The sequence below is a fragment of the Bemisia tabaci genome, chromosome 2 (genome assembly GCF_918797505.1).
Source record: "Bemisia tabaci chromosome 2, PGI_BMITA_v3".
NCBI classification, from domain to species: Eukaryota; Metazoa; Arthropoda; class Insecta; order Hemiptera; family Aleyrodidae; genus Bemisia; species Bemisia tabaci.
In genome coordinates, this window is record NC_092794.1 from 50,558,607 (window position 1) to 50,846,617 (window position 288,011).

At 39.1% G+C, this 288,011-nt stretch overlaps 13 protein-coding genes and 2 long non-coding RNA genes across 21 annotated transcripts in view; 5 read left to right on the forward strand and 10 right to left on the reverse strand.

Moving 5' to 3' along the window:
- Positions 1-341: 341 nt before the first annotated feature.
- On the forward strand, positions 342-22,793 carry LOC109044121 (uncharacterized). The gene is made up of 12 exons (XM_019061668.2): positions 342-634; positions 1,455-2,357; positions 2,703-2,840; positions 3,510-4,151; positions 5,270-5,590; positions 7,495-9,437; positions 10,242-10,853; positions 11,638-11,944; positions 12,548-13,551; positions 16,498-16,878; positions 17,483-17,801; positions 19,271-22,793. Exons 2-12 carry the CDS (start codon positions 1,527-1,529, stop codon positions 21,284-21,286), a joined length of 8,514 nt encoding a protein of 2,837 aa, XP_018917213.2. The 5' UTR covers positions 342-634; positions 1,455-1,526; the 3' UTR covers positions 21,287-22,793.
- Positions 22,794-23,686: 893 nt separating this feature from the next.
- Positions 23,687-48,465, reverse strand: LOC109037639 (uncharacterized). Of its 2 annotated transcripts, XM_072297504.1 has the most exons (11): positions 48,243-48,465; positions 47,023-47,105; positions 32,918-33,048; positions 31,194-31,311; positions 29,444-29,527; positions 28,684-28,772; positions 27,745-27,927; positions 26,633-26,826; positions 25,689-25,825; positions 24,545-24,669; positions 23,687-24,201 (listed from the first exon to the last, which is right to left on the reverse strand). In XM_072297504.1, the coding sequence occupies exons 2-11, from the start codon at positions 47,045-47,047 to the stop codon at positions 24,025-24,027; spliced, it is 1,263 nt and encodes a 420-aa protein (XP_072153605.1). In that variant the 5' UTR covers positions 47,048-47,105; positions 48,243-48,465; the 3' UTR covers positions 23,687-24,024. The 2 variants fall into 2 exon arrangements, with proteins under 2 accessions (XP_072153605.1, XP_072153606.1); XM_072297505.1 differs by lacking the exons at positions 47,023-47,105; positions 48,243-48,465 and adding an exon at positions 46,007-46,161.
- A 2,204-nt stretch (positions 48,466-50,669) lies between these two features.
- On the reverse strand, positions 50,670-137,176 carry zip (myosin heavy chain 10). 4 transcript variants are annotated; one of them, XM_019052395.2, is made up of 27 exons: positions 136,638-137,176; positions 96,359-96,515; positions 87,669-87,799; positions 80,270-80,290; positions 76,867-76,959; positions 76,205-76,367; positions 75,474-75,617; positions 74,683-74,897; positions 73,643-73,795; positions 72,773-72,943; positions 71,795-71,959; positions 71,057-71,232; positions 70,262-70,490; positions 69,464-69,817; positions 68,735-68,949; positions 68,123-68,246; positions 66,225-67,562; positions 65,538-65,723; positions 64,710-64,904; positions 62,502-62,666; positions 61,803-62,230; positions 61,206-61,348; positions 60,471-60,778; positions 59,535-59,698; positions 57,897-58,033; positions 55,247-55,291; positions 50,670-53,383 (listed from the first exon to the last, which is right to left on the reverse strand). In XM_019052395.2, exons 1-26 carry the CDS (start codon positions 136,980-136,982, stop codon positions 55,266-55,268), a joined length of 5,946 nt encoding a protein of 1,981 aa, XP_018907940.2. In that variant the 5' UTR covers positions 136,983-137,176; the 3' UTR covers positions 50,670-53,383; positions 55,247-55,265. The 4 variants fall into 4 exon arrangements, with proteins under 4 accessions (XP_018907940.2, XP_072153607.1, XP_018907942.2 ...); XM_072297506.1 differs by lacking the exon at positions 80,270-80,290; XM_019052397.2 differs by lacking the exon at positions 55,247-55,291 and having other exon boundaries at positions 136,638-137,175.
- A 21,269-nt stretch (positions 137,177-158,445) lies between these two features.
- eIF3d1 (eukaryotic translation initiation factor 3 subunit d1) lies at positions 158,446-168,398 on the reverse strand. Its single transcript, XM_019052405.2, has 13 exons — positions 168,256-168,398; positions 167,842-168,012; positions 166,371-166,416; positions 165,239-165,458; positions 164,645-164,836; positions 164,079-164,211; positions 163,153-163,300; positions 162,623-162,762; positions 161,680-161,892; positions 160,619-160,761; positions 159,590-159,782; positions 159,031-159,119; positions 158,446-158,588 (listed from the first exon to the last, which is right to left on the reverse strand). Exons 2-13 carry the CDS (start codon positions 167,986-167,988, stop codon positions 158,585-158,587), a joined length of 1,668 nt encoding a protein of 555 aa, XP_018907950.1. The 5' UTR covers positions 167,989-168,012; positions 168,256-168,398; the 3' UTR covers positions 158,446-158,584.
- A 201-nt stretch (positions 168,399-168,599) lies between these two features.
- Positions 168,600-173,243, forward strand: PMP34 (Peroxisomal Membrane Protein 34). 2 transcript variants are annotated; one of them, XM_019052403.2, is made up of 5 exons: positions 168,600-168,760; positions 170,035-170,507; positions 170,708-170,940; positions 171,869-171,936; positions 172,578-173,243. In XM_019052403.2, exons 2-5 carry the CDS (start codon positions 170,063-170,065, stop codon positions 172,720-172,722), a joined length of 891 nt encoding a protein of 296 aa, XP_018907948.1. In that variant the 5' UTR covers positions 168,600-168,760; positions 170,035-170,062; the 3' UTR covers positions 172,723-173,243. The 2 variants fall into 2 exon arrangements, with proteins under 2 accessions (XP_018907948.1, XP_018907945.2); XM_019052400.2 differs by lacking the exon at positions 168,600-168,760 and adding an exon at positions 168,801-169,358.
- A 1,162-nt stretch (positions 173,244-174,405) lies between these two features.
- Positions 174,406-183,440, reverse strand: LOC109037635 (mini-chromosome maintenance complex-binding protein). The gene is made up of 10 exons (XM_019052399.2): positions 183,147-183,440; positions 182,019-182,111; positions 180,984-181,166; positions 180,410-180,511; positions 179,507-179,631; positions 178,745-179,112; positions 177,823-178,126; positions 177,084-177,193; positions 176,386-176,519; positions 174,406-175,403 (listed from the first exon to the last, which is right to left on the reverse strand). Exons 2-10 carry the CDS (start codon positions 182,100-182,102, stop codon positions 175,041-175,043), a joined length of 1,773 nt encoding a protein of 590 aa, XP_018907944.2. The 5' UTR covers positions 182,103-182,111; positions 183,147-183,440; the 3' UTR covers positions 174,406-175,040.
- Positions 183,441-189,704: 6,264 nt separating this feature from the next.
- On the forward strand, positions 189,705-197,734 carry LOC109037632 (uncharacterized). Its single transcript, XM_072297509.1, has 3 exons — positions 189,705-190,058; positions 191,531-191,725; positions 193,117-197,734. Exon 3 carries the CDS (start codon positions 195,446-195,448, stop codon positions 195,929-195,931), a length of 486 nt encoding a protein of 161 aa, XP_072153610.1. The 5' UTR covers positions 189,705-190,058; positions 191,531-191,725; positions 193,117-195,445; the 3' UTR covers positions 195,932-197,734.
- Positions 196,939-221,288, reverse strand: Oat (Ornithine aminotransferase precursor). Of its 2 annotated transcripts, none has more exons than XM_072297507.1 (7): positions 221,093-221,288; positions 213,467-213,617; positions 206,033-206,257; positions 204,204-204,427; positions 202,810-203,061; positions 199,636-199,888; positions 196,939-198,341 (listed from the first exon to the last, which is right to left on the reverse strand). In XM_072297507.1, the coding sequence occupies exons 1-7, from the start codon at positions 221,150-221,152 to the stop codon at positions 198,172-198,174; spliced, it is 1,335 nt and encodes a 444-aa protein (XP_072153608.1). In that variant the 5' UTR covers positions 221,153-221,288; the 3' UTR covers positions 196,939-198,171. The 2 variants fall into 2 exon arrangements, with proteins under 2 accessions (XP_072153608.1, XP_072153609.1); XM_072297508.1 differs by lacking the exon at positions 221,093-221,288 and adding an exon at positions 215,205-215,430.
- A 9,815-nt stretch (positions 221,289-231,103) lies between these two features.
- Positions 231,104-236,627, reverse strand: LOC109039488 (probable methyltransferase-like protein 25). Its single transcript, XM_019054979.2, has 6 exons — positions 236,037-236,627; positions 234,544-235,065; positions 233,544-233,711; positions 232,735-232,881; positions 232,154-232,298; positions 231,104-231,898 (listed from the first exon to the last, which is right to left on the reverse strand). Exons 1-5 carry the CDS (start codon positions 236,625-236,627, stop codon positions 232,191-232,193), a joined length of 1,536 nt encoding a protein of 511 aa, XP_018910524.2. The 3' UTR covers positions 231,104-231,898; positions 232,154-232,190.
- A 16-nt stretch (positions 236,628-236,643) lies between these two features.
- LOC109039492 (uncharacterized) lies at positions 236,644-237,326 on the reverse strand. The gene has a single exon (XM_019054982.2). The coding sequence runs from the start codon at positions 237,067-237,069 to the stop codon at positions 236,644-236,646; it is 426 nt and encodes a 141-aa protein (XP_018910527.1). The 5' UTR covers positions 237,070-237,326.
- Positions 237,327-237,386: 60 nt separating this feature from the next.
- On the forward strand, positions 237,387-246,748 carry LOC109039493 (replication protein A 14 kDa subunit). Its single transcript, XM_019054983.2, has 4 exons — positions 237,387-237,638; positions 238,556-238,742; positions 239,853-239,942; positions 246,110-246,748. Exons 1-3 carry the CDS (start codon positions 237,531-237,533, stop codon positions 239,915-239,917), a joined length of 360 nt encoding a protein of 119 aa, XP_018910528.1. The 5' UTR covers positions 237,387-237,530; the 3' UTR covers positions 239,918-239,942; positions 246,110-246,748.
- Positions 240,903-244,554, reverse strand: LOC109039491 (programmed cell death protein 6). The gene is made up of 4 exons (XM_019054981.2): positions 244,071-244,554; positions 242,937-243,043; positions 242,223-242,491; positions 240,903-241,850 (listed from the first exon to the last, which is right to left on the reverse strand). Exons 1-4 carry the CDS (start codon positions 244,127-244,129, stop codon positions 241,749-241,751), a joined length of 537 nt encoding a protein of 178 aa, XP_018910526.1. The 5' UTR covers positions 244,130-244,554; the 3' UTR covers positions 240,903-241,748.
- A 1,630-nt stretch (positions 246,749-248,378) lies between the features above and the next one.
- Positions 248,379-252,623, reverse strand: LOC109039489 (pre-rRNA-processing protein TSR2 homolog). The gene is made up of 4 exons (XM_019054980.2): positions 252,393-252,623; positions 251,130-251,226; positions 249,569-249,783; positions 248,379-248,654 (listed from the first exon to the last, which is right to left on the reverse strand). The coding sequence occupies exons 1-4, from the start codon at positions 252,456-252,458 to the stop codon at positions 248,460-248,462; spliced, it is 573 nt and encodes a 190-aa protein (XP_018910525.2). The 5' UTR covers positions 252,459-252,623; the 3' UTR covers positions 248,379-248,459.
- A 2,108-nt stretch (positions 252,624-254,731) lies between these two features.
- The window catches only part of LOC140224119 (uncharacterized), a 643,754-nt gene continuing 610,474 nt past the window's right edge, over positions 254,732-288,011 (forward strand). The window contains exon 1 of the long non-coding RNA XR_011899393.1: positions 254,732-255,158. This is a non-coding gene — a long non-coding RNA (uncharacterized lncRNA). The remainder of the gene's footprint in view (positions 255,159-288,011) is intronic.
- LOC140224116 (uncharacterized) lies at positions 266,431-270,050 on the reverse strand. The gene is made up of 2 exons (XR_011899390.1): positions 268,936-270,050; positions 266,431-266,711 (listed from the first exon to the last, which is right to left on the reverse strand). It is a non-coding gene; the product is annotated as an uncharacterized lncRNA (long non-coding RNA).

Here is a 288,011-nt window from a genome sequence, read left to right on the forward strand (position 1 = left end):
AAATTACGTATATATGTCGATAATTTATGTCATTAGATTAAATGCGAAAAGAACGGCACATTGAGTATTATTTGGCAACACTGTATTCCATCATTTTTAGAACTTTGCATAATTTTGACTTCAATAGAAGGGAGTGCGTAATAAATACGTTATGTTGTCTAAATTTCAACAAATTTCATGCATTAGTTGGTCAGCTATGAATTATTTCCCATCCGCCCATTAGGACACCACACAATACCTATGAGACGCAACTTTTGTGACAGAGCCGTTTTTTAAAAAAACGCGCGCTAATTTGAAATTGTATTCATGTTTCTAGAAAGCTCCGCACGCAGCAGCACTGTTGCAAACAGAAAAGAAACGGACAACAGAAACAACTTGAAAAACTTTGTGCGAAATTAGCCAACTGATTATTAGTTACCAATCGTCCAGTTTTTTGATGATTTAAGTGTCTGCAGTCGTGATTTATGTAAGGACAATTGAAAGCGTTAAAAATATTTTCAATCATGAAATTATTTAAATGTTTCAAAGTTTCTGTTCATAATTTAGGGTCGTCATGTCATCAGTTCCTGAATTTACATTCACCCATGATTCACCTTAGTGATCTCTGTCCCAGATTATTCCATACGATATCTCGGTAAGGAACCTTCTCAAAACTATTATGCCGATTTGATCGGCTCTAATTTAAATGCCTTGCAACAGTGAACTTCAGTATGTAGTTGGTTCACCCCTCCACCTTTGTAAATTAGTGCATAACCTCAATCTTCCTTCGTATTCAAAACATTCCGTAGAATTGTAAATTATAGCCTTAAAAAACAAAACAAATTCTGGATAAAATGCTTTCAATCTTCGATGATTGATCTACAATTCCAATTTTTGATTAGTAGTTCCAGGAACACTGAATCAGTTAATGAGGAGAATCGTTCAGGTATACTTATCAACGTCACAAGTCCGCAATCACATATCTCGTTTGCGGTGTCTGAAAATCTCCACCATTATGTAATTTTTTCAAAAGAGAACAAATTGTCATCATGCCTTGAAATTCTTGCAAAATTTTTTTGCATACAGAAGAAAAATCACGGCAGTTTTAAAGAATTGCCATTGAGTAGTTTTTCGTCCAAGAAATGAAGTATGGCAGGAAGTCTACGATGTCGCAAACCGAGTCATGTGATTTCCGACTTACACTGTTAATATCTATAGAAGGTTTCAAAGTTTATCTCTGGCTGGAGCGCCAGACCTGTCTCCATCGTGGTATTTCAAAATCTCTGCTCCTGTTTTACTACGAAGAGAAGCAAGTCAATTATGTTATTACTATTATACTACTTATGTTATTATTAGACTATTTACTTCGATAAAAATTGATGCCCTTGCCTAATGTGAATTATTAAGCATCGTTTGTAGAAATGTAATGCCTCACAGTTTTTCAACTTCAAGAAGCTCATTTTTATATGTTTCAGTGGTGCATCGCCGGTGAGATACGCCTAATAATTATTTTGAAGCCACAGTTTACGAAATCAATTCACCTTAAAATGGACGAGCAACAAGGTACTTCCAGAACAGGTGACACAAAGCAAGAAATGTGTGATGTCACACACATCGATAAAGGGCCTGATGCTGTACCTAAAATCAGTTTAAAAGATGAACCGGCTTGTTTGAGTGATTCTGCTGAATTTCGTGAGAACGAATTTCTTGAAAATTTGGAATTGATAAATTCCAAAAGGTTACCAGAGGTTTCTGTCGATAAACAGAGTCAATCTAGTCCTGAAAAAGTGAATATTTCAACGTCTATAAGATCTTTTGAACCAAACGTAGCGTGCAAAAAACCCTCAATCTCAGTAGAAACTGGTAGCGCTCCGGCAATTGATACTCCTGAATCAAGCAAAGAAGAATTAAAGACACCCTCTGAAGCTGAATTTGGAGTCACGAAGGGTTGCGACATATTTCCATCCAAATCGGAAAACCCGGCAATCAAACTCGAGTGTAATAAACTTAAAATGCGACCAGTTGTCAGTTTATTGAAAGTTGATATTGATCAAACGCTTATGAAGGTGAATAATAAAAAACAATCAAAGAGGAAAGCGAAAAGTTGTAATCCTCAAAGTAAGACCAGCTTTAAGCGGAAGTGTGCCAAAAAAAAACTGATTTCCAAGAAGTCGAAATATTTTCCTCGTTCAAGACATCAGACCAATGTGAAGGCAAAAACTCCTATTTCCAGTCAATCCCCTTCGCTGTCACTTGATGTAGAGGATTTTGTCTCTGGTGTCTGTCGTGTTTGTGGCGAGCAAAGCAACGAGTGTACAAATATTTTTAATGATAAAGAAAAATATGATCGCATCATTGAAAAATTTTTACCTATTTCGGTAAGTGTAATTAGTTTTTATTTCTTTGCATCCATAAACTTTCTTGAAACTAACCTTCCTGATAAATTATTCAGTTCTTAGTAATGAACCATGTGTTTGGGAAAACACAATATTTTGTCCTCCAGATTTTGCTGCTTGGCTTCCAATCAATTATTTGTGCTCTATTTCAAGTTGTATCGAGAAGTAGAAATATTTTAATAAATAATTTGATGGACAGCTGCTGTTTTGTCCTTCAGTTCAATCATTGATTCTGTAAAAAATTCATCACCATTCTCATATACAGTCATTGTATCAGTATCTCAATGTGGAGTCTCAATTTTAATCACATTATTGCCTTTTTTGCAGGTTGACAAAAGTGATGAGCTTCCGAAAACAGTTTGCAAGAATTGTCTCTCGGTGCTAATTGCAGTGAATAATTTGTCAATGAAATGCACCATGAAACAAGCCCAAAAACAACCTTCCTCAGGAATTAAAAAGATCTCGGTAAGTTTAGAGTCATTTTGTGTCATCTGCGTTTTTTGGACTATCATCTGGTTATAAAATTTTCCTCTGATAAAAGTCAGGGGTGCCAGTTGGACGACATTTTGCAAATAAGGACTACAATTTTCGGCTCATTCCCTAAAGCACCTATCTCCATAGGGAAACTAATAGCACGTGTGTTTTTTCTGAAATGGGTCGGCAATTTTAGTGCCAAATTGCCAAATGTAATCCAATTGTTCTTGGCTGCGCTGCCGAGACCAAATTGTGGAAGTGCCCTGAAAAATTTGAAAGCTGAAATTTGTTTTTTTTTCGTTCATAAGTTTTTAGATTTTCACCTCTTGTGAAATAATATCAATTCGGCACACATTCTCAAATTGAACCAAATTTTGATATGCGTGTCGTGTTGACCTTTTTGCGAAAACCTTGCGCATCGCAGAAAATTATAGAGGCCTTAAAACAATCTGTACCCTTAATGAAAATTATTTTTTTTAAATTTAATTTTGTTACAATACAATTGAATCCCTTGACACGTTTTATGATGTAAACTAAGCATTTTACTTAGAGAAAGCTAGTTGCTATTCACTTAGCTTTGTCGACAGTTAGTAAAATTAGATCAAACTTTTTTTTCGTCTTGCTTGTCTTTCATATCTTTCAAATGTTTTTCTCTATCAGGTTCAGAAGCAGAATATTGATAAAGTTAGGACCTGTAAATCACCAAAAAACCGAAATCTCAATCATCCCAAACCAGTCCCCCAAGTTCCTGCCTCTCGCCCAAAGAAGACAACCACATTATCCAAAGTCACGTCTCTGCCTACTCTACGAAGCTCTCTAGCTACAAAACTCTCAGCCTCAGAACAGTCATCATTGAGGCCTACCGCCAGCAATATTGATTGTGGTATTCAGATTCTGAATTCTTTCTCCTTGGCCGCCTTGATTGAGAATCCAACAATGGACCTCGACCAAATGTCCTCGAATGGACCGCACAAAGCGATATTGTCAGATAACAAGACAGGAGATGGAAAGAATTATAAACCACTTTTTGCGGCTAAAATGCCTGTCAGGGTTCGCCCAGAGAGGAAAGTTGTCCCGCCCGCAAAATTTGACAATTTTGTCAAGTCATCGACCCCAAAAGAGAGGTCAAAGCCACTTGTCATCACACCTTCAAATGCAACAAAGGAGGCCATTGATCTGAAGGAGGAAGTTAATCCGAAGAAAATACAGTATTCATTTGATCCTACTTCAGGCTCATTTGAAGATGAAAGCCCTGCATCCCCTAAACCAGTGAAAAAGCGAGTCCGGAAGTCCAAGAAAAAGGTTTGTACAAATGGACTATATTTTGCAAATGAAGAGCCGCTATTCTTGTCTCATCCATAAAAGCACCTACCTAAATAGGGAAATAAATGTTGCATGCGTTGTTTCTGAAATGAGGCAGAAGCACTGCTGTGCCAAGAAAAAACGCTATAAGAGCATTTGAATGTTGCTAAATTTCCTCCCTAAAAATATTTCTTTTTAAAGAAAGTCATGAATATTTCTTAGATCATCAAGATTGACTTACAATCTCAATTCTCTAAAAAATCAGAAGAATAACATAAAACAAGGTCTTGCTCTATAAGATATTGGAGCAACTGGTGTTAGCAATATTGTACGCAGTTTAAGACAGTTTTTTAATTTTTATGTTTTAGTCGTCAGATAGGATTTTCTTTCTTTTTTACTGATGGTTCAATTTATCATTTATTGATTAAGCATTTTATCACAAATTTTTCACCACTTTTAGTTGCTGCAATTTTATTTTGAACTGCAGGTAACAATGAATGATCTACTTACAGTACTGCCATGATGACAAAGAGAGCCGCAAGTGCAAAAATGAAGTTTTAAGAAATGCGCAGCAGTGTTTGAGGGGAAACTAGGTATAATTGAAAGAAGCCTCTGTTCTTTTTAAAATTGGCTGTAATCATCCAAAAGACTCTCAGAAATCATTCGGATGATTAAAAATCAACAAATTTTATTTTCAGCTGTATGAAAAGGGTCTTTTTCATTTTCATGTTAGGCAACACAACCTTAAAAGCTATCCACTGCATGCTGATGTGGTTGAGTTTTGGACACACATCAAAGAAATTTCAAATTTAGAAATTGACAGTAAAGGGCGCCATTTCACCTAGAAGTACTGCTCTCATTGACTCTCTAGCGGAATGCTCCTCAAGACTGTTTCGTATGAAAAAAAAACGTCAATTTTTGCGCACTTAGGGTTTTCTCATATGTCTCGTTTTACACCATTAAGATGAAATTTGCTGTTTTAGCAGCAGATCTGACAAATTTTGAAGGAAACTTGATTTAGAAAATTTGAGAGTTACGGCTCTCTTTGCTATCATGGCAGAATATCTCTCTATTATTAAAATAGATAAATAAACTAACTCTGCATTTTACTTCACAAGGTATCACCTGAAAACATTCTTGGAAACAAAGAGGAGAAAGCAGGTACAAAAGCTGATAAAACTGTAGGAGATTGCTTACAGAATCAAGAGAGTATGCCGAGAAAAGTTTCTTCTGGAGAACTCGAGAAGGATGCAGAAATCAAAAATCAGCAGGATAGTCAAAATGACGGGAACAAAATGAAAGCAGTTGCAAGACCTAAAAATAAAAAGAAAGTGCTGCCACTCATAAACGCCAATGACACAACCAATATGATAGATCTGAACACTGTTGGCATGCTCACAAGCAGTTTATCGGAAGAAATACAGAAGGCCCTCCAATTGGTAAGTTTTTTCTTGGAGAGCACTAGCTTTGATCCTTTTTGGGCATTTTTTTAAAAGGGGAATTCAAGATGGAAAATAAATTTTTTTGTTCCATCAAAAGTTTAATACTCAAAATTTTTTTTCTTTTCTTAGTATGTATCGAAATTAATAGAAAAACCAAGATAGGCGAGTGAAAGCAATTAGTTTTGATTAAAAACCTTACTGTGGTGGAGAAAGTCTCGTTGCAACATATGACTGAATGTCTGTAACAACAAAAAATGGAAATAATTTTTGAATTGTGATCAGAATATCATACTTTACATGAATTTGACGAACTTCATGTTTTGCTAAACCCATAGATGAACTTTAGATTTTATTAGGATCACTATTTGGTGAGAAAAGTGAATGTTGAATCTCTTATCTAAAATTCATATCCAAAATGTGAAATGTCCATGATGCTCTATTTCTTAGTGTACTCCTTTCTTAGGTCTACTTTTTTTTCAATGTAACTTTGAAGGGGATCCTTGTTGCATGGGTTCAAGGATTCCTTCACATTTTTTTCTAAATAATTATTCCTTTATGACTCTTTAAGGTGTCAAAATGCAATGTCTGTGACACGAAAAAATAGCTTTCTTCTGTCTCAAAATTTCTAGAAGGGTCTTATCATAAGAAACATTCCAAAATCAAATTCAGTAGACTGTGCAGGGTGTCTACCAGTCTGGAAAGTCCGAAAATAGTACACATTTTTTTTAAAGCAGTCAGAAAGAATTGAAAAATTATGGAAATTCCGCAAGAAGGCCTCGAATTGTTTGACTCATACATGGCAAGCTTTTTAAGGCAGCGTGAAAAGTATGCAATCCTGTGTGTGTCAATTCTTAGTGCAGTATTTACCTGCTAAATTGCGCTTGTGCAGCCAGTTCATCTTCAGGCTATCAATCAGCTCAGAATTTTATAGCTATGTCGTATTTGTTGAGATTTACTCGTGAATTACGATTTTGGTCTCGCAAAGGTACCAAAAATTTACTAAATTTTCCAGTTGAGGAGGTGTGGAATTTATTGGAGAAAGACTAAAGAAATACACTTAAAGCTCTGATTTTTGACAAGCTAGATTTAGTGGACACCCTGACCGTAGCTAAGTGAGTATGAAGATTGGAGTTCACATTCACTCAGTAGGGTTTCTCACAAGGACAAAATTGTTGTTTTCTGCGCCAAACTTTTTCATTTTGTGCCGAAACATTAGCAGAATCACCTTTACTAACATGAAGCAAGGGCTGTAAAATGTTAATTGCATCTTATTGCTAGTCAAGTTTTAAAGTTTGTAGTTAAAAGATATCTGATACAAAGCTATCATGCACATCTTTCTGTCCTGCTTCAGAGATGGGTGAAAGCTAAAAACGATCCGTGCTATACAGGTCTATCTATTTTCAAGTAGTTGTTTGAAAATACAACCCAGGCTCTTTTATATCACAAGATGAAGCTAATAAATTCTCCCAATTAAACAATGTAAATGTTCAATGTTTGTTACGTTTCATTCTAAAGATCTACTGAGCCGATTCCCATGATTTTTGGGGGCTCTTGACCTGTGACAGTTCTCAAATTAATCAGCTGTATTCACATTAAGGCAAGAGGGGCTTGCAAAGCGGGTGTTCGAGGGCATGAGATGCCCTTGGGGGTTGGACCTTGTAGCAGTCAAGAGGCATGCCCCAGTCATATATACAGAAGGACCATGTTAAAAATGTGCTTCGTTCACTAATGAAATCAAGTTGAAAGAACCTTCAGTTTCCACATCCTTATTACTTTTTACTTATTTACAAAATGAACCTAACAAGAATCTGTGACTGCAACTTACCTGACCCATGTTAACTTTTTTTAATGAACACTTTTCCTATGATTTGTAATTTGAGTTCTGTTCTCTTTGCTTTCAGATCAAGAATTATCTGATTGTAAAAGTGCTAATACCAGATGCAAACGCAGAGGATGGAACTGGTAGTAAAGTTGCATCCCTCAGCAAGGACTCGCCTGGAAAAGAAACCTCAGAAAGAATACCAGGTGCAAACGCAGAGGATGGAACTGGTAGTAAAGTTGCATCCCTCAGCAAGGACTCGCCTGAAAAAGGAACCTCAGAAAGAATACCAGATGCAAACGCAGAGGATGGAACTGGTAGTAAAGTTCCATCCCTCAGCAAGGACTCGCCTGAAAAAGGAACCTCAGAAAGAATACCAGATGCAAACGCAGAGGATGGAACTGGTAGTAAAGTTGCATCCCTCAGCAAGGACTCGCCTGAAAAAGGAACCTCAGAAAGAATACCAGATGCAAACGCAGAGGATGGAACTGGTAGTAAAGTTGCATCCCTCAGCAAGGACTCGCCTGAAAAAGGAACCTCAGAAAGAATACCAGATGCAAACGCAGAGGATGGAACTGGTAGTAAAGTTGCATCCCTCAGCAAGGACTCGCCTGAAAAAGGAACCTCAGAAAGAATACCAGATGCAAACGCAGAGGATGGAACTGGTAGTAAAGTTGCATCCCTCAGCAAGGACTCGCCTGAAAAAGGAACCTCAGAAAGAATACCAGATGCAAACGCAGAGGATGGAACTGGTAGTAAAGTTGCATCCCTCAGCAAGGACTCGCCTGAAAAAGGAACCTCAGAAAGAGCCAAAGATGTTTTGGGGAAAAGATCATCAGCAACTGAACCGATTGGTCAAAATCTGAAACAAGTGGTTGAAGCAACCGTAGAGGTGTTCTCTATCAAAATAAAAAACTCACTGGTTCCAGTTTATTTCAAAGTGGTTAAAGAGTCATTCCCATCGGCAAAAGTGAAGAAAACAATAATTACAACCATCACACAAACACTGACGAAACAAAGAAACGATATTAGGGCTGCATGGGAGGCAGAAAAGTGCATGTTGGTCCCGAGTATATTTAAAAAATTGTCAGATAACTTCGACCCTAATCAATCTCTTCAGCAGTGCGTCAAGTGTGATAAAAAATTTCCGAGAAATGAAATATTAAATCATGTGAAGTATAGTCATTTGGTACAGTGTGTACCATGTAAAATCGCCCGACACTCGTATGCTGCCCTCCAGTATCACACAAGCACTGTACATCCGTTAGATCCGAAGAAGTGTAGAGTCTGCGGGAAGTTGTACCCTGTCCCGCCTAACCAGGTTGAATATTGCTCACATTGGCACCGTTGCTCGATTTGCGGGCAAGGTTTCCTTGACCACAATGCCTACGTCAAACACGAGATGAGACATATAGACTCGGACTTCTTAGACTATCTTTTCAAACTGGAGCCATCTTTGCAGAACTCGGCAGAGTTAAAAAAATTGAAGTCAGAATTTATTGAAAAAGAGGATGGCCGGCTACTTCTAGACTATTTCTGGGAAAAAAGTGATATTTTGTACACCATAACACTAATAGTGAAGGACAAAGTGTTTTGTATCAAATGTTTCAGACTCTTTAAAAACTTGACTGTCTTAAAGAATCACCTCTGCACGGGCGAAGACAAATGTTTGCAAGTCAGTTTTTGTGTTTACAAATGTGTCAAGTGTAAACGGAGATTCAAAGCCAAGTCAACATATTTCGTCCACTATCAAGAGTGTGTAGACCGCAATTTTGATATCATGCGTGCCTTGGGAACCTACTCGGAAAAAATCTTGATCGAGTGTGCTATCTGTGCAACTGTTCATGAATCCATTGAAAAGTTCAACAATCACTTTGATCTCTGTTTCAAGACCAATATTTTCCATTGTGATCGTTGTGACGCAAAGATTATTTTGCAAGCAAAAGGGAAACATCTGAAGTACTGTAGAGGCCCAATCATCAGCAAGGAAAAATCAATCTCTTCAGGCTCTCGATCTGATAAAATGTGAGTCAAAAATCACAAAATATTTTCTGACTTAATACTTCGAAGTCATGTAAAAATCTGGTCTTCATTTCCACTATGTCACCCTGACGAGACAAGACATAGCCCTAACCATGAAATATATCGCATGTCTTATCAAGCTACTTAAAACTTTCAATAATCAGCCTGCTGTCCAGGAAAAGCTATGCACAAAATCATGTCCTAATTGTTGAATTAGATACTTCGGCAAAACAGATTATGTTTTTTCCAAGCAGTTTCAAGACAATTTTTCCTCTTTTTTTTCGCTCAAACCTTATTTGTCCGCCATTTTATTGTCCAATAAATTTGTCAGTCGAAAACGAATGCTGCATGCTCTGGTTTGGCAGTGGCAATTTTTTATCTTTCAGAATGATAACTTGCATATCCTCAAATGTTATGGAATTTAACGAATATTTCACAAGGAAGTGAGAGGGAATTTCATTTTGGAAATTCAGTGAATTTCTTTTTTACTTGAGCAAATAATTATTTTGTCTAAAGTTAACGAAAGCAAAGAATCAGAATTTAAATCTGTGTAAGAATATTTGACTAATTGCTTGTGACATATGCAAGTTGAATCCGTTCAAAATCTGTCTAAATTTGCCTTTAGTCAGAACATTTTCCCAAAGGGTTAAATTAGAGTAATTTTTTTCTCTAGTGAGAGATCTCACAAATACGTTTCATTCAATTTTTTACGAAACATATATCCTCTCATTTTTAAGTTTTTTGAAGTTCCAGGATTTTTCCATTATTGGCTCACCTAATAATAGGTATTAATTTTTTGCTTTTCAGATGGAAGAACAGTAGTAATTCAGGCTCAGTCAAAATCTTTGAAGATGTTGTCGATCTAGATCCTAGTCAAAATAATGTTGATGGTCAGTTTGAAAGAACGGAATCACCCATGTGTACGGAGGGAGATAAGACAACCAGAAATGTTGAAAACAAGATCAGTGAAAATGAAAAAACCATAAGGCCTATTCAAGATGAGAAATCAGCCATTGTGGAAGTGCAAACTCATGCTTCTGAAAAGTCGTTGAAGCCTCTCGATAACACCGTAGAAAACAAGATATCTCCTAGAAATTTTGATTTTGATGTCAATGAAAATGGATGTTCGGCCACGTCAATCGAAGGGAATGAATTGCCCGCCTCTGCAACTCAAAATGATACCTCAGGAAAGCAGTTGCAAATTCATCCTACACCCTCAAGCAATGTTGGAATGAAAATTGATGACAAAGTACACTTAGCCAAGTCTGTGGAGGTTAAGGAACCATCTACAGTCCAAGTGCAAAATTATATTCTCGGAGAAGAAGTGAAGATCGCCCATGAAATAAGACCAATTATCAGTGACAAGACAGCAACTTTATTAGTTGATGCAAATCTGTCTCCTCCTGTAACTGGACAAAGGTGAGTAATAATCAGTTAACAGGAAATTCCTGATCGTACTCCTCTTACCCGATGAACTCTCTCACTCTTACATAGTCTCACTCTTGTGTGATGAATAAATTACAGATGGGAGAAAAGATACTTAATGTCATTTGCTCTGATTCAATTCATATGTCAGCTAGCTGTGATTTCATTCAATTTCTAGATAGTGCATTCCAATGTTTGAGTGCGAAACCAAGTATTTCCTATTACAATGTCGCAGACCTCCTGTCGAACTTTATTTTTTCTTTGGAAAACTAGCCAACGCACTTTCTTGAAAACTTCTTTGATTTTTCTACTCTGTTAGCAGAATATTTCGTTTAGATTTCAACTTGGTTTGTTTCTCCTCAAAAAAATAAAATAGAAGCGGAAATTTTGAAACACCACAATTAAGGTACCTACATGGTTTCTCAATTTGATCAAAGAATTACTATTTATCTGATTACATGAAGCAGTCAAAAAATTTAATGAAGTAGCCTGTTTTTGAAAAAAGTATCCATTTTAACAGTAGCAGGTGAGCCCATTATTTTGTATCTATTATTTAAGCGACCACAGTCTTTGTAGAGTGGCTAAGTTACACCTATGTGATGGATGGGTTTTGGTTGAGAGTTACTTTCTGTAGATACTGCAGGGAAAACACGAGGAATTAGAAAATTGAAAAGAAGTAGAAACCCTTTGCTTAATTCCTTACCTTTTCCGTTAGTACAGTCTTGTAGTCTTTCCGCATCTTGAATATTTATGGAAGTATTATCTCAATTATTTTCAGTTCTCAAGATTCCGCCTCAAAGAGAGGACATGATGACGCTCCGGTGGATGAATCCATCATTGATTTTTTGGGTAGTGTATGTTCAACACCTCTACCTAAAAAGACAAAAACCGCCACAAGAACAGACGGCATTATTGGCACCGATGCTTGTGTCTCCCAAACATCTTCTGTGAAACCAATCGTTCCAAAACTTGCCTCTACAGAAACGGCCGAATCAGAAAAAATACCAAAACAAAAGGGGATAAATGCAGCTGGCAATATTATCGTGAATGAAGATACCATCGATAGTCTGAAGCCTCCACCTTTGGTGAGTTAATCAACTTTTTCTGTGTCAATTAGATATGGAAGGGAAGAGAGCGTGCATAGTTTTATCCAAGCTTGAAATAAATTGTTGCGAGGGTGGTGAATTTTTCCAGAAAGACAGTTGAGGAGAATTCAAGCGATAGCCGAAATTGTGGGGGAACATTGGGGCATTTTTAAATGTTTCTTCTCTGACTTTTTTGGCAGGAAATGATACCTATCGCAGGAAACCGAAACATCGACTTGTGAGTCACATGGATCAAGATTATAATAACATTGATCAAGTGCAAAGTTTCAAATAGTAAATGAAGCATTATTTGCTCCTGTTTCATTCAAAATCTTCAATATGATTAATTTGTTTATATTCCTTTAATAAAGCATAACTCACACCCTGATTTTTAAGCGTAGAAATCGGGAGAAAAAGTGCGGGTATCTGCGGGGGTATACAGTATTTGTATTTCATGAAGTATCTACAGAAACAAATTCTCACTAAAAATGACAGATGCTTGTAATCATGTAGATAATTGTATCGCCCTAACAGCTTATTTACAGCTTGTCAAATGTAAGTACATGTTATTCATTATGTCTTTTATTTTTTTCCTTCTGTTAGATCAAGAAATGGTTCACGATCAAAATTGTGACAGCATCAGTAGACCACATTCAAGGTAGCAGCACGGTCAGTGAAAATAAATTTGCAGAGAATCTTGACCCGAACTCCAAAGAGCTTCAAAACCTCGTGCAAGCGTCAGAAAAAGCAACCGCAGCTGAAGATGGCTCCGAATCCAAAGTTCTGGAAGTCTCGTACTCAGTGTTTTTCACCGAAGTCAATGGAAAACTTCTTCCTCATCACTTCACCCTTGCTACCTCCAAACTCTCACAGGAAACAAGAGATAAAGCATCCTCCATTATCAAATCATTACTTCGGAAGCAACGGAAAAAAATCTTGGAAGAGACCTCTGGAACACAAGACAAACCTCCAGTTACAGTGGAAGCACATGCACCAAAAAAAATAAAAACAAATGTAGATTCCAAGTCTACTGGTGAGAAACGCTCTGAAGATTGCTTGAAAGCAATCTGTTTTTTTGCTTGTATCCATTGCAAAGAATTGGTAGACAAAAAATATTTACGTGAGCATGTGTTAAAGACACACATGGTGCAATGCTCATCTTGTCTCATATACCTTACCTCACCTGATGAATTGCTCAACCACATGTGTATTGTTCATGACCATCCATTTTCGTCATGTTTAAAGTGCTGGAAAAAGTTTCCGCTGGATTCAGACTCTTCTAAGTGTTCATGTGAGTTCAGTTGCTCCATCTGCCAATCTCCCTTTTCAAATTGGTTAGAATATCTTGATCATGAAATGTCGCATTTCTACGAAATGGCCTTCAATCATGCTGCAGAAACTCTGAACGACAAATTCATCATCCATAAACTCGAAAAAGACTTGCAAGCAGTTCGAGGCCCCGCCCTGGTGTATCCATGCAGGCTTTGCGGCAAAAGATATGCAAGCAAAACGGAGATAGAATTCTGTGAGCACAGTTACAAATGTGTCTCATGCAAGAATGTCTTCATCAGCTATGCACTTTTCGTCACCCATGGTTGTAGTCTGAGGTATGTATATCACATTTCAATCATCGTCTTTTTAGTGATAATTTGCCAAGCACTGTTTGAATCAGGTATTTTTCATGCATTTATGGTGGGATTGTAGTCAATTAATTACTAGTACAATAAAGAAATTTGAAGAATTCTGCTGCGAAGAGTTTAGTTCTGAAATGATGGCATGTACAATAGAATAGAATATTTACTTGCCCTACAAAACAAGGTGGAGAAATGGTGCTGGGGGTACATCATTTTGCAAGTAAACCAAAGCCAAGAAATTCCAAAAAATTTTCAATTAGAGTAAAAAAGATTTTTTGTGTCATTCCTCTGGTCATATTCGTGACGGCGTTTTTATGCCGTCTGGGATGCTAAGTTGGGTTCACTGATGAGTGTGATCTACTGATGAAGTCTATAAAGACCTGAACCGGTACAGATCGCTTGGCGTGGCCTCAATTTTACATTCCAACGCAAGCTGCCTGAGCTGAATATTCTCTCCCCCTCAGTCTTGCACTGGTACTCTTTAGAGCAAAAAACATTTTTGACTGTAATTGAAACATTTTCGGAATGGGCCTGTTGCAAACTTTTGCTAGAGCAAAAATAAGAGTTGTTTCTTGTAGATAATGCCTCAAAAATCACGATGAGCGCATCGGCAAAGTCTGAAATGCACTCATAACTTCACAATCTGCGTAAGAAATTTGCATTTTTCTAAGCTTCCCGCTTCAAAAACGATACTACGGCATAGGTGAACATTTTGTTAGAGGAGTCGCTCCATCGTCGGCGATATTCATCATGGCCGACGCTTGCACGCAGTTCCGCGCGTAATTCAAGGAGAGTTCAAGGTCAATCAATTCGGGCGTGGAAAATATGAACGTTAACACACCGATTGTTATCTGGTCTAATCCAGTTCAGGTGTTATCTCGTCCCATCAAACGTGTTTTGGCGGATTGGCGTCGGCTATGATGATTATTGCCGACGATGGAACGACTCCTCTTACAAAATGTTCACCTGTGCCGTAGTATCGTTTTTGAAGCGGGAAGCTCAAAAACCGCAAATTTCTTACGCAGATTGTGAAGTTATGAGTGCATTTCAGAGTTTGCCGATGCGCTAATCGTGATTTTTGAGGCATTATCTATAAGAAACAACTCTTAGTTTTGCTCTAGCAAAAGTTTGCAACAGGCCCATTTCTTGGCTTTGTTTTCCCTGCAAAATGGTGTGGACCCAGTACCATTTCTACAGTTCGGGCCATATTTTAGTGTTTTTTCTTGTACTTACCCTAAAAGTTGACCTCGCAGTCCTTAAGTCATACTAAAGAATAAAACTTAAAGGACCTATGAGGACTTATATGTAACAATAGCGGATGTTGAGTTTTCACATTGTGAGAAAATCGCTTTTGAAGTTTTTGAAGCTTTGCACTATGGCGCCCTTAGAACCAAAAGGATTCTTTTAAAGATTTCCATGAAGAGCAACTCTTCCTGTAAAAAACATACGTTTTATGATCTATGTAAGTGAAAAAAACGCACAAATGCAAGTACACAATATCAACAACCTTAGTATATCATAGAAAGTAGAATGAAAAAGTGGAATGGAAACATTTTTCTAAGAGCCTCGAAATTGAGGAAAAAATACAGTGCCAATACTTTCTGGATGATCTTTGCATCTTATGAAATAAAGTCCACACAAATCCGGTGAAAATACTTCGTATGAAATGTGGTAAAACCTAAAGAATCTGTTTAAGAACTTCCTGAAGGAATCAAGCTTGTTAATTCTTGTTGCTAAATTTCAAGCTTGATAGAGACAGGCATCAAATTTTTTTGATACTTCTGCACTGAAACACAAAATCTGTCGATGAGGTGAAACTGCATCGCCGGCCAATCAGAAGCCTTACAATTAGACTGGACTTAAGTGCAGGTTCGACTTATCCTAAGTATTTTTAGGAATGCTCGTTTTTTCAACGAAATTTGGCCCCTAGAGTCTTCATAAAAAAATTAACAAAGCCTTAAGTGAAGTTGCTATCAAGCAAGACTCAGTAAGTCGGATAACTGCTCCTGAACTTTATCTCCTTCAATTTTGGTTGTTATGGTGTTGTTTTGATTTGGTTATCAATTTACTTTTATATTTTAATCTAATTTGCTTTGAACAAAGTCCCAGTTTCAAAATTTTGCATAACTGGCCCAGAGTGAAAATGGTCCAAGTGGTTACCTACAGGCAGTGAATCAGTTCCTCTTATTTCAATGAGTAAAAAACAGGCTGGATGGCATTGCCACCCTTCATTAAAAACATTGTACAGTTGCAAGCTTTACTTAAAATTTTAATTTTAAACAGACACAGAATGATAAGTTATCGATGATGCTCCTGGGGTAAAAACTCAGAGACAATTATGTGAGCAAGTAAAAATCAGGGTGTGGACTATGTTTCGTAAAAGTTTACGCTTAATACATATAGTGATCTGCTTGAACATGGTCCATTTTCTACCTTCTTTCTAACTTTCCATTTCTCCTCAGGAAATCGAGACATGGAGGACATACTATGTCAACTGTGAAATGGCAGAAACGAGCTTCTTGGTTTGCGACGTTGCAGACATCCTGTCATACTTTATTTTTTAAATGGAAAACTGCTCTCTGCCCTTTCTTGATTTTTTTTTTCTGTGTGAAAAACAATCTATGAAATGTTTAAGCAGTTTGCTCTCCTTTGATAAAGTAAAACGGGAGCAGAGATTTGTTGAACACCGCAAACGAGGCATGCGTTCTGCAGTTTCACCGTCTGTATGGTATCTGTGTAGTGTGTAGGCAAATGGAAAGGGTTAAATGTGTCTGATACAAGTTGTAGCAGTACAGGAAAATTCAGCGATTATCCCTTTCAGATGACCTCACTCAGGGCTAGCTATTGCAAGAAGCATGTGGGATTTTATTTGCGTGTCCTTTTTGTGCTTTATTTACCAAGATATTTTCTTTCTATTAGGTATAGAAACCAACGCTTCAAGGAAAAAGACAAAGCAAAAGCTCTCAGTCAAAACACTGATTTCATTCATGTCTGTCCACTTTGCAATGAAACATTCAACAATGGAGTGCTGTATGGTATCCACTATCCCATGTGTGCAGAAAGCTCAGGAAAACTGTTGGAAGGCAGGTCTGCCACATACTGTGTTTCGTGCCCCTATTGCCTGACAGAATTTGACTCGAGTCAGTCGTTTCTCAGGCACTACTTTGACTGTCGCAAAGAGAATGCCTACCTATGCGATTATTGTCAAGAATTCATTTCAAACACCCATAAAACGAATCATCAGCAAAGCTGCACCCAAGACGTTCTCTGCGATAATTGTGGACTATCATTTTCAAATAGGTAAGCAATTTTTGATCAATTTTTGTCAGAACTTCATTTTCTTTCTTCTGCAAAGATTTTTTAAAGAAAATTAAAAAAAATTATTGTAGAAAGGCACTTGCTCCTACAAAATACTGTGTTTTGAGGAAAACGTAGGTATGTGATTTTTGCTTTCAATCTTGCAAAGAGTTTTGTTGGTGATGGTGCAAACTGAGACCATCTATGTTCTAATTTAATATTTTGAACTGAGTGAAGAATCTAATCTCAATTTTATTCACCTACTAATTTATTATCATTATCTTTTTTTTAAGAACTCGCATTATCCAAATAGTAACATTAAACTAAAATAAATATACAATGGCGATAAAATAATTGTTAATGGAATAGATAACGTGTACCCGTTTCTTTTTTTTCTGAACGTTCTTCCTTGGACTGTATTACAAATTTTTGGCTGAATTCAGAATGTACCTTTAGGCGAAATAAACGATGAATAAACGGTTTCAAAATTGAATGTACGTAACATGAACTTGTAGCAGAAATAGCAAGAGTGGTGCCATTGTTGATATTACTGCTCAACTGATTTTATGTGAAGTATTTATACAAATTTGCAAATTCGTTTTTCCAGGACAAGGTACCGGTTGCACTTCCGACAGCACAAAGATGGATCTGTCTTTTGCAAAACCTTAATAAAGGATGACGATGGAAATCCCTTTGAAACAGAGCCTGACGCAAACATAGTAATGGAAACAATCAGGAATGGAGAGTTTAATCTCAGATCATGTGCGTACTGCGGGAAAATGTTCGACAGTGTGCGAAATTGTATTCGACACATACTTGCAGTTCACTTGGATAAAGTAAAGACGTGTCCAGTCTGCAAAATAACACTCAGGAAGTCCACCAACCATCTTTTAACTCATCGAAAAACTCATTCTCAAGAAGAATTGGTGAGCTGCTATTGGAATATACCTAGTACTTTTATTAACCTAGAAATATAGGCCAAATCAGACAAAGCTATTCAGTTGGCTGGTATGTAGGAAAATCGCAGCTTTATGTTAAGTTAGAGTTTTTTAACTAAATATAAGGGTCATCTACAAAGTCTGGCTGGTTTCAATCCTATTTAAAAACCATTCAAGATATGAGGTATCCAATCACACTTGTATATCAGTCATATTATCAACTTTAAAAGCCAAATCTTATTGAAATGGACCACCAGACAAGGTGCAACTTTAAACATTGTGAAGCATGTCTCCTCATCAAAATTTCACATTAATCACAATTTGTTCTACAAGAGTGATCAAAAGTAACTCCTAACTAAGATATTAACGTGTTTCAAAATAATTAGTTCAAACTTCCCGCTCATAGAAAAAAACAATAATCTACTTAAGTTAAATCGCACACTAAACGTTACCAATACAATCTTTGCAGCATGAAAATATGACAACCTCACTATCGGCTCTTTGGCTCAGCTATTGCTTGTTGTCACACTTTGAAAAACACTGGGAGGAGAAGGAACACTACTTATTGAGAAGCCTGCCAAAACCGATCGACGGTGAAACTACCAGACCATGTATCTCGTTTGTGGTGTTTAAAAATCTCTGCTCCCATTTTATTTTTTTGAAGTAGAACAAATCAATATCATTCCTTGAAATTTTCACAGAGTTTTCTTCAGATATGGAGGAAAAAACACAGAAGTTTTCAAGAATTGACGTTGATTTGTTATTTATTTAAAAAATAAAGTATGACAGGAAGTCTACAACGCTGTAAATTGAGATACAAGGTCTGGTAGTTTCACTGTCGCGTTGTAGTGCGCAATTTGTTTCAAGTACACTCTGGTTTTTCTTGGGGAGGAACTTGCATTAGATTGTGATAATTTTAAAAAAATAGTGAAATCAACCAGACTGAAAGCTGTCAAATTAACAAAAAATATTAAAATAGGGTTTTCAATAGAAAAAAAAATTCTGACTGGTGAGTGACTTTAATATTTTATTAATTTGACGCATTAGATTAATTAAATTTGAACCTTGTGTAATGGTCCATTGGGCAATTATGGCAGTTAATTTTTTCCATTGCTGTCTGAGCTGTCCATTGCTGTCCTGCTGCCTCTTGGCACTGAGCTACTGTGATGCAAGAAATTTTCAACCTTTGTACATTTGCCAAGAAAAAAATACCTGTCAATCTAAAAAAAAGTCACCTGAATTGACCTTAGTTTCACTTTCACCGAGTCTAGAAGGAATCACCTTTTTTTTAAATTGTAGTAAAGTATTTCTGTCGGGACAGCAGCGTTATACAAGGTGCTCCTCAATATTTGATAAATGTTAAACCAGGAATTCAAAACTTGTCTCTAAATTTGAATAAACAAGATTCTTTTTTTATACTTAGGAGCCCCTCTATATTTATTTTTATTTTTTTCCAGATTGCTGCAACTGCTGGTGAGTCCATTGGCGCTTTCAGATGCCCTCTTTGCAAAAAATATTTTAACTCCTCCTACCACAAAATATTACATCAGATATACCATCATGACCGGGAAACATTGAAATGTACTTACTGTCAAAAGGAATTCCTTTCAAAGGTAACTCTTGAGTCTCATCAAGTGAGATGTGTGGAACCACCAAAAAAACGTTCCACAGCGCCGCTGACACAAGCAGCCAAGTTTATTTGCCAAATTTGTGACTCTCCTTTTGATAAATTTCAAGAATATGTGAAACATAAAAAGACCCATGGTGGCCGGGTTGCTTGTGATCTTTGTGACAAGACGTTTCTCACGAGAGCGATTATGCGCAATCATCGCAAGCAAGTGCATTTTGGCACACCATGTACGTGCGAAATCTGTGGACTAGATTTTTCTTGCGTCAAAAATCTACAAATTCACCAGCGGAATATCCATATAGATATACCACCTGTTATCTGCGAAACTTGTGGAAAAACGTTCAGAACACCCAAACATCTAAGCAAGCACATAACAGTCCACACTGGAGAGAGACCTTACAAATGTACACATTGTGGCCGAGGATACCGTCTTCTAGGAAACTTACATCAACATGAAATCAAGCACCACACCGGGGGATCGAGACCCTTTGAGTGTAGGGTCTGCAAAAGTACGTTCGCACAACTGAATAATTTGCATTTACACCGTCGACAAATGCACCCAGAAATCCACAAGTACCAATGTCCAAAGTGCAAGTTTGGTTATAATGACTTCAAATATTATACCAAGCATGTAGAAGGGTGCAATTCAAAAAGAGTTATGCCACCTGTACCTAGAAAAAGAGTCAATATCGCTCCGAGAGCTCCAAGAACATCCGTGAAACATTGCCCTTATTGTAATGAAGATGTCCCATCTCTGAGAGTCCATCTGCTGCGCCGCACCGACGAAAGACCTTATCACTGTCAGACATGCCCCAAGAAGTTTAGCTATCTATGTTCATTAAAGAATCATGAAGCACTTCATTTCAATATAAAAAAATTCAAATGCAAGATTTGCGACAAAGGATTCCTTGGCCTGAAACAGTACAGTCTTCACTTGCAAATAAAGCATAATGATTGTTTCCCTTTGCATTGCTCGCACTGCAATAAGGGCTACAATGATAACAAATACTATTACCGTCATATCGAGGAATGCAATGAATTCACCACAGGCCCACATTACGAGGCCAATAGCAAGAAGTTAACACCGCAATGTGCAGCCTGTCACAAATACTTCATGAAATTCAATGACCTAAGAATTCACGCTGCCATGGTGCATGAGAGTCAGTCGCACAAAAAATACCAGTGTAAGTTCTGCGATAGCTCATACGACTCAAATGCTTTGCTGACTAAACACTCGAAACATCATTACAAAGACCGAAATCGTCCTGGGATGTTCCTTTGTCCTAAGTGCCAGTTTCACCACTTTGACTTCAAAACTGTCTTAAATCATGACTGCACTACCGCATCCGTATCAAAAGATTTTAACTCGGGCCCCATGAGTCCTTCAAAAAGATCTTTGTCCTCAGACTATGCCAAGCCTACAAAAAGGTTGAAGTCTGGACGGGTTTCCAAACCAGTATTGATGGCCGATTTTGAAACTGATGCGGAAAGCGAGGATTCTGATTCCTCGGACAATGACATAGACAGTGATACAGAGATTGTAGAGTTAAAAAAGCTCTCGGATATGGATGATTTCGATGACTATGAGGAGTATAAAGGTGAAGGTAACTTCAATGGATCCACAACTAAAGTAGAGGTACAAGATACTCCACAGTTGGGAAAAATTGAGGAGATTGAAATAGTGCCTGAAAGTTTAATTGAGGAAACAGTTGCGGATAGCTCTAATTTTATATATCATTGCTCTTTCTGTAAATCGAATTTTGACTCTTTAGTGACTTTGCAAGATCACCTCAGGAAAGATCATGGACTCGACTTAGAAAATTTGGAGTTTCAAGTACTGTGATCTTGTGTTGGTTTTTGTAGAGGTTGGAAAATAAATGCAACAAGGTCAACATCTTTAAAATGAAATGACGAGAAAAAGAAAAAAGTCTAGTCATACTTTACCATATCCAGTTCTGCAGCCATAGTTGAGGCTTATGATCATTCAACTTTTTACTCTACTTCTTGATAACTGCTTTAGTTTTTTTTTCTTTCCAATTTGGAAATGTTCCTTTGAAGCGCCAACAGGAATTCAAGACAAACTGTTTTAGGTATTTGATCTGAGGTCTATGTTTTCGTTCAAAAAAAAAATGCAGGTATGCTCTTTCAACAAGAATTTACCCTTCTCAGAATACAGAGAGTGAAGGTGGATTGAATATCCGTCGATTTTTTTTTTTTTATTATTTTAAATGCAGCATAGACTTTGCATCTACAGTATGCATACACCTTTAAATGTTACTAAGTTTTGATTTTTAAGGTATTTTGTTTTAAAGTAATTTTATACATGGTTACCTCTCACTATGAACTGCCACCTCAGAGGGGAAAAAAAAAGCAATATCCGTAAACATTTGGAAGCCCTAATTATATTTAGAAAAATCTTCTATATTTTTTGAGCATATTATGATTTTTCCACACAGTGCTTTGTATCTATCTATAGTTTATTTGTCTCCCATACCTGTGTTATTTTTAAGGAGAAAAAATTGTCTGACCATCTAACCAATTGTAATCGTAAACTCTCATACCATTTTTATTCCATCTTTAAGAGTTGATTTCCTGACTTCTCGTTGTGTGATTCGTCATCTTCGTGAAATTTTGAAGAGGTAACATGTTCCATCTGGCTTTAATTATTAAAGCCAAATTGAACATGTTACCTCTTCAAAATTTCACGAAGATAACGAATCATACGTTCAATTCATACCTCTTCAGGGTCTGATTCACCTTCTTTAGCTATGATCTCCTCAATTTGAGCGTGGCTACAGACTTCAAGGATTCTTAAAAGTCACAAGAATGCCTTTAAATGTAGCTCAAAATCAGTTTCCGATTTGGAAAATGAATCCTTTAAAATAGTCTTGGACTTGAATCCTTACTTTATTGGTTGCCTGCCTTATAAACTTAATGATTACGGAGCCTTTGCATGATACATCATTTTTTTTTCAACTGAAAATTCCCTCAAATTTTAGTTTTTTTTGTGCTGTTTCTCTACTTCCTTTCCTTCTTCCTCTCCCCCTATCCTACATATTTTTTTTCTCAGTCTGTTTGAGTAGGTTTAGGGTTTAGAAGTATCCAAACTGTATTTGTAAATTGTGTAAATTATGTAAATTTTACTCCTTGATTCTCTGAATAATCAACACATTCTGAACACGTTTTGAATTACCCTGCTTTCATGTTCCATTTTTCCACCAGATAAAATTTATTCAGGTTATGTATTTATTTTTTGAAAATGTTTAGTCTTTGAATTTGTAAAATTATTGTATAGAGATAAATTTTATCTGTATGTTGTTGGGCAGTAAAGTTACTTTTTTTCTTAAAAATCACGAGTTTCAACTTTTTCTTTCATTAACCTATATGCATTTAAGCAGGGTTGCCATAGATTTTAGAAAATGGAACTCCCTGATCATCCCTCATGGATGTAGAAGATGGTTAAGAAGGCTCAATTTAAAATAGTTTTTGCGAAACATTCCGATGGCTGAAGTGCAATACTGCGTATCTCCATTGCGGTTTTTCAAAATCTCCACTCCTAGGAAATATTAATCAAAATGATGATAGAGTCTTTAAAGTATCTTATCCTTGCTATCTTCAAGAATAATTTCCCCTTTACCTTCAAAGATAAGGAATGTAGATAGTTTTTTCGTTCTTGTGAAAAATCGCTTTTCCCGAAATACGTGGTTGCGGACTCACACCATCCATCTGTTTTTGTCAGCCACCAAGCTGATATGTGATACAGTTAAGGAGCGTTTATGAATTACTTAATGTATAATTTAGGAATTTTCCTTTAAGATTTCAAAAATTATTGGGAATTGTTGAATATACAGCTGGATAAAATTTTAAGTATTTTTAATGAAAGTGTGACATGTAACGTTAAAGAAATAAAGATGATACATTTTAGATTTTGTGTGTTTTTTACCGATAAAGAGGGTTACATAATGTTAGCAGTGACATCGCTCCCCCTTGAAACGCAGTGTAAGAAAGGCGCATGCCCCTAGAGCATTGAATAATTTATGAAAGCTCCCTTAGGAACTTGGTTATTAATTTTAAAAGTCGAAAATTACAGGTACCTTGCTTTTACACATTACATTTTCCAATTGCAGTTCATTCTAATTTCAGAGTTTCATGATCACACTAAAAATTTGATGGGAAGGTGAATTCAAATCTTTTTTTGGATGTTGTTTGTTTAGGTTTTCAAAAAGAAGAATAACAGCAGAGGTGCATTTCAAAAGCATTTATTATACCTCCCAGTGTAAACTAACATTATACAAAATACTAAACTACAAACCAATCGGTCTTCTCTCCAATGAGCGAATTCCAAATTTTATATGGTACTCATAATTAATGAGTAAATCAGCTACCCCTAGAAGAGCACTTCTTTATTGCATTGAGCTTGCCTGACAAGAAGATACAGTCCTAAATCGGGTGAGTGGCCGAGCGACGAATGCTTAAAAGCCGTTTGTCTGAGGCCTGGGCCGGGCATTCCAGCGAAGAGCAATTGGGTACATACCATGCACTTTTTTTTTTTTTTTAGCGTGGGGTTATATCAGTTGGCCCCTACGTCGTCATGTTTCTTTTGAATTCACCAATAATAAAACGGATTTTTTTTATGGCGGCTTGGACGTCCTCATCCGTCAAGTTGCAGTACAGGACAATTCTTGCCATAGAGTTGTTCATCGACATCAAGCGCACAACGTACCCTTCACCAATTTCTTCAAGTTCCTCATCGGTGACCTTGAACAAAAGGAGAAAAATATTTGTGAATTAAGTGCCCTCTCAACTTTTCAAAAATTCAAGAATTAAAAGTAACTGAAAAAGCGCAATTAAGGCTACAAGTAACATTTAAAGGGGCATTTTATTATATATTTGAGCTTGTTTGAGTTGAGGATTGCAGCTTTTGGAACTATTCCTTAAAAATTAGATGCATTGTACATAAAAGACAGACATTTTCCTGATTTGATTATTTTTTGGACACTTCAGGTGCATTCAGTCATGTCTTTTGGTGCACTTCTGATTTTAAAACGATACGAAAAGCACAATAAAACAATTATGAATAAAGAAGGGAATGTTTACTTACGGTGGTAAGTCTGGCCCGGAATTCTGGAGCAGTCAGATATTGTTCATCGAAGTTGATGATTAGGATGTTTGAGTGAACATTTTCAAGATCAACATTGATGAAATGGCAGTTCAAGTCATTGATGCCTAAAACAATGGACAGAGGGGTTAATGGTGCAAGAGAACTATTTCTCACTAAATGAGAGAGTAGTAGAGTAGTTCCTTTCATCAGTGGTTTAGGAGAGTCAATTTCCTGATTTTTTTATTTTGTTGATGCTGTAGGTGCTTTTAGTGGTGTCCTCTTGTTTCATAAATTATTAAGAGAGGAGGCATGCAGCAATGCAGCATCCTAAATTACTTGTCTCTGAATAAAAGAGGGTAAAGGGAACAAAGTAGTCAGAGACTGGTGCAGCTTTTGATGCTATTTGCAAACCTCTTCGACTTTTCCTACTAACAGGACGTAATTACCAATTGGCTGATACATGCATAATAGACACACAATTACGCCAATATACTTGTAATCAATCTCTGTAAATCATTACTTGTTATAAAAATGAGAAACTACCCATGCTTCAGTGTTATTTAGATGTATTTCTGCTAAACGGAACTATGTGCATTATGACGTGAGCCCTGTTATGCATATCGACGGTGTAAGTCGGCAATCACAGAACTCATTTGGGGTGTCTGAAAATCTCCGCCTCTATGTTATTTTTTTGAAGGAGAACAAATTGACATCATTCCTTGAAGTTTTTGCAGAATTTTCTTTGCTTAGAGAAGAAAAATCGCGGCAGTTTTAAAGAATTGCCATTGAGTAGTTTTCTGTTTAAAAAATAAAGTACGATAGGAAGTCTGCGACGACGGAAACTGAGTTATGTGATTGCCAACTTACACCATCAATATATTCTTATGGGTCTCAGGGCTCATGTCTAAATGCATATAGGTAGTTCTGTTTGGCAGAAATACGTCCATTTAATAAGTTATTATTACTGTTTAGATATAAAACAAAATAAACTAAATAAAACATAATTGTGAAACCAGAAGATAAAAGAGTCTGCAACACTTGAACATTTTCAGAGAAAAGAGTAAGACTAAGGAGTATGCTTCACCCCTTCCTACCCATTCTTCTTCAGTAGATAAATGATAAGTTAATATTCTTGTGGACTTACACTTAGCAATAGCAAGGGTTCTGCGATGATCATCAGCTAGTCTGTCAACCATGTAATCAAGGGCATAAATTCCTGCTGCTGCAACTATTCCAGCCTGCCTCATTCCACCACCAAGACTTTTGCGTAAACGCGTTGCTCTGGAACAGAATTCAAGTTAAATTATCAATTTTAGTTTATACTTGATAAGGCTAATGAAGGAATTTACTGATAAAATTGAATTTTGAAAAAAAATGGAGATTTAAAAGATAATCCTCACAGAGTTGAGATTCAAAGAATAATCAGCATGTGTAAAAAGTATGTAAGTTGAAACAAGGCTGCAGTATTGAAAGATGATAATGCAGGCTGTTTTAACGCCTAGTGGCCGCATCAGAAACTACAGGCAAATGTTAAAAAATTTACCACCAACGGGAGCTAGATGGTTGTAGATCAGAGGCTCTTTCTGGGGTGTTACAATCAACTTGTCATAACCATGTAATTAATTCACCAGATAAAATTTTCATTTTTAAAAATTTAGCCTTATTTCCATTTAGTATTCTTTCTATTAAATGCGCTGTTTCAGGCTACTGTATCGCCCTTTCTTTACACTGTAAAGTATGTATTAGTATGTATTATCTGAGAAATTTTCCTAATGTTGGGAAAAAAGTAAGAAAAATCTTAAGCTAAGTCCAAAAACTGAAGGGGAAGTCAAAAAGAAACTGATTTTTTCCCTACAACTGTTAGGGTCTAGAATGGTTTGGAATGGACCTTTAGTATGGGTTGCTTTTTAAATAAATGAGATGAATCTAAATGTATAGCCTAATCTTTGGCAGACAGTACAATCATCTAGAGACAACAGAGGCAATGTAGACAACATGCATTTCACTAAACTTTAACTCACTTCCTAACTCACTTTTAACTCACTTTTCTATCTGATTTACTAATCTGAAACAACGCGAAATACATACTTTTTAATGAAGTCTGCTGATCCACAGAGTACTGAGCCAATAGGCGCACCAAGACCTTTGCTAAGGCAGAAAGTGACAGAATCAAAATCAGCGACGATGCGACTAACAGGAACGCCCAGGGCAACTGCTGCATTGAAAACTCTTGCCCCATCCATATGAAGTCTGAAATTGAGTTTTTTTGACAAGGCTCCAAGCTGAGTAGAGAAGAAAAGCAATGACAACTTGAACTTTGATTTGACAGGAAAATTATTCATAATGATGAGAAATGCAGGTTCTTCCAGGTTACTTTGCGTCTTACAAACGTTTCTTGCAAAATATAATGTGAGTTGCTGAGCGTTGTGGCGCCAAAAAATTGGGAAACTAACCTTTTGAAAACTCCTTTCCACCTCCTTTTTTTGTTTGGTAAAGAGACAAGGCAATTTTTATCGCATATAGCTGCAGCAAAATTGAATTCAAACATAGCGAATTGCTTCAAATGAAAAACTCATGAGCTCACTGCAAAATTAGCCGCGAGATCTAGTATGATAAGAGTAATATTTTGCTGGCTCAAAAAGTAATGAATACAAAGCATAACCATGTAAGAACTATTCGAGTCATCTAGGATGTGATGGTCTAAAACAAGGGTTCTACATCGAAGAGATCTCAGGGTAGGTAATATTGTTGAAACTTTCGAGTCATCCGAAGGGCTCTTGTTACTTCAGCAGGCAATGAACTAAAGTTTTTTTATTAAGTTGTCAATTATGAATTTTTGCACTCATTTCACTGAGTCTTTAAGACCTCAGATCTCTTGCAAAAATACTTTGTTTTAGAAAAGCAGTGTATTTTTTTTAAAAGAATGATTAAAAGTTACAGAAACCTTGATTAAATGCTAGATTAAGTATGGACTGGTGCTGAAGTATGAATTTGGATCGATTGCATCTTGATTAGATTCAAAACTACACATTGTTGATACCCCTTTCCTGGGATAGGAAACATCAGATTTGAGATAGATTTGTTTCTTTCCCTCTTTGATTTGATTGCAATTAATCAGTTATCTAATTTAATACCTACAATTAGACATTTTTACAAGAAGTGAATCACGATATTGATTATTATGGACTACATTAATTTACCTCATCCAGCCATTTCAAAGGCAGTACTTTTCCACCGCAAAAATTGTGCGTATTTTCAACACAAACGAGAGTAGTTATAGATTTATGAATGTCGACTCCACAATTGAATTCCGCTTGCAGTTCATCGAGACTAAAAGTTCCATCAGGTCGGTTCTTCAAAGTTCGTACACTTACTCCACCAATCTGCGTAACAAAAGACAAAGTGAAGGACACTCAATTTACCTTATATTGAAGAGCGAGATAAGCACATCCTCATCTCAGGTGGATTGCTTGCAGCGGTAGATTTCATCTTTGTGACGGTTGAATTTCGATTTATTATTGAAATTTCTCGAGAGCTTTTGCGTTTTTCCAACAAAAATGCTTATTCTTCTACCAATATGTCTTTGCTCTTCATCTAGACGAAGCAGTTCGTTTTATGGCAGATTGATGAATTATTTGTTTGTGGGTGGTGAGATGTATTGAGGAAATTTTTAAACAAAAAGCAACAATTTAATTCACTCCTTTTTTATATCTTGTTCAGTTTTTTAGATGATGAAGCTAATATTTTATTGCCAAAATGTTGAATTGCCATGTAAAACGGAGAAGAAAAACATGATTTCATATATTTTGTTTATCTGTCACACCATGGGACGAACATAACTTTGGTCTGATTATTTGTCACATAATGTCAATTGGGCCGACTGAAAATTTTCTGAACCTATGAAAAGGTTGAAGAAGTGTAAAATTTATATTTCTAATATTTTTACTGACTGACGTAAGTGAGGCATAACTAGATGGCATGAAATCGAGGACGCATTGAAAACAGTTTTGTGTGGTCCGATCAGTTTAATTCATTGGTTTCTCTGTACATGGATGAAAAAGAAATCAGAAGCTGAATATTAATTACAAATAACAAGCATTTTTAAACTTACAAAACTTCAGAGATTTAACATCAAATACCTGAGCACATCCTCCTTGTTCCCACAGTACAATGTGACTCTTGTCTCCTACAATAGCCTCAGAACTCCGCTGTTCACAATGAACCAAAACTGAAAAATTAAATCAAACTTCACATTAAACTGTCTAAACAGACGGATGTAAAAAGAGGCAGCTTCAAATAATATGACTGAAGATTAACTTAGTAAAAGGAGACCTATTACCGTGCAGGCTATTACTTTGTTGGTGATAGCCTATATATATTGTCTATCTAAAGAGTGCAAAATACACTCATTATTAAAATATGAGGCATATTGATTTACAACGTTGCGGAGTTCCTGCCATACTTTATTTTTTGACATGAAAAACTACTCAATGACAATTCTTAAAAACTGCTGTGATTTTTCCTCTCTCAACAAAGAAAATTCTGTAAAAACTTAAGGAATAATGATAATTTGTGCTCCTTAAAAAAATAAAATAAGAGTGGAGATCTTAGGTACTGCAAACGAGATATGCAGGTTGAGAGTTTCATCATCGATGCAAGATGTATTGAAAATATGTATAAAATAAGGAAAGATGAGCTGAAAAAAAATCCCTACTGTTTTAACCTGATTGGTCTGAGGCTGAAATTATTAACTACCTATCATGGGGATAATTTTTGTTTTTCTCATTGACAGTACCTAGATGGTTCACATATCTAAACAAATTAACTATAAATGAAAGACTAAATATCTTTACAAGTGAAGAACCTATCTTGAAAGTTTGAAAGGAAATAAAAACTTACCAGCAACCAAATTTCCCATAGTTCCACTCGGCACAAACAATGCAGCTTCCTTCCCTGTGATGAGAGCTGCTTTTCTTTCGAGCTCTGAGCAAAAAACAGAGAAAAATAACATGAAATCAATCAGAAAAACAGTCTGGACATTTGCTCTGTGGAGAGAAAAAAGGAGGAAAAAGATAATTCGAAGACTAGAGATGAAAGGCTTGGAAGATTCTACAATGATCAAACAATTTAAATGATACGTCTACAAACATAGCATGCAGGTAAATGCAGTTTTTTTCTGGCCTTTGGTAACTACTGATAGGTATGGTTCACTGAGAAGACATTAAAAGAACAGAATTGGAACCACAACCAGAATTGTATAGAAAGGGGTGAAATTTTTTTCAAGCTGAGTTGGTACCATCTTAAATTACAAAGCTACTTTGATCCAATTTTTTAGGCAAGGCCTATCTGACACCCTATAACCGCAGATCTGAGACCGTACTCTCTCTCTATAATGACCCCTGTTGTAACAAAAATGTCGCTATAAGAAAGGAATTGTCCGGTCCCTTATACTTTCTCTGTTTATTGAGTGCCGCTCATTATAATGAAGATCTCTCTACAAGAAGAAATTGTTCAGTCCTTTGTGGATTCGTTATAAAGAGAGAGAGAGAGAGAGAGTGAGTGCTGTAATTGTATTCCATTGTTTATGAGGCAAAGAAAAATTGGTTTAGTAGCAATAGGGACACAAGTTGGGGTTAGTCAAGGCTTATTATGCAAATTCAGAAAATCTTAATATTTGAGAGAAATACTCACATCAAGTGAGCCTCAATCTCCATCAAAAAGAATTCGGTTTCGACCAAGTCTAGACATTCTCGGTTATCTGCTCCCACTCTCAAAAAAACCAAAGAGCCATATTGAGAATGGGTTATTCAGTCCCGGCTACAAAACGCCGTTCTGCGCCATCCGGTAACCGTTTGAATTCAAACAAATCTGGCATGCCTTGTTGAGGCAATGCTACAGAAAACGGAGAGTTTCACAGCACCAGTCACTTTTTGACTCAAATTGAAGTTAGCAAAGTACGTGCACACTGCAAAAGCAAGAGTTCTACATTTGAGAAAATACTGCTCACATTAAAGTGACTGTGATAATGACTTTAAATTAAAGTTCACTTCCAATTAGTGACAAACCCTAAACTCTAATTTTTCCAATGGTTCCTTTGTAACAGCTTCATAAAAAAGTTCACAACATAGTTTCAGATATGCTTCGCCCCTCCCCCCCACTCCCCTTCATCCAAACATGGCAGATCTTTTGGTTGATCAGAGCATGTTCCTGTGTGAACTCTTTATTAAAACTGTTCATTATTTTTTTCAAATTTGTTGAAATCATGCTATTCAAATTTTCACCACTTTTTTTCTTTTCCTTTTTTTTAAAAAAAAAAAACTGATTTGAATTTAAGAAAATATTTCAGAATTAAAATAAGCCCCTTTACAAATAAGAAGAAATTTGTCAATGGTGAAACGCAAAATTGCAAATCTATTGGTTTGTTTCTTGTTTTTTTTTTTTTTTCGAAAGGAAAGTTTTGTGTGCATTCATTAAAGGTGTAACATCAATTAATTTCCTTCAATTGTCTGTTCGTGGATGATTTCTAATTTGACAATCCGTTTCCTAACTCATTCACTTGGACAGGATTTTTAGTCCAAACTTTTTGAATTTAGTTTCTACCACCCCAAATTAAGTTCTTAACTTATTCATTATAAATTATTTTGCGTACCATTGACAGTTGGATCCTCTTTGTAGACATCGTCACCCACTTCAGCGTTGAACATAGCAATGCGCATTTGCTCCTCTGGTTTGGACAGAGTATCACTGCGTAGATCTATGACCTGCGCCTGCAATGTATCAAAATAACTTGTTAAACATCATGATCCAAAGCAAACAAGGTTGATAAAAATAAGATCTCAAAAAAAAAAAAAAAAAAAAAAAAAGTTACCAACATGGTCGTTTTGAGCACGGATGCTCTTTAAAAAAAAGAGTTGACACGCATTTTCGTAATAAAAAATTAAAATGAAGGTGTGCTAATTAGCAGAAAATGTGAGCTCTGGTAAGTGGCGAGTGGCGTGGAGTGAATGATCGATTATCGATATTTCCCCATTTAAAGGTATGGTAAAGAATTGATTATTGAGGTATTCGTTGCGAACACCCTGACTATCGATTCTTTTCCTGGGTGTAAATGGCAGATCAATCGATATATCGCAAAGCACGCCACGCCACTGGCTCTGATATATTGCAAAGAGGAGTTATTTTAATTCACTTGCGGAATTTTCTCTCCTCCAAATTAAAAAGGATGCAGCGAATTTATTCATAGACATAATTAAGAAATCAGGGCGGGAGCAGAGATGCAAAATTTCAAGAAACTTAATAAAATTAAAATCAATAAATTTTTTTGAAATTTCTGCAATGGACTCAAGGTGAAACGCATAGAGAGAGTAAAAATCTTAATTTTTAAATTTTGAAGGAAAAAAAATTATGAGATAAATTTTGAAGTTTCTTGTCAAATTCTCGGACAATTATTGCGGGTTGCATACACAGCATCTGAAAAATCGTTGGAATTTCACTTTTAAGCAAAATAAAAATTCATGACATGGGTATCTCCTCGTGAAATATCATGTTTCGTCTATGAGCAAGAGTGGGGAGTAGGTCAAAAATCAATCACCTGGTCGATGAGCACAGACATAACTGATGATGATAGACTAGTCAATGAAAAGAATTAATATACTACGGGACTCAAAAATAATTTTCAAAAAACGAAATTGCTTAGGAATAGATTTGGATGGATGAATGTAACTCGAAAAACACAAAACTCGAATCGGACGTAAGGCTTGGAGGTTTGGTGTACACTAGACACAATCTCGGACGTATAGTTATGCAACTGGGGCATACAACTAGATGGCCTTCGGGGAGGACACATGGGAATGTCCACACAAGTTCAGAGATGGCATGAGTTCTCTTAGCAAAGGCATCTGCTTTTGCAAAGAGGGAAACCCCTTTTTCGTGCATCAACTCTACCGTGATACTGAAGATGACTGCAGTAAGTCCAAGAATCAGCTCTTGAGGAAATGGACACTTCGCACTGGGAAAAAAAGTCGCTTGGATCTGGAGTCCAGACTCTTAAAAACATTGACAAGAAAAAAAACTTGATTCAATCGGACTTTTTGCTTGAATCAAAAGGAAATCTACCTAAATCAAGAGGCTCGGCTCTTCCATTCAAGGGAAAATCGGATTGACTTAAGAGTACTTTTTCTTGTGAAAGTTATTAAGAGTCTGGACCCTAGATCCAAGCGACTCTTTTTCAAGTGTCCTCTTTGAGTGGAACAATGCGGAAAAATTGGATAAAGCCTCCGTTTTTCGTAAAATCTTACTGTATAACTGGACAAAGATTCTCACGTTTAAAATTACTTAACTTCTCAAAAAATAAAAGTAAAGAAAAAGACTTACGTTGTCGTAGTACAGATTATCATCGACGTACATCATCTTGGGAGAGGTGTTGGAGACCAATCGAGATTGAGAGAGATTAGGACAGAAAATCTCCGAAGAGCCGAAAGCTTTGTGTAGACAAAATTTGAGTCCTGGAATGAAAGAAAATGAAGCAGTTGAGAGACGAGTTCGATCAAAAAAGTCGAATGTGCCTGAAAATCTGCAATGCTGCGAACCGAAATACTGGATTAATCGTAGGTTTACTATTGGGATGTCTGAGCTCATTTCTATAGATATGTCTATGCCTATAACTATATTTAATTTACAGGACTGCGTCTATAGCTATATCAATTCTGTAGGGCTACGTCTGTGGCTGTGTCCATACTGTACGGCTATGGCTGTCTATAGCTATGTCCATCATATGCCGGATATGTCTATGGCCACCTCATCTTGGCCTTAGAGGTATTTATTTCAATGCGCAATGTTGGATTGGTCAGTGCATGGCACTTGTCACTGCCACTTGTCAGTTTAAGCGTATGACTCGGCTCGGAGACTTAAACGCAGAGTAAAGAAAGTAAACCTTGGAATTTCGCCCTTATAAATACGGTATTCTAGTTTTACGTAACATTTCGCGAGGACGGGGTGAAAGGGGTGCGTAAAGGCAGAGTTACTGTTCATCACGAGAGGTAAAAGGAGCTCTACCACGCCACACGAACCATTCAAGAGCATTGTGTAGAGCTTTTTTGCGGGAGAGACAAAGATTTCTGTTTCGACACATCCAAATGGAAAATAAATATAATTCTGGGTGTTTTATATCCAACAACAAATACTTCAATAGAAAGGATGGAGCTTCGGAGCTCCAGATGCGCTTAAAGGAGGAAGGAGGGTTAAAAATCGGGTAAAGGCCTCGAACTCACTTTAATTCATTGGCCGGTGTCTGTTTACACTTTCAACTTCCGAGTGAAAACGTTTCAGAGAGGGTATCATACAGAACCTCTTTAAATATTCAGGTGGTTATGGGTTTCAATTTCTCCCGATAAATAAATCGAATTAATCCACGAATCAACACAGCTTGATTCACTTGACTGGAGTGTGGAACCGCATTACGAGGCGGAAAAGAATCCGAGATGGAATCTGCGGTCATCTTCGTCGCGTGCAATAAGCTCCTTCAATTTGGATCGAAGCAACCATCATTACAATGCGAAAAAGATTCTGGGGTGGACTATGCTGTCATGAAAATTTTGCCAAAAACCAAATAAAGGGATTATCGGACCGGAACGAACGCCGCACAAGGAAAATTAAGTATACAAAATAATACCGGGAACTCGAAGATATAAGAAAAAATATACATCATAGTGCTTCTCTTGTTTAGTGATCCAAAAGCGGCTAGTAACGCTCAGAGCTACTCCGAAATATTTTTCTCCGAATATGACTTGGTTCTTTTCTGTTTGACCCTCTATGGCAAGGCATTACTCATTTGTAACAACTAACAAAGCATTTTTTCAGTTTTCTAAAACTTGAATTATTTCTTTGTGGCAGGATGTTGCAAATTTTTATCCGTGTTTTCTTTTTTGAAGAGACGATTGCCTACCAAAAATTCGAGGTAAATTTGAGACTCAATGTTTTTGCAAAAACTATATCGTTGATGTGTGTATCCCGAAATCCAAAATCCAAAATTAATTCATGTCATAGAGAATTAATTTTCAAAAAGGAAAAGAAAAAAATCTACAAAAATGAAAAAAGAACCTAAAAACGACGAAAACTTATTGGATTGGTTCTTGAAGTGAGTAGGAGCGCCTAGTAGAAAATCAGCCGTCTCGTGAAGGCCTTGATCTCGTGAGCGTTTAACGAAACTGATAGGAAGTTAATTAGATAAAAAAGTTAGTAGCGCAGCCCGCAGCGTTTTTTCAAATCCGCTTCACCGATAGCCAGGTAAGCCGAAAGATCACCCCCCGCGGAGATCTCGAACTTGAGGCATGAACACTGTGGAGTGTTGACGCAGATCAGGGCGGCGCACAGTGGGTCGAGTCAATGAGAGAGGTCGGACAAAATTTGATAACTTTAAACGCTTATAACTTCGTTTGTACAAAACTTTGGGGCTCTAAAGTGGTTTCATTGGTTTTCTTGTAGAATTTTCTTAAAGAGGCACTATTTGAAATTTAAAATGTGCCGAAGTAGGCATCAAAATTTGCAGTTTTAGTAAAAATTTGTACGTCCAGGTCTATGATGGACTCGATCCACTGTGCGGCGCGCGGAGGTTATCGGGGCTTAACTTCTTCACACCACGCTTTTCGTAATTGGGGAGCGAGGGAAGATAATGACGTGAAGTAACAGGGGTTTATCGCTCCAAACTTCTGATAGGCGTTGATGGAACATGACTTTAAGAAATGGTGAGGGAGTCGAGAGATAAAAAACGGGATAATTGTCCCCCCCCCCCCGCTTCAACCCCCACTCTTAAGGCCCGAACTCCTCCGGTTGCGATCGAAACTGATTCGGTAGAGCATGTCTTGTAATAGTTGCCTGATTCTTTGGTTAATTTTAACACTGATTGTGAGCTTTATTTTCTTCTTTCTTTAGCCTAGAGGTGAAAATTGTTCTAGGCCTCCGCAATTTTCCAAAATGCCTCCACAATTTTCTGCAACACGCTGGGTTTTCGTAAACGGGTCGACGCAACGGATCAAAATTTTGTTGAATTTTTTGTTAATTTTAGAATGTGTGCCAAAGTCGCATCATTCCACATAAGTTCAAAATCTGAAAAATCTTCGTTAAAAAAAAAAAAATCTTAGCCTTCACAATTTTTAGGGCAACTCCGCACAATGTGGTCGCGAGTGCGCGGTTGAGAAGAATTTACACTATTACAATTACACCAATTTGGTCAGCGGACCGATTACTGAAATTGATAGACAAAGCGATAGAAAAATAAGACAAAAGGGATATGGAGGGATCCCATTGGTGGAAGTGGGTGGATGCGAATTAAGAAAAAATATTTTGAACGTGAGAATAGTGGTTAATTTTTGTCCTTGCAATAAAATTAAATCTTAAAGAGGTATAAAATTTCGAACCTCTTTTTCTCGCTTCAAACATAATGTGAATTGACGAGTCTCTCTAAAACTTGACCCAGATACCATTCATGAAAATAATAAATCAGAAAAAAATAACAACAGAAAATGTTCATACGTAATGCCCATTTCGACGATGTAACAGCGTTTGGAGTGACGTTCGCGATGACGTGTTTTGTGTGAGGATACAAAAATATTTCTGAGGAATCATCGTAATCCGACGAATTTTAAACACGTTCCTTCCTTGGTCCACGGTGCACAAACACATGAATTTGACGGCCTAAGTTGGAAACCACATATCGACGGTGAAACTACCAAACCACGTATCTCGGTTTGCGACGTCGCAGACTTCCTGTCATACTTCATTTTTTAAATGAAAAACTACTTAACGTCCAGTCTTGAAAATTTCTGTGATTTTTCCTCTTCGTGCGGAGAAAATTCTGTGAAAATTTCAAGGAATGATATTGATTTGGTCTACTTCAAAAAAATAAAATGCGAGCGTAGATTTTTAAACACCGCAAACGAGATACGTGGTTTGGTAGTTTCACCGTCGATATCTCCATTGCGATGTTTCAAAATGCCCGCACTTACACTATGCTCGCCATGCGTCAGATTTTAGGAACCGAATTTATGGTATTTAATTTCAGGAAATGAGAGATGAACTGAAAGCGAATGTCTAAAATTCTTATTCAGCCGTCCCATTGATTTCACGGAAAGAGCGATGAGAGATAGCCTAAAAGGAAATGTCACTTGCAACGCTGAGTAAACAACTTTATCATCCGAATAGTGATGCGTAACCTGTTGCATTCTTATAGTTTGGCATTGCGAGAGAGGGGAAGGGGGGCTTCCATAAACATAGCAAAATCAAGTTACGTGAACAAAACAAAAGGACAAAAGTGGCTACATTTCGTGATGAAACGACCAGGCTCGATTCTGTTACCTCCGGAGAAGTTTTGTGGAGTTTAAACCGAAGGTAAAGTATTTTAGTTTCAACATGTCCGACCAGATTTATTGTTAGAGTCGAAAATGTCATTTAAACTACGGAAGTTTACGTTATAAGTCATAAAATCCCCCAAAATTCATGAAATATAGTGTTTTGTTAAGAGCAGAGACTGACAATCTAAGCAGTGACATCGGGCGAGGAAAGCTTTTTCAGCGCTTTGAAAGGAACCGTTAGACATTTGAGTGATCTGAACGTAATTAAAAATCGGCAATTTTGAGACAAATGCATCCACTCAAAGTGAAAAATTCTGGAAAATATCATGAAATAACCGAAGATCTTACTGGTGATGTTTACCCACATAACTCACTTAAATAATCACACACAATCTTAATCACAATCACATCACATCATCTCATCATAATCACTCATAATCTTCACTTTAAAAATTAGAAAAAATCTCAGTACTGTAATCTAAGGGACAATAATCTATTCGCCTTGAAGCATTTAGCGAAATGGCTGATTTGAATGTTACCTAGCGACAGTGGGGAGGCGTGAATGATCGATTATCGATATTTATCCAATTGAAGCTATGGTAAAGAATCGATTAGTGTAAGGCGTTCGTTGCGAACACCCTTTTTATCGATCCTTTCCCATAGATTCAAATGGCAGATCAATCAATATATCACGAAGCACGTCACGCAACTGCCTTGCAACAGACAGATTTATTGTTAGCTTGCGAACTTACGTCCTATTGTTTGATCATTTCGTCACCCTCCTGACATAAAGACGTGACTATCCTTCGCGATGAACCCTGCCGCCCATATAATTAAATACTTTCCCGGGCTCATCTCAAAGTGTAGTTCTACTCTTCTGTCAGCCGAACGACGATTTAATCAGTGGCGTCGCGCGCTTTGCAATATATCGATGGATCTGCCATCTTTTAAACTTATGGATGAGGATCGATGAACAGGGTGTTCGGAACGAATACCTTCATAATCGATTCCTTACTATAGCATCAAAATGGGAAAAATTGATCATCTATCATTCGGACTTACATACTGTTCAGAGCATCAAGCGATGTGCGCCTTACTTTCTACGATTAGGCAAAAATAGTTCCTGTGCGTCAAAGTAGTGCCATTCTTCCAAGCTGGCAGGCAACTCACTACGGGGATCATAGGTCGAAAACCCCTCGGCTATCAGTAATGGCTATAAACTAATTTAGTTACTAAGTACGTCATTCGTTACAGTCGATGGTTTTGCCCTGTTTTCGTACCGATGGTTTGCCACGCTTTTTAAGATCAGCACAATTCAACGACGCTAAATCGAATGGCGTGGCCACGCACTGAATCAGTGCTCCATTGTTGTCAGATTGTGCTTAAAATTCAGCACAAATTTCATTGAACTCAACGTAAAATGTCCATGTTTTTGCACGCAATCTAGCAACTTTGCTGAGCTCCCGACATCTAATATTGATACATTGATTGATAATGAAATCTTCTGAGATCATATTCCGAAAATATTTCGAGAATTATATTCCGATACAGAAAATTAGTAATTAACAGCTGTACTTTTTGCACCGATTCGCCGCTGTCTGGAAAAGATACTAGCGGCGAGAAAAAGTGAAAGATAAGGTGGTCGAATAATATAATTATAATCCGATCTCACGTGAGACCACGGAACAGCCAGAACCATGCGACAAAATTGGGGTCAGCAACGGCATACCTGATCGATAATCTTCCCTGCCGTGTAAGATCACAGACAGTTATTTACCTTCGCTTCTTTAGGAAAATTTAATTTTGTCATTTAGAGAAAAAAGTTATGAAAAATAATTACGAAAATTTAAATAACAGCATGGAAAAACAAGGAGAGACATGGAATTGGTCCAAATAACCCAGGGTAGCTAGAGGGTCTGCTTCTCCCATGAGCGGGAAGTTCTCCCTCGAAAAACGTATTATTTTTTAAAGCACATAAAAGTAATTCTTAAATATTTCTCTTTTTTATACTTTAAATTGTTTTTTAAAATGGGTTTCTGGAGAAACATTTTTAAATACTTTTATTTCAAATTTTTGAACCCGAACATAAAAAAAAACATTTTTATAAAATTTCAGAAAGGTGTACCAAAACTAAGAATGCCAAAATTGTTCCCTAAAATGACTGAAAATATGGTTTAATTATTCCCCAAAAATTCGTTCCTTAAAAATTAAAATTAAACATTTTAAAAACAAACTTGGTTTTCGGTGTAATACTAGGGTATCAACGGTGACTAAAATAGGATCCCTACTGAAGACAATCGTAAGAAACGGGTGCACGCATAAGTTTTACAGTCGATTACTTTCTGAATCGTTCTGCGAAGGCAAAATGGGCTGTTCTGCGTAGAATCTAGCAAGTTGTAGTGCATACTGGCAGCGCAACTCAAATTGAGCTTACGTACTTAGCTGTAGCCCTCAAGGCCCAATCTGGAGCCTTTTGAAAACTCATCGTCGCCTTGCCCTGCGTTGTTCGAATCCTAACGACATTGTTTATTGACCAAACGCGAAACTATGTGTTGACCCATCTACGCCGCGATCTTAGACGTAGTTCACCTCACCTAACGAGGCGTTTCCTCAATCATCCAGACTGTTTCCAGGATGACCCATTGACCCTCGATATTGTTTAAGGATGAACGAATCAACCGGGAAGGAAACGTTTCGAGGCTCTTTTGAATCCCCGATCTACGCGGCAAACCGTTCTGCAGGGTGATTTTTGAAATTCATAGACTAAGATAAAATGGAGCCAGCCTATTGGCACACACTATTGGCTACACTATTTGGCCTACTGGTGCACACTGAAGCAAAAAGTTCGGTCATAAGACGATTTTTTCCAAGGGAGGTACGGATCAAAATGTTCACAATAGGTACTGCGTAACGTAATTAACTTATGCAATTTCCTTACGTCAAAGGCAAATAAGATGGTTGAAATTGAAAGCTGATAAGAACAGGAAAAGGGAAGGAAGCTACAAAATAAAACCGATTACACAAAACATCGAAACCAAACAGGAGTTTTCCATGCAGTTTTTCTTAGATCGTATGCTGATCAGCCTTTTTCTTATTGTTTGTTCCGTTTTCACCGATATGGGGTGTTCCAAAAATCGAACAACCTCCTATGTCTAGAAATCAAAAGGAATAATAATGTCCCCCTCTACCTCCGGTTTTATATTGATCAGTCATGGGAAAAATTATTTCTTGTTGTATGATCCTGGGAAAAATGTGTGTCAGATCTTGGTGGAAAAATTCGCTTTTCAATGGATTCTAGCGATTGGACATGAATTTTGAGGCACCCTGTACAAGAGAAGTAACTGGCGGTATCAGGCGGCGCGGCGGCGGATGATAGCGCTCTTTTTAAATCGCGGGGTGAGGGCAGACCTATTGGCGACCCGACTACTTTGTTTGCGTATGAGTATATTAGTAAACGAATGCCCGTGCCCGAAAGTAAATACAAATGGAGCATCGGTAAGCCACGGTTTCACAGGCAGCGCGCGATGTGAAATCGGCCGCGCGAATTGAACCTCGCGACCAGTAGGTACAGTGGCGATGGAATTTTTGGACACTGAAAAAAAGTTAAGTGCTGTAAAGGCATACCGACTGTTCCGGGCTCAAAGGCCGAAAGTTCCGGGTGCTGAAACCGTAGCTTCTACTGCTTTGGGTGCTACGCACGGAACTATCGGCCTCTGAGGCCGGAACGTGAACGGTATGTCTATATAGTCCGTAACTGGGGCTTTCACGGCCGGCCGCCGGAGTTTTCTTTTCAGTGGAGGGTTGTGGAAAAGTTTTTCTGCGTAAAATTTCGAGAAAAACCAAAAAATGTATTGAAAATTTTAAAATATCATTCCTGAGGATATGAGTCGCTATAATTAAAATCCGACCTATCAAAAGCCGATGTCAACTCGACGTACATAGCAAGGCGATGCCTGAGGCTTAGTTCAGCCAATCAGCTAACGTCGTTTTCTCTGCCGGGCTACTTCATCAGAGCCCGCCAAAAATATCGTTTCAAACGAGTTCCATTTTTGGCATTTCAAAACGGAATTTTTTGGACATTTGGGGTTGGAAAAATTTGAAAAATTCCTAGAAGCTTAGTTCTCTCCGTAATTCCAGACGATGAATTTAAAGAAACGAGTGACACTGGCCGCATTTCGTCGCCCCTCTGGCGTAAGGACGTACCTCAATTTCCACGTGAGCTCTATTTCACATATGAATCCATGCTATCTGGGGCTCATGCGCGAATCGAAAAACGCCCTTGCGTCAGAGGAGCGAAGCGACGGTTTGTGTGAAAACATTACAGCAGTTAGAAACCACAATTTTGAGCCAACAGCCGCTGAAAAAAACGCCAAATTAAAATTCCACGTTCCTACCGCTTTTCTCGGACGTTGGCGGATCCAGCACATTGGCAATATCGCTTTTTCTCAATTTAAACCCATGGAAACGTATCGATTCTTAGCGGGGCCTGATGCTCCGACAAGAATCGATTCTTTAACACAGGTTTAAATGGAGGAAATCCGGTGTCGCCAAATTGCTGGATCCGTTTCTGCGCTCGGACAATTTTCCGTCGAGCGCTACCTGTGGAACCGGAGCTTTGAAAAATCACGCGATGAGATCATTTCCGAAGGCGTGATCCGTCCGTTGGTCGCAATTAGCGGGTTATCAAAAAGGCGGCTATCGTTTGCGCAACGTCATTTTCTAAGTTTTTAACCGCCTCCCTCCCCTTCCCCCCATCTATCGCTCACGTAACACACCACCGGGGGGTCGTGCTTTTTGACATACCTCCTGTTTTCTTCTTTCACTTTCAATCTAAATTTCCATGTGTATAAAAAATGATAGGTGTTTGAGACCGATCATAAGTTACATCACTCTGAAACGGGCCCTTTAAGTATTACGTAAAGATTTTTTGGCCTACTTCTTGACCCCCATTCCCTTGCCTTGTAAGAAATTCATAAGATAGCAATACATTCCCTTATGAATTACACGAGACTGGCCTGACAATCCTTAGCCCTAAACTAACGAAGACAGCCTGAAAAATAAGTTGAGAAAATTATATTTATTGGAAAAGATTATGTTTTTTAAGTGAGAGCTTACGTAACACTGGGCTTGACTCCCCTCCCCCTCGTAAGACCCCGAAAGGTAAGCTCGAACCCCTTCTCCCTTAAGTAGCTTACGTAATTTTACTGTCCTAAATATAATTTTTGAAACCCGTCCTATCCCTCCACCCGTCAAACGGGGCTGAGTCTGAACCTCTCTCAAAAAAATTCAGTTATGCTATCGCCCTCCTCCCCAATTCAGGAAATGCTCGGAAAATCCTATACTCATTTTCCTTACCTGGGAATAAAATAAAATTAAATGAAAGCTACTGAAGCATACATATGCATTCAACGGAAATAATGATTATACAGGATGATCCAGAGTTAAACGGCCAGACTGCAGGAGCGTGTTCTATGGGTCAAAGTGAGACTTTTTTGCTGTACAAAGTTTTTTCAAAAAGTGCCCCCAGTCGGAGCTGCGGACCCCCCTCCCCAAAAAACATTTTGGAAAGTAAATCATTTTTCCTGAATTTTGGCAACGGTTGTGAACCAAATCTCATGAAAATGTGTACTCCCTTGTACTTTTATGCCCTGAATTCATAAATGATCTAAAAAGAATCGAAATCTCAGTTTAAAGAGGGGGTTTGGGGGTATTTTGGCTCCTGCGGTCTAGCCATTTATCCCTGGATCACCCTGTAGAGAAGCATTGAGGGCTAATCTACCATATTGATTTAATTCGTATTTGGTGTCCGGTCACGTCATCAACGAGTGCCTCAATGACGTCATCGGCCGAAAACAGCCGGAGGTGCCCTTATGAATTCTGGCGACACGGGTAGGTGGTTCGGTTCGGGAGGAGAGGGAAGGTTCTAGCGCCCGGGGAGTAAAAGAGAGGAAGGGAGAAGAAAAAGCGGGTAGAGAAGAAAATTAACATTTCCTAAAAATGAGTGTCAAATTTTTGGCTTCCTGGTGTTTGTTGTTGTCGGTATGTTTGATTTTGCAAGAACCTTAATCTAATTTTTTTAAGAACAAATGCTTGAAAAGCATTACTGCGAGACGGCCGCCCAAACCGTCGCTCCACTAACGTAAGGGCGTATTTCTATTTCCACAAGAGCCCCACAAAGTATGGATTCATACGTAAAACAGGGCTCATGTGGAAACTGAGATAAGCCCTCACGTTAGAGGGGTGCCCAAACTATGCCCACGTGCTCTTCGTTCCAAAAGTCGCCTGACGCAAAAGAGGTCGCTCGGAGTAAAACCATTACGCTCACTTCTTGCTCACATAAACAATGCAAGTTGGCAAGAATCCCATACGAAACCTCTTAACTGCAATGATCATTTGAATTGCTGAAACAACGTTGGGATCGAAAAGACTCAAAAAATGCATTCGGAGCTAGTTACTCACATTGCCCCGAAATATTGGAACCAAAGGCCCGACTCAACTTTCAAGATATTTATCGAGGAAATTGACGCTAGCAACTTACAAACGAAAAGTAAATAATGATGACGGAACCCGTATTGAAGTTACACCAACAATAAATGGATGGATTTCTCCGAAATCAACCTAACTACATCAGAAGTTTCCTAATTTTGTCTCATGTTTTATTTTTTAAATAAGAAATTCATGGCCGGATTCACCTATCTAGAGATTCATAAGAAATGAACGTAAAAATTATGAAAGAACAAACATAAATGTGGATCAATGATTTTAACTTCCGCCGCCGCGCCGCGCAGATCGCACCGTATTGGACGCAACGCGTGAAGTATTCACGCAGTCTTGTAGGCGCTGTGCGTTTCACGCTGACCGCACTGTGTTTGGCGCAATACGTGAAGTATTCATGCATTCTTGTAGGCGCTATCCATTTCACGCTAACCGCAATGACCGCACTGTGTTTGATGCAATGCGTGAAGTATTCGTGCAGTCTTGTAGGCGCTAAATATGTGTTACATACCGATCGCCGCGTCGAGGGCTTCTCCTTTTCATCTCAAGTCCTCGTTATCATTTCTCTCTAAGTCGCACCGTATTAGGCCAAATTGCGTGTTTGGTCTCTCTCTTAACTCGACTTATTGAAGGTGCTGTCTCTTGTATCACTAAGAGACGACAAAATTAGAAATTACTATACTCTCAGGAAATGAGAGATTTTGTCGCCTTTTCTCGTTTGTAATTTTGTCGCCTTTTTCCGTTTGTATTTTTGATTTCATAAATCCGATTTTTTTATACCTACGCTTTCAGAAATTGCAAATTTTTGCCGCCCCTTAGATTTGCCGCCATGGGCCGCGACCCATGTGGCCACCCCCTTAATCCGGCCCTGAAGAAATTAAGCAAACTAAAACTTGAATGTGTGAGAATATTCTCCATAATCTAGGTAAATTCACAGAAATGCCAAAGGCGTTAGATAGTTTGATTTCCTGGAGAAAAAGGAACATGAGAGAAAATTACCTAAGTAACAGGAAATGCAGTTAGGCTGATTTCGTTTAAATCGGTCTAAATGTAGTGAAACGTGCAAGTATCCTGGTTTAGCACAATCCGTAGTGCCACTTTTGACCGAAATCGGTAACACTTCACTTACGTTGCGTCAATGAGTTACAAAACCTTCCCAGAACTTCCCCAAAAATAAAGTCCCTCCTTCAAAGATCCATAAATGATTTATTTTGTTCAATAAATCATCGTTCCAATGAGCGGTAAGAGCCCTAAAATACGAACAAAATGAACTGTGGTATGAAAGAAGTAGTTTCTTAACGTCTCCTAGCATTCATTGAGTTCGAACTGCGCCTGAAAAATTGAGGCCCCCTTAATTTCCGTTTTGTCCTCCCTCCGTTTTTGAAAAAAAGCTATATTTCTCAAATTGTGTCTACTGATTAATCTACGGAAGCCTTTCTCATCCCAGATTTACAGACTCCTGAACAATTTGGAGTAAAATATGCAGATGGAAGCCACATCGTCTGCAACCCGGTTTCTGTCGAACGGAAAAATAATTCAATCGAGGCGGGCTCGGGGAGACGGTGCAATGCTTGAAGTATTCCTCCAGTTATGCAGGCGCTTTCCACAATCGTTTTTTGCGGAGAGCTCAAAGTTTCGGAAAGTTTCTTCCGAAAAATAAGGTCCCTTATCACAGATCCGGTCACAATTATGAAGTAATAAAACTTTCTCGCATATCAACGATAGTGAAACGGAGCTTGGTCTCTTTTCCGCTGACTTCGAGATTTTAACGCAAAGTAGAAAAATTGGAGGGGGCGAAACGCGCGATACAACTATTTCGACTTCCAGGTAGGTAATATTGCATAACCACAAATTGAAGGAGATCATTATGTTAATGTTCTGTATCGTTCCAGCTATTCGGTTCGTCGGACTCAGCGTTCGGCTCGTAGTACGAACTCACGAGGTTAAATGAAGTGATGAAAGAAATTCGATTACAAGAACCGAATGTTTGTAAAGAAAAGCAATTTCTAAATCATTATTTTCGAAATTTTCGACTTCACATTTAAGGACTGAGAGGACAAGGCGCATAAATGCAGTTCTTCTATTTCGAGAAATACGTGTTTGAAGTTTTGAAATTACATGGATCCCTATGGCGGAGAGAAATTTTGAACTAACTTGTAGGTGCTTAAAAATTGGAATTTGAGAGCGAATTTTTCACAGAATATGCATTACGACTAGTTTTACTTGAAATCATTAATATATTAATTTTTTCAAAAACTGCACTTGTGCGCCTTCGATGACAAAGTTACACTTATTTTAATTGAAAAAAGCTCATTTCAACTAAAAAAAACTTTTATACGTTAGAGGCATAAAAAAGTCCGTAAATCAAATTGAATTCTTAAGAATTTTTAAACAAAATTATTTTCGACAATTTAGCTTCAATGTATTACGTATGAGACATAACCTACGTTGATATTGAAATAATAATTTACACCCGGATTTTGTTTGGGGAGGAAATGCTCCTCTAGAGGTAGCTCTACGTTCTATCTGAACAAGATTTTGAAAAAATCATAATCGTGGATAAACATCGATGATGAGATGGAATAGTAAAGAGTGAAATGAATTTTGAGGGATTACTCACAGGACAACGAACCCACGGGACTGAACTCGATGGATTTTGAAGCAAAGCCAAGTCTCATTGAACACGAGCGGACCAAACACAGGTTAACGAATTTACGAGAGACGAATAACAACTGAATTTCAGCGCCTCAACAGCGGCGGACGCGCGCATTCGAAGTCGACGCTTCTCCCGTCGCCACGCCCCCCGAGAGGGGGGGGGAGGGGCTTTTGATACCGTTCAGATGAGTGATAGTAAAAACAGCGAGGAAAATTGGGATACACAATTTTGTGTTTTAAGTTGCTCTTGGGTGTAGAGAACACTCAAAAAAAAGTACCAATGAATTAGAATTGTGCTTAAGACGAGTTGACAGGGGGGGGGGGTCCTTCGACACAACTCGATTGGCGAAATTAAAATCATGAAAATGGAGAATAAAAATTAGAAAGAGGAAAAACTGGAAAACTAGGAAAAAAGGAAAAAACAAAGAGAAGAAAATAGAATCAAAAGAAGAGAGGAAAAAAAGAAAAGAGAAATGAAAAAAACAAAAAAGAATAAAAGGAAATAAGAGTATAGTCAGGGTGTCGGACTGGCAAAAAATCAGTACTTTCACGATACTTTTTCAGATGTTCCCCCACCCCCCCCCAAAAAAAAACAACCAGTACTAACTTTCAAGGGAAAAAATCTAAAAAAATTCAAAAATTCGAAATACGCGCGAATCGTGACAAAAATGACGTCGCTATGAAAGTTGAAACTCTCACAGCCGGAAAAATCGTGCGGCAGAAGAAATGTAGGAAGTTAGCACTCACATTCTATCAGCCTGAACTCTATGCTAAGACAGAATGCCGTATGAGCTTTTGACGTTTTTTTTTTGGGTGTGTGTGTTTGTCGCACCAGGTGGTTTTAAAATTTTCAAGGAAACAACCAGATCCGTAGAAACATTTTGCCTAACAACAAAACTGCACAAAAAAAATTTTGAAGAGCTTATAGTGAAACTAGAGTTCTAAGAAGCTACTTAATGCTTTATCAAGAAAAAAGCTTACCCTGCAATCTTAGCAGCTTGTTCATTGCCTCTTGGATAGTGGTTCTATTCACAAAGAAAAAGCTGTCCTTTGGTTATCATCCTCTGCAGAAATTTACAAAAGTGGAGTGAGAAATTCAATCATGATAAGATAAAAAATATCAAGCAATTGAATAACTGCCAAATGAATCCTCGTAATTTTTTGCATTAATTTTGTAATTTTAAACCAAGAAATCATAGGATGACTTGTACATTGCGACTCACGTGAACATCATGTGCAAGCAGACTTTCAGGTTTTCTTGAATTAATTGGGCGCATTTATGCTAAAAGACACCATGTGCAAGGGGTTTGCATGTAATAGGTAGTTCCTTCCAGCATAAATAAACCTAATTGTGCATCTTCTGCTGGTTCTTAATGTGATTTGTCACAGTTTCTGGGTGGTTGAACTGGTTTGCGATATATCTCATTAGCTCATCCTGTTGATTTTCGGTAACATTCACTCTATTTACGGCCAATTGTAAGCCTACAGAAATTAGGCCTGAAGAAATCATAAACAATGAGCAGAGTGAAAAATCTGTACTCAGGGCTGGATTTACAAATTGGCCGCCCGGGGCGACGGGCAGAAACGCCGCCCGATTTTGATAGAGATGCTATAAATTTTTTTTTGGCCGCCCTTGAAAAAGAATTTTTATAAAAAAAAAAAACCCCTCTCGAATTTTGCCGCCCCTTAAAATTTGCCGCGGGGGACACTAGCCCTGTTGCCCTCCCGTAAATCCGGCCCTGTCTGTACCTAATTAAGGGGCTTAGAGGACAAAGCGCATTTAAATGCAGTTTTCGAAAAAATTGAGATATTAGTGATTTCCAATAAAACTAGTCTTAATGCATAATTTGTGAGGAATTCACTCCCAAATTCCAATTTTTAAGCATTTAAAAGTCAGTTTGAACTTTTTTCCCGCCATGGAGATCCATGTAATTTCAAAACTTCAAATAGGTACGTATTTTCTGAAATAGCAAAAACTGCACTTCAGCGCCTTGTCCTTCAAGCCCCTCGATTGGCCCCGCAACATCACACAGACGCGGAAAAATATGTGTATGCGTATTAGCGGATGCCAAAACATTAGTGTTATCCTCTGAATAGCATTAAAATTTAAATGCGATAAAAAGTGCAAATCCAAATATGCTGCTTCAGTAAATGTCCTGTGAATTCAGTACTGACAAGGATAATGAATATGAAATGCTCACCTGAGGCCTTCAGTGGAGAGTATTAAATATATCCAGGTAGGAGAGATAAATCAGTGGCTTTCGTTATACTCGCGTTTGAGATAGATTCAATTCGGTTGAGAGGATAGTTTAAACACTTAGGGAAGGAACGATGTTGAAAGTAAACAGTTAATTTAGGAGCCGTGCAAAATGGTATCGGATGAATTGAGATTTTCAGAGCATCAAAGCCCATGACAGAACGATAGATAAGATAAGAATAGAAAGACAGAAGATTGAAGTAACTGAAAATTGATAATTAGAAGTAAGACGTTGAACTTGCGGTCTGCATTTATTATGCAAGGTTAGTATTTTGTAAACAAACTTTTGAACAGGTGGGTGCAAGTTTGCTGCAAGCAAAACCCTTAATGATAAAATTTCCGGCTTGTTTGAGTTATCTTTTCACTTTTAAACGATCTCCGGGACGTGGAAGTACTAAGATGTAAAACATTTTCAAAAATCTTATGCTTTAAATAATGTAATTTTATCAAAATACAAAAAAACGCTGGAGCACCAACAGTGAGTTTTTGTTTTTACTCTGCGTTTAAGCACAAACTGAAAATGACCAATTTACAACATTCTATTGGTTGTTCTCTTCCAACGTGAATTAGCCAATGAAATGGATGAAACTGCGATGCGAAGAGCGCCAAAGTTTAAATTGGCGCTTCCATTCAAATTAGATAGTTTTTAAGAGATTTTTAGTCAGTTTACGATTCTGAATAAAATGGCACGGTTAATCTACTAGTTTTTTGTCCAAAATATACGCAGGGGAAAACAGTTCCTTTTTATCTCCAATGTAAGTGTTACAACCTTTGAAAGATGGGGGGGTTTGTTGATAAAGCCAGAATTAATTTTTGTAAATGGCTTTGACCATGAATATTGTGTAGCTGTGAGTGTGCCTGTAGCAACGCTGCTTTGATTTTTCCCTTTCATCGGACAGCAATTGCCATTTTATCTATCTAATACCAATGAACATGCCGTGCACATCCTTCTCAAAGCGCCCGATGACATCATCAAATGCTTAAAATGAGCGTGTACGGTGTAAATCCATTAATTGTACTACTTTATTTACAACTTTTGTCCATTTGACGCAGTCCGTTTTCTCAAAATTCCTGTTTATTCCTGGGACAAGTTCCGACATTTCGTCACATGTTTTGCTCAACTGATATTAATTCGTAATTGCAGTAGGTATTGTTTTGGTTAGTTGGGTAAATAAGTGTAAATATTATTTTCAATTCTGGGCTCCAAATCTGTGGAGTATTCTACTTCCAAATGGGTGGCTAATTACTCATTTTTAGTACATACACACTAATTTATGCATACATTTGGGAGGGGGAACTGTCCCGCGAAACTGAGGAATTTTTTGGTAAAAGAACGTATGAGACTTGCTGCTAAGATTGTACCACGTAGTTCTCTAGTTGTTCTCTAGTTCTCAGTTCTGCTATTAATTTTTCCCTGAATATGCTTCAGGTGCTAGTCACTATTGTAAGGAAGTAAGTCGACTGTGAATGAGTTTCATCATCTGCCACAAACGCAATGAAAACTTATTGTGCAATCTAAGCAGCATTGCAAGGCTTTTTACCTAAAAAGTCTCAAATTGAAGGAAAATTGCAATAAATGCAAAAAAGTAGACTCTTTCCTCTCAATTCCAACTGTTGTGACTGACTGAGATTTACACTTGGGGAAATTAGGACGTAGGATGATATAAAAATCTTGCAAGAGTGTCCATGCCTTTCTCAGTAACAAGTTCCCCCTCCCTGACATTCCTAGTTCAAATATGGATGTACCAAGAGCCTCCTCATTCCCATTTTCGGCCATGTGCAATTGAAGAAATATTAGAGGGCTAAAACCATATTTAACAAGGGCCAGGTTCGTGGAAGTTTCATGTTGTTTACTTTGGTCTGCGATATGCAGGTTTTTAGGTCGTATTCCTTATGCAAGATTACCTTTTTTTCTTTCTCATCACATTTTTTGGTCAGCTTGTCTGGTACGGTCATTTTAACAGGAAGCCAGAAGAGAGACTGCCACAGAAAATGCCACTTTCTGCCACTATCCAGCACTCGATTATCCTGCACTTCATTTATCTGAAGGTCATTTTGGTCATTTTTAAGGACACTCTCAGATCCTGAGGTCAATTTCAACGGTTTTTTTCATTATTTCTAACATATTCTTAGGATTTTCAACTATCTGGCAGTATCTAATGCGGGTCTCCACCACAAATCGGCGGTTAACCGAGGGTCGATTGTACTGCTATCCATGAATTCATTGATTAAAAATTTAAAGTATTCTGCCTGAAATTTTTCGTTAAACAAAAAACATGCAAAATCAGTTGGATTCAATGGCACATTCCAATGCCAAATGCCATGCTCAATTCCACACATAAGGGAGGATAAAACAATAACTAACAAGATCCACAGTTTTTCAGATTATTTTATTTTTTTTAAAAAATTTATTCTTTAAATATAAATAAAAATTAACAATAATGGTGTTAAAATAATTATCGTAATCGTAATAATAATCATAATGATAAAAAAATAATAGTAAATAATGATCATAGTAATAAAATAGTATTAACAAGGCATGGTTAATAAACTTTATGACACTAGTGGTTACAAATTGAAATAGAAAGAATTTGGAATATAATTGGATCAAATCTATCTCATGTTTTTCTGGGAAAATCTTTCAGAACCACAAATTTTACGACACGAGAGTAATGGATAAAACTAAGACGAATTACATAATGCATTCTGATTTTAAGTGTATTATTTTTTTATCAAGAGATGAACTTTCAAAGATCGTAGCAAGACGTTGATGGATTTACAGCGTTGACAATAGGTTAAAGTCAGCTGAAGAAAAAACCAACAAAGAATTGCTGCTTTTGCAAGAAGAGTGAGAAACTACAACCAAACAAATACAATTAGTTATGTACTTGATTAACTCTAAAGCACTTTTCATGAGGTTTTCGTCGATAACTGAGCAAGTTTGAAAGAATAAATTAGAAAAAAAAAATAAAAAAAAATGCTTAGAGGACAAATAAAAAAATAAAATATTTACAATTGAATATATTAATTATCATTGTCACATCACCAGTAAAAAACAATGACAACTCATGATTCTAAAATGTGAAAATTTTCACTGTTGCGAAATCTTTATCCTGATAAACCGGCTACACAGGTGAAGAAAACAGTCCTTATTGAATGTGATTCAAACTGCAAAAGACACATTATCATTTGTGGATACTTTTGCTTTTAAACACTCGGTAATCACGATTTTGATACTTAAATTAGCAAAACCAAAGACCCAGAGATACAGAACTTTATCTAGAGGAAAATAGTGTCAGTGGAATAGAGTAGAATATAGATACCACAGGATTTGAAACATAAATACTTTTGATTCATTTCGATGAAAGACTAACATCTTAGAGCGATGCCCTGCAATTGTAGTTCATGCAGAAGCACGCTTAACAAATAATGGAGGGACAATTTTCGGCTGTTCTGTCTCGCCAATTAAAACTAAGTTATTGATAATTTTACAAAGCTTTAGTTAAAGTCTTAGTTTGCACCAGAATTCTAAAATTTTGAGCAAATATCCTTGAGCACACTTGTTCTGAAAATTATTAGGCGAAAGTTGTGGTATTTGATAAAGCCGAGAAAAGGTACAATTGAGGTAATTTCTCTTTTGCCAGGGATAAACCTTTGCTAATACATTTAAACATCAAAATGACAAAACTTCGAAAACAAGCTCGCTCATGATTAACTTTCGAAATTTCAGAAACATAATACGAGAAGGAATTTACCTACTCTGTTTCATTTTTCAACGAAGCTACAGATTGATACCTCTAGCGTTACATGTGCTGTTGTCATCCAAATTCTTTACGCAAAAATATTAATTTTCAGTTTTATAACAAGTCATTCCTTATGACTCAAGACACAAAATTAATAGGGACTCGATGTAACGGGGGTTTCAAAGTGTCAGCTTCAATGAATTTAGAAAATTAATATACAAGTGTATTTAAACATAACTTTTGTGTAATTTTTGTTAGGAGACTTATGCTTAAATGCGCTTGTACGTACAGTTTCTAAACATTACGAGAGATGTGAACAAATTCCAATGCAATATTTTTCTTTGCAAGTTATGATATTAACAACTCAATGAATAAATCGATCAAAAACGATCAAATGGAGGACCCGAGGAGTAGTAAAATAACGGTTTACAAAAATAAGGAGTAAAAATGTTAAAAAAGTCTAAATGCAGCCAACCTAGTCGAGGAATGTTACTAAATATATAAAACAAAACTTAACATTAATTAAATTAAATTTTAAAAAAATAGAGTTGATTCTCTTTACGATAAAAAAAATAAATAAATAAATGGAAATAAAAAAAGAGAGAGAAAAAAAAGATAACAATGATTCACATGAAAATTGAAAATAAATTTAGAAAAGTACAAAAATATGAAAGTTGAGAAAGAAGAAAACACAAGTTCATTATTAAATGGAACATTGATTCTTGCAAACGAGCATTAAGTAATTTCCCCTCATTCCAGTATAGGGGAAATCAAGGGGAGAGAACAATCAGATTGTTCCCTTCATTTCACGGCAAGAAATACGGGATACCTCAAGACAACATTTAATAATGATAATAATTCACTGACTTTTGAGTTTGTTGAAACTTCAACTTTGATTGTATTTAATCAGCTCAATTTTTTTTTCAAATTAAACTAAATTAATTTATTCCCTATCTACAAGATTAAATAACCTAAAAATGGAATAAATAATACATTCATCACTAAAATTTTTTCTTTTTATACAGAAATTTATTGACAGCAGAGAATTTGTAAGACGTACAGACATCCGACATACAAAGATACTGCTGGACAATAGACTCAAGCCTCTGATATGAAAAGTTCGAATACAGGGTGCAGGATAGACTTTAAAAAAATATACAAAAAAATGTTAAAACAAGACAACTAGATTCAACAACGCAGAATACAGGATGCAACCTGCAGGTTTGCTTTGCCGATTCTTGAATCACGAGGTAATTCCAAGATTAAGTACGAGAGTTTGCAGTTTGCGATTGCTTTCCTTGACTGAATGTTATGTACACGAGTTCAGAGCTTGCTCAGTTTCCTGCTGGATCAGAGAAGAAATAACATAAATTAGCACATCAAGGATTAATCACTCAGTATCTTAGAAATCTTTCAAATGTGATTAGTACCGACAAATACAACGCACCAGTTGAGAATCATGTTTACATGATTTGATATTGTAAAACAGAGGAGGTTGTTTGATCTGTCCAAACATCAATTGTTTGAGTCTAATTTTAACAGTGTTATTTCCCATTGAGAAAATATGTCAATCATCCACCACATTATCGCATATCATTTCCTTTAATTTCATAATTGATTAGTAAAAATTAGGAGAAAAGTGTTTTGAGGAAAGAAGACAAGCACTTGTGTCAAATTTACTTCATGCTTTCCTGAACTGAAATTAGTCTCCAATGTGTGCTGTGTGTTACCTGAAGGTCTACCTGCAGCCTGATAGTTGAAATCCTTGTGTTTTCCTAGTAGAAAAGCCAAGACTGATGTGAAATGGACCTGTATGATTAGTCGGCTGTATTTTTGAGTGACGGGAGAAGCTGCTCATCAGGCTAAATGATCAACTAGCTAAAGGCAACTCCTTCCTGGCTGATAACCAGCTGATTACTTGGCCCAATAAACAGCTACTTCAGTTGCCCAAACGACATAGACGACCTATCATATGGCTCCATTTCACCTCAGTCTTGTCTAGTCTACAAAGAAAACACAAAAGTTCACCACTCAAGCTGCTGGCTCTATTCAGAAGACAGACCTGAAAAACTGAGCTCCTGACCAAATTAGAAATTCTAGTGATGTGAGCTCATTACTAACATTCACCGAAACATAATAATGCATTAAACTGACTTGTGTTAGTAATTGTTATTAATTTTTTTTTTCTTTTCTTTTTACTTCCCTAATTTACTCATTGGCTGAGGAATGTTTAGCCAGAATCATCCTAACTGCATCAGACATTGCTTAAGTTTCTCTGCAGTTTTTTCTTTTTTAAAACAGAAAATTAAAAAACACTTGAGACTTGAAATTTTGAGCATACGTTTTAATAATCTAGGGTTGTATAAAGAGTTTAAGGGTGTTTTAAGTCTTAATTCCCTGTTAAACAAATGAAACATGAAAGAAAATTAGGCAACGAGAAATGCAGTAGGCTAATTCATGAAAAATATATCCAAATAATATGATAATAAATATGATTTTAGGTGATACATTGAGAGCAGTTTTCGACAATATATCTTATTTTGTTTCTTTCCCTAGAAAATTTACAAATACAATATTTTCCCCCCAACTGATGATTTTAAGAGAAGACATAAGAAAAAACTATAATGAGAATCATAATTCAATGATGAACAATAAAGAGAGTCTCAACCAGCTATAGGTTTATACACTGATCTACGTTTAAAGATTTTACAAAAAGAAGAGTAAGGAATTAAATCAAAGAAAATGAGAACTAAACCCAAAGGATTACACAGCAAGACAAGCACACTTGTTGGCAAGACCAGCAACCTAAAAATGACTCAAACTAATTTGAAACTCAAACATGATTTTCTCTTAGGATTTTTGAGATAAGTCTACCCACTGTATTGACCATCAATTTCCGATACAATATTGAAATTTATTTTGGGTTGCTATCCTCCTCAAATGGTAATGATGGAATTGTTTATTAGGATTAAGTCAGCAAATGTGCAAGGTGCAATACATTAAGTAAAATAAAGCAATAAAATTGAAAGCAATTGAGTATTCATGCTGTAAATAAGTTGGAAGAGAGCTCTGACATTCAGTATTTACAACAGCTGGCGATTTTTATAGTTATAGCATAAAGAAAGATTGCAATGAAAAATAATGGCAAATATTTGACAAGAAATTGAAGTGAGTTAGGCGTTTAAATTGTCTCGATGAGTCTTACCATAAAAATTTTGAGTGACTCAGCGTGCCCACATTTCCTCGTTGCCTGTGAGCCAAATTGAACAGTGCGGAAACGCCAAATTAATGAATGCGAGAGAAAATAATATGAAAGTAGGTATCAAGGTAGTGTTCCCTATTTTTCAAACCGCAGACATATATTACTCAAGAAATGAGTGCTGCTATCTCGGAAAAGATAAACCCAAAAGCGCTTTAAAAAGAATACTTTTTGGAAAACAGACTGTCATGCTCACAACTTGAGAAAATGAATGGATAAAAAAATAAAAAAAAGTATACGCCAGAAAGAAAAGAATGATACTTAAGTGGCTTTTCGAAAATTGTATTTGTGACCGGATCAATGAAAAGGGACCTTATAATCCAGAAGAAAATTTTCAGTATCTTTTTACAAAAGCTTAAACCGCGTTTTTCTACAACCTAATAGTTTTTTGCCTTGGAGCTTCAGGAGTTCAGGACTTGTATCTCTTTCAATTTCAATTTCTCTTACAATTCTCAAAATCAAACTGTAAGGATCGAACTCTAGCTGAAGTTTCCACCTTTTCATTAATTATGCATTTGTGAAAAGTTAAGGAAAATTTTTCCCTGGAATATAAGATCTCTTTTCAGGATTATGTTTACATACTTACAGAGCGATCTAGTTACATTTTCTTTAAGTTATGCAAAATTTGAGACTCAGAATTGAAGAGAAGAAATCTCTATTTACAACTGATTGTTCTTTAAGCCCTCATACTAGGTATAAACTCGTAGACCTGTAAAATTTCTTAGTGCTGAAAGTTAGTTACCATGAAAGATTATATTGTAAAAAAAAAAGTAAATGATTAGAGAGACTGACACTCAAAATTTGTGTTGTTTATAACTTTTCCACAAACGTTTTGCCTAAAAAAAAATGATGGCTTTATACAGCTGTTACTTCATTAAGTTACGAGTTTTATACAAATATTACATAATTACAAGAAAACTTGAGAATTATTTAAGGCACTTTTTCTAGGTGCTTACACGGCAGATCCCTTAGAAAAATTCCAAATTGACTCCTTGCTCAAAATACTGTTCTAAGATTACGAGGACACAGTAAAATCTCGTTCGGTCGAATTATGTAGAGACTGAAGGAAATTTCTACTTGAGTGGCATTCCGTTTCATTCGCTTCACCCCTTTTAGCCTCTTGTTTCATCTCATTACTTTACTTTTCTTCAGATTTTAATGCTCATTTAAAACTCCTCCAACTTTAAGACTTCAATCTCCAAGTTATTCATGTTTCACAATTCTCAAGTTAAATCTGTTGATCAAATTTGATGGAGCAAAAATTTTTAAATTGAAAATGTGAAGTGGCATCAACATCAACAAATCATCAAAGGATATCAAAAGTCACAGCTTTTGAAGCTCTTACTTTTAAACTTCCTTCAAAAATACAGGTGATTCATCATATATATTTTTTTGAAACGTTGGTTTCATTTAAAATCATTCCTTCCCCTTGATTTTTCGGGTACAAAATCGAATTTTTGTTGGGTTTTCCGAAAATTCTTCTTGGACTGAAACAGGTTTTTCTCCTCAACAAAAGAGATGGATTTGTCTTCAACATCGGTTTTTTATAAATATTGCTCTTTACGGCGGTTAAAATTTTTTTTTTTTGACTTTAGCAGGATTTTGTCTTAACTGTAGTTCGATTTAAGGAGATTTCACTGAAGTCTGATCTGAGGTTGCTTCGAGAAAAACCAAACTTTTTTTTTTTTTTTTTTATCTCCGAGAGGAATCTAATCTGAATTGGATTAAAAGTAATTCATATTTTTAGTTCTTCCTTAAATGCCTTTATTTTCGAACGTGATTGAAATGTTATGCTTATTACTGCTTCCTATGGATCTGGAGGATCTATGGATCTTCCTATAGAGCTAATTTAGATAAAACTATAGAAAGATGACACTGACAAGGCTCTGATCACCTTTGAGTACGAATTATTACCTAGTTATTGGTACCCAAATTTTCAGAATGTATTCAGGGACTAGCATATATGATGGAAAAAAATCACATTCCAATGAACAGATTCAGCAGCTTTTGGAAAAGGGAAAGTTGTATGCTTACGACCCAAAACAATGTTCGAACAATTGGAATTTGGAACTTTATTTCATAAAAAAATGCATAGATTTTGTCAACTTTTTCTTTAAAAGTACTGGTTTACTGAACTTATTCAATAATGCAGCTTCCAATTAAAATGTGGCTTCCCAGATGAAAAATTCAAAGCAAGCAAATGAGAAAGTACTTCTTCACAGCAGAGACCAGACGTTTTTAAAGCTTAAAAAAATATTTCAAAGCTGTGCACAACAGACAGATGATCAGCCACTCGCTAAACGTAACAAAGCAAGCTACTGAAAAGTTCTTTTACGAGTAACGATAGTGAAATTACTATGATGATAAAAAAAAAGTGACTATGTCACAGAAAGAACTAAGAAAGTTTGTCACATGTAAAGATTCAAAACGGAATTTTGAGTGCCTTGCAAAACTGGCAAAAATAATAAAGGTGAAAAAACCAAGGCCGAGGGAAGGTAAAACAAAGAGGACACAAAGACGAACACAGAACGAAGAAAATCTGGCCACAAAACCACACAAAATTTTGAAAAGGAGCTAAAATCTGATAATTATTTACCTGTTTGGGCAGGTTCAGGTTTCACATCGCTCACATCCAGCGTTTCGTCGTTGATGACGGAATCGTCTGATGCTGCCGAGCCTCGTTTGGCACTACCCAATCGCGTTGAGCTGAGACCAATTCCTGTTGCTCCGCGCCTGAAGTGAGAGGAGAAAATTAAGTGTCAAATATTTGAGGAACATTCATGAAATGCTGAGTGAATATTGTGGGCTAATTGATATTCGAAAGAATAACCTCGCATTCTTGGTCCTGCCATAAGTATGGCTGCAAGAACATTTTAACTATAATAAAAATAATCATTGAACAAATATAGGGTAACTTTTTTTTTTTGTCAAAGATTAATTTAAACTATACTATAGATCAAGCTGTGTTCAGTTTTGGTTCAAATACGAATCCTCATTAGCAATTGAGGCAACGCTATTACTATCTTTCCATTGCATGAAAACTTCCAAAAATTTAAATCCAAATAAGCATTACTATTTAATGGACCACTAGACAAGGTACGAATTTCAGCATTCTGATACATGTTTCTCAATCAAAATTTCACGTAGAACACGATACGCACAACGAAAATTACCAAAATCAACTCCTGACGAAGATATTTAATGATTCTTGATGCGTGAATTCAAACCACCCGCTCATGAAAACTCAATGCTCTACGTGATTCACATCGCGCGCTAAATGTTTATCATGACAGTCTCTGCGATGTAAAAATCTTCAACTTCAATCTTGACACTTTGGCTCAGCTATAGCAAATTACCAATAGTTTGAACAACACATGGTGGAAAATGAACATTGCTCGATTGAGAAGCTTGCTGAAACCGTTGTAGTGCGCGATTTGACTCACGTAGAGCTTTGAGTTTCTTGTGAGCGGGCAGTTCAAATTCCTCGTAATCAGTGCGAAATAAAAACGTTAATATCTTCGTTAGAAATTGATTTCGGTAATTTTCATAATGTGAATCGTGTTCTACGTGAAATTCTGATTAAGAAACATGTATCAGATTGCTTAAATTCGTACCTTGTCTAGTGGTCCATTGTACAATAAACACAACTGCACATCACCAATTAAATTAGGACACCTGAGTGATTTCTATAAGTGACAGGCTTTAAGAGGCTTAGAGAAAGCTTATAAATCTGAGTATTTTGAGCTTTTGCTGAATCTTTCCTCTAGATTGATTAATTGAATCGATAAAAAAAAGCAATAGATAAAGAAGAAAAGGAGCATTCCTATTGAGCGGAACAGGTGGTTGTTAAGGAATAAGGGGCAAAATGATGGATTAACAAAGGGGTCTCACATTGTCTGCCGTTAGATAGTCTATCAATTGACTCCTTTGTCCGTACCAGCCACCTGCTCCCACCAATCTAATTTCTCCATTTTCTCATTGTTTCCTGAGGTTGTCATTAATTTTCTGTTGATTTCAGCTCATAGATATTTTCAAAATAAAATTTAATCTACATGGAGATATAAATGGAAAAAAAAATTTGTTTCAATATAGCAGGAATTTGGTCAAATTATGTTTAAACATGATGATTCTGACAATGGAAATAAGGATATTGTTGCTTAATATTGATATATGCTAACCCAACCTAGCCTTGCAATTCTTAGGAGCAACAATTGCTTGGTATCCTTTGACTTACCTGATTTTGTTTTTCAGATTATTATTTTCTCTCGTCATAGCCTCATAAGACTCGAGCATGTCCTCCAGCTCTCGCTGCGCTTTACGTTTCTGCGTCTTTTCTCTGCTGATTTCTTCCTCAGCTTCATCTAATTGTCTCTTCAGAGTTTTCACTCTTGTATTAACCTGAAAATGAAAATTGAGCAAATGAGAAAACTGCTGGAGAAATATCGTTCGGCATCTGGTTACACGCTTTATTTTCTAATATATCATGCCATAAAATATACAGCAATCGACCACTAATTATCAGCAAGTTGAAATGAAAGAAGAAAGGTGAGTCAAATAACCAGATCTACACACAAATTCTGATTGGGTCTGTGATTGTTGCAAATGACTACGCTTTTGAAAACAAAAAGAAGGAAGACTCTTTATCTAATTTTTTCAATTTCGGTACCCAACTGTTATACAATTTTTCTCAATCAGGATAGTTCTTTAAATATATGCAAAAATCTGTTATATTGAAAATTGGTAGTACTGTAATCTATTTACTCATATTAAATATGCCATCCTTTTTGCTAAATAATAATTGTAAAAAAGAAAACGAACTGACGAAAACGAAATAATGAGATAAAATAACAAAACTATTGATGATAAGGAAAATGATCCTACGTTCAGTTCTTTACACTGTTCCTAAATGAGCAGGCATTACATCCAATAGGGGCAAAAGTCCCACTGGACAACAGCAATCATAAAACTGGCGATGAACGTATAAAATAATAACTTTTGTTAAAACTGAAGAAAAAAACACAATAATTCAGTACTTAATCACATTGAAAGGGTAAGGAGGCAGAAAAGATGAACCTATGCCTTTAGCACAGTGGCTTGATTTGTATGGATGTTTTCTGGAGCAATGTTTTTACTTCTTTTTATGATTCAGAATCAGCGCTCAATGACTTACCTTTTCTACTTGTTCCTTGTATTGATCTGCATGTCTCCTTTCGTCCTCTAATTGCATTAAAACTTCCTTCAATTTCTTGTCTAATTTGCGGTTGGCCTTCTGGTGTGCGAGTCTTTCCTTAGCTTCAACTTCGAACTGTTCTTCCAATGTGGCGATCTTCGATTCCAGCGCTTGGATTGTTGCTTTTGTTTTCGTGCGTTGATTTGTTTCTAATTCTGATAGTTTCGTTTTCAATTCCTTGTTTTGCCTTTCAAGGAGCATTCTATTCGATTCCAATTTTTGAGTGGTTGATCTCTCACTAGCCAAATCTGAAACAAGCAACCAATACTGTGCTTAGAGCTATGAGGTGATGAGTGAAATGGAAAAACATTTTTTTTGCTCAATGACAAAACATGATGTTTACTTGAGACTCTGAGTAAATTCTTGGTGAAAAAGAAAATTTTTATTGAACACTCTCTGACTCACTTCTTTCTCATGAGGACCAAACGGAGATTTTTTGTTTTTGAGCAACTTGGTTTCCATAAACACATTTCATAAAATTTACTTATGATAATGCCAAATTAAAACAATATAAGCATGAACAGGACGACTTGCCATCTTACTTTTATAAAAATGAGACATGATTCTTGATACTTGACAGTTTTTTGCACATTTCTGTTACTAGTGTCTATCTTGCAAGATAACTTAAAATTCGTAAAATTCTGAAATCTTAGGATGGAAATCAACTAAACTCACCAGTTGTAAGTTGCTCTATTGAAATTTGAGATTTGCGGGCTCTGTCCATTAAGATTTCAGAGTTGCTTTGTTCCTCCTCTAATTCTTCTTCTAAAGCAGAGATGCGAGCTTCAAGACGACGCTTCTCATCAATAAGTAAGGTTCTGAAAAAATGCACAGCAAAATTAATTGTTGGACCAGTATAAAATAAAAAAACTCATTACACCTTCATAGGGCTACATGAAAAGGCTCACAAACAAAGTAGTATAAACTGAGAAAATTAAGCATTCATAAAAGCGTGTAATTTTTTTCCAATGTATTTAATTCCATTTTTCTCTCATTCTGTTATCCCTTTAGTGAAGATACGAATACTTAAGATATTTTTTTCGTAGCAACATTATATAAAAAGTTTGGGACAAAAAAACTGAAAAACTTGGTTGTATAAGAGATGAGAAAACAGGTTGTTCTTCATGTGAAAAGTTTGATGAGATATATCAACATAGGAAAGTGTTGCAAAAATACATAAAAATGCCTATCAATAAATTCTTTCCCTGAAATAGTTGAGAAAAAGGACTCTCTTTGCAATTTTTTTTTTTTTTTGAAGATCACAATACTTACCCTTTGTTAGCATTACTATTAATTTCCTCTTGTAGGTCATCACGCTCACTTTCAGCTGCACGACGCTGCTTTTCAGAGGTGGCCAGATCCTCACCCATCTGCATGAGCTCAGCTTCCAAGCTCTTCATTCTACGCTCCGTCTCCTTCACACTGGCGGCTAATTCATCACGAGAGGCACGTGCTTCCTCGGCGTCCCGAGAAACATCCTTCAATTGAGCCTGCAATTTCTTCAGCTGTTTCAAGGCGTCTTCCTTGAGTTTGTTGTGCATCTCAAGTTGATGTTCTAGATCCTTGTAGTCGGCTTCTAACTTCTTGCGCGAGGCAAGAGCAGCAGCACGTTGCATACGTTCTTCTTCCAGCTCGGCCTCTAGGTCACGAAGCTGCTTGAGAAGACCTCGCCTCTTCTCCTCAGCTTGTTCTTCCTTCGTCTAAAAAAAGAGAGGACAATATTGAAAAGACAATCGAAATAATGCAGTTTGAGAAGGATGCAACACCCTCAGGTGAAATTAGACCCAATTTTCTCCTTATAAAGCAATATTCTTAGTCACATGTCATTTTAAATATATAATGAAACTTAAGCAAGCACACCAGCATGAGCTTGAGAAATTTTTGGATTCATAAGTGGGGGAAGTAATACTTCATGGTTATTATTATGTCAACATCTAAGATATTTGGGTAAAATTAGGACTTATGGCTTACCTGCAGGTCACGCTCAAACTGTGTTCTCAAAGCCTGCATGTTGACTTCTAACCTAAGCTTGGCATCTTCAGTCATTTGAAGTTCGTCTTCTAGTTCTTCGTTTTGAGCTTTTTGTTCCGCTAGCTGTGACTCAAGGACACGTTTGGCTTTCTCTAATTCATGAACCTGTGGGACAAAAAAGATAAAATAAAAAATAAACGCTGAACACAGGTTTAAATTAAATACAACTACCAATGACCAATATAAAAAGAAACGGTAAAATGTTTGAACTGAATGCTTCCTTAAAAATATACAATGCACTTGGCTGAAGTTACAAAGACATTCAGCAAAAATCAAGCCGTAGCATTCATTATCGAAAGGAGACTAACGGTGAAAAAACTTAACAACTTTTGAAAATCTGAAGCAAGGAAACTTTCTTTAACTATCAGAGATGAAGATCATCTAAAACCCTCCAGAGGTCAAGGGGAAGGTGTCTAAATAGTACCACTTGCTTGTAGGTAGGATGGCAAATTTTGAACTGATAACTTCAACACATTGCTTTTTTTGGCACCAATGATCAAAAGAATTGAATTGCCTTCACTTTTCTTTTGGATTTAAAAGTGGAAGAGGTTCATCCAACGATATTTCAAAGTACAATCATAATTAGGATTTCATGTCAAATTATAGTTTAAAAAAAATGCTGCGTTGATATTTTTCTGAAATGTTCCAGCCACAAAATTCTTATCATCAAGGAAGTCCACGATTATTAATTTCAATTTAATGGGCTGTCTCGGTCCTTTCGTAAGAAAATCTCAACACTCCACAGGAACTGTCTTCACCAAAAAAAACTGCCGTCTAATATCATGAAGCCAGTTACAACCAATACACCAGAAATGGTATTGCAACCATTATGTAATCAAATAAAAGACAGAGACATAATTTACAAAAATCAATGTCAAGCCATTTCTTCTCATGAGAGACTGCAAAGCTAGCTCACATATGTTCATCGACTGAACAGAGGGTTCAGTGGCAATAGCTACATAATTTAAATGTTAAAAAGGTTCAAAGGAGGAAAACAAAAATGAGTCGATAAATTAGGGAATGCAGAAGCTATTGCCAAAATATAGGGAGAATAAATACTTTTTAAAAATGGATGATACTGTGGTAAAAGGATGGGAGCTAAACTTCTTGTTTCGGTGGTGGTAAGACTTATTGTAACAGAACTAATTTGCGTACAAGACTACACTAAGAAAATTTAAAGAATTAAATATCGGTGGCGAACGACGCAATATTTTAATGTGAGGCAAAGAGGCTGCAAAACTATTGTTACAAAATGAAAAGAAATAGGAGTAAACTTTTGAATTACCTCTGCCTGAGAGCAAGAACAAGATAAAGGATATGATAAATACCAATGAAAAAAGTAGTTCGATTGCAAGTTATAACAGGGTTTCCATAATTCCTCCATTCTCTGGTTCCCTGCTTTTTCCTTGATTTTTCAGACCTTCGAAAAGACTTTCAACTAACTGTTTTTCGTTTATTGAATTACTTTTGATGAATTTTTGACAAAAATTTCATCTTACAAAGATTTAAATTATGACAAAAGGCATTCGAAAGAAGGACATGGCTAGGAAGATGGCTCTCTCTTGAAGAGTACTTGTTGACATTACTGAGCCGATAGCTACTCGAAAAATTTCCTGACTTTTCATATGAATCACCCGCCTTTTCAGGTTTCCCAAACCCTTGGAAACCATGAATGTTATGATTATAAAAAAGTACACGTTGGATATTTTTCTGCATATAAAACAGTGTATCCAACAGGGATTGATAAGAACACTTCAATTAATGAAGGCCTACCAAGTTCTTGATTGTAAAGACAGAAAAGGTTAAAATATAGACACAAAAAAGACCTGATTGGTGACCATCGACCTGAGATCCGTGTGCTAAAATTTGTATCTTCTTTTAGCTGAAAGATGATTGCGCTACGGGAAGATAAAAGTTCTCCTTTTCTCCATTAAGAATCTATACATTTTTTGTATTCTCAAATAACTAAATTTTATACAAAGTGTTTGTATTCCTTAATTTTCTGATCTTATTAGTCAAAAAATAAAATCCATCAACTTTTTTTACTTGGAGTGACCCCATCATAAAACAGTATTTCTTTTATATCAGGTTTAAGGGAGAAATTCAATTAAAATTCTTTTCAATTAAAAGATGAAGGAAGAGACTTACATTCTTATCGGCTGTTCCTTGATTATTGACCAATTCATCTAATTCTGCTTGCAACTGTCGCTTGGCACGTTCCATTTCTTCTACTTTTTCCATTAATTCATCGAGTTCACGGGTCAATGAAAGGACCTTGGTTTCTTTTTCTCTGGCTTCACGTTCTGCAGCATCTCGTTCAGCAGCGAATTGTTCAGATACAGCCTGGAGATCAAAAGAGAATAAAAATTTATTGTAAAAGATCAAAATAAAGACACATCTTTGATATTTATCTAAACCTAGATAAAAATTTTTGTTGTAGGATTAAGTTCCCTCTTCGGGGACCGAAACCTTAATTTTTGCTTTCAATTTTACAAATTGCTTTTAACCTCTAGAGCTTCCCGACGTTCTGGCTGTGCAACAATGAGTAACCAGAAGCAGTGAATGTTTGCATGGTTGAATGAAAATTTGATTCGAGTTGACTGAAGATAAACAAACGATGAGATTAGGTAAAAATATAATCAAGTTCAATGAAGCTTGATGGAAATTCAAACAAATTGAAGAAGTTTCAAAATATTTATTTGACCATTCAAGATTTGATTGAATTAATGATGAGACAGAGATCTGCTTGATTTGAGTTTATTTCGATACAAATTTGATCGAGTTTGACAAACTTAGATGAAAAATTCTTCCACGATTTAATCAAGCTGAAGTCTATTGCAATGTGGGTCAAATTTGACGAACCTGACAGTAACTCTAGGAGACTTTCAGTTCTGCATAAAGCTACAACTTGCTCCTCCACCCATGCTTTTTGGGCGTAGGAAATATTTTGGGGGTAAGAGTTTTATAAGAAATTACCTTTTCTTCGGCGAGCACTTTGTCGAAGTTTCGCTGTTTCTTCTCCAGTTCCAAAACCTTTGCACGCTGGGTTTCCAAGTCGATATTTGAATCCTCAAGCTCAGCTTGAATCTTCTTTTTCGATTTGTCTAATTTGTCATTTGCAGCTTGCAATTCCTCGATCTGCCTTTGGAAAGTTTCAATATCCTAAAAAAAGGAAGGGAAAAAGTTAAAATTAGAAAGAAATGGTGAGCGGGAGAACCGATATGAATCTTGTCAGTAATTAAACTGTTGTATTAAATAGAACAAGCAAGTTCAAACTAAGTGCCTAGAAATTTTATATCCAGTTAAAATTACTGAATCATTGCTTGAGAAGACCCTTCAAAAGCTAGGAGCCTGTTTTCCTCTATGATTGAATCTGACCTTTCTTAGGTAGTCATATACATGCATAAAAGCCACTTTCACAGCGCTCTCTGGCGCTCTGCAACACCTAACCGTCAAAGTCTCCTATCCCTACAAAGTCTTACAGGGAGTTGACAGTCCCTCATTTCCTCTGAAATCTCCTGCCGCCACCCCTTCACTGGGTGGTTTTCCTAAGTAGTTTCTTTCAGATAAAAACAATCCAGTTATAGAATAAAGGATCTGCACAACATGAAAACAAGGACTCAACAAAAAGGATTTACTTAAGAAAAGTATATTAAAGTATACCTTGAGCAGTTTCTTGCGGATCTCTTCTAATTGCGTAACCTGTTCAGCCTCTTCATCAGCTCGTTTCTTAGCCTCGTTGACTTGCAAACTCAATGCTACGACTTGCTTCTCCAGGTTTTTCTTGGCTTCTTCTTCCTCTTCCAACTGCTCTTGAAGAGACTCCTTCTCACTCTCAACTTGCCGCAGCCTTGAGCTCAAAGCAAGTTTCTGCTTTGTTTCTTCCTCTAGGAGTACTTGTGCTTCGGCCAGCTGGGTCTCCATTAGACCTGCGTTCTTAATGGCAGTGGAGGCACGGAGCTCTGCCTCTTCCAGTTGGTTCACTATTGATTCTGATTCCGAGTTCAACTTCTGCAGGCGCTCAGAGAGCTCTGTCCTAGAACGCTCAGCTTCGATAAGTTTGCTTTGGATTTCACTAAGAGCGGTTTCAGCTTGCTTGCGCTTACGTTCAGATTCCGCACGAGCTTGAGCAGAGGACTTGAGCTCTGTGGCAAGATCCGCATTTTCAGCTTCCAGTGTTTGCTTGGCCTTTTCGAGGTTCAGTTTTGTTTTCTTCAGAGCTTCCAACTGTTCGTTGATGACAGCAATTTCTTGACTGTACTTGTGCCGCATTTCTGTGATCTGAACTTCATGGGTTGAGGTTTCCTCTTCAAGGGTCTTTTTCAGGGAGGCAAGCTCCTGCTCACGTTTAGTTCGGAGCTCTTGTTGAGCGGCAGTGACATCTAGGGAGTCAAGCAGTTCATTCTTCAAGGCTTCTAGTTCTTCGTTTAGGTCACGTTTCTGTTTTTCAGCTTTGGCACGAGCGCTTTTCTCTGCCTCTAGATCTTCTTGGATTTCAGCGAGCTGTGATTCAAGTTCACGGAGAGCTTTCTGTGAAGCAGCTTTACCTGCGCCTTCTTCATCGATCTTCATCGCCGACTGCGCCAGTTCCTCCTCACGTTTGCCCAAGAGGAGTTGCAGCTCTTCGACTTGTATTTTCTTCTCATTAAGTTGCTCTTTCAAATCATTGACCTCAGTCTCGATCTTACGTTTGTTGCGATCCATTTCAGAACGCTGTTGGTGGTCCTTCAAGAGACGCTCTTCGAGTTCCGCGATTGTCGATTCATGCTTAGCCTTCAACTTTCCTAGATGCTTGGCTTTTTCTTCTTCTTCAGCTAGGGCTTGGGACAGATCAGCTGCTCGTTCTTCTAGAAGTTTCTTCTCTTTTTGTAATTTGACATTGCTGTCTTCTGCCAAAGCAAGATCTTCTTCGAGTTTCTTGACTTTGGCATCAATTTGGACCTTTTCGATGTGAAGTTTTTGCCTGGCAGCCTCTTCTTCTTCTAGTTGCTCTTCTAGATCCTAGAGGAACAAAAAGGAAGAAATTAAAAAAAAAAAAATTTATAAACACTGCTTACTTTTAAGAAAGAGGTAACTCATCAGAATAAATTCACAAACAAAAACTAAGTCTGAGTTAAAATTAACTAAATTACCAGAAAAATAAAACTGTGACAAGTTATGATTAATTGTTCGATGGAAATTTGCGATGGTTTCATAAGCTTCCTCTCCAACTTTTTCCTTGTAAAACCGTGCTCTCCTTGGCCTCGACAAACATGGAACTCACTCACAACTCATGGAACTCATTACTTCTCTTGAAGGCTAGAGCTTCTTCAGTGATATCAACGCAATAAACATGATTGAGAAGGGTTATCCTTGAAACAAATGGAAATGGAACAGTGCCAAGATTGAAGACAGCAAACAAGTTAAGTTAATTTGAGTACAATTATTTCATTCTGTTTAGTTACGAATAATTTGGGGGAGGGGGGAGGAAATGACGTAGAGAAAGAAAGGAAGTATTAAGAAGATTTAGAAAAACGTAAGCTCAAAAATAAATTTGATAGGCGATATTTTTGAGAACTCACTTGGATGTTCAGTTGTAACTTTTTCTTTTCCTGAGTCAAGGTGTTTGATCTTTCTTCTTCTTCTTCCATCCTTGCTTCTAAATCATGGAGCAGCTCTTCCAATTCTTGCTTGCGGGCTGATAACCTGATCAGAGACATAAGCAGCTTAATTAAGAATTACCGAAAATAATTCACCATTAAGAGATGCAAACAAAGGATAGAGTGTGAAAAATTGATAATCTAGATAGAGCTTTATAAGGAGAAATGCTCGAAACGAAAGGCCATACAATGTTCTCAGGTGCATACATGAAAATTATTGTTCGATTTTTCAGCACTTAATTAATAAAACAATCACACTTTGCCTCATCGTCCTTCCCAAAATATTCTTCGCTTGCTTTGATGGAAGATATCCTGCAAATTGATGACTAAAGTACAAAACCAAATACCTTCATTTGTGATGCTGCAGACTTCCCCTCAGACTTTATTTTTTCTTGGGGACACACAAAGTAATTTCTGAAAACTTCCTTGAGTTTTCAGGTTTCTGACTGTGGTCATCAATATATATAAAAAAAATGTTCTGGAGGTATACCTATGTCTCTATGTTGAACAGAGATACATTATAGATATTCGTACCTGGCACGCATTTCCTCAGCTTCAGCACAAAGCTCTACTTCCGCTTGAAGTTGTTCAGCTAGCACAGTTTTTTCTTCAAGAACTTGTTGGTAACGTTTCTCATATTCCTCAGCATTCTTCAGTTGCATATCTAGTTTCTCTCGCACTGACTTCAGTTCATCTTCTTTTTGCGTCAGCTTCTCTTCTTGCTTTGTAACTTCTAACAATGGTTTCACCTGAAAGGTAGAACAGAGTGATAAGTACACCTGATGTTTACGGTCAAAAAATAAATGAGCATGTACGGTGCAGAGTCCTGCAATACACTTGCAATAGCTGGAGATTTCCTCCATTTTCTCTGAATCTCCGGCATTTTTTATTTTCCTTGGTTTCGTAAAATTTACAGTATTTATTAATTGTTCAACAATGGCTTTTTTTATTTTAAAGCAATACCACACTGATAAACATTTAATTTTGCTTCATTCAACCTTGTAAACCATTAAAAATTAGTGAACAAACAAATTTTACTTCACATTTTAAATTGCAATCCTTGCAAAATGTAACATAAAGTGAAAGACACCCTTTTGGGAAAACAAGAAATGCGATATTATCCACAATCAATCTATCCAATTCAACAATAGTGGATTGCTTCTACTGAAGCATAGATTTTTCAGCACCTCATGATTTTGAGATGTTTAGAGAATACAGACAAAAATAAAATGAGGTAACACAGAATGATAAAAGCAACTTTACCTTGGTGTATAATCTCCACCACTGCCAATTTCTCAATTTGAGATAGGCAGAACAGTTTCGCTGGATGAGACGGATGGCATTTAGTTGTTGCAGCCGCTTGTGATAGTTGCGACGAGCTAAGTAACCACGACAGAAAGCTTGGAAGTTGACGATTAGATCTGTGATTTTGTAGTCACGCTCTTCTTCTAAATGAGCTAGGACACCAGCACGGAAGAATATCTTTGACTGACCAACACGGTAAAGGTTAGGGTCTAATTCTAGGGCTTGGATCATCTTCTCACAAGCCTTCTTGCCATCCATGAAACCTTTCGGGATAACGTTTGGAGTTAGCAGTTCATAACGTTGACGGAATTCCTGCGCAAAAAAAAAAGATTACAATTTAGAGGACAATATTCATCTACAAAAAATAATATTACTGCAAAACCTATGATAACTGCTACAGAGATCGTAATCATAATTCTAATTGTACATAATTAGAATTTTCAATGAATCTTATAAAAGTGACCCACTGAAAATATAAAAAAAAAAGGTTGAAGGAATCTGAAATTTTGTAAACATAATTTCCTAAATCATGGTCACATGAATTAGTGGATATGTTATCTAGACAACCAAAATCAACACAACCTTAAAAATGTATTTAAAAAACTGTTACAACTGATTTAGACAAAACTGGCTGCAAATATTATGAATAAAATTGAAGAAGTGAAATTCATTCCCAAAACTTCGATTGACCTCATTCTAAACAATTATAGTGAACAGATCTAATTATTTTCTGACATGAGTGCTTCAGATACTCACTTGGAATGGAATCCTGTTGGGGAAACCTTGACGACAAATCCTGATACCTTCCAAGACACCATTGCAACGAAGTTGATCTAAGACTAGAGGAGCATCGATTTTACCAGCACGCTTCTCGTGGTTTGGAATGATGCAACGAACGAAGTTCGGGTTGGTGTTCCGGAGTGTGATCATTAATTTGGCTAGCTGCTCTTTGTAGAGCTGAGAAACAGTTCTGAACATACCCTTCCTAAAAAGACATTCGAACAGAGAATTAGTTAGATTACAGAAATATGAACGAACAACTTTGAGGGTTTTCCATTACAAGATGTATATTCATTGATTCATCAACTTTCCAGTTATCTTGATAGGATCTAGTTGCCTGTCCCTCTTGCAACTATAAATTGGGACTTTTTGGCTTGATTCGTTTCATTCTTTTATTACAATTATAAGCTTGAAAGTGACCGAAAAACCAATCAAAACATTTTGACGGTGTAAGACTGCAACCACATATCTTGTTTGCTGTGGTTGACAATCCTCATTCCCATTTTCATATTTTTATTTCATAACGGAAAATAAATTGACATCATTCCTCGAAGTTTTTGCAGAATTTTCTTGCACAGACAAGAAAAATCATGACAGTTTTTACGAATTACCATAGAGTAGTTTCCCATTTAAGAAATAAAGTGTGACAGGAAGTCTGCAACGTCCCAAACCTGTGGTTGCAGACTTACACCGTTGATATGGTTTTTTCTTATTTTGTTTGTTCTGTATCTGCATGTTTTTCTTGAATTTGCAAGCTTTACTTCTACATACCTAGTTCTAGCACCGAATTGTGTATCGCTGAGAGCTTGTTGAGCCATTCCTACGATTTCAGCATCCTTCCAGATGTGAACGACAAATGGATCTTGAGATGCTTGAAGAAGGGATACTACATTTTCGTTCAATGGGTCCATGTTCTTCATCAACCATTTTGCTGCTGAGTAGTCGACCTGAAATCAAATAAAAAGTTGTTAAATACAGAATTGATCAAGTTGCATTTTCCTCTTGAAGTTGACATGATCAGACTTCACTAAAACCACTTGGGTTGGATAGCTGAGGCATAGCTATGTAAAAATAGCAACTGTTCCACTAGAAATATAAATGCTAAGTGTCATTTTTACACACCAGACATCAATTTCTGATTTTAAAATTAAATTTTTAGGAATAAACTTGATATTAAATGCAGTTGGCAGATTTAAAATTTTTAAAGTGCTTCTTCTTCAATAACAACAATATGAGATTTGAAAACAATGAATTACAGCTAAGTCAAACTTTCAAAGTAGATCAAATAAGGATACAGAATATAAAAGAGTGCTAGGGGCAGAACTGAAAATACTGCTTTGATGTGTTCATCAGCATAAAATAATTGAATTGGGCACTCAAATGGGCAATGTATCTTCAAACAAGTACATGCATCAAAAATGGCTCAACTTATGTTCAGTAGCATTGAGCACTGAAAGGGGAAATCGATGCTTCCGGGGCGAAGAAAAAATTGAAGTTCAGTTAACAAACCTTTCCAGCATAATGGATGACGGCAAAATCGGCAACACCTCTGAAATCTTTCTTGACGAACTTAGGGTGCACACTGTGAGCTGTGACTAATTTTTCGACAAAAGATTTGTCTGTGGCTTTGGGGAACCAACACTCTTCATCTAATAAAGCCATGACTCCCATGGGCTGCAAAAAAGAACGATGAACCAAGTCAGACAAACAGAGAAAAAACGGCAATAATGATTTTCTAATTTACCTATATTAATTCAACGGCTCGGTGAAGGATCAACTTAAGAGTCATTTTTTAAAGCTTTGGGTTAAAAAAATCATTTTCCGGTTTAAATGGCAGATCAATCAATACAGCACAGAACACACCTTGCCACTGAATGAAACAGTAAGAAGGTTTAGGGCCTAAATCTTGTAGGCCAGTAGCTAACAGCCGCAAAAATTCGAGGCACTGGGGATGATGGCTCCAGCTTGTTGAAAAACAAAGCTCAACTTGCATGCAGCTTGAGTTTAGAATATAATTTCCCCTACTTGAAGTTAACCATTTGAAAACATATATAAGAAAATTAATTCACTCCTGATCATTTAATAATTCCATAGGAAAGTAAACTATAGATTTAAATCAGCTCATGGTTAAAGATGAGAGTGATTATCTGCAAGAGCTCCTGATTTGGTCAGTCCTCTTTCTGTCCTTAGTTTGCAGTTTTAGCTTTGCTTTTCTTATCAATGAGAAGTATTTTTGGAATTTAACCGAATTTTGATGCCAGCTTTTCATGATATCTATTGTGCAAAGTTTTACTTTAAAAAACCCGAAAGATTCTTTCTATCCATAGATTTTGATAGGTCACTTTGACAGTCATTACCATTGACTTTGTTGCATTGATGTTGATGTAAATTTTGAAATAGAACTGAATTAAAACTGTTGTTTTGCTCCATGCGACAGTTTACTTGCTAATATTGATGACAAGATTCAGATGATTGATGTCAGCTTACCTTGTCGATGAGATCGATGGTAGGCTGGAGATCGAGGCCGAAATCGATGAATTTCCACTCGATACCCTCTCGTTGATATTCTTCTTGTTCTAGGATAAACATGGTGTGGTTGAAAAGTTGTTGCAACTTCTCATTTGTGTAGTTGATACACAACTGTTCAAATGAGTTCAACTGAAAAAAAAAAAATAATGAGTTAACATCTTATTTGAAAATTTTGAACATAAAAAAGAAAAAGAAAAGAAACACATTCCTTTATCAGATCCTACAAATAATGGGTCAGTTGGGCTGGTCACAGAATTGCATTTCGATTATTCAAGCTTATAGATTAGCAAAAAATAATAGGATCTGCTTAAACGCCTACTTTTAGCGACCTACCTTCATAGTGATACAGCCCTTTGAAACGAGACGGTGTAAGACATCATTCACTGCCGTAGTACATCCGATGGTTTATTTCACCTTGCAGATCTATCAATTAAGGATACACGAAAGTGTGTACTGGCTACTCAGCTTAAAATAAGGATGAACACAAGGTGGAAGAAACCATGGTACGCACCGCCTCAGTGGATGACGTCATGAGCGATGGTGTATGAAGAGCACACTCTCTGTTAATTTTTAACGAGGAGGCTTTGTTTTTGGACAATCTGGTGGTCCATGACCGCTGTAATGGTAGATAGAAACTTTCACTGATAAACATCAGTAAGGGAGGTATAAAAAATTTAAAACTGTATGAGAATTCATTTTCATGTTTGTTTCCATTCATTAAAATATTGTTTAGAGTGTAGACAAAATGTACTTAAATTTTACAAAATTTAGCATGGAAGTGAAATGGTCATGGAAAAACAGGTGCATTAAATTACATCTGAAACTTACCTCAAAAATTTCAAAACCGGCCATATCAAGGATTCCTATAAATGAAGCACCTTGTCTCTTCGTCCTATCTAAAGACCTATTAATACGATTGACTAACCAACGGAACATTCTCTCATAGCATGCTTTCGAAATTGCTTCAACTGCAAATTCAACCTGTAAAGAAACAAAAAAATTATTAGGTTTTCAGTGAAAAGAGGAGAGTGTAAAATAATTTTTTTTAATAATACAATTAAAGCTTAATATACTGGCAATTTTCAGTAATAACTGAATTTCTCTCAAATCTGAGTGTAAGGGACACATAAATTTTGATGATTTTCGACAAAATTTTAAAACAAAACCGACCTTCTTTTTTCTTACCTCCATATTTCTACAAGAAAAATTACACCATATTTCAGGCAAATATCTTGGATGAACTACAAATATTTTCATACAAATTCATTCAGCTGTATTCTTCACATCAGTAAAGTTGATTAAATTCATGGTGTCTGAATTCCTCATTTGTTCCATTCCCTGATACTCCCTGATCACCAGCAAAAGCTTCCCTGATGAGAGTTCAGAATTTTCTCTCGATTCCTGCCAGAATTTTGGGAGAAAGTCTTGACCTCCCGCAGGAATTCAGAATGAAATGTATCAATTCTCCGCCTCTCCCTCAGAAATGGTCCATGACCGTGTCATTCCAGGCCAGCAAATTGAAAAAATTATCTCCAAGAGGAGACAAGAGGTATCCAACCCTAACACCTATTCCCTGATTTTCCCTGATATTTTATGTTCCCAGATAAATTCTCATACTCCACAATCTTTCCAAGTCCTAAACACCATGTTTAAGTTTTACATGGGATGAAAATATTGGTTCATTCTTTTTTTCCTTTTTTTTTTTGACAAAAGAAGTGCATTTTCAGTGAACACAAAAACATCATAACTTATTGAGTGTTGTACCAATAGATGATGGTGGTGGTGTACTTGATTGAATTATCTTGTAAATCATATTTTAATTTAATACTTTCAATTAATTTCAGGACAAAGGAGTATATTTGGCTTACCTGTTCCTTCGTTTGAGCTTTTGTTACAAAATCACGACCAACTTTGATACGTGGCTTGAGGAAGGCTTTGGTCATTTCTGTTATCGAAAGACCAAGGAGATGCGCTACTTTTTGGGCTACGGTGTTGTCTGGGAGCGTGGCCTGATCACTATTACGCTCCTGCTTGAATTGCATGTTGCCGAACAACATGACGGCACTAACAATACGGAAAATGGCTGCAGAGAAAAAATTGTGGCATTTTAATTTTGAATCAGAATACAAGCACTCTACAAATATTGCTGCATATATACTTATAAATATTATTTTAGAATTTCTGCTGATCGTTAATATTGTAGCGAGAAACGAGTCAGGTATATTAAGAGCCCTCAAAAGGAGTGGATTTTTCAATTTCCAGTCTTAATTTTATGCCAAGTCCCCATTGATCCTTGGGGAGTGTTTCAAAATTACAGTGCAGTAAACAACAAATTCTGAGAAAAGCAGTTCAAGTTTACTGGCACTACTGTCGGCCTTGAAAACTAATCATTTCAGACACTTAAGATATTACATAAGGACAAATAATGACTTGAAATTTTGACCCTACACTCTTGAAGGCTTTAAAAACGTTCAGCAGAGACAACTAAAAATTGGTATTTTTGACCTCAATCCGGTTTCCTAACTCTGCTAAACAATTCGACCTTAAACCTGAGGTCCCATTTTGCTTGGCCTATCACTTTTATGGGTAGTGATTTGTATGAAAGTATTTTCAAGTTTAGATAATATTTCACCAAGTGTTGACCACATGCAAAACGAACCTGAGTAATCTTCATTTGTCATTCCCATGACACCCATGGCTTGGACTGTGGATTGGAATTCAGCCGCATCATCCACACCAGGAACTGGTAAGTTTCCATTTGATAAGAAAAGATAAGTCTTGGGATCTTCTAAAATAAATTCCTCTGAAAAAAAAGAAAAAGAAAAAGTGTTACAAATCAAACACTTTAATTAAGGTGCCCTAATTGGCATTTCATATAGTAAAGTACTATGCAATACTCAAACCCTTACAGGGAAGCAGAAAGTGCTCGATCTGCCAATGTAGGAAGAAATGTGAGCGCACCTGAAAAGGAGACATTTGAGAAAAGAAGGCGCGAGATTTTTATTTTAGCATTATTTCTTTGCTAGCTGTTTGGAGCGCACCCTCACAGATAGGTAGGGGGTTCCCTCTGCATCCCAAGTCACCTGTGTTGCCGATGACTTTGAGGCTTTCGAAGCGAGCCTCCGTCTCCATGAAGTGGAGGTTGGATGGACAAAGAAAAACAATTCTTTAATTTTTACTTTCTTTTAGAATCCTCTTGACACAAAAGAAATATTTATTGCTTACAATACTGATGGTACATCATAAAAATAGAGGATTAAAGTATCCTAACTTCGAATACGAATGTAATAGCTCATAAAATCTCTTATCTTGTGAGAAACTCAAATTAAACAAAGTACCTCTAAGATTTCAGACTTAAACAAGGTGTATTAATGATAAAAACAAACTTACTCCTTTGTTCAGGTGAGGCACCGGCAAGTAATTGGTAGAAAATATGGAATGTTCGTTCATCTTTAGCTTGACGAATGGCTCTAGATTTTTCCAATAAATATGTTTCAATGTTTGCTCCAGCAATATAGCCAGATGCATCAAAATTGATGCGAATGAATTTACCCTAGAAATAGAGCAAAACAGAAAAATATTCAATAGAGTTGAAGCAGGAAACAGAAGATATTAAATGTGTCATATCTTCGGCCAAATAAACCAGATCATATAACCAACAGTTAAATCTTTGAAAAACTGAAAAAAATTCTTTAAACGATTCACTCAGTAAAAAAATGGGTAAAAATTTGAAGGAACGTTTCTTCATTAAGATTAGGACTTCTTACATCTCTCTCAGGGCAAACAGTACAGAATGATCTAAAGGTCCCGTCCCACCAACAACAGGCATTAACTCCGCAACTTTGAAACAAATTAAGATAAAGACTTGAAATTTTGTGAGTGATCATAAATCATAGGAAACTACTTTTGGCAAACCCCCCCCCCCCCCAAATTTCTAAAAGGATCACCCTCCATATTGCTGATAAAAGCTGTCGTTTCGGATACATCTTTTTTTTACGGATACAAAAATAGATAACCCGACAAGTAAATAGAGGAACTATGATTATACTTACAAAACGGGAAGAATTATCGTTCTTGACGGTTTTGGCATTTCCAAACGCTTCTAAAATGGGATTTGCTTGAAGCAACTGTTGTTCTAATTCACCCTGAAAAACAGATGGTAAAATGTTAGGAGCATTGTTGATTTGCAACCTTGCAAAGTAAATTGTAATTTTCACTGCACATATGTGCTATTACCTTAGTCCACCGAATGAAAATTATTTTCTTTCCTTTTAGAATAAAAAGAGTGCCTGTTCATGAATAAGGACATTTTTTTCTTTCTTTTTTTAATATTGGAGCTTAAATACTACCTACTTATCGAATTATTAGACGAATTAGAGGATACCGTCCAGTCTAATAAAAATTGCTGAAATACATGTTGAACTACAACTGCACCAGACAGCTGCCATTTGGAGCTCCAGTTCACAGGGAAAATAATAGAATATTAAAACAGCATTCAACGCATTAAAACTTTTACAAGTAAGAAGATAAATACTGGTATACTGCTGTTCATTATCTACCTTCTAATATTACAATGTTTCTCTGCCGGCAAAAGCGCAGAGCTCCAATATTTTTTTTCCCTTTTCATACTGGAAAGTTCGGGTGTACAAGCTCATCTTTAAATGTTGTTTTCCTTTCTTGCTGGGAACAGTGAAGATATATCGCCCAAAATACCTCATATCTTCACATTCCATCTTAGACACTAATTAATAAAAAATTGAGCACCCAGTACCCAGATGGGTAAAATTGAATAGTTGCACCTTATTTTCTGCTAGAGTTCAATTTGCAATCACACAAAAATTCAAACTATCTTGTGGAGTGCTCTTAAATCGATTTAACTCAAAATATGTATTATTTAATCCTTGGGTGTTTATCCTGATAAAATTCATCTGTTCAAATATGCTTGCAAATAGATATTATTGAATAATGTACTACAGAACTGAGGGAATTAAAAAAGAAGATTTTGTGCGATTCCCTTCAAAGGATTAGATGTGATATCAAGAGAGAGGTGTCGAGAAATAAATTCAAATAGTATTGACAAATTAAATAAATAGATGCAAAATGCAATACAGACCTCAAAGTTAAAGACTGGCTACGCAAAGGAAGCATGAAACAATTCCATATTTTAAGATAAATACGGGATCAAGTACCTAATGAGTAAAGACTAAAAACATCTGGAGAGATGGGGTTTTTAATCAGTGCAATGCTCAGATTGGTGACAGCTCTCAATAGCTTAATTTGGGGTTTAAAAAGCATCTCTTGGAGGAGGATATGATACGAATTGTTTATGTTAACAGATATGAATGAAAAAAAAAAAGAAGAAAAAAAACAAAACAAACTACATCTTGTGTAAAACTAAACAATTCGTTAATTAAGAATATAAAGAGAATGATTAAATGGTCATCCATTAGATAAAACCTTTTTAATTGTGTGTTTCGATGGAAACTTGGCTTAGTGGGACAAAAATTCAAAATTTGGCTTTTTCGAGGACGAAAAAGGACGCTTTTCAGTAAAAATTATTCTCAAGAAAATTACCGAATCGACACTTTTCTAACACTTCTAGAATGAACACATTCCAAACTTATTTGAAATCAATGAAAGTATAGGCATTAAGGGCCGGGCGGATGAAATGTTTACTTTTGACTGTGAGAAAAAAATGTTACTACATATTCCTTAAGTACATTCGTGTCTGAGACAGCCACTTTAGTAGAGCTTTACTCAAAACTTGCGGATGTACCATGACACACCTATAGCATCCTCCTGTACTACTACTCTTCCATACTAGAAATCATTACTTGCATAAAATTTTAAAAAGAAAACGTGAAAAGATATGCTGGAACTTGCATCTCATTCACAAGCCCATTATTATCTATAGAACTTCAGACTAAACAACAAATTTTTCCTTCAAAAAGTTTGAGATGGAAAGTACAGGAGAGACGGAGGCCAGAAAAAACTAAAACTAGATCATAATCTACAGTTAAAATTCAAAATTCACGAAGGCTGAATAATAATCTGAGGAAGCGAAGGTAAAAAATATCACCACTCCAATCTATGAAGCTGGTAGCTAGTCCACATTGAACTACTTCCACCTCTAGTTTCTAATCTAGAAAATACTACTACTATTTGTACATGCACTAATTATACATTTTCCAAGTCGGGGACCAAAAATTTCATGCCAATCAAAGAAAAATTCTGATATCTAGCATTATGAGTGCAAAAAACGCATCAACTTAACAAGCTGCAAGATAAGGAAATGAGATCATTCATATCCATAAAGTGCATCAATTCAATAAAAACTACATACGGAAAGAACTGATCTACAGAAGCGATAAATGTTCCTGTTCGTTGCTGTGAACGCCTATAAATCTATAAAAATTTGAATATGCTTTAATGTTCTTCAATCTTAAAATAAATCACCGGTAAGTTTCTAATCCTTTGAAGGCAATCCTGTTTCCTTTTTAGTATTGATAAAAACTGATACCAATAACGGTGACGACCAATTTGGAGAGAACTCCTGTGTACCGGTGCACCTTATCATACTTGACTTTTGATTTTCAAATTTGGACTGGGTAATTTTTACACTATCAAAGAAGATGCAAGAATTAAAAATTTTAATTTTGTCTGCAGAGATGTTGATGAAGTCTGGAGACAGAAATGCATATAGCTAGTGAAAAAAGGTTGACAGATTTTGCGAGAGGGCCAGGTCTTGCGCTAAGGCAAAAGCACTGCCTTCCATACACTTTTACCGGAGTAAAGCTGATCAGAATGATCGGTACTTAGAAAAACTAAGTGTCAAAGTCTATAAAGATTTTTTGAAAACAAGGAAAAAACAACTAACGAAGTGCTTCTGAAGGTGTCCTTAATTTACTTCATTGACCATTTACGCTGCTCAAGAAGTCCACTTTCAGTGAGTAAGTCTTAAATGATGGATGAAAAAATAAAAATTAAGATCTTCATCACTTTGAAGTTTCTAGAAACGGACAATCAATAATCAGGAAATGACAATGCAGTGGTGGATAAGTGCGTACTACTCTGGTGCGGATTACTGACTTTTCCACCTTAGTCCCATCGATCAATGATGTGATGAATAAAATTTACACGGGACGACATAAATCACTGCTGTGATCAGGCTGAAGGCAATTATACTATGGACTGGTGTGCATCATTAACAATTTTCTTAAGGACTACATTTTTGTAATAAAAGACTCAGAAACTGATTGTCTAATCCTGATTCACTCTTTATCGCACTATCAAGAGACTCGACCATCAAAATACAATTCTGGAACACAATGTTGAACCATTTTTTTCATTTCGTTTGCGATCAGGACTCTGTGCTGGTGCTCAGCAGCCTCTTGCGAAAAATCTGGCTCCTTCCGCAGAAATCTGGCAACGTGCAGAGAATAATAAGGTACTTACAAAATTGAATGTGGGGGCAGCCTGATGGGGTTCAATGTGCCATGCAGACGAAAGGTAGTGTCAAGAGATATAAGCCAACACAATAAGACAGGGGGAGGCGAGGAAGTGAGAGAAAAAACAAAACAAACACAAAAAGTCATCAAACCGAGTGGAAAGAGGACAAATAATGCTTCTGAACAAGACGAGACTGAGGCTTCATTATAAATGGCTAATTTTCAGTGAATCATTTTGCACATTCTCACTCCTCTACTTTCTTAATTTTAAGAATTTAAGATTTGAGAGTAATTTAGAAAATTTGCGCAAAATGAACTGGTGTGAAAGGCATTGGGGATGCTTGAACGTTGCAAAAGCTGATTTTTCTACATTTGAATATATGTGAAAAAATCGATTCTAGGCGAGGGAGCTTGCTTCACCTAAAATCGATATTTTGAATGGATTTAAATGGAGAAAAAACAGTGTTGCCAACTTGCAAAATCGCCCCTGGTGAAAGGTGCTATATTTCAATAATATACTGTGATTAAGAAGAAAATATGCCCATCCCTTTTCTGAGCTGTGTGGTTGCTTTGAGTAGAAACAAAATTCTAAAAACTGTCGTGAACGTACAAAATACAGGACTCGTAAATGAAATGTTCTTCCTTGATAAGTGAACACTCAATACGACAGAAAACTTTACGTTCACTGATAAGAATTTAGAATATTTCCGCGCATTTTTCATAACTTCTGCAAGTATTTGTATTTTGATTTTCTCAGCTCGAACAACCCTCCACCTTAAACCAACCAATTCAACCAATTTCTTTTTCCCGATCCATAAGATAAATATTACATAACAAGCGGTATGAAGACCAAAACTTCCATGTTCCAGCCCTTTTACAGTTACCAACTCGCTAAAAAGCTAACCACAAGTCAAATCAAAGAAATGCGTCAATTTTTAAAAAAATATTTGCTTTTTTTTTTTTTACCCAAGTACAGGGAGACAAAGGCTAGAGAGAAGAGTATAAAATGTCAGATAAACTAGAGAAAAATAATTCCAATTATTCAGACTTGTCTTGTTCATTAAAAAGTTTAGTTGAAAATTGAAAACATCGACAGAATAAAACAAAACCAATGAGTATGAGCTTCGAATACACAATTTTAAGAAACTGCAGAGGCCAACAAATCTTACTAACTGTTAGAATATGGTTTCTTATTATGGTGCAGAGCAACTAAATTAATTTGAAGTGCATTTGAAAGAGGATTAGAATTTTTCCAAGCCTCAAATTCTCAATTTATAGGGGTGAAATCATCTTCTTGTCAAGTGTGATTCCTCACAAGGCTCACACTTTACTCATTACATCCTTTTTTCAATGCTCTTCATCTTTAAACATGAAGATTTAGTATCACACAAAGCGTGTTTAATTGAGACAAATGGATGTTAGGGCATCAAAAACAAATCACATGAGGCATGTTGGATCAACTTTGACGATAGAAACTATGCGTATAGAATTTACTGCTACTGAATGAGATGACCTATCTTAATAGATCCTATTACTAATCCTAAATATTAAGTAATTCCTTCAGGCAAGGCAGAAAAAAATCACAGAAGGAGATAGACAACTGAAATCAGTTCCTGGCAAGGGAATTGTTTACGCTCTAGATAACTAAAAATCCATTACAATCCGCTGATCTTTGTCGGTCTGAGTCTCAGGGAAAAGGCATGAGGATTAGAAATAAGTGATGAGTTTTCAGAGGGTTTTAGCAAATCGAGTCTAGAAAAGATTAGCTGGAGAACTTGAGGAGAGGATAACGGAACAGAAAAAGTAGGTAAAAGAACAAACATGAACAGTGTATTAAAAATTATAGATTCTTCTTTTTATAATTGCCACAGCGGAAGTCATTTTCCCCCCTAGCCTATAACAACCACCCACTTCAACCAATAGAATCTCCCCACTTTCTTATTTATCAATTTCGTTGTCTATAGATTTCAATAATCAGCCCGCTGATGACTCATCCAACAGAGTGTGTCTACGAATACATCACGGATTGTCGCAAATTATTCGTGCCCTAATTTCTTCATGGTCGAGACCACCGCGGATGTAAGGAAGAAGGACCCACTCACCACGATCGCATTCAAAGTATTGAAGCCACAATCGAGCTAGAGGTTTTGAAATCCTGACCGACTCATCCTCATGCTAATCCAGCCTCAATCCTTCGAAAACCGCGATGAACTTTCCGTCCGCAAGATCAGCGGTTGAAATTGCGTCGGAATGTCTCCGAGGGCAAAAATTAAAATCGGAGCTCGGTTTAAAACGTCTCGGCGAGCTTTTGAAGTACGGCGGAGCTTATTCAAATCGACACTCTCTCGTCCAGAAGGAGTCTTGTTGCCGATAAGGAACCGTTTCCTTCGAGCTATTTAAAACGCAACCTAGAAGGAAGCTTGATAATTGGCCGCTGCTGTGGGAAAATGCAGTTGGACAGCTTTTGCACGATCCGAGCCGCTGCGGGCGGGAATTTAAGGCTGCCGTCTGAATGGAGGGCTTTTGAAATACCTTTGAACTTACGCAATTCAGCGATGGAATCATGCCCTTTTCCGGAGCAGGGAAAAATTCATCGGATACGCACTCTACCGATCCATCTGCAGGCCGATTATTGAAATTGATAGACAAAGCTATAGACAAAGAAGACAAAATAGGTATGGAGAGATTTTATTGGTGAAAGCGGGTGGTTGCAATGGACAAAGGAGGTAGGTAATAGACTAACTAACGGCAACCCACGAGATCCCCGATAGTTAGTCCATCATTTTCTCCCTTAGTCTATAGGAACCACCCATTCCAACCAATGGGATCGCTCCATACTCCCTATGTTTTCTTTGTCTATCGCTTTGTCTATCAATTTCAATAATCAGCCCGCTAGAAGGAATGAGCCGAGTTCAGCAGAGACGCACCAAGTCGCATTTCGGAAAGAATGAGTTGAAGAGATTAAGTTTGAATTTGATTGAGGATACATTTTCTTCTGTCAAAAGTTCAGGTCTAGAGACATAATTTGAACGTAAAATAGTCGTTAAACTTTTCCCATGACGTTGAGTCTCGGGGATAAATAAAACTTCAAACCTCCTTCTTTCGATTCAAATATGACTTGAGCAGGAGGTTCGTTTCTATATTGATAAACTCCGTTTAAAAAAAGTGGAATGCTTGCTTTATCGCTTAGAATAATTCGCATCGTTGCGTGCTTGATGGGAAGAAACTGGAAAACTCCTAATTTGGATTTATTTATACTGTGTTATTTATAGTAACTGTCGTTACCTGGAATATTATCGAACGAAGCCTTTTTTCTCTCTTTTTATTGCCGCAGAGCAGGTTCAGAGGTATCAACCGGGATATAGACGGAATTTTCATTCAAATTCTATGAAAAGCTATGGATAGACTGAGCGGTTGAGTTTCACATCGTTAAAAAATTGAGTAACTATCTTCGGTATGGCAAATGGATAGAAAAATTAATGAAATTATAACGATTATTTCTCCCTACACCGCTCGAGACACGATTGTGAACCTGCGAGCTGAGTACATATTACAATTTGTAGACAAAGCGATAGAGAAAGGAGACGAAGAGAAAAAGGACGATCCTGATGGTGGAAGCGGGTGGTTGCAATGGACAAAGTAATAGCCTTAATAACGACAATCCATGGGGGATCCTATAGTTAGTACATCATTTTTCCCCTTTATCTATAACAACCACCCGCTTCAACCAATAGGATCGCTCCACTTTTCCCTTTGTCTTTTTTATCTATAGCTTTGTCTAACAATTTCAATAACCAGCCCGCAAGAAATCCTTCTAAGGGACTCGCGTTGTGACGATCGTAACTCGCGTGCAACGCGAAAAACACAGTGGCGAGGCGTGATCGATTATCGATATTTGCGTATTTGAAACAATGGTAATTAATCGATTATTAAGGTATTCGTTGCAAACACTCTGTTTATCGATCCTTTTCCATAGGTTTAAATGGCAGATAAATCGATTTATCGCCAAGCACGCCACGCTACTGGAAAAAGAGACGGCCGATTCTCTGGATCAGCAGAATAGCCGCGCACTGTCCGGTCCGGTCGGTCTTACAATTTTAACCCTTCTTCAAAACGTTTCTACGACTTCCCTTAAAAGGCTTAACCGAAAACGCATGGCTCACGCCGAGCCGGCCCAAGACCTGGATTTGTTTTTCTACTCGATCTCTTCCGCGATGTTCCAACGATATATTTTTAACACGCATTTAACATCACGCTACGTCGCTTGAAAAGAATCGCCCCGCGTTCTGTTTCATACGCTCCCACCCCTTTTGCAGTGAACGAGCCTATCAGAAACTTTTGCCAGAGCAGGAAGAAGCATAAAAAAGGAGCACTTTTCCGGCTAGGAGCTAGAATTTTCAAAGGTTTCGTACGGATTTTCAGAAATTCGTGGTTTTTAAAGGATAACTTTAACTGTTTTCCTATTACCTATCATGCTCCTTAAGAGTTGCGTCACAGACTACCCCCTTCCCCAAGATATCACCCTCTTGTAGGGACGCCAGAGTTCGGCCTGCGGGCGCTAAAAATGTAAATCCGGCCCTGAAAACGCAGTCCATCTACAACTCGAGAAATAAAGGTAATCAAGGTGATTATGGGAGCCCAGTTCTCAGGCGAACGTTTCCGATGGTCGGTTTGTTTGTTTCTCCGGTTAAAAACATGATGCTTGTGACGTCACGGCCGACTGGCAGTGGTGGCTGCGGGAATATACCGTATATGGGGTTGCTTGTAATAGAGACAACTGCATGCCCTTATTAGGCAGCTTGAAATCTGGGCCACGGCGCGGCGCTGCGCGGCATTATCAAATTCTAATTCCATGACCCCCACGGCCTTCCCGATGCATATATAGAGTTTTTCCGTTTCGGTGGGAGGGGGAGGGGGGCTAGCGGGGAGGGGCCGCCTCTTGTGCGTATCACTGCGAGCACCTGAGCATGTGTATGCGCATTTTCCAAGGGCTCCCGTGTTTTGTTTTTCTTTCTTCTTCTTCTTCGTTTTTTCAAACCGCAAGTGCCGTCGATTCCTCAAGTTCGGACTGACGATGAGCTTTTATCGATTTTCTTCGATATTACGAGGATCATAAAAGGATCTATTAAAATTTCGATCTATTAATGTACGCAATGTTACAAAAGTAAACGCGCATATTTTTTGAATCGAATTTTGGAATCAAAGTAATATTTTTTTGTTCTGTAACGTTTTCCCAAGAAATCTTCCCTCAAGAGTTACAAACCCTCTAAGTCTGGGCAAAAAAACTGACTTTCCTTGAATAAGACGATAGTTATGTATGAAAATGCATGAAAAGTGGCACTTCCAGTTCTTTTACACGCTGATCACGTTTCTGACCTTAAAAAACGGAAATCGCATTTCAATGGGGAGGGGGGGGGGAGCAAGGCTGTACCTCTAAAGCGGGGATTTCTTTGGGAAAACGTTATGGACCAACAAATTCTTATTTTGACTCCAAAACTTGATTCGGAAAATATTCGCGATTAAATATGCGACACCCTGTACATGGACTATAGTTTTCGCTCATCCACAAAAGCGCCTATCTGCATGGAAGAACTATTGGCACAAAAGTAGCCAGAAATATTATTTTCCATCGGCAAAATGTTATCCATGTGAGCTCATACATAATTTGCAGGCCGTTTTTGTTGAAGCAGTAAAGGGACTTGGAAAGGAATACAGACGATGAATTGAATGGAGAGACTGAAGATGAGAAGATGATGGAGCCCAGTCAATAGAGAAGAAATGAAATAAATGGGCAAGAAAGGAGATTTCACTGGAGGAGGAGACGAAAAGGAAGATTCAGACCGATGAATGGATACAGAAAATACAACTGGTGGAGGAAATTTCATCCCCTGTTCTTGTTCCTACTTGACGGAGCTCACTCTGCTGCCGTATCCCTGAACCATATTCGCAAACTAAACGCAAGTCACTAATGTTTCTCAATCAATTTCCAGCTACTTACAAATACTTTCTACAACTATGCGTTTGGGGCATTGGTGAGAATGTTTGCTCAAGGCGTCGCTGGCCTCAGGTGCCTTTAAACACATAGTATGGACACATGCCATGTTACCGAAGGCAGCCGTAAGTACCAAAATGAAGTTTTGAGGAAATAGGCTTAGCAGCATCTGAGCGAAAAATTGTATTAAAAGAGGTCTCGGATCATTGCCGAAGTGCCACCGGAAGACTCTCACAAATCGCTTGAATCATTAAAAATCGACGAAATTCAGTTTCATTTCGATGTCATTTTCATGTTGTTTCGTACTTTGGGGCACAAAGCAAGTACATTTCAAAGTCAGAAATTGGCAGAAAAGGGCGCCATTTTACTCAATACCTCAGCACAGCTCTCAGGCGGCTAATAATAATCTTTACTGCTGCTCAATTTTTACGCACTTACGGCTTTATCATAGCTCGGTTGTTTACAAAAATAAGTCAATTTTTGCTGTATCAGTGAGTTTATCTAAATTAGATTATACGAATTTTGAAAGAAACTCAAATGCGTTATTGCTCTCTTCGGTAACACGGCAGAATTATTTCTGCATATTAAGGCAAAGTGTCCCGCATGAAATCGACTATTTATATAAACGGCGGTAAAACAGTGTTGTCAATTTGAAAGTATCGCCACTGCGGGCTGACTGTTGAAATCGATAGACAAAGCTATACACAAAAGAGACAAGGAGAAAATGGAGCAATTCTTTAGGTAGAACCGGGTGGTTGCAATGGACTGAGGAGTTGAGTGATAAGACTAATTAACAGCAGCTCACGAGAGAGCCTGTAAGTTAGTTCATCATTTTTCTCCTTGGTCTATGAGTATAACAATTCACTAGAAAAAAAACCACATTGGATCTAGAGTCCAGACTCTTAAAAACATCGACAAGAACAAATCCTCTTGATTCAATCGGATTTTTGCTTAAATCAAGAACCAAGCCTCTTAATTTGAGCGGATTTCCTTTTGATTTAAGCAAAAATCTGATTGAATCAACAGTATTTTTTCTTGTCAATGTTTTCAAGAGTCTAGACTCAAGATCCAATGTGGTTTTTTTTCCTTGTATCAACCGATGAGACCCATCCATTCCCCATTCCTCCCATTTCCCCTTTTTCTTCTTCGTCTAACACTTATAGTCTATAGATATCAATGATCAGCCCGCTGGGACGATGCCTTTGGTCTGCGCCTGAGGCGACACCCATTCCATCCTCACCAAGCCTGGAAAAATTCAGCTGAGCCAGACTAGTTTTTGTTTGCTAGCGAGCGAACGAGCGAGCGGTGCGCTGGCATAGTCATTGCAAGTATCCCTCCACTGCCTAACTACCTACCTACGAGACGGGGGCGCAGAAAACGTGCAAGTATGAACGAGAACTAAGCGGAAACTTACAGTGTGGGAGACGGTTGAGCTTTTGGGCTTTGAGGCGGCGACGTAGGCCAAATACTGGATGACTTTCTTCGTGTTCTCGGTTTTACCAGCACCGGATTCTCCTGTGCACAGAATAGATTGGTCCTCCCGCTCTGAAATAAAAAATGCATTCGTTAATTAAACACAAATAACAGCAACTAAAATTTCGAGTGCAGAAAATTAGTATTGACCGGGTCCCCCGTTACAGGCGGATCGTTCGACCGAAAAGAAGGAGGAACAAAAAGGGAAGAACACAGTGCTCCCATTCCATGTCCGTTAAAAGTTCCGAGATTTTAACTTTATTGTCCCAATTTTTCCCACTCCATGACCGTCAAAAGTTCCGAGATACCTTTTAGGTTTGTTTTCAAAAGTTCCGAGAAAGTTCCGGAAAATGCAACAGATCCGGAACATTCCGGGAATTTCAAAAGTTCCGGGAAAAATTCAGGAAAATCTCGAAAGTTCCGGGAAAAATCGGTAAAATCCCAAAACTTCTGAGATTCGGAACTAGTTCCGGGAAAAGAAAGTACTGAAAAAAAGGGAGAAGGAGAAGAAACGCTCATATTTGGTAAATATTCATGACGAAATTGACTCAAGCTGCAAATTGGATGCTTTAAAAATTTAAAAATTTCCGGGAAAAGCCCCCAGGACCCCCCTTGTCGGAATATCTGGTTCCGCCTATGCTCCCCGTCAGCATTCGGTTCTCTCCCAGACCCCCTCACAGGGCGCCAAAATCAATCTTACCACCCGCCAAAAATTGCATGAAACCGGCATAAGTTGGTTGCTCGCTGCACTGCACTGGCCGGCAAATCGTTCGTTTATCCGCTAAACTGCGCAACGAATGATCCGGAGCGTGCGAGTGTACCGCGATGACGTCACCGGGGGAGGGGGGGGGGGGGGACTCTTGGGAGTCTCGCATTCTTCTCGCGGTACTCGAAATGGACTGCGAAAATGCGATCGAGACTAACTGTACTCCTTTGTGGGGGCCATTCACTGGGCATCTGGGAAATGTAGCCGACAAGTTCGAGCGGTGACAAAGACCATCATAACGCCGGCGGCCTTACCGCCCCCCCCCCCCCCCCCCACCTCGCCGCACTTTCGTCTCACTCGGCAGCAGAAATAGAGAAAAAAATGCAAGTACGTTCGTTTCAAAGAAATTTCGTGTGACAGTCACTCGTCTCCGATCTCTTCTATTATGAAAATATTGCTCAAGGTCGGACGTGATGCGCCTCATTGTGCGAGACTCGAGCTCCAGCGGTTAGAATCTTCGCTTGGTGTCTGATCATTTCGCGAGGGGGCCGTGGTGGAAGGGGGAGGGGGGTAAAGGGGGGCTCAACTCCGCTACGCTCATGGCCACCAAAAGAAATGTTTCGATGCTACGCCGTAGTAGTATTTTAGCAGATAAAATGAGAAAAATTACTTGGCATTCGACTAGCGCCGAATAAAAGTCTAAAAGTCGTCGTTTTATCGGGGTGGGGCCCCTTTTTGAAAGGGGAGGGGAGAGTAGTCCCTCGCGAGCTTCTGGTTTAAAATGTGCACCAAAACTGAACTGAAGCCTTCAGAAAGGAACCACGTTAAATTTTCAGAAAAAAGGGGAAAAATAGCTTGGAATAGTTTTGAGCATAAGTAGCTGCGCATTTTTTTCAGTCAAAAATCCCAAGTTGAGAACAATCACTTCGAATTTGCCCTGCGAGATACAACAATCAACGCGCGATTTGATGCTGCGTGCAACCGACTCATTGTGTGCCAGATCTTGCCCAAAAATGGCATTCGTACGCATAACGAGCTGATGTCGTTAACATATTGTGATGCTTGTTGTTTGGTATCACTCTTGTTTGAAGGCGCATTCATCTGGAACGAGCGAAACGAGCGTGTCAGAACAGAAACTTGGCGCGCGCAACCCAAGTTGGTTGCCTCTCTTTAATTCCTAACATCCAATATAAGCCAATGAGAAAATGGGAGCAATCATGAAAATGTATTACAATTTTAGGAGAAACGTGGAAGTCTTCGATATCGTTTACTATTTCTGTCTAATAGAGCTCTTGCATGCGTTAAGGTTATGCAATTTGAGTGCAAGTTCAGATGTATAATTTCTCGAAAAACACGATAGTGCCACTGATTTCCTCTTAATTCAACTCCCGAGCTCAAAAAAAAAACCAATGGCATTGCCGTATTTCCCGCGAAATTCTACAAGAGGGAAAAGTACTTACACTCTCTGACACATGCAAGAACTTCATTCCTATTTTCCCAGGTTTTTCAGAACTTGGGACACCCTGTTTTAGCTGAAATTCCTGTAAAGGGAGAGTTAAGAAGTCAGCTTGTGAATGCCACAATCGGGACGCATCTTCACATGCTTTACATTACACATTTTGAACGCTTCTCGTAATCTTTGAGTAACTCATTCCCTAATTCAGATCCTCCGTTCCCTCTTATCCAGTTTGTTCCCTGACGTGCCCCTGATTCCCAGGTCCATTCCAATATTCCAGTTATCCAGTTTTTCCACTTTCCATGTGAAAACGGAGTCTTATTCCCGTTTGCGACACTATGTAGGTCTGAAATGCGGGAGCTAATCAGAAATGGGTTCTTTATGTCTTTACTTTGTGATTGGCCCCTGCTGATGGATGAGTCTATCGCTTTCAATGATTTCACCGATCACTGGAAAAGAAACACATTGGATCTAGAGTCCAGACTCTTAAATCATCGACAAGAAAAAATAATCTTGATTCAATTAGATTTAAGCTTAAATCAAGAACCAAGCCTCTTAATTTGAGCGGATTTCCTTTTGATTTAAGCTTAAATCTGATTAAATCGAGAGTATTTTTTTCTTGTCAATGTTTTCAAGAGTCTGGACTCTAGATCCAATGTGTTTTTTTTTTTTTTTTTCGGTGATGTCAGCAAGTTCATCGGATCCTAGACGAGACGCAAAAATGCGCTATAGTTTCAGCCGGAAGGTCTCGGGCAATTTCCCTGGAATTTCACTTAGATGCTGATGCCTCCCTCTTGGGTGGCGCATCAAGTCATAAAGGGGCGAGTCGAGTGTTTACCCGGGCCTAATAACGCGCGCCAACGCAACGGTAAGCGCTGCTCGCGCTCGGTTGCTGAGCGTCGCGAGTGATAGGTGATAACGGAAGTGAGGACAGGCTACGTGCTTATCAGCGGCCTACGGACGGGACGTGACGTGACGTGACGTGACGAATCACCGGCAATTAGAGCCGTGGACTCATCGGCTTCGACACTCCGACGGAGAGGGCACGTTCCCCATGCGATCCCGCGGATCGCCGCATTCCCGAGCTTTGTAGCAATTCGGAGCTTTCCCGCGCTCGGCTACCATCGTTTCGAGCCGCGCTTCCACACGCAGCGCGCGACGCAGAGTCGATCGCGCGACCAAATCTGACGTGTGAAACAGCACTTACGGCTGTCTAGAGTCCCTTTATACTGAGAGTCAAGACAACATCCCTCATGGAGTCACAAACGGGAATAAAGATTACAGAAATTGAACGTTTTTCGTAATCTTTGATCGGCCCATTCTCAAATGCCCTTCTCCGTTCCTCCTCTCATTCCGTTTGTTCCTTGCCGAACCCGTAATTCCCTGGTCCATTCCAGATTATAATCTTTGCAATTGGTGAAAATGTTATCTTTATTCCCGTTTGTGACACTGTGGAGGCCTAAAATACGGGAACCAATCAGAAATGGATTCAAATTGTCTTGACTCTCAGTATAAAGGGACTCTATTGGCTACCATCGTTTCGAGCCGCGCTTCCACACGCAGCGCGCGACGCAGAATCGACCGCGCGGCAGAGGCGCGCGACCAAATCTGACTAGAGTCCCTTCATACTGAGAGTCAAGACAATGTGAATCCATTTCTGATTGGTTCCCGTATTTTAGGCCTTCACAGTGTCACAAACGGGAATAAAGTTACATTTTTGCCGATTGCAAAGATTATAATCTGGAATGGACCAGGGAATTACGGGTTCGGCAAGGAACAAACGGAATGAGAGCAAAATGAGAGAAGGAACGGAGAGAGGAATTTGAGAATGGGCCGATCAAAGATTACGAAAAACTTTCAATTTCTGTAATCTTTATTCCCGTTTGTGACTCCATGGGGGGTGTTGTCTTGACTCTCAGTATAAAGGGACTCTAAATCTGACGTGTGAAACAGCACTTACGGCTGTCTAGCCTCACATGAGAATACAAATGAAATTTAAAATAATAACCCTATCACATATTTGAAAATATAAGTCGTCCACTTTGACTCATCCGAACGATTCCTGGGAGTCTATCGGAGTTTCGGTGGCGACTTGACAAAAGACGGAGGCTTAATCTGATAAAATACACCTCTGAGACACTACTGAGCTCAGCAGGGGTGCAGAAAGTTCATCAGTGTACGCTTTCACCAGCAAAACGCAAATTTTTCCCTGCGCACTATTACACAGCGCGGTCGAAGTAATTTTGACAAATTATCAACGCGGTCGAAGTAAATTTGACAAAAAATCAGTGCGGTCGAAGTAAATTTGACAAGAGTTAAGCGCGCTTGAAGTAATTTTAACAAAATTCAGTGCGATTCACCCGCGAGATATGTCTCGCCAGAACATTCTGCACCCCTGGAGTACAGTTTTTTCAAAGCTTCATTTTCCCCCTTACGCTTGGAGGGTTCTCTCTTCGGTGATACAACAGACTTGGCTGATGGGCCTCGGGTTACTAATGAACCAAACAAGTTTACCAAACTTCGACGTGTTTGCTGAACTAACAGGTCGACGATTGAAAGTCGGAAGTCAAAGCTTCTACTGATGAGACGTTACCAGTATCTAAAAAGACCCAAGTCATCGCGAGGGTTGAACGTGTCTGGAGTAACGTCACAGACGTTGATGACGCGAATCGCCTTATATCAATTCAAAATCATTGCACCTGGTCGCGCGGCAGGGTGTCTACTAAAACAGGCTGGTCGAATATAAGTACTTTTACAGTACTTTTTCAGTAAATTCCCGAGATATTAAGTACCTCCTCCAACAGAAAAATTCCGTACTTTTTCAGTACCTCCATTTGACGAAATTAGAAAAATTTCGAAAATTCGAAATTGCAACAAAAATGACAAAAAATTTTAAAAAATTCCGGACCTTTTTGCAGAATTTCCGCTTTTTTCAGTACTTCCGGACCGCCCTTAAAAAATCAGTACTATTTCCGGACTTTCCGGAAATTCCGGACTTGTAGACACCCTGTCGCGCGGGAAACTTGGCGTCGCAACCTCCCTATGTAACCGTGGCTTGCGCTATTCTTGCCGTTTGCCGCATTATCCGCGTTCGTTGCATTATCCGCGGATATGTTTGCTAAGAGCACTTGAGTTCTCGTTACTAATCATCGATCCACTCATCGACGAGTCATCTCTGCGGTGAATGAAAATATGACGTTCATTATCAACAAGACCTGCATATCTTACTGAGAACGGTTTCTGTCCAAACACTCGAGTCAAAACAAAGCCGTCGCAAGGGAAAATTGCCACCCACGTAAGCAAGCGCATTCAGTAAAGAAGAAGAGGAGGAGGAGGAAGAAGAAGATAGATGGAACGAGCAGGCAGGAGAAGAAGAGGAAGAGGTAGAAAAGAAACAGAAAAGATCAGATTTAGATTTTAAGAAGATTTATTTAGGCCGGCAACAAAAGGACTGAATGACTTTATCTTCCTTGTTGCCAGCTTAATAAATACAATGATTACAAAATATTAAAAAACTAAAATGTTCAAACTAAAAGGACTGAACATTTCATAACAGAGACAAATTTCTTCTTCGCTCTCTTTTAAACAGAGAGATGATAAGCAGAGGAAGATGGGTGAAAAAGAACAAAGATGAAAAGAGAATAAAGAAAAAGAAGAAATAATAAAGTAAAAATGAGAAAGAAGACAAAAGAGAGAAGAAAAAGAAAAGCGAAAGAAGTGGAAAAGAGGTATTATCAAGAAATTGCACGCCTACTGGAACGCATACAAAGGTTCACATAAAAGGTATTTTCAAATGGGTTACTTTTTGACAAGTTGGTTTTCCTTCGATATTTAGTGTAGGCAACACGAGCTCCCTCGTGGTCGAATAGTGGTATCATCATGGAATGGCAGGCTCTCTCAGGGCGCGCATGCACAAATGAGAGCTTTTTACCGACGTTTTTCTGAATCCCAGGGACCATCATGCACTCGAAAAATAGGTCTCTTAGATCCAGCGTTTAAATTCTTAAAAATTTGACAAGAAGAAATACTCTTGATTGGTTTAATCGGATTTATGCTTGAAGTAAAAGGAAATCCGCTTAATTAAGAGGCTTGGCTCTCGATTCAAGCAAAAAAACGGCTGAAATAGGAGTATTTTTTCATGTGAAATTTAAGAATCTGAACTCTGGATCTAAGAGACATTTTTTCCAGTGTGGGGCCCGCCGTTCGCCTCCCACCTCCACTCTCTCCATTAGGTTCTTCGACGTTCCAAAGCGGAGGAATTCCACGAAATCCGCGCGAATCGGAAGTGGGCAAAAAGGAAGAAGGAACGGGAATTTTGGGAGGATTCCGGTAGCCGCTTGTTAAAAAATTAACGACGCCCGGCGACCACAATGGACTCCAATTTGTAGCCGATTATAAAACCAAATTTGGTCGCCGGCCAAGCGGTGTGGCGTTGCGTGAGCGACAAAAAACCACTCGAAACGGGCCATGAATATTCATTCACACTAGACGGGGCCCGCAGCCCTCTCCGCCTCGGCCCGATCCCGACAACTCCATTACGGGGCCCTCAACTGGGCTCACTTGCGCCGGTCAGCGGCCAGTGGTCCGTGGTCAGTGGCCAGTGGTCACTGGCAGATCGTCGCTCATCTGACAACGTAAGAGCTTACCTCTATTTCCACATGAGCTCTGCAAAGCGTGTAGTTTTATGGGGAACAGGGCTCACGTGGGAATGGATCGTATTCGATACGTCAAACAGGTGAGATTGTATCCGATCGATTGGTTCAACATGTAAACATAGCCCCAAAAGTCAATGGGGTATTGCGTGGGAACGGGTTTATGGAATCGATTTTTTATTTTTATGAATATCACAGGGCAAAGAAAAATGAAATTGTTAGGAATTTTCTCTGTTTCAGCTCTTCTAGCTTAGATCCTAAAATTTTATTTGAGCTTATGTTCTATTGCTTTGAATTTTAAAATTAAATAAATAGGTTCCTTTCTTACAGCCAAATATAGAAATATAAGAAATAAAAGAAAAATTTGTCGATTTTCCACCAATCGAACAATTGAGATTAATCGTTTGAATGCTCATTGAAATTTTGTCCAAAAAAAAAATTTCCATAAAATTTTTCGCTCGAGCAGTGCCGGCCCTTTTCGTAATCTCACATTATTGAGCCAACTATTTTCTTCGGCGACCCGGCAGTCTGGTGACGATGTATAGAGCCTGAAGGGGGTGAAATTAGGGGCGGCCTTGGGAGCGGGAAAGCGGAGGTTTTCCCGGGGGCGAATTTGGCAACGGTGGAGATTGGCGGTGACCTTGAGGTAGCATTGAACTTGTGGCACTACTTATGACCCGCGCCCGGGCCCGCGGTTTCTTCCCTGTTGCCGCGTCGCGCCGCCAGAGCTCGCCCCGAGCGGCGCGCCGGGCCCCGGTCCCGGCGCCACGCACGCATCCGTTGCCATGGATACCAGCGACCGGCGTACCGCGTGCCGCCACGCCGCGCGCGCCGCACCGGCCAGCCACGCTCCCGCCGACCGTGTCTCAAATGATTCATCCAGTCATTCACCGGTACGCAACTCGAACCGAGCCAATGGGAATCGTCTTCCAGTCCGTCGATAGATAAATTTGTTCGACATAAATTAAGTGATCGTCCATGGAAAAAGAGCCCCAATGATACAAAAAAATAGAGAGAAAAAAAAACACCTAAAAATTTAATGAATTGATACAGTGTCTGAAAGAGAAGACCTAAAATTGAAAAATTGAGTTATTGGCGCCGCTGCATAAAAGATGAAAATTCAGATTCTTCCTTCCATGCATTTTGACGAAAATTTGGCCCTAGAAACTCAAAACTTGAGGAAAATAAGCGTCTTGAGGCTCTTCGATAAATTTCCGAAGTTTTAGGTGAACTTTTGAGGTTTTTAGGTTAAAGATTCTAAAATGCACCGGGAAAAGTGACAGCTAGCGTTCTCTGAGTGGGAAAATTAAACTAAAACCTCGCGTGCTTGTTCCCTAGAGAGCGCTTCCCGTCGAGAACTTAAAATCGCCAATTTTGACCTTTTCTCCTAAATTCGGCGCTACTGAACAATTTTTCACCGGGAATTTTGAAAAATTGCATCATCTAAGGAACAATTTTGAGCTGTTCTCACCATTGAAAAGATTGCACCATTGTAAAGATGAAAAATAAGTCGCACACTTATTTAGCAAAATCCCTCGCATTTCTTGAGAAGAGCCAGTAGATTTCTGGGGGAAGAAAAGGGATCCTACCCCCCGGCATCATGTTAACTCTGCCCATGATGTTAAGAGAAAAAAGTACCATGCTGATATTTAATACATTTTTTCTAGGACAAAGAATACAAGTTTTGGGAAAACGGGCCTTTCTGCTTTTTTTTTTTTTTTTTTTTTTTTTTTTTTTTTTTTTTTTTTTTTTAAAAAAAAACAAAACAAAAAGATAGAGGCAAAAACAAGTACCTCGAATTTGGCTTCCGAACTTACCTTGAAGCATCGACCTGTAGGCCGTGTCTGTGATGGCGAAGACGTGGGGAGGAACTTCGTGCCTCTTGTTGCCTTTGTAGCGCTCCATAATTTTTTCTGTGTAGATGGGTAATTTTTTGTAGGGGTTGACGACGACGCAAAACAGCCCGGAGTATGTCTGCAACATAGAAAGAAAAACAAAAAACGTTAGTTCACCAGTTCACAAAAAGCTGAAAGCATAACGTACAACTATTAAAATAATATCCAGATATGATAACTAGGTATCGTAGGCAATTAGTGATCGACCGCTAATTTCTATCAACTTTTACTGAAAAAAAGGTGTACAAGTAATAAAGAAAGCAGTATTTCGCATGCTTGATACTCAACCAGACGTTCCTATCTTTTCGAATGCATTGTAACACCTAGAACTCAGCTACGAGTACGAGTAGTAACCTTACTTGGGTTAAGTTAGGTTACGCAACTAAACGAACTTCCCGGCAAAGCGGATGGTATCACCCGGAGTTGAAGGCGCTCTAAAACTTAGCTACGAGTACGAGTAGTAACCTTACTTGGGTTAAGTTAGGTTACGCGACTAAACGAACTTCCCGGCAAAGCGGAGGGTATCACCAGGACTTGAAGGCGCTTCAAACCAGGTCGTGTTTTGAAGTTCTCATCCGATGAAACATTTACAATGTTGATACATGTTTATTGCAATTTGACCAGTTGACACGCATGCCGCTTGCAAATTGCCGACTGTTTGCGATACGTAAAACTGCTGAAAATGGGCTTTAAAGTACTTTGGCTCTCGGGCTAGGACTTGGACTCGGTGAAAGAATGTCCCACTTCTCCTCGGGCGACGCGTCAAACTTTCTGGTAAAACAAGGATGGCGCGGGATGACTCACGGCCATCTCGACAACTACAGGAGTTAACGAAGAATGCCGTTCGAACATTCCAAGGTTGCCAATTTTCTTCCGATAAAATAATCATATTTACGGAAAGTTACGCACATTTATCCTTGAAAATTCGAGATATTTTGGGTTGAATTGCGAATATAACCCTGTGAAAAATTGGAAGGAGGCTTATCACAAGTTCCCCAGGGAATTCGTATTTCATCGAGGGAAATTTGGCAAGTTGGGACGGGAACATACAATGTTCTTACTTGACAGGACAGTGTAAGTACGGCATTCCGATGTTGAGTGGCGCTCGAGCGTTTACATGAACGTGGATTAATTAGCCGAGCGATAAGAAGTCTCCGAATAGGGAGCATTCCGATGTCATAATGTGGATCGTCGTGGCCGGGAACGAGAGCTCTTTGGAATTATGCACTCGAGAAAACTGCCTCACCGGAAAAGCGGACCTAGTACGTTCAATAGACAGACCCGTCGCGCAAGGTACAACTGGGCGGTTTGATGCTAAAAGGAATTACGTGCATATGGTACGTAACGTAGTTCATTTTAGCTTGAATACGTCCAACTAACAATGAGTAAACCAGGGGTGCTAAAGTTCTAGTAGTGAGGCAAAAACTTCTCGACCACGCGACCGAGTGGGTAGCGATTGGTCGCGTGTGAAAAGGGGGAAACCTGACAAAATTGCGATTTCTTTGCAGAACAGTGGTAAAAATCACAAGATTTTCGCACAGTCGCCACAATTTAAGTGTGCAGAGCTATAAAAATAAGTCATGTTTTTGAAATTTCGGAGGAAAATGGGGTTTTTATAATTGGAAGGTAAGTTTGAAAAATGTAAAGGCTGGGAACATTCTGCATCCCTAAAATCCTGAATGTTGACTGTTTCTCGCGATCTGGTGTTTTAGCAAGGGGAAAATTCTGGTAAAATCTCTGCTATTTTTTTCCCCCTCTCTTTCTTGTTTTCCCCCTTCTATTTTCTCTTTTTGTCTGAAATAAAATGAAAAAATACAGAATATACGCTGGTTTTTTAACTTTCATTCTAACTTACGGAATAAAGAAATTTCTCGGAATGAAGAAGTTCTGAGACAGCGACTGATTTTTATTTCTAATAAATTAAGCCTAATCGGCTCAAACGCGGTAAAACTTACAATTTGGACATTTTTGTGCTAAAAGAAGCTATGTGCATTGGTTTTGCGTGCGACATAGTTCCTTTTAGCATGGCTACGCCTATAAAAAGTGAACCACAATCTCTCTTTCGTTGATGATCGTCCACAGATGCGCATATCATTTCCAGAAAGGCGTAAGCGCTTAGGGATCCTAGGAATCTTACGCCCTTCTTAGTTTAACCGCTCTATTATAGGGGAAGGGAGCGAGGAGGGGGAGCAGGGTGTGACTTATCAGCGGTTGTAACACTAACAGTTCGAACGGCTGATAAATCAAAAATACGGTGCTCAATGGGAGGGGACACGGAACGCGTAACACCTGTTGCGCTCGCGTGTGATGAGTGATTCATTACGGACCTTCTAACACCCCCCCCCCCCCTTCCTATAAGCATGCCACTACTGCATAACCTCTAGTGTCAGGAATCCTTCATCCGTTCCAGATTCTAACGTCATCGCCTTTCCTCGCCTCCACTAGAAAACCTGTGAGGAGAGATTTTTTTTTTTGGTGGGGGGGGGGGGGGGGGGGAGAAGGAATCGGCCGTCAAGCTATAACCAACTGTTTAATGATAGATTTCACTTTGAATAGGTTAGTAGGACTAACCAAAAGAATATTTGGAAGAGAATTTTTCACAGAATTTGCATGAAGACTAGTTTTACTTGGAATCATTTTTATCTCAATTTTTTCGGACTGTCGGTAATTTTGGGGCTTCGAAACTTTAACGTTACATCATTGGATTTTCAAAATCGGAAAATCTTCACGTGTACACATTCAAGGCCATCTTATTATGAGATTAGTTCGACGTGCGTGCGGTTGATAAAGAAATCGCAGGACCGCGAAACGTCTTGTGGTTTTATGAAACGGGTTTCAGTTTTATCCCCACATTTTCCTGTTCTTTGCCGTGCATTGAATGGAGGTTCAGACATAACTGCGAGCAGTATCCCGCGGTTGAGAGCACGCTTGAGGTTCTGAATCGTTTGATGTGTTCCACCTGAAAGGTATTCTATGGGTCCGTCGCAAACTTCGGCCAGAGCGAAAACAATTCTTATTTCCAATGGAAAATGGCCAGGGATGCAAAATTTCATGGAACTTTAGAAAATGAAATACGATAATACAATCTCATGTTTCAATAAAGTTTCAGAAGTTGACTTGATATCAGAATGGCATGAAACGCATGGGAACAGTGAAATCTTAGTTTTGGAATAATTTTAAAATAAGTCAAATTTCGAAGTTAATTATCGAATTCTCGATTAATTATTGCGGGTATACGGAGCCCCTGAAGGTCGTTGATTTCATTTAGCATCTCTGCTCCAAACACTGAAATAATGGCTCTTTACAAAACCACAAGCTAGGTTACTCTAACGCTAAATCAGTTCGCCTTCAATATTCGATGTAGGCAACCCGAGTTCCTTAGTGGTCGAATAGTGGTATCGCTCAGTTAGAATTAAATGGGTCAAATATCAGTATGAGCACTGAAAGAATTGTTGTGAATGGAAGTAAAACATAATATCTGCGGTCCGATTATTTTAGCCCTTTCACTAGTACTTAAATGTACTTAAGACGAGTCACAACTGCACTACAGTCTATCTCTATCCTAGCGCCCGTTCTTTAGACCTTAACTATAGAATTATGGTAAAATTCGTGTGAAGAGTCGACAACCTGGGGCAATCTATCACGTACGATCTCCTCGGGGGAGAATGGTTGCGTTTGGAGCAAGCTGACGAGAAAGAAAAGATCCATTTTGAGCCGGTATGAGTCATCTCGCCTACGACCGACGTTGCCTCGTCCGACTCCTGAAATCTTGAAACCGACAGCAATACTGAGAGCCGTAATACGCAAAAGAAGCACGGAATTAGCCTCACTTTTCCACGATTTCAGGTCGCTTTCTTCCCTAAAAATTCTGGGTTTTCAAGTCAAGCTTCTGGCCGAAAGTTCCAGGTTTACAAGTTACTTAATCCCCGAGAGTTCTAGGTTTTCAAACCATTTTTTCCCCTTGATTTTTCCAGGTTTTCAAATCGCTTCTTCCCTGACCATGCCCGGGTTTCAGTCACTATTCCCTTATTACTCACGCGGTTTTCACGCCGCTTTTATTTCTCCTGGCAATTGCGGGTGTTCAAGTTCCTTCCTTTCTTGACTTTAACAAATTTTAAAGCCGCCTTATGAACCGATTCTTTCAGGATTTCAAATCACCTTTCCCCTGATTTTTCCAGATTTTCAAGCTGCGCATCTTTCTGACCGTATCAGAATTTCAAATCGCTATTTTCTTGACAATCTTAGGTTTCTGAATCACTATTTCTTCTCTTTCTTAAGGTTTTCAAGTCGCTTTTTCACCTGGAAATTCCACGTTTTCAATTCGCTTTATCACCTAGCTGGCAATTCTACGTTTTCAAGTCGCTTTTTCACCCAGCTATTCCAGGTTTCCAAGTCGCTTTTTCACCCAGCTATTCCAGGTTTCCAAGTCGTTTTGTTACCTGGCAATCCCAAGCTTTCAAGACGCTTTTTCACCTGGCAATTCCAGGTTTCCAAATCGCTTTTTCACCTGGCAATTCCACATTTCTAAGTCGCTTTTTCACCTGGCAATTCCAGATTTTTAAGTCGCTTTTTCACCAGACAATTCCAGGTTTCCGAGTCGCTTTTTCACTAGACAATTCCAGGTTTCCAAGTCGCTTTTTCACCTGCCAATTCCAGGTTTTCAAGTCGCTTTTTCACCTGCCAATTCCAAATTTCCACATCGCTTTTTCACCTGCCAATTCCAGGTTTCTCAGCCGCTTCTTCCTGACGATTCAGGTTGTCGGAACCGCAGGAAATTCTCCAAACGGACGATAAAACGTTTAAATGCGCCGTTCCGAGGTCTTCCGGAGTTCCGAACGGCGCGGCGGCATGACGAGAGCCCAGGGCTGCCGCAACTCCGGCCGGCATGGCGGCGGTCGACGACACTCGACTGCGAGTGCCCGAATTCCGGGGTCCGACTCCGACCCGCCAAGTTCCGAGACCGCGAATCCGCGAGACCACGACTCGAGTGCCTCGGCCTGGGCGCTCGACGAGCGACCGCGAGTGGACCGCGCTCTCCTTCCTCGCTCTCATCGCCGGCCGCCGCGGCGCCCGTCCGCCGACCCCCGACTACCCCCCACTAACCTTCGACACGACCGCACCAGGCCCGGGATCTCTTTGGCGGGAACGCTGCCCTCCGCCCCGACGCCAAGTTGCCGTCCAATTATCCCCTCCGTTTGAGAACATGGCCTCTAGAATTTTTAAGCGTGCTCATTCCCTGAGTTTTCCTTCACTGAAAACAAGTTACGGGCTATATAGACATACCGTCCGTTCCGGCCTCAGAGGTCGAAACTTCCGGGTGCTAGAGCAGTAGCTTCGATTGTTCCGGCTGTTACGCCTGGAACTTTCGGCCTCTGAACCCGGAACGCGGACAGTATGTCTATGTAGCCCGCAGGTACGGCTCCCACAGCCAGATTTGTTTTTTTTTTCCAGAGTGATTTTCAGATGATAATTTCCTGATGAGAAATCATAGTTTTTCCTCCAATTATTCGGGATTTTCTTGAGGGACACAATAAAATTCTCTGGAGTTCCAAATATGATAATGGATTTTTTTTTTTTTCGTATTACAGCTCATTTTTTGGCAAAAACCAGAATTTTGAATGCCAAGAGCGATTTATATGTTTACAGTATCCGGTCAATGAGAGCTCTATTGTTCTGAAGATTTGAATATTCAAAAATGTCATTCAATGGTCGATAATGGCAACTCAGGTGCAATAACACAGTCCTTAAATGGGTTTCTAAGCTGCAGAAGATGCAAATGCCGGCTTTAGGAACAGATTCCTTGATTTTTTCTGAAATCTTTCATTTCCTGATGATTTCCGGCATTCCCGATCCGGAACACCATGATTTTCAAAGTGGACCCTTGACAAGATGCGAATTCAAGCATGTTGATACAAATTGCCTCTTCAAAATTGCCCGCTAAAGACGATTTCATGATCATCACGTGTCATCATTCATTATTGCGCTATTCACTCCAAAATCTGGCGCCATCTCTTCAGCTGCGGTCTAACGCCGTCGGTCAATGGGGCCCTTGGAGGCGACCCGGAGGAGGGGGGGGGGGGGTCACACGCATTGCGCGTGCGCCCAGCTGCCGATTGGCACAGGCACCTCTTCACCCGCACCGCAAGCCCCATTGTCGTTCGATTTCGCGATCCGCGAACGTATCTGCTTTCTAACGTGAGCCCTCCTGCCTATACAACTGCATGTTTATCCGGGCTCACGTGGGAACGGAAATGCGTCCTTACTTCAGAAGGGCGACGATACGTTCCTTTTTTGCAGATGGAGCAAGCGAGGAGGTTGAAATGGGAACGCATGAATACGAACTGCACAGTCGACACTAAGAAGTTTTTCGATTAGATTAATCGAATTTTTGGATTATTGAGGATTTAGTAATTGATTAATAATCAAATGAAATGAAATCGATCAATTATTTAATCGCTTAATGAACTAATTTTGAGGATGTAAGTTTACAAAATGTCAACTTGTACTAGAGGATGTACGCAAGAGTTCCCAGGTGTACGTAAATCAGCATTGTGTTGAATTTGAGCAAAGAATCATGTGTGCTTAACAGTTTCGATAATATTTCAGCGAATTTTGGCACAATAATACTCGTGTTACTATCTGAATTCCTGTTTTTAATTTATACCAGCATTTTTGGTTTTTGCGCTGAAATTTTTCCAGTTTTTGGGCTGATTAGTTGCAAGTTAGACCGGGGAACTGGTAAAATTTTAATTTTTGAATAATCAGCAATAAATAAGCAATTTACAATTTGCGCGAAGTTTAAAAAATCGAGTAATTAATCGAATCGAAAGACATTCGATTAATCGATTAATTCATCGCGAATCGAGAAACTTTAGTCGGCAGTGGTCCGCGACTTCTCGAGACTTTTCCTCGCGGTGAGAACAGCGATGTACTACTGCACCGATGAAACGTCTGGCCATTCAACTCCTAGTGATCGAGATTGTAGTGTGGCATGATTAAAACTGATATGTTCATGTGAAAAATAATACAAATCGACAGAAAATGACAGAAAGGACGAAGACATGAAAATTGGGGGCGAGAAGTGAAAAATAACTCGTGTGAAAAATGATTTTCATGAAAAACCGTAGGTAGTTCAATTGCCAGGAGCGCCCAGAATGGTCAAGAAGTCATCAGTGGTGTGGCGTGCTTCACGAAATAACGATTGATCTGCCATTTAAAGCAATTGAAAAGGATCGATAGACAAGGTGTTCGCAACGAACGCCTTAATAATCGATTCTTTATCATAGCTTAAAATGGGGAAATATCGATAGTCGATCATTCACGCCTCGCCTCTGGAGGTCATGATGGATTTTCACCGAGAAGACAGTCGATGGAAATATTTTCGAAGGGAACCGATTTTCTAAATTACCCACGAATCCAATACGGTTTCCCGCCCAATTTTTCACAGCTAATTAAATTCTTATTTTCGCGAAGATCAGCTACGTACTTAAAGTGCTCACAACGAGCTATTTATCACGCCTCCGAATGAGGCTAAAACCGTCAGTTCCTAATTATTTTTCTCTTCAATGTCTCGACTCACTAATCCCAGATAATAAGTTTTTACCAAAAAAGATAATTTTCTGGTTCATATACTTCACTTGAGGCTGCTCCTCTGCGCGAAGGTAATGGAGATCTCAGAGGAATGTCAGAGGAGAACCCTGTTTTAATTTTCGTTACGCTCTGGTTACTAATTTTCCAATCAGATTAATTTAAGGACACTTTGAACAAATTGTATCGAATATGCATACAAACGCACAAACATATGACATGTGCATCAAAAATATAATAAAAAATGCTTGCAATAGATTCCGCATTACGATGTAACAAGGGCTGTCTCAATATAACAATAATACCACTATTTCATTGGACTAAATTTTGCGATAAGGAGCTACTATCTCTGGCCCAGTGGGAAGATTATTAAAATTGATAGACCAAAAAGACAATGGGAAAACGGCGCGAACCTATTGGTTGAAATGGGAGGTTCTTATAAACTACGGGAGAAAATTGTGGACTAACGAAAGGGTCTCTCGTGGGTTGTCGATAGTCTCGGACCGGATAAGCCTGAATAATGTGGCGTAGCGAGCCACGAATTTGGGAGTTTTCAAAAAATTCCAGATCCCGCTTCCACTAAGAGGATTGCTTCATGCCTTCTTTGTCTATAGCTTCGTCTCTCAATTTCAAAAATCAGCCCGGATGAAGATGAGAGGCGGTTACGTTTCGGTGGACCGGGGCCCCCGGGGCTCCGCGTTTTTGGGAATCAATCGTCCGATCTGGATCAAGGACGAAGTTGCTTTTTGGCCAGAGTCAAGTTCGCGGTTACGTCGTCGCCCCCCCCCCCCCCCGGTCTCTAATAATCCATTAGGTAACGGCACGGCGCGACGGCGCGCGGCAAGTGCCTCGGGCCGCGTTCTGCTTCAGGAGCATCCGATTCACATCCGCGAGAGAAGTGAATTTGTCGTGGGCTGGTTATTGAGATTGATGGACAAAGCTATAGACAAAGAAGTCGACAGGAATATTGAGAGATCGGTGGCAGTGTGGTTGAAATGGACAAAGAGGGTAAGTAATCTAATGGCAACCCACAAGGGACCCTTTATTTAAGCCCCCTCAGTCTGTAAGAACCACCCGTTTCAGCTTATGTGATCACTTAATTTTGTCGATCTTTTTCAATAATCATCCAGCTGATTACACGGAAAGAATCAGCAACATTTTATACAGGGATCGCACAATCGTGTGTTCGTGAGATATTGAATAACTTCAGTCAATTTTGCAACCTTAAAATGGAGCTACATTCCTTTGTCTCGGAAATAACCAATTGAACTTCATTTTGCAATATGGAACTGCTACTTCTGGAGTTCTGGCTCACCCACAAAAGCACCTACCTATGTATGTGTGTGGAAACTCGATGGTGCATACGTGTTTTTAAAAAAGCCGGCAGTATTCGATCCAAGTTGCAAAATATGGTCCAATTTATCGTTTGTCTGAAGAAGGAACGTAAATCCAATCCAAGATAGCAAAATTAGTATATGAACAATTCATTTTTTCCAATATTACCGTGCGATATCCGTCCAAAATTTTAATGATTTATACCTGTGGTCAGAATAAAAAGGGTAGAAATGATGCCCAAAAATTTTCTTGGGAAAATTCGAAGTGCAAGTGGAAATAAAACAAGTTTCGTCTAAGGAACGAGGAAACATAAACCCTATGTAAATAGTTATTTTTAGCACAAATACGTCCAAATATGACACTTGAATACTACGTGGCAACTCGACAATGCTGATGTTCCCTGAGAAACCGCAGGATTTTAATGATAATTCATATTCATACGGCAGTCAAAACCACCAACGCGGCGAAAATTTGAGCAGCAAACACTCTCTCTCCCCCCCCCCCCCCCCCCACGAATCATTTGGCCAGCGTGGCCTCCTCGCCCTGAGGAACGAGCTTATAACGACTCGGAATTGTTTCCCCTTGTTTTCGGCGCCCCCGCAACCTTTCAGACGTATTACAAATAAAAAGGAACTATCTTCACGGTGACATGAGCCCTGCCGTGCAGGTATCCTTGCGGGTCTCAGGGCCCAATGCACGATGGGAATGGTTCATTTGGACTTAGATGCGTCCTTTTAATCAGCTTTCGCGAGAACCTCGCCATACCTCAACCTTCGTTGCCGTGCTGTGCGGTTTTGATTTTGCGATGTCGACGATCTTCGTTGAGCATTTCTGTTAAAATCGAAAAGAACCAGATTATTCATCAACTTGGCTGGGGCCCGTTGATACAACTGTTCGCGTTCTACGGATGTGCGTGTTGCTTGTTAAATTTAGGTTCCTGACGAGATATAATCCAATCAAGGAGCAGAAAGAAGGCGACCCTGCGGGTTGTTTGTTGAATGGTTATCGATTAACCCTGGTCGATACATCCCTATTTCAGCAATGCTTTTTATCGATTTAAGTTGTTGGAGAAGATTCAACAATTTAGGCGCAACGGGCTGATAATTGAAATTGATAGACAAAGCTATAGACAAAGGAGACAAAAGGGACATACAGGGATCCTATTAGTGAAAGCGGGTGGTTGCGATGGACAAGGAGGTAGATGATAAACAAACTAACGGCAACCCATGAGAGACCCTATAGATAGACGATAAGTTTCTCCCTTAGTCTATGGGAACCACCCATTTCAACCAATAGGCGGGGTTGCCACAGAATTTAGAAAATGAAATTCCCTGACATTTCCCTGATTTCCCTGACACATTTTGGTGGAATTCCCTGACAATTGAAGAAGTGGCGGATGGTTAAGAAGGCATAATGGAACATAGTTTTCAGGTATTTGTTGTTCGAAACCTCAAACCCATTCTAGACAGCAAATGAAGGTGATTTAACAAATTTTCCCTGACATTTCCCGATTTTCTCTGACTTTTCTAAATTCTCTGACATTTCCCGGTTTCCCCTGACTGTGGCAACTGAATAGGATCGCTCAATACTCCGTATGAATTTTTTGTCTTCTGCTTTGTCTAGCAATTTCAATAATCAGCCCGCGGACTCCAAGGCTACCTTCGTTCGAATCAGCCGATCGGCGGCGACAAGTTCCGAATGGCGGAGAAAACCCGGCCATTGCGACGTCGACCTTAAAAGAAAAGGCTCAACGGTGACTTGGAAAGGCAAGTTCGTCGGATGGCGCGAAGCTCGCGAGTCCGGCGCGTTCGGTCTCGCGCGCGCGGGGGAAGATCCAAGATCGCGGTTCGCGACTCGGACTCGGCCAAAGCAAAGGTTCCCGTCGCATAAGTAGGCCTCTTCGACCCGACGAATCGAGGTTCGATACATCGAGTTGCAGCGAGAGAAAAGCTCGGAAGGAGTGGAGGGGACTGCATCGATGCATCGGAGGACGGAACTGGCGGCCATATGGCGAGCACGCCGCTAATAGGTTAATGATATTCACGGGAGCCCGGAGACTATGTCTATCTCCTGTCTCACCGGCTAATCTAGTTAGCGCCGTAGTCAAGTTACACGATAAAACACCGATTTTCATTCATAGTACAAAAAATGTATGGATCAAAATGCCACATCCACCGATAAGCAAAAATTGCACTGAGGTAAATCACATTTTTTAACGAGAAATCGGCGTTTTGTTAAAATCGGTCATTTCGTCGCTCCTCTGGTGTAAAGGCGTATCTCAATTTCCACCTGAGTCCTATGCTCCGGATACTCTACTCATTCAGGGGCTCATGTGAGAATGGTGATACGCCCTTAGACGAGAGGAGCGACGATTTGTAAATTGAAAATGTGGCCATGAGACCAAAATGTCCGATTGTGCGAAAAAAGTCGGGTGTTTTGAAATTTCCTGCGCCCTTAATCTGAACTACCGACCGATCAGAAGCCACAAAATGGACTTACAAGTGGGTTCCACTGATCTAAAGTACACGGTCGCATCGGCCAGATCTACACTCCAGGATGTTTACAAAAACCGACAGGCAAAAAATCAGTACTTTTACAGTGTTGAACCGAAAAATTCAGTACCTCCTCATCAGAAAAAATCGTTACTTTTCCAGTGCCTGCAACTGAGTGACAAAATGAGAAAAAATTGAAATTCATGCGCGAATCGCGAAAAAAATGACGTAGCCACGGAAATCAAAGCTTATTGGTGGTCGATCATCTGGCTGCACAATCGCGACAGAGCAGGTGATTAATGCGCTAAGAATTAATGCGCGCGAGGAATTTTATACTTTCCAAGCTATCTTAAAATACGTGCGTGGCAAGAGGCGATAAATTTCAGGCTTTCATGCGGAATTTCCATACTTTTACAGTAATTCCAGACCTCCCTGAAAAAACAGTACTGTTTCCGGACTCCAGACCAGTAGATTCAAATATACACGTAGCGTGAGGCGAAAAATTCCCGATTTTCCTGCGAAATTTCCGCAGCTTTTCAATACTTACGGACTGTCCTAAAAAACAGCACTATTTCCGGACTCCAGACCAGTAGATTTAAATACACACGTGGCGTGAAGCAAAAAATTCCGGATTCTAAAAACAGTGCTATTTCCGGACTTTCCATACCAGTAGACACCCTGGCACTCTCTTCATCAACGCTCAAAGCTCTCACTTCAACGCTCCTCCAGAGTGATTAAAGCTGCAAGAATTTCCAAGAACTTAACTTGACAAAGTTTGCTTAAGCGTTGGGTTCCGGTGGCGACCTCGGCGGCTGCACAGAGTGCATGCGGCTGGTGAAACGCGGACAATGAAGAATAAATATCGCGGGTTCGACACGGCAAGGACAGCGCGATGCCGCGCGCCGCGACCGGTGAAAGATACTCGGGCGAGTGCAGTTGCAGTGTCAACACGACGAGTGCAAGGCACGCGCGCTGTATGCAACCGCGGTTTCCATGAGTCAGACCAGACCAGAGGAGTGATTGCAAACCTCGCACCCAGCTGGGATTCCATATTATCATGCCGAGGAAACTGCAGGCCTCCTCGGCAACCATCAGTCGGGGAAAAAAAGAGAAAAACTCATGCAGGGTGGCCTAGGTCAGGGGTGCGGCGTTTAACATCACTCTGCTTCCGTGCATGCAAGTCAGTAGAAATCTTGTCTACTTTGACTGACATTTGAGCGCAAATAACTGTTCATAAAGTCATGGTAGGAGGGAGCTTCTTACACTGAAAAAAAACTCCGGCCGTGGAAGCCGTACTTACGGGCTACATAGACATACCGTCCACGTTCCGGGCTTCGAGGCCGAAAGTTCCGGGCGCAGCACCCGGAGCAATCAAAACTACGGCTCCAACACCCGGAACTTTCGGCCTCTGAGCCCGAAACTTTATCATCAGTGTATTAAGCAGAGATTTTCCAGGGATTCCTCACGAAGCTTCTCGACCACGCGACTGGTGGGTCGTTGTCGGTCGTGCATGTGCGAAAATGAAAAGGCTCCGAAAACGGAGTTTAAAAATGGGAAGTCCCGGGTGCGCGAGAGTAAAATTTGTATATTTACTGCAAATCGAGGTGAGAATTACATGTTTTGTGAAAAAGCGAGTTGACAATAATGTACTTCACATAAAGTCGCAGTAGTTCGTACATTTACAGCCAAGAAAAGGATCAAACTAGGATTTTTGGAAACTAGAATTGCGGGGGCATTGAAGATTTAATGTAAAGGCGGTAAATTAATTTTGAAAACAGCAAGGCTAAGAATTTTCTGCATCTCTGGCTTTTGGTAAAAAACTATTTTAAACACGAAACGCACGAAAGATATCAACAAATACGTTGAGAACGTAGATTTTCAACTCTAATCCTGAAGAATTTTGGCGGATTTGATCCTCATAGGTCCTTTTGTTGTACTGCAGATGTCCTCAAATGCAATAACCTTCATTTTTTGCATTGTGCGTAGATTTAAATGCAGGTCGGCTCACTCACTCACTCGGCCCCTGAAAATCCTATGGCATTCTTTCAGCTGAGAGGAATTTCATTACTTTCGCATCGGGGCCAACGACGGACGACCGCATAGAGAAAGAGGATGAGGAAGTGCGGCAGCAAGGCGATTCCGCGAATCGGCGGCGGCGGCGGCGGCAGTCAGTCGGACGTTGGCTGAAAATGTTAACGGTTACGTAAAAATGTCATCGGATCTGTTATCGCGGCTACAGATCTATGAATATTATTTGATGTAATGTATGTCCGGTGCCCACTGCCCAGTGGCCGCCGCGCTGAGCTGCTAGCATTCTCGATGGCGCGTGCCGCATGTGCATCGCGTCCAGGCGGCTGCGTTACCAAATTTCCCGGAAAGTACGTACAATGACCAGAAGCTAGGTACAAGAAGCCTTCTGGTACAAATTACTTTATCAGAATTTTATGTAGAGCATGATTCATGCTACGAAATTTACTGAAATCAACTCGTAAATAAAAATATTGCCTTTAATAGTCATTATTAGTTTACATTGGTTGGAGGAATTTTGAATTTCCCACTCACATGATAACCAATGGGTCGGATTTGATGCATCAAACAGGTGAGATTGTATCGATACCGATTGATTCAACATTTAAACGTAGCCTCAAAAGTCAATGGAGTAGTCTGAGGGAGCGAGCTTTTGTATTATATTTCTGGTACTTATGAGAACAAAATGGAACAATCGTAAAATGGATTAACTGGTATACTGTTGGGAAATTCTGATCGGAAACACCAATTTTTCATATAATTAAAGGCAAAAAATGGTAAAATTTTACAACCGAAACGGAAAAATATTTTCTTGAAAAATCGATTGTTTGGAGTCAATTTTGCAGCTTTGAACAAAAACAGATGAGACAACGTTGGAGTAGCGATACCATTCGACGACTCTTCATCGTTAACCTGACGTAAAGACGTTCCTTTCTTTTGAAAAGAACCCTGGAAAACATGGAATTATACGGACGACGAGGATCATCTTAAAACGCAGTCACGTCCTACGTCAGCGGGGTAACGTCTCGTGTCGTTGGCGACGCGCGACGGACGGGGACGGCGGACGTCGCACGTCCCACGGGCGAAATCGCGACAAGGTTCCCGCCCAGATCTATCACCCCGATGAAAAGATCTTACAGGTTGGGAATGCTGGGTTTCACCCATTCAAATGTATGTAAAGCAACTATATTTATAGATTGTCGCAAATAGGCTGGTCGAAGGCCTTTTACTAGAGTCTTTCGCTTAGCGATTGATTCATCGATTGATCGAATATCTTCGATTCGTTAAATGGGTCGATTTTTGACATTTTGATTATATATATATGATCGATTATTTAGTACCGATTGATAGATACTTAAAGAAATCCCCGTTCCCAGGTCACGTATCTAAAAGCACGTCATAACCTCGTAAAATTTCAGCTCAAAACCCGAAGGTGCTGATATCTAATAGAAAAACAGAATTTCAGGAAAAGGTCCCTGAATTTACGGAATTATCATAAAAAAACGTACGGCACACAAGATTTTTTACTTTCGAATTCAGCACAAATATACTAATTCACGCCTGGGAACCCTGACGGGCATCCCGGGGTGCAGGTTGTTATTTTAAAACGAAATAATTAGTTTGACATTCAAGAAAAAAATCGTTGACATGGTTTCTCATAATAATCGTTCGTGCGAAAAATGATAAAAACGAACTCACATGCATTAAGAAAATGCATTGTTTTGGCTGGGGAAAAAGCGTAAGGTTCCGGGAAAAATTGGCTGATTTTTCTAAGTCCGGAAAAATTGGCTGATTTTTCTAAGTTATCACTGATTTTCAAGAACTTATCGTCGCGCCGTGATAGATTGCCTTTACCTGTGAAAGCGACTTCCACCGACCGTTTCCAAGGAGATCGCGCTCATGATGGATGAAAGTCAGTAGCGTTTCGACCCAGGTTGAAGCGGAGAGGAGGAGTGGCCGACAACGGGGGAAATGCAACGCCCACCTCGCGTTAGCGGATGTTAAAGACCGGTCCGCAAGCGCACCGAGCTTTTGTTTTCATCGCCGAGGCATTACCGTTCCTTTTTGTCTTTTCCTAGCTCGCCCTCCCGGCATTCTTGCGTCTGACAAAGAGGAAAACAATAAATAAAGCACCGTAAGAATTCGCAACATTGCGTTGCACAAACCTCCGGGCCTCCTAATCTCCGGCCACGGTCCGCACAGTTGCCAACCGTCCAACTCATATTTTAAACTCGTTCGTTAAAGTTCATTTTTTTTCAGGAAGGCGACTCTAGTCAAAAATCAACGGTTCCTGCTTGTTCTTAAACAAACAAAAAAAAAAAAAAAAAATTCTCGGGGTTATTTTGCGAAATTCCGCGACTTCTTATTAAAAAAATTATCGCGATCTATGATTAGGTGTGAATCTTGCGTTTAGTGCAGTCTTTTCCGTGAGGAAAAAATGGAGCGATCACTGGGGGGGGGGGGGGGGGGAACATTGGATCTAGAGTCCAGACTCTTGAAAACATTGACAAGAAAAAGGACTCTTGATTCAAGCAGATTTAAACTTAAATCTAAAGGAAACACGCTCAAATTCAGATGCTTGGTTCTTGATTTAAGCTTAAATCTAATTGAATCAAGAGTATTTTTTCTTGTCGATGTATTTAAGAGTCTAGACTCTAGATCCAATGTGTTTTTTTCCCCGCAGTGATCCTATTGGTTGAAACGGGTGGTTGCCGTGGAATAAGAAGAAAAATGATGGACTAACTAAAGCATTTTTCGTGAGTTACCGTCACGTCAGTAAGTCTATTTCTCACTTCTTTCGTCCATTGCAACCGCTTCCATCAATAAGATTTCGCTATACCTTCTTTGTCTATGGCTTTGTCCATCAATTTCAATAATCAGCCCGCATAGACAAGCGAACGCATGTTCCTCACAACGGAACTTTGCTAATTCGACCCAAACGAACTGGCGGCAGGGCAAAGAGCTACTCTTTGAGGACAATGAGCGCGGAGAAGTAATAAGAAAAATACGAACAGATATAGTGGGTTACTCGCGACTGTGTGCAAAGCACAAAGGTGCGTAAAGCTTCTGAGGGCGGGGGCGGGGGAAGGGGTTAGTGGTTGGGGGAGGTGGGGTGCAAGATAATGAGCCTGATAAAAAGAATAAATAATCTGGCACGGTCCTGAATCTCGGTGAAGTTGTCAAATATTTTAACACCTCTCGCTTTGAGCCGCGGCGAGGGCTTTGAACTTGCAGAGCTTGCTGGAACTGACAGTAAGGACAGTCTTGCTTGGTAGCGCGTGCCTTGGCGTGTTACTCGAGGTGTCTACTGATAGAGGCTGGCCAAAAATCAGCACTTTGACAGTGAACACGTCAATAAAGTTTTCGTGGATCACTAAATTTATAATTGCAAATAGAATACGCGGAAAATGCAAAGGGGGAAAATTTATGTGTCCTCTGTAACAAAGGAATTTTATGAAAAGAATTTCGGGGACGTCCAAATGTTCATGCGGCGTTTTTCTATAGAACGAAACCTGGCTGATTATTGAAATCGATGGAAAAAGGAGACGACGGGAAAACTATTGGTCCTATTCTGCCGTGCTAAGGAAGAACGCCGTATGAGCCATGAGGCGTTGCCAAATTGTCTTTGATAAAACACGAATTCACTGGAAAACTTATGATTATTTTTCTTTCAATTTTTCAGAGAATTTTGTTGGGATTTTGATCTAAAGTTCCTGAAAATTTCAAGGAAAAATATGCATGATTTTCCTCCGAAATAGACATTTTATCAAAGGAAATTTGGCAACCCTCGAATGTTCATACGGCGTTCTTCCTTAGCACGGCAGTATTGGTTGAAACGGGTGGTTTTTATAGACTAACGGTGGACTAACTAAAAGATCTCTAGTGGGTTGCCGTCAATAAGTCTATTATATTTCCTGCCTTTATCCCGTTCTTGCTTTCACCGATGGAATCGCTCCATTTTCTTTCAGAATCCTTTGTCTAACGCTATGTCTATTCATATCGAAAATCAGCCAGCAGAGTAATGAAGACAGAGTGTTCCGAAACTGAATCAAACTCACGATCCTACGTCCTCGGCTCACAGTCGAATATCCGCGGAGAAAGGGCCGACCACCGAGGGGAGCCATGCGTCGCACAGTGGGCTGATTATTGAAATTCATAGACAAAGCTATAGACAAGTAAGACATCATACAAGTTTTTTTGTCCGTGAATTTCACGGGATGGTACCATGGTGCGGGCCGACGCCGCGGCGCGATGGAAGATAAATAATTAGAACAGAAACCTCGATTAATAACAATGAAGTGCGGGCAAGTTTATTGTTTGCGTTAATCGGATAATCGGTCGTGACTCGTGACGTCATCCTTGAGCCCTTGTTTTCGCTTCGGCACCGTTACCTCCGACGCGCACGCGCCACACGCCACTTCCAGCCAGATATGCAAAATAAATTTCAGTCTGCTGAAAAGAGATGTTTCACTGTACCTGAAATTATGAGTCCTTTTCAGGGGTTGTGCATGCAACCCACGACGATTATCCGATAGTTCCTTAAAAGACTTCGAAAAAAAATTGTTTCCCCGACTTTTCGTCGTTATCTCGACAAAATAACGTATCTACATTTAAAAGCTGCAAAACCTCCACTCGTAAATTGTACATTAACAAGGAGACTAGGGGGCCGTTTTAACCAAAAATTGTACTGATTTTCCGTGTGATTATACTCACAAATCAACGGGATTCTTGAAAAGTATCTGTACAATTACATTCAAAACATCCAGGTGAAAATTACTTTGTGAAAGCCAATTTTGCAACTTCAGAATGAACTATCGTTTCTGCGTCTGGGAAACGCTGTTTTCTTTAGGAGTGAGCGAGTGAGTCGCAACGTCCAAGTTGGACTAATCCTTCCTAAAAGACGTTAATAGGCCCGATTGTTATGAAACGGGAGGAGGAACTTGTTGCTTTCACCGGTTTGCGTCAACGGTGGCATTGAGGATTTGAAAACAAAATTGGAAAAATTGAGACGACGCTAATTTCACGCTTTGAATTATTGCGGTCTTGTTCAGCGAACTTATTCGTGAGCTTCATCGTCGGCGTCGACTAATTGAACGTATTTCTGCCAAAAGGAACTATATTGCACGCAAAACCTATGCACACATAGTTCCTTTTAGCATAAATACGTCTAATTGTAGGAAGAGGTGACGTCACGTCCGTAATAGAAAGAAAAGAATGTCATCGCCCTATGACGTCTGGATTGTTTCTTCTCCACCAAGAAACGTAAACGTAAGAAAGACTCAAACAGTGGGCTGATTATTGAAATGGAATGGACCACTAGACAAGGTACGAATTTAAGCGATCTGATACATGTTTCTTAACCAGAATTTCTCGTATTACACGATTAGCGCAACGAATATTACTGAAACTAACTCCTAACGAAGATATTTACGTTTTTATTTCACATTGGTCACGAGGAATTTGAACTGCCCGCTCACAAGAAACTCAAAGCTCTACGTGAGTCAAATCGTGCACTAGAACGATTTCAGCAAACTTCTCAATCAAGCGATGTTCATTTCCCACCATGTGCTGTTCAAACTATAAACAACTTGCAATAGCTGAGCTAAAGCGTCAAGATTAAGGTTGCCAGATTTTTATATCGCAGATACTGTCATGATAACGTTTAGCGCGCGATGTGAGTCACGTAGAGCATTGAGTTTTCATGAGCGGGTGGTTTCAATTCACGCATCAAGAATCATTAAAAATCTTCATAACGAGTTGATTTCGGTAATTTTCGTTGTGCGAATCGTGTTCTACGTGAAATTCTGGTCAAGAAACATGTATTAGAATGCTTAAATTCGTACCATGTCTATTGGTCCATTATGGATTATGGAATATCAGGTCTCTTGTGGATTGCTGTTTATTGGTCGATTACAACCTTCCTTCGTCCATTGCAACTACCCGCTTCCACCAATAGCATCCCTCCATTTTCTCTTCGTGTATAGAATTGTCTATCAGTATCAATAATCGTCCCGCAGGATGGCGCAGTGGCGACCTTCACAAATTGGCATCACTGTTTCTCTCCATTTCAATGCATGTAAAACAATCGATTACAGTTGAGGCAGGGTGCCATATTAATCGATTTTCATAATGGATTAAAGCGGGCGAAAAACGAGTTTGCCAACTTGTCAACATGAAATTATACGAGACTGAGAATGAAAGCATGAAAAAATTATATCGATTGCTAGATATGCAGTCTACTCTCCAAAAAACGAAACGTTTCATCAAAGAATGGCTGCTCACTAATTGTAAGTCTCGTTGACAACATTCAAAACAAAGCAAAACTCGCTCTTCATGTCCCGTCAACAAAATTAGTTGATACGTTTAGTGCATTTCGGAAAAAAGGAAATATTCTGCTTGTGTCAGTGATGTTAAAAGTATGTCAGAGTAGGTGATAACACCAGGAATAGATGAAAGCTGCGCTGCAACGCTAAGGAAAGCGCGTATGAGCTTTCAAACGTTGCAAAATGTCGTTTGAAAAAATACGATTTCTTCGGGAGACTTGTGAAAATTTCCTCTTCGATTTTAAGAAGCGTATGATACGCAATTTACTTTACGCGTCTGCGGATTTCAAAGAGAAACGTACACCAATTTACTGAGAAAATAATTATTTTAAAAGGCGGAAATTTGACAATGTTCGAATGTTCATGCAGCGTTATTCTTTAGCGATTCAGTGCATGCCTCCGTGAAATTGCAAATGACACTGAGCACTCACACTGCGAGAGAGCATTGATCGACTAAGTGAGGTCTTGGCCTTTGTAGATTCAACTTCACTGATCTGATAATGACTGACCTAATCTCAGCTCTGCGAGCGATTCTCCGGAAAAAATAAAAAGTCCATTACACAGTTTCATCACGGAGCTGCATCTCATATCATCATAAAAATTATTGCATTCTCGGCTGAATGCGAAAGTTTAGATGAAGCGCTCCACTTGAAAATGACATAAATTGCGCTTCAAAAGCAGTATTTTTCTTTCTCCCTTTTGTTCACTCAGAAAGCTTAGTCTAGATAAGACTTCCCTTCTTCAGAGGAACGGTTATAAAGCTATCAGTTGAAAATTTTGATTGGCGCGACAAGTTCCCAGGATCAATTTAGATCTGATTGCGAATAAAATTATCTGAAAAATTGGATGAGAGTCTTCCCAGATTTCCTTGAAAATTCGTATTTTACAGGGTTGCCAAAGAATTTAGGAAATGAAATTCCCTGACAATTGAACATGTGATGGATGGTTAAGAAGGCATACTTGCAAATAGTTTTCGGGGAAAATTTGTTGTTCGAAACCTCAAACCCATTCTAGAAAGCAAATGAAGGCGACTGAGGAAAATTTCCCTGACGTTTCCCGGTTTTCCCTGGCTTTTTAAAAATCCCTGACATTTCCCGGTTTTCCCTGGCTTTTTAAAAATCCCTGACATTTCCCGGTTTTCCCTGGCTTTTTAAAAATCCCTGACATTTCCCGGTTTTCCCTGACTGTGGCAACCCTGAAATTTATCGAAGGAACTTTGGCGACGCCTGAGACTTCATACGGCGTTTTTCCTTAGCAAAGCAGTGCAGAAGTGTGCGGCAGCACTCATTTTGGCGAGCTGTCCACCCAACTTGAGCCGACCAGATGACGCAGGCTACGGGACTGCAAGATCGGCGAATCTTTCGCGAATTCGCGCCGTCTGCAGAAGTGCGAACCCGGACCCGCGGGACCATCCGCGAGGTTGCCGCGTTTACGGTTTCAAAATTATTCGATTCTCTCTCGTTTCTAATCGTGTTTACGTGATATTAAAAAAGTTAAACGATCCAACAACAATGTTGATCGAGAGACGTCTTTAATTGGCACCGAGGATGAGAGGCAGTGGTGTGTGTGTGTGTGGGGGGAGGGGGGGGGGGCGTCAGAGGCCGATTCAGCGGAAAACGGAGACCTGATGACGCGACAATGCGGCGGAAGGGTCACTGCACTCACTCCATCCTGCATCAAATGCCCAAATTTTCCGAAGGGTTAGCTTAAATCCTCAGATATCTTGATTCATCTGGATTTCGATTAGCCGTCATGACGTGACACAAAAAATTGCAACACGGCGACTGGTTTTCTTGAATTTTAAAATTCCCTACTTTTTGGAGATTTTGAACATAAAATATTACCCGACTTTTCAAGATTTATTGGACGTAATACGTTGTTTTCCGGACGAAGGTTGCAAAATTGACTCAAAAGATTCATTTTTTCACGAGAAAGTACGTGCCACGTTTTCGTCCAAAATTTGTCCGATTCTTGCTTGAAATTAGAGGGAAAATCAGTGAGGTTCTTGGTTAGAATTGCCCAAAGTTCCCCCGGTAAAGATTAAATTCGCGAAAGGAAATTCAGCAACACCGAGATACAGTTACGCTCTTTCTCGAAGGAAGTGACGGACAGCTCATAAAAATTCTTTCCGCTAACAATTTTAAGCGCGAGTTTCCTGAAATTGGAGAAATGCAATCTTTTGTGGCTCCGAAAAACAATTTCAAGGTTCCGTGGCAAAATTCCCCAATTTTTTAAAGACTTTTCAGGGTTCAGAAAAATCCCGTACGTCGCCTACGTTTCCAATGACTTTTCAAGAATTTGTGACCCTTAGCAATCGAGAAGCAATGCTGGTATCATTTGGTGGCTAAAAATACATAATTCGCCAGATTTACAGGCAGAGTCGATGTGCGACAGACAGACGCACTTTTCACACGATAGACGGAGACCATTAAAGGTGACGTCATCACGTTATATGGGATCGGATCCGAATAATATCAAAAACGAAACTTCTTCCGATGCCACCTATGAAAATAATCGATACACATCGCTTTCCTGTGACGTAACACTAATAGCGTCTGCTGCCAGCTATGCGGCCGCCCTCGGGGCGAACGTCGCAACCCTTGCCAAGTTGCGGCGAAAAAACCAGTGGACTGCGGCTGGATTGTTGAATCTTTATCGCGGTCGTAAATTCATGCTCAAAAAGGACTAATGTCAATTTTGCAACCTTCATCCGGAAAACAACGTATATTACGACTAAAACATCTTCAGAAGTCGGGTAATATTTCTTGTTCAAAATCTCTAAAAAGTAGGGAATTTTACAATACAAAAAGGACTTCTGAATTTCTGCTAATTTACGTTAAATTTGACAGGAAATTTGGTATCAGTTTTTCAGCTGAAGCCGAAAACCTGTCCAAAAAATTTTTCCCAGTCTTCATTATCCTAATGCACCCGTAACAAAAACCATACATCCCCATTTACCTATTTTTTTTAAATAAATATTTGATTGAAAAAATGAAAAAGCAGCAACATTTCGATGACAGCATGGAGAAAAAACTTCGGTGACATCAAACAAACTTCAATTTATACAGCGAATCGAGGTTTTCAGGCAACATTAGTTGTTAGAAACGACAAACCCATACAAGAAAGCAAAAAAGGTGTTTTAACAATTTTTCTCTGACATTTCCAGGTTTTTCCCGACATTTTAAAATTCCCTCAAATTGTCCGGTATTCCCTGAGTACGAAAACCCTATGGGCCTATGGGTCCCTATACATATGCATTAGCCAGAAATTATGGTTCCATACTTCAAAATGGGATTCAAATATTAGTTCAAAATTGCAAAATGCAGTCCAACTCTTCCGCAAACTGCATTATTTACGTTTAATCCACGTCGAAAATCAACTTGGCAACAAAGCCATAACGATCATTAGCGAATAAATCTTAAAGACCATTTGTCGGACGGTTAACTGGTCGGATAATGAATGCTCGATTGATCGCCATCCCCCTCCCCCTCTCCACACAGCCCCGTCTAGACGGAGCTAGGAGAGGGATGCGTTGACCCCATGGGCGTATCTCAGGGGCCACTGTCCCAGGGGGTTCCATCTCTGCCTCGCGAGTCGAGAGCGGAGATGGTCCAAGGAAAAACGGGACACAAAGGTGTGCTGCCGTACTGAGAAAAACGCCGTATAGACAGCCTAACATTGCCAAATTTCCTTCAGATAAAAGTTTTATTTCTGAGTGAACTTAAATGATACTTTTCCTCGAAAATTTCAAATACTGTAGACTCAACTGAGAAAAAAATCCTACGAATAATTGGAGGGGAAATATCCGTGGTTTCGCTGGAAATTGGTTTTAAAAAGGAGGAAATTTGGCAATGTCTGGTGGCTCATACGATGTTCTTCCTTGGCATGGTGGTGAGGTTTGTGGAAACTTCGAGGAAGCTATGCCGTCGTGCTAAGGAGGAATGCCGTATGAACATTCGAGAGTTGCCACATTTCCTCCGATAAAATGTTTATTTTTGAGGAAAGTTATGAATATTTTCCCTTGGAATCAGGAACTTAAGGTGAAATTGCGTACAGAATTATCTGCAAAATGGAATGGAAAATATTAATAATGTACCAGGAAATTCGTGTTTTATTAAAGGAAATTTGGCAACGCCTGAAGGTTCATACGGCGTTCTTCCTTAGCAAGGCAATATGAGCGATCGACTGAAGAGCTATAGGAATCAGGAACTTTAGGTGAAATTGCGTACAGAATTATCTGCAAAATCGAATGGAAAATATTAATAATGTACCAGGAAATTCGTGTTTTATTAAAGGAAATTTGGCAACGCCTGAAGGTTCATACGGCGTTCTTCCTTAGCAAGGCAATATGAGCGATCGACTGAAGAGCTATAACGTATAACATGCTGTGTAAAAACGCAGCACGAGCGTTACAAATAACGCCTGATTTCCTGCGTTATTAAAAAAAAAAATTAAAAACATTCTTCCTACCAAAAGTATCCAGATTTCTTGAAAAACTTAAATTTCAAAGAAAATGTCGCTAGTATTATGAAAAATTAAAACTTGCTTTCCTTTACATGATATAAATGCATAGGTAGAGCAAAGAGCGACGCCAAAAACGGCCGTTTTTTGGCACAATTTGGGCCAGAAGGGATTTTTCTGAAACCGGGCCCAAACGATACCTTATGATACCCTAAAACTCTGGTTAAAATTTTAGCTTGAGTATACGCACGGTTTTTGAGAAATGAGGGGGCAAAGTTGCCAAATCGCCATCATTCTGGACAGCATTTCTACAGCAAAAAGACGGGAAAAATGGACGAAAAAGTTACACCTTTGATGGGTTTCGGCTGTAAATGTTCTTATTGGGCCCCCAAGCATTTAACTGTGTTCAGTTTCAAAAATTTTGATCGCACAGTGGTCCAAAGTGGGAGAGAAATCGTCGACAAATCAGGATTCTTTGTCAAATTTTTAAAAATGGAAGTAAAATTGTCGGTCTGCTGCAGTTTTCATGGCTAACAATGTTCTTATCGGCCTCAATGCATGAAATTGTGTTCAGCTTCACAAATTTACATCGCACAGTGGTCAAAATGACAGAATTAGTGGACAAATTAAGATCCTCTGTGAAACTTTTTAAAAGTGAAGTGAAACTGTTGGTCCCCAGTAGAGTTTAGATCCCGGAAAAATTATTTAAATTATTTTTTGGACTGTTTAAATCATTTTTTAATTTTTTCTCTCCATTTTTCCTTCTTTTTTTAAATTTCTGAAAGTTTGCATATTTTATTGAGATAGTGCTACAAAGTCTATTCTATAACAACGTTCTATAGACAATACGGTCTGACATGCAGTAATAATTAAGAAAATTAAATACATGAATTTTTCCGGGATCTAAACTCTACTGGGGACCAACAGTTTCACTTCATTTTTAAAAAGTTTCACAGAGGATCTTAATTTGTCCACTAATTCCGTCATTTTGACCACTGTGCGATGTAAATTTGTGAAGCTGAACACAATTTCATGCATTGAGGACCGATAAGAACATTGTTAGCCATGAAAACTGCAGCAGACCGACAATTTTATTTCCATTTTTAAAAATTTGACAAAGAATCCTGATTTGTCGACGATTTCTCCCCACTTTGGACCACTGTGCGATCAAAATTTTTGAAGCTGAACACAGTTAAATGCTTGGGGGCCCAATAAGAACATTTACAGCCGAAACCCATCAAAGGTGTAACTTTTTCGTCCATTTTTCCCGTCTTTTTGCTGTAGAAATGCTGTCCAGAATGATGGCGATTTGGCAACTTTGCCCCCTCATTTCTCAAAAACCGTGCGTATACTCAAGCTAAAATTTTAACCAGAGTTTTAGGGTATCATAAGGTATCGTTTGGGCCCGGTTTCAGAAAAATCCCTTCTGGCCCAAATTGTGCCATTCTTGGCGTCGCTCTTTACATTGAAAATGTTCGTAGTGTCTAGCCTGAGTATCTAGGGCCAATAATTCGGTGATTCCTTCGACTTACGAACGCTACGCTGATTAAGAGTTGGCTGTGGCGCCTTGATGCAACTATTCGTGTTCCACGAATGTGCGTGTTACTTTTTCGGAAATTGAAGACACTCCCGCGTCAGCGCATCAAAATCGAATAAGCTAAAAGGAGGCAGTACTAATGAGTTCAATTTGCTGATCGCTGATGCCGCGAATTCACGTTATTGCGTGTGATAAAAGGCGCGCCCGCGCGCACCCGATATAGCCCCTTCGACATCGTGGGAATACTTCAAGCGCTACACCATACGTACCGTTGTGCTAATTGCCTATACTGCGCCTACGTGAAACGAGTCGGCCATATTATGGAAACTTTCAAAGCTCGTATGATCATTTATATGAGGCCTAAATGTTTGAAGAAGGTTTAATTGCTTTCATCATATACATTTTTCAAAGAAACTTTCAATGCGATGCAATAACGGGCGTGAAACATACGAAAGAAACCAGGTCCATCCGCTAATCCGGTCCCAGGGCCCACGGTATAGAATATAATATGGGGGCCTGCGCCTGCCCCTCAAAGGAACGCTTTCCATTTTTATACTCGTTATGAATGAGAACATAACAGCAAGGAAAAGCTCAATTATTGCGAAAAAATACATGCAGCGAGAACTCTGGAACCTCGAAGTGGCCCTGATGTCCTTTGACTGAAACGGTTCAAGCAGAAACCGAGGACGATCGTTTCCTGGTGATTCCTGGCGGGAGAGCCTCCTTACGGCGCGGCGCCACAGGTTCCGCTGCTACGTTAAGGAAAAACTCACAATCAGTACTCGATCGTTGCCAAATCTCCCCGATAGAAACTTCATTATGGAAACGAAAGTTATGAATGTTTAATCTTCAGATTTTCAGGCACTGTAGATTATCGGCGAATAAAATCCTTCGAAAAATTTAAGGAAGAATATTCACGAGTTTCCCGGAGAATTCACGTCTTGTCTTATGAAATTCTACGAGGTGGGAAAGCTTACACCTCCGCGCTGGGAAAGAGCATCGCATGCGCCTTCGGACGTTGCCAAATTTCCGAGAAACCAATGAATATCTTTGGCCAAAATGATCAGGGAATTTCAATAGCATTGGAAAATTTCCACGTTTTTGTGCTTCATCTAAGAGTGTTTAAAGAGCTGATTTCGCAGCATTTTTTGTAATTTTTTCCTGATACAGGAAATATTAAGAAAGAACGATTTAAAAGTAAGAAAATTCGCCGCCTTGTAACATCATCAGGTGGCATTTCCCATTTAAACACCTACATTTTAGCAGATTAGGTATTTTTGCAATTTCTCCTCCAATAGTAGTTCAATTTATAGACAATCTCGTGTTCACTTCACTCAGTAGTTTCCACTTAAACACGAAATCGATCAAATTTCAGACACCTGCAAACCCTCCAGAAAATCTATAGTATCAGCAAATTCAAAGGAAAAAATCACTTGTTATCCTCAAAAATACACATTTAATCGAGGGAAATTCGGCAACTTCTGAGGGCTCATACTGCGTTTCTCCTTATACGCCGCGCTCCGACGGTGCGTTACAACGGCGAATCCACGTCCGAACTTACGCAACGTTTTCAGCTTGATTTAATTTCATATTTACATTTTTTTTCATCTCTCGTTTTATTTATTTATTTTTTTTTTTTTTCGAAATTGGTGCGGGCCCGATACGGCAACGATCGTGAGGACGGATCCGCGGCATGGCCATATTAAGTCGAGCGCGAGCCCGACTGCTCGGCGACGCGACGTTCTGGTTAACGTCGCTCGTCTGACGTAAAAGCGTATCTCGATTTCCGCATGAGCCCCAGGAAACATGGGTTTATATGTAAAACAGGGCTCACGTCGAGATTGAGATACGTCCTTACGTCGGAGGTGCGACGTTATCTCCAGCATCGCTCCGATAAGGAGCGGTTACTGCCCATTTTTGGTCGCGACCATTACGTCCGACTTGGTCGTTGCTGCCGCGCTATTCGCCAAATCCAGTTTTCTTCCAGGTTGTGCATTTTTGTGTCATTCGATCGGTTTGAGGTGGATCTTAAGCATTTGCGCAATGCACTATGGGCACGATAGGGATATTTCAAATTTTAATCGATCAGGTAAATTATTTGGGGTGAAAATTGAAATTTCAGGCTACAGATCAATCATTAAGGAATCCAAAGGTTTCGATTTGAGTGAATTATATTATATTTTCGTTTTCAAGTCGACATAGGGATTTAGAGAACCCAGAAACGTCCCAAGAATTTTGTACGGGTTTCAGCCTCATTTGGCTAATTACTATGTTTGTTTTTTATTGTAATGAATTAATAAAATAAACTCTACGTTGAACTTGAGGTAATGTTCTACTCCTTATCTGGTGGAACCATATCGCAAGAATAACGTAGCCTTTAAAGTGGATATTTAGCTTTTGCGCAATGCATTCTGGGTGCGATTGATATATTTCAAATTTCAACCATTTTGATGGTTTATTTGGACAGAATCGAAATTTTGGAAAATTATTTTCAGCACCAACATCCCTTAATCATTTGGATCTATGGAATGATATCTCGATTTTCCCAAAAAATCCACCCATAGTTTATGAATGAAATGTGTCGATGGAACCCATCAGAATGCATTGCGCAAAAGCTGAAGATCCACCTTAATGGAAACGTCATTCATGCCATGTTCGACAAAACGATTTTCGATGGTTCAAAAAAAAGAATTTAAACATAGCCTCAAGTTCAAATTCTACGCAGAGTTTATTGTCTTACTTCAGTAAAATTAAAAGCCAACACAATAAAATGACCTAACAAGGCTAAAAACCGTACAAAATTCCTGGGACGGGGTGGTCTTGAACCCCTAAATCGACTAGGAAACGAGCGCAACGAGTGCGCGCTTTCGGGCCCTAAAAAGCTCCATGACCTAACCTCCAAAATACCGACATGTCCGTCCTCTCTCGTGTACCGAGGTACTCTAAGGGTGGGGGTTTAGTGAGGGTGTTACGACACCGAAGGAATCCGGCGGAGGTACGGCAAGGATGTCGGAGCTACGGACCGAGGGCGGGCGTCGGGACGCGCGGCGGTGGCGTCCGTCTCGGCTTGACGCGGGGAGAAAGTGTCCGCGTTGGCGCGTGAGTCATGCGCGACTCCCCGTCCCGTAGCCGGGCGCGGATCTGCCGCGCTCGTCGCCGGGAATTCCGAAAAGCTCCCGCCGTAAGTGCCGCAACCCCGGACCTAGGATACGAGCCAATCCCAACGCTCGTCCAAGAGGCCACTCACCACCTTCCCCATGAATCACTCTCATTCCAACGAGGATTGGGGTCTCTCATCGTCGTTTCCCTCGCGAAAAAACTGGAGTACCGCCGTGCTAGGGAGGAACGCCGTATGAACTTCGAGAGTTGCCAAATTTCCCCGATTAAAACATGTAGTTCTGGCGAAATTTAAGTATATTTTTCCTTGACATTTTCAGGTATTTTAGATTAAATTGCGTAAAAAATTGTCTGAAATTTTTGGAAAATAATATTCACAATTTTCTTAGTAATTTCGGTTTTTACCAGAGTAAACTTAAAAACGAAAAATAAAAACAAAATTTCAGGAAAAGTTTCAAGCGAGAAGCCTCTTGAAATGGGGAAAAATGCATGGTAGGTACTTATTGTCTGGAAAAAAAATCAAGGTTCCGCAAAAACATTCTTTGACTTTTCCATGACCTACCCAGACCTGATCTGGCTTTTCTAGGTTTTTTCTGACTTTTCAAGAATTTGTTTCTCTACAGAATGGGCGCTTGTGCAAAGCCTGAATTTTACTCCTTACCTCACGATCTCTCTCAGAAATTCGCTCACTTTCAACGAGGAAAAGAAAAACAGTGTTCAGGCCTAATAATTTGATGAAAAGACCATTTCTATTTAATTTTGACTGGGATCCAACCAATTGAAATTCAGCCACAAGTCGCTGGACTCCAGCTACAACTCGAGTTGAGGGTGAGTAATGTTATAACACTACTTAAAAATCACAGTACAACAACTACTGCTAAAAAGTAAATTAGACCTCCCTCTCTCTAATTTCGAAACAGCTGCGTATAAAGACGACCATTTTTTGGATCCGAGACAGCACCGTGCAGTCTAGAATGCTCCAACCAGTAGAAATGGATCTCGTACAGTGTTCATTCTCTCTCTATAAAGGGTACTCTTGTTGCAATATGAGCCGATTCATTACTGAAGCGAATTGACAACGGTCAGACTGGACAATGAACCTAGCCAGGGATTCGGGGAAGGGGGGGACGAGGGGGCGGGGGACGACTGATAAGAATTCGAGCGATTCCGGATTCCGGTAACATCACAGAGATGCACTCGATCGCATCGCCATCGCAGCGCATCCCATCTCCGAGTATTGCCGGCCGTGAGCCCTGCTCCCACGGACAGTGCGCGACGCCAAGTCAAACGCGCGAGGTCCAGGAGGTCCTGTTCGCGGGGCCAGCGAGCTGATTATAAAATTGATCCATACAAAGCGACCGACAAAATGAAAACTGAGCATTGGTGGAGGCGGGTGGTTGTAATTGACAAAGGAGTTGAGTAATACCAAACAAGGGGTTGCCCAAACAAGTTTTGGATTGGGTACCACCTGGGAAGAGGCGACGGGGACGTCCCGTAAAGGGTTGGCGGCAGGGCGTTGACGAAGAGATGTTGCGGTGTCAGTTGCCCGATAACCTCTGGGAAGACAGGCATATGTGGCGTTTGGGTGTCGTAGAACGCCAAAGTGCGTTGTAAAGCGACTTTATATATATAGTTGAGTAATACACTAATAACTGATGGCAAACCACGAGGGAGCTTTCAGTTGGTCAACAAATTGCTTCGCTCCATTTTCCCTTGGTCTACTATTTCTATCACTTTGCCGATAACTGTGTCTATCGCTTATATCTATAAGTGTCTTTAGCTCTGTCTTTGACGTGGTCGATCACTTTGCCTGTTCTTTGCCTATCGCTTAGTCTATAACTTATCTATCACGTTGTCTGTAACTTTGCCCGTCGTTTTGCCTGTGACTTTGACTTCATCTTTCTATATAACTTACAATTCGTCAGTCGCTTTGTCCATCAATTGAGCAATCAGCCCGCAGATGCTATGATTTCAAAGCTACCTGTCGAGCGTGTGCGCCTGGCGTCTGGGGTGACGGATAGGTAAAAATCAATGCGTCCGGTTGTGCGAATCTGCAACGCGGTTGACTTTGCGTCGCGCGCTGTCTGTGGAGGCGAGGCTTAAAACCGCGCACCACCGCACCGCACTGAGCTCACGATATCGCTATCATCGTCCGGCTTTTCCGCCTTCTCGCATGACACATTGACACGGCTCCGACCTGGCCGCCCTCGCAGAGCTCCTTTCCTCAAACGAGTTTCCAGGTTCCTCCGATTCCGGAAAATTAGAGGGAACTCCGGATTTGACATCCACGGGAAACGGAAGTTAGCCCTTGGAAAATGGAGCAATCCTACTGGTTGAAGCGGGGGTTGCACTTGACAAAAGAGGTAAGTAATAGACTAACGGCAAAAGAGAACCTACAGTTAGTCCGTCGTGTTCTTGTCAGTCTATAAAAACCACCAATTTCAACCAATGAGATCGCTCCTTACTCTTTACTTTGTGTCTTCTTTGACTATCGCTTTGACCCTTCAGTTAGTGCGTAATTTTCTCCCTTAAAGTATAGCAACCACCTGTTGCAACCATTGGATCACCCAATTTTCCCATTGTCTATAGCTTTGCCTGAAAATTTCAATAACTAGCCGACAAGATCGACAAGAACTGCGAACACTGATTTTAACTGCCGAACAGGGGGGACTTGGGCGTTCGTCGAAAAAAAACCTAACCATGCGATAATTTCAAGTTGGCAACACTTTTTCTCTCAATTGAAATGTATGTTAAACATACGATTCTAGATGAGGCAGCCTGTCTCACCTACAATCGATATTTTCAATGGATTTAAATGGAGTGAAAGCAGCGTTGCAACGATTACACGCGTAACGCAATCGAGATAAGCGTATTTGCAATTTCACCATCGATATGAGGCCTCGGAACGACGAGACGGCGGGCACGACCCTGTATGATGAAAAATCGATTTTTAAGCATAACTGTATTTGGTAGACATGATGGGTCGGTTGAAAAATGGCTACGGACTTTGCAACAAAGCTCGTCCACCTCGCACAAGACCAAAAAAAATGAGCTCCGTTCACATCGAGCTTCGACTATGGTCAAGGAGTGGGCGCTCAGCCCGCGATGACAAGATACTAGTTGTTCAGGGCGAGAAGCGGGGTTGCCAACAATTCAAAGAAATTCACATTGTTCCGAGAGGTAATATTCGTTTCCTAATGTGTGGAGGATTCACTGAGAGAAAAAAAAATCCTCTTCATCACCATTACCAATGTATAACCATGGTACCGTGGTGGATGACACCATACACCGTATTTCTTGATGATTCATGTCTCCTCGTTAATATATGCAGTAGAAACTCGGCGTTTCAACAGATATTGGTATATTTCGCTAGTCCGTGAGCTTAAGCCATCAGAACACGGTTTTGTGACCAACGCAACTGACCCATTCAAGAATGCGACAAGAAACTTCGAAATTCGAGTCACATTTTTACCCCTCAAAATTGAGATTTTTCTGTTTCTATACGTTTCAAGACGTACTGACAATGAGCGCATTACAGGATAAGTTTGAAGTAAATTGCAAGAAATATCACGAAATTTCATATTGTAAAGTTTCATAAAATTTTGCATCGCTGGTCTAGAGTACATACATGGTATGGAGAGAGTACGGACACGTCGAAATAAGGAGTTCTCAGGGCGCAAAAGGGTTGCAAACCGTCTAACATGAAAACCACTAGAAAAATATCACTGCCAATCTTGAGATTCCAGTATCAAACCGAGATGGCCAAGAATGTTAGTAAATGAGCGATGTTTCTCAAAAACTAATACTTAAAATGCAAAAACTGAATAAAATCCGTAATTTACAAACGACGGGTCGTAAAAATTGTAATAACACATAGCTCTGAATAATTTGAAGTCATTTTGCTCCCATTTTTGGCCCTAAAAACTCCATGACCAGTTCTGAATAATTTGAATTCATTTGGCTCCCCTTTTTGGCCCTAAAAGCTCCGTGACCTAACCTTAAAATTGCCGACGTATCCGGTCTGAATGTTGACAGGGCATTGTTTCTTGGCACTAAAGTATTCCTTCACGCTCAAGTGCGCACCCGACTTTTTAGCCACCCGGTGGGAACCAGGCTCCGCGCTTGTGATCTCCCATTAAAAAACCGCCCAACTCCCAACGAAAATCCCATGAAGATGAGCGTTTGTTGCCGAGCACGGCGGAGATGAATCTAAGCCAAGGCCGGGGCTCGCCATTTAAGGGAAAAGCTGTGAGGAAAACGTCTTTTGGTCTCTTTGAGCCTCCCCCACCACGGGCCCGGCGCACCAAAGATGGACGCCGCGTTTCGTTTCGCGAAGCAATAATTGTTTTCGGAGTGAATTCGCGATTGCAGCGTCGCGGCGCTTCCGCCTCCCTTCTGGGCCAAGGCTTTTCGGGCGTCGGGACGCCGCTCTCCCCGCAATGCTGCCATGCTGGGGAAAACCGCCTTAAGTGTATTCGAATGTTGCCGAATTTCCTCACAGAAAAGATTTTTTTTATGAAGGAAGGCATGAATATTTCCATATTTTTCCTTGACATTTTCAGGCGCTTCAGATCAAAATACTAAAAAAATTCTCTGAGATATCGGACGAGGATTCCTGAAATCCATTCCTAATTGAGATGATAACGTTTTCACTATACATTTTGGTTACGAGAAATTTGAATTTCTTCCTACGGTAACATTTGGAGCGCGATTTAACAGACGTGGACTTTAGTTTTGTTGTTGAGCGGAAGGTTTCGGTCCACGCGTCAAGAAACATTAAATATCTTACAGTTTTTCGTTCCCAAATCGTCTTCTCCGTGAAATTATGAATGAAAAACATTATGCATTTTCCTTGATTTTTTCTTTCTGTCCGTCTTTTTTACAGAGTTGGGCACTTTTCAGAGCAAGCCAACCAAACACGTCCATTTCTAAAAATTACCGTACTAAAATCGACGCGATTCGGACTGATTTCCAGCGGCAGGCCAGAAACGTGAAGTACTTTGCGATATATCGATCGATCTGCCATCTAAACCTAAGAAAAAGGTCGATAAACGGGGTGTTCGTAACGACCACCATAACGATCGATCCTCTAACATAGCTTCAAATGGAGAAATATCGAAAATCGATGGTTCACGCCTCGCCACTACCGGGAGAACGACGACGGGACGGTGAGGAAATCCGCGATAAAATTTTACTACCTTCCGTCGAGTAGCCACGGATCCTAATTGGACGTATTGAGATCAAAAGGAACTATATTCATTGTGACATGGGCTCTATCATGCATGCACTCTCATTGATTTCGGGGCCCAAGTCACGATGGAGATATGTCCTTTTGGTAAATACGTCCAATTGGAGCATTTTGAGCCGAGAGCTCCCTCTTATGCTGCTGTGCTAAGGGAAAACGCCACATGGATATCCGAACGTTGCCAAATTTCCTCGGAAGCGCGTATTTTCGGGGGAAAGTCGTTCATTCATGTTTGGAACTTGTCAGACGATTCTTTGTGTAAGTTCATCAAGCGTATTAAAAAACCAAGGGTTTCCAGCCTAACTTGAAAATATAACTCCTCTGACATTTCCAAGTTTTCCGAAGCAAATCGAAATTTTTCCCCGACTTTTTCCAAGGAATGTCTTTAAACTGGCCGCTAAATAGAATTTATTTCTGTTAATCGGAACTAAGCGCCAAATTGAGTTGAGAATCCCGGATAGCGCGTTCTGTCACGCGGAACTAAGCACCATGGAAAAGCATTGCGAGTATAGGACGGAACGAGCATCGCATTCCGCAACACCCGCCAATCCAAGCCCTCCGCTCTTTCCTCCCACTATGGCGCTTAGTTCCGTTTCATAGAAATACGTCCAAATTAGAGGCACCGTGCTGTTTTTTACAATTTCAGCACTGATTTCTGTTTCTGTCAAAGACTTTAAACAATTCCACGCCCATTGCTGAAAGAGTAAGAAAAGCAATAGTGCCTTCATCTTTCAGCATATGCAGTACGCAGAGTTACTGGGCGCGAATGGTTGTATTCAGACATTAGTATTAAGAAGCCAGAGCGAGCGCCTTCATTTTTGACACATACAACACGGACATATTTTGAGCAGGAATAGTTGCATCCCGCAGGAGTCATCAGTTTACAACTTCGGGATATTAACATCCGTACGGAATGAAAAAATTTGGCCATAGATGTCTCATTTTGTTTTTTCAATTATAAAAATAAACATCTAGAAACGGTTCCTGAATGGTCTCAGGATTTTTCAAGGACTTTTCAAGAACTCGGTACACTGAGGCAATTCCAGATTCTCCGGACCAAATTCCAAATGTTCCCGACCATGGAGAACTCTCCGACCATAAGTAGAAATGTTCATAACTTCTCTACAAAATGACGTTTTATCGAAAAAAAATTGATAACATTCTTTCTCAGTCGTACAAGTCTGGCCGATCCGTGCTCTCTTGGACTATGCAGAAACTGACGAAACTGCCGTGCAAGGTTGCCACATATTGCAAACAAACCTGGATATTTTACAGTAAGTTAAATGGAGGAAATATCCCGAATTCTGGCAACGATGCACCCGCGCATCATTGGTCCGCGATGAAAATCCAAGAAACGACTCCGTGTTTACAAATAAAGTGCATTTTCGCCGGATTCGAGCGAGACGCCACGACATTCCACGGCGCGCCGTGGAAAAGCGATTTCCCAAAGCGATGAATTCAGCTGTTCGCGAAGATGTGCTGCCAGAGTAGCAAAAGCACATCAAGTGTAAAATTCCACGCGAAATTTCTTTTGAATCTTTCGACGTACGAGGTACAAGCTGAAAAATTACGAACTGTGAGTGGAAATGTAGCTAGGCAGCCCAAAACTAGAAAATGTCGATATTGTTTCCAGATTTCTGAACATGACATCATATGGAACAAATTTTCTTTGATTGATGGTTTTACTTCAAACTTTTGTTCTTAAATGGATCAATTACACCTAGAGGCACATTTCAGCTGTTCCTTTCTACACATACAATCTATTTTGTAAGCTATGAAATAAAATTGAAAGCGTATGAGCGAGAAGAAAGACATTACAACTGTGAAATCATCTGACCGTAAAACACTCTCCTTTAGCACGAAGTATTAATTTTGTACGTTGGAACCGTCAAACATGGTAAGGGTGACAAGTTTTCTTGATTTTCAAAGTTCCTTGTGATTTCTCATACTTACAAATCTTTTTCACGGAAAATCACGATAGGAGTCGCTAGAAAATTAAAAAAAGCAGTTTATATGCTTGCAGAAAAAAGTTTTCAAATTCCCCAACTTTTCCATGGTTTCTCGATTCTTCAGTATCCTATCACACTGATAGATACAAATCGAATAACGTAGGGTTGACAAAACTTGCCTTACAAATGTTTCAAACCAATGAAAGTGGGGGGGGGGGGGGGGGGGGGGGTTGAAGGCAGGTGCATTCTGTTTTCAAACGAGCGGTCCGTTAATCGCAGCGACCGCGGATGCCCCCTCCCCCGGATGACGTCACGCGAAAGCCCTCGCCGAGAACCTAGCCCAAAGTCGACGGAAGATCCGTAGGTTGACGAACCGGTGAGGAATGGAACTCGCCCAATGGGAGCAGCACGCGGCCAGAAGAGGGGGTAAAGGGGGGGGAGCCGGTGCGAGTTACGACGCAGCGTGGCGGCAGATGTGGGGGCCCGGGGTTGGTGGGGGTGATGGGAAGGGGGAGTTCACTTTCGTTGGTAGCGCCAACGACCTTGACAGAGAAAAAAGATAAGAGGCAAAGCGGTGCGAGTTGGGGGCCGGATCGCGACCCGACTCCAGCACCCCCTCCCCCCTATTCGGAAGTGCCGGGGGGGCTCGACTCTAAGACTCCACTCGGCATTTTCGAGTTATCTACCATCAATTCAAAAGTAGCCGTAAGTCAATCTGTGAAGAAAATGCAGGCACGGCAATACTGAAAATTTAACCCCCTTCCCCAAAAAATTGCATTGTATTAGATCTGGGGGTAAACTAAAATAATGCCTAGCCTACGAAGCTGTCAACGGCACTCTGGGTTAATTTTTGCCTGACGACTTCACCTTCCCCAGTACTGCTGTGCTAAAAAAGAACGCCGCATAAGCCATTGACGTCGCCTGCTTTCGTCAGAGAATTTAATGGGAAAATTGAGATTATTAATCTGATAATTTTTCGGACGATTTTTTTTCGGAATTTCGTCTAAAAATATCAAAAAAATTTCAAGAAAACCTAAATGAATTTCCTCGGAAATAGATGTTCTATCCGATGCTATCTGAAAACTCTCGAATGTTCATACAGCGTTTTTCCCTCAGCTTGGCAGAGTAGCTGTGATGGCTGTTGAAAACTATAAGTAATCGTCAAATTCAACTCGGAGAAAAGATATAAAAACAAAAAGTGTACGAATTAGAAATCAACTTTTTTTGGTTTTTTCTTTCTTAAAATGCCACCTCTTGTTTGTACGGGAATTTCATTCCTTTCTCTTGAAATTTCGATGGAGTCTTGGAAAAAGGCCCATGCCTGCGTCGGGAACCATATATTTCTAGTGGGTACAGTGAAAAAGCTGACCAGGGGTAAATGGAAAATATAATTTTTGGTTTTCAACTTAAAATGCTTTCTACTACTCTGAAAAGTGTATCGTCAAAATTTTAAGCCATAGATTGTACCACTGGTGATGATTTTTTAAATAAGGCATTTCTATAGCTGGAAACAGCGCCGAAAAACTTTAGCTGCAGTTTTATAAAATTTTCTATAAACAATTTGCCAACTTGGAAATACTCTTTAAAGAATTAATCCTTGGAATTTTGTGGTATCTATCACCCGAAATGATACAGGATAACCCCCTAAACTGCGGTATATTTATATCAATTGAATATGTTCCAACCTCAAGGGCCCTTCCACTCCATCACAAATGTCAACAAAAATTTTACCAGGTTTTCTAGGGTGCCTCTCTCATCATTTACACATAAGAATTCTTGCTTTTTCATCACCTCTTCCTCACTTCACAAAAAAATTCCTCTGTGAAAAGGTTTTATAAAATCCTTGCTTTTTGATTACCTTCTACTCACTTTTTCTGTACATTATCATTCATATGAATTTGAACTTAGAAAAAGACAGATTTTGGTAAAAGATCAGGCACTTTGGACGTGAGATGAAGAATGTTGGAGTGCAAGAGGAATTCACTGAAATACGCGGAATCTGACTGAGATTTGATGGGATCGTGATACAATAAATTGAGAAGAACCGCATATTTCCGAGGCTACCTTTTTAAGTTCATCACGTAAATCTCATACCTTTGCGTCTAACATACTATCGTATAAGACTTTCAGATTGAGCATTTTTTCCATGCAATATGAACAATACGAATTTTACATCTTGTATGTTGCATATATTGCATTATAAGTACTTAGCGTTTCTTAAGGAGTGCAAAAAGTTCCATAATGCCAATCGTTCATTGCTCTGAGAAAAAAATTATGTCCATTTTGTTAGAAAGGTCCTAGCAGGCTGATTATTGAAATTTATAGAAAAAAGCTATGGACATATAGGGCAAAGGGAAAATGGAGTGATCCTATTGGTGGAAGTAGGTAGTTGCAATGAACAAAGGTGGAAAGTGATGGACTAGCCTGGGCAACCCAAGATAGACCCAATGGTTAGCACGATCAATTTCTCCCTTAATCTGTAACCACCACCTATTTCTACCAGCAGGATACCATTATTTGCCTTTTGTATTTTGTATTAACTTCAATAATAAGCCTGCAGAGAGGGTTTCTTAATTCAGGCAGTTTAACAGAGGGAAATAATTTGACAATAGGGAACGGGCCCATATCAAGATAGAGCCGAGAGGAGGAGATTTGAAATCTAGCGCTTGAATGAAACTTATTAGAACTGGAGTCTAACGCCTATTTCCACATTTAAAATAATTCTCAACTTTGGGTTTTTGACAGGAGAAACAGAAACATCAACCAACAATACCTATGTAAAAGAAATACATGCTTTGACTTCTGAATCCTCACTCGAAAGAGCTCTGGCATGAAAAGCTCAGGGGCTTTCATATCTACTAAAGTGCCTCACAACAAGGACAAAACAGATTCATAGAATTTCTGAGCAGCTCGGATCAACTGGTATCCTGCTCTGTGAAATTTGTACCGTCCATCACAACCCTGCGATCAAACACCCTTTTCACTGTGAGCAAGCAAAAACTGGAGAGAGAGAAGAAAGGGCAAACGTCACAACAACCTAACGGCAAAAAAAACATCAATTGGCCTGTTAATGACCCTACAAATTGATGTTCGGCCATGTCTTTCGCTGACATGACATTTCTCTCATCTTTCCTGTCCTCAGTTCTGATGACAAATGATTCTATTTACAGTAACCAAACTTAGCTTTGGCAAAAAACTTGAATTTTAACAAAAAAAGTAACTCAAATTCCTAACTCTAACAGAGAAAGAAAACAACTTACAGCATTACAACAAAATAGAGAAAAGAGTAATCATGGTGGAGCATGGTTTTGAGGAGGATTGGTCATTCAGGGTACAATAAGTTTGGCGAATCAAGTGCAAATTATTAAAAAGAGGTCTTGAAGCTTTTTCCACATCAAATATTAACCAATATTTCATCCTAATATTTAAGGGTACGATAGAAGACATACTATGCATGTTATAGCATCTGATATCTCTGGTTGAATTGAACAATGAGACTTTCTGTTGCACTCTGATAAGAGTCCACACCAATTCTGTTTACACACTTCTTGCGTGCGACAGAGGATCATCTGCCTCCGCTTAAGCATTTAGAGTAACATCAGGAATCAAAATGATGCATCTTTTGACCCACTCTAAAAGTGCGAAAACTTATTTCACATCGACTACAGTCAACTAAACTGACTGAACTCCGCGTAAGAGCCAGCTCTTCGTGTGTACTAATGTCAGGTCAAATTCAGTGTATATCTACATTTTCCAGTGATGCCTTCTGAATACAGGTATTTGCCTGTGGCACAGTGGTGATAAGGAGCTAATCAGAGATTGGCCTTCAGTCTGAACATACTATGTGCGGACATAAATTATGAGGAATAATATCTCGGCTGCGGCATTAGTAATGGATATATCAAGAAAAGATCGCACTGACTTGATTTTGCAGAAAAAATTTAGCTGAATTGGTTGTTTACTTTTCGTAAAAAAGTACCGACTCCAACTTGTTGATGCATTATGCATGAGCTGTCATTTCTTGATCCTCTACCAAACCATGCTCCGACATCAGACAAAGGGAGAAATAGCATAGGTTAGGTTACCAGTACCGAAGAGTCAGTAAACAGTCTTAGTATCATACTTACATAAATCAATCCTGAGTAATATCTATCTTTGATGTTGTGCAGGACTGAAGCTTCGTTCAAGCACGTTAGATCGGCCATATCCTCAACTTTGTCGAACTTTGGGGGGTTCATTTTCTGGATATCATCCTTATTTACAACAATCCGTTTGCCGGTTTCCGTGATTTCCACTTCAACTTCATCACCTCTTTCGCTTTTTAGGGCCGCCGCAACGAACCCTTGCGATTCGTGAGGGACCCAAACCAACCGCTTTTGGGTCCATTCTGCTTGAGTTGCGGGATCGTTGAAAGAATTCCTATCTACGGATAAATACTTCAACTCGGGGTCCGAGGGATCCAAGTCGGCCATGGTTGCTAATTTGTTAAAACACTACAAACGATATAAAAATATAAAAACACACCACATGCACGCACTACCGACAGTATTAGACGGCTCACTTTGAAATAAATTAATTAATTTTTAATGACTAACACATCGTATCACTGAACTAGGCGCGGATGAACATCTGACTAACTTCAGAAATGTCTGTTCACCCGTCAAGCGGCTCCAGTCTCCAGCCAACGCCCGGTCTCCTTTTCGTCACGTGACCTTGCCACGTTCCCCGCTAGACCGCGCCACCTTCCCGCGGGAACGCTACAATTCAAATTTCAAAAGTAAACAACTTTGTGCGTGCGCGTCAACTTACGTCTCTCCTATTCGCTCTAAAAGATTGAAGTGTTTGCTAACACGAATGGGAGAAAAAATCAGTGGTAAAGCTGATTAAATATATGTAAGAAGCACAATTAAATAACCGATTGACGAGAAAAAACTTAAAGAGCGAAAATACCAATAGGTATTCGAGATAATGAACTTGAGACTTGAGATCATGACTTCTATCACTTGGTTCAGCTTTGACAAGGTCTGCCCAGTCCAATCATTTGTTGACAAGTTACAGGACTTCCAAGTTTGGCATTATTTATTGACGCCCTTGAAAGAAACATTTCAGCCTGAACACACAGCAGAGAAATACAAAATACTGCCATGGATTGTTATGTCTTGTGCCATTCATCAGTTTGCGAACATGTGTTAGTATGAGTTTATTATTATCTTATTTCAAAAATGGAAGGAAAAATATCATGCTCGCCTCTTCTCAGTGTGGATGAACGATAGACCCGTTTGATGATCGTTGAGCGTCAAACATTCCCTAGCAAGAAATTATACCTGAGCGAAAATTGGACTACACTTGGGAACCGCTATTTTAGACTCACCAATGAAAGGGCTTATCTACATAGGAAAACTAATGGCGCACACGTCGTTTGTGAAAAGAACCACAAACAATAGATCCTTATAGCAAAATGTAAATGCGGACAAACTGCAAATTCAAATAAGTTTCAGTATAGGTAATTTTAACTTTTTTAACTTCATTCTCACGACAATTTTGCTATATTTTTTAGCTTTGTCGATCGCATTAGTTTTTTTTTCAAGGACTGGCTTGCATCGAAATAATTAGGAGGAGATCATGTTTTGGGGTACCCTCTCAGGGAGGTCTTGAAGATTTGCCCCAGAAGGAGAGGGGGGCACGGAGGTCCTCTCCCAGGAAATTGTCGAACATTACCCCCCCCCCCCCCCACCCTCTATAGGACTCATTTTATGGTTGCTTCCATGATTAGGTATCACCTTCAGATTCTCCTATATCTTTTTGTGGTTTCAAGGGGAAGAAATTTCCGTACCATCCTCGGATTAACTCCTTATGAAAAGGAGAAGTTTTATTTCCATGTCAAATAGTCAAAAAAAGTTACAGGACGTAGCGCACTCTCTTCCAGCACTCACTACCAACATCATTCGAGATAAAGTAAAAAAAAAAAAAAAAAAAAAAAAAAAAAAAAATTGGGAAATAGCCGCCTCCTTTCTCTCCTTGCCTGCTGTTGCTGTTCAAATGTTAGCTTTGGGAGTCCTCAGGGGCCAGGCACCCCGCGTCTACCGAAAAATTTTCTCCATTTTGAATTTCTACTTTTTCCCCTCTTTTTGTCATAGCAAGAGTATTTTTACGCTTAATTTTCAGTTTTTACGATGCGTATCCTTCTATGGTCACCTATTCATATTTTCTCCAGTAGCACGTGGCTGTGACGTCAACTAATGATACGTCACGTATTGCTTGTATACCCAGACGTGACATTGTTGCCGAATTTCGGCATGCATAATTAAGTAACACTGAACACACAAAGCGCATTCGAATTTGTTTTAAACCGACAACTAGGAACAACGACACTAACCAAGCTCCAAACACGTCGCAATCGAGGAATTTGTTTGTTTTCCTTCACCTAAGAATTTTCTTCACGAGTTTAGACCCGCGCGGATATCAATTCTTGAGGAAGAGGAGAGTGGCTCATAGCTGTTCTTCTCATGACCTTATCCTATCTATACTTATAATTCCGTATATGGTGGCCGCTTGAAATTGAGGTGGAGGGGCGATGAATAGATTTCATGTTCAGTGGCTAGGCGTAACTGATCGATTGTATATTTCCCTATTTGAAGGTATGGTAAAAATCGGTAATTAAGGTGTTCAGGGCCGGATTAAGGGGGTGGCCACATGGGCCGCGGCCCATGGCGGCAAATCTAGAAGGCGGCAAATTTTGCAATTTTTTTTAATGAAAAAAAATTTTTTTTAAAAAAATCGGATTTAGAAAACAAATTACGAACAAAATCTCTCATTTCCTGAGAGTATAGAAATTTCTAATTTTGTCGTCTTTCGGTGATACAAGAGACAGCACTTTTAATTAATCGACTTAAGAGAGAGACCAAACACGCAATTTGGCCGGGAACGGCACGCGGCGCGACTGAGAGGGAGAAATCATGACGAGGACTTAAGATGAAAAGGAGAAGCCCTCGGCGCGGCGGTCGGTATGTAACACATATTAGCGCCTACAAGACTGCACGAATACTTCACGCATTGCATCAAAAGTGCGGTCACTGCGGTCAGCGTGAAACGGATAGCGCCTACAAGACTGTGTGAATACTTCACGCATTGCGCCAAACACAGTGCGGTCGGCGTGAAACGCATAGCGCCTACGAAACTGTCGGAATCTTCACGCATTGCTTCAAACACGGTGCGGTCTGCGCGGCGTGGCGGCGGAAGTTAAAATCATCAAACCACATTTATGTTTGTTCCTTCATACTTTTTTCGTTCATTTCTTGTGAATGAAAGGCCTCGTCCGCGTAGAGATAGGTTTACGAAACTTAACGTTCGCGCAAAGTTCGATGAAGTTTTGCGAGGAGTGTTGACAGGGCTTTCCAAAAAAATGTTTCCAACACGAGTAAACCCGTCTTATATGCACCCCACCCCCGGTGGCACGTTCACTTGATGGTTTTTATTGATGTTTCAAAACGAATGAGAAGGGGGCGGCAAAATACAGGCGGCCCATGGGCGCGGCAAATAGGTGAATCGGGCCCTGAAGGTGATCGTTGCGAACACCCTACTTATCGACCCGCTTCCGTAGATTTAAATGAGATCAATCGATGTATCGCAAAGCACGCCTCGCCACTGTTCATGTTGTCCATCAAAAAGGTGGCTCCTTGATTTTGATGATTAGATTTACAACTTGCCATCTCGATGGCTGAATGTGGAAAATGCATTAGTGCGAGACCGATGTAGGTCTCCAACGAGGAGAGGTTGATCAAAATGGAGTGCTACCATTCATTATTTTTATTTCTTGCCAGATGGAGCATTTCTGCCAAGTTATTACTTGAAAATTAAGCGAAGTAACGACTTCAGGACAAATGATTCCCGCCACTTGGATGGGAGTTGGTTCGAGGTTTTTTCTAAAAACCACTTACAGTGCTCATCGGTAAGTTTGTTGCCTATGCGGAAAAATTGAAGGCGTACCTTGAATGTACGAGATCAGTATCAGTCAATACGTTTAGGCACGTTTTGTCTATTAAGGCTTTGCAAAGTTTATACAGCTATATAGATGTATGTTTTTCGAATAGAAAAAATTAAACACTAAGAGGTGGCCCGAACTGTATGTAACAAGGTGGAGAAATGGTGCTGGGTCCACACCATTTCGCGGGGAAACAAAGCCAAGAAATACCAAAAAGTAAAATTGGAGTCAAAATTAATTTTTTTGAACTCTAATGCGCACCAGTACGAAATTTTTCGAATAGATAAGTAACTATTGTAGCCGAGGAAATATCTCCACCAGGCACTGGACAATTTTTTGCCTGTGATATGTCCAAGGGAAAGCAATGAAATTCACGAGGCATCGAGTTATGTAGTATCAGTAGCGCCTGCATTCGTGCGAGGCGTCAACCCGGAACACACATCACTCGGTCAACTGAGAATCCGGGTCAGTCATAAAGGGGCTAAATGAAAGGGATTTTTTATTTAGCAGATACATTTTATGCCCAGGCCGTTAATTAAACTGCCCGAGTGGCGTATACGCAGTGCTGCGGAAGCGTATGGCGCTTACGCTCTTCTCCATAGAGGCAGTTCAATTGAGATCAATTGAATCGGGAAGATATTGCGACGCTCGTATTTTTATGGGCACGTCTTCAATGAGACGAGGCGACGAATGCACAGCACGACAAAATCGTGCTCGCAGCATCGCGGTCGACCTAGTATGAGGGCACACCGCACAAAACAGACGCAGCATTCGTAGTCCGTTCCATAGAGAAAAAGAGGTGATTGCGAGATGAGAATCGCACAAACTGACGCCATTAAAAACACGCAAAAAGTGCGTTGCCTCTCCTCTATCGCGTTTGTCGAAATTCAGATGACCTGTGGGCTATTTATTGAAATTGATAGGAAAGGCGATAGACAAAGAAACAAAGGAAAATGGAGCGATCCTCTTGGTAGGAGCGTGAGTTGTCACAATAGACAAAGAAGGTAAGTAATAGACTATCTAACGGCAACCCAATATGAAATGAAATAGATGAATAAAGCATTAAACAAAGAGAACAACGAGAAAATGCAGCAATTCTATTGGTTAAAACTTTGTTCCTTCCAATAATATAGTCCAACTGTCGAGCAACGGACTGATTATTCAGATTGATAGACAAAGCTATAGACAAAAAAGACGACGGGGAAATGGAGCGATTCCAGAAGTTGAAACGAGTGGATGTTATAGACTGAGGGGAAAATGAAAAACTTACTATAGGGTGCCTTGTTGGTTGCCGTTCGTTAGTCTATCGCCTACCTCTTTCGTCCATTGCAAACATCCGCTTCCACCAATTGGATTGCTCTATTTTCCCTTTTCGTTTCCTATGTCTACGGCTCTGTCTATCAATTTCAGTAATCAGCCCGCTGCTTCGGAAATTTATACGTCTAAGTCACTGCTCCGGGTAACTGTGCCAGTGCTACGCGCATCGGTGGGGTGGAGGTAAGTGAACCGTTGCTATTTGTAGTAACAATTTGTTACTAACAAAGCCACGATGATTTTTCACCCACATTGAATGAATGGTAAAAAAATACTCTTGAATCGATCAGGTATCATCCCTCCACCCCCACCCCCTCCTCTCATCAGGGCCATCGCTTGGAGGACAAGTAGGTAAGTACTCGCATGGGGCGCCAACCGTAAAAACGCCTTCATTTCTCGAGGAAACTTCACTCGGAGCAGCATTACGCGAGACAACTTTACTCAGATTAGTGGCGATTTTGCAAGTTGTGTCGAAAAATTGATTGTTTTACATACATTTCAAAGGAGACAGAACAGTATTGCAAACTTTCAAGAATAACCAACCACTAAAACATTGACAATTAAAAAACCAACGCTTTCGCTACGATTTATCCTGATCACCATGGTGGCCTGCGGGTAAATCAGGATAAATCGTAGTGAAAGTGTGAGTTTTTTTTATTAGGTGCCAAAGCTTTAAGTAACAGCTTTTACTATTTTGTAAATATCGATCTTAGGTGAAAAACCCACCACTACCCTAGATGAAAGTTTTGGTGATACGTCTCTCTATCTACCCTGGGCCAAGCCTTTTTTCACATTTTTCTCCGTATGTTAGCATTTGTTTCAAAGACCCAAGCCAGCCTCTAAATTCTAAAGTCCGCTTCAATCCCTAGTCGGGTGTGAATACTCCAATGTCGATGGACTCTTTTCGCAGATGCATTCAATTGCAGAAAGTGTCCAACTTCACACTGTTTCGAAATGCAGTCATTAACGATCGAGCCGCATGCTGTATCGACCCCGCAAAATTGTCACCACATCGCGCGCGCGGAATATGAAACGAACTTTGCGCTGCATTCACGTTGTCAAATTTAAGCGTAATTTATATAAATAAAACTGTAAGGGTCGAAGTCTTATGATCCTTAGTTCTAAGGAGCCGCTGGGCCGATTTCTTTTATTTTCGTTCCAAACGAAAGCTGTTGATGCACCGACGATACGAAAAATCCGAAACTTTCAATATCCGCTCTTGAAAGTTTTGTTTATCTCGATGGAATTTTGGAAGAAATGAATTGTTCGGTTTATTTCAGCAATGAAATACTTGCCACATATATTTTCAGACACAAGCAAATGCATTTATGAATATACTCACGTAATCATTTGGTTCCTTCCTGCCAAATAAGTTCCATTTGTAAGGGAGGTAGGCAATTTGGAATGCAAAACAAATTGCAACTCATTTCGATTTTATTGAAGAGCCCCTTCAATCAAGAAATAGACAACATACATAACACTTCGCTACGCTAGCTATAATTTTACTACGTTATCGCAATTTATTGCGACGTGTCGATGACCAAGGTGCTAAATCACGTATCTCCGTTTGCGACGTTGCAGAACTCCTGTCATTTGTATTTCTTTGGGAAACCAGTCAACGTAATTTCTTGAAAACTTCCTTCATTTGTCTTCTCTACTGACAGAACATTCTACATAAATTTCAAGCCATGAAGTTGGCTACTTTCTCTTCGGAAAAATAAACAAGTAGCAGAGACTTTGAAACACCGCAATAAAGATACGTGGTTTTGCACTTTGGCGAATTTTGAAATACCGCAATGGAGATACGTGGTTCCGCACAGCGGCAATCGATGGGCCACTTGGGATTGCGACTTTTAAAAATGCATTCAATCGTGCATCATTTTCGGTCGAGCTGGCAGCACGGACGGAGCGGCGATAAGGCGACAATTCGAGTCAATTGAGGTGTAAACCATATTTTCTGTCTGAAAAGCTCTGTATGTTCGTGGCGCTTTCAAGAAGCCGACGGATCCTAGATGACCCTAATGAATTACAAGGCAGACCACAAGTGCGCCGCCTTTGCCTTTGCCTGCCCCTGCGTTACAACCCGAGTACAGCTCGCCGTGCTGCCGCACTCAGGAAAAACACCCTATGAGCCTTCAGACGTTGCCAAATTATCCCGTCAAAACACAAATGATCCGGAACCTCCGACATTTTATTTTCTACATTTTTCACAAAAGTCAATTCGTAATTGGATATAAGGTGCATGAAAACGTTCAGGTAAATAATGCGTAGTTTTTTGGGTTTTTTATACAAAAATAATTTATTTATCGGGACAAATTTGACAACATTCACATGTTCATACGACATTTTTTATTAGTACGACAGTATGCAGTGAGTACCGCAGAATTATGTTTATGAACTTAGTACACCGGTGACCTAGGAGGACGGTCGCTGCATCCATGTTACCTCGGCAACACCAAGTGAGAAGCAGGGCCCTGATGTTTACGATCTCCGTGACAGTTCTTGACCAGGAGAATGAGTTGTTTCATTGATGAAAGTCCAGGGCGGGTGATAATGATGATGAGGAGGGGAATATGGAAAAACAAGAAATGGAACGGGGGAAATTTGAAAAGGGGCAAGGAATGATTCTAATTTTTCGATCAGATATCCGAAGAAAAGAAGGAGTAAAAAATTAGAAAAAGTTCCTGGTGTCATCTTTGGACGACTGAGAGGCGGGAGCGACTCCTAAAATTCAGTTAAAGGGGGTCAGGAGGAGCTGCTTTTGGCCGAGTTTTGGGGCGCCTTTCAATTTTGTAACCTATTCTGAACCAAATCCTGGATACAAAAACGGTCCTTATCTATATCCCTCCTTTGCACCTTGTCTAGTGGTCCATTTCACGCGGAATTGAGGATTCCTTTGAATAAAACACTCAGTTCAGACGCGATGAGGGTGTCTCCTCAAAACCTCATTTTTGCACTTACGACTCTCTTCGCGAAGAGTAGGAATTCGATCGACATGAACCGATTGAACAATGAAAGCGTGAATCGATCGAGGTGATTGCATCGATCAAATTCGATCGATTCACGAATTTGTCGATCGATTCACGGCTTTTTCGATCGATTCACGGCTTTTTCGATCGATTCACGTACTTGTCGATCGATTCACGGATTTGTTGATCGATTTATGGAATTGTCAATCGTTCCACGGATTTGTCGATCGATTCGCGGTTGTCGAGCGAGTTTGTGTTGACCGAATCACGTCGATCGGTTCATATTTTTATTTTTCGATCGAATCGACGCCGGATTTTCGATCATTTGACGGTCGAATCGGTATCGATCGGTTCATGTCTATCAATTCATGTCGTTCAAATTCATAACCTCCTCTCTTCGCTATTACGACAGTATAGATCTACAGGCCGATTATTGAAAGTTTAAAGCAGGGCGACGAGGCGCCGAAATTCGATGCATCGCGTGGCTAAGATATGTCTATGTCTTGTCTTGTCTCGTAGTATCGACATGGATTCAATAATCGCCCGTTGGATGGAGTGGCTTTGAGGAGTTGGAGGGCGAGCCGAGCGTGGCAGACGTCCGAGTCCGGCGATGGCTCGTCAAAGCTGGATAAGGCACAATATTCCATATAAGTCTCGCCCTATCCGACTCACCGGCCGCGGCCGTGTCGTCGCATCGGCATCGGCACCCAGCAATCCAGCATCTGACATCTGCTTAGTGCTTAGACTTTTACCTCTCCCCCGGCAGAACAGAACGCAGGCATGCTCGCCAGTAGCTCCTCTCGACGGATCGACTGCGACTTTAGTATTGTCTTCACTCGCCGTGAAACATCATTGGAGCAATAAATGAACTTCAGTGTTGTCGTGCTAAGGAAAAACGCCGTATGAGCCCTCAGGCGTTGCCCGATTTCCTACCCCCGACAGTAAAGCTAGAATTTTCGAGAAAACTTGCTAAAAAATGTCTTCCAATTTTTCAGATGATTTTGTTCGCAATTTCATCTAAAATTCCTGAAAATTTCAAGGAAAAAATATGCTCAGTTTTTCTAAAAAATTAACATTTTATCGAAGGAAATCTGGCAACTCTCGAATGTTCATACGGCGTTATTCTCCTTAGCACGGCAGAATAGAGGATATGGATTCGATTGACGTACACGTATCGAGCGAAAAGTAAAAATGCGAACTATCAGCGCGAACCGATCGACGCGAGACCATGAATCGATCGACAAAACCTGTGAGTCGATCGACAAACCCGTGAATCGATCGACAAAACCTATTAGTCAAACTACAAAACCCGGAAGTCGATCGATCAAACCTATGAGTCGATCGAAAAACCCGCGAGTCAATCGACAAAACACGTGAGTCGATCGATGAAACCCGTGTGTTGATCGACAAAACCTGTGAATCGATCGAAAACTCCGTGGTTCGATCGACAAACCCGTGAATCGATCGATTCGTATCGATCGAACTAACACCGGTTTATTAAATGATTCATCGATCGAATCGGTGTCGATTGGTTCACGTCGATCGATTTACGGTTTTATTTTTCGATCGAATCCATACCCTTCTGAATGAACTTCAACACCGATGCCCAGTTCTTTTTAAAACCCCAATGTTACAGAAGCTAAAGTCCCTATGCATTGAGAGTATTACCATGTCTGTGCTGCTTTCTGATTGGTTCTCTAGGTTTAAGGTGGCTCGTCCTGGGTTCGTGGCGTAGTCAAACTGGCGCACAATAGATCAAAGATCAACGAATAAGTAAAAAGTCTCGGCAGATTTTGAATTTTTAGCCGAGAAAGGACGACATGAAAAGATTGAAAAGATTCGGCGGTTTGGCGGGCCTGCTTGACAACGCCCTCGGTGCTTTTCGCTTCGCCTGTTCGTGACACATTTAATGTGTTCCAGCTAAAAAGCACTATTCTCCAATTAATGAGTAAGTTTACTTTTAGCTCTGTTTGAAGTGAGTAAATATTTATTCTTGCGTGTGTTTGAAGTTTCTTTCCATCAGAAACTCATAACCGATGGCGACAACGCGGCGATCGGATAGCGATGTCCTCTTCACAGCCACGGACGAATTTGTATCGCACATCGGCACAACGCGCGCCCGCACTCGAAGACCGGAAAAAACTATCCTTTTCACTCTCAACTCCTCTGCAAACAGGACTGCCTCGAGGATAAATTGTCAACCATGCAAAGGAATGAGTTTTAAAAAAGTTTAGAAGAAGAAGAAGAAGACGAAGAAGAAAAATGAGGAGGAGGAGGGGAGGATGAGGATGGAAGAAGGAGAAAAGAAGGAGAAGAGAAGAAAAATGAGATGAAGGAGAGGAAAATGAGAGAAAGAAGAAATGGGAGAGAAAGAAAATGAAGAGAGAGAAAAAAGTAGGAGAAGAGGGATAAGAAGTAGAGAGAAAGAAGAAACAGAGGAAAAAGAAAGAGAATAAAAAGAAGAAAAAGAAGAAAAAGAAGTAAAATAAGTAAAAGAATAAAAAGAAGAAAAAAAGAAAAGAAGAAGAAGAAGAAGAAGAAGAAGAGTGGATTGAATATCGACGGTGAAACTACCAGACCACGTACCTCGTTCGCGGTATTTATAAATCTCCATTCCCATTTAATTTTTTCGAGGAGAAATAAACAATATCATATTCCTTAAAGTTTTCACTGAGTTTTCTTTGATCAGGGATGAAAAATCACGGGAGTTTTTAAGAATTGATGTTCAATACTTTCCCATTTTTCAAATGAAGTATGACAGGAAGTCTGCAACGTCGCAAATCGAGATGAAGGGTTTGGTAGTTTCACCGTCCATATGAGGAGAGAGGCGAAAGAGAGGAAAAAGAAAAAGGAGTAGGTAAGAGCAGGAAGAAGATTGGATGTGCATATGCGTACCAGTGGCGCGGCGTGCTTTGTAATGTATATCCATTGATCTTTAAACCTATGGGAAAGGATCGATAAACAGGGTGTTCGCAACGAACATCTTACTAATCGATTATTTACTACATGCAGCTTCAGATGGGGGAAATATCGATAGTCAATCATTTACGCCTCGTTTTTCCTCAACGTTGTGGAAATGAGAGATGAATGAATAGCGAAAGCCAAGCAATTTTCTCATTCTCTGTCCTCCAGTTGGAAAACTACGCAATCTCTCAGACTCATGAATACCCAGCCTTGTGCTTTTGAGATCTGCATACGCAGAGTCCAGAGGATTGTGCTGGGCAAAAGTATGCCTGTGCTTCCGCATTCACTTGACAAGCTACTCAACTCATTCTAAAATTATACTGCATAAGCAGTTGCATTGCTTTACTCGTTATTTAAAGGCCTGCCCAAAAGCGCAAAAAACAAAGGTAGCAAGTTTATTTTACGAATAGAAACTATCTTTTTCTGACAAAACTATGTCGAGAGATGTTCCGCTTAGGAATTACCGCGAGTGATAAAAAATTAATCAAGCCTGTTGTTACTCGCAACTCGCTCACTGTGTACAGCTCAAAATTTGGTTAAAATTTTCTCTCCTATGGTCCATTATGCGACTCATCCCAAATTTTATTGTTGGTGGCCCCACTGCTCACTGCTCTGCCCCAATTCTTCTACTATCTCGTTCGTTTAAATGCAAACTAACTCTCAGTTTCACATTAGTATCCTGATGTGAGTCAACAAGTTTGGAGACTTAAACGCAGAGTTAAGAAAGTAAACTATTGAATTTTTCATTTCATGAAGCATTTTGAGACGAAGGCTCTTCTATAAATTAAGTTACGTTGAAGAACATCAGAAAAACTGAGATGTCGCATCAGAGTTGGACAGTGTTGAAGCAAGCCATTCAATTTAAAGGAGCCCGGGGGGGGGGGGGGGGGGGGGGTTGTAGTCCAGCCTGGCGTTAAGTATTATTGAGGAGTGTCCTGCAGCGGGCCCTCCACATAATACCGAGAGCTCAGTGGCATGGTATGCTTTGCGATACATCGATTTATCTGTCATTTAAACTCATGGTAAAGGATCGATAAACTGGGTTTTCACAACGAGGGCCTTCACTATCGATTCTTTACCACAGTTTCAAATGGGGACGTATTGATAATAATCGATCATTCACGCATCCCCACTGCGTGAGCTCCTAGGTTTTTGGTTCGTCGATGAGCCTCTTTTTCTGTGACACTTTTGAGGGAGAGAAAAAGCTCCTCGTCAAAATATTTTTACGATTATGACATTTCATCGGTATAATTTTACACTATTTTCGCACATATCCTGTACAGCAAAACAAGTTTTATCTTAATACAGTGTGACATGACGAGTTTACTTGAATTTCAAAATTCCTTGACTTTTCGGGGACTTTGAACATATGATTTACTACTCGATCTCCTTAGTTTTTTTTTTTTTTTTTATTTTATTTTTAATATGATTGGAGCCAACTTTACTGCTTAAAATTTAGACAGAATGTTCTACTAACAGAGAAGAAAAATCAGGGACAAGTTTTCAAGAAATCAAGTTGACTAGCCAACCCCCCCCCCCCCCCCCCAACGTGGAGTATCACAAGAAATCTACAGCGTCGCAAACGACAATACAACGCATTTTTAATTGAGCCCTGATTTTTCTTCTCTGTCAGCAGACCATTTTGTCTAAATTTTAAGCCGTAAAGTTGGCTTTAATCATGAGGGAAAAAAAATTTAAATGCGGTTTATCGATATAACCCTATTCGAAGCTGCGGTAAATAATCGATTATTAAAGTGTTCATTGCGAACACTCTGCTTATCGATACTTTTCCATACACTGGAAAAAAACACATTGGATCTAGAGTCCAGACTCTTAAAAACATCGACAAGAAAAAGTACTCTTGATTCAATCAGAATCTAGCTTAAATCAAGAACCAAGCCTCTTAATTTAAGCGGATTTCGTTTTGATTCAAGGAAAAATCCGATTGAATCAAGAGTATTTTTTCTTTTCAATGTTTTCAAGAGTCTGGACTCTAGATCCAATGTGTTTTCTTTTCCAGTGTAGGTTTAAATGGCAGATCAATCACGAAATGCGCGGTTCTCACTGTGTCCATGGCTATCTTGAAAAGAGAAAAATCTTCATCGGTATTCAGGCGTCATAATTTGATGGGCACCCTGTGCTCGTTCCAATGTAGCATCAGTTCGAAATTACATCACACCGTTCGCTCGGAGCCGACTCGAGAACACATGATGACTCACTCAAACATAATGGGTCGCCTTATGTTTTTTCATCTCTTATGGAAGCGCATTTCGTGCCATTAATCTTGCGCGTGAACGAGCGCCAGAGCCGTTTAATTGTCAGTCATAAATACTCGCCCCGTCCATGCTTTTATGATGCATAGTATGTAAATCCTCCCCCTTCGCTCCGTGGAATTCCGGACCCAGGGAAAGTGGAATTCCGAATGCACAAATTTGGACGTGGACGCATGATTTTGGAAGGAAGTCAACGGTGTCAGTCGGGCTTTGCAACTTATCGATATAACCCTATTTGAAGTTGGAGTAAATAATCGATTCTTACGGCGTTCGTTGCGAACACTCTGCTTATCGATACTTTTCCATAGGATTGAACGGCAGATCAATCGATACATCGAAAAGCGCGCCACGCCACTGATGGGCATTGGGCATAGGCATGCAGGCGGATCATAATTCGCGTCTAGTGCATGGGCTCGCTGCCAATCTAATTATCCTTACCTGCCTACTGTCACACGTGCGAAAGTTCAAAGACGAGTTGGAATTCCTTCTTCGCCCACTACCATAATGCTCCCGCACTTAGGTGAGATGAAAGAAGTGAGGTATGTCCGCCGAAATAGGGTTCTGTCACGCCGGGGGAATCTAAGTGGGAACTTTTCTGGAGAGTTCCTGGGAGTTCTCGACTAAAATTTACTTTCCCAAGAAAAGGAGGGGTACCGATAAGGGTCGTTTTTGGAGTTTCCTCAACTCGACGATTTTTTGCTTATGAAAGCTTATTTTAACGGAATGCTTCGTAATTTCGTCATTTTTGGTCATTTTTGCAGGTATAATATAGACTTGAACAATGAACATGGATATGAGGGCCGATTTTGGCGAAAACTGCGGATTTTGCGGCGTTCGACAACAAACCCGTAAAACTCGAATTTTTCGCAAAAATTGAGCTTCATACTGATGTTTAGGCCAGTATTAAACCCAACCGTAAATTACCAAGTTATAATGTATTTTGTAAAAGACCTTCAATGAGCAGAGCATCGGAGAGTTGAGGAAATTCAGGGTGGACCCAAAAACGACCCTGATCAGTTCCCACCATTGCCGGGAATTTTCGACTAAAATCGAAAACATCATTTTAAGCGACATTTTAATATCGGACATACTTTTCATACTCCCATGAGATCAAGGACGAAATCTCTACCTTTGATGCTAATCGGCATATTTTTTTTGCCACCTGCCGCCACGGGTATAGTTTATAGGTCAAGCCATTAGACTCGATGACAATAAAACGGACAAAGATGTTGGACTCCTTATTACTGGTTTGGAGGGGAGGGGGGGGGGTCATTAGATCAGGACAGCCAGAATGGAAGGGAGGGGGTGCTAAATTGTATGAATTTGCCTCAGAAGAATTTTGAGCCTCTTAAAAATGGAAAAATTGAATCAGTTTCACTTGTCCATGTAGGTAGCTAAAGAATGAACATGCTCCCAACTTTGTTACTTGCGCGCTTTCAAAAACATCGTTAAAGTTCCACCTTCCCCAGCGAAATTGCTGCAAAAAAAACTGCAAAAATGAGACCTAGTTCACCCAGAGGAGAAAAACCACGGAAGTTTTCAGAAGATAACGTTCCGTAGTTTTCAATGAAAAAACGATATATGGTAGGTAAGTCTGCAAAAGCCGCAAAACCGAGATACGCATCACTAAGTAGAGTTTCGCAGTTTAGCTACGCTGTTTCACCATCGATACGAGGCCTTGTAAGGAAAGGAGGTGTTTACAGAAGTGCAGAACAACCACGATTACGACATTTTAGGGCTGTTACCGTTCCAAAATCTATTCGGGGCCACTCTAGGACCCATCAACGGTCTTCTTTTCCGTGAACGACATAGACGACCCCGCGACGTCCATCAAGTCTTCTTGTAAATTTTTAAGTGCGAATCTCATCCCGAAGGCCCGGGGGGGGGGGGGGGGGGGGCACTGTTGCGGCAACGGCGGCGGCGGTGCGGCGCGGCGTCGCGGCGCCAAAGGTGAGCAAGCTCAAGTTCGACAGACTCGGAAGCCATATGGTCGGGCACTCGGTGCGGTGCGGCGCGGCGGTGGCGCTGTGTTCCGTGCCGTCCTTTACCTTAATTGGCATATCGGCTCAAAATTAATCCAAATATCCTGACATTTCCATACTAAATAAGGCGTCGGACTTGCATTTTTCGAGCCGACCTTTTTCGCATTCACTCTCGTCGCCCGACTGACCGACCGTGCGCGAGCTTTTCGGCTCCGGCCCGTCCTTAACCTAGGCCCCCCCTTCGCCCCTCTGCAGCCGTCGCGAGGGACACTAAATCTACGTTATCGCGTATGGATTGCTATTCGAAGGGGCGCCAAACATTTTCGCATCTCCTTTACTCGTTTAATTTTTTTGTTTTTCATATTTTTCGTCTCCCTTTCCGTCTTCTCCTCATCCTTCTGCATCTTCTTCGTACTTTTCTCCTTGTCGCCTTCTTCTTCGTCATTTTTATATTTTTCTTCTTCACCTTTATCATATTCTTCCTAGTCTTGTCTTCTTATTCGTCTTCTTATTTTTCTTCTTCGTCTTTTTTCGTGTTTCTCTCCTTCGTCTCCATCGTCCAAAACAATAAAAGGAAATCCAAATAAATGACGACTCTTTACTTTACCTATTAAGCTTCGATACCTAATTTTCAGCGATTTTGAGGGCAATACATTAAAATAATGCAATTCTCAGAAAATTGGCAATGTTGTGATTAAAATCTTTAACGGTCCACTTCATCCGCACGATAGGCACACTCTGGAATTATGTTAGGGTGTGAGAGAATCAATTAAAGCTGCAGATAGTGTCGCGTGCGACGAATACTGAATATAGGGCCTGGATGCAACTATTCGGGCTCCATGGATGTCCGTATTGCATACACGCGGTAAGGAAGGCGTTTCGACTTCAGACACTAACCGCCTGACTAGCGATACTGAGAGGAGCGAATCAATGAGAGAAGTCATTCAAAATGTGGAAAAATTAAAAGCTCCTTTCGATGTCACGATGGAAAATTTCCTTCAAGATGCATCCCATACAATTTTTGAAGTGATGAAATTTACATCAAGATTTTCAGTTTTAGTAGAAAATTTCATGTCCAACCTCTCTGACAAGCTCGTTTCGTTGTGCGGCCGGCTTTGCTGAGGGGATCTAAAATGTGCCTTTTAATTCGTCATATATGCTTTGAAGATATCTCTTAGAGATGAAAAGTTCCTCTACAAATCATTCCTAGCGATACCAAAAATGAAGCACGAAAGATGTCTGTAAAGATTCTACACCTGTGTGCAATTATTCGTGCCTAGGAGATATCTTTGAAGTATAAACGAAGAATCGAAAGTGCTCGGTCATTTTGAATCCTAGCAGTAAAGCCTGTCGTTGGTGCTGCGCCACTTGTGAAGTGGAGAGTTCCTGGCCAGTCAAAACGCCTTCACTTCTGTGCATATGCAACACGGACATCCACGGAGGCCGAATAGTTGTATCTAGAAGTTAAATTGTTTGCAAAGTGTTCTTCGCAGTGGAACTTATAATCAGTCCAGTGGACTGAGTTCATAAAAAACCGGAATCGACGATGAGGCCAAACCTAGAGTATGCCCACCTGGAAAATGGGATCGGTCCAAAATTTGAACAAATTTTTGAAGCCGTAAATGGATTTCATTGGTCTCAAAAATATCGGGATGTGATTTTTATGATTTCAACAGGAGCGGAGCCGGGGGCGAATGGCTGCGCAAAGCATCAAAAAGAAAACCGGAATTCAGCGCATGCGTAAAACAAAATTATTTTTTTTTTTCATTTTCTAATTTTTACATTGAGGAATTTAAAAGGCTTGAATTTTTAGGAAATCCTCAAACGCATCGCTACACTCGGAGCAAAGATTTTTCGCTCAGACATCCGTGGGTTCAGTTTTTCAAAACTTCATTTTTGGAGTTACTGGTCTCTTCAATAACACTTGCAAAAAGGTATACAAGCTTCCACGAATAACAAATGCGATTACTATGGACGCATATTGATTATGCAAAAAAAAAGTCTCCAATGCAGATTCAAAAGACGGTGTGTCTATTTAAGGGTTGGATTGGATTTTGAGATTAGAGTTTGGAGGTTCATTTGTCCGGAATTTGATGCTAAAAGTTGGCCATAAATGGGGGACTAAGCTGTAAAGTGATATGACTTGCCCTGGAGCGGTTGAGATGTGCAAGGCTTGTGTTAAACGACGGGACTCCAAAAAAGAATTCCATTACGCAAGAGAAATCAGCCTGTTTTGCAGGGACGTTAAAAACCTCGACTGTTTTTGAGACTTTCAAAGGAGACTGAGATTTTGCCATTGTGGTTCCGTTAAAATGTATCCATAACAACATCATGTGATAGTTCCTTGACGACAAAACATCTAGAGACTAATCAGGCAGTAATGTATCTTGATACCTTTGGAGACTTCAACGCTAGGATAGAAAAGTAAGCGAATAGAATTCTCTATTAAATTTCGTTGGAAATATTCGATTGAGCATCGATATTGTTAAGGCGCAATAATAACTTTTTGTTGTCCAGCTAATCCAGTCATCAAAAGCAAAATATGGTGGACCCCCCTCCCCCCACCTCCCCGATGGCTATCCATGTGTGAAAACGAGTGAGATAAAAATCAATTTTTAGGGTGAGAAATTATTTTAGCTAACGACGCAGTAATCTCCGCTTTAAAAGTGGACTTATTGTTAGACACTTCCCTCTCCCCCTCATCCGCCAAAGTTTTGCCTGTGATGGCTAATTAAAGTCGCTCCGGTGACTTTTATTAGCCGTCACAGGTCAAAAGTCGCGGTGGCGACTTTTATTCACCATTTTATTTATGTGTCTTTCTTTATCTGAGAGGAAAGAGATATTACACGATCAGATTAAAGTCCACGAGTATCAAAGGGATTTATAAAAATTTTTTAAGAGGATATCTTCAAAATATAACGCGGACGGATTTTTAGGTATTTTCAAGATGTTCCGAGAATATTATTTTTGTCACACCGAACTATTCTAAAAATATCAAAGAATATTTCTTAGGATATACTCAGAATATTCTAATTGTTCATTGGTGAGGCATTGCAACGTTGCAGACTTGCCATCGTACTAGTACTTCATTTTTTTATCCTAAAATTGATCGGCACCATCTCTTGAAAATGTCCGTTATTTTTCCTTTTCGTCTGAGGAATGTTGTGTGGGCATTTCTCCCCAAGAGGTTGGCTCGTTTCCACTGAGATGGGAGAAATAGAAGCAGATGTTTGAACGTCGCAATAGAGGTACGTGGTTTCTGCATTGAAGCATCGCCATGCCTTTCAAAAAGTGCTATATCTCATTGTTCGTCTCGATTTAGGCGAGTGTAAAAATATCGATTTGTCATGCAAAGCGTACTTATATCATTGACTCTGTTTTTTCACAATCAACAAGTGATTATAGGACTGGGAGCTTCGTTCTTTAATAGGCGCTAAATGACAGCGTCTACAGTCTCAACTGCGGGCAGGGCCGGATTAAGGGGGTGGCCACATGGGCCACGGCCTATGGCGGCAAATTTAGAGGGCGGCAAATTTTGCAATTTTTTTAAATGTAGGTATAAAAGAAATCGGATTCAGAAAAAAAAAAATTATCAATGAGAAAAGGGAACAAAATCTCTTTTCCTTGAGAGTATAGTAATTTCTAATTTTGTCGTTTTTCGGTGATACAAGAGACAGCATCTTCAATTAGTCGAGTTAAGAGAGAAACTAAATACGCAATTTGGCCTGGAGCTCAGCGCAGAGAGGAATGATGACGAGGACTTGAGATGAAAAGGACAAGCCCTCACACATATTAGCGCCTACAAGACTGCGTGAATACTTCACCCATTGCGCCAAACACAGTGCGGACAGGAACGGTTGGTGTGAAACGCATAGCGCCTACAAGACTGCAGAAATACCTCACGCATTGCGCCAAACACAGTGCGATCAGCGCAGTGCAGCGGCGGAAGTTAAAATTATTAAACCACATTTATGTTTGTTCCTTCATAATTTTTTGTTTCATTTCTTATACATGGAGGCACTTGTCCACACAGAGATAGGTTTACGGAACTTAACTTTCGCGCCAAGTTCCGTAACTTTTGCCAGTAGTGTTGACAGGGCTTTCGCAAAAAATGTGTCTAACACGAGTAAACGCGTCTTATGCACCCCACCCCCTCCGGCACGTTCACTTGATGGTTTTTATTGATGTTTCAAAACGAATGAGAAGGTGGCTGCAAAACACAGGCGGCCCATGGGCAGCAAGTAGGTAAATCCGGCCCTGATTGCGAGCTGATTATTGACATTGACAGTCCAAGAGATAGACAAATAAGAAAAAAAGAAAATGGAACGTTCCTATTGGTGGTCGCAATGGACTGAGAAAGAAAGTAATAGACTAACTGACGGCAACCTACGAGAGATACTATGATTAGTCCATCATTCTCCCCCGAAGTCTATACCACCCCTTTCGACCAATAGGAACGCTCCATTTTTCCTAGATCTTCTTTGTCCATCGTTTTTGTCTGTCAATTTCAATATAACCAGCCTGCTATTGTTATTTCCTTTCGCACCTTACGTGACAGGCGTCAGAAACTAGGGCTCGGTAAGGTGATTCGATGGACGCCATATTTTGTATCAAAATGGCATGCGATATATCGCATCAATTGGTTCCATTTTTCCAGCTACCCGTCATTTTTCTCCAATTTTGAGATCGCAATTCTGTTGTCAGGAGACTAAAGCACTCACCAATTTTAACAAAGAAATTCAACGTAATAAAGGCGTGGTTTTTTTTGGAGAAAAAACATCGCATTCGATACTGATATCGAAACTGCACTCGAATGCGATATTTTCTCTCTAAAAAAAACCAGAAGCGTCCATCGAATCACCTTAAGATTTTCCACTAAGGTGCGGCAGGGATCAAAAAAATACCATGAAGTTTTAATACGAAACAGCTCATATGATTTTTTTCACGACTTCATTGAAAAATAATTAATAAAAAAAACTACGTAAAGTTGCTCCTACCCAAGTAGACAGGTTGCAATGTAGTGAGATCACTTAGTAAAATTATTGTCTGCATCGAAGTGTTCTGTATGCTCTGTTGCCTACCTTTTAATTGAAGGGGCTTCTCTTATTGACAAGTGCGATACAATACACGTGAAATAGATGGCAATTTTCCGTCGCATTGAATTGTTCCTTATTGAATAGTGTTCAATTGCAGTTAACTAAGGAGAGTATGCATATTCAAAAATAAGCTGATCTCCGTTAGCGCCATTGTGACACAACTCCTATCATACTTCATTTTTTCTTTGGAAAACTTGTCAAGGTGATTACTTGAGAACTCCCTTGATTTTTCTTCTATATCAGCGGACTATTCTGTATTTTCTAGCTATGAAGTTGGCTTGACTCTATTCTAAAATATAGAAGAGAAACAGAAGATTTGAAACACCGCCTTGAAGATACGTGATTTCACACTTCTGCCATCAATATTCTTCATAATATTAAGGATAGATACAGGATACAGGGAATCCTTCTTTGTTGTTTAATTATGGATGTAAAAAATAAAGCTTATGAAAAAATCAGGCAACATGTAAAATTCTGATTACAGCAGCTCGATTTATTTCCATAAGGGTTACATATTCAATTGTCAACGTTTCTTAGGACTTGGTGAGATTTCATGAAGCTAACTATTCACGTACCATTCCTTGAAAAAAGTCTAACAAAAGGTAGGTTTGTGGGTTAGGCTCTGGGGTTCTTTAAAGCAGAAATTTTCTGTTAATTTTTCTTTTAATGCGTCACTGTTTCTTCAAAATGATGTTGTTACTGTTTATGAGGATTTTGTCATCAACTAGATCCACTCCTTAAACCAAGATTTGCTGTTATTTATTTGTTGTTTACCTTCCTATTCTACTTTTGTTTGTCCTATCATAATGCTGTATTGATTTGTTACTGTGTATTTACTTGTTTCTTCGATTTTATAGGCTTGAATTTAGTTACAAGTTTTGCGCCTGACTATAAGTTGAGGCAAGAATGTTGGCTTTATTATTCAATTGCTAATTAATACTTTGCACCGTTGAGGAACCAAGGACAGTTTGGACCAGCTGTGAAAAAAGCTCAGCTTGCATACAGCTTGGGTTTGGAATATAATTCATCAAATTTAAAGTCAAATTTAGAAATTAGATTTTGCAACTAGCAGTTGACAGTAGCCAACAAAATTCGGGCCTTGGGCTGTTATCCTGTTTGTGCTATAGTAAATAATTAAATAAATAAAAATATGGTAAAAAATAGGAGGAGAAATGTTACACATATTTGAACAAAATAAAGAGTTCTCTTACATGTGGCGTGGTTGCATGGAGATTTTCAGTATTTCTGGATTCTGCGGTAAAATAATTTTTTTGAAATCGATTGATCATTGAAGCATAGACTCATGAGCTAAGATATGATCTAACTGATGGGAGAGGAAAATTAGTGACAACAAAATTTGTAATTTTGGGGGTGGTATAATTTTTCTTATACAATAACGAATAAAAAATCACAACATATAAAAAATTGAATTTTTTCTCTACGTTAGAAGTAGAATTCTTCAGAGACTTAGTGTACGGATAATGGCCTAGACTGATTACCTGCAACAAACACAAGTCAGATAAATTCAATTAAGGATTGAAACAATCACTTTAGGTACTAAAAATCAATCAAATATGCTAAATAATATTCAGGTTTCACATTGCGGAGAGATAAGAGTGAAAGAAAGTTGATACTACATTTGCTGAAGCATAAATATATTCCCCGGAAACGTTCATTAAAATACAAAGATTTAGCAAACATTGAATTGCATAGAAAAATAATACAGGATATATGTAGGATGGAACTTTTATGTGACCAAAATGAACAGCATTAAAAAATTTAAATAAGTGAGCACGATTCTCTACAAATCATTCCTCAACAAGACCATCTCTTCATTATATGGAGGATGGTTTCATACATTTGAATTGGTTGCTGATGAACTGATCAATAAAAACAAAGAAAAAAGATGGACTAAAAGAGCAAGAGGAAAAGGAAACTTACCAAGTTTTCATGCCCATTTCATCCTCATCAGCCTCTTCGCCCTCTGATTCGAATGTGTTATCCGGAATGGCAAACAATCTTATTAAAGGCTGTAACAGAAAAATGTAAGAATAAAATTAGAGTTGCTTTGCGGTCAGAGTGAATTAAGCCATTTGCATCCATAGTGCAACGTGCAATTGTTGAGCTAAAGCACTGATATTGACGTTATTATATTGTCATTCTGCATAGACTGTCGCAGTAATATATAGTGTGCCATTTAACTCAAGTAGATTATTGTTTTTTTCTACAGGCAGGAAGTTTGAATTTATGCATCGAAAAACACTAATATCATTGTTAGGAGTTACTTTCAGTAATTTTCATTGTACAAATCATGTTCTACAGGAAATTAAAATGAGAAAATATTCATCATAATGTTTTTAGCATCTTGTCTAAAGTCTGTTGAGAAGTAATATTTTTCTAAGTAATTATTTTCTTTTTTTTAATACCTAGAACTTTTTGCCTAAGGAGTAGCCTTTAATAAACGCTAAGGTCTGGAAAATGAAGGAAAAATAAGTCTTACCTTGTTTGGATCCTTCATTATTAAGTATTTCCCGTCCTTCTGTTTCATACACAAGTCGATTATACACCTGAGGATACCCCATGCATTATCCATGTTCAAGTTGATTTGCACGGCGAATTCCTGTGGCTTGCAATGTTGTGTGTCTAGGATTACGTGCTTAGATGGGTCTTTCACGTGGACTCGACTGACATACCTGCAAGAGCAAAAAAAATTAATCAACCTCAGTCAAAATTGATCAACCTAGAGGTCAAACAGTGCATTCTTGTAAATTGAAAGTATAAATACCAGGGAAAGCATATGAAATGAAATTTTTTGATCAACGTGTGGCCAGATCTGTGAAAAAAGATCCTTTCTTCCTGGAGAATATTTTTTTTTTACTTTATACAAACACTTAAACCATGTTTTTCTACAGCCCTAGAATTTTTATCTTGAAACTTCAGAGCAAATCTTCATCAATTTTTTAGATTTAAGGGTCAAATTTGTGCCAAAATTTTATGACTTCCTCCATCCTGATACATTTGCAAACAGTTCATGAAAATTTTCTTCCAAATGATGAAATCTCTTTTTACAGATTTGGTCACATATGAGGTCGATAATCGGTAACTCACAAAATGTAGCTGTGCTAGTTGTTCCCTGTGTTTGCAAGTCACAGTGAAACTACTTCCCTCTATAGATCTTTCCTTAAAATATTTTTGATACACACAAGCTGTCTTGTCAACAGTCTCTTCTTTTTCTTACAGATTTCAAGTCTCAAGATTTTTCAAATTTTATGTCTTTTTTATAAAATCACCAGGCCTGATAAAATTCCTCAGCAATTTCCGGTTTTTCATGTTTTCTAGAATTAGAGACACCCTGACTAAGGAGAGGTAATACTTGCTCCAACTCACTAACTCACAAAGATTCATCAAAGTTCCTGGCAGCAACATATAAGGGTTCGTATGATGATAGCAGGAACACGGGCAAAAATATCAGGGTGAAGGAAATCTAAAGCAGCCTAGAGAAATTGGTAAGGATAAAACGTGAACATACCCGAATCGCATTTGATCGGAACCGGCCAAAAGAGCTTGGACAGTCCATTTGGCTAATTTGCAAGCGTTGTTCCGCAATTCATGTGCTAGCACACCTCCTCTTTGTGTATCTAGTTTCTGTCTCCAGTCCACTCCACCAGACAGCTACAATAAACAGCAACAAATAAAATTAACAACATGTGCTTCATACGGTATATTTATACAGAGAAAATACTTTTTTGAAAACTTGTGAATTATTGAACTGACCCTTTCACTTACTGTCTTTTTTGGCTAGAGCACATTTCAGAAGCTACCTGGCCAGCTGCCTGTATCAGCTGATGATGGTATCCAGGGTAGACACTAAAACGCGTTCTATCAAACAATTCGAGAAGTAGAAGCTTGAGTCTAGTAATTTAAAGGTTTTAAAGTCAACAGTTTTTACAGTTTATAAAAAAAAATCGATGAGAACCAAATTTAATCTTTGACCTTCATTTTGCAGAAAATTTTAATTTTACAGATTAAAACCCACCCCGCCTTCCCACGTTTGAAACCGCTTTCTAGGACCTTTTCACAGGAGACCAATTGTGATCTGCCAGTCATGCAGTCGAGAGATTTCTGTAGACTTATTAATTATAGTCAAGAAGGTACATTAACAATCAGCAAATCTTTTAGTGTTCTAAAAAATTCTTAGCCTCAGTTGATTGTATGAATTGAAAATGTTCTCTTCAAAGGATGGAAAATATTAAGGGGAGGGGGGAACAAGACATTTGGTTTTGGTTCCAAAGAATTTTATCTTTATTTTAAAAAAAAAATAAATAAACAAAAACCTAAAAAAACCAAATAGAAGTGATAGTTTGCTCATAGTACATCTTTGAACCTTTTACTTTGCTGAAACCCATGACAGTTTGTAACCAATTATAGTTGCATACAATCTTAGGAGACGGTCATCAAATATGTATGCAAAACACAAATTACAACTCCAAATCTTATGGTGTTGCTCCTATAGGCACATAGAAAAAAAAAGGACGGGAAATGAACTTAAAGAGGCACAAAAAAATTAAATTGTGAAAATAAAATGAATACCTTGGGATCCCATTCATTCAAAGCCTTGATTGTTAAAAATAGGACATCGCCATTGGGCATTTTTAGCACACCATCGTGCTCACAACGGGCTACTAGCACAATACCATCTCCAAGATCCCACTTCCGGTAGCGATAACCGACAGACGCAATTTCTCCTTCCTCCTCTTCAGATGCGAAGGGATTCGGCTCCGGGAATTTGTAGCGTGGATCACCCTGTAAAAAAAATGTGGTAGAAAATTACACATCTACTCAAAAGAGCAGTGAAAAACAAAATTCGTTATCATTGCACCAGGGCTAAAAGTATGTTAAATGTGTAGTAGCTCAGTACAATGGTTTGCAGGAAACTTTATAAATTGTGCTAATATGTGTTTCTCTTTTTCATTTTCGTTGAAAAAGCCTCTTTCTTAATTGGGCAGTAAGTTTTTCATCAGTGTTTATGGACTTAGGGAGTAAAACATGGAATGCAGACATGGAATTATTTATACCACCAGACAAATACTTGGAAGTAACTAAGAGGAAAACATAATGGATGTGCATCTGCTTAAAATAAATTACAGGCGTATTTATCTGCTATAAATTAATTGGCATCCATGGCCAAAGTGCAAAAACATGGATCGCCATTACAGTTTTCCAAAATGTCAACCTTTTTTTTCATTTCTCCAAAAGGAAAAAAAAAACAAACTTCATAGCTTGAAATTTATACAGAATAAATAATATTCTGCTGACAGAGAAGAAGGATCGAGGAATGTTCAAGAAATTATGTTGAGTGGGTTTCCAAAGAAAAAAGAAAGTATGACAGGAAGTCTACAAGGTCACAAACAGAGAGACATGTGTTCGCACTTTCGCTATCGATATTTCGTACCGAAAATCATTTGCCTCCAAGGATAAAATAACAAAATGTAAATGGAGGAAAAAAGGAAGGGAGACATGGGATTCGACAAACCTTTTCAGCTGTTTTTAAAACTTGCTGCGAGAAGTTATTGTTGATGAATGTAGCTTCAAGAGCTAGGTTCCTCGGGGAATTGACACCTGTAGGATCTTCTTGCGGAGGTTCACTAGCAGTTTCATTGACCGTTAATAGATCTGAATTTAGAAATAGACATAGAAAATTAGGGATCAGTGTTGAAAATTCTTCACAATTTCAGAAATAAGTCAGTATGCTTGTTTTGAAGTTTGATAGGTCAAATATTTATACCATAAGTAGGATTTTTGAACTGTTTTTTGACAAACATTAAGTTAAATTTGTAACATTTACCAAATATAGTAACCTGTTGCATCATTTGAAAAAGCAATAATCAAGAGCTACAGATTTTCAGCAATGGACTGAAACACCTACCCTGATATAAATCCCTTCTCATTCAATTTTCCTTTAACTCTGCTAGAAAATTGAGGTAAGAAGACTGTAAGTTAATCATAATTCTTATTGAGCTGAAACCAAAAATTGACAAAAGTAAAAAGTTCACTAAAACATACCAAATTCTGTGTTGTCACGCTTGTCAAAGAATAATTTATCGCCAACTTTCTCTATGACTATATCCCATGGATAATTTGAGCGTGTGCAACACATGATTGTCGCCAAGATAGTGTCAGTTGCATAGACGTTGCCTTCATTTTTGGACAGCTGCAAATCAGAAATCAACCATTATTTAATTAATCAAAATATCATACAAGTCACAATTTTACTTAAGTGTGGGATTATCTGTGAGGATAGGTAGAGGATACATTTCCGACAATTTTAAATGGCTAAAGTTGGGATGTTTTTCAAAAAAAAGGATAGGCCTGTGTAAATGAAACTAAATTTTAAAATGATCAAATTTTTGGAGGAGAAATTTACATACATTGGCTTAATTCTAAAATGAGGTTACTTGGTTGGCAATAGCGTATATTCAGTTTTACGCTACAAACTTTGAAGTGAAATCAGGAGGTTGAAGTTTCAGCAAATCCCCCCCCCCCCCCATTTAGTCAGGTTAAACTTTGGCAAAAATTGTTCAAGGTGGATCTTCAACTCTAAGTTCCACAAATCATCTCTTGTTATTATAGGTTTAAACCATTACCAATATCATTTTGGAAAAACCAAAACTTATAATTATAACTAAATCATTGAGAAATGATCATAAAAAAAAAATCAACCATAAAAGCCAGGAAAAAACTCAGTACTGCTGTCAAATCTAACTGGATTTGATTTAATGATAATTATGATTAATTGGAAGTAGAACTTGAGACTTAATTCAAAGATTTTAATGGCTGATTTTTGATAGAAACATTTCTGGATTATAGATTTAGAGGATTCATTGTGAGAAACAGGGGGTCATGTGGCCCCTGTTTCTTAGAGGCCCCACATGAATGTATACTAAACAATCGACAGTAGGGACTCTTAAGTTACTCGAAAATGACATTACCTTTCGGATTACAGGATCATCAGTTGTTGTTACAGTATGGAAAATTCGCTCAATGCGCTGGAGTGGTTTTTCATTTTTCACTTTGACACGATCATAGGTCTTGTCATAGTACTCTAAGGCACCACAGCAGGTACTAAAAACAAGAAAATGGTTAATAAAATATGTTGTTTTTAGGTAGTCTTTAAAATTTCTGTGCCCTCTGTTTAAGAAAAATACTCTTAACTACCAATGTTAAAAGTTATAGATGTTGCAATTGGAAATTTGAAGACTAGTTTTAAAAATTTATTGGGTAGGTAATTTGATTACACTATTCATGTAGAGGAATGGGAAAATAAATTTCTGAGTTACTCAATGCAAATTAAGCTAATTGAGCGAACAGTTTACAGTATGAACTTCGGGAGACATCATTCATTAATTTCCAAACAGAATACTTGCCAAGAGGATGGCAAACCATTTACAGTCACAGCTTGGATTCATAATAACAAAATGAAGCCTATTCATTGAAGGTTGAACCTATTTACAAGAGCAAAGTGAATGACATACTACGTGTTTAAATTAATACTCACAGGTCTGCAGGATCCTTCACGTTCGGTAGGGATAGTTTTGAAAATCGGGCAAAATCTATTTCCTCAATAATACTCCAATCAGCTCGAACAGTAACAGAAGCGTCACGATTTTTGACAGGGGCTTGGTTCCTATTGTTCCGCATACCTTGCTGCTTGCGGAATCCTCTGTTTGCAGTCTGACCTTTCCGAAGTCTGGAAATAAAAAGAGTATTTTCACTAAAAATGACAACAGGCAACTGTTTTTTAGAAGAAATTCAATTTAATTGTTCTGGACCACTTTGATAAGATGATGGCTGTGAGTATGCAATTTTTCACTGAGGTTTTGGAATAATTCTACGGAGAAGAGGAGGAAGATGAGACAAAGGAGAGGAGAAAGAGGAAGAAGAAAATAAGGATACAATAAAAGAGAGGAAGAAGAGACTGAGAGTGATATTGAAGAACATTCATTTGCTCATCTTATTTGTTTCTCTGTGAGTTCAGATGAAAAGAGGATTTTTGAATACTAAGAAATGAAGGAATATGAGAATAAATTCAAAGAAACTTGGAATAAATACAATTAAAAAGGACGGCATTTTTGTTTCATGGAAAACGTACCCTTGCTGCATTTTTCCTTTCCCCAGCATCTGGAAATGGAACTGTCCACCTCCACCTCGCATACCTCTACCACGCATGTTGCGGAGATTCTGACGGAAGCGGCCTCGCTGGTACGGTGGTTTCTGAATACGAGCTGTATCGACAAGGTGGAATGAGCTCTCATCTTCTTCATGGTAGTATGCATACTGAGACAGACTTCCAAATTGTGACTGATATTTGTCTGAAAAATAAAGAGGAACTTTTATTTTCTGAGCAATGAAGTACATATTCTCGTTCTTTGAAGAATCCAGTAATGTTTTTATCACTCAAGCAAGCTTGAAAATAAAATGGGGGAAAAAAAAATAAAAAATATCTCTGCACATATTTTTTAAAATTTTCAGAGCTGTTGTCAGGGCAGATACACATTAATGATTGAATTTGTGCCTTTTGATGTCACATAGTGTCAGATACATTCAAATCGTATGGCAAGGCCAATACTCTCTGAACGTTAAATGGCTGCTCAAATTGAAATGCAATTACCACAGTGTATTTACTATTGGATTGTTAAGAGCGCAATGAGACTTTTGTGAGGAGACAAATTAAGTATTTTTGAAAAAAATGTAACAGTCGACATTTTTCCCACCTCCTTTGACTAATGGCCATTGTCTCAATGCATGGTTGCTATAAAAAATACAAGCTGCAAATTTCTTTAGGTTCCACCATTTCAGGCCATACGCGTCTATTCTTGGCTGATCTTGAGAGCTCAAAATCAAGTACTTCATTCCTGCGAAAGATCTATTCTGACTGAAACAAACCATTCCTGTATTATGTAAAACAAAATGGAGTTTCTCTTATCATTTTCTACAGATGTTTGCCGGTGCCTTTTTTAAATAGCCTTGTGGATTTTAATTATTACTTGATATATCAGTTAAAGTATTTAAAAATTTACAGCAATTGCATTTGTATAAGCGTCCCATTTTCTTGGCACACTTACTGAGTGTGAGTAACTACTCAATTTGTACTGTGCCTAGTTACACAGAGCATAAGGTGACTTAATACTGGACACTTTATCACTATACAGATACAATTTGATGTATGCAGAAATACTCAAAAAATTGGCAGCTTAGTCAGAAAAGAAATAATGGATTCTTACCTTTGTATTTCTTGTCTAGAATGGCAGCACCAGTCCAATCTGAAATCTGAAAAGTTCAGAAAAAAGAGAAATTTGAATCCTGAAGTTTGAAGAAACCTAAATTAATGGGTCGGTAACAAGGAAAAAAAGCTTAAAGGACTGAATAATAATTCTTTGTCTGTATCTTTGCAAAATTTCAGATCAATGGAAACACCTGTTTGTCTGCCATTAGAGAGGATGAGCATGAATATTTCTATGACTAAATATTAAACTAAGAAAATCAAACATAGGACATTCATCTGAATCTGAAGGTAACAAGAATAATATTTAGTGACACTAGGGCAAAGTGTCGGGAATGCGACGCTATTTCAATTTTATCATGTAACTTACATGAAACCGTGTTGGTGTGGCTACATTAATTAAGTTGAAACAATATGGGAAAAAAGGTACTTAGACTCAGTTCTCTATCCAAGTAACATCTCATGATCCTGTCTTGAAATAGAAAAAAATGAACAGTTTTGTAAGTAGTGTTCATCAGAAAATAAATTCAATTTTGGAAATTGAGAGAAAGTTTGCTTCTCAATGGTATTTCGGAATTCATCTCTTCTCTTTAGCACCTACATTCAGTGATGTAGGCTGGATTTTTTCCATATGAATCGTAGGTACTTAATCTTTTAGCATAGCAATAATGGTGACAAGAGTTAAGAGTCAAAAAGTCAAGTTTCTCAAATTTTTTGGTTAACTCAGCCCTTTAACATAGCTTTTATGTAAGGAAACGTAAACTTAACCCATTCACCTCATATGACAAGTACACTCAGCGAGCGCCTAGGACATATCTCAGTTGACGGGTTAACTCACACCATCTATCAGCATTGCGACACTCAAAATGCCATGTATCAGAAAAGCAAAAAAACAGGACCAAAAGAATTGCGTAGCAACGCTTACAGATTGAGCGAATTCACTCGTCAACTGAGATATGTCCTAGAGCGCGCTGACAAGTATAATCGTCAAAGGATGCAAATGGGTTATCCGATTCTGTCCAATTCTTTTGTTCACTTATCGCAACACAACAGCTCTATCAACCTCTGGAGACCGTTAAGCGTAGGATTGAGATATAAGATATTCATACATAAGAACGCACGTCATCCAATAATTAAAACCAAGAAAATCAATACCAACTGTTCGACATCCGATGCTCCTGTTTCCAAACCCACATAAAGAGTGTACTCGGGTCACAGGCCTATTATGAGCGGCTAGGGAAGCCCGGCAAAGAAAGCAAAAAGAAGTGAGTTCAAAGCCATTTAGCTATTGACAATCTAAAACTCTGGTAAAAAGGGATAGTTGAGAGCTAATAAGTTCAGATCTCGGCCTGCGTAAAGATAGCGATCCTTTCTAACCAACAATTGGTATCTAAAGAAAACCAATTATACTATCATCATAGCAACTTCCTCTGAGTTTCAGAAACCATGATTGAATTAGTGGATTCACCAACCTTTCCTAGACGATCTCCTTTTGAGAAAGGTTGATACGGCATGTCTTTGAACTGGTCCGGCATATCTCGCGGCCCCCATCCATCTGGATTATCCTGAATCGGGGGAGCCTTGAAATGACTAGGTCCTGAACCTTCAGGCATTGTCATAACCCAACAATCTCAACGTAATACCTGGAACAGATAATTGTGGATTAGATGGAGGTCAGATGTGTGCTTGATTAGATAGTGTGATTGTAGTGTAGAGGCATCCATACGCCCATGCCCATAAGAAGGCCGGCGATTTTCAATCTCGGAGGTTCCGATGATAACTGTCAATTTCCGATGCAATTAGCGATTAGAAAAATAATTGGATAACACAGGTACGCAGGATAAATAGACTGGCTGAAGAAAATTAGGCAGAAATAGAAAACTTACGTGATAAAGTCGGGATTGAACACGCGACGAGAGAATAATAATCAAAATCGGCTCATGAGCGATTTAGATGGAGCAACTTTCAGCAGAGATGGAAGGTTCTCACTGATGCCAAATTCATTTATAATTGTAATCATTTTTTCAAAAAATTTTAATTTAACAACTGTGGTAAAAGATATTTCAGAAATAAGAATTTGTATTTAGAGAAAACATGAAAATTATAATGACTTTGACTGCGAACAGTCAAAGTTTAACATAATTCAGCGAGAATAAATATGACATCATTTAAAATGGTTCGTGAGCCGGCAACCGGTGGGGCTGAAGGAAGGGAGGGGGCGCAGTAAATTTTTATACTATACAACCAATACAACCTCACTTCCCTATCGCCTAATCAAATTACTGATAAGACTGCAAGCTATTAATTAATTTAGTAATATGAATGCTGCAGCCGTAGAAGGATTTTTAAAGTGCTCATGAGTGCAACATTAAATTAAGTTTAGTAGTTTATGTAAGTATTGCCCTTTTTTTTCCTCCTGGTTGCTGTAGTTTGTTGAACCAAGACTGAGAGTGTAATGAATCACACGTGAAACAACCTCTTATTTACAGTGACCGTTTGTTCAGTAAAATTGTAACTTCAATCACTCTTGCTCCACTATAGCTTTATTCTACGAATTGATCTTTCTCAGATCGCCACGGAGAGGGAATTCCATGAGAACACATTGTCACATCAACTGGACACCGTCAACAACTTGATACCTAATTACTGAACCTTTCACCGTAATCCAACGAACAATTTTATTAGTTTTGCATGAAAATTAGTCACATAGTGCTCATTAGCACCTTCATTTGAAACAGAATTTGGAGCTCAAACATTTTTAATTCATCCTCCTCCTGATACCCATGCTCTCCTGAAACTCGAAGTTCAACACTTATGGGTAAATGTAGGAGTAAATAATTCCAATATTCTCTTATTGACCGTTTGGATCATCTATAAACTTTAAAAAGCACGCAATGAGTCAAGGAATTTTACTAGAGCTCCTCCAAATCTCACGAAAATTGCTGATCGATTCAGTCTCAGCTTTTGGTTTATTGCTTCTCGATTTCATGTAAGTTTTGTGCTATTACACTGTTTAAGCAATTAGATTTTGATGAAGGCTAAATTTGAGATCTTAGGCTATGAAATATTGCTAGTATTTCAAGTCTTACAAGGCGAGAAATTCTACAACAATGTTCTTTATGTATTTTGATTTTTCATTCTTTTTCAAAAAATTATAATGGAGAAGTGACAAGGAATTTTTGCAGGGTTTTAGCACAATTTATCTCTTGTAAAATTTCACTAAAAAACGAAGAACTTCATCAAAAAGTCCAAGAATTCAATTCTTTGGGGGGAAAAAGTTTTTCCAAATCGGACCAATCTAAGGCCAACAGTCGAGTTGACACAGCGAGGCCATGCCTGAAGCTAAGTTCAATCAGTCGGGAAAAGTCACTTCCTCCGCCATTAGAGCCCACTGAAAATTTTGTTTGAATTGGGTCCCACTTTTGGCATTTTCGTAACAGGGTTTCTTTGCCATACATCATAGGATTAAAAAAATCTGAAAAAATACCCATAAAACCACAAACCACCACCCATAATGCACTGCCTTGTTTTTGTCCTCAATTTCTTTCTGTGCGTACCAGGAGATTGTGATGGTCTATCTATTTTGATGACTGTGTTAGTGAAATGATAAATCAACCACATTTTTGCTCAACCCCTATTTAATACCTTTTTGTGTTTTTTTGCAGTATCTGGCCAACCCCTCTTAGGAACATCATGACTCAAAGAGAAGGACTTTTCTCTTACACAACGCTCACACATGCTATAGCAGGTGCGACTGGTGGAGTTCTGGCTACCATGATGTTCTATCCGTTGGAAACTGTAAAATCCAGGCTTCAAATCGAAGAAAACCAAAGGAGAGACAACCAGAATTCTTTCAAAATCATGATTGAGTTAGCTGAAGAAGAAGGGGTCAGCACTCTTTACAGAGGCATGCTCCCTGTTGTGCAGAGTGTGTGCGTGTCCAGCTTTGTGTATTATTACACGTTTCATGGTCTCAAAACGTTTGTGAAGTCACCATCGGTGAGCAAGGATCTGATTCTAGGGATTGTAGCTGGCAGCATCAATGTATTGACCACAACACCATTTTGGGTGGTGAACACAAGACTGAAGATGAAAGGCTTGAGATCCTTTGAGCCTCTCAGATATTCCTCATTACTGGGTGAGTCGATAAATCCATGGTTTGATTCTATAAATAGTGTTCTTAAAAAATAAGTGACATTACTTATAAATTTTCTGGATTTGGTGAAAGAGAATAAAAATTTACCAACAATTTGACCAACTTTTCTCTAAGACTTTTCCTGCGGGTTGATTATTGAAATTGATAGATACATTTTTATCTTCTTTTTTTTCCAATAATAGGTGGGCTGAAACGAATATACTTAGACGAAGGACTAGGGGCTCTTTGGCGTGGCACTGGTCCCTCTCTCCTGTTGACCTGCAATCCTGCCGTGCAGTTTGCAATCTACGAAACATTGAAACGTGAAATTGGATCAAACTTAAGCGCCATCCATTACTTCTTTTTAGGTGCCTTTTCAAAATGTGTTGCAACCATACTGACGTATCCTCTGATTTTCATTCAAAATTTACAGAGAGTAAGTACCTAATTATGAAAAACTCTTTTTTGTATACTAATTTCAGAAATTCGATCACCTATTTTTCATTAGTTTTGAAAAAATTCAAGTCCTGTCAACTTTTCTCAATTCCATTTCAAAAATGAACTGACAGACTCTCGATGAGGTATGTGTAGTATTAGCAGTTTTGATTGCCGGATGAGGTCCCAGCCCTCATAATTTCTCCCTTTTGAATTGCTAGACACTTGATGACTTTAAGGAACAGTTTAATAAATATTTTCATGAGGCACGTACTTTAGTTACAGTTTTGACTCTAATTTTTAGAAATTATATCTTCGGAAAATTAGTCATTTTCCCTTTACTCAAACCTTAACTAACCTCCATTGTTGTACTAGTACTTAAGTCTAACCTTTTCTTTGATCAGATATTTTTTGTGTTTATCCATGTACATTGATCAATTTTATGTGCTAATTGGCAAAGTACATTACTAAAGAAGAAAAGTGAACAAAAAATAAACTAATGTTGTAAAACAGCCGAAGATACAGAAAAGAAAAAAAAAGAAAAAGATAAAAATGAATGAATGAAAAATATGAAGGACAGTCTTTCTTTTTGGAAACTTAATGCTGACGTAAAATGTTGAAGATGAAAGCTTCAAATTCATAAAAATTCAATTTTCACTCAGTATGTAACTCATGTACCAACCTTAAAAATTCGTATTTAACGTTCCTGCAGCAGCAAATAATTGCTTAGAAACAATACCATTTATGTTTTCCGTTAGTACAAATTCGTCACTGTAAGTTGCTTTGACAGTAACACCTGGAAATTGTATTATTCCACTGATTGAGACAAAAATCATCTACTATCGTATTTGTTTTAAAACTATACCTCCACTGATGTGTCATTTCATTATCATTTCTTTCTAATACAAAGTGAATTTTTCTTTTTTCAGCACGGTCATAAATACAAGAACTTGAAAGCCAATGCAAATGCTCTAGAGCTAATTTTATATATCACAAGGTAAAGTATAGCTTTTGATGGATGCTTCAATGCCTTATACGTCCTATAGAAAATTGCATATCTTACTTCAAAGAAATAAATCAACAAGATTTTTCAGAGTTTAATGTAATGGGAAATTCGCAATTCAATCTTACACAGGAAGTCGATCGGATCCTTTCTGATGAACTTGGTCTATTTGGAATTAATTATGCCAGAAAGGTCATGTATACTATGACTTTAATCGACACAATTAGTGGTAATGTCAAATTAGGGATTCTCTGTCATATAAAATTGGATTCAAACAATAACAATGAGATAACTTCTATCAGTGCTACTGATGAAAATAAATCGATGCATGTGAATTTTCTGTGGCGTAACAATAATAGCGTCCATTGAGAGAAACTATGAAGCTTGCAAATTTCACGCGCATGATACTTTTTCATCAACTTTATTTTCACACTTTTCCTTTTAACTTAAATACGTCCATTTAGGATTTCCATCACAGCTCATCTTGGGATAAAAATTACTTTGGCACATTTTTTAAAAAGTCCTAGAGCTTCAAGTGATCACAACTACCAATACTCAATCCTCCTAAGATTATATATTGCCTTGGAGATTCTGGTTTTTATCTTAATTTATCCATTTTTTCTTCTGTTTTTCAGGACTTTAGGTATTCAAGGTCTCTATAAGGGTTTGGAGGCAAAGCTTCTTCAGTCAGTATTAATGGCAGCGTTTGTGTTTGTCACATATGAAAAAGTAAAACAGATGGTTCACCGTGTTTTACTGCCAACGAAACTAGTCAAGTGAAGACTTTCTTGTCTTATATTTTAAGTACCTGATTAGATACATTTTTTACCCAATAGTATTTAAGAATTTAAAGACCTAACTTGGGAGTGTGCGTTAAATGAAGCTGTAAAAACGCTAAGGTATTTCTTGGACTAGTAGGCTCCACTCTTTCAGAAGGCTCTCTCCACAAAGAAGAACACACCATGAAGTAAACAGTGTACCAAAAGAGCTAAACTACAGCGCTACACTAACATACAAAATCAAAATCAAAAGGAATGTAAGAGTAATGTCAATAAGGGAGGAGATTGCCGGGGCATCGGCTATCTTGCAACGGTGTGCAATCCCCAGTTTTAAGGGCATTGCGAAATTTCCAGGGGGAACCCAGAATCAAACCGTGCTGCTTTTGGCGTGTTGTCCCAGACGCTGTTCTAAGTAAGTGGTCACAGGTGCAACTTACTGAAATAACATGGTGAAAAAGTAGCAGCTTTTCAGCACAATTTTTGCTGCAACTTTGTTGCAAGTAGATGGCAAGGGATAGATTTTACAAAATCAGGATTTTGAAATACTGCAAACAAGATTCGCGTTTTTACAGTTCCACCATTGGTATGCTTTGCATCGGGCGCTTGGGGTTGTGTATTCAAAATATTTAACAGGTGGGGTAATATTTAAGGATATTAAAAGTCATGAGTTAGTCTAAACTGTCAACATTTGTCTAACTTCTTAGTTTCAGTTCAGAATTCTGTGCTCATTCTACATTTTTGTTACGGCCGAAAGTTTAATGTTGAAATTAATATTTCTTCTTGCCATATTTATGAGTGGTTGAGGTTTCAGCTTTAAGGTTTTAAGTGATCCCGTATGTACTAACAAAATATCACCTCAAGGCCTCAGCTGACAATAATTAATTACTGTCGAATTTTTTTTCTTTCTGTATTTTACCAATGTATGCCTACATTTGTATCCTGAAAGATTCTCTCAATCCACTTGACATTTAGTGATACCCTAGAATTAGCGTTTTTTGTGATAACATTTTAAACATTAAAATCATCTCATCATTTACATCATCTCACAACATTTTTATTTTTAAGAACTTCAAACGGAAGATGACGACATGACATAATCTATGGTTTACCCCTGTCAGATCACAGCAGGGTCACTAGATGTATGTAATTTTACTTTACATTTACAAATAAGTACATTTGTAAAAATATTTACAAAGTGGCAACATTTTCAAGATCAAGAGAGAAGGGGTTTTTTATGTTGTGAAAATTAAGCTTGTTCTTATTAAATGTTTTTTTCTCATCTCACATTGAAGAATAAACGACTCCTTTTTTTACAAAACATAAGTCAATTCATTTTATCAAACCGTTCTGTGTGTTCCATGGACACCATCCCATGTCTCAAAATGAGACACATAATTTTTTACTCCGATTATCGATAAGTTCTTCAAATTTTAAGGTTGCTGACTGAGAAATGATAAATACGTGACTCATCCACACAGGCCAGTCATTTTTGTGGACAATTTTTGAGGCGTTGCTGCACATTGACAGTGAAAAGTTAAAATTTAATGCATTTCTCGAGAGATAATTTCGGTAAAAACCAATTCTACATCACATGTGCAACAGTATGCTGGCGATTGGAAAAGATGCGCAGTGACCGTCGTTTGTGGTTTGGTCTTGGATAATCTGATGAAACAGTACAACAAAATTAAGGACACAGCATTTTTATTGAAAAACTTAAACTCAAATCAATTGAAATAATTAAAATACTAAAGATATCACAAAATCGAGGACTTAAACATATTTGTACGGGTTGTAACTTCGAGTGCAGCTTTGATTGACGTGAACATAAAAAATGAGATTTTTTGGTAAAAAAAGAAAGCAGTTTTCATACTACTATTTGTTTCATGTGTGTGACATCATGAAAGTATAATTTGGAGAGGTTTAAATTAACGCTTCTCAGACGGAAAATTAATAGGGGAACATTGAGAAAAATTTTAAAAGGACATAGGAAATTTTTAACAAATTTACAATTCTCTGGGGACAAAAAGTGCCAGGAAAAAAAGCTTAAAACGTCCTGCTTCAGAGGAATGTTTGACCTTTTTTTAGAGAAACCCTACCTCTTTTTGTTATCCAATTTTTTGATTATGTAAACGAGTACCTTTGTTCATTTTTTTCCATGCATGATATTGCATACTCCTAAAATCTTACACCAGACAGCCTCGATTTATTATGTTCAAACATCCAGAGCTAACGGAAATGGCAGAGTGATAAGGTAAAGATCTAAAAGAACATTATCCACTAATTAAGAGTGATGACACTCCACCGGAAGGACATTAGTGATCACCGTGCAGAGGAATTCAACCTTGCTTTACGTTGCTCCTCCAGCTGTAGAACTTCCGACCAAGACTGAGGATCTAAGGAATCAAGGCCATGGCTGATGGCGTACAGCCGGCCTACAACTAGCAATGAGTGCAAGTCATCTGGGGAAACCTTTGCGCCTGGTCTTTGACGCATTTGAACGAAATCACTCTCGATCGTTTTGCTCATCTCAGCAGACAATTGGTACTCTTTTGACTTGATCGACAGGATAAATGCACGTAATTCATTGATGTGTTGCTTCAGGTAGTTTTTGAGTGAGAGCATCATCTCTTCAACGACAGCCACAGACGAGGGATCAGGCTCTAATTTCACTTGGTATTTACACTGGAAAAGAAAAAAGATGCCTAGAAAAGATGAAATGAACGCGGGTGGGTATAATAGCACCTCTTGGATTAAAGATTAAGATGTTCACAAAAAGTCATCAGCATCAATGCCTATTTTCGTAATAGAGAAATACTCCTTAAACACGTTTCACTCAAAATGCGTCTGCAGTCTTGATCCATGGAACGAGTGATACTCCCAATAGCCTGACTTTAAAAGGAAAAATTTCCAATCACAGGGTTGAGCTGAGAGTATGAAAATTAGTACATATCGATGGCTAAATGCAAAACCACGTATCTTCATCGCAATTTTTTAAAATTTCCGCCAGTACTATATTAATTCAAAGAGAAGCATGACAGCTTTATAGCTTGATATTTATACAGAATATTAGGTGGACAGAGAAGAAAAATTAAGGCAGTTGTCAAGAAATTATGCTGACTAGTTTTCGAAAGAAAAAATAAAGTCTGACAGAATGTCCGAAATGGTGCAAACGGAGATAGGTGGTTTCGCACTTTGGCCATCGATATGCTCTTTCAGATAAATTGATTCTCAAAAGTCGTTGTATGTAAAAACAGCAGGAGCAGGCATCCGCTCCTTTTTTGGCTAGCAACTCATAGGTCATATATACGGCAATTTTTTCGTTTTCAACAGGAATCTCAGGCAATGACCTTCTTGCTAAAAGACCGGACAGCTCTCAAATTCTTAAAACAGTGCAGAAAGTCGCTACTTCAGGTAGTTTTTTAAGTTAACACAATTTATTCAGCTACATATGGAAAATATTGTTCTGGTTAGTATTGTATTCTTTGTTACTGTTGACAATTCTGCTGACATTTTCACTCTTATGGAAATAATCAAACGTATTTTAAGAAACTCTACAGTAGTCCTCACAGGTTCAAAAAAAAAAAAAATAAAATGAATAAGTGTGTAAAGGAGATAGAGAAAGAGAGGAGAAAAAATAGACTGTATTTGATCTAAAAATACTCACTGTCAACATAGATTTGGCTTCAGAGAAAATAATAACAGGAACATCAGTATCGATACCTAAATTGTAATATTGAAAGTTGTAGTCCATTTTCTGATTTTTTATAATCGTAGATAGAGCCTTGGCATTGTGAACACCTGGAAAGACAAAGGTAAAAGTTAGCACATGACTGTCTATTTTAAGGAAGAATAATTGACTGAACTCCCAAAATAAACTCATAAAAGAAGAATGAACGTCTGTAGTATCCAATTGAATCTGTTGATTTCAACTTTTCACTTTGCAAATAAACTAAGTATATGTCTCTCCTTGTCTATATGCTCTCTGATACTGGTAATCATTAGAGCAAAAAATTCTTTGACTCGTCATTGAAATTTTTTTGGAATTTCTTGGCTTTGTTTTTCCCGAGAAATATGGTGTGGACCCAGCACTATTTCTCCACCTTGTCTCTCTAAGCAAACATAACGCGCGGTATCAAAGTGCCATACCGTGAAGTTATGCCAGAAATCACAATTTTAAATGGAAGTTTGCAACTTTCCCTGCTGAACGCTTACTCTTTCTGACACCTGCAATTTTTCCAGTCCCTAGACACCATGTTGTACCCCCAAGAAGAGTACAGACTGGGTCTAATCCATCAATCTCTACTGGATTAATTTGGCTGTGGGTTAGTGGTAAAAAAGTAAGTTTATAAGTTTTTCCCTTACCTTGATCTCTAAGCATACCAGCCTCGAACTTTGTTTCATCTAGAACAAGATGAGTCCCTGCAGGTAACTGAAGCATTCCACTGACAAGCCTATTTGTTTGATAATCTTTCCTGCAATTATAAAATAGGTTGATTACAGAGAGAAACTGCTTTGTAGGTACAAAATATATACTTTATACACTAATATACTGTACTAGGTGCTTTATAGGTACTTTAACACATACAAAATAAATTCAAACTTTTGTATTTTTTTTAAAAGTACACTAAACCTCAGACTATCTGAACTCCAGATTGTCCGAATAATTTAGCTTTTAAATGCCTTTCTGCCGCATTGGTTCGAATAATCTGAGGTATAGTGTGAAATGAATTTCTGTACTTCAAATAAATATAGATTTTTTTTTGAGGCTAGATGGCCTTCATTTTCATTGAACTTCCTTTCAATTTTGGAGAGCTGAAAATATTTTCATCAGTATCTGGAGATCACATTAGGCTTTCAGAGTTATAGTCTTAAGGCTCAATATTGGGCGTTTTCGGGATACGGAGGGTAGTATACCAAACAAAGAGGGTGGTACAAAAAACAGGGCAGGTTATCCGAATTACCCTTGATATTTATTAAATTTGATTGGGCTTTATCAAGTTTTACTCTTGAAGCACTTGCCCACTTAGTTGGAACTTTCTGTATAAAAAATTTGCCCATCATGTTTTCTTCATCAAATCTTAAACTTCAAACAAACACTTACTTGGGAATCATTTTTGTATTGTTCATGGATGAAATGGACATTTGAAAGTAGTGGCTTTGTAGCAACAGTAATGCCAATACTTCGTAGACCAAGTTTGGATAAGAGGGGCAGCTCTGAAGGGGAAGATTGGTGATGTTAAGAGAAAAATCCCCTAAAACTGTGAGATCCTGGCGTAGAAATACTTTAGAAATTATACTGAATATCAGATACTCAGCTGCTAAGCTGTCTCCAAGCATGAGTTGTGTTAGGACAAACTTCAATTCATTTCTTAATCGTTTAATGTCTGCGGCTGTTTTATCTGCAACTAAAGCCAAAAAAAAAAATTAAGTGACAAAATTTTTGATATTCAAAATCTAAAAATCTTGATCTAGGTTGATGAAAGAGAATTCCAATTTGAGAATTTGTATTGTGATAGAAATAATTTTGATGGCCCAACTGCGAAACCACGTACCTCTGTTTGGAATGTCTCGGACTTCCTGTGATACTTCATTTTTTCTTGGGAAAACTAGTTAATTGATGTAATTTCATAGCAGATAATTCTGTAATAATTTAAAGCTTTGAGTTGGCTTGCTTCTCTTAGAGAAAATAAAATTGGAGCGCAAAATTTGAAACATTACGGTGGAGATACGTCATTTAGCACTTTGGCCATTTATTTATTGAAGATGGTAATAAGCAAAATCGATCAAGTCTACACATATTTAATTAAAAAAGAAGAGGGGAAAGAAGTGCCTAGAGAGAAGGACTCTAACTGCAGCTTGGAAGATGCCTGTTTATCTGTTCTGATTGCTGCAACGAAAATCTTTCAACTCGTTTAATTCTTTTTAGACTTCAAGATTCTAGTATCAATTTACTCTCTGTATGACCCTTGTATTGAGAATCAGTCACCTCTTACCGAGATATTTGAGATTTTTCAAATACTCACACTTTGCAGGAATTGCTGGAACAATGTAAGAACCGTCCAGATGCTTGACACCCACAACATGGATCCGTGGGACTAGTGATGGCGGCAACTTGGAGACACCATCATCCATCTCAAAATCTCCTCCATCCTCCACAGGCGCCTGGAATGGGTCGTTAGCTAAGAAGCCGACTACCTCTACAATTGAGTTGAGTTTGACATCCTCATCCATGCTATCATAGAAATTTAAGATGCATGCTTTTCCCTTTGGATTGGAGACTGGGAAGTTTAGATCTGTCTCCAGTTTTGTGGTGGTTGAGCTCTCGCCTGATTTGGGTGCAGGTGCGGTTCCAGAAGTTCCGACACAGTGTCGCTTGGTTTCAGAAGTCGAACTGTAGGAGAATGAGGTTTAGTGTTAAGTTAATTTTAGTGACAATTATGTTGTCTCATTTAAGAAATGTAGCACAAAAAAGCTACCAGTTAGAATCAAAGTTTTGAAATCAGTGGCGTATGTTTTTACATTTACTGAAGGGGATCTTCGTTCCCTGAGGTAAAATTATTAGATAGTTCTCTGAAATTGGGTCAGAAAATCTTAATTGGAATTTATAACAGAGAACATTTTTGGGTCAACAAAATACAACAGGAAATTTCTAGATGAGATCACGCTACTTATGTATTTCTTCTCTTACTGACATACTATATCACACAAAAGAGAAAATACAGATAAGAGAAAATAAATACCTCTTCGATTAATGATTTGTAAAAGAGAGATATGTCCTAACTTACTTTAGATCATTTGGACCACTGGAGTCAACATCCATTTCAACATCTTCAGCGCTACGTTTTCCAGAGGTTGAATTTTCTACTTTGTCGTTAGATTTGTTTAATCTGGAGAATATCTTTTTACATTCCTGTAAAAAATGTATCGAAACGTTGAGTTTTATGGCAAATGTGTCAGTTTGCATACTTCAAACTAACTCTTAGGTTCAGACGCTTCATCATATTTTGGATGACATGCACAGTACTGAGACAACTAGGATGAAATTAAACTAGTTTTCACGAATGGGCAGAAACCAAATTTTTTGTCATAATAAAAGGGATGAACAACTTTTATTTTATATGTTTATTTCATCAACCTATCACATTATGTTTACTCCATTCAAATAAACAGTTGCATAGATTACTACTTTCTTGCTTACCTTTCCCAAAAATTGGTCTCATTTGTCAAGAACATATTTATCACTTAAAAATTGCAAAGAACTATGCACGAAATACTGAAGAATTTGGCACTGGCTAAGTTGTAGATTTAATGATATGATGTCCCTTGTGATTTTCAGAGCTCGAAAACCTTTGAAATTAAACTTTCAAGGTGCCAATCTTGAGAAAATTAGGTCTGAAACTCCAATTTTTAGCAATTTTACATGTGCTATAAGGTAGAAAAATATAAGTGATTGAGAGGCAAGTACAAGCTCCTATTTCATTACCTCGTGCCGACCGGTCTGGCCTAGTGCCAACTCAGTTAAAAAAAAGTCATATTGAAATTTTGAAATAATGGGTCTTTACTGCAAATCTTGTTGTTTTGTGTTTGTGTATTTTCTAACTATCTCAGGGACGCCGCTTATTTCCAAAATTTTAATGACCACTTATACTAAGCATGAAATACAATACAGTAATGACAAGATGACTTACTTCATCGGCCCAAGAATTGAGACATGGAATTGAGACGCAGTACATTGGTCTCCTTTCTCCATTTACTCGCTTGACAGAGTCAAAGACAACCTCTTCATCATCCTGTAAAAGTTTTAAGACAGTTTAAATTAGAATGCAGTGAGCACAACACTAAGGCCCTAATAAAAATCTTGAGAATTCTGAATTAATTAAATAGCCTTGTTTTTTAAATTTAGATTTACCTGGAAAATGAGATCAATATGAGCTTTTTTTTTAGCTTTGCTATCAAACAAAAACAGACCAAGCGTTGTAAAATCTCAAATTTTCATAGTATATCAAAGGAAAAACATAAAAAAACATCAAGAAATAATGTCGATTTGTTCTCATAAAAAGGAAATAGGAACAGAGATTTTCGAACAACACAAACGAGATTCGCCGTTTGGGTGTTTCACCATCTATTTCATTTTAAAAGAGGAAGAGTTGCCAATTTCCTGGATAGCAACACTGAAATAGCTTTCTTACTTTCAAGTAAGAAACCACGACAGCAATGGATCATGAGCATAAAAAAGAACAAGTATGCAAATATTCTACTCACGGTGCAGAGCAGAGAATCTTGAAATTTTCCAGACCGAACGGATGATTCTGATGAGTTCACATTGACAACTTCATACTGCTGCATATAGTAAACTGGACTGAACATATCTTGAATCATTCCACGAAAGCGTACAAGCTTTTTGTTTACCAATAGGTTGTCAGGCATGTAGTTTACAACGGGTATCTGATTGACAGAAAAAGAGATTAATCCCAAACTCAGGGGAACCGAAACGGTCAGGTTTAGAAGAACTTAATTGCATAAAAATGTTGCAAAGTTTCATCTGACAACTTATGAACATTGACACCTCAAAAACCTCCATGACTGGAGCAAAAATTCGTCCTTCCTGCAGTGGGTCAAAAACCCCAGATAATTTGAAGATTTCCATCCTGTGTATTGTAACCTCACTTTCTCATCCAACTCTACATTTTTTCCTTCAATTTTTTTAATTTTTTTCCATATTTTGATTCTTTTTCGTTTATGGTTAATGAGACATCAAATTTTATGATATTACTCTTTGAAAGCTTATATTCCTGCACATCCAATTTTTTGAGAATCATCTGGATGAAAATCAATCAAAATTAAAATGATTATCGGTATCCAATTATTTTAACAAATAGATACATATAGATGAAATTCATGTGAATTTTTGTCCGAAAGGTCTTAGGTTTGCAGATTAAGATCGTCTCACACCAGACTGCCTACTTAGTTTTTTATCAAATAGTTTTTGCTGTTTAATAGTTTGACCTGCCAAGGAGAGAATTTTAAAATTAGACCTTTTTACATTTAAGTGACAGTTTAGAATTTTCATTGTTACCGATGATACTAGAACGTATTTTGTAATTATTGATAGGAAGATCAGAGAAAATTCAGAATTGCGACAGAAAAGAGACCATCTATTTTCTCTCAGATGAACTTGTGCACTCTTATGATAAGTATGTAATTTGGAGTCCTTTATTCTGGAAATAAACTACTGTTTGTACATTTAATTTAGGTGAATTTTTACCGACAGTATCTCACGATGTCAGTAAAACTTACCTCATCCCATGCATCCTTCAAGCGACTGCGGCATTCACTTTCGTTGGCTTCCCAATATTCAGGGGTAGGATTCCAGGGATCCATGATCTGCTTCTATAAGAACATTTGAAAATTTGTAACGGTGAATTTTAGACAAAATTAATTACTTTTAAAAACAAGCTTAGAAAACAAAAACAGATGTTCAATTGGAGTGCACTGGCTCCAGTGGGTGCAACTAGGGTTATAGAATCGTCTTTTATATTACTAATGAGCATTAACAAGACACGCATCAAATTAAGGGTGGCTATACTTTCATCACCGATGATTTTAGGTGAAGAGGACTTTAAAATTGGTGAATGAGCATGAATAAGATTTGAACTAGTTACATTAGGCGTTCCCTAATTTTTTTTCAGATTTAATTTCTTAAAGAAAAAACTCAAACTACATTTTGCCTTGAAATTTGGTGATTATTTTCTCCATGTCTAGAAGAGATTTATAGAGGGTTTCAAGATGTTAAAGTTCTTAGCTTTCCTGTAAGAGAATAAAGCATGAAAGAAGATAAGGCACCATGAAATTGAATTTACCTGATTCTGGTAAAATCAACTGAAATTACGTTGTAGTAGAGGAGTCACTTCAGATGCTTACGAATGGATGCCATTCACAATCAAATTTTACGTGGGAACTTTGTCCCTTACAATGAGATCGCAAGGGACGACCATGGATTAGTCAGGCAGGGTGGCAATTAGAATTTCTGTACATCCTTCTGAAGGAATGCTGATTTACGACGAACCTCATCCAGAGTGCAAACATACAGCATTAGGAGATACGTTTATTTGACAGAGAGATGAAATGTGTATTCTAAGAATTTCAACTGAAGGCTCTTTCTTGCTGATGGAATAACAAAGGTTGAAACTGCACGAAACTCGGACATTCTTGAGACTCTGTAAAGCGCATGCACTACTGATGTGAACTGCGCCTGTAAGCGAACATTCCGAAGAATTCTATTATTCTTCCGGAAATAAGTGAATATGTGGGAATCCACTTCAACATCTAGATCTCCCTACAATTGCCACTGAATAGGATTCTCAAGCCACTTCATTGGCCGTTTTCGAATATTAAATAAATGAAATTCTGCTGATCTGTAGTTACCTTCAAAAAAACAGAGTGGAGCTTCGAAGTTTTTGCGAGAAAGAATAGTGAAGACTGAGGAAGATGGGAAGGTCCTCGATATGTCAACACACAAAGATTTGTAATTTATGGTGAATTGTAGTATTGATACGGATTTAAAAACTTAACAATTGATCCGAGTAAGCACTGTGCCGAAGAATATTGAAATTAAATTCTGAAACACTGTTCAGATTTAATCAATCTGCTTCCGGTTTCAGCACACTTCAAAATTCACTGGATTTCAGAATTTTCAGAAACATGAGGGAGGAGGAAATGAGGTTAGGTCTTTGTTTACTTGCAAAGCCCGCCAAAAGAACTGGCACTGCGCGGGAAATCGCGAATGTGCCGATGGCCGATGGCGCGAAATACAAATTGACGGTGAAAGGAGAAACGTGCGACAGACTGCGCCGTCCGCATCGCGCATGGCCCACGACCCGCTCCTTCATAATAACACTTCATCTAGCGTTGAGAGTTCATTAATTACTTCACACGACTAGCGTGTAATTTTAAAAATCAAAAATTTAAAAAAAAAAAAAAAAAAAAAAAAAAAAACTACACAATACACGAGTCTCTCCGTCAGGGAGCTTTCTCCGCAAGAAATCGTTCACCACCCGCCCGCCGGGAGAGCCGCGGCGTGTTGCCAGCGCGAAATGCGCATCGACGCCTACAAACCTAAAGGGCTACTTCACGCATTGCGCAATGCTTGAAGTATTCCTTTAGGTTTGTAGGCGTCATTGCGCGTTCCGAGCTGGCAGCACGCCGCGCCGCAGCGTGCCTGTCACAATGTAGGCAATTTGACATCAAATTCAAAATTAGTGACTCAAAAAATATCAGTCACGAAACTTTCGTGATCTTTCAGTCATTATTCGACTTATTTCTTCGTATTCTTGAGTTTTGGACCATAGTGCGCTGCGGGCGGCGGCGCTCATAAAATTCTCCCCTGAGCTCAATCGAGAAACGTAGAACACCGTGCCAAGTCTTCGGAATAAAAACTTTTCGAAGTTCATTCCGCACTAGTTTCTTTTACAAACCAAAACAATTTTTCGAAAGCAATTCTGCTAATTCCTGCATGCCTACTCTTTATGCGACAGGAAAAATGACTGATTTATAATTTGCCTACATTAATAGTTACAGGCATCATTACCTAGTTGCAAATAAGGTTATCGAGCTGCAATTCCCTCAGAAGTTGCAGAAGGAATGAGAAGTTTACAGCTCTGTTCAATCGAAGCTTCGGAGCGAAATAGAGGTGTGTTATTCGAACGGATAACTATTCATACTCCTCGGTGTGAGTTTGGCTGCCTATACGGCAAGATTGAAGGCGAATTTCAAATGGACGATTGACACTCTACCGGTAGGCTCACGACGTCCTTCATGGCATAGAGAAGAAAAAGGTGTTGGGATTTCGGGCATCTTGGATTTCTTTGCTGACATAGGTCGGTACAGACGATTTTCTTGGAAATGGTGCTGGTGCAGTTTAGGGAAAAAGTCATTCTATATAAAGTGTTTGAAATCATATCATGAGTTGATTTAAGAAAAAAAAATCGGACGTTATGGTCCTTTTTTCATATTTCGAATTCCGGATTTTACTGGAATGTCGACGTAATGTTGTATCGACCCACGTCACGGGGTAAACAATCCTCAAGATCCAAACATCTCCTTTTTTTCTCTATGCCATTATCGGTTGAATCAGAGCTTCAGAAGCATATTCGGCACATCTCAAGAGAATTTTTATTTTTTCAATCCCCGTGCGGATAGAGAAAGTGCTGTCATCCTCAAAAAAAAAAGAGGAAAATAATTGAAATTTCATCACTCCTGCCTGGGCGTTTTAAAGTGCTCGGAGGGGGAAAAAACGTACCTGAAAAAATGTGTGTCCGTCCATCCGGTGTCCAATCTTTCTATGTGCAGCCATTTCTCAGAATCTATTAACCAGGGACAGATTTAGGGGGTGGCCACATGGGCCAACGCTCATGGCGGCAAATCTAGGGGGCGGCAAATTTTGCAATTTTTCTCTAAATGTAGGCAAAAAAATCGGATTTAGAAAAAAAAAATACAAACAAGAAAAGGCGACAAAATCTCTCATTTCCTGAGAGTATAGTAATTTCTAATTTTGTAGTCTTTCAGTGATACGAGAGACAGTACCTTCAATTAGTCGAGTTAAAGAGAGAAACCAAACAAGCAATTTGGCCTGGAACGGCGCGGCTTAGAGAGAAATGATGACGAGGACTTGAGACGAAAATGAGAAGCCCTCGGCGAGGCGATCGGCATGTAACACATAGCGCCTACAAGACCGTATGAATACTTCGCGCATTGCATCAAACACAGTGCGATCACTGCGGCCAGTGTGAAACGCATGGCGCCTACAAGAATGCACGGTCACTTCACGCAATGCCCCTAACACAGTGCGGTCAGCCTGAAACGCATAGCGCCTACAAGACTGCAAGAATACTTCACGCATTGCACCAAACACGGTGTGGCGCGACGGCGGAAGTTAAACTTTTTAAATCACATTTATGTTTGTTCTTTCATCATTTTTTCGTTCATTTATTATAAATGGAGGGCCTTGTCCGCACAGAGGTAGGTTTACGGAACTTAACTTTCTCCTTCAGTTCCGTAAACTTTTGCTAGTAGTGTTGACGGGGTTCCCAAAAAATATGTCGAACACGAGTAAACGCGTCTTATGCACTACTCCCCCTTCGGCACGTTCACTTGATGGTTTTTATTGATGTTTCAAAACGAATGAGAGGGGGGCGGCAAAATGCAGGCGACTCATGGGCGGCAAGTAGGTAAATCCGGCCCTGCTATTAATTGCTCAATTTCATTCAAAATAGGCATGGAGGGTCGTATCGCGGATGACATATTTAAAATATGTGCCCCCACGATTATTTTTCAGGAGAGTGAAAAGGCTTCCCAACTTTCTTTCAGTTGACAATACAAACGTAAAACTCGGCGAAAATATCAAAAATATGGTACAAAAAATATGTAATTGACAATTGGCTTCAAGTGCGACTATTATATCTTTGTTTTAAGTTCGTAAAAGACCTTTGGACCACACTCATAATCGGAGAGAGACCAATAGCAGTAACCCACATACAAGTGACTTCAACTTCTGCGTGCACATATTTATCGACAATTAATCATTCAAATTGACAAATATGACCATGCACTGGAAAAAAAAACACATTGTATCTAGAGTCCAGACTCTTGGAAACATTGACAAGAAAAAGTACTCTTGATTCAATCCGATTTTTGCTTGACTCAAATCGCAAGCATAAGTTATTTTTTGGGGGCTCACAGTCATACTTATATTGGAAGTTGAGTCACCCTAGAGAAATTTGTCGAACATTCTGTAACACTCCCCAAATCAGTCAAAAGATGAAAATACTATTCTTCCCCGAAGTTTCGGAGAAAAATTTTCCAAGGGAATTGGGAAGAAAACGAGTTGAAAACGAGCCACAGGTTTTAAAATTTCATATAGCCACACAGCACATATAATCTATTATTGATAGCAACAAGTTTTATTGCCTGACGCAAAATTTGTGCCTCGAAAAGTTGTGGGGGGGAGGGGGGAGGGTGTCAAGCTAAATTGAGGAGAGCATCTTTATTCTACAATTCGTTGTGGGTTTCATGATATAAACTCATGCCAGTTAGAGACGATTTATACATGTCGTTTTAAAATAGCATTGATTAAATTTTCTTCCGCCACAAAGCAGACTTGGAAGTTCCGCGAGTTCATTGACTGTCGATCCTAGAGAGACGAATCAAGCCTGTCGACATGGGCATGGATTGAACTTCCATCTGTTACGGGCGCGATGTTGTCGGAATTTCGAATAAATTATCTCGAGAAAAATTTGATTAGTAACTCTTCAAACTTGGTCTCTAAGAATGAAGCATGGACAAACTAACGATAACCCACGAGAGTCATTAAGTGAATCATCTTCCCCATTAGTCTAATACACTCGTTGTAACTCGCGTTCAAATCGTTGTAACTCGTTGTAATCCTCGAAAGAAATCGCTCCTTTATATACCCAGGGCCGGAATAAGGGGGTGGCCACATGGGCCGCGGCCCATAGCGGCAAATCTAAGGGGCGGCAAAAATTTGCAATTTTTTAAAGTGTAGGTATAAAAAAAAATCGGATGCATAAAAACAAAATTACAAACGAGAAAAGGCGGAAAAATCTCTCATTTCCTGAGAGTATAGTAATTTCTAAGTTTGTCGTCTCTTAGTGATACAAGAGACAGCACCCTCAATAAGTCGAGTTACGAGAGAAACCAAACACGCAATTTGGCTTGGAACGCCGCGACTTGGAGAGAAATGATAACGAGGACTTGAGATGAAATGGAGAAGCCATCGGCGATCGGCATGTAACACATATTAGCGCCTACAAGACTGCACGAATACTTCACGCATTGCATCAAACACAGTGCAGTCAATGCGGTTAGCGTGAATCGGATAGCGCCTATAAGAATGCATGAATACTTCACGCATTGCGTCCAACACGGTGTGGTCTGCGCGGCGCGGCGGCGGAAGTTAAAATCATTGAACCACATTTATGTTTGTTCTTTCATAATTTTTTTGTTCTTATGAATGGAAGGCCTTGTCCACACAGAGAAAGGTTTACGGAATTTAACTTTCGCGCAAAGTTTCGTGAACTTTTGCTAGTAGTGTTGACAGGGCTTTCCCAAAAAATGTGTTCAACACGAGTAAATGAGAACGAATGAGAAGGGGGCGGCAAAATATAGGGGGCCCATGGGCGGCAAGTAGGTAAATCCGGCCCTGTATATACCTTTTTCTTCTTTGTCTATCGCCTAGACTATCAATTTCGAGAATCAGTCACCTGCTTTTTTCGACTTCTAAATACATTATAGATAGGGATCCATCGATCGAGGTCATCTGATAACGATTTTACAATCGACTCGCTAGTTTGCCTTCATCTTGACGGGTAGGCTAAAAGCATATCCTGAGCGTTGCGATAGTTGCATCTTCAAACGTGTTCCACGTTCTTGCGATTCTTGAAATGAATTACATTTTACCAAATGGGTGGTTGGTTTTACTCGAGTGGACTTTGGTTGTTTTTTGTGAGTGGAAAGTTTGAATGGATATACAGGCACAATAATGTTTTCTTACGTATGAATTGAACTTGGAAATACTATTTAGCAAGTTCATCGTATTCTACATTAAATTTTGTTTGAAAAATTGAAATTTCTGTCCGTAGATAATTCACTAAGCGATGTTCGTGCCGAAGATCATCTCCCAAAGTCTTAAAAAAAATCAAAGTATTGTTCCCAAATAACCACCGATTGATTTCAATATTGAAATCAGTTGTAAAAAGGTATAACATTACTTTTGATTTTATTTGAAGATTTCCCTGGTAAAATTTGGCGATAGGAGCTGCGTTTCAAAATACCATAGGAGTTCTTATAGCCGACTGAAGAAGGCGATAGAAAATCATATAGCTGGCTGTAGAAAGTGGGAAAATGATACGGCCGGGCTACACGAAGTGATAAAAAATTATACAGCCGGGCTATAGTTCCTATCGCCGGACTTTACACTTTATCGCCTGGCTGTTGCTTTTCCGCCATCGGCTACAAAAGGCTATAAGAAATTGTGTAGAAATTCGTGTGCTTTGGAAATCATTAAGTCTGATACGGAACCACCTTAATATTTACAAAACACACGTTATATTTTCCTTCAATGCATATTTTTTTTCATCAACTAAAATGAGAATAATCCATACAGAGTGTGCAAACATTTCAAAGTCATGAGTTGAAAAACGCTGACTCCACGAGATTAAATATTAGAGCCTAACACAAAGCGGAGCAGCGGCGCACTGGCGCCTACAAACCTAACAGGGATACTTCACGCATTGCGCAATGCGTGAAGTATCCCTGTTGGGTTTGTAGGCACCAATGCGCGTTTCGCGCTGGCTGCCCGCCCGCCGCGCCGCGCCGCAGCGAATCACGGCGCTTGAAGCAACTATTTCTCACCAGAGGAATTGCACAGTATTATACGAAATTGAAGGCGCTCCAACATATTAGGAATGACAGGCATCCTTCAAAAGTACGGAGCTTTCCTCGCAAAATAAATCAAGATGCTACGGCCAAAAAAGAGAGCGGTAGTCCAAAAACTCACTAAGTCCTAGTATCCGTAATTAGTAACGTTTAGCATACACTTTATCGCCAGGCTGTTGCTTAATCGCTATCAGCCATAAAAAGCTATAAGGAATTGTGTTGCCGGCCATAGAAGCTATTGGAAATCTTACAGCCGGCTGTAGGTCTGTGGTATTTTGGAACACAGATTCTACAGCCAATTTTTACCAGGGTTCGGATGATTATTTTCCGAAATCGATCGATCTATAGATTGAAATTTCGATGTTCCCGGAACAATCCACCTAATGCTTAAAAATTGAAATATATTTTGATAGTACCCAAAATGCATTGCCGCGAAAGCTAAAGTTCCACTGTAAGAGTCAGCTCTCCTTCGAGGATGGGCTGAATGTAAATAAAAGAAAATAGGCACAATCTTGCGACATCGCAAGCGATTCCGGGTCTAAGCACGGGATCACGTCTCTAATTAGCTTCCGTATTTATTTTGCCGCGAAAGCAGCTGTTTTGAGTAATTAACGCCTAGGATTTTCTTCAATGATGAGTGTCAGTACGGGTGTATTTAAGTAGGTGCTTAAATCTCCATTGACTCTGTAGTTTAATCTCAATCAATCGGCAGGGATCACACGGAGAAGGTTGAGAACTTTTAATTTTCATTTGACTAGTTTCAGAACAACTTTGTGTAAATTTAAAATTTATTATAAGACTTTTCCGTTCGAGGACGAGTCAGGAATCATATTCAAGTTTCGTACAACAACCATTGGCAGAATGAAAGCAGCCCTATCTTTCCTCGTAAGTGACATTTTTCTGTTTATTTGTATTTTTTACACCAATTTTGCACATGATTCAATTAAAAATGGAAAATCAATGTGAAGTAGAAATGAAGTTTTCTTCAAGGAAGCTGCACTTCCCTAGAGATATTTTGAAAAGTGAATTATTATTTTTCATACTATTTAATTTTAAATCATCAAGCATGGCTATTTGATTAGAAGAACACATGATTCCATCAAATCCGTCAGATTGAGTTTAATACAATTTCAGGCAGTGATTTATGGACTACTCAAGACATAAAACGTCGAGTTGACTATTTTATATTTATAGATTCTTTCTGGCCTACCATGAAAATTGAAGGAAAAATATCAACGTGAATCAGCAACTTTTGTACCTCCTTCCCATCAATGCTGCTTCCTATATATTTTCGGCGGGGAAATGGCACTGATGAGCGAGCGTAGCTGCATAAATGATGCTAGTTTACATTAAGTTAACAGAGGTGGATCTAGAGTGTGTTGGAGGGGGAGGGGAGGGGGTTGCCTTTTAGAGCCACCGCTAAAGCCGGGCCATACTCACAGTCAACATTTTGAAATTTCTATTTTATGACGTACCGGGAAAAAAACACATTGCATCTAGAGCCCAGACTCTTAAAAACATTGACAAGAAAAAATACTCTCGATTCAATTGGATTTTTGCTTGAATCAAAACGTAATCCGCTTAAATTAAGAGGCTTGGTTCTTGATTTAAGCTAGATTCTGATTGAATCGAGAGTACTTTTTCTGGTCGATGTTTTTAAGAGTCTGGACTCTAGATCCAATGTGTTTTTTTTTTTTTTTTTTTCCAGTGCATTATAATGCCAATTTTTACAGAGAATTTTTATTTCGACATGAGCAAATAATGATTTTGTCCGAGATTAGCAAGAAAATCAAAATTTCAATGAACGTAAGAATATTTCACTGATAGCCTGATCATTTAACAAAATACCTGATTTGACTTGTTGCCTGCTGCAGATCTATCATTTCTTAATGTAGAATTGAAGTTTTTAGGGCCGCTTCATTGCAATTAATGGAAACCACCTTGCAACTATTTTTTTTTCTTTCAGAACTTTTACACGGGATGAAAGACTGCAAAATCGTACTTACTTGGATGAATTTTATTTTTGACTGATTGTCTGAGCGTTTGACAAAATTCCCGATTTGGCTTATTGCCTGGGGTAGATCTATCATTTCTTTGAGGGCCGCTTTATTACAATATATTGAAACCACGTTGCAACTATTTTTTTTAAAAAAAAATTAAATTTTTTTAAAAAATTAATCTGTATAAATCACAATTTTCAGACTTTTTCCCTGATCTGCACTTTGATTTATGGGCTTCCAACCCCCAGAAGAAGACACACTCGATTCATTCAACGTCGACGTGCAACTATTTTTTTAAAAAAAAAAAATAATAATAATTTGTTTAAAAAGTTAATGTGTATAAATTATAATTTTCAGACTTTTTCCCTGATCTGCACTTTGATCTATGGGCTCCCAACCCCAGAAGACGATACACTCGACTCATTCAACGTCGACGACGAGTGTGCGGACGGAGGCAACGAAGCGACAAAAGAGGCTTGTAACGGCAAACTCATCTCCAAAGATGAACTTTCAAGCTCTATCAAGAGTAATCTTAACAAAATTGGCGTCACGGTGAGTAACTTTCTTGGACTTAATCTTAAAATCTGCCCTGTTCAGAGAGAGAGCATGGTGCGTCGGAAAATGGGCTTTCATCGTGCGCCATATTTTAGTTCTATTAAGGTGATTTGTGAAGCTCTCTGGCGTTGTCGAACTGGCATGCGATAGGCGATATGGCATCGATTAGGTCTGAAATCTCGGCAGATTTTGAATTTTTAACCCGAAAAGGACGATAGCCCTACGCATGAGCCTAAAGAATCATTCTAAATCGAAAAAATGGCAAAATTCAGAGAACAGAAAGCAGAATATTGTTTAGAAAATTCTCGCATTCGATACAGTTTTCTATTTCTGTATCAAATGCGAGATTGTTTTCCAAACAGAATTAAAGTGCGATGATTTATCATGATTCCCCTGGTAAAAATTGGCAGTAGAATCTGTGTTCCAAAATACCATAGACTTAAAGCCGGCTGTAAGATTTTCAATAGCTTCTATAGCCGGCTGCACAATTTCTTATAGCCTTTTATAGCCGATGGCGATTGAGCAACAGCTAGGCGATAAAGTGTATGGTACGTGTTACTAATTACGGATGCTAGGACTTAGTGAGTTTTTGGACTACCGCTCTATTTTTGGGCCGTGGTATCTTGATTTATTTTGCGCGGAAAGCTCCGAAATTTTGAAGGATGCCTGCCATTCCTAATATGTTGGAGCGCCTTCAATTTCGTATGATACTGTGCAATACCTCTGGTGTGAAATAGTTGCTTCAAGCGCCGTGGCACGCTGCGGCGCGGCGGGCGGGCAGCCAGCGCGAAAAGTGCCTTAGCGCCTACAAACCTAACAGGGATACTTCACGCATTGCGCCATGCGTGAAGTATCCCAGTTAGGTTTGTAGGCGCTGGTGCGCGCTTATCGCTGGCAGCACGCCGCTCCGCTCTGTGTTATGCTCCAATATAATCTTGCGGCGTCAGCGTTTTTCAACTCATGATTTTGAAATGTTTGCACATCCTGTATAGATTATTCTCATTTTAATTGATGAAAAAAATATGTATTAAAGGAAAATATAATGTGTGTTTTGTGAATATTATGTTGGCTCCGTATCAAACTTAATAATTTCCAAAGCACACGAATATCTACACAACTTCTCATAGCCTTTTATAGCCGAAGGCGATAAAGTGTAAAGCCCGGCGATAGGAACTATAGCCCAGCTGCATACTTTTTTATCGCTTCGTATAGTCCGGCTGTATGATTTGCTCCGCTTTCTACAGCCAGCTATATGATTTTCTATTGTCCTCTTTAGCCGGCTATAAGAATTCCTATGGTATTTTGAAACGCAGCTCCTATCGCCAATTTTTACCAGAGTCACTCAACCTTGCTGTTTCCATTCCCTAACTCTTCCTTTTAATTTTCAGGATTTCGACCCTAGCCATAAGGGAGAAGGTATTAGAGAGACTACAAAAAAATTTCTTAACAAAGCTGGAGATAATTTGAAGAAAATGTTTGATGCGATACTTTAATAAAAATAGCCTTAACTTATGTACATATATATAATTTTTTTAATAAACAAAATATTTGACCGTGCTTTTGATAACTCATTTCTTAAAATTGAAAAATAAAGCCAGAAAATCTATTCTATAGCAGCCTTTTGGTATTTTTGCCACTACTTTGCTGTTTTTCACCCATTTATTTTATAATCTCCTCAGTTTAAACTGTTGGATTCACCAAAACTTAATTCAGAATCTGTGTGCTCCTTGCTTTTGCGTTGAGATTTACGTTGAAATGTCCACGATTCTGTAGGATATTCAACAACTACTTACAGGACAGAGTGCTGTGACAAGAGAATTCCCGAAGAATGTGTGGTCATCTTGCACTATTAGGGCGCTGAAAAAAATAGTGAAGGTGGTCTTATAATGACGTGATACGTATCTCACATTTTAACCAAAACTGTTTTGGGGAGCGATTTTGGTCAATTTAATTAATTTTACGGCCTTTTTCTTTTGGTTGAAGTTTTGCCTGTCCCCTGCACAGATTTTAGCTTCTCTCAACATTAAATCAAAAGGAGCTATATACCTAAATTCCGACATGAGTCCTAGAATACATGGTTGGTTGGTTGGTAGATACGTTTATTTGGTGATTTTAAACATACGTGACAGGGCTCATATTAAAATGTTTGTAGTTCCTTATATTCAAATGCGTCCAAGGGTAAGAGAGAATTCGTCATATTTGTGAAATGGAAAGAAAAATGTGGATGCTAAATTGGTCTCCTCTTATAATAGACCCCTCTCACCTCGCTGCGCTGGAGACATAAAACATCGCTCAGAGCGTCACCGCGCCTTCGCTGTTTAATACATGCAACACGCACATCCGTCGCGTGGTCTAATAATTGCCACACACGTAGCCGCAGCTTTACATGGAAGGTGAAATTCCTCAAAATTTCTTGGAGGACTCACGTACTACATCGAAATTGAAATTTTATTTTACTTCATCGGCTAATATTTTCATCAGTATTTCTTAAAACTAGGCACGACATCATCAAACCGACGTCAATAAAAAAGTAGCTTATTTTGTAACTTTTCTTACAACTTTTAAATGTTAACAGAAGCTGCATTTTAACTCGAGGTCAATATTTACTATCACAGTGCAATTTCAACAATTTTAAATGTATAAATATCTCACTTTCTGGTTAAGTTTCTTAGGTATTGCAATTTGGAGTAACTGAATCTAAATACATTCCAGAAAGGCTATAGGTTAAAATTCAGCTCACCTGTCACGTGAATTCCGAAAATTTTACGAGATTTTACAAATCTATATTAAATTTCGTAATATTGTGCGGGCATGACGGGAACGAAGAAATTTTTTTTGAGGGTGGGGCGGAATGGCATATCATCCAGTGGGTGATCTTGATCACTTTGTCTATCGATTTCAACAACCAGCCTGCTAGTGACCCGCAAAAATTACTTTTTATCTTAGCAGTTTTTTTGACCAAGAACGTCATTTCCGAGTTAATCAAACCTGCCCAGCGGGATATTTATTGAAGTTGATGGGAAAATCTATGGACAAAGAAGCCCAAGGGAAATCCTATCGGTTGAACAGGTAAATGATATAGACTACATTTTGCAATTAAGAACTATAAATATCGGCCCGGTTTAAAAACAACGTATGTGCCATTAGTTTCCCTATGCACATAAGTGTTTTTTCAGATGAGTTCGAATTTATAGCTCCAAATTCCAAAATACAGTCCATATAAGTCTCAGGAGAAAATGATGGACTGACTATAGGGTCTCTCGAGAGCTGCCGTTAGCTGGACCGCGTTGAGCAGAGAGGAGCCGAGCCACATCAGCTGTTGCCAAATTTAATCTTTAGTACATGAAAACGGGTGTGCGGATTTATTTTTTGAAAATTTAGGTAAATTTTCTGCAAAGTGCGAAGCAAATTCCTCGAAATTTCCAAAAAAAATCTGCACCAAGGTTCTCTTGTGATAAATTAAATTTCTCGGTTAAATTTGGCAACAGCTGATGTAGCTTACTCCATTTCTACTAAACGCGCCGTCTAGTTAGTCTATTACTCACCTCCTTCGTCCATTGCAGCCACCCGTTTCCACCGATAGGATCACTCAATTTTCCCTTCGTCTATGGCTATGTCTACAGATTTGTCAAAGCTTTTTCTACAGCTTTGTCTATCGCTTTATCTATCGATTTCAATTATCAGTCCGCCGGATGAAATTTGGTGCATTTTCAGGGTATGGAAAAACCCAAGGACAAGGAGACAGAGACAGAGAAGGTCAAGCAGGAGACAGAGAAGGACAAGCATGAGACGGAGACGGAGAAGGAGAAGGACAAGCCGAAGCTGGAGAGACGTACCCACGGGAAAGACGATAGCAAGAACAAGGACATCGACGAGACGATCCGCGTGCTGAAGGACCTCAAGAACGAGGTGAAGGCGGCCTACATCGGGACCGTGAAGTTGAGCAAGAAGCTGGACGAGCGGATCAAGCCGGAGCAAGCCGAGATGCTGGTCATCTACCTGCGGCAGCTGAAGATCGCCACGGACTACAGCGTCGAGAAGATCGACGACTGCGTCCGGAAGCTCCGCGACGAGAAGAAGGGAGACCGCGAGAGCATGGGCTACTCCAGCGGAGGAGGCGTTTCGGACACCGTCGCACCAGCCCTCGTCAACGTCTTCAACCAGTACGACAGCGTCTACGAGTTCGTGTCCGACTTGCAGTAGGCTACCACGTGAGCTGCAGCGGGCTGATTATTGAGACGTATAGACGAAGCGATAGACGAAGAAGACATAGGGAGTAGGGAGCGATCCTATTGGCTAAAGTGGGTGGTTCCTATGTACTAAGGGAGAAAACTATGAACTTTAGGGCTCCTCGTGGGTCGCCGTCCCCACACTGTTAAAAAAACAAATTGGATCTAGAGTCAAGACTCTTGAGAACAGTGACAAGAAAAAGGACTCTTGATTCAATCAGATTTAAGCTTAAATCAAAAGGAAATCCGCTCAAATTAAGAGGCTTGGTTCTTGATTTAAGCTTAAATCTGATTGAATCAAGAGTATTTTTTCTTGTCGATGTTTTCAAGAGTCTGGACTCTAGATCCAATTTTTTTTTCTAGTGCAGTGAAAGTGAGTCAGCATCGTCAGTATGTAACATAAACTACCCCGAGTCAGACTGATTCAGGCTGATGTCAGACTGATTTCAGCCTGAATCAGTCAGACTCAGGGTACTTTATGAAACATAGCCTGACGTCATGCTGACTCTTTTTTACTAGGGTAGTCTATTACTTACCTCCTTTGTCCATTGCAACTACCTGCTTCCACCTGTAGGATCCCTCCTCATACCGTTTGTCTTCTATGTCTATCTCTTTGTCTATCAATTTCAACAATCGGTCCGCAGGCCCCATATGATTTGCATTCCGATTGAGGGAGAACCATAACCATGGGCGAAACTAGTATGAGGCCGAGGGGGGGGGGGGCGAGTGGATTTTTGGAAATAGGTACATTTTCAAGGCGGTGGAGGGGCGCTTGCCCTCTGAACAGTTTTGAGGTCATTAACTCGAAAGCAGTTAGAAAGAGCCTTTTGAAAGAATTTGTGGATTTTCTTAGTAATTTAAGTTTGATTTTTGTAATTTTGTGTTTTTACTTTTATACCGAATAAAATTTGTTTAGAATAATAAAACTGGTATCGGCTTTTTACTGATGCTTGGAAAATATTTCGTAATGAAAAGCGTACGTTAGAAGTATAAAAATAATTTTTATTTTGTACCAGGAGATCATTGTACTTAGGTTTCGTGCCAGGAACCATCATTAGAAGAACATACCTACAAAGTTTTAGACTTTCATAATACTTAAAAACATAGGACTTTTTCAGTTTTTACAAAAAAGTGGATCACAAATTATTTACAAATATATATCACAAGAATATAAAAATGCTACCGCCTTCCATCATAATAGAGTGGATAGCTTTCAAAAATATATAGCTTATGTTCAAGCGTGCTTAAAGAAAAGGAAATAGAGGATAGATATATTTGTTTTAGGTTAGTCATGAGTCTTGCGAAAAATCATTTTCTAATTTATGGTGGAATTTTGCAAATTCCAAGAGCTAAGCGGGTTGATTATTAAGATTGATAGACAAAGTGATGGATAAAGAAGGCAAAGGGAAAACGGAGCGATCTTATTGGCGCAGGCGTATGGTTGCAATAGACATAGAAAGAATGAAATTCGACGATGAAACTCTCGAATCACGTAACTCGGTTTGTGACGTTGCATACTTCTTGTCATACTTAATTCTTTAAATGGAGAACCGCTCAACGTCAATTCTTAAAAACTCCCGTGATTTCTCTATGCGAAAAAAATTCTAGGAAATTTTCAAGAATTGATCTGATGTTTTGTTCTCCTTAAAAAAAAAATGGGATCGTAGATTTTAAAATACCGTACACGAGATACGTGGTTTGAGAGTTTCACCGTCAAATAGACTAACTGACGGCAACCCACGAGCAGAGGCGGATCCAGCAATTTGGCAACACCGAATTCCTCCATTTAAACCTATGCTAAATAATCGATTCTTGTCAGAGAACCCGGCCCCTCCAAAAATCGATACATTTTCATGGGTTTAAATGGAGGAAATCCGGTGTTTCCAAATTGCTGGATCCGCCAATGCCCACGAGTGAACCTATAGTTAGTCCATTATTTCGATCCCCTTGATCTACAACAACCACTCGTTTTAACCAATAGAATCGCTCCTTTTCCCCTTCGTTCTCTATGTCCCTCGTTTTGTCTATCAATTTCAATAATCAGACTGCTGGAACTTTTGGCGTGTGAGTCAGCTTTCGCGAAAACTTAGGAAGAAGGAATTTGAGACTTGTCGTCCCAGATCACGTTTCGACCTCGGACCCACTGTTCCTGAGACAAGGGCTCTTGGCAGCTTTGGTGGGATGAACTTTGATCTCTGGGGCGAACGTGCGGGTCTACTTCTTCTTGTAGCTGAGCAACGTGTTCTTGATGATGTTGACGCAGTCGTTGAGCTGCTGTTCGTTGATGTTCAACGGGGGTGCAAGTCTGATGATGTCGCCGTGGGTCGGCTTGGCCAAGAGGCCGTTCTCTTTCAACTTCAGACACACATCCCATGCATCGATACCTGTAAGAGGAAGAGGAAAAATTGGTGACATTGCACGAAAAAAAAAAAAAAAAAAAAAATGGAGAAACTGGACTAGTACGGACCAAAAAAAATATCGGGATGAATTGGATCGCGTTGAACAGAAAGGAACCAAGCTACATCAGCTACTGCCAAATTTAACATGAAAATTGTATTTTTTCCGAGAGAACGTTTGTGCGGATTCCTATGAAAATAAGGAATTTGCTTTGTGTCCTGGAGAAAATTCACTGAAATTTGCACAAAAATCCACACGACCGTTTTCATGTAAAAAATTAAATTGCCCGATTAAATTTGGCAATAGCTGATGCGGCTTGGTTCCTTTCTGTTTAACGCGGTCCAATTAGCAATATTGTTACATCATTTGGCCAACAAATGTCAAATTTTAACAACCAGAGAGGTACGCAATTTTCAATGCAAAGACAAATAGCAACGTATTGCAATTTTATTGCAATACGATAGGCCCCTTCAATATGTAGATAGGCAACATACGCAACATTTCAATGCGGTGAAAATGATATTGCTGTGTGAAGGACCACTGGAACAAAATTGCGAGAACAGGCACCCTCTTTGCCATGAAATTGTAACATTTTTACGACATTTCGTCATTGAATGCCGATTTTGACAATCAGTGAGATGAGCTCTGCGCGATTTGCAATGTAGAGAAAAACTTTGAACTCTAAACAGTTGCGAAATTACAACGTATTTCAATTTCATTGCAATGCATTTCAGCGAGGGGCGCCCCTTCAATAAGTAGATAGGCAACACACAAAACACTCCGATGAGGTAGCAATAATTGGACCGCATTTAGCATAATGGAACCAATTCCATATCAGCCATTGCCAAATTCAACTGGACAGTTTCATTTTTCACAAGAGAAGGTTCGTGCAGATTCCTTTGAAAATTCAAAGGAATTTGCTTCGTACTAAGCAGAAAATTCACTGAGATTTGTAGACAATGAGATTTGCTTTTATGTAAAAAATTAAATTGCTCAGTTAAATTTGACAACAGCTGATGTGGATTGGTTCTTTTCTGCTTAACGCGGTCCAATTTCACCATGCAATTGCAATTTATCGGAATCTTGGGTGGTGGGAGCCAGTGGCGAGGCGGAGGAATGATCGATTATCGATATTTCCCCATTTGAGCTGTGGTAAAGAATCGATTATTAGGGTGTTCGCTGCGAACATCCTAATAATCGATCTTTTTCCATAGGTTTAAATGGTAAATCAATCGATATATCGCAGAGCACGCCACGCCACTGGTGGGCGCTTGTACTTACTTTCATGAATGACGATGGCGTTCATCAAGCCTTTGCCCCTAACGGTGACGACCAAGTCCTTGGGGATGGTGTTCAAGCCGGCCCTGAGGACTTGTCCCATTTTCTCGGCGTTTTCGGCCAACTTCTCCGAGAGCAGGACGTCGATGGCCGCCATGCCTACCCTGCAGGCCAGAGGGTTCCCGCCGTAGGTCGAACCGTGCTCCCCAGGCTGGATGCACAACATCACGTCGTCGTTCGCCAACACGGCTGAGACCTAAAAAAAAGCGCGGGAAACCGCGTTAGTTCGTCCGCTTACATCATGCCTACATCTATGCTACATCTATGCCTATGGAACGGAAGATGACGCCACAGAGTGAATCTATACAGTTCTTTATAAGGCCAAAATGGACAAAATTACAAAATTTGAATCGGCTAACGTAAATCTAAAGATAGTTATCGTGAACGAAAGAATTGACGGCACAGGTTGGATGACTATTATAAGTGGGATGGAACGGAAGATGACGTCACAGAGCGAAAATTTTGGGTTTTCTCCCAATAATGTCCCATACCAGTGGAAAATTGTAAGACAAATACTGTGAACCCACAATCAGCTTATTATTTTATCATTAAAAACAATGTGAATTTCTATTTTATTAAAACTTTTAAAAACTTTTGAAACATTTTTTAAAGAAAAACGACGACGATTTTTTAACAATTTACGTGCACGTGAGTGCTTTTTATGAAAAAAAAAAAATTTAAAAAAAGCACAATCTCAGCACAATTCACAATCAGCTCAATATATTTTATCATTAAAAGCAATTTAAACTTCTGTTTTATTAAAACTTTTACTAGAAGAAGAAAAACTACGATGATTTTTTAACGATTGACGTGCACGTGAGTGCTTTTTTTTTTTTTTTTTTTTTTTTAAAAAAAAAAATTTAAAAGTGTTAAGAAAGGTTAGTATGCGGGTTCCTTGTAGTTTAATTCATTTATAACTTTATTAATTGATATATTCAATATAATTTTTCCACACATATTAACAAAACAACGTTGGAAAAAAATCAAACAGAACGATGAGCATTTGAATTTCAGTTAATACCTAACCATTGTAAATTAGACTATAAATTATGTAATAAGGACCTAGTTTTTCTGACTCGTTCACGAAAGCACCAATCTACTCAAAGAAACTGATGATACCCACGATATTTGAGAAAATGAGTCATAAATAGTGGCCCCTCACTGCAAAATTTAGTCCACTTCTTTCCTCGAAACGTTCCGAGTGAAATCAGACCTCCAGCGGTTTCAATTTTTTTCAGTTTAGAACGGCCGTCACGGCGGATTGGATGACGGTTTTTTGCGTAGTGACTAAAATCATAAATTCACTTGTGGGCTTCTTTTTCTTACTCTTTCTGATAAAGAATGAGGAGGGGGGGGCAACCGGGGCTCCCTTGTCTCACTCGAGGAGCAGATGAATGAGCAGACCTTGGATTAGTATAATTAAGTAACCAGTTGCACCTGCCGATCTATTTCGGGACTCTCAGCAGTCCCGCATGCGTGCATCTGCCGTTTGAATGACTTACTCAGATGACCCCTGTGAGTATATCGCAGTGAAAGTTGGAAATACATACCATAGATCGATTTGCGACATTAGTGCAGATTTCTTGTGATGAATTTCTTTGTAAATCATTTCGATTTGTTGATTGATCGATCGAAGTTTTTGATAATCTTAAATCATGTAGGTATGCTGAACATTTTCGATAATAATGCAGCCGATTTCGGCACAATTGGGCTCAGGGCCGGATTAAGGGGGTGGCCACATGGGCCGCGGCCCATGGCGGCAAATTTAGGGGGCAGCAAATTTATTTTTTTTAAATTTAGGTATAAAAAAAAATCGGATTCAGAACAAAAAATGATCAATGACGAAAGGGGACAAAATCTCTCTTTACTGAGAGTATAGTAATTTCTAATTTTGTCGTTTTTCGGTGATACAAGAGACAGCATTTTTAATTAGTCGAGTTAAGATAGGAACTAAACACGCAATTTGGCCAGGAGCTCAGCGCAGGGAGGAATGATGACGAGAACTTGAGATGAAAAGGACAAGCCCTCGACGCGGCGCAGCGGTCGGCATGTAACACATATTAGCGCCTACAAGACTGCATGAATACTTCACCCATTGCGTAAACGCAGTGCGGTCAGGAGCGGTTAGCGTGAAACGCATAGCGCCTACAAGACTGCATGAATACTTCAAGCATTGCGCCAAGTGCAGTGCGCTCAGCGCGGCGCAGCGGCGGAAGTTAAATTTATTAAACCACATTTATGTTTGTTGTTCCATAATTTTTTGGTTCATTTCTTATAAATGGAGGACCTTGTCCACACAGAGATAGGTTTACGGAACTTAATTTTCGCGCAAAGTTCCGTGAAATTTTGTTAGTAGTGTCGACAGGGCTTTCGCAAAAAATGTATCCAACACGAGTAGGTAAACGCGTCTTAAGCACCCCTCTCCCTCCGGCACGTTCACTTGATGGTTTTTATTGATGTTTCAAAACGAATGAGAAGTCGGCGGCAAAATACAGGCGGCCCATGGGCGGCAAGTAGGTAAATCCGGCCCTGATTGGGCTCTTGCATGTGTGAGAGATTTGCGTAAAATTTCGCGAGAATAACGATGGTGCCACTAGTTTTCTCCGAAATCAACTCTAAAACTCGAAAAAAGTCTTCCAAGTTGGGGCCGTAATGGAGGGGATATCCCACGCTACCCTAAGAGTCCACCTCTATATCAAGACAAACTCTCTGTGCAAAAATAGAGAGCAAATAAATTACCAGGGTTGCCATGTTTTCAGTTTTGGAGTCCCCTAACGAAAAGGCAACCTGCTAATGTATTTGCGCCCTATCTTCGCAGAGAGAGTTTGTCTTGATTTGGAGGTGATTCTCGGGGTAGCGTGGAATATCCACTTCATTACGGCCCTAACTTTGAGAGCTTGTTTGGAGCTTTGGAGTTGGTCTCAGAAAAAACCAGTGGCACCATCGTGTTTCTCGCGAAATTTTCGAAGGAAGTAGCATTTAAATTGCAAATTCTTGACAAGCAAGAACTCCACTCCTTAGTTCAAACCCAGAAAGTATATAAAAGGACCACGAAGTTTTCAGTCATCAACATTATATAAATGGTGACGTCATAATTGATAATTTGAGAAGACTCACCGGATAGATCCCTCCTGACAGGGCTTTCCCGAGGATGAGGATATCTGGACGGACATTCTCGTGGTCGACGGCCAAAAGTTTTCCCGTCCTGCAAAGCCCCGTCTGAACTTCATCGGCTATCCATAGAACGTTGTGCTTGTCGCAGAGTTCGCGCACAGACTTGAGGTAACCCGCGTCGGGCACCACGACACCGGCTTCACCTTGAATCGGCTCAACCATGAAGGCACATGTCGTCGGATCCCTGAGCTTTTCCTATCAGAAGAAAAGGCTTGATATTAGAAACGAACACGTTATGTAGGGGCGAACCTACTTCTTTGGGAGGAGGCAAAATGAGGATCGGGAGGTTTCTTTCTGATGAAAGGAGGGAAGGTTCAAGGCTAGGGGGCTCTGAACCCTTTTTGAAAACTGAATACAAAGACTGTCGAAGACATTTTTCGTTCAATGAATTTGTTTCAGAGCTAGACATACTTTTCGGTGCAAGCGCGACTCCAATTCCTTAAATAAAAAATGTTTAAGCAACTTCCAGGATCGGATTGACGATTTCACCGTCCGAGTCTGCACTGTCGTGCTAAGGAAAAACGCCGTATGAACATTTGAGAGTTGCCACATTTCCTCCAAAAGTTTTTATTTTTAATTAATAATTTCGTTTAAACATTTCATAAAATTTAGATCTGATTGGAAATAAAATTCGGGAAAAATTGCTGAAGGGAAAATATTGACAGATTTCTCTGCAAATTCGTATTTTATCAAAAGAAATTTGGCAACGTTTAAAGGCTGATACGGCGTTCTTCCTTAGCACCGCAGTGCAGCTAAATAGGCTTTTGATAAGCTTGTCGAATGTAATTGACGATTGATATTTAATGAGACAATAATAATGAGATATTGTATGTAATTGAATGAGGTATATAATATTATGTTTATCGATGAGAATTTGATAACTCTCGATTCCCCAGTAGCAGTAATCGCAATTTGATCGACGTAGATTTATTGCAATTTTATCGCAAAAGAAATTGAGATTAATTGCGATTTCGTCGCATAAATTTTCAATAAAATTGCGGTTTTGTCGACGGCGATCTATCGCGATATTATCAAATAAAAAATCGTGATAAATTGAGATAAAATGTCGATTTTATGGGACGCGGTTTTAAAGAGATAAAGTCGTGACAAGATTGAAGATAATCGTTCAGATGTTGATAATCCTAGCGATTTTATCGCCAAAAAATCTTCAAAAAAATTGCAACTTAATTACAAAATATCGCGATTTTTCCGTTAAAAAATGCTACTTGGGTTTCCCGGTTAAGCAATAGACAGGCTATAACTATTCTTTTTCTCTCGACGAATATATCTACAAGACAGAAAATATGAGGAGATTGTAACCGTGGAATATCACTTACTTCCAGCGCTTCTAAATTATTGTAAGGAACTATGTTGTAGCCGGGCATGTAAGGCCCAAAGCCCGCGTAGCTAGAGGGGTCAGTGGAGCTTGAAATAGCCGCCAACGTGCGGCCCCAGAAGTTTCCTTCGGCGAAGATTATCTTTGCTTGATTTTCCGGGATTTTTTTCTTCAAGTACCCCCACTTCCGGGCCAGTTTGCAGGCAGTTTCACCACCCTCCACACCTGTAAAAACACAAGTTCTAATAAGTAGCGGAATAAGTTGTTTAAGTTAGGGGCCGTCCCTAAATTACGTAACGCACTTTTTCGGCATTTTTGATTGTATAACCGAATGGTTCTTGATCTCTAAGGGAAATGCCGACAGTTTTTCCGACCCGATAAAGACACACCTAGAGAAATTAAATGATGCGATTGGACCAATCACACGTCTCCCTTTCAGTTTAATTATATCTGGCACTGTCGACTGAGAGAAAATTTAAAAAAATGCTTGATTTCAATTGGTTTGAATGTATCTATAGCTTATTCTTTGCTGAATTCGACAGAAAACGACACAAATACTCGATAAACATTGAACCTGGCTCATGTGCCTTGTTCTTTTGAAAAGTGCAAAAATAATGCGAATCTAACTTGTGCGGCGATTCAAAATCTCCGCTTCATCAAAGTAAAAGAAACCAGGATTGTTACTAAAAATTGCAACAGAATATTTTAATCAAAAGCAGGAAAGTTTTCAAGAAAAGACGTTTCGTACTTTTCTATTCAGGAAATACATTCCCTGGTAAAAATTGGCAGTAGAATCTGTGTTCCAAAATACCATAGACCTACAGCCGGCTGAAATATTTCCAATAGCTTCTATAGCCGGCTACACAATTTCTTATAGCCTTTTATAGCCGATGGCGATAAAGTGTATGCTAAACGTTACAAATTACGGATGCTTGGACTTGGTGAGTTTTTGGACTACTGCTCTCTTTTTGGGCCGTAGTATCTTGATTTATTTTGCGAGGAAAGCTCCGTACTTTCGATGGATGCCTGCCATTCCTAATATATTAGAGCGCCTTCAGTTTCGTATGATACTGTGCAATACCTCTGGTGTGAAATAGTTGCTTCAAGCGCCGTGGCGTGGCACGCTGCGGCGCGGCAGGCGGGCAGCCAGCGCGAAACGCGCATTGGCGCCTACAAACCTAACAGGTATACTTCACGCGTTGCGCAATGCGTGAAGTATCCCTGTTAGGTTTGTAGGCGCCAGTGCGTCGCCGCTCCGCTTTGTGTTAGGCTCTAATATTTAATCTGGCGGAGTCAGCGTTATTCAACTCATGATTTTGAAATGTTTGCACATCCTGTATGGATTATTCTCGTTTTAATTGATGAAAAAAAAATATGTATTAAAGGAAAATATAATGTGTGTTTTGTAAATATTAAGGTGGTTCCGTATCAAACTTAATGATTTCCAAAGCACACGAATTTCTACACAATTTCTTATAGCCTTTTATAATCGATGGCGAAAAAGCAACAGCCAGGCGATAAAGTGTAAAGCCCGGCGATAGGAACTATAGCCGGCTGCATAATTTTTTATCGCTTCGTATAGCCCGGCCGTATGATTTTCTCCGCATTCTACAGCCAGCTATATGATTTTCTGTAGCCTTCTTTAGCCGGCTAGAAGAATTCCTATGGTATTTTGAAACGCAGCTCTTATCGCCAATTTTCACCATGGTTAAGATAGCAGGAATTCTAGAGTGTCGCAAACAGAGTTTTGCAGTTTCACTGACTATTTGTACCTATTGTTTTAATGTCAAACAACTCGAAACTTTCCCAATATATAATCACACCTCTTACCGGTATTCATAGGAAGTAGTTTGTCATAACCGAAGATTTTCGTCATGTATTCTTCATATTCTCCTAAGACATTGTTGTAGAAAGCTCGTGACGTCAGGGCAAGGGTTTTTGCCTGTTCCGCGAGGGCCTCTAGAATCTTCGGGTGTGAGTGTCCTTGGTTCACGGCTGAGTAAGCACTCAAAAAGTCATAGTATTTTTTTCCTTCGACATCCCACATGTAGACACCTGGAAATGAGATGTTGTATGAATAACAATTTGTAAAAATTTAGCTGTAAAGCACTCATGGTGTAGAGTAAAGAGGGAGAATACAGTCGTCACGATCCACGAGGGCCACATTATTACGGCATCGATTTTTTTCGGGCTAGATCAAAAATACGATTTCTTCTCTTAGAAGTTTTGAATACAATTTTATGAGTTTTTTTTTTTGAAACTTGGTGTTTAGGTAAACGAACGCGATCGATAGAGATGTATACTTTCGAAAGAGAAATGCATGAAATTATCAGAAAAAGGGTATTCCGCTGTCAAAATATTCATCAAAATTCAAAACTTATTTCAAAAGTTAGAAAGTAGAAAATCCTCATCTTGTCTAGGACTATGTCTCATCTCCTTTGCCTACTGCGGTTCAAAACTGGGAACGGAGAGGCTACCACAAATGTCTGAAAGGGTTTCTTGTTGGTGGTAAGAAGATTGCAGTGGCAATTTTTTTTCTACACGGGCACTCTGTTATTTGAGTTCTACTGCTGACATCTCCCGTACATCTCTGAAGCATTAAAGAGGATGGGAGTGCCTTCAAGTTTTGAACATGCAACACGCACATCCGTGGAACACGAATAGTTGCATCAAGGCGCTAGAGCCAACTCACAATCAGCGTAGTCTACGGCACCTTGATGCAACTATTCGTGTTCCACGGATGTGCGCGTGTCGCATGTTCACAAATTGAAGGCACTTCCGCCATCTGTAACTCTTCAGAGATGTGCGGGAGTTGTCAGTTGTGGCACCCGAATAATAGAATGTCATTGTGGGAAAAGTATTGCCACCTAAATCCTCTTACCTGCACCAAAAAAGTCCTGCTCTCTAATTGGTCGACAAATTTCAGATTTTTACCGTAGCCCCTCTTCCTCTGCTCTCAGTTTTGGACTGAGGTAAGCAAAGGCGATTGCGACACAGTCTTAGACAAGATATGGATTTTCTAATTTCCAAATTTTGAAATAAGCTGTAAACAAACTTAGATGGGTATTTTGGCCTAGGAGTATTCTTAAAGCGAATTCCATTCTAAGTTCCGAGCTTCCGTGGGAAGTTCTAATTTGGTAGAACTAAGGATGTACTTAGCATATCAACAGTGAAACACTGCAAGACCACGTATCTCGTTTGCGGTGTTTGGAAATCTCCGCTCCCATTTTTTGTTCCGTTTCTTTGGTTGTTTTTTTCTTTTTTTTTTTTTTTTTTTGAAGTAGAACAAAATCAATATCGTTCCTTGTAGTTTTCACCGAGATTTCTTTGCACACAAAACAAAAATCACGGAAGTTTTCAAGAATTGACGTTGAGTAGTTTTCCACTTGAATAATGAGGTATGTCAGGAAGTTCGGTCTGCTACGTCGCAAACCGAGATACACGGCACGGCAGTCTCACCGTCAACATTACACATATTATCAGTAAACTGCAAATTTATGACACCCAATGTAGTTTCTCATGCTTTCGAGAAGAATTTTAAAGACTCAATGGAAACTTTACAATATTAGACCTTGCATTTTTCCGCGTCTATCCTCTGCTCCATAAATACTGATAAAATTGATCTGGTAATGTATGAGAGGAAATTAGGAAATAATTTTATCTGGAGATTGAGGCCTTCGATATGAATTCATAGTAAAGTGTAAACAGTGAATAAAAAGTAAGTCAGTGTGTAAATAAATAAAAAGAAAAAAACAACTCATGTAACGCGATAAATTGAAGGTATTCCACTGAAAACAATCTTAGCTTATTCGATTACATCTTACAGTGCACGCATCAAAATAAAACGATCGCACACTGGGAAGCTTGCGGGAAAAGATGGTTTATTTTTCAGCAGACCCGTCTTGTTATGATGAGGCAGTTGTATCAGTGTGATAAGTGATGAACACTAGACCATAAGACCCGAGTTCCGAGTGATAAAAGTAAGGAATGAAATCTGCTTCGCGAGAGTCGAGTTCACTCCTCAAATAGAGTAGATTCCATTCCTCATTCCTATCATTCAGGGTAGCATATTCCAGGGTGCGATCTAAAATTCCGACACCATCTCTATAAACCTTGGAGTTTTTGCCTCTTTTCAGAGTGGTCCTCTTAAAATCTTCGGGGCTCTAAAAGGTTGTTTCTTTTATACCTGGAGGCACTCACAAAATTTCAAGTCTCCATCTCAATTTTTACAAAAGTTACATAGGGTCAATTGAAGATATTTGAAAAGAACTGATTTCTCCAGTGTGAAAAGAAGGCAAATGGTTTTTGCTTTTTGGTGTTTCTTGGTGCGTCTTGCATACCCCCATCCCCTGCAAATATGTTTCAAATTGTTCACAACTTCGCGAAATTTCATGACATATTCCATGGAAATGTCCAATCTTTCCTTATTCATTTCACTTCACTGGAAAAAAAAACACATTGGAGCTAGAGTCCGACTCTTGAAAACATGACAGAAAAAGATACTTGATTCAATCGGATTTTTGATTGAATCAAAACGAAATCCGCTACATTAAGAGGCTTGGTTCTTGATTTTAGCTAGATTCTGATTGAATCAAGACGTGCAATTGTTTCATATTTCGATGCTTGTTAAGAGTCATGGAACTCCAGATACAATGTTTTTTTTTCCAGTGTTGTGCAACCCTGCCCCCTCCCTCCTCCCCTCCAAGTTTGAAGTGTATGGATCCGCCGACGTCACAGCAAAGTAAGAAACTACCCTCTGTGCGCTGATCGGCGAGACATGAAGCGCAATCGGTTGTCCCACGAGTGGTTGTTGAATTCGGGCGAATTGTTGACGCGGATAACAAGTGGCGCGAGTTGTACGGAGCGATTAGTCCCACTCGACGAGCGGCACTCGGAGGCACTCGAGAGTGGCACTCGAGCCGCGCTCCTCTCACGGTTCACGCTCCCGGTTCCGGACCAGTGCCGGATCGGTGCCGGATCAGTGCCGGATCGCAGCCACATCCAAGCATGATCCTCTCAAACGCATCCTCTCCAAACTCGAGTACTTGCCCTCGCGCACCCATTGGCTTACTAGCGCCGGCTAATCGCGTCCACCGGCCCCACTTTCGCCCAATGTTGTCTCGGAATTCCAGTCGCAATGCAAAATTTCATTAAAAGAGGCCGAAAGAGTGGGGTATCGACAAAGGCCGTTTTTGGACATTTTTCATCGGCGGATCCAGTAGGGGCGTAGGGGGCGTCGCGCGCACCCTGTTCGTCAGACAAAAAGGAGGAAGACAAAGGAAGAAAGAGAGAAGGAAGGAAGGAACGTGGAGAGAAGAAGGAAGGACGCTTATGTTTGGTGATTATTAATGGCAAAATTGACTCAAATTGCATATTAGATGCTTTAAAATTTCGAAAATTTTCGGAGGGAGCCCCCCCCCCCCCATTCGAAGTGTCTGGATTTGCCTATGAACTTAGTTAAGACACGTCTCAAGGAAGGTGGAAAACGGTCCAAGTTGAAAAAATGCATGAGCTCAAGCTGAACTTAAATAATTTTGTCACGCCAAAAAATGTATAGTTGTAACCATTATTTTCCACCTCCTTTGTATTCCATTGTCTCATGAAAATGTGCAAAAAGCTGTGAGTCACCTGTCTCTTCTTTGAGAAACACTGCCCGTCTCTATTCGAGATCCAGCAGGACCGGATTAAGGATTTGTTTTCTCATTTACGGAATATATTTACTCCAATATTTTACGGAATGTATCAGGATTTGGTCAATGCCGGGTCTGATACTGGCCCTCAACATGGGTCTGAAGGCAGATTTTGTCGAAAAATACAGGTTTTGCGAGTTTGCGGTTGAATGTAAAAATCCACATTTTTCGCCAAAATCGGCCCTCAGACTCTTATTTTCGGCTTTGGATTAGAAGGCCGAATGGACGAATTTTCGCTATTCGAAAATTCGTAATTTTTATGCTCAACTTCAACTTTCATGCTGGGCTCAAAAGTAACAGTTGATGTGCCTTGGATTGATTTTTTGGATGGAATTACACTCTCCGATTAAAAATTTTATGGAATTTTATCGAATGAAAAAAATGTATCGATAAAAGTCAAAATCAGCCTCTTCCAGAATCCCAAGATTTTTCGATATTTTACGGTTGACGACGTGTATTTCTCAGAAATAATTGAGTTTTGGCGGTCGATACTCTTATTTTCCGGCTTTGTTACGGAGGCCCAACTCGGGGGTCCGAAGGCCGAAATCGACAAAAATTCGCATTTTTTCCATGTTCCACTTCAGATTTCAGGCTGGGCACAAAAGTGATGGTTGATGTGCTTTAGATACGTGTTGGGGACCACTTGAGATGTAAGGATATGTAAATATGGTCGACTGTTACCTTTAGGTCCAGTATGAAAGCCGAAATGGAGCATTGAAAGAATACGAATTCGGCCTTCGAACCCAAGAGGCATCGAGGTCAAAGGAGCCAAGATGTCGAAAAATGTGAGTGCCGCCAAATTCCAAAAAGTTATGAAAAAATGCGTCATCAATTGCAAAAATCGAAAAATCCCGAGACTCTGTGGGAGAGGGCCCATCTTGGCCCTTTACAACCTTCCCTTCTTTATATAGGCTTAATTTACTCCGGGAACAATTTTATTGTGACCGTATGAAGGGGGAGGGGAGGGAGGGGTAGAGCTTACTCGATCACATTTCTGTCACGACCTACAGTTGGATCCATAGGTTTTAAGTGTGTTTCCCACAAAGGCGGACTTGAATTTACGTAGTATCGCGGTCTATACGCAACGCAAAGTTTAATCTCAATTCAATGCACTTCGAGATTTCTCGAACATTCCCGTGATCAATATTTTCAGTGGCGTGGCGTGAATTGCGATATATCGATTGTTATGCCATTTAAACCTATGGTAAAGAATCGATTATTCAGGTGTTCGCTGTGAACACCCTATTTATCGATCCTTTTCCATAGGTTTAAATGGCATAACAATCGATACATCGCAATTCACGCCACGCCACTGAATATTTTCTCTCGCTACGACGCAGATTTTTGAAGAATGAATGCTTAGAAAGAGGGAAGTAACTGAGTGTTTGCAAGTCTACGAACACGCAATATCTGGAAAAGGAGACATTGATTCTCATTCATTGTAATTTTATTCAATCACAAGTGTTAGTTTTAATTCTACTTCAAAACTTCTTGAACGTGAATATGCAAGATATTAATGGATAATAAGGGAGAGGGTGGCAAAATGTGTAATGAATAGATTTCTATAAGTCTATTCACCACACAAGATGTCTGGTGACAAGGGTGTCTTAAAGTTGGTCTCAAAGGCGGACTGCCTGGTCACAAACGTGAAAATTACGCCAACGCTGGTCGTTAATGTTTCCACTGCAATCCATTCGCTGACCGACGAATGTCCCCCGCAGATTGATTTCGGTTAATATTTTGCGAGAGTTTTGACGACACTAAAAGTATCGTAACAATTTACAGGTTATGTAAATATCTAATTTATTATTTTTAATTTCCCTCGGGAGTTTTGAATAAAAATGTTTGAATTTTTTAAATTTTCCTTTCACTCTCGGAATCTTGGATGTGCGTATTGCATAATCAAAGATCGAAGGCGCTCTCGGTTTACGAAGACCAGACTGATTGTGTTGTGAGCTAGTTGATTGTAGCGCCTTAATGCAACTATTCGTGTTCAACGAATGTGCGTGTTGCATACTCAAAAACTGAAGGCGTTCCCATTTTTCTCGCTGTCGCATAAGTCACGACTCACGATGCACGGGACTTGTCGGTTGTAGCAACGACAAGTGCCTCTGTAGGGAAATTATTGCCATCTCAATATTTTTACTGTAAGAAATTTGCCGCTTTCACATTGGTCGATGAACTTCAGGCTTTCATAGATATTCTAATTTCCAACTTTTGAAATAAGTTCTGAACAAACTTTGACGAAAATGTTCGCCGAGGGTTGCCTTGTTTCTGTTCGTTTCATTCATCTCTCCATCGATAGTACTATAGATCGAGTTTGTTTAGCCAAATATCAGGGTTGGAAAAAAAATCGTAAATCATTAAAAAATCCAGGGAGAATTTAAAAAAGAATTGTAAAATTTATTTACATGAGTCATAACCTGTGAGTTTTTATTTATTAATTGTATGGGTTTGTATTTTGATACTTTTAAGTTTCACTATCTGTCGTCAGAAATCGGTCAGAGGGGGCCATTCGTCAGTAAGCTCATGGATTGCATTTAAAATTAACCTATCCGTTCCCGTAATTTTCGGACTAATGACCAGCCAGTCTGAGGATTGGCCTCCCAGGTCACAGACTGGGCAAGAGAATTGACCACGCATAGTGGCGTGGCATGCTTTGCGATTTAATAATCGATTCTCTACCAAAGCTGCAAATGGGGAAATATCGATAATAGATTATTCATGTCTCGCCACTGATTGGCCACTTCGAGGACTGCGGGCAACAGGGGAAGCCAGTTCAGGGGCACGACAATTTTGCTAACGGAGTGAAACAATTGTACAGTACTCTTTTTTTAAAAAAATGTTTAAACAAAAATTATTGCTTCCTTTTAATTCATTTATCCTCTTCTGTTTTTCTTTTCTTTTTTAAAGTTTGTTTTAGTATTTAATTTTCGACTTGATGCAAACCTCTGAAAGATTAGTGTACCTAATAAAAAATAAAAATAAAAAATAAATCTTTCAGCGATAAAGTTTGGATGATGAGTGTTCCGAAAATCCGATGTTTTCGATAGGTGTAAATTTTAAAAAGCAAAAAAGAAAATCCGAGAAAATGCCTGGGAGACAGCAAACACGATCACTTGCTGGGGATAACCTAGGTTCCGGTTATGTCAAGACTAGGACGCGTAAGGACCGCGTTTGGCAGAGAAGACCAAGCCTCATCAGCTATTTTCAAATTTAACTTGGCGATTTAATTTTTTTTAAGAGAGCGTTAGTGCGGATTCCTTTGAAAATTTTAAAGAATTTTCAGAGAGGAAGGAATTGCTTTCGTATTATGCAGAAAATTCACTGAAATTTGCACAAAAATCCGCACAATTGTTTTCATAAAAAATCAAATTGAAAAAAAAATTAAATGGAAATAGCTGATGTGGTTTGGCTCTTTCTGCTAAACGCGGTCCATTTGGTCTCTAAAAAGGCTTCGTCCGTCGACTGATCCACCTCAACCCCCTGCAATTGACAGAAAAATGAATGAATGAAAAAAAAAGTAAGTTTGACATTAAAAATAATTATCAGTTGGAAAGTATGAAAAACTCACCTTCTGCCTTGTTTATGACCACAGGAAGCGGGTGGTAGTTATGAGCACCATATTTTGATTCTCTATCAATAAACCATTGGGAGAGCTGCGGTTTCCCCGTGCCACCGGTTCCGTTCTGGTATCCAGTGGCGGCCATTTTGAAACAACGCACCTGTGGAATTTTTCGTAGAATGATTGATTTCAGCGTGAAAGATACGGGAGGAAAAGAGGCCAACAATAAGAAAATAAATAACTACGAAAAATCGTATACGAGGAAAATCATGAAAACAAACTACCACGAAATAACAATTAAATAAAAAACACCTGAATTTGAGAGTTAATTTCAAGAAGGACGCGTACTTATGTCTCGAGTCGAGCAGGTTCGCACTTAGGTACGAGAGAGTGGACGGTGTGAAGAAGTGAATGACAGGGTCGCGAATTTTCACGTTTATATATGCCTGTCAACCCACTTCCTAGACTCATAACGGTCTCAAGAGGCCACTTGCTATCTTGAAAAATCCGTTTTGCTCTCACAACAATGATCTCGTTAACACCTCCAAACACTCGAGGCATGTAATAGTCCTCAGACTCTTTTTCAATTTTATCGAAATTGTCCCCTCTCCCCCGCCTATGCATCTTCATTATTCGGAGAGAATTAAAATATAATACCCGACAACAAACAATGACACGTGAGATGGCTCGCAGTCGCACAGTACCATTGTTGCCAGATACTGTTGTAAATTAGCACTTTGCTCCATTTAAACCCAAGTAAAGTCTATAAATGTCTTCGTAGAATTTGACAACCTTGCAAAGTACAGAGAGTCAATTGAAAATTTCGGACAAGATGAGAGGCTTGAAAAGCTTTCATAGCACGTTGACACAGAAAATAGAAGTTTATGAGTGGTTTCATTGGTTCCTTTGCAAAATTTCCTTCAAGAGATGCTCCTAAAAATTTATAACGTGACGGAATAAACATCAACATTTGCGGTTTTTGTCAAAAATTTAATGTCCAATCATTTCTGATAGCTGTCCCACTGTTCGTCACTCGAGCCGGCGAACGATAGGCGACGAGTAAACTGCACTGGAAAAATTGATTTTTATGTATGCATGACAAAGTCTTTTTTAACATATTGATAAGACAACCCTAAAAAGGGGTAATAAAAACAAGAGCAAACAAAACAAAAACCATTGGAAAAATCTGTTGAAAAAAATTAAAGCAAAAATGTCAAGAATGTGCCTACGCATGATCAAATTAAGAGAAAAATGTCGTCGTTGAAGGAGGGGGGAGAGAGAGGTGATGATAATGAGTGACGACTAAAAAAAAATTCGAAGAAAACGGCTTCAGTAAAATTATAGTCTAGTGTTGTAGATCATCAGACCCAGTGAAAGTTCCTTCATTTCATCGGGTATGCAACTTTATCTCCGGGGCGTTAAAATAGTTGCTTCACGTCGAATGTAACTTTCGGCAACAAAGAAAAAAAAGAAGAGTTTTCGCAGGGAAAATTACACTCGCTTGGCACGCATTTAGAATCGGCATTTTAGAAGAAAAGCACCCCCTATCATTGGAGAAAAAAACTACGCGGTACATAAATTTGGTAAGGATAAATGTATTACTTTTTGCAATAAGGAACCACTTTTTCTGGCCTATTTCAGAAACAACATACATGCCATTGCTTTCCCTATGTAGATAAGTGCTTTTATGGGAGAGCCAGAGATAGTGACTCCTTATGGCAAAATGTAATTTAAATATTTTACCTACCAAAAGGAATCACTGAACACTGATCTGTGGCACTTCGTTCTAAGATCCGCCTCTAAAACACTGAATAACGTCAAAAACCCGCTGAAAAATGGTGTATTTCCTTCGGGAAATACACTAAAATGATGTTGACGCACGGTGTTAAAGTCAATAATTGAGATTCTGTCCAAGTCCCTGCCGATAGTTCCGGCCTGGAATTATCCCTGAGGCAATAAAAGCCCTGCGCGGAGGAGCGAACAATACGACCGAGGGATTAGGAGGGACAGTCCGACTGAACAGCTGATCTTTGAGGAGGCGCTCGTAGAGGGTCTTGCCTTCACCTTGGGAAGCTGGCGCGAGTTCAAATTCTCTGTGAAACTTTGTAAGCTCATGAACTTCACGTCTGGGTCTGAGCGCACGGAAGCAATTACTCTCAACTAGCTCTGCCGCATAACGGAGAGGAGCTGTAAGTACGTTCTGGGATGAGCTTCCAGACACGTAAGAGCAAGTGCTAACTGTGGCTCATACAAAAATGCACTTGCGGCTCTCTTCCGTTACACGGCGGAGCTTTGTTATTTCATTGATCCACTGAAAGTATCCGTATCACACAGAGGAAAAATACTGAATGGACATTGTAGATTAATACTGGGGGGGGGGGGGGGATGTCACGCCCCTTAAACACTTCGCGATCCAACCCCCCTAGGCGCCTAGCGCCTCAGGCGTTATGAGTTGAGCGTTACTCTTATGATTTCATTTTATAGAGTGAAATAGGTAACGACTACACACAGAACAAAATCCCTTAGGAACTTTCTCCATGACTTGAAAACAAATTGGATTCTCCTCCTCCTCCCCCCCCCCCCCCCAAAAAAAAAAATTGAAATGAACGGAAATTTTTTAATGATGCCACAGAAATTTGCTTTTTTGGTTGGGAATGGATAATTTCAAAAATTAAATGGAAAATCGATGGCCAAAGTGCGAAACCACGTAGCTCCGTCTGCGACTTTGCAGATTTCCTATTATACTTAATTTTTCTTTTTTTGGAAAACATGTCAACGTATTTTCTTAAAAACTTATTAGATTTTGCGTTTTTTTTAGCCAAATATTCTGTTTAAATTCAAGCTATAACATTGGTTTGTTTTTCTTCGAAATAATAAAATAGGGGTGTAAATTCTGAAACACCGCAACGGAGATACGTGGTTCCGCACTTTGGCCATCGATATTTATTCGCGTTTTCATCCCAAAGCCAAGCATGGTTAAAACCAAAATAAATATTAAGTACCGTACATGGAAACAATCCGAAACATACCTAGAAATGAAGTTACCTCTTGGCGTCTTTGAAATTCTAAAAAATATTAGAATTAGGATAAGAATTGTAAATATAAAGCTCCTTCCTGTAGGCTAAAATTGTTTAAAGTCACTATCACAAAAAAATTCTCTAAAAAATTCGAAAAACGAAGGAAGAACGAAGTAATGACGTTATTTAGAATCGTACTTAACACAAAAACCAACACTCAAAATCCAGGAAAAACACGGCGGAAGGCAAGACGTGCAGTTTCGCGAGTCGGACGAAAATAAGGGTGCTTGATGAGTGGCTTGGAGGGGACGAACGAAGGCATGCGGCGAGGGCGATACAGCAAGGGGGTGTAAACGTCTTTTCGTCTTGAAAATACACCCCTAAAAATAAAGGGCTACCAACCACAGGCGCCTGAGACTAATAGCAAACTATACCAGATGGGATGAAGTCTGCTTCGAGTGGGTTACGGGATTCGGAGTCAGGGGTTCCTCTCGACGTGGGAAGGATTCAAGCATCGATCGGTCCAGTCCCATTTCTTGCTCGATGAGTATTCAAGGTCAGTGGCGCTTAATCAATGATGGTCGTCTGCCCCGCGGTCATGGGCAGAGATGCAAAATTTCGTGGAACTTGGTAAAATGAAATTTAATGGTGGAATTTCTTGAAATCTCGTGAAATTTTCAAATCTTCTGTGGTGGACTCAGTACCGACATAGGCGGATCCAGATACTTTGAACGAGGGGAGGCGGGGTAAAGGGGGGGGGGGTTCTAGGGGGCTTCCTCCAGAAAATTTTCAAAATTTAAAAGCACCTAATATGCAGATTGAGTCAATATCGTCTTGATTGATTACTAAATATGAGGAGCCTTCCTTCTTTTTGCCTCCGTTCCTCCCTTTTTTCTTTCTTCCCTCTACTTCCTTTCTGTTTTTTTTTTTTTACGGGCGGACAGGGCGGGGGATGGGTGCGCTTTCTACGCCCCCTACCTTCACCCCCGACCTACGCCGCCTACCTACGACCTACGCCACATATCTACGCCCTCTCTCACATCCGCCTATGAGTAACTATGCCACGAAACGCATAGAAACAGTAAAATCTGAATTTGGAAACCAAAAAAAATATCATGAATCGAATTTAGGAGTTTCTTGTCGAATTCTCGAATAAATGTAGCGAGTTACATACGAAGCCCCTGAAAAATCGCTGAAATTTCATGGAAAATAAAATTCAATTTTGTATCTGTGATCATGAAGCACCAAATCGGAGGAACCCTCTTTGCTGCTTTTTTACACCCCCACGAATAGTACTAAGTACTTTTTCTCTCCCAAGTGCCCTAAAAGTAAGGGATCGTTCATAAAATACGTGCAACGCTGAAAATAAAACTTTTGACAGAGCAGCACTCCTGACTTCAAGCGCTTCGTGCCTCAGCCGTTAGGCTACGCGCCACTCTCATGATTTCATATTGAGATTTATTCCTTATTCCTCTTTCCTTTGAACACACAGACCGTAAAATGGTTTCAATAATTTGGCTAACCATTGAAGCTGTAAATTTCAAGCATTCAACCCATCCAAAACCGAAATTTTGAAAAAAATTTGAAAAAAAACTTGAAATTTTTCTGAGAGAACAACTGAGGGGCTCAGAGGACAAGACGCATAGTGCAGTTTTGAAAAAAAAATTGAGATATTAACGATTTCGACTAAAGCTAGTCTTAATGCATACTCTGTGAAAAATTTGCTCCCAAATTCTAATTTTTAAGCAAACTTTCTTTCCGCCATAAGGATCCGTGTAATTCCGAGGCATCAAACACTTATTTCTCGAAATAGCAGAAACTGCACTTATGTGCCTTTTCCTCTGAGCCCCTTAACTGTTCTCAAGGACTGTTTTTTTTATTTCAGAGTAACGATATGTACCATTCCGCTTTGCGTATATCTACATCTGCGGCACCCGGGCACCTGGCTGTATGTCATTACACCTCGGGCCACCAATTTACCTCTCCGAGGCTCATAAAATTGCAAACGGCATATCAGCTAAAAAGAAAGGACTTCAATAAAATCCGACGATCTGCAACAAGGGAACATTTCGACGCCGAATAGTGTCATTGCCTCGGCGCGCGGCGCCTTCATTGAAAGCTCCAGAAACTATAACTACATCGGAGATCAAATTGCATACTCGATGAAATGAAGGAGCCGAGTAGATGCGGTGAGCAGAGACATTGAGAATCTTGGACCGATTAAGACGCTCCTTGAAACTTCCTTATGATTGCTTTAAGAATAGATTCCAATGAAATTACACGAAGGAGAAGAGCTTTGAGGGTGTTCATCAAAATAGCGGCCTCGGAAGCACTGCTTTGCACCATTGTTGAAAGTTCGCTTCGACCTCAGGCAATTATTCTAATTCCGCAGTGATCAAACTACATACCCTATAAATAAATTCCCTATACATTTCTAAAGGAGAGATGTCGTCAGAGGCCCCAGTCTGGATTTCTAAAACTTAAGCGTAAACGACTGTGCAACGTCCTGTACTTAACGACTTAACGAGAATTCTTTGATCAAGTGAGTTATCAAATCTCTTTAGTGAGATATACACATAAAAAGTAGGCTGCCAAAAATATGTCTAGCTGATCTCTAGATACTGCGCATTGATTCTTAAAATTGATGGAAAAAGCTATGGAGAAAGAAGACGAAGGAAGAATGGAGCAATCTGTTAGGTTGAAACGGGTAGCTGCTATAAACTATGGAGGAAATTGATGGACTAATTATAGGGTCTCTTGTGGGTTGCTGTTAGTTATTTTACTATCTACCACCTTTGTCCATTGCAACCACTCGCTTCCACCAATAGAATCGCTCCATTTTCCTTTTGTCTTTCTCGTCTATCGCTTTTTCTGCAATAATCAGCCCGAGGTCAACTTCACATCCTAAGAACGCAAACATATTTGCGAAGGCAGCGAGGAGTAAACCAGCATTCATACATAGATCTCCAAGACACACTTCTCATACCCTAAACTGCTATCGTAGTATTTTATTGTTTTTTTTAAAGAGCGTCATTAACATTGGTCAGAAAGCTGAAAAAGACCATATTTTATGGGGTTTTCAAAAGTCAAAAGTTGTTTTTCGAACAGGGCGTACTGTTTAAAAAACTGATCACGGCGCTCTGTTCATTTGGAATCTTTGATCTAAAATATAAATGGTTTGTTTCGAGCAACACACCGAAATGCAGGGACAGTTTCCTTGCCCGAAAGTCACTGAATCAATAATTGAGTGGCAAATCATGAGTGCTCATTTATTAACGTCAAACCCGATCATAGGTGATCAAAGCTGAAATATTACATGACGGTAAACCAGATGATCTGCACTTAATAATTGTACTGGTAAGGGCGTGGCGCCGTTGTTGGGAGCACGAGCAACTATTCGAGCTTTCCGGAGATAAAATTGCATAATCAACGAAATGAAGGAACTTGGATTGAGCCCGATGATCCGCAACTTAGAGACCTTAAGGAACAGAAGACGTTAAGCCGTTTTTCGGTGGAAACTTTAGGTATCGAATCTTTAGACCGAGATAGGAGTATTGCGTTTTGTAACATGGTTTTTTTTGTGTGTGTGTCGTTTTGTTTTCTCGTAACAAAGTAGCCACAGTTACCTATCAATCAACAAAATCACATGAAATTTGAGACATTGAGGTATCTTCAGGCGCTGTTTCCGTTTCTGGTGATAGGAAAAATGAAAACCGTAAATACGGTGGTGTATGTCCTTCCCCCCTTTCCCCGAAAATATAGCTCTCCCTAAAATGGCTCGAACGAAAAAATTTCATAGAACAAAATAGTCTTAATTCGGTCTGACGAATCGATCCCTGAAGTTTCTGCTGTTTGATTAGGGTCCTCAACCTGAGGTACTAATATTTTAATCACTGAACCTTTTTTTCACGAAGGACTAAACCTCCCTTTTCGTCATGGGGTAAGAAAAGAGGGAGGAGGTTGTGGACAATTTTCCAGACGTTTTTTGCCGCACATTTTGCAATTCAGGTTTTCTGTTGAGCGATCCTATTGTGTCTCCTCACTCAAATCCCTTAAGAATCGTTGAATGGACCAGTAGACAAGGAACGAATTCAAGCATTCTCATGTGTGTTTCTTGATCAAAATTTCATGGAAAACACGATCGTGCAACGAAAATTTCTACCTAATTACTTATCTAAGATTTTGCAGTTTACATTGATGATGGGAAATTTGAATTCCCCGCTCCCAAAAAAAGAAGAGCCTACTCGAATCAAATCGCGTACTGTAACTATTTTAGCAGGCTTCTTAATCAAGGAATGTTACCCTCCGGCTTTATTTTTTTCAAAGTGCTAACAACGTGGAACAGCCGAGCTGAAGCACCGAAATTGAGGTTGCTACGATAACATCCAGTCCGCGATTTGACTCGCGTAGACTTTTGCTTTTTTTAAAACGGGAGGTTTAAATTTACTCGTGAAGAAATATTGAATAATTTAGTTAGGAGCTAATCCCAGTTATTTCCATTTCGTAAATCGCGTTTTACATGAAATTTTGACTCGGAAACATGTATGAGAACGCTTAAATTCCTGGACCCTCGAAAATCATATTATCCCTCTATTTTAAAAACGAGAAAAGTAAGTACCTGTGATTGAGCGCATGCCCATTCAGTACGATTTAAAACAACACTAATTCGGGCCAGCATTTTGGAATCAGGCGAGAGACTTCACCGGATCGAAAAAGTAAAAACGGGAAAAGTAGATCCGAACTCGAAGAGCGCACAACGATCAGTGATGTCTGTCGACGCGAAGCGAAATTTGAACTAGACTGGCTAACGCTGCAGATATCGAGTACAGGTGGACAGCAAACATGAGGGCTCATATCACCCGGAGCAAATTGCCGAGAAATAACAGTTTTTTTACATAGTCGATTAATCGAATTTTTGGATTATCGGAATTTTAGTAATCAATTAATAATCGAATCGAATCAAAATTTATTTTTAATCAAGATTATGTCTAGAGCTTTGCCTACGCCTATGGCTAGGGCTGCGCCCATAGCTGTGTCCATAGATGCAAATTATGGCGATAGCTATGTCTATGGCATTTATCGATTAATATTTTTGATTCGGTTAGCTTTTTGTCGATTATCTGTTAATATGCGTGTTTTATTTCGTAAAATTCTAAAATAACAACTTCTATTTTGGGATGCCTCCCATTGTTTCCAAGTGTGAATCAGCATTTTTGCAGACGTTTAGAGTCAAGCATCATGCGTGATAATCATTTTAAGAAAAGTCGAAGTAATTGTTTCCATATTTTCTCCTGACATCCTCTGTTTCGTCTATAAAATATCAGCACTGATGGGGTATAAACTGAATTTTTCGAGGTTTTGCGCCGATTTTTTAGGAATTTGACTCGGGTTCTGATAAGTTTTTCATTTCCAGTGAATCGGTAGTAAATAATCGACTAACGTGTTCATCAAAAGTTCAACTCTCCCTAAATGAATCGAATTAGAATGAATTCGATTAATCGATTTCTGAATCGCTTTTAGAAAAACTCTACCGAGAAAATCCGAGAGCCAACGGAGAACTGAAAAGAAAATAACGCGAATTTTGCAAGAATTCGGCAACACCACTTGATCGTATCGAGTCGGCCGAACAGGCTGAAAAAATATGGAAAAGGGCTGAGTATACACTTATACGCTGCGACTACTGGACAAGGATCGAGCTGCGAAAGGTGACCGGAAATTGCCGGAGACGCAAAAAAACTAATGACCGGAAACGAACTCGATTGTCAAAGATGTAGACAAGAACACTCTGGTCTTCGGCTCGTTGTAGGTGACTAGTATTCGTCGATGTTCCTTGTGCTTTACTGCCAGCGAACGTCCATGCGGGGACAATTTTTTCCTCCCCGAAATTTAGCGTTACGTATTTTGTCAATTCAAACGCCCCTCTCGATGAACTCGCTGTAAAAACCAAAATCCACTTACTTAGGTTAAATTGCAATTAAGATGACTGGTCGTCGTTAAAGTGAAAAATTTTGTTGATTCACCTACCTATCTTCGCTTTTTCAGAGGAATTTTTTTTTTTTAAGATTTCGTGTAAAAAACGTCCGGTAAACTCCTCTAAAATATAAAGGAGGAACGTAAATTTTGGGACCTTCTGATAGTTTCCTGGACATTTTTTGCACGAACCTTTGAAAGAATTATCCTGAAAATGCAAAGGAAAATAAACAACATTTTTTACTTAAAGTCATCTCGTACATAGGTACACATAATTTATTTTTTAAAACGAGTTCAACGAGAGGGACGTTTGATTCGAGATAGGGGCCAATGAGGGTCATTCATAAAATAAGAAACTCGTATGACAGTAATATCAGTGTTAGCAAATACCATACCTTTAATCGTATTTACCAAAAATATATGGTAAATGCTACCAGATGCCTCTTTATCTATATCCTACAGTAGCACTGCTGTGTCATATGGTAAAAATTGGCAGTAGAATCTGTGTTCCAAAATACCATAGACGTACAGCCGGCTGTAAGATTTCCAATAGCTTCTATAGCCGGCTACACAATTTCTTATGACCTTTTATAGCCGATGGCGATCAAGCAAGTGTATGCTAAACGTTACTAATTACGGATGCTAGGACTTGGTGAGTTTTTGGACTATACTGCTTTCTTTTTGGGCCGTAGTATCTTGATTTATTTTGCGAGGAAAGCTCCGTACTTTTGATGGATGCCTACCATTCCTAATATATTGGAGCGCCTTCGGTTTCGTATGATACTGTGCAATACCTCTGGTGTGAAATAGTTGCTTCAAGCGCCCGCCGTGGCACGCTGCGGCACGGCAGGCGGGCATCCAGCGCGAAACGCGCATTGGCGCCTACAAACCTAACTGGGATACTTCACGCGTTGCGCACTGCGTGAAGTATCCCTGTTAGGTTTGTAGGCGCCAGTGCGTCGCCGCTCCGCTTTGTGTTGGGCTCCAATATTTAATCTGGCGGAGTCAGCGTTATTCAACTCATGATTTTGAAATGTTTGCATATCCTGTATGGATTATTCTCATTTTAATTGACGAAAAAAAAATTGTATTAAAGGAAAATATAATGTGTGTTTTGTAAATATTACGGTGGTTCCGTATCACGCTTAATGATTTCCAAAGCACACGAATTTCTACGTCATTTCTTATAGCCTTTAATAACCGATGGCGAAAAAGCAACAGCCCGGCGATAGGAACTATGGCCCGGCTGTATAATTTTTTATCGCTTCGTATACCCCGGCCGTATGATTTTCTCCGCATTCTACAGCCAGCTATATGATTTTCTGTAGCCGTCTTTAGCCGGCGATAAGAATTCCTACGGTATTTTGAAACGCAGCTCTTACCGCCAACTTTCACCAGGGCAAAAATCCAGTGGACTCCTGATAGACTTTACTATACTTCTGGTAAAATTTGCAATACTTTTTTCCAGTAGAGGTTTATTTATTTTATTTTTTTCCACTTCTGTACGATATTTTCAAATTTTAGGTAGGTACGTCTTGCGGTGCAAGGGCTTTTCAATCGATATCCCTGCGTGTTTTTGTGAAGTTTCAACATCGAGTTTAATTTTCGCTGAATGCAATGCTGCACTGCTGGCTGGCAACAAAACGACGGCGAAACTGCAGTTATGCATTTCTCGGTTTGCGGTGTTGCAGATTTTCTTTCATACTTTAATTTCTACGTGGAAAACTACCCAATACCTGAAAACTTTGGTGATTTTTATTCCCTGCATGATGAAGATTTTTTTAAAATTTCAAGCCATAATGTTGGTTGGGTCTCCTTTTAAAAAAGAAAGTAGGAGCAGAGATTTTGGAACACTGCAACCGAGATACGCATTATTGCAGTTCTCGCCGTTGAAATAGTGCAAGCATGCAGATTACGGAAGCCTGCATGAATGATTCGACCTCCTTGTCTGCATGACAGAATGCCCGCATGACAAACAGCAAGCGAGATGTGATCCATTTAATTTAGCAGAGGCAATCAGAGCTTACACAGTTTGATGTTATGAATTATTCACCTCTAATGTTTAAAAATTGGGACCAAACAGCGCCATGATTATTAAAATTGATAGACAAAGCGATAGACAAAGAGGACAGAGGGAGAATGAAGTGATCAGTGGAAGCGAGTGGTTGCAATGGAATGGACAAAGGATAGGTGAGAGTAATAGACTACCTAACGGCAACCCACGAGAGACCCTACATAGCCCTACAGCTATAGTCCATTATTTCCCCCCTTGGTCCATTACAACCACCCGTTTCAACCAATAGGATCGCTTCATTTTTCCTTTTGATCATCGCTTTTTCCATCGATTTCAATAATCAGGCCGTGGGATTGTCTTTCAGAATATCGTGATGTATGGTTTATGAAAATCTTTGAATTCTCGACTTACATTTTTCTGACGCACATATTTTCTAAATTCCAAGCAGATTAATGTTTTAAGAAAATTTATTTCCCTCAACGGTAGCATTTTGAACCGTCAAGACCCTGAGGGAAGATCTCTCTGGGGCAAAAAGAGCGAAAATGTTTTTTTAAAAAAAGAGAAAGAAAAAAAATGAACAAATGAAAAATAAAAACAGCGAAGCATGTAAGGAGAGAAACTAGGACTGCTTGAAATCACAGGGCTTCGAACTTTTATCATCACTATAAAACGCAAATACGAGGATTCATTTCATGCGAGAGTAGTTTTTCGCTGAAACTGCGCCTAAGACGCGCACTTTTCCTTCTTGACACTAGGTTGTCGGCTCTGTAACAAAAGTTAATGATTTCCAGCTATTTTTTCCACTGACTCTAAGTTAGAAATCGCAAAAATTGGAAAATGGGGGGGGGGGGGTTATACTCAAGAAAAATTTTCTAAGAAAATTGAGTGCAGTATATTCTCAGTACCTACTGTAATTTTGTCCACAGCTTCAGATACATACCTATTAGAGTAGTTTAAAAATTGACACAAAAATACATACTGACTATGTTTCAGAATAATTTTGATACAAAGACGGTGAAACTAAAATTAAATAAAACATGTATCTCGGTTTGGGTCTCACGAAATGATCGCTCTTACTCTATTTTTTTTCAGAATATTAGTATAAGTAATTGAATATTTTCTTACGAAGTTTTCGAAGAATATTCATGACGTTAAGGAATGAGAAATCACAGAGCAGGGTGGTATGCGATAAGGGTAATCTGTCTTCCCTCGAGAAAATAACTTGAGACAAAAAATCTGCGACGTCGTAGACCGAAATACATGGTCTCATAACATCACCCCAGATGCGCACTAAATAAAATATTTCGAAAAAATTTTTCATGGAATTGAATTTTCAGATACACCAGTATGATATGAAAGAAAATTCAAATTATTCTGATCGGAAGAAAAGAAGAAATAAACATTTTTTGGTGGAGATCGACTTTTTCCCTTTAAATTGGTTGAAAATCGCGGTACCCACGTTTAGTACTAAATATTTTCCACATAAAAAGGAAAACTACATTTTTTTCACTTTGTGGATTTTCCTCCCCTGAATTGTGGCTGTTCAGAAGTCCTGAGTCTGCACAAACTCAAAATTGAGGTATTAATACTTATCGTCTTTGCAAGTTCGTAGAATATTCCCCTATGCCCTTGTATTATTAATACAAGTGCATAGGGGAATATTCTACGAACTTGCAAAAACGTTAAACGCCCAAAAATGTCATACCGAACCGGAGACATGACGATGAGAGGTTGGCGGTTCAAAAACCGTAATTATTTCGAGGAAAAGCGACTTAAAATTCTGATTAGTCATGTTTAGATTACAAAATTGTCGGATTATAAAGAAAATTTACGCACGTTTCTCGCACAAAAATATGTACTAAACCGCTCACAACACTGTGTGAAACACTGTAGAGACGTGCGTGTGGAAACCCCCCTCCCCCTCCAAAAAACCCTATTTTTCGACCCAGCTCGCCGAAAAACCCTCGGCCGAAAAGTTTCCCTCAATAGGCAAAAGCCCATTTTCCCGACGGACGGTCACAATGAAAAATTCATATCGTCGTCCCTCTGACGTAGGGGCATGTTTCGATTGCAGAATGAGCCCTAGAAAGCCATACTCGTAAGTAAAACTGGGTTCACGTGAAAATCGAGATACGTCCTTACGTCAAAGTCGTGACGATATGTCGACGGCCATAAGTTGAAAAATGCGTTCCTCTGATTGCGAATCTCCGACCGGGTTTCTTCCATTTTTTTTTTCTTCTTTTTAAGACGAACCACCCGACGGGTTTTCCTGTTTACGATCGATTTTCTCCTCTCGTTTAAGGATATTCACAGGAAATTTCAAGGTGATAATGTGCTTGATTTTCTTTTAAAAACACAAGCCACAACTATCGCAGATTTCTACATAAACGTTACAATTGAGGTGCGCATTTTTCAATTTTAGCCGTCGTCGATGGGTATAAGAAAATTTACGGGGGTATTGTTCGCTTTTTCTTAATGAGATTTCTCCGGGAGCTTTGTCTAACTGCTCAATCGAGCAACAATGTGTGTCTGTTCTACAGACGCGTAATATTGCGCTTCGACACCAAGGCACATACACCTGCTTGTCGCGGTTGCCGTATTGCTGTAAGAATTGTTTTTTTACTGTCGAGGAAGATGTAAGGATTTGTGTGGCAACCCTGCAATCGGTCAAAAAATCCACGACTCACTTTCGTCGTACAGTGGATCGAGTCAATCAGAGAGGTCAGACATGAAATGTTTCACTAAAACTGCAAAATTTAATGTTTAATTTGTCACATTTTAAGGGGTGTCACTGTGAGAAAGTTTCACGAGGAAACCACTTTTATAATATCTCAAAGGTTTGTATAAATGGAGTTATAAGCTTTTAAAGTTTCCAAATTTAGTCCGACCCCTCCCATTAACTTCATCCACTGTGCGTCGGGCTTGAGCAAGAACTTGAAACGTATCGACCCATTCAGGGTGGAACTTTGGCTTTTACGAGATGCATTCTGGGCACGATTGATATGCTTCAAATTTTAACCATTTTGGTGGAATATGTTGGGAAAAGAGAAATTTTAGTTTGTAGATTAAACATTAAGAAATGCTCGTGCCGAAAATTATCCTCAAAAACCTTAAAATAAAGTCAAAAATAGTTTCTCAAAAAAAAGGAAAAAAAAAAAAGTGATCAAATCCAATGTAAGTACCTATCGATATTGATGGTCAATCGGAAACAGTACTTTTGACTACGTTTTAAGTTCTTGGAAGGTAATTTTCGGCACGAACATTCTTCAGTGGTTTATCTCCAGATCCAGACTGAAATTTCGATTTTCCCACAGTAATTCACCTCTGTAGAACCAAATTTGAAATATATCGATCGTATCATGCTTAGATGACTGATCTGTTTGCGATTTCTAGGGCCAGCAACGTTGAAGCAGAATTTCTCGGAAAGTTGACAGTGACGCGATTTAAATCAGTGATGGCTTGCTTCATCGGCACAATAGACAATGCTGAAATTAAGTTAAGGTCTAATGTGAGAGAAACAATCAAAACTTCAGTTAATGTCGCAGGCGACAGATAGGTACTAAACTAGTTTCTTTATAACGCCTGGATGCAACTATTCGGGCTCCATGGATATCCATGTTGCATACGCACGAAAGTGAAGGCGTTTTGACTTCAGACACTAATCACCGCACCAGCAGCGCTCAATAAAGCGAGTAAATTAGAGGAGTCGAACAGAATATGGAAGCGTTAAAAGCTCATATCGATATTAGCATGTAATAAGCCTAGAGGTTTTAGTAGTAGTTCCATTGATTTTCTCGTAAAATTTCCTTCAAGATGTACCCCATACTAACAATCAACAATGTGAAGAAATTAAAATGAAAATTGCAGTTATTTAGTTGAAAGTTTAATGACCCACCTTTCTAAAAGGCTCGTTTCAATGCGTGGCGAGCTTTAATAAAATAATCTAAAATGACAGACTGCCTTTCAATTCTTCATTTATACTTCGAGCAGACCTCTTAGACATGAATAGTTACTATACAAATCATTCTCAGCATAACGCGATATCCAAAACGGAAGCAGAAAAGATACCTACTCATGTCCTACACCTGTGGCCTGTATGCAAATATTCGTGCCTATATATATTATAGGGGATATTTTTGCGGTATAAAGCGAAGAATTGAAAGTGCTCGGCTAGTAAGTATAGGAGTTGACGAGCAGTAGTTTGGATTCTCTCAGTAAACCCCGCCGTTGCGTTGGTGCCGCGCGTGAGGTAGTAAGTGCCTGGACAGTCAGAACGCCTTCAAACATGCGCGTATGCAACACAGCCATCCGCAGGGCCGTATTTATGTACTTGCCGCCCCCTTCTCATTCGTTTTGGAAATTCAATAAAAACCATCAAGAGAACGTGCCGGAAGGGGAGAGGTGCATGAGACGCGTTTACTCGTGCGCTGGATACATTTTTTGCAAAAGTCCTATCAACAACACTAACAAAAGTTCACGGTACTTTGCGCGAAAGTTAGATTCCGTAAACGTATCTCTGTGTGGACAAGGCCTTCCATTTATAAGAAGTGAACGAAAAAATTATGAAAGACTAAACACAAATGCGGTTTGATAATTTTAACTTCCGCCGCCGCGCCACACTAACAGCAACTGTGTTTGACGCAATGCGTGAAGTATTCATGCAGTCTTGTAGGCGCTATGCGTTCACGTCGAACGCAGCTAGCCGCTCTAGGTTTGACGCAATGCGTGGAGTATATTCATGCAGTCTGGTAGGCGCTGATATGTAAGTGTTTTGTGCCGACCGCCGCGCTAGGGGCTTCTCCTTACATCTCAAGTCCTTGTCATTCCTCTCTGCGCCGCGTCATTCCAGGCCGAATTGCGCGTTTGGTTTCTCTCTTAACTCGACTAATTGAAGGCGCTGTAGCTTGTATCACCGAAAGAAAACACAATTAGAAACTACTATACTCTCAGGAAATGAGAGATTGTGTCGCCTTTTCTCATTTGTAATTTTTTTATAGAATCCGATTTTTTTTATACCTACATTTAAAAAAATTGCAAAATTTGCCGCCGTGGGCCGCGGCCCATGTGGCCTCCCCTAAATCCGGCCCTGGCCATCCGTGGAGGCCGAATAGTTACATCCAGGACAGTGTTCGAAACTCACCTTTGAGTTATAGGAGCCATGTGGCGCATCAAGCCCGATTTTTAGGCGCCATTGAAGATTTTTTAGGGGCCAAATTGACTTTTTGCCTATATATTACGGCGCATTTAGTGAAAAGTTAGACGCAAGATGTTTTCGTAACTGAACTAGTAAGTACCTAGCTGTAACTTGGGGAAAACAAAAGCACAAATGATGAAATCGTGAAGAATAGAAAAAGCTCTCACTTGCGGTGCTGAAAATTTCGAATAATCACCTAATATGAAAATTCAGATTTCTAGGGGAGGCGCATTTGGCGCGTTGGCGCCTGTGAGTTTCGAACACTGATTCGGGAGTTAAAATGAACTTCGTGTAGTGTTCGTCACATTTGAAAGTAACTATGCGCGCATTGCTTGTTCCTCTTGAGCCATGACGTACTTTCAGCGCTGCCTGTTGTGCCGATGAAATAAACAATTACTAATTTTTATCGCAACATTGCCTATTTTCTGAATAATGCTTTGATTTAATAAATGCATATAACAACGTTGCTGCCCTAAAATGTGGGCTACGACTCCAATCCTCTCTGATATAAGAACGACGAATGCGGCAAAGTCGTTTTGTTGTCATTTCAGGAAAAATTTGAGCATACCTACATCTTAAAATACCTATATTTTTTTTTTTTGGCTGAAGAGTTAAGAAAAAGTTCATTCAGAAATTTAAATCAACCTACAGTTGATTCAAAGTCCGGCAAAGGGACCCGAAGCCCGTAAAAAACATACCCAGGAGCGAAAATAGTTATCTATGCAAAATAGACACATTCATCCTTGAGCTTTGAATGCTTTAATTTAATAAGGATGTAAGCTTTTTGTTTACTTTACAACTTCTTAAAAAATTGCAGTTGGATGAATTTTGTTGTAATTTGGGACTATATCGCAAGCTACCAAACTACAATTGGTAAAATATCAGCACTTAATCTGCAAACTTAGAAAAATTATGAATCATTCCCAAATTTCCTATTTTCTTCCAGATAAATCTTCAGTTTAAACCTCATGTTTGACGAGAAGCTGTGTTTTTAATCAGCAACTATTTATGCTACAAGTCTAATTGCCTTCTTTATGTTACGCTTAATGAGCATACTTACATCATTAAAGTGCTTTAAGTCGCCTTACTAACAATGAGCTGTCCTCTAGCATCATGTGACATTTTTGAAGTGGGTACCAATTTAAAAATCTCTTATTACTGAAACGAACGAAATCGTAATTTGGGATGTAGGTACCTTCTTTTGTAAATACAAATTTTTAAATATATGAATGGTACACTGCCTTTTTTTTTTTTGTCTATTTCGATCTATTTATTTGGATGATTTATTACTTGAAGAAAATATAATGAATACTGTTTCAGAACCATTGAAGTGATAATTATTTGAATGTTGAACAATGCTGGCCGCATTGTATCAATCTGGTCATTACATAATGTAAAAATGTAGGAGGCATTAATGTAGGTACGCGTATTAAAAAAAAAAAAATGACCAATTAAAGTAACAACCATTTATATAATTTTCACCAATTTTTTTTATATCTTATAACTAAATAGTGTAGAGATTGTTTCCTTTCAATTCTTGAATTATTTATCAATTATTAGTGGATACTGATGAAAAAGAACTTTTAAATAAAATGAGGGACAAGATAATTATAAGTCTATAAGCCAGGGTTGTCACATCTTGCCAATCAATGAGGAAAGAAGAAGTGGATAAAGAAACAGGTTATGAGAGAGGGCTCATTGAGGGGGAGATTCCCGGGGTAAAGGCGCCGTGGGGTTGAGAGGGACTGCGGCATAAGATTTCCTCAAGGAAAGGAGTAGGATAGGAAGGATAGGACCGAAATATTTTTATTTCTGCGACTGATTTGCTGAGATTCTCCGGGGCATTACGCCCTGGGGTCTGCCATGAGCGGCAGGGGCTTCCGCCTGGACACCCTGGGTTTATTGGGCACTCTTGCCCCCCAAATCTTCGCAAGCGGAATCATTATGTCCCCCTCGTGGATGATGAAGGGTTGGGGACGTCCAGGGACCCTTGTGGGGTTCTGTGGGGCACCTCTGGTGGCTACGGGGCGTTAGGCACAGGAAGATATCAGCAAGCCATGAACAATCCAAAAAAAAAAGAGTAGGGAAGAGAGGATGCCAAGGTTGCTGCTACTGGATCATCGGACGCAGCTGCTTGTAGGTCATTAGACGCTGCCGTTGCATTTTTTGTTGACTTTCATCTTTGCTTTTCTGTTTTGCTTCTTTGCTGCAGGTGCTGCTGCTGATGAGTTACCTGACGCTTATTCCTGCAACCGAAGGTACGTGAGGTGTTATGAAATACATCATTTTATTTTTCCTCGCTCCCAAACAAAGGCTGCACTCGTCAGGATGTCTACAGAAACTGAATGGCAAAAAAAATTCAGATCTTTCCAGATTTTTGGAAATCTTTCAGAGACCTTCATCATCACAATTTGGAAAACGCTATTCGTCCAATAATAACCTGCATTCCAGTATTTCATGAACCTTTGAAATAAATAAGAAAAAAATCGAGAAATACGTACCAGAAATAAGACCTGCAAATTGTGACAGTATGTTCAGCTAGGACTTGCCATCTCTGGAATCATCCTTCCTAATTGATATTATTGCATAACATCGAGGAGACTTTACAGGGTCAAAAATTTGAGCAATGAATGAGTCTTCTACACCCTAGAAGAAAAAAAGGAAGAAAAAATTAGGGAAACAAAATTTAACAGCAAAAAAGTATTAAATAATATTTTAATTTATTTTACCCAAATTAGTGCTTGGAAGCTGTTTGGCTTGGAAATTATTGTTATTTACGGATGATCTCTGTGCTTGGTGGATTCTGAGGAGCAAGTAGGCATAAATAAACTAAAGTTCATCAAATCTGGTTGGAGAATTTTAGCCAAATTCTCAACCCAGGGCTGCGTTTTTATTAGACTAGATTTTGCAATTCAGGACTACAATGTCTATAAGTATATGAATTCATCCATAAAAACACATGTGCACATAGGGAAACTAACGGTATATATATACATTGTTTCTGAACTGAGCCAGAAATTGTAGTTCCAAATTACAAACTGTAGTGAAATTATTGAATGATTTGATTGCTGAAAGGAAGTACCTGTTCATGAAGATAAAGCAAACGATCAAGAAGAATAAGAGACTCTAACACTGGAGATAATCCAACTCGTATCAAAAAAAACATCTGAATTCGGTCAAAGTGATGATAATAAGATCTGTAAAGTTCATCTAATTCGTCTTCCGTAACCTGCAACAATTAATCATTAACAATCAACTATCAAGGAAGACAGAGAGAGAGAATTCAGATTGTTAAGGAGCACTTAAATCGTAGCAGAGGGTTTTTAAAATTTTTAGGAAGAAAAAAAAAATAAACAAGGCTTGCTTCAATACACTTATTATGAATAAATGATGAGTTAGATGCTGCATTGAATCCTGAACCATATTTTGATAGTGATCTGATGGCAAAAGATGGTAAGATGCATCCAAACCCTCATTTTTACATCTTGATTACCGCTTTGCTTCTCATTACTCGTGCGCTTGAAGCAGATGCAATTCCTCCTGATATTTCAGATCAGGGGGCCAATAGAGATCAGGCAGCATATTATGTCATTTACTGCCATATCTAAGATATTTTCATTCATACTGGGCAAAGAAAGTCAGCATTTAAATGGATCTAATTTTTGGACACTCACATTTTTGCAATCTAAACGTGGATGTTTCTTTTGAGTGGAGGTAGGAACACATTCCTTCTAAAAGGTTAAATGACACACTTGTTAGACTGTCACAACATAATAAGGCTTGGTGCCTACTGGCACAAAAATTAAATTAATCGAAATGGAAGTTGTGTCTTGAATAATCATTAACAATTAAAACTGGATAAACGTATATAAAACAAGATTAAATACTCACAGTGGCTTTGAGCCCTATTTTTTTCACAGCTTTTAATGCATACTCTGTAAAATTTGTGCACTTGAGTGCTAGTCTGCCAACAACGCAATAAGGGAAATCATCACCGTTAGATTTCTTTGTCAATAATACTTGTAACAGCGATCGATAAAATAATGGTACTGTGACTAGCTGTGAACAGAGCAAAATCACTACAGGTGAAGACACAGGCCATTATAAAACTGAAAACCAATGTAAATTTACCTGTTAAAGGTAAAAACAATGTGCAAATACATAGTAATCTGATGTACTTATAATTCTGAAAAAAAGAACAGGCACTAAGGAAAAATGAGTAAGTAAGGGTAGAAGACACAAGAAAATGCCTGGGTGGGAAATGCCTGTAGGTACTTACAAAACAAGATTCATGTTTTGATTTTTAGTTAATTTCATTTCATCATTTCTCGTTTCCTGCTCTACAAAGGGGTGGGACCAACCACTCAAAAGTGTCCCAGGAATATTTTATCATAATAATATACTTTCATTATCTTTTTTGTAGAAGGAAAACTAATCAGTCATGATACAGGATTTTGAGATTCTTTTTTTCCTGAATAAGTATTTCCTTGGAATTGATAAAACAATTTTGATAGCGATCAAACCAAAAACTCAAGTGCTCCTGGTTCTATCATAAAACTGTGCAATAAATGTATAAAAGAGGTTGAGATATTTCTAAATATTTCAAGAGGAATAGGCAAGGTAAACTCCATTGTATTTCTCACCTATATAAGAAAAAACTGTGACAGTAAAAAGAAAAAACAAAAACACAATTTCTTCATTTTTAACGTGATGGTTGAAACATCCTGCCTTCACAGTGTTTTCAAATTTTTGGCTTTGTTTTGTCCATTTTCTGTACTTGTACTCCTTTGCATTTTTTATTATCTATCGAGGCAATATCAAGATAACAAGTTAAGAGGCCTAGCAAAATTCTGCGTTAACACTTTAGAAAGCATTCAAAGTAGAAAGTTACCTTACGTTCGTGAAGGACCCTTTCCGGGCTCTGCGTGGCTAGCATTCTCGGATTCCGACTCAAAAAGAACTCTCGCTCTCGGAGAAAGGAGCTCATGGGAAAACCTGGCTCTGACTGATCATCCGTGCAGGCTTTGATCTCATTCCAAAACTTGTCTTCGCTGAATTCTTCTTGTATTAGATGATAGCAGCAACCAATATTGAGTAAGAATTTGAAAACGCTTAAATTTTGGACAAAAATTCTTAAATGAGCAGATGCTAAATTACCACAGGTGTGAAGACCCACTAGACCGGCACCGGAGATGCTGTCCCCAGGAAACGAGTCCCTGAGAATATGCCGGATATCGGTAGTCGATGTAATAAACTCGGTCCTTTGTTTGAAAAGAGGATTACCTGCTGCCTCGGAGTTTAGAAAGTTTAAAGTGGATTCAGCTGCAGGAATTTTCTTCTTTGACTTCCAATTTTTTCCTTTTTTCCCCTCACATGGATTCTCTGCGTTGTATTTCATACGGTTCCACACTTTCTGAAAAGGAAATGAACCATGAGAAAATTTCAATTAAAAACAGAGAGAGGCATAGTGAATATGACTGGGTCTCGAGTACTCTGCTTTCTGTGAATTTATAAGTAAATTTCAGACCCTAAAAAATGAAGGGTTCCCCATTTACCTTTCGTCCATTGCTCATGGATTTCTATGCTGCATTTAGAACCTTAGTGATACTGATACGTATCATAGTATTTTGGAGGCTACCACAGTCGATCTGAAAAATTTTGAAAATTCCTTAGTCCAGGAAAAGACTCATAAAATTATTTTCTTTATAAACTTCTCAGTACCTACAAGTAATAAATAAGTAGTCAAGGGTTCGGATCCATCCTGAGAATGAAAATGTTTTCACTTGAGCAATATCTAATGGGAAAAGATAAAATAATTTGAGAATAAGTTCTGCAGAAAATATATTTCTGCTTCGATAGTGCTCAGAGAATTCCTCAAAACTGAATTTTGCCGATCATGACACAGTGCAAAGTTTAAAGGTGCAATTGGCATTCTAAGTGGATTGGTGACTCCCAATTTTTTAAGTTTATTTTCATTTAGTGAAGAGGGAATTAAATTTCTGGAAATTTCTCTGTTTTGTCAACCCTTAAGGACAAAGAAACTCCTACTTGAAAATGCCAAATATGAACACTTGAAGCACGTTTGAAATGATATTTTTGGCCAGCTTTGATGACTTAATCAGGCGGGGGAAACAACGCTTGCTGATTGGCTGAACTCAGTTTCAGGCATCGCTCTGTTACATTATCTTTTGGTTGGTCGGAATTTGATTTACTTTTTCTCCTCTTAAAATTAATATTTTGAACTTTCTTATGAACTATTAGGTTTTATCATGAATTTTACGTCAGAAAAACTATACTGCAACCCTGCAAAAATTCCTTACCACTGTCCAACTATATTCATAAGTACCTAAACCAAGAATGAATTCTTTTAATCATAATACTTACTTTTAATCTTTCCAATCTCTCTGCAGCTCCGTGAGTGTTACCTCTACACTGATCAATACTTAAAACTTTCAGATTGTGCTGCAAAGATAAATTAGAACTAAGGTAAGCTTTTCCACCTCCAATATCCACAATATGAGAGCAATCTGTGGCAGAGACCATACTTAATACTACTTGACTCATAACATCTACTTCATAAGATTTTTTCTCCGACATCAGGCGAGAAATTTTTAGGTTTGTATGCTCCTTGCAGTGTAAAGAGGCTAATTTTGTCTGCAAGTCATTCAGAGACAGGCATAAGTTTGGTTGAGAAGTCAAGGACATTTTTTGAGCTTCTATGAAATGTTGAACTAATGGAGAATTTGAAACATCATCAGATAAACATGTTGGGTCATCGTGATACCGCCAGAGTAGGTTCGTAATATTTTCGAATCCTTTGGTGGAAAACTCAGCTCTTAGGTTTTCAGGCACAGTGTTATCCCATTGATTGTCAGTGATGAAGTTCACAACATGACTGTTCACTAAAGGTAAAAATGGTGTGAGGTAGTGAATCATATCCTCCAAATTTTTGCGTAAAACCTCCTTTGTTGCCATGATAGTGATGGTCTAGTTAAAATGAAAAATCTGCAGAGCAATTGACGTCAAATTTTAATAAAGAGCAAGCTTTCTTGTAAGATGCTGAGATGTTGTTTTTCAGTTCTACAATGTCTATGTTATCATCAATCTTCATGGGAAACTCATCTATCAATGATTTCACTTTCGATAACGCCAGTAGTATTTTATCTGAGAGAGTACAAATTTTTTGGTCATGTAATGTCAGCCAAGTGTTTACAACGCCTTTGTAATATCCAATCTCCGTGCCACACTCTTTTCCTCGATGATATCCGAGGTGAAAGCCACTCAATTCTCCGTCATTCGTGCCTTTCCGATAGCCTTCTGAGTAGCCTTGCTTGACTAGTTTACTTTCACTGAGAGCAATGGAATCAAACACGTCATTTATGTCGACAGTTTCTGACGTTTCTAATCCTGCTGCCATTGTGTAGCATTGATAACTGACTGACACAGATTAGTGTATGGAGCAAAACGCAACATCGAGTCATTCAGCCAAAACTAAGATATCCTTCGTTGAAACTTCAGCAGAAATATTTCTATCGAGTCAACTATTTTTCCAAACACAGAGAATCTTACTACAGGAACTTGGAATAGATTTTAATGAGGATTTTTTTAGGATTACAACATTAATTACTGAAAAAATTAAGCAATAATTTGAAAACACACGTAAACAGTCACCACAACCACATTTTATTTTGAAGGTTAGAAAAAACGTTGCGATCCTCCGAAAATCAGCGATCATCAGCCAAAAACGCGCGAAGCGTGGCGTACTGAAAAAAAAGTAAACAAAGTATCATCGTAAGTGCTTTTCATGAATTTTCTTGATTTTATTTAGCCTTTTCTTAGTTCTCTTGATAATTGAGTTATTTTGCAATTAATTACATAATGGATGGAGTAGGAGCACCCGAAATAATCATGAGAAATAGAGTCAATGGAACGTTTCTCAGTCAAAATGTTGGCAAGCCGATCTCGATCATCGGAAGCATATTGAAGGTAATTTTTTTTTCACTATCGATTAATCACTAGGATTCACCATGAACACTGCTTACGTTGTTCCGATGTGGAGCAGGAATTTTGAAGGACCTTCAATTCTACCATTAGTGCCTGATTTGGTAAGGTTAGGAAGTCCGTCAGCGGTACATGTCATTTTTGATGAAGTAATCCGGTATCGACACCACCACCACCACATTTCAAGTGGTAAATATGCGTAAGGAGGAAATGCTCCTACAGATATTACTCATTAGCCATACGCTAATATAAAACCCAACACTTCTGCAAGTGTAGGGGCCATTTCAAATTGTTGCAGCGTTTGTTATGTAATATGAATTTAAACTGAAAAGAGTTAACTACGTATTCGATCGTGGTCACAGTACAGAAATCGTCAAGGAAGGTGCTACCTGTGGGCAGTAAGGCAGTGGACAAACTCTGCTTCAACATCCATCACTTAATGCAACATTTTTCAGTTGTGGCAAGCATATCAGAGCTCTTATCTTGTTTTGGTTAAAACTGCCAACAAAATCTTGTAGGGTGTCAAAATTATTGTGACATTTTCGTATCTCATCTCAAATATCCATCAACTTCCCAGTTTCTCCTAATTTTTCACCAAGAAAAAAAGTTTTTATCATAAAATTTCCTTACGCACTTCAGGATTCCCTCCTTAAGCGCGCTAGGATTTGTGCACTGAAGTATTTTCTCAGCCGTTAAGGATAAGCGTGCTTATTTGAAAATGCGTCCGTAGTAAGTTCAATGTTTCCACAAAAAATGGATAAACTCACCAGAAATTAAGGGAGGATAGAATGTCTACAGAGGTGAGAAAGGGAATAAGTACATCCCAGGGGCGAAAAAATTTTAACAAAAATTGTCACTGAAAAATAAAATTGTATCTACCGTGTCTGTGCTTTTCATTACAGATGAATCCCAGCAACAATGGCTTTGACATTCAAACAACTGACAATCATGTTGTTTCTGTAAGTTGTAAAGAAATGATCTCCGAGTGCCTGGATGGTCTAGTTGAAGTTAGAGGCATCGCTGAAGGGAAGAATTCTGTTACCTGTGATTATTACATCCTATTTCCTCGTGAATTGGCCAGCACGTTTGGTGAGACTAAAAATGCTCCTTGCTTGTACCTTTATACAAAAGGCAGGGGAAAGGGAGAGCTTTTTATATAATACTTCAGAAAAACATAATTAGGCTTCACTTAGCATCTCCCAACAGTTTTTTAGGGATCCACCAGTATTTGAGTGATCAAAATTTATGATGAAACAGCTTATGGACATCACTTTGTAGCTATGCCTTTTGCATCTTGATTTGTGATGAAGTCTGGCAAAATTGCCTCAAAACAAAGGCTTCACCATAGCTTCGAGGGGTCAATTCCACATAATTTTTTACAAAAAATTACCCATTTGTCGACAAAAAAAATAAGAAATTAAAAAAAAATGCTAGTAACGTTTGTTGGTGCAGTAAAAATTCCCTTTCTGCCCCCTAAACAGGAAAAAAGAAATGGAATGAATTCTCTGTATTCAGCAACTTAAGCAGAGATGTTTCCTCTTTTCATGCACAATATACCGAGTGTTTGACTCCTTCCTTTTCCCCTTTATTTCCATCATGCCAAATTGAGTTTGTCCAGAGCACCGGTTAAAATTTTTCAATTTTTAGGAGGCTTAAGTGAAGTCCTTTTTTTTTTTTAAGATGTAGAAATTTTAAGAGGTATGAACAGCAGAAACTAGTAAAAAAAAAAAAAATTAAATCCGTCTGCACACTACAGCAAACTCTCTCCATCAGATATGTATGTTGTTCTCACACGGCTAAAATAGATAAGAAAATTAGTGAGAACGGAGACGTACCATGTAAGAGGTATTCAGACTGAGATATGACTCTTTTGCCATCATGTTTGTAATTCAGGAGAAACTTAACTGTCACATGTTAAAAGATTCAATAAGGAGAGAAGATACAAAGGTACAATACTTTCTGAGGGAGATGTATTGTCTTGTGGGTATCTGATATGGGTAGACTATAAAATACTTTTCTGAATCTTTTTCCTCACAAGAAATCTTACAAGTAGAGAACCTGTTTTGACAACACATCAACATTTAAGTAACATTTTTGTACCTTCCAGCAAAATTTAAAGTCCCAAACATGTTGTATTTTAAATTTTGTCGTTAATGTCCCTTTTTAGTTTCATTTCTTTTGTTGGTTTTGCTTTTTCAGACACGGAGAAAGACAATGAAGCTGTGATGATCGTTAACTCCATTCCAAATGCATTTAAAGCTTAGGGATTGCTGCCTTTGGTCCTGGAAGGTAAGAAAATCGTTTAAGTTTTAATTCTATACGACTCTTCGGATCAATATTTCGCAGTTGACTCTGGCAAGCTGAAAACCAATAAGTTGACAAGATTGTTTCCCTCTAAATATTGCATTGAAACATTATTATCGAAATAAATATAAACAAGGACATCATTTATTCTTTGGAAGGCATTGTTTCTGAAAAGCACTCTCCAATGTGTCCTGGACTGGGTATTCAAATGAATGTATTGGGCCCCCATGTACCTAGGAAAATGTTAGATTGATCAAAACTTGTTGAGGGGAAAGAATTGATTAAGACATTTTGCAGAGAATTCCAGGTAACTTGCAAATCAACTGTAAAACTGCAGGAACACTCATCTCGGTTTGCAACGTTGCAGACTTTTTGTCATACTTTATTTTTTAAGTGATAAAAAAGTCAACGTTGTTACCTGCAAACTTCTCAGATATTTTTCTCTCTGTGAAGAATAATCTATGAGATTTTCAAGCCTCAGAGTTTTTTTGTTCTCCTTCGGTAAAATCAAATGAGTTTAAGTTTTTTGAAACACCATGAACGGGGTATACAGTTCTGCATTTTCACTGTTTAAATTCAAACCTTCCACTATAAATTATTCTCTTGGTATTAGGTGATAGTTGCCTCATAATACTTGGACTGTACTCAAAAACCAGCCTGGGAATGTTCCACTAAGTTTATTATATCGGTACCAAGTTTTGTAAAAATTGAACTGAGAAAGAAATTAAAGTTTTACTCTTCCATAAGACTCTACGTCTAAGGTAAAGTTCAATACCTATTTTCCCATTCAAAATATTTATTCTTTACTTCAAACTTACAGCAGGAGAAAAAGTGTGGCTAGTTAAACGCAAAAGTACTCCCACACCATTACCCCGCTTCATTTTCGTTCCTTTCTGTGAGGTAAATTGATTCAAATTGGGAAGCACTTCATAAATAAATACCCACTTCAGATGTAAAAATATTTATAAGAAACAGATAAAAAAAAAAAAAGAAAAATACAAATGCACACTCGACAATGGAGGAAAATGAAATCAAACACTAGGAAATGTTCTCCTTCTCCAAAAATACAATGTTTGTTTTTAAAACTACTTGTAATGGCTCAATCAACCAATTTAATATTCTATTAAGATCAGCATTATTCTGTTTAATTGTAGTTGCAAAATTGAGACCCAGCAAAAGGCTATTGGTCCACACCAGTCAATTTGTACTCTTACGCCAACCAAATAATTGGCTCAGAAAACCTTTTCAAAATAACACTCTTTTGTAATGGACTTTTAAATAGTTGAAAGATAAGATCTCAAGTTCCTCCCACTATTTTTTGTACCTAGCTTTTTCCTTACTTCATACGTAAGCAGTGTGGAGGTAAAAGAAAGTAAATACCTGTTTTTTCATGCAAATTGCAAAATTAAACTAATACAAAAATGTACACATTTCCATCTGGAGAATGTGATTGTCTTAAAGAGAGGCAGGAGGAATTCTTTTGTCCATCACCATACTGTATAACAGGTGTGAAGACTTGATTGACGATTTTTCATTTGAGCCATAAACATGATAATACAGTGCTGCAAATTTTTAACTTGCTTAAAGAAAATGGCTTAACTGCCACAACTACCTGTCGGACCCTTTTCAGTCAATTTTAATTACAGTTTTACAGGGTTGTCTGATGTAAATATTGGAATGTCTATTGTAAAGTTGAAGCTTCAAAGCATAGTTTAAAGAAATTTTACGGCATGTCCGTTAGCATTCATGTTAAGTTGGAGAGAACACACATTCTCATGGTCAGAGGCATAATCACACTTTGGTGCTGAAAACAATGTTGAGAAACTGGTCATAATGAATTGTTATCGTTCCATCTTGATCCGTGTCAAGTTGTCTGAAGGCATTTGTTAGATTCTGTAACATAAGAAAAGATCATGATTTAGCTTGCAAGTTTTTTTTTTTCTTCGTTGAACTTCTTCCTATCTGTCGTGGTTGATAAAGTAAATTTGTTGACATTTGAAATTTGGTCCAAGTGAGCAGGCTATAGGATTTCTCAGGAGAAATAAAGGCAGTGATGAATGCAATTCTCATTGGATTATTATATCCAGGAAAATCCTCTGAATAAGTCAATCCCAGCTACATCAGGAGATAATGATGGTTTTTGGCTCAATGACTAGCATAAGTTTCAGAAACCAGGTTGACCATCAGTCATTTTGGGGGGGCCTACACAAAATAGAAACAAATGCTGAATTTTTTTATTTTAATTTTTTTAAGACCGAAACTTACCAGCAGCATTACACAAGCTTGAATGAAGTCATCGAACAAAATTGTGCCTTTCCCATAATGATCAAATTTTTTCATCAAAATATCAATAGTACCCTCTGATAGCCTGTAACCAAAAGTTGTGAGGGCTGTGGTGAATTCATTCTTGTCAATATTGCCGCTTTGATCTCTGTCAAATGATCGAAAACAGTTTTGCCAGTCTGTGACGTACTTCCACAAATGCCCGAAATCCTCAAAGTTTATTTTCCCTGTGTTTTGCTTGTCAAACATAGCTGGAAAATAAGTATAAAATAATAAATTAGACAGTGAGCAGAAAAACGAAATACTTAAAAGGACTAGACTCTTAAAAAGGACATTCTATCATTTTCTTAAAAATACACCCTCAAAAAGGAACTTGAACTTCCCTTTCATACATTTCTCAAAATAAATACAGCAAGCAAAATGCAGTATGACTGCTTTAAATCACCGCTATGTTACTCGAGAATTACTGATTTAGGTAGAACGCGAAAATGACACAATGACCTCATTTTGTTATCGTAAACTCACACTAATATTTGGACTCATACCTGAATTTGACATAAAATCACAGTATTATGATCAACCCATAAACTTGTAACCGAGAAACAAGGATATATCATTTCAAATCTCATTATTCCGTATCATTCCCCTCTTTTTTTTTAAATGACAGACAATTTTGATGATGCAGTCATAACTTACCTATCATTAGTCTAATTGTTTCCGGATTAAATGGTTTCCAGGTTCCATTGGACAGTGCCACCTGCAGTTCATTTGCGGTTATGGTCCCACTTCTGTCCTTGTCAACCCTAGAATTCAGAAATCAGTCTCATTAATCGAGCAGTTTTTGTGGGATTAGTTAAATAAATTCCTTTCGTACTGATTAGAATTGTCGACAAGCATGGGAATGACAAAATAAGGAAAATGATTGTTTTTAATTGTAGTAAACTGGCATCAATTGGTGAACACTCAGTTATTCCTGTTAATGCCAAGTCCATTATTCATACGGCCCTCCAGACTGAAAATGGTGAAATTGACATGAACAGCATGTTATGAACATTGAATGCCTAGAATTAATGTAGTGAACGAGCTGGAGTAATATTGCGACTAATGAACTCCCACTCTTAAATGTGCAGGCCTGCAGCCTGATTGTTGAAATTTTTTGTTTGTCGGGACGACAAAGATGACATACGTTAAAAGGCGGAGCGTGATTGGTCGGCTATGTCTTATCGCTGCTTTGTCGGGTCTATGTCGGGTTGACCTCTCGACAAGCTAACGGGACCTCTTAAGTTTCCGAAAGTATGTCGATCATCCCACCCGACAAAGGCACGACAAAGCAGCGATAAGACATAGCCAACTAATCACGCTCCGCCTTTTAACCTATGTCATCTATGTCGACCAGACAAACAAAAAATTTCAACAATCAGGCTGCTGCTGAGTATGGATTTGTGTATATTTCCAATAGGAAACAGCTATTTAAACAGCAAGCAAATGTGACTTAGATGATGAGTAGTGCGTAGAAAATTGATGATGAATGTTACCCTGAACAGAAAGACAAAATAAACAACACTTCATATGTGATCCATAAATTAAAAGTTTTATATAACACTAGGTGCTTGAGTATCTAAAGTGTACCAGTGTTCCTAGCAGACAGAAGTCCCTGAATTCAAAGATTATTAACCATTCAATAACCCTACGCTACACTCATTCTCACTGGACAATTGCAGAAAGTCCTGTATTTTTTAAAATTCAGTGAACACCCAAAGAGTGTTTTTCTGATCAGTTAAAATTTTTTTAGTGTAAAACGGAATATTAAGAAAAGGATAGGAAAATTACCGCTGAAATATATCCATAAGAAACTCTCGAGAAGGTAGCCCTGCCGGTGGTGCTGCCATTGTCTTTTTCTTTGCGAGTCGACCAGAGTTTTAATGTTTTATCGGTTACTGCAATGTTTTCCTTTTAAATTTGATTCAACACAAGAAATCTCCACCAAAATAAATTAATATGACTAAATCTTGTGCAAGGGGTGATTCACTTCAAATATTTTGATTCATCAATTAACCTCACTTTTAGTGTAAACATGGTCAGGTCCCGAACTTCATCATTCAACATCACCATTCAGCATTGTTTTCGTTGTAATCTTATCAGTCGCTTCCTTTAGCATTTCTAGCATTTCTCACTTGCTCTCGTCTTTAAAGAATTCGAAAAGTCTCCGAAAGAGTATTTCTTATTCTGAATATAAGTAATCGTTTCTTGAAGTATAGCTAATTATATCTTACAGTAACACATTCTAGCTCTGAATCTAACCGTAGATCCTTAACAGGTATGTCGTGTTTTTCAGTTCTTTGTCTCGCAAACACATGGCTAATACCTGGAGCCAAAACAAGTACTTCCCATCTATTTTTGAGAGCGCTTATCATTACTGTGCATATTTAATAGGGTGCTCATTCAAAGAAAAAAAAGAAAAGAATTCCTGATAAATGCTTTTCAGTGCTTAACAAATCTTCCAAATCAGTTGTTATGACAAATGAGACGACCTAATGGTTCGAACAATGTTCCTAAAGCCAATTATATAACTTACTTTGGGTACAAGTGATCATTGAGTCAAAAAACCGTATCATATACGAGTCTTCCGACAGCATGATTACTTGAATTGGGACGCGCAAAAACCGCTAATGTCCATTTTTCGAGTCGTAAGTTTTTTTGAGTTCATAGTAAGAACTTTCGATACATAGATGATATGACTCGTCTTGGGATTAAGGAAACTCAAAGATGAGTTTTAAAGCCACTTTCGTGGTTGGAACCAACTCCCCAAAGTATCATGGACACAAAAAAACTTAAGACTAAAAAAATGTATATTAGCGGTTTTCGCACGTCCTGATTCAATGGAGTGGCAACTGTAATTGAAATACTTTAAGTTTTTTCAATGTTTGATCCCCCATATCTTTAATTCAAGCATGTTGTGACAGAAATTTACTGTCTGTGTTGTGACAGAAATTTACTGTCTGTGTTGTGGAGACAGAAGGTGCACAGTTTGTAAGACTGTGTGCATAGTTACGAAACTTACCAGCAGCAACACCGTTGCATGACCATTTATTAACCTCATTGACACTTGAAATTGTGCGGCTGACATAACGTTGTGAAGTTTTGACACTCGCAATAGATTTTGGAATATCTTTTAAAGAAGTATGCTATGGATACTAAGAAATTTAGTGCCAACTAAATTTTGATATTATCTGATATGATGTTCCTTACGGACTCCTGAGCTAAATGAGCTTTTAAAATCAATTATTCCATGTGTCAGTCTTGAGGGAAGCAGGGCTGAAAAGTGAATTTGTCAGTATTTCAACACAAAAACCTCCAGTAGAAATATTACAATACCTTTTCCTTTATTGAAGGAATCTTTCGTTTCTTTGCAAGCAGGGAAGATAAAGCAGATGAAAAGAAAAAAATTCCTCCAAATGATGACAGCTTTTGGTGCAGTGTCCTCACACACATTGTGACAGTCCTATATTTTGACTAGACTTCATGTGAGAGAAGGCCAAAAAATGCCCTTTCCAGCTTCGCTTTTCTCGAGATTAGCACATAAATAGCCTGATTATGAATTTTCATTGTACCCAGGAGGTCATAGGAACACCACTTGGAATTATGCTGGATTTCAGCCGGCATCAAATTTTTTTGGTGTTGCATGCCAAGTCCTTTTGATAAGCCCAGTTGCACACATTCATACTCAATACTTACCCACAATTTCAGGAGCTACTGGAAATGTTCCGAGGGATTTTTATGGGAATATTTTCCGTCTTCATTCTGGGCATTTGACTCGCCCAAAAAAGTTTAATCCCTCCTCATTGAGAATATTTTTCATTATTTTACAGATTCAAACATGATCCTCCGAAACCTCACCAGTATCGAATTCAAGGTAGAGGACCTATCAGAATACAATGCCATTCGCAAGTCAACAGAGGCTCTGAAAGATCAGAAAGGAAGACCTACAGGCTCTGTTCAGAAACCGAAACAACAGGAAGTACAAGTCAGAATCGGCTACAACCCTCATCACCGTAAAATGATGTGATCTGTCTTCGACTCAACACTCAAAAGTTCCTTCCTCATTTTTATCCGTGATTTCATCGAGACTTTCCAGAAATTTTCCTCCCCCCTAGAGAAACTCATTTCAATGGCGCCTCGCAGTGTTTTTCTACTTTATAATGGAGTTGTTTCTACATCTCTTTGTCTTTTAATCCTCAAACAGAACCTCAACTTTACCCAATGATAATTCAAAAATTGAATCATAATTAGCACTTCAATGTTCCTGTACCATCTTACTATTTAGTTGATCATGCTTCCACTGTCAAGGAACATGAAACCAAGCATTCATCTTGCTAAAAATATTGTGGAATTTTTATTTCATTCTTACTTTTAAAATTCCTGATTAGTAATGTATTACTTTCTTTGTATCAAACAGCGTCCAAAATATTTCATACTGAATTTAATAAAACCTACTTTATTTTGTTAAAGTTCAGGTATTTCATTTATTTTTGCTTTGAGCTTTCAACTCTTAGCCCCCTCACCAAACTTTGAAAATGCAAAAAAACATAAAGAAAGGTAAAGGATAAACTGTTGCGAACGACTGCAAGTTGAACTAGGATCAACAGAAATAAATGGGGACAATAAAAAACCTCAATTTCCAGGAGGTTTTTAACAGTCTTTTTTTAAATTTCTTCTAGCCTTCAAAATTCCCTGGAAAAAGTTTTATGCGTACCAGTGATTGAATCAGCAATGAACCTAAATTACAGACAAAGAAATAGAGGACGAAAAGAGGTATTGATTCTTATTCATCCCTCATTTGCGAATTTACTTTACTCATTTTTCTGATGATTCCACTTTAATGTTACTTATACTACTTTTAACAAAGCCGTTTGACTGGTGGCTACAATTTTGGTTCTTGACAATAAGAGTTCTAAGTCTAGGGATGGTGTTAGATACCAGGAGATATCATAAAAAGGGTAGCTTCTAATCTTGCTATAATTTAGTGAAACATTGTTCGTGATTGTCATAATGACTTAAGCAATAATGCTAAGGCATATCAAGCGCTTTTCTTCCACATTTTCTTGCTCCACCATATCATCATTATTATCATCAACTCACAAGTGAACAAGAAAAGAACACTGAAAATGTGGCCCTAACTGTGAGTAACAAGGTGGTAAAATAGCGCTGGGTCCACACTATTTTGCGGGGAAAACAAAGGCATTTTGATGCTGTCTTGGATTTTGTGGAATGCCAAATATGGCTCACTGACTTGCCTGATCTACTGATGAGGTCTAAAAAGACCTATAACGCTATGGATCTCTTGGCCTGACCTCAACTTAGTAAGATGCAGCTACCTGAGCTGAACACTCTCCCAACTCAGTCTTGTACTGATACTCATTAGAGCTTAAAATTTTGACTCCAATCGAAATTGTTATAGTTTTAGGCCTTGCTTCCCCTGCAAAATAGTGTGGACCCAGCGTTACTTTACGGCCTTGCTCCTAGGTATATAAACAACGATACTCACAGAGTTAAAATTCACCTCCGTGTGTAAAAAGTGAGCTAACATTGTTTCTGAAGTATTTTTCCGAAATAAACCCTATTTTGCGCAGTAGTAGTAATATTGTAACAGTGCTAAGCATGCTGCTATTTCAGCAATGTTGCTTTGCTCAGCAGGAGGCTCCACAGAGTTCATGCCTCCCATTCAAATTCTGAGCTGAAGTGTACATAGATTTCTTTTGATCTGTCAAACCATAAATATCTTTTTTTACTGGTCACAAAGGACAACTTTTATTTTCATCATAGTTGGAGAACTGGCATACTCTGAAATTATGTAAGGTAATGGACGATTGCTCAATATTCCTCTCTGATCCCGTCTTCCCTATCTGATGACCAAAACACACTGGAGCTAGAGATGAGGTACCCTTACTGCTCATACCTTGGGACAATGCTTGAAAAATAAGTATGTACCCTGAAAATGTAGCCCTGGTCTCAACACTGCTCAGCCGTTTTCATGGTATGACAGTACTTCCATCTGAATGTTCATTATTTTGAAGCAAAATACTTTCTTTATCAATGTCTGTCCGATGAAAATAAAAAAGAGTTTATTGAATGGTCAACTTTAACTGAAAAACGTTCTTTTTAATAAATAAATAAAAAATTAGATTTATGAATACAAGTAACAGTTCTGAAACACAATTATTATCGATGCCGTCGGTTGTGGCACACTTGCCAACCATCTGCATCCACACCGGAGCCTCCCCCATTTCCTGAAGAGTGACTATTGTTTCCTTGATAAAGAGTACGACTATTTCCGGCCCCTTTGCTGCTGCTATCACCTCCTCCATCATCATCGTCATCATCACTATCATCATCATTATTGTAATTTGGCTGAGCCTGAAATAATCAAATCGAGTTCGTTAGTTTCTTTTAAAAAACGTTAAACTAAAGATTACATTGCTGAATGAGAATATCTATTTTAGGATCATAGGGACAAGGTTTTTTCGAGGTCACAAATTTCTATTCCGAAAAAAGAAAGTTCATCTTCACTGAAGAACAAACATTTGTCAAGTTCATAGAACAGCATAAGCTTCAGGCCAATGAGAAATGTTCTTTTTATTAAAACATCGAGCTATTTAAAGTCTCCTGAAGTCAGTAATAGGTTTCTCATTAAATTTCAATCTGGATTGATAATATTTGTGTGATATTTTTCATTTGCCACATACGGTTTTGTCCTGTACGATTGATCTGCACAGCAGTTAAAAAGTAGCAAAATAAAACTCGTGCGAGTACATCTGTGCTGAAAAACTTGCAATGAAGTAACAATTTTCCTTTCGTTTTTCCTCTCTCTTTAAAGGAAAGGCACCAGAGGATATTCTCTCAAATATGAAGACATCTTTCAGCTCCTCTGCATTATGCTTAATACACAATTCTCAAAGAGAGCTGCTGTAGAGATGAAAATGTGAGGAATTGTTAGAACGAACAAGGCGGGCAACCATGCAGGCTAGGTGCACTCCTAATACCAACATGCCAGAGCAGGCTCCTTCCTTCAAGCTTGTACCTTTTTTCACTTATGCCTATCTTGCCAACTTATTCCTTTCCTTGCATTTGGCTTTAACCAACCTCTGTTTAGAAGTTACGAAGTAAAATTCCATACACCCTGTCCACCATCATTAAGGCGAGGTTCATTTGTACCTGAGGAATGAAGCCTGCGTAGATAGCTTTTGTCACATGTAAAGCGAACACTGGAGTCAAGTCATGAAGAGCAGACAGAAAGCGCTCAGGGTGAATTATTCAATTTGGATACTCACATTGATCTGAGGTGGAGCTCTTTCAATTGATTCTTGAATCGGTAATGAGGATAAATAATCAAGTAAATCATTATGTTTTGCGTTTGACCACTGGTAATACAACTCTTGAAGCTTTGTTCCCAATTCTTCATCTGAATTGTCTTCAATAAGAGTATGGAAGACTTGGTCCATATAATCGCTCAAGAGATCACACAAGTCACCCCAGTCTTCAAAACCTGTGAAAAACAACAATGAAGAGCTTTAATCATAACTCTGAATGGATAAGAACGTCAAATAGAAGTGCAATGAACAGGAGAGGTTGCAGGGGAAAATTATAATGCAAAAGGGAAAATATTGTGAGGGTACCCTGAGCGTTCTACTGTTTGCTACTTGTGTTAACGAGACTGATATTATACTTTATCAATCCGAAATAATTTTTATCTTTCCCCTTTCATGCTTCAAAAGGATGATCAGAATCTTGCGAATCTTTTGAAAGTGACTGATATTTTTGCTGCAAAAAACTTCCGGGTGATTTTTCCTTTCGCAGAGCCTGCCAAAAAAAAGGCACTTTTTGCCTCTTTGTGAGGGAGCTCGAACATCTTGTTCCGATAAGTATGGCCTCTTATGATGAGATGACCCTAGTTCAAAACTAGTGTAGTTTGTTGAAAAAACAATTTCACTTGATCCTATTTTATTTGCTGAAACACGCTATCAGTGAAGGATTGTCTCATAATAAGGTTTTGTTGAGGCCACATTTGAAATCCCTGAGTTCCCCCAAAAAGGCTCTATTATAACAGGCTGTTCAGTTTCACTGTGATCAAAAATGGTCAGACTTACAGTAGAACTGTGAAATTTTGCATTTCATCAACTTAAGATAATTGGTAGGAAAAAGAGGAATTTTAGATTGGAAGTTATATTCTGTATCAATGGTAAATGTCCGAAAACATGTACCTCAAGTGCAATATTGTAAATTCCTTTTAGCACTTTATTTTTTCTAGAAAGAACCAATGAATGTTCTTCCTTGGAATTTTTGATGGTTTCTCTTCCTCCTGTAAACAATATTCTGGGGAAATTTTTTTTATAGATTTTTCTGTCATATAAATAAAAACAACCGCAGAGATTTAGAAACATGAAAGATCAAAATATGTTTTTACAACTGACACCATTCATGTGGCTGGACAGATAAAGAGATTATCGAAGGAACACTTACCAAAAGTTCCAATGATCTGATACGAGTCTCAAAACAACTGCAGGCTGATCATTGAAAGTATGTCTTCGTCTAATGGACAAGATTAGAAAAATGGAATAGAGCTACATGATCGCACGGCCATGCCAATGAAATGACTAGGACTAGGACAGTGAGCTCTTTGACGGAGCAAATAATCGACTGGTTGTTGACCACGAAGAAGGGGCCTTCAGCAAGTTATCATCCAATCTGATGAAGGGCTCAACATCCTGGTTCCCGTTGTCTTACTGACACAGCCGTACAATCTCATAGCTTCATCCCATTTTGGTCTAGTCTTGTCCTTCAGACAAACACAGTATTCAACAATCTGCCTGCCTAAATAAAAAACATACTTACTGTTAGTGGCAAATCCTTCATCAATCATGTTTATTAAATCCTGAACTTTGGCGTTTGTTTCCATAGGAGTGCCACCATACCCATGTGATATTGACAGCTGAAACAATGAAATAAAATAAGGTGAAAGTTGTTGACATTCCATCTTTTGCAGGTGAGAATACTCAATGATTATAAATCTGTATACCATTCTGTCTCATTCAATTTTTGAGAAGGAGGTACTTACAATGGAAAGATTTCTCACATGAATTTACGATCAACTCTAGTATTTAACAATGAAAACACATTCAAATACAAGAAACAAACAGGTATACAAGGCTAAGGAGACATAAAAAAACCAGGACGTTTCGGGCCAATTACATGCCCATTTTCAACTGGAACAGAAGCTAAAAAAATGTAAAAATTAAAACGAGAAAATGAGCATGCAACTGACGGAGGTTGGAATCAGTGCAAACTCATTCCTTCTGAGTTTGCACTGATGTCTCCTTAGCCTTGTAAACCCATTTGTTTATTGTATTTTAAAGTGTTTTTATTGTTGTCTGCTTTCGGGCTATTGCGTCTCATCTCTCTCTTGTCACTCTAGTAATTATAGACCGAATACTATTCTCATTTAAGTATTTCCTAATGGGTCATGTTTAGGTCTTGGGTGAATATGTATGGGAAAACACATCAGCAATTTTGCAGAATCTCCAGCATTCATTGGGTGAAGTCGTATTCCTGAATTCTACTCTCAGAGGTGATACTAGATATTTGACTGAAAAGATTTTGTAAGTGGAAGAGGCATGACTTTCAACCACACTAGATCCTGTTTCAGATTACTTTTCCTCTTTCGCTGTATGCGCAGGATAGGGAACATAGCAAAAGAGGAGAAGTAATCTAAAACAGGGTCAAGTGTTATTGAATTAGTTCCTCTTTGGAGCAAGCATCTTCAGGGCTTGTTGCCACTAAGTGTTTGCAAAATTAATTGCCTCTACAAGTTGCTCAAACCAACTTTATTCAGACATCTAATGAATGGGTAAAACAAAATGGATCAACCAGAAAAATAAACGATTCTGAAGACTTTCTGTTGAAGGATGTGTCATTGAGCTGTGGCAACTGGTTTGTAGGATGGCAAGTTTGTTGCCGATTTATTACCCAACAACTTAAGTGGAGGTGAGCCTTTGATTTCAGTTGACTGTGCAGTTTTGTAGAAGAAAAGCTTCCTATAGCAACGAGATATGGAATTTTTTGCGGTCTGGCTTGTAAAAGTAAATAGTTTAAACCAACCTTTAACGCAGTCCAGTTGTTGAGAACTATGCCCACGACTGAGCGAAAATTTTCAGGTAAGCTCATCTCAGCAATGAATTTCAATGGACTAAAATGTAAACATCTGTTTTTAGAAATTAAATTTAAAAGATTTCGAACTACAAAACAAGATCAGGAATAGTTCCTATTTAAATATGGTATGGAAAGCATGCTTACATGTATAACCTCACTTTTGGAAGGAAATAGTAAACAAAACAAAGTCGAAGGAAGGGAAAGGGAAAGAGGCCAATCAGATTCAAGATCAAGATTATTGGTTGTTTGGTCAGTGCTGCTCTCTGAGCGGCAAACTTAAAATTTGACCGATTTTCCTCTTTAGGTATCAAAATAGGTATAAAAATAATAATTCTTCCATAAGTACATACATTCAGTTTTCTTCATCTACATCCGTCGCTTCCCTGCCTCTAAACCCACCCCACGTGGTCCATTCATGACAATTTGTGTCATGTATGGTCGAACTTTTTCTCATTTTAAATATAGTACGTCTTGCGGGCTGCAAAACTTCGTGATAACTAGGTATTTATTACCTCCGGCAGTTTTAACAAGATCTTGTGATTTTTTAATACCTTTAAGTGTTGTAAATTTTCTTATGGGACTTTGGGAGCCGAGAAATTTTGAGGACGACGACAACTCCATTTTGATGTTGACCCCTCCTGCCCTCTACCTACACCTCAAGCCGATTAATTTTTGAAATTTGCCAATCGGGGATTGGATCTGCACCGCAGGTCTGTAACATAATGTCCTTATCAGATGATAGAAAACCTTACCTACAGACTCATACGTAGCTTTCGGTTATTAGGTACACGATCAATCTGTTCATCGACATTTCAAGGTAACGCAGCTTCTTCATTGACTTTTGTCCTGAAAAAGCTGCGTGCCTTAGACATATTGACGAGTAGAATAATGATCTCGTAATTTCGGTTTTTTTTTTTTCTATGGTATGATTATTTGGTTTCTTTCCGAATCACCATCGTCACCTCGGCGATGGAATGTACGCGATAATTGTGGAAGGAAACGCATTTCTCAGATGCAACTATTCGGGCTCTGCGAGTACGGTGTTGCATGTACATAAATATGAAGGCGCTTTTACTCTAACTTTCACGCTCAGCGCTACCTAGAGCGCTGTAAGCCGCAGTGCAGACCTCATGAGACAGGCCATTCAAGCATTACGATGGAAACTCAAGGTAAGTAAATCATCCTGTAAGATTCTCCTTTAATTTTAGGTTACTCTGTCAGTTTTAGGGTCGCCTCAAGACACCTCTTCCCCCCCCCCCCTTCCTCCACAGAGCGTCTGGATCCACCAGTCAAACAATTTCTTTAAATTGCACTGTGAACGCCGTATACGTCAAGTATAAATATTTTATGAGAGGGGAATGCGTCAACGTCTGGATGTTCAAAGTGTTATTACAGGGGTACCGAAAGTTTTTTGCCTTCATATTATTTTTTCAAGGTGGCCCTTGGCCCTCACATTGCTGTTCGCATGTTAGCAAAAGAACACACACTCTTCACATTTTTTGAGACAGCCTTCACATTGCTGTCCAGGTTCCCGTCGCTCCCCTGTCATGAAGGCATTATCTTTGTATATCCACATGAGCCTCGGAAAGTATGGAGCTATACAGAGATCAGGGCTCATGTGGAAATTGAGATACGCCATTACGTCAGAGGAGCGACGTTTTGTCATCATATAAGGTGCGTTACACAGTTTTCTTCGAGCACAGGAGTTTTCCTCTAAAAAATACGAGTTGTTTGGTTTCCTTAACAAAAAGAAGTGCAGCTATAAGAATTACGAAGAAAAAATACCAAAATTTAAAATGTTAAAATTCAGGATGCGTTTGCCCTCACACACCCCCTCCTCCCCCCTCCCCTATTCAGATGCCGTCACATCCCTCCTGTGTACGGCGATCGAGCGCTTTCCGCACATGGAGCTTTTATCCCCTTTGATGGCAGTGCAAGGTGAGTGCTTTTTTTTCTGAACCAAGCTGTAAAAGAAAATCGGTAACATCAAAATATTTAAAATTTTTGCTATCTGCAAATTGGAGCCGGTAGGCGAGAAGGACAGCATTTCCGCTGTTGACCGTGGTTATCCAGCCTCTACCCCCCTCCTCCTCGACGCATGTAATAGTAACACTAATGAACAAGATTAGCATTCTGGAATCTGCAGCAAGAACTGCATGTTTGGATAGAGTGAGGAAAGTGCATGTTGCATGTCGCCGCGACGCCGCCGCGCCGGTGGGTATGCATCCCGGCCCACTCCTCCCTCCACACCCCTCTCGAATCCCCTCCCTCGTTTTCCCTGGCTCCGGCTCGCTCCCCTCCATTCTTCCCTCAGTCTGAGACGGAACGCGTTGCGAGAAGTCACGTCGCTTCCTTTTTGGTGTTTGTCAACATCAGCTGTAAATACCAATCCGAATCGTTTCTCCGCTGATCGTCGCGGTAAATCATCGATCGCTGGTCCTAGTTTTATTTCCAATCAGTGCGCTGGTTATTCAGGATGAGAAGCTGTTAACTTCGGAGTTCTGAAAATAGTTGCTGGTGAGATAACCTCGAAATTGCTCTCCGACGGAGATCACGCGAACTTGTTTTCCAAGATTCCGGAAGTTTCGCATCTGGATAGCTCTTGGTTCCTTTACCTCGATGATGTGTTTTTAATGTTCTATATCCTTCCAAAATACTAGTTATCAACGTGCATATTCGAGACTTCGTCTGTCACTTCCGCACTATGGAGCAATGGTGAGTCAACATAACCTACCTAAATAGTTCTCTCTTGGGGCTGCTACCTGTTACTTCATTTTGACTGGAAAACACCTGTACAGGCACCTATCTACCTGCTCTGACTATTCGTTCTTCTCCGCCCGTTTTTCTCTCTGCACATGGAGTCTTCTGATCCTAATACCAGTAACAGATTTGCAGGTCAGAAACATCTTGTAGTAGCTCAAGGTGACAGATTTACGCAGCTTCCTAAGATCACCTGTTGAATGATACGCCTGTGCGACCATTCAATCAGGTTGTTGTAGGTTTGAATGCATTAGTATCAGAAGTATTTATTCTTGCGTTAAGGCTGGGAGTAGAGCATTATCATCTCAGAGATGTAAATCAAACCTTATGTCTGGCCTTTCTCTGAATAATGCGCTGAAGCGTAGCTGTTGTATCTTGTATTAGTGGACAGTATTGGATCTCACCGGAGAAATGATTCTTCTCGTGAGCTGCAGGGGCATTTTTGTATGTGAATTATCATGGTTTAGGTTCTGACTTCTTCATTTTCTTAACATTAGCCATTTATTTATTCGTAGATCTGGAGCGTTTCTCTATGATTTCTGTTGTTGACGGTTGTGTCCTGTTTTAGCTCTTGAGGTCTTGTCTTGTTTAATCCCAAGTTATTTCCAGGGTGCTTAAGGCCATTCTAAAGTGTAACTGCATTATTTTTTGCCTGAAATGTAATATCTGATCTACCTTTACCCGGAATGGTTTATTTGAGTATTCGTTTCTTTCACCTGCTATATACCAAGTATACCTGTAAACTATAGCTACAAACTTTTAGTGCTCATCAGACCTCTTAGGTGGTCAAATTTTGGCTTGACTCGCGTGATGTTAAATGCCTCAAATTTATGGATAGATTTAGAGGCTGTCTATAATGAGGTGTAGTTTAGAGCCTAACTTAGTGGTGATATCAGTCCTGTATATGACTCGTCTGCCAGTATTTAACAATTTGTCCCTTCCTTGACCTTCCTTCCTTCCTTCCTTTTCTTCCTTTCCTTTGTTTCCTTCAATTGTCAAGCAGCCTTGAGATGCTACTAAACGTAATAATCCTCTTGACTCAATGTTGAGCCTGATTAGCCTTTATTGAGCAACTTTTTACATGGAAAGCGATGGGTGCAATGCATGAAAAGAACTTCACTTTGTATCTGGATTAAAGTTTGATGAAATTTAGACGATCATTTCAGCGCTACTGTTAATCATCAGTGTTCGCGGTAATATTTGTCATCAGTTAAATGAATAGAGGTACGTAGGTAATGTTTGCAAACAAGTTGATACTGGACTAAAGCCTGATTACCGCACTCAGGTGGATCATTTATTAAGATAAAGGGATCTATTACGAGAGAATATTTGCATTGAGTCAGTCATGTAAAGTACGCAAGAAACTCTTGCACACTTATCGGTCAGCAATACATCAGTAGGAAGAACTGGAACTTCAACTAATGCTTGAAAATCACTAAGTAGGCAAAAGGTATCCTCTGACTGAAAAGTCTATTTTTTCCAATTTAAAATTGAGATCTCTACCTATCACAAATTATATGATAGCCCCTGTAATTTGACTCTGTTTATTTGTATTATTTTCTTGGTGTGAAATGTCTTCATTACATTAGAATCTGGGATTCTTTTAAAGGAATCATCCATTCAGCCTATATTCTCAACTAGATTTCGTGAACCCTGTCTCTTGGATTATCAATTATTGTATTTATCCAAAGATAGGGAGCAAATACATTAGCAGGCTTGCCGTGTTTTCAGTTTTAGAGTCCCCAAATTAAGTGGCAGCTCTGTCAATGTATTTGCTCCCCATCTTTGCATGGAGAGTTTGTTTTGATGTAGAGGTGGACTCTCAGGATAGCGTGGGATATCCCCTCCATTTTGGCTTCAACCTGAGAGCTTTTTTTGAGCTTGGGGGTTAATTTCAGAGAAAACCAGTGGCGCCATTGTGTTTCTCGCAAACTTTTACTCAAGTAACAATGGTCAAATCGCAAATCCCTCGCACATGCAACATTTCCATCATGCTCATAAACCCTATGATAGTTTAAGATCTAATTTTCGCTGAAGTTGGTGACCTAGTGCATGAACAGCCTTGAGGGAGAAGCCAATTAGGAATCGATTACGTGCGACTTAATTTCCACTCAGAGCGAGCCCCAACCAGTAATCTTCGGAGGGTATTGTCAGCAAAGGACATAACGGTAGTAATGAGGGATGCCGCCGCTTATCCCACCATAAGCTACCCAAGCGTGCCAAGGAAAAACGCCGTATAGAACATAAGAGTGCTGCCAAATTTACCCCAATGTAATTTTAAAAATTCCCCTCATCTAATATCCTTAAGGTGATTCGATGGACGCCATATTTTGTGTCAGAACGGCATGCGATATATCGCATCAATTGGCTCCATTTTTTTAGCTACTCGTCATTTTTTCTCCAATTTTGAGATCGCAATTCTGTTGTCAGGAGACTAAAGCACTCACTCACCAATTTTAACAAAGAAATTCAATGTAATAAAGGCGTGGTTTTTTTTTTTTTTTTTTTTTTTTTTTTTTTTTTTTTCAGAGAGAAAACATCGCATTCGATACTGATACCTAGTGAAACTGCACTCGAATGCTATATTTTCTCTTTAAAAAAACCACGCCTTTATTACGTTGAATTTCTTTGTTAAAATTGGTAAGTGAGTGCTTTAGTCTCCTGATAACAGAATTGCGATCTCCAAATTGGAGAAAAATGGCGAGTAGCTGGAAAAATGGAACCAATTGATGCGATATATCGCATGCCGTTCTGACACAAAATATAGCGTCCATCGAATCACCTTACAGGTAACGATCCTAGGTAACATCCTAGATGTCAGAACGCTCTCTCAACTCGAAACAACGCGAGGACCAATGAAGAATGCACGAAGTTGTGTTTGAACCCAACATGCAACTATTTCAACTCTGCGATGGGCCGGATTGCATACGCTATATTTTGCGGGCGAATTATGAGATCTGTCAACGGCCCACCTACGCATGCGGCTCTCGCGATAGGGCTACGTTAGGGTGCATGTAAGATCACAGGAGCCAACGCGCCAAATGCGCCTCAAAAATCGGCCATGGTGCCTAAAAAATGAAGGCTCTGCGCCAACGTAGCCCCTAAAAATCTGGATTTGCACAAGAAGTCACATAAAGAATGAAATACAAATCTACTTGAATTGAAAAAACTCAGAATTTTCAGCACTGTAGGTGAAAGCTTGCTTTTTCTATTCTTCATGATTTCATTCGTAGTGCTTTTGTCCTCCCCAAGTGACTGCTACTTACTAGTTCTGTTACGAAAACATTTGAGTCTATCTTCTCAGTAAATGCGCCGTAATATTTAGGCAAAAAGTCAATTTGGCCCCTGAAAAATCCTCAATGGCGCCTAAAAATCTGGCTGATGCGCCACATGGCTTCTAAAACTCCAAGGTGAGTTTTGCACACTGCCAAGGGGATGACCCCCTATAACTTTCAGTATAAACATGTGATATACTATTTTCTCCATAGAGATGCGCGTTTCAGAAGGCGAGCCAGCAATAGTAGTTCCTATTTCCAAAATTTTGTTCACTTGTACGTCCGAAAGCCTCGCAGAAGCTCGAGTCGCGTGAGGACCTAAGGCTGTTGCCCGCGAATGACGTCATCTTCCCGACCAGCCTGTTGCTTCCCGAGGGAGGAGACCAGACGTTCAGGGCGAACGGGGAACGAAGGGACGGGAGGATAATCCCTCGCAACAGCCTTTTTCTCGAGGGCGAATTTACGATCGACCGACAACGGCGACGGACCGTCGCTCCTCTGACGTATCAGAATTTCCTCGTGAGCTCTGTTCTCCGTATAACCCTATGCTTTCGTGGGCTCATGTAGAAATAGAGGTACGCCCTTACGCCGGAAGAGCAATGCAACGTGTGGAAAAGACAAGTACTACTCACAACAAAGAACCTAATAAGAATGTTGTTAGGCTAATAGACACTTGAGAAAGGAAAAGCGAAAAGAGCGCGGAAAGAATAACAAAACGAGAGAAGATGGAGACGATGCAGAGACGAGAACTAAGCTTACGCCGACGACTTTCTTTCATCTCGTAATGAGTTTGCCACGTTTGTTGAGGGGGTAGTGTGCGAATTTTTCTGCCGTGATAGCGAAGAGAGCCGCCCGTAACTCTCAAATTTTCGAAAGCAGTCGAAAGAGCAAAATTCGTCTCCTTTGTTTAAAAACGAGACAAATGAGAAAGTTGTAAATGCACAGAAATTGACGTTGTTTCAGACTAACATTCCGGAGCATTATTCCGACAGAGAGTAAAGAAGAGTTGGACTGCATTTTGTAATTTGGAAGTATAAGTTCTGGCTCTTCTGGAAAAACACTTATGTGCGTAGGGAAACTAATGGCACATACGTTGTTTTTAAATCGGGTCAGTATTTATAGTTCCAAATTGCAAAATGTAGTCCAGTTGTACCTAAACATAGAATGGCGCCTTCCTCTGCCAGTTTCCGCGAAATTTACGAGTTTTTATTAATGTCGCTAATATCTTCAGTATTTTGGGTAAGCGCGTTGCGTATTCAAACATGTTAGGCGTTTCCCCTCCACACAGACCAAGCTGGGTTGACCTGAGCGCCTTAATGCAACTATTCGTGTTCCACGGATGTGCGTGTTGCATATTCAATAATTAAAGGCATTTTCGCTTCCCTTACCTCTTCAGAATCGGAGATGCACAGGACTCGTTACCTCGTCAGTTGTACTTCTCTTATAACACAGTACCAATACATATAAGGAGAGTTTTATTAGTTAGCGACATGAGGCCAGAATGTCTAACGCCCATAATTGAATCGACGGTAAGTTGGAAATAATGTAGCCAAAGTGCGTTACGTTCCAGAAAACTGAAAATCTCAATGCAGAGGGAAAAGCTCATTCAAGAACAATTTTCCTCAAGTTTTTCCTTTTTAGATGAGCTTTTTCCTTCTGTAAGTTTCGAGTTTTTCTGTTTTCTGAGATGTAACGCACGTTTCTACGTAACTAAATTTCCATCTTACTGTCACTTCACAACTTACTTCACAGTGCTGAAAACGTAAAATTTCAGAAAATATACCAGTTTCCTCTCTAAAATGAAAATTAGCTTTGGAGATTCTGTAACATCGCAAGAAAGAAAAGAAAAAAGAAATGCCCTTTTTACACCCAAACGTCTCAGTTAAGGTGTTCCTGATTGATATCTTCCAATCCGAAATCACCGCTGTACGAATTTACTCAGTCGGCAATCGCTAAATATTTCATCCCTAATGTCGGTAGTGTTTTTCTTTTCAACAAAGATATCAAAGATGCGATGAAAGGATATTTTGAAACGTGAGAGTTTGGGCGTAATTTTGCCGACCGACAGAGGTGTTCAACGCGGCATTGGCGCCTGACCCTGACACCCACGCATGAAGAGTCCACGCACCCCCCCCCCCTTCCCTTTCCGTCGACTCGTCTTTTCAGTAAAATCAACGCATTAAGCCACCTCTGAAATTTACAGTCGATACGGTTTAACGAGATTCTAACGGACGTTTTCAGTTAAAAATTTCTACTCTGAGGGCTCATTTTACAGGGTGTCTACGCAGGGTGTCTACAAGTTTGGAAAGTCCGGAAATAGTACTGATTTTTTAAGGGCGATCCGGAAGTATTGGGATAAGTGCGGAAATCCTGCTAGTAAGCCCGGATTTTTTTTGTAAATTTTGTCGCAATTTTAGCGGGAAATTAAAATTTTTGAAATTTTTCGAATTCCCTCAATTGGAGGTACCGAAATTGTACTGAATTTTTCTGTTAAGGAGGTACTGAATTTCTTGGGAATGTAGCGAAAAAGTACCGGGAAAGTACTGATTTTTGGCCAGCCTGTTTAAGTAGACACCCTGAACTTCACTATCAGGGGAATTTGATTACTGTCACGAAAATCGGAAGAAGTCAGGGAATTCGATCGAAATCTTTGAAAAGTCGAGGAATTTTTGCGATTCAAACATTTCGCGGCTGTTCTCACTCGTCCCCGCCGAAACTGCCGACTATGCGCTCGCATGGCTGATAATTAATTAAAACTGTCTTTCAAAAGTCTCGCTCTCTCAACTCCTTCATGCCGTGATTGCCGTACCTTCTAACATCATGGTAATTGAAAATATGACTTCAGTTACGAGGAGCCTCTCTCTCCTAGGTATGGTTTTTTTTCCTATCGCGCTCGCGTGGCTGATAATTGAAACTGCTTTTTTCAAAATCTCGCTCACTCAACTCCTTCATGCCGCACCCTCTAATGCCATGATAATTGAGAATATGGGTTTACGGAGACTACTTCTCACTCCTAATGACATAGTTTTTTTTAACCTTTTCTAATTCCCTCATCAGCCAGCTAAAACCCAAGAATTAAGAGAAGCTTGTCATTTTTTTGTCGAAGTAACCCTGGAAAAGTCAGGGAATTTCATTTTAAAAATCATGTAGGCACCCTGTTATAAAAATTGATAGACCCAGACGACGAACAAGATTCAGAACGCTTGTTTTATTTTTTGAAAATGACGACTGTACTTTTCGTACACTGAAAAAAAGTTACAGACTATCTAGACATACCGTCTGTTCCGGGCTCCGAGGCCGAAAGTTCCGGGCGTAGTCCCCAGAGCAGTCGAAGCTACGGCTCCAGCCACCCGGAACTTTCGGCCCCTGAGCCCGGAACGCGGATGATATGTCCATATTGCCCGTTAGTATGGCTGCCAGGGCCGGAGTTTTTTTTCGGTGTATGTTTTTTAGGCCTTAATATTCCGTTTTCTGCTTGTCGCTTCGCATCAAGATGCATATATGCCTAAACAGTGCCGAACTACCTAAACTCAATTTCCGATTTTTTTTGGCACTTAAGTCGTTTTACGAATGACCGATTCATTTCCGTCCGAGCCTCCAAAGATACACCAATCTCTTTCCATTCGAACACCGCGTGCCCGCCACAGGTGCGAGTCGACGATACTCGACCGGAGCTCCTCTCGAAATGATCGATCCATCGCGTTTCGATACATCGACGGATGCGGGGCAAGGTAAGGAAGGCAAAGCGATTTGCCGTCAGCTTCGAGGGATTATTTGTCAAGCGTCGACCGGAGATCGCCTTTTAATTGTTCCCTCTCGCCCAGGACCCTCTCGCATCTAATTTGAATTATTTAATACTAATCCGAAACTATATCAATGTGATTTATGCCCTCCCCCCGCCCCCCTCCCCCCTCCCGTCGGAGTGGCGAAAGTGATTATCAATCAACAGCGTTGCCAGGTTGTCTGAACGGAGGTGTTATTTTCAACGAACCAGAGAACTTTCAGGGTGAGCATTGCCGCTTCCAATTTTCCTTACGCGGAAGGATGGGTGCCGCTCTTTGATTGGTTACTGAGTTTTAGGTTTTAGTGCTGGGTGATAAATTCTTGAAAAGTCTGGGAATTTCGCTGCGGAATCTTTAAATTTTCTCCTGCATTCAAAACATTGTTTTTTTTTAGATTTTAAGAAACGTCGAGCCTAAAATTGCCTAGAAATCGAGCTGAGAAAGCATGCTAAAAAAGAAAAAACAAGTAAAAAAGAGAGAGAATTGAAAAGTCATCGAGGCGCGTATGTGCAGAATCCCGGAAAAGGTTGGAAATTTTGAAATTGAAGGAAGACCTTGCCATGGTAGTCCAGCGTTGCAAGATTTTATAGGTTTTCATATATTAGAACTTCTCCAATGAAGCTTTTTCTTCTTATGGCCTGAAAAGCACTGAAAAGGTAAAATCTTCATTCTGAAATTTTGAAGGAAAGGAAAGTATCACGAGTCTAATTTAGAAGTGTCATTACGAATCATCGGATAATCTTTCCGGGTTGCATACGCCGCCCCTGATAAAATCGTTGAAACTTCACTTTTCAGCAGAATGAAATTTAATTTTGAATCTCTGTTATGGCCCCTCCACTCCAAGTTTGTCCTAGGTACAGTAGGTACACTTACGCTGGTGCGAGAATCCTAATTTCATTTAAATAGTTAAAACTAAGTAAGTAGTACCATTTATTACTTCAACCTTTTAAAAATATTCCCTCGCGACTTTGCCCCCTTTTCTTCTTCTTTCTTTCCTCATAAATCTTTTTGAAAAAGGTCGGGCACTATCATCTCTTCAACCTTAGTGATGATTTTACCGCGCGCTTCTTTCCGATGCGATGATTGTGTATCTTTTGTTGACAAGGTTTATCGACACCGGCCAGTCGTAGTACACTTTGTGTTGACCGCGAAGTTATGTCATGAAATTCTGATCGGAACCTTTACTTCGCTTGGTTTCGAACTATGCTGATTTTTTTTATCAAGGCCTGCGGAAATGCATTTATTATTGTAAGTCACTTATTGAGTAATTCTATCAATACGGCTCGGAAATTTTCCTTGGTGCTCATTAATAAAAACATGTGTGAGTAAAAGTTGAGTGTCAGCGATGACTTTGGTGGAAAAATAATTAACTTTTCGGCACCGAAAAAAAAGCCGCGAAGCCAAAAACACTTTGTAGTTTTGGCTCAATGACAATTTGACATATTTGCGATTACAATGAGTTAAGAAAGCGAAACTGAGTGACGTGTGAGAGAAAGTTCACCATAAAAATGTTTTCCTGTTTTGAAGATTATTCGAAGTGATTCTATTCTATCTAGAAAATACATTAAATAATATTTAGCAGTGCGGAACTATCTTCACTTACATATGCATTATTAGTTTTTCCCTCGTGTCTGGGTTGAAGAGGAAAACAAACCTGTACGATATAACAATCGATTCAGACCGTTTGTAAGAACGTGGAATTTTGAGTGAATGTTATTTTTATGGTTCAATAAACTTACAAGGGATATTACGTACCTACCAGCTCAACATGTTCTCCAAGAGAGTGAAGCGCCAAAAGCAATTTTGAAATGTTCCATGCTGGCTGTTGTGAACGGATCAAAGCTATGCCCGATTCGAGAGCGTGAGAGAGATAAAAACCGTTTTAGGATTTTAACAGCTCCTTCTTTTTATACCTTAGTCTCAATTTTAAATTTTGTTTTTAATTAATTATTTTAAATTGCACTCCTGGTTTGATTGCTTTATGTAGTGAAAACACGGAACTATCCCAAATGGGCTTGCAGCAAAATGTTCATTCTTAGTTTCCCTTTTGCGGAATACCAACTGTCATTTTTCGTCATAATCCAATTCCAAAAAAAAATTGCGGAATCGAAGGTTACGGTGCACAGTAGAACGAGTCTGTGGTAGAAATGAGACACACAATTTGTCAACCATTTGTCTACCATTTCGAATTTTACGTTTATTCCATCACATCGTAAATCTTGGGGTGTTTTTCTTGAAAAAGTTTCACGAGGAAATAAATGGATATGTGTATTTGGACACGATGGACACGTATATGTGTCGTTTTACCGGTGGACTGTAGCGTTGCCGTCTGAATGTAAAACGTCTTATGAGCATTCGAATGTTGCAGATAATCATCTTACGTTAACAAATTAATTTTGAAGAAAACTAATAAATGTGCTAACCTGTTAAGGAAGAGCTAAGTGTAACTGAAGAGTAAGCTTTCGTCAGACTTTAACCCTGCCTCGAGTTCATGGCATTTGATAGACCTGTCTCTTGTTCATCCTCGTTTTCACACGTAAATTTCTCAATTTTTGTCCTAATTTTGGTATGATATTCGATGGTCAAAGATCGAAACCACGTATTCGTGACGTTGCAGACTTCCTCTCAGACATTTAGAAAACTTGTCCACGTAATTATTTGAAAGCTGCTTTGATTTTCCTTCGCTGTTAGCAGAATATTTTGTATACATTTCAAGCGATAAAATGGCTTGTTTCTCGTCAGGAAAATAAAACTGGAGCCAAAATTTTGAAACAAAACAATGGAGGTATGTGGTTTTGCACTTTGGCCACCGTATTGCTCTCAAATCCCTTAGAGTTTGAATTATGAATAAAACGACTTAGACACTGGAAAAAACACATTGGATCTAGCGCCCAGGTTCTTGAAAACATTGACAAGAAAAAGGACTCTAGATTCTAGCAGATTTATGCTTAAATCAAAAGGAAATCCGCTCAAATTAAGAGGCTTGGTTCTTGATTTAAGCTTAAATCTGATTGAATCAAGAGTATTTTTTCTTGTCGATGTTTTTAAGAGTCTGGACTCTAGATCCAATGTATTTTTTTTTTCCAGTGCACGGCCGGCAAAAGCCTATTTTCCCCCTTTATATTCTACTATTTCCTGACCGGTCATTATTTCGACCTAAAAAGGCCTGATACAGTGCTGCAAATTTCAAAGGCAAGCATTCTCGCGTTTTCTTTGAAATCGACTCTCAGGAGCGAGAAATCCGGCAACGTCGAGATGTTTTTACGGTTTTTTTCCTTCACACGGCAGAACGCTTCCTTGAAACTGCGAACCGCGGCGGAACGTTCTGCGGAAACGGCGCTCCTGTCATGTCCCTCTCTTCGCCAGAAAGCTCCAAGCTGCGATAAGAAGGGTGTCAAAATTTTCAAAGAACAGCGAATCCAGAGTCGCGAAACGCCTGACGGGTTATCAGCCGGCGAGCCGTTTTCCCAGAAACCCCCGCCCCCCTCCGGCCGCCGTCTTATCGAACGAAATCTGGTAATCTAATGATTAATTTTTCGCGTAAATGTTTGTACCTCCGCGGTTTCCGAGAAGGCCCGGCCTTTTGGGCCTCGTATTTTTAATTTTAATTACCGCGAACCGATGCGTTGCCCCCGCCCGCCCCCCGAGTTGATAGCCCGCTCCGCGCGTCCGTCGACGGACGTTTGATGCAGATCTTAATTTTCTGGGGATCGACGCACCCAGAGGTCCTCGGATTAGCGGAAAATATTCAAATGAGCGACTTATGCTGAAAAAAATATTGAGGAAAAATATTGTGTTTTGATACACTGATATATTCGGTGCTTCGTGTTTCTGGTCACCGTAGGCGGTGTGTGTACGAGGCTGAAAAGGCTTCAGCTCTTTTATTTTTTACTAGCAACCAACCCGTGCTTCGCACGGTGATAAGCCGTCATTAATGAAATTACACCATGTTATAACAATATTTTTGTATTAATATATTTTACTATACCTATTATGCCCATATTTATATTTTTCAATATAATTATTCAGAAGCTACAAAATATTTTTACATATGGGGGCTGTTGTTGTACCCATCAGCAAAAACAAAAAACATGTTTGCGAGTATCAATTTTGTAAATATGGTAGTAATTTATAGACCCAGCAGTCTTGAAAATAAAAAATAAATAACTGTTGTAAGAAGATGTATTTATTAATTTCAATAAATAAAAAAGGCAAATTTTGAGATGTTGCTCTACACTAAAAACATTAAATGAAAAATCATACAAAAGAATAAACTTAAAAAATATAAAATCATGAGTGTGACAGACATTTTGAGATCTTGCGCTAGACCTAAAAAAGTAAATGACAAATCCAACAAAAGAATTATTTAACATTATAAATAATAAATATTAAAAATTTTGGTAATCTCTTGTATTGTTTATATTTGTTTGTAGCTCTGGTATTTATTAATCCTGTAACAGAAAAATATACATATTATGAAAAACATTACACAAAGAAATAAAATAATTTGAATATTGAGGTAGCAAAAATCACTGAAAAATCATTGATACATCAAGCTTTAATCAGCGATTGACGAAATTTTGAGGAAAATCATGATTGAATCACGATTTTTTTTTTGTGCCTTCAAAAGGTCAATCATGATTAAATCATGATTTTTACCTGTTAAACACGTTGCATAGTCGGTTATTGAAGGCGCAAATAATCATGATTGAACGTTGGTAAGATCCTGATTAAATCATTTTTCATTTCTACTTTTTTACCATCATGTTTGAAACCACGCAAGCATTATGCGACCTGCAGGATATGGTTGTGGATTATTTCGAATTTTTTTTTTTAAATGATACTTTTTTAAAAAAATGTAACACAAGTAACAAATCTACAGATGCCCCACTAATTGATGTGCAATTACTAAAAATTATCAAGAAGGAAAAAAAGCTCCAGAAACTCGAACAGAATCATTCAAGGAGCAAAAAATAGTTTCTAAAAAAATCATGATTGTATCATGACAAAATCATGATTTAATCGCAAAAAATCGTTACAACGTCCCAAGAAAATCTCTACTAAATCTTGATTATGCAATGATTTTAAAACAACATGAAAAAAATTCAATCAACTCATTATTGTTGTTCATAACTGTTGAAGCTTTGAAGCGTTTTCAATTCTCTGTGAAAGTTTGTTTGCATTAAATTAACATAAAACTTTTTTATAAACAATATTTTTGGTTTTACAAGTTGGTTGCAGAACAAACAAATTTTCTGGAGAACTAACTCTTGAAAAAGCTACGTATACCTGTCCATGTGAAAAGCAATCATGCCTTAGATCTACACCAACTGTTTTTAACGCTAGACCTTGTGATTTATTTATGCTGATCGCAAAACAAAGTTTCACAGGGAATTGAAAACGCTTAAATTGGAACGGCAAGTTTGATGGAATTATAGGAATTTTGGGAATGAATACTGTTTCTCCTTCATTTGGGTCTGTAATTATTTTTGCTTCAATTAAGTACTTATGTAAAGCAATAATAATTAATCTGGTACCATTGCACAATTTAGGAGGTTTTAGATTTCTTAAAAGCATAATGGGTACACCAACCTTTAAATGCAATGTATGTGGAGGACAACCAGCAGGATTTAAAGTGTTTAAAAATTCAACAGGATACTGAACTGCATTTTTCTGCATTTTTTTTTTTTTTTTTTCAAAAAAATTTTTACTATGAGCGCATCATCTAACTAAAACCAAACCAGGGTTAAAATGTGCCCTAAAGCTTTCTTGATAACATATCAAAAGCTCGTTTTAGTTAGACGATGAGCTCGGTGTCAAAAAAGCCTCGGATTAATAGAAAACCACGAATTTTCGCTAAAATACGCCTGCAGACCTATGTTTAGGCAACCGTTTAACAGGTATCAAGTGGCCTATGGGCTAAATAATGATTATTTCCGTAAACTATAATGAGTCAACTCGGAAAACCCGCATAAATTTCCAGATTTAAGTTGATGTTATGCTATTAGTGAAAATATGCCTCCACTACTCCAAAATCCGTTATCTTCATAGCTGTTTGTATGGAAAATTCTATTTTTTTTGGACACAATTTAAGGAAATCTCCTTGTAAGAGTCTAAGAAGACTCGATAACTGCCCTCGATAATATACTTAGCGTGCATACAGTTTGAGAGACGTGTTTCCTTAGGATTTTTGCGGATGTCCCTTAAACGTCGATTTTTGTAAAACGTTTTTTTCAACCATGAGCGCATAATCTAACTAAAACTAAACCCTGGTTAAAATGTGTCCTAAAGCCTCCTTAATAACATATCAAAAGCTCGTTTTAGTTAGACGATGCGCTCGATGTCAAAATAGCCTCGGAGTGATAGAAAACCACGAATTTTCGCTAAAATACGCCTGTAGACCTATGTTTAGGCAACCGTTTAACACGTATCCAGTGGCTTATGGGCTAAATCATGATTGTTTCCGTAAACTACATTGAGTCAACTTGGAAAACCCCCCTAAATTTCTAGATTCTAGGAGGGGGCCAAAAAAGGCCCTTATCGATACCCCTCCTTAAGAGACAAATTAATCGAAATTTTGAGAAAATTCAAAGATGAAAATTAATCAAAATAAATTCAACTTACCTGTAAACGAAAATTCAAAGATGAAAATTATTCAAAATAAATTAAACTTACCTGTAAATTTGACCTTGTATTTTGAAATAGTATGGACTAACTCCGGAGATATGCGCTTTGGAAGCAGACAGAGATGCAAAAGCCATACAATTGTTGTACCTCAAAATGTTTGTCATGAAAATGGGTTTGGAGAACAGGTTGCGAGTTGGTCATTGATTCCAGGCTCGGCAATTCTGAGAAGACCATTATGACAACATCTGTTAAAATGGCCGTTCACCTCCTCTTTTTTGAAATTCAAGGCATCACAATACATGGCACTTCACATTTAAAAGTCCGAAATTATTTTCCGGATAATCATTTTCGATAAAATTATCAGTGCTCTGCCGAAATGAATTGAGGTTATTTCCCTGTTCACCCCTACGTCGTACATTATCCATCTCACTGAGATAGCCATCATGCCGCACTTTGCGTCGCGCGGATAAATTGCGAGAAACATTGCCACGCTTCGCCGGACGCCCACGCTTTCGACTCCGATCCATTCCCAATATTAAAACGAAGACGCGCACTTTACTAAAAATTCGGGATTCTCCATACACGACAACAAAATTCAAAAGACGACGCGCACTGTACCAAAAAATCGGAATTCTTCATAAACGACGAATGTCCATGATAACGAACGCCTCGGGCAGCCGAGTCATCAGCTGACCGAGAACGAACAGCACGGGGAAAACGAAAAACCGCGCATCTCCTAGCGGGACGAACGGGATAACCGTTTTTCCCGAGGGGGCGAGGGGGGCCAGGCACGCCGGCCGATCTCTATTTTTTTCCCGCCGTCGGGGGACCGGGACGGTCGAGCCGGTACCACCCGCGCACGGATCGGCCCGGCGGTTCGCGCTGAATTTTGACGCAAAGAAAAGGCTTACGGAATTATATATGGTGAAAATCACGTTCATCTTGCAAACGAACCATTTCACAGAATGAGAATCTTCTTTTAAAAAATCCATGGTAACTTTAAGAAATAGTGTGTCTTTGCTTTGAGTTTTTTTTCTTTCCTTTCTTTGGTCATCTTTATTTAAAAAATGAATATGCATTAAATCTCCCTCCCCTTTCCCTCTAATTACATCAACTTTCAAGAATGAACGCAGAACATTCTTAACACATATGAAAATATAACGTGAAACTACAAATTTCGTGATTTCGGCAACACTGCTCCGGTTCGGAATCTCCAAAATTAGACAGAAAAAACAGCTGATCGAGACGCAATAAAAGAAGGGAAACCACGACGACCAGACGACGACGATCGATCGCGGAACACCGCTCTAACACACGGGTCACCCTTTTTTAGCGTGTTTTCAACCCTTAGAATCAAAATTTCGAAAATCGGACGACGAATTGCACCCCTTCAGCACGAACCGCACATGCGTACAAAGTTTCAAGGAAATCCGCCTTCGGGAAGTCGCTGAAACATTGGGTACAAAATTGGGGCCTCTCCTTTATAGTTATAGAAGATTTATGAGTCAATTTTTTTCTTTCGGAATTATTGGTCGAGAAGGGCAATTCTAACACGTTTTCAGACCCAGGGTTCTCAATTTTAGACGCAAAAGTTATGGATTTTTCTTGTAACATTTCGCCGAGAAATCCCTCCCAATTTTGCCGTGCAAAGGAAAAATGCCGTTTATAAGTCTTCGGACTTTGCCAAATTTTCTTGGTAAAAATACTAATTTCCTGGAAAACTTTTAAATATTTTTCTGTTAGTTTTTCAGAGAATTTGTTTCGCAATTTAATCTGGTTTAGGTGTATGGAAATTTTACTAAAGAAATATGCAGATAACTTTCCTGAAGATTTTATCCCTTTTATCAGAGAACATTTGGCAACATTTGGATGTTCATACAGCGCCTTCTCTTTGCACGGTAGAATACATATGTCGCACAGAGTGACAAGTTCTTGGAAAAGCCGGGAAATTTTGCTGCAGAAGCTTGGAATTTTTTTATCTGACTGAAAAATTTCAATATTTTCTACCGCTTTTACACGCTCTGTCGATGAAAATTAGAAGTTCAACCTTCGATTTCCTTAATTTTGGATTTTTTCAGTCCCAGGACTTGCGATAAAACAATTTTTGTGAGACGCATTTTCATGAAAAATTATGTCATAGAGGAAAAAAGATTGATAGGCAGGGAATTTCGAAATCAACCAAAACTTGCTATTTACCTAGGTACGGTCAGAGATGCAAAATTTTATGAATCTCCATAAAACAAAATTTCAATTTCATTAAATTTCTAAAATTTCTCCCATTGACTCAGTGTGCCATGAAATGATGAGAAACCCTGAAATCTTAATTTTGAAACTAATAATTCGCAAAATTTCGACGTTTCTTTAACAAGTCGCGGATAAGTGTTGCGGGTTGCATACGTAGCCCCTAAAAATCTTTGAAATTTCATGATTTTCACTTATCAGCAAAATGAAATTTCATTTCGCACCTCTGTCTACGGTGGTGTTAGTTTTTATTTGACAGCCAAGATAAGCACGAGGGAACGTCGTAGTAAAAACAGGCCTTTTAATAACGAAAAAAAGTATTCGATAGTCGGCGTTCGCCGTTTAATTAGAATAATAGATAAATAGAGGCATGCAGGAGGATGCTCGTATCTATTATCTACGGCCGCGCTCGTGCGACTCCTAATGAGGAGAATCGTTAAACAGACCCTAAATTTTCCCTCCTAACGTTTGATTATCGCTCGAACTTGCGCGATAACCTCGGACGTCTCGAACTTAAAGTTTGTCATAAATCCGAATTAATCGTGACTTCGTAGACAAAACTGGAGCGGGATTTCTCGGAATTCGGTTTTGTAACGAACGCCAGGAACCGATGCTGAGCTCTCCAAACGCCGTATGTATACCTTGACGCTGCCGAATTTCTAATCGGAGAATGCGAATTCTCCCCGGTGAAATTTTGGGAGGATTTTGTACTCAACGGAATGTAGTCTGCGGCGTGCCTATATGAATTACTCAGGGATGTAACAGTAAGTAGGAATATTCTCGGGAATTCCCGGCAAAACTTTGTTTTCTCGGAAAACTTTGGCAGGGAAACGCACGGACGTAGATTTAAAGGGGAGTCATCAAAATTTCAGACAGCCAGTAGGGAAACCTCTCGGGAATTCCCACTCCCTGATTTGAAATAGTGGCCGCATGGGAAAACTTTTGGCAGTGGGACATTCCGCAACGCTGTTTTTTTTTTTTTTTTTTTTTTTTTGTTTTTTTTTGTTACACACAATTTTTTAAAAAAGTTTTTGAACTTGCCTAATTTATTTTACTTTCACTTTTAAGGAATGATTTAAATTTCCGCCTTTCAAAAACAATGGCGTTCTCTTTTGATGTTCTCTTAAAGTTTATATTTTTCAAATTTTTCGTCCTCACATTTTTTATTTTAAGTTCTAAAAAATAATTTCTCTTTTTTTAAAATCTAAACCCTGTTTTCCCCATCTTCATACATAATTATTTTTTGTCGTGATGTTATTATTGGACTCTGTTATTTGTGCACCTTTGTATTTTGAAATCACCAGAAAAAATATCTGTAATATGTTAGAAGGAAATGCGGCAACACTCCAGTGCTGATATGGTGTTCTTCATCAGCTTGGCAGTAATGAGCAGATACCAGATAGTCGCCCTTATATTATGACAGTATAGCAGGGTGTGCACGTGTGTGTGTGTTTCACTTAGGTTTATCTCCTCTGCCTTAACAGATAACCTTTTGCGCAATTCTGTATGGTAGGCGATCTGTTACGTTCTTATGTCAATAATTACAGCGGAGAAGTTAAGTTAACTCGTTCGTGAACGAGTTCCATTCATCGCTCCGTCCTATGAAATGCCACCATTGTTCGCGAGTATTTTGAGTTGAGGCCAGGTCTCAGAACTGCTACGGCGACGTTTCCGGGAAACGGAACGAGTTTGGCTCATTTTCTTGATTTTTTTAAAGTCACCGGTGACGTCGTTTGTCCAACGTTTCTCCAAGGGTGGAACTTAAGGACTTAGGACTTAGGATGGGAGGGGGTTGTTGCCAAACATCCCCTCGCCCGTGGTCCCTATCTAGAGGGTTGACACAATCAACTGCTATCACCTGGTGCACATGCTGCCAACATAGGGTGTCCCAAAGTTAAACGCGAACATGTCCAACATTTGGATCTAATCAAGACTCTTTTGTTCCTTATATACGTTTTTCCACAAAATTCCCCCCTAAATGTTTGCCCGAGAAGTCGTTTTTCTTGATCGTGACGACAGTTGTCAATGAAAATGCATGGAGATTGGTACCATAATGTTCTTCTGCCCACGCTACACATACTAAACACGTTTCTGACCTCAAGAAAACTGAAATTGTATTAAGGGGAGGGAGGTAGGAGGGGGAGGGACTGTAACTCTAAAATGTGTGAATTTTAGGGAATGAAAAATAATGAGTCTTATTTTAATATACTAAATCATATATTAAATCGATTCTGAAAAATTTCGCGTTCTACTTTTTGACACCCTATATATACAGCTCGACGTTGTAAAATTTTTTCGGAATGTCACGCACGAAATTACGATACCCTGTTTACAACTCTACTTCGAATGATTTTTTTCGAAATTTCATACGCAAAATCAGTTTCAACACCCAGTCAATGCGCTTTAGTACGTAGTTCGAGCGAAATTCGCAGTAAAGAACCACTAGACAGGGTATGGCTCCCGGCGCACTCAGTTTGTGACATCAAAAAATCGTGACGTTTCTTTTTATGGCATACGGCTGTGCAATCTACGACATTTTATCCCCTCACAGGCACCCTGTACAACGGTAGCGTGGCGTACTTGGCGACATATCGATTGATCTGTCACTTGAACCTGTGGAAAAGGATCGATGAACAGGGTGTTCGCAACGAACACATTAAGATTCGATTCTTTAGCATAGCTTCAAATGGAGAAATATCGATAATCGATCATTCACGCCTCGCCACTGCTGTACAGCGTGAAAGTTCAGCGTAAGTTGATTAATGATGACTCGTTGCTTTCCACAGGAAAAATTAGCTTTTAGGAGGCGCTTTTCTAGAAACTCATGAAATCCAGCCGAAATGAATCTTCTCGATCACGCAACTCTTTTCAGTGAATTAGCGTAGCACTGGCGCCCCCAAGTATTGGCTTTTATGCATGAACAGCAGCTTTACGTTTATGAATTTTTTCCTCCATTTTTTTTGCTTTCCTCATTTTGTGTGTGGGACGCCAACTGTGAGGATACCCTCGTCGATTGTGACAGTAAGGAGGAAACACTGAAAAATCGGCTTTGACGGGGCTTTTTTTTTAAAAGTCAATTGAACTTGAATGTTTTTTGTTGAATTCAGGAGGCCGTGAAATGGGAAACTTTAAATTTAACCACTTGAAGCCGTGTTGCTAGGTTATGTTCCTTTTTCCAGGAAACGATGGATTTTGTGGCTGTACGTCATTTTTGTCGCAATTCGAGTGAGTCTTTCAAATTTCCGAAGTACATCGAATTTCATCTTTTGAAGGGGGACTGAATTTCTTGGGAATGTTCTGAAAAGGCATTGTAAAAGACCTGACTTTTGGCCAGCCTGTCTTAGTAGACACCCTGAAATTTCCTAGTTTGAATGGATTTTTTTTTTTTTTAAACAAAATTAATAATGTACAACTGGAAAGGGGAAAAATGAATAAATTTAACATTGCATTTGTGGATGTGGATTTGTACTTTCACGGCGAATAATCGCAAAGAAACCGGTGATATGGGTTCCCTGCCATCTAGATTTCGTTGGATGTCTCACAAATCGTCGCTCCTCTAACGTAAGATCGTATCCCAATTTCCATTTGAGCCTTGCGCTCCTTACAACCCCATTCTTCTTGGGGCTCATGCGGGATTAGAGATACGCCTTTACGTCAAAGGAGCGACGAAGTGTCGAGCACAGAAGCCCGTGAATCGCGGAAAGTTCAGACGTCCTGAAAAAGTACGTTGGGGCAGACACTGAAATTCATTTTGTTGTGACATTAAATATCAAACGGAAGGAAAATGCTGCCGACTGCTGAGAGTCCCTCCGTTCTTTCCTCTCGCTGTGCACTGAAGCTTGCCTAACGCTCCGCCTAAATAAAGGTCTCTACTGACGTCACTGAACCACCACCGTCGAGAAACAATTCCCTCGGCTTTCCGCCGTGGACCCAATGATCAGTGCGTTGCCACAATATTTTGGATTGGACCACTTACGCAAGGTACGAATTTGAACTCTCTGATACATACCTAGGGTTTCTAAAAGTCCGGAATTTCCGGAAAGTCCGGATGTAGTACTGATTTTGTAAGGGCGGTCCGGAAGTACCGAGAAAGTGCGGAATTTCGCAAGCAGGTCCGGAATTTTTGTCATTTTTGTCGCAATTCGAGCGAAAAATTCAAATTTTTGAAAATTTTCGAATTTCGCCAATTGGACGTTATGAAGAAGTACTGAATTTCATGGGAATGGACTGGAAAAGTACTGTAAAAGTACTGATTTTTGGCCAGCCTGTTTTAGTAGACACCTTGATACCTTTTCATAAAAATTTCACGCAGAACACGATTTGTTCAACTAAATTTCCTGAGAGTAACTCCTAACCAAGATACACTGTCAACATTCTTGTAGTGAAATTCTGTACCGGAGTCTATGTAGTGCCCAAAAACCGTGCGCGATGAACGCGGAGTGGAATCCATGCTCCTTACGGAGTGACCTACACTATTACGGAGCGGAACCCAAACTCCTCACGGAGTGACTTTCACTTCAATGGAGCGGAATCTCTTCCTTAGCGGAGTTTCATACGCTTTTATAGTGTTTATTCCACTTAGCATTCACATCACTGAGGATGTTTGGGCGCTGTATAGACTCCGGCGCCGAATTTCACTCCTCGATTTTTAGCAGTGTAATGATGGTTTTTGGTGCATTATCATCTTGACTTGGAGTCAAAATCAGTTATTTTTGATGCGCCATTCGTGTTCTACAAGAAATTTTGAAGATTCCAGATGTATCAGAATGCTTAAAGTCGGACCTGGTTCAGTGGTCCATTGCGGAAGGGTTCTTGGCAGTCTGCACTGACCGTATTTACTATGGTACCATGGTATTATTAGAGATGGTCACGGTTGGCTTATGAAGAGAATTCTCGTGGCTTACTCCATTGTATGCCTGTTCCCTGTTGGTGACGGATCTCTATCTTTACTACCTGCTCGCTTTCTCTTCGTGCTCTATCCTTTCAACCATCCGTTTTTCCTTTTTCATCGCGTTTTCATTTCATCCTCCCCAAATGTACCTTTCTTACGCTTTCTCCCTCTACTTTGAAACTGCCTTTTTCTAACCTAATTGTTTACCCCGTGGACTCCAGAGTTGCAAGATTTAGTCGAGAAACAGTCAATTTTTGAAACTGAACCCTCAACAGCTCTTTTTCATGAAATTTTCCATCCCATACAAGTGGCCGTTTATGAATACGTAACGCTAAATTTTAGATTTTTTGACCTCCAACGCGAACGCTTGTGCGATGTAGGCCCCTGTCCTTTAACGCGCAAAAACAAAATGGCGTAATACTCTTCTTAACGTCACGCAAAAAAGGGACGAGTTCTCAAGTCTTTTGATGTCCGCGAGTATTCATACAAGTTAGCTCTCTCTCTTATTATATTTATTAACCCCCTCCCCTTGTGTCAGGTGGGTTTCCCTTTAGAAAATTTGGCATCCCGGATCCCGGAGCGAGTCGCTTTTACATCGAGTTTGGAGTCAGAGACACACGAACACTGCCGTTCTGAGGAAGAACGCCGTATGAGCCTTCAGACGTTGCCAAATTCACTTTAGAAAATCACCAATTTTCACCAAATTTGTGCATACACTGAAAAAAAAATATCGGTGTATTTACTAAGAAAAGGGTAAAATTACCAAGAATTCAGGGTTCTATTTGATCCCAGTTTTTTCTTGGTAAAATTACCATTTATGGCATTGGTAATTTCACTGGACCTTGGTAAAAACGCCAATATTTTTTATAGACTGCGGTAGAATTACCGAACTAAAATGGCAAAGTTACCGGGAATTGATTACCAATAAAAGTGGTATTCTTACCTGAAAAAAACAGTAAAAATACCAGTTTTTAGGTAAGCTTACCAGTCTGTATTGGTAAAATTACCGATAATTGGTATAAAAAAGTGAGATGGTAAAGGTACCAACGGACCTTGGTAAAAACGCCGAGAATTTTTTTTCAGTGTATGTTTCTTCCGATTTCTCAGATAATTTTGTTAGTGATTTGATCTGAAAAGTTTGAAAATTTCAAGATAGAATATTGATATTTTTCCTCAAAAAATAAACATTTCATCGGAGAAAATTTGGCAACTCTCGAATGTTCATACGGCGTTTTTCTTTAGCCTCGGCAGAACAGAGGAGATTATTGCCATATCCTGCCCTTTCTCTGCTCCTCCGGTTCGCTCTCTCGCTCGGCTGCGTCGCGCTGTCCTCTCGCGTCTTTTTATTGCAGCCTCCGGGGCTTTTATTCTAAATTTCTCTAATCGTCTCGTATTGCCTTTATTTCGAGTCCCTCAGAAGTTTAATTAATGGACCTGCCCTTTGAGTCGAGCCCCGATCCTTTATCTGCGACCGAGGTTGTTTTCCGTTTGTTTTTTTCTTCTTCTTCTTCTTTCTCCCCCTCGCGTGGGAGTGGCCAACCCTTCCGCGGCCGCGGGACAACGGAATTGGCCCTATTTTGTCGGGTATCGCCGGCCGGTTTAATTCGACCCCCCGCTTCCCGCGCCCCGCGTTTTTCGTACCCTCGCCGGATCGAATCGCGGGGTCTCACATTTCGGCCATTCTCGGCGGATCCAGTTTGCCTTGGGTTTCAGCCCGCTTTTAAATTGGGTTGAGGATTCGCGAACGCTGACTTCACCTTCTCCTCCTCCTCCTCCTCCTTGGCCCGGACGCCGACCCTTACGCGATTGGCCTTTGTTCGAAAGCTCTGCGAATCCTTTTGTGATTATGATAGCGCTAATATCGTGTCTACAGGTCTGGAAAAGAGAGGATGCAGAAAATGATCATTGGCACCCATTTATCTCAAATTCATGTCCTGAAAGTGAACAGAGATTTTAAGAATTGCCTTCGGTTTTTCTTTTTAACCCCAATTTTTTTTTAAAAAAAAACTCTTTTTGAAAAAGTAAAAAATGGGGCTCGTTTGAAATGATAATTTATGGCGGGGTCTGATGACGTAGCAAGGCGGGGGAAACTGCGTTTCTGCCGTGTTAAGGAAAAAAGCCGTGTGAAAATCTGGATGCTGTCAAATTCCCCCCTATGAAACATAAATTTTGGAGAGAATTCATGAATGTTTTTCCTTAAATTATCAGATACTGCACAGGGTGTGCACCGCCAGTAAAAACCGGAAAATATCAGGATATTCGATGTTATCAGAAAATCCCAGGAGAATCGGTCATTGATCAGGAAATTCTGAGCACGTCAAGCGTTTTTCAACCACATGCTGTTTAGCACATGCACAAGTGAAACATTTGATTCAATCGATCAAAAATGTTGGACGTTGGTTTATAAAATCAGACGAATGTCACTGTAGTGGTACAAAAAACCGGGGAAATTTCATTTAAAATATTAGCAAAAATCAGGAAAATCCAAAATGAGACTTTAGTAGACACCCTGCTATATATTAAATTATGAATGAGATTCTTTAAAAAATCGGGAGGAAAGATATGTAGAAGTATCTCTAAAAATTCGTTTATATTAAAGGAAATTTGGCAACGTCGGAAGGTTCATACGGTGTTTTTCCTTAGCTCGGAAGAATAGGGCAATGGGTCAAAATCTGAATTCGACACCAGGGCGAAGCTCGGCTCGCACAATGCGCGAGTATAAGCGATCGGGGGTGAGCGCTGCCGTGATAGCGAAGAGAGCAGTGAGTGCATGGAGGGATGAACCTCGAGACACATAAAAGCACGTGCCAACCACGGCTCATACAGAAACGCACTTACTGCCTTCTTCGCTATCGCGGCGGAGCGTTTTCGCGAATCGCGGCATCCGAGGTCGAGGCGCGAGCTTTGAACGAATGAAGCGCTCTTTTTCGCAGAGCCTCGAGGGCTCCACTTACCGCTCATGATTATTCAGTTCCAGCTCGGCACTGGAGCTGTTTATTTTGACCCGCTCTCGAGAGCGTTCTTCGCCTCAAAAGCTCTGCAGCTCGAGTGTTGACACAACTTCCCATTAGTCGATGCCTCGTTTTAAGTTTTGTCGGCACGCCGCCGCCGCCGCCGCAATAGCGTCCTTTCGTGCGCAAATACCATAAAGTATACAATGCGCAGGAAGACAGCAGTATGTGCCAAAAACAGGCATTGAAAGTCCGCGAGGGAAACGTGGAAATCTCATGCTCTCCGAGCTAGTGGACTCTTTTTGGTGGATTGCTGGGTTTCTGGCGGCCAGCGGGCTGATTGTTGAAATTGGTAGGCACAATTCGTAGGAAGACAGCAGTATGTGCCAAAATCATGCATTAAAAGTCTGCGAAGGAAACGTGGAAATCTCATGCTCTCCGAGCGAGTGGACTCTTTTTGGTGGATTGCTGGGTTTCTGGCGGCCAGCGGGCTGATTGTTGAAATTGATAGGCACAATGCGTAGGAAGACAGCAGTATGTGCCAAAAACATGCATTAAAAGTCTGCGAAGGAAACGTGGAAATCTCATGCTCTCCGAGCTAGTGGACTCTTTTTGGTGGATTGCTGGGTTTCTGGCGGCCAGCGGGCTGATTGTTGAAATTGGTAGGCACAATTCGTAGGAAGACAGCAGTATGTGCCAAAATCATGCATTAAAAGTCTGCGAAGGAAACGTGGAAATCTCATGCTCTCCGAGCGAGTGGACTCTTTTTGGTGGATTGCTGGGTTTCTGGCGGCCAGCGGGCTGATTGTTGAAATTGATAGGCACAATGCGTAGGAAGACAGCAGTATGTGCCAAAAACATGCATTAAAAGTCCGCGAGGGAAACGTGGAAATCTCATGCTCGCCGATTGGACTCTTTTTCGTGGATTGCTGGGTTTCTGGCGGCCAGCGAGCTGATTGTTGAAATTGGTTGGCAAAGCAATAAACATAGAAGGCATAGGAATTATAGTTCTAGGGAGAAAATGAGGGACTAACTGAAGGGTCTCTCGTAGGTTGCCGTTAGTTAGTCTGTTACCTACCTCCCGGGGAAAAGGGTGAAAACTTTGGTTACTTATCAAAGAATGGGCTCCCGAAAATTAGGGGGAAAACCAAGGAATGAGCATAGTATAGAATTTTAGAAACCATGTTTTTATTTTTCTACGTTACGAGTCCCTGTAAAAATCTAAACCTCCCTTGACTACATCGTTAACCACATGGGGCCTTTGACGAGAAGAGCTTTTTAAGGAAAGACCGAAGGGGTGTGCCCCTGAATGTATCAAATTAATCGCCAACGTGTGAGTTAGAATCTATTACCAAAAGAATTATTTCAAATAACAGGGGAATCTCATCTCTTGATTCCTTATTCCTTCCATCTCCGCTCTTCTCAATATTATCCATCAAAGCCAATGAACCAATGTATACTCTTTTAGTTTGCTGTCTTCACGATTAATAGGATCTTCATCTTTGATCTTTACAAATATAACGTAAAAAGGAAAAAAGTTTTGTCATGAAAAACTGACGCGGAAGCTTATTTCTCAGTTTTCGCTATAAGCCCCTTTTCTTCCCCCCTTCGATGCAATAACGTAATCAAAAGACGTAGAATAGACTGGAAAAGGATGTCTACTCGCCAATTTTTGCTTTTTTCTGCGGCTCCAATCGATGCGATGGTTCATGCTGTGCACCTTTGTAGTGTCTCTGTTAGAGTCAATCTCGTGCTGTGAACTTTCGACGCACAGTTGGGGAGAAAGTTTTTCGGGGATGTATATTGTATATGCTTTTAGTAGTGACGTCACTTTAAGGAATATCCATTATATCGAATTTGATGCAAACAATGAGTATGATATAACCTCTTTCACTGCTAACAATTATTAAAATCTATATAATTGCTTTTCTCTGGCATAATACTAATAGCGTCTATAGGAGAGAAAGATGGGTATCGATGCCAAAGAAGGAAAAATTCTTGTAAAAATCACTCAATTTTGGAATTCCCTGTGCGGCGTAAGGGGGCTAAAAAATTTCATGAACATCAAGGTTATTGATTCACTCTATCATGATTCGCTGCGGTAGGCTAAATGCTCTTTATTTTGAACTATAATTAGTAGTTTTCAATGATGCACAATTTTTTTAATACCAATGCCTAGGACGAACTGCAGTTGTCTCGTTCCTGGCTACCGTTTCTGTTCGTTATTATTTGGATTAAACTGAAGCTAAGCAAATTGAACTGCTATACATCAATATACTTTTGTGAAATGACAGATTCTGTCCAAAAAGCCCAATGTAAACACATCCATTTATTCCTTTCTGCCGTGCAAAATAAAAACGCCGCATGAACATTCTTAGATTTGCAAACTTCTACCTCAAAATGAGTTATTTTAGGGAGAAATTACAGTTTTTCTCCTTTAAAATTTTTGGACCCAGTTAAATGAATTTAGAATGACGTTTTGTGAAAAAATTGGGGGAAGCACAAATAAAGTCTCGTTAAATTTCAACTTTTACGCGAAACTCTGGCAACGTCTGATTGTCGATGAGACGTTTCGCCGTAGCACGGAAGGTATGGTAACCGCGCGTGGTTGAAGATCGTGTTCCGTAGACGGTCTCCGTGTAAACTGTGTGCCGTATAAATATCGGAACTATATTTAAAACCAACGAGAGTCTTTCCAATTTTACTCGTCAATTTTCCCTCCTCATTTCGCGCCAAATAGCCCTCTTCTTCTTTCCTCCGCGTTCCATAAATAATATCTCTCTCCCCGGTCGATCATCCGATGTTTATCGAATGACTTCAAGCAATATATCCCTATCTTAGCAATGCTATATATCGATCTATCGATTCTCAGGAGTCTAAACGCAGCTGGAGTGTCAGCACGGATATTACTCCCGACTTTTTAAAACTGGATTATTTTTGCTCTGTCTCTCCAGGTTCCATTTTTTCTCCGCTTGCCCATTCTTAACCGTGCTGCACAATGCGTGGTTAAATTGCTGCTATTTATATTTCGTTCGTTATCACTTCCAGATGTGTCAACTACTTCCGTCCGATCGATATTTTCAGTTTCTTAGTGCACGAAGCGTTTTCACACCGTTACAAGCTTTGTCTCGAGGTTTGATTCAATCGAAAGAGTAAGAAAAAATTGAAAAAATATTAATAGCAGGTAGACAGTCGTACGAAAATGAGACAGTCTCCAAAGATTTTAGTTTGTCCAATTCGCCATAGGAACGCTTTTTTCTTATTATATGCCGAGAGCCCTGAAGGCTGTAGGGCTCAGCAGCATCAAATTTCTCCCAAAAGTACGACAAAGTCATAAGTTTTTCCTAAAAACTTTTGACTTCTTGTCGTTCGAATTTTCAGAGAATATCATGCTAAATCTTTTAATCTTGAAATTGTTAAGGCATGGATTGTCTCGAAACTGACGTTTTATCCGAGGGGATTTAGCAAAATTCAAATGCACTTATGACGTTCTTATACGTATAGCTTGGTAGAGATATGGACGCGTAAATATTTACGAGTGATTATTCGCTTAATTGCTGTCTCCGACGAGAGCAAAGTGTCGTCTGCCAGCGAGACATTGACGATGCCACGGCGCCAATGTTGCCAGGTAGTTCAATTAAATTTGAATATTTTACATGGGTTCAAATGAGGGAAAGGGCTGGGTTTTCCGCACTAAATGGCAAAAACGAACGGCGCGGCGCACAATGGACCGAACTATCAGGAGAGATCAAACATGAGATTTTTGACGAAAATTGTAAATTTTAATGTTTTCTTCGTCCAACTATAAATGTGAAAGTGCGGCGCTGCTGGAAACTTTACGGAAAACCCGACGGAACCGTTTTCAAATCTAATATGTTTCGTGTCAACGAAGATTTTTAAGTTTCTACATCATGTTTCATCTCTCATTGACCCGCTTCCCTTGTGCGGCGACGACGTTCTTTATCTTGTCTTGTTTGAAAATAAACAAGCCGAATAATTCCGTGCTGAGGACCAGACTCGAAAACCGGAAACTATGAATGCTTATCAAGTGCATCGCAAGTATCCGTGTTTGAACTCGTATCTTTGTTAGCACAGGTCTTCGCGAACTTTCCGTTCGGATTTGCACACACCAGGGCAGGGCCCAAACCCTGTTGATTTACGGTCGATTGCAAGTAGAGAAACCGAACCCCTAAATGCGACTTTAAGTCGGAAAAATAGTATTCTTAACTCAATCTGTAAACGCAAGTTGAGCTTTTTTTACGGCAGACTCGAGCTATCCTTAATTCTTCAACCGTGCAAACTATTGATCAGCGATCGAATGACAAGTCGACATTTTTGCCATCACTTATAGCAGTCCGCAAACTAGCTAATAAGATTCTGGCCCAGGTGCAACCTTTTTTTTTGGAAACAAGGGTTCTGCTCGTGAGCTGTGTGGCAAAATTTGCCCCTAAAGTCATTTTAACGTACTATGTATTTGCATCTTTCTGTGAATTAAATGACTCCCTTCAGTAGCGATTCGAAGGAAGCAAAGGGGCACTTGAATTAAAATTTGACTCATATTCCAATCAATCGGAAGTAACCATTTCTCGATCAAAACAGTGCAGGGTGTCTATAGGTCATGTAATTGTTGAATTTTTTAACATTTTTCACGGGGAAAAAAGTGTCAGGGGTTATCCCCTAAAATTGTGGTACTACCCCAATTTGGTGGATGATATGGACATTTCTAATTAATTTTATTAGCACCGCAACTCAAGTTAGGGTAGTACCGCAACATTTGGGTTAGTTACCTAATTTATTGAGCTACTACCAAAATTAATTGGAAATGTCCAAATCATCCAACAACCTCGTGCTTTTTTTCCGTGTTTTTCGATTACTGTGTTTTGATTTCGATCTTATAATTATACTATGAGAATCATATAAAATTTATTTATTTTTTGTTTCGTTACCCGATTTTTGGGTCAGAATTTCGGTTGGACAGCCAACTTATGCGAAATTGCAAGTCTCCGGTCGTTGTAGCCTCTGCATTTTATTACCCTCGCGGTCATATTTTTTTGTGCAATAATAAAGTTAAATAAAAGTGCCTTTTTTTGTTTTTGGATGTTCGAAGACACTCTGTACATTGAATAAATAATGTTTTTCTACGGAATTTAATTGTCTTCATACAAAGCAATTAAGAACACACAAAAATCCTTTGGTTTGTTAAAATCAAAGCTCAGGGTAGCTACGTCTGCTCTGAGATGAATGTCAAAATCTGCGGATCACTTCTAATGATTAGGGTCAGACCCTTTCTCTGTGATAAAAGATTTGCCTTTCTCTCTACGTTGCTCCAATGAAGTTCTGTCCCTCACAGCTTCATTATCTTTTACAATACAATCTGTTCCGTTTGCTCGTAGTATTAATGAGTGCTGTTATTTTAATGTTGCAGTTGTTTTATGCTTGTTATTCTGCCGCGCTAACGAAGAACGCCATAACCAAATGTTGCCAAATTTCCTCCAATTATATACTTATTTTTGTGAAAACTTAGCAGTATTTTTCCTCAACATTTTTGGAGACTCTTGATAAAACTGCGCACAAAATTTCCTGAATATCCTGAAGGACCGTTTCCCAAAGTTTTTCAGAAAATTCGTATTTTATTCGAAGAAATTTGGCAATGCCCGAATCTTCGCACGGAGAACTTACGCCATTGACATTTGAATCTGTAATGGTTACGTGGCATCATGGTCTCTTGTTTCGCAACAAATTTAGTATTATTGCACCGATCAGTGTCTTTCGTTGTTTTATTTTCCTCTCCTCGGATTTTTTTTTCTAATTTGGTGGGCCAGGAACTAGGAGCATAAAAGCTCTGGATCGGAATGGACTATCGATTAAGTTGCCCGTCGTTGCCAGATTAAAACGGCGCGAGGCCGGTCGTGCATCCTCGTGCTTCGTGCGTCCGGAAAGCTGGCAACTGCGCGCGGGATCGCGCGTGGAAAAGACAGGTCGATCAACGAAATGGCCGTCATTAAATGCGGATTTTATGACACTCTCGTGCGACCATCCACCGTTGTCTAATTCTCGTTATAAATCATTTCTCTAGCGCGTTCGGCTTGGAGTTCTCCTAGACGTCATGACGTCAGCGAAGGGGGTGAATAGGGACGGTTGGTATGCACCAAACTAACAGTGACGTAGATAGGAAGTTTCCCCACACTTACTTATTCTTCATGGGGAAGGGCCGAAAATTGTGAATGTCCTGAAAATTGTGGAAAATGCATTGCTTTTGGAGAAAATTATCAGCTAATCGGTGGGAAGGAGGGGAAAAGGTTTTTCCAAGAGGAAGGAGCCATAAAAACGACGGTGACTTTGGATGGGAAAGGGTTATTACGAACTTATTCTTGCTGCTTTTATTGCCTTGCCGTAATAGAAGCCCACGGTGGTTTTCCATTTTTTCCAATAATGCGCAAAATGGTTTTAAACTTAGTGAGAACGTCTAAGAATTTTTTATGCGTAAAGATAACCAATATCAAAATCGGTTAAAAAAATTATAAAAAAATTTTCAGTCATCTGCCTGATACGTCCGCCGTATTTTTGAGTCCCCGGCAGCAGTGTCAGGTCAATTTACGTACCTTTACCTTTTGCGATACATCTGCGTCAAGAAAATACGCCATTTGATCTTTTGATTGCAGCCAAATTTCCTCCGAATTTTTTTTCTCTCATGACAGGTGAAGAATTTGTTTCTTTAAAATTTTCGAACGCATCTAATTGGATTATGCTTAGAATTTTGTGAAAACATCTAATAAAAACGCTTTTTTCGAGAAAACGCGGTTTTCACAAGTTGAAAGAAGGCAGCGCCAGGTTACTCACGGTCTCATACGGCGCTTTCCCGTAGCGTGGAAGAGACAGAGTGGGAGAGTCTCTTGGGCGATGCGGCATTTGCAACGGCCGTCACTCCGTGATTGGATCGTACTTTCCGATCGCCGTCCCGTCCGGTCGCTGCACTCCGAAGTACTTTGCATGCGTGGGTCGCGTTTCGATACATCGACTTTCGATATATAACCAGAGGTTGACGCAAGGTCAGTCGGAGTTCATCGCGTTTCGATACCTCATCATTCGATACAAGCGAAGGGAGATGGACGGCCGTTGCGATCGCGCTTCGATACATCGTCATGCGATATGTTACGGTAGATAGACGGGCGGCTAGTCGATATATCGCGATTGCCGGTGAGGCGAGGGACCGAGGGTGCTCAAAAGTTCATTAGTCCGAGTCCGAGGGCCGTAAAACTGGTCCGAGAACGGCCGAGGTCAGCGCAGGCTCCGTCGTCGCCAAACCCGGCTTTCCGTCCTGGAGGACTAGTGTTGTGAGCGCATGAGAGTGGAGTCCCTTTGTAGGGAGAGTCAACACAAGTCGTCACCTTCCGGCTGAATTATCTCAAGCGCCATGCGACGTTTAAAAATTTCCGGCGCTATTTTATTTTTTTGCAGAGAAATTTTTCAACGTAACTGTCCGAAAATTGCACTGAATTTTCTTTGTGCTGCCGATAAAATTTTGCGAAATTTTTAAACAGATTCAACTAACAATTTCTCTGAAAAAATGAAATGGCAGAAATTTTTAAATTTCGCATGACGCTTGTGATACTTTGAACGGGTGATACAGAACACCATGTTCTTTTTCACTTTGTGGTTATGAAATTTTGTCTTCCTGGAACGCCCCATCCAACTTCTCTACTCTGCGTTAAAGTCTCTATTTTAGTCGAAAAAAGTTCACGTTCTCCTTAATCTCGTGGATATACAATTTTACCTACTTGGAAGTCGAATTAGTCGTATCACGCGTTTGGCCTCCATTCAAGTTTTCTACCCTAGTATTGCTCTCGACTCGCGAATCGCGCTAAGTTCTGAGATGCGCGTACGCAACTTCAGAAGGTGTGCGCGAAAACGAAGCTAATTTTAATCGGAACATAATAAATTGTCATCCATTATTCAAGGTGGCAGCCTACGTAGTTCGCGAACGACCGATAGTTCGTCGATTTGTGAACATTTTGCGCCCTTGGTCAATTCTGATTTACAATTCTGATCTTTGCCACCGGCGAATCGGTGGTCTTTTTTCTTACGATTTGCGGCACTGTGGAGGCCTTAAACATAGGAGCCAATCAGATATGGTTTCCTAAGGTCTCAACTCTCAGTATCAAAGGGACTCTAGATCATCGGAGGATCCATCTCCGATTCGCTGTGCCTTGCGGACACAGACAGTCTTCTTTTTTCTTCTTTTTTTCTCTTTTTTCTTCTTTTCTTCTCTATTTTCTTCTCTTTTTTTCTTCTTTTCTTCTCTTTTTTATCTTTTTTTTCTTTTTTTTTAACTTTTTGCCAAGAAGACGGTTTTGCTGTATTAGCAGTATCATTCAGTACACTCTAACTGGATTAGTCGAATTTCGGAGAAAGCTCGATTTGGTCGTTATTGTTCTTACCGTTATAACGCGGCAGAATATCGAGTAATCATTTTAGCAAGGTTAAACGCAATATTGAGCACTATCTCAGCTCGGAAGAAGCCGAGTCGACTAATTTACCAGTGGCGTGGCGTAAATTGCGATCTATCGATTGTTATGCTGTTTAAACCCATGGAAAAGGATCGATAAACAGGGTGTTCTCAGCGAACACCTTAATAATCGATTATTTACCGTAGGTTTAAATGGCATAACAATCGATAAATCGCAATTCACGCCACGCTACTGTAATTCACATAACGCCTAGTTTTGAGGTAGCACAAATGCAATTTGCGAGCGCCTATCTGTTGATCGCAACGCGGCAAAAACAAAGTCACTTCGAAATTTCTAATAAAAAGCTGGAATGGTCGAAAGACCTTGAGGAAAATGCGTAGTTGCGTGGAAAACAGGACGCGGACTGAAAAAAATAAAGTATGGTAAAGTTTACTATTAGTATACTTGATTTTTTACACATTGATACTATGTAGTGCAGTAACCCGAACTATAGTAGTATTCACCAGAACTCTGATTTTACTTACCATAATATGGTAGACGCTACTATAGAGTCTGGTGTTCATTACCATAGTC

Bases quoted from the DNA above. Each gene is read 5' to 3' on its own strand.
- LOC109039493 (XM_019054983.2), top strand. From the start codon at position 237,531: ATGGATGGAGTAGGAGCACCCGAAATAATCATGAGAAATAGAGTCAAT. The intron at 237,639-238,555 runs GTAATTTTTTTT...TTTTCATTACAG, and splicing joins TCATCGGAAGCATATTGAAG to ATGAATCCCAGCAACAATGG. The intron at 238,743-239,852 runs GTGAGACTAAAA...TTGCTTTTTCAG, and splicing joins TGAATTGGCCAGCACGTTTG to ACACGGAGAAAGACAATGAA.
- LOC109037635 (XM_019052399.2), bottom strand. From the start codon at position 182,102: ATGGATCCCTGGAATCCTACCCCTGAATATTGGGAAGCCAACGAAAGT. The intron at 178,127-178,744 runs GTGAGTATTTGA...TTTTGGCTTTAG, and splicing joins TCCAGCAATTCCTGCAAAGT to TTGCAGATAAAACAGCCGCA. The intron at 177,194-177,822 runs GTAAGTGTTTGT...TTATAATTGCAG, and splicing joins AATACAAAAATGATTCCCAA to GAAAGATTATCAAACAAATA.
- eIF3d1 (XM_019052405.2), bottom strand. From the start codon at position 167,988: ATGACAATGCCTGAAGGTTCAGGACCTAGTCATTTCAAGGCTCCCCCG. The intron at 160,762-161,679 runs GTATTCATTTTA...TGTTTATTGTAG, and splicing joins TGAATGAATGGGATCCCAAG to CTGTCTGGTGGAGTGGACTG. The intron at 159,120-159,589 runs GTAAGACTTATT...TTTCTGTTACAG, and splicing joins TAATGAAGGATCCAAACAAG to CCTTTAATAAGATTGTTTGC.
- LOC109044121 (XM_019061668.2), top strand. From the start codon at position 1,527: ATGGACGAGCAACAAGGTACTTCCAGAACAGGTGACACAAAGCAAGAA. The intron at 2,358-2,702 runs GTAAGTGTAATT...CCTTTTTTGCAG, and splicing joins AAAAATTTTTACCTATTTCG to GTTGACAAAAGTGATGAGCT. The intron at 11,945-12,547 runs GTGAGTTAATCA...TCCTTCTGTTAG, and splicing joins GTCTGAAGCCTCCACCTTTG to ATCAAGAAATGGTTCACGAT.
- LOC109037639 (XM_072297504.1), bottom strand. From the start codon at position 47,047: ATGAACAAGCTGCTAAGATTGCAGG. The intron at 31,312-32,917 runs GTAAGTCTTTTT...GATACATTGCAG, and splicing joins ATAATCTGTACTACGACAAC to GCGCAGGTCATAGATCTACG. The intron at 27,928-28,683 runs GTATTTGATGTT...TTTGTTACGCAG, and splicing joins AACAAGGAGGATGTGCTCAG to ATTGGTGGAGTAAGTGTACG.
- Oat (XM_072297507.1), bottom strand. From the start codon at position 221,152: ATGCTGGCCCGAATTAGTGTTGTTTTAAATCGTACTGAATGGGCATGC. The intron at 206,258-213,466 runs GTGAGTTTTTCA...TCTCATTTCCAG, and splicing joins GGTCATAAACAAGGCAGAAG to GTGTCTACATGTGGGATGTC. The intron at 204,428-206,032 runs GTAAGAGGTGTG...GTGTTTTTACAG, and splicing joins ACTACTTCCTATGAATACCG to GTGTGGAGGGTGGTGAAACT.
- zip (XM_019052395.2), bottom strand. From the start codon at position 136,982: ATGGCCGACTTGGATCCCTCGGACCCCGAGTTGAAGTATTTATCCGTA. The intron at 65,724-66,224 runs GTATACTTTAAT...TCCTTTTTTTAG, and splicing joins TCCGCAAGAAACTGCTCAAG to GATATTGAAACTTTCCAAAG. The intron at 59,699-60,470 runs GTAAGTCATTGA...TTTCATTTTCAG, and splicing joins ACAAGGAACAAGTAGAAAAG to GTTAATACAAGAGTGAAAAC.
- LOC109037632 (XM_072297509.1), top strand. From the start codon at position 195,446: ATGGAAAAACCCAAGGACAAGGAGACAGAGACAGAGAAGGTCAAGCAG.
- PMP34 (XM_019052400.2), top strand. From the start codon at position 169,264: ATGAGTCAAGGAATTTTACTAGAGCTCCTCCAAATCTCACGAAAATTG. The intron at 169,359-170,034 runs GTAAGTTTTGTG...GTTTTTTTGCAG, and splicing joins TTATTGCTTCTCGATTTCAT to TATCTGGCCAACCCCTCTTA. The intron at 171,937-172,577 runs GTAAAGTATAGC...TCTGTTTTTCAG, and splicing joins CTAATTTTATATATCACAAG to GACTTTAGGTATTCAAGGTC.
- LOC109039491 (XM_019054981.2), bottom strand. From the start codon at position 244,129: ATGGCAGCACCACCGGCAGGGCTACCTTCTCGAGAGTTTCTTATGGAT. The intron at 243,044-244,070 runs GTAATTTTCCTA...TCTGAATTCTAG, and splicing joins CTTATGGATATATTTCAGCG to GGTTGACAAGGACAGAAGTG. The intron at 241,851-242,222 runs GTAAGTTTCGGT...CTTATGTTACAG, and splicing joins AAGCTTGTGTAATGCTGCTG to AATCTAACAAATGCCTTCAG.
- LOC109039492 (XM_019054982.2), bottom strand. From the start codon at position 237,069: ATGGCAGCAGGATTAGAAACGTCAGAAACTGTCGACATAAATGACGTG.
- LOC109039489 (XM_019054980.2), bottom strand. From the start codon at position 252,458: ATGAGCTTACCTGAAAATTTTCGCTCAGTCGTGGGCATAGTTCTCAAC. The intron at 251,227-252,392 runs GTTGGTTTAAAC...TCATTGTTTCAG, and splicing joins ACAACTGGACTGCGTTAAAG to CTGTCAATATCACATGGGTA. The intron at 249,784-251,129 runs GTAAGTATGTTT...TGTTTTTCACAG, and splicing joins TGAAGGATTTGCCACTAACA to GTTTTGAAGACTGGGGTGAC.
- LOC109039488 (XM_019054979.2), bottom strand. From the start codon at position 236,627: ATGGCAACAAAGGAGGTTTTACGCAAAAATTTGGAGGATATGATTCAC. The intron at 232,882-233,543 runs GTGAGTATTTAA...TAATTGTTGCAG, and splicing joins AAATAGGGCTCAAAGCCACT to GTTACGGAAGACGAATTAGA. The intron at 232,299-232,734 runs GTACTTCCTTTC...TTTTTCTTCTAG, and splicing joins TGCTTTATCTTCATGAACAG to GGTGTAGAAGACTCATTCAT.